Consider the following 288,358-nt stretch of genomic DNA (forward strand, 5'->3'; position numbering starts at 1 on the left):
GAGTTCTTCAAAACTACCCCATCGAACAGAATAAATAAAATTCAGGAATCGCTTCAAATAACCTGAATTCTTTCTAAAAGTGTTCTCTCGTTAAGATAGTCACGTACGAGCAAGTAGTTACGTCGGTAGCAGGATCGATGCAATAAATCAAAGGTTCAAGGCGCGTCCTTTGCAGCGAAATAATTAAAGGTCGTTGTTACATCATTCATCCGAGGCGGCAATTTAGCTGCAAGATTAACTTCGGCTTCCACCGTAAACCTGTCACGTTTTCAGCTTTCCAATCGTTCTGCCACGCTCCATAATCTCGGCTTCCAATCGCGGTTCGACGTTCCTGGTGGCACGGCGTTAAAGACGTCTCCCTGGCGAGCAACTCGGGCGTGAAACACGCGAGCTTATCGCGACTTACAACACGCGTGCACGTGGCCACCGCTACACGTGCAATTGCACGCGCCGTCTACGTACGAGCCGTGGCCGATAAATAAAACGATAACAACCGGGTATCGCGCGACTAGCGTTCCCATTAACGAGCAACGCGACTGATCCCGTGATCCGGCGTTAATTAGCTTTTAATTAACATTGTCCCGCGGACCAGGGAGCTACGGAATTTATGTAACTCGGTTGGCTTGTTTCCGCTCGGCGGGATACGTACGTTTTCGCTTCATGACTCCTTTTGATCCGCGACGCGCTGGACAGGAATTTGGTTAATTATTCGACGGACGACGATCCTCGGACACAGGAATTTTAGGAAAATATCATCGGACGAGTTTATTGCCCCAGATCCAATTATCCGCGTCCGACTGCTGGATAAAGCGGTAGTCGCCACTGCAATAACCTGCGGTCATGTCACAAAATTCACTCTCTGATCCACAACTTTTAAGGTTAATCCTTTTTGCAGACCACCGGTTAATCATTCTTAATTTTCTCTTTAACCATCTAAATTTGGGACGAGGAATTCAAAGTATGCAGCTAGCTATTTTTCCCTTTTACCCTTCAATTTGTGGACGCAAGTTTGCTTTGAAATTTGACATGTTTACCACAGAAATAAAATATGTTAACTCTTCTGACTAAATCGTCAGAACATCGACAGCGTTCTGAAAGGTATTAGCAAAGAAATAACACTGTACACCCTTGTCCAGTGCAATCCAGAAATCTTAATTTGATTGAAATCTTAATCTGAATCATGAAGCAATACACCTGGTGTAGCAATATTAATATCAGAGAAAATTAGAGAAGATTGTAAAACAAGAAATGGATGCGAATGCCAGAAATGCCGAGGAGGATAGAAATGGTGGACACATAATTTCAAAGACGCTTACATTTTATTCAAAAATATCTCGACGCACTTATAGCTACACTCGTACTTCGGGCTACGGTATCTGTAAACTACGTAACATCGTCATACATACTCGTATGTACAAACCCTCGAGATGTTGCTCGAGAGAGTTTCTAGGGCGAACTGGTTCTCTCAATGGACGCTTATCGTTTCTAACTGAACGAGTTTTCGTTGTATCTACAAAGCGCTCGTATCTCTACCTTTCCCGATTCAATGTTAGAACTGTTGCGTTATGATTATTCGCGATAATGATAGAATAATATCTAGTAGACCTATCCTTTATACTTATCGAGTTGTCTTATGAACGAAGCCTTAATATTATACATGTACAAACACACCGTTCAAGATGCTCGAATCTTCGACGTTCAAATCATCCACTTTTCTAAGCTTTCTTATTTATTACAATATTTTTTGTGTTAAAAGATGTTAGACACAGCAAGAGAGGTACTTCTAGGTGTTGGCAAGAATTTTTCTGTCGCAACAAGGCTGAAAAATATTTCTTTTAATACAAGATTCTTTGCTTTCGACACTTTGGTTTAATATAACAAATTAAAATCAGTACTTTTTAATTAAATCTACAGTGTTACAGTGCTACAGAATTTATTATTTATTAACGCGTATGATAAGAGTGTACTGGTAATTAATAACAGAGGGATTGTGATTTCAAAAGAATTAAAATTTTTTAATTAAAAGGTTTCAAAAATTTTTCCAAGGGCAGAGAGTTAATCTAAACTCGAAAAAATTCGAACATCCTACACGGTGACGTAGCGGCAGATTTCTTTCTAGAAATTGGCACTAAGAATTCAAAGATTGACGAAGGAATACTGTTGGTAAATATCCTCTAACCCTCAGCTACTTGGAGCTTCCCCGTCACGGGGACGCTTCTCCAAATGGTTCCCAAGAGTACTCTTTCAAAGAGGACCCTCTCCATCTTACTTTCTACAATTTTCTTCTTAGACACAGCAAAGTCACCCTTGAAATTGGCCCTCATCGATGCTGCTTGAATTTCCGCGTTGCTTTGTTTCTCACAAAATACACTCGTTATTATAAATTATTTTTAAATGAACCAAAACTGACCGTTTTTAAATTATGTGCAGTACAATGAAAACAAACATTGAAGAAGTTTAATTATTTTGGTAAACTCAGAACAGTTTCAATGTCTATTTCTGAAGAATAAAATATGTCTTAACAGTAATAATGTCGACTAAAATTTTCAGTAAGCACAGAAACGTCTGTCATCAAAATTTTGATCGAATAAAACACTTTGGTTTGGAAATTCTGAGAAATGAAAAATTATATGAATTAATCCTTCATTGCATTTTTGGTACAATTGCTAATTACAATTGCGAAAAGTTTTCGAAGAATATCAATTTTTGTTGTACACATATTTTCATATCTTTCATTTTGAATTACACAACTTTTGTCACAGAATATGATCTACAAAAATTCAATTATTTATACAAAAAAAATCTTTTAACTCTCACAAAATACAAAAGTCAATATCATTCGAAAATTCTTCTCCACAACAGTATGTTACTAAATTGTTTTAACATCTCTTCTGACTATTAAAAATGGCGAAGAAAAATTAATTTCTATCCACAGAAATATTTACCAATAATCATACGTTAAAAGGTAGTAACACTTTGCTGTCGTGAGTAAAAAAAATAGATAGTAGAAGATGCAACGAAGGATTAATCTCGCGGAGACTCGAAGATAAACCAGCAGGGGGTGGAAGAAACATGGTGGTCGCGACAACGAAATCTATGCATAGAGGGATCGGTTGTACGTTTCTCTCTCTCGAGTCAGCACCAGGCTCGAAGCTATTTAACGGCTAACATGCTTACTAATTCGAGGATGCACGTCGACGTGCGTGTACTTATCTACATGGAAGACGAACGTGACTCGCGGGAGGTGTGGTGCTGCGGAGAAGAAGGAGAACGTCGACGGCGAAGCTGTGATAAGCACCTGTGTAGTGACTTCCGCGTTAAATTCGCTTAACGGCCGGTGTAATTAATTAAAGGACAAAGTTGAATGTCCTGCTGCAGGAGCTCGACGGGTTTAAGCTACTTAATCCTGTTCGTGGCCGCCAGTCCACCATTTTTCGTTGCTCAACCGACGCCGATACACTTTTCATTGCATGCGTTTTAAATTAATTTTGCGATCTTCGAGACTTTTTATAATTTTATATAGATTTGTCAATGAGGAGTTCATTGATTTATTTATAGAATTATTTGCAATCTTTGCATTTTTGGTATTTGACGACTTTTAAACTGTTGGCTCTCGGAACAGAGACTTTGGAGCCTAAATTATCTGGAGATCTAAAGAAATTTTGTATAGCTGGGAATTCTGGTGCTTTCTGCAAACTTTATAGACAATTTTCAAGCCTAAAGTTTTGACACTTTTTAAGGTTTCGTGGAATATAGGAATTATGAGACGTAGGATCCGCGTTAATGCTAAGATAATGTTAATCCTACGAGTATACAGTCCGTCAAATGATCAAAAAGCTCGTTTGTTTTCCGTCGGTGTCTTTTTTGCGCGGGGGATGATTCACAAAGGAGACCGCACAGAAGTGAAGAGGATATATTAGAGTAGATAGAATGCCAGCATAATGGCGGATTACTGTTGGACGTTGAAGAAAAGTAACAAAGGGGCGAATCCGACTCTACTTCTTTTAAATTAGAACCGACGCGTACGACGGTCATTACGCCGCTGTGATTTCTATTTCATTTTCAAAGAGATCGTCCATCCTGAAGGGGAGCAGTTTCTTTCACTAGTCGCTCATCCGAGACCACGTGTATCTAACAATTTCGTTTACGTTTCGGGTTGCACAATGGCGTCGGTTGATCAACGAAATGGTACTAAATAAATAACGTTTAAACGTTGATATTACAAGGTTTCAGTTCCATGAACTGATAAGGCACGTGTAGAGTTGTGTTGTTGTGCTCCACCAGGAGGTGACCTCGTCTGGGTGACGCACCTACCACCAGAACTGTCTCACCTTTAAGCAGAACTACCTCACCTTCACCCTCTTCTGAAAATAGAAACAAATCCTCGTATATCTGTTAAACGTTGACAGGAACATGGTTGACTATCTGTCAAGGTAGATGGGTCACTCAAAATTACACTCTAAATTTAAAGCTAATATTCTCTGTCGGCGATCTTGATGCTGAATCTTCCGATGAAGTTTCATGTACTATATCAAAGTCAAATAAAAATCGTAACTATATGTACCCTCGGTCAAAATTAACTAATTTGAACGTTGCTTACCTGGAAATGGCATCTTCATGATTCTCGTCTGCGGGTAACCCAACTTTGTGTTTCCGGTCACGGTGTAAGACCTGCTGGGCGGAACTGGGGGTGGTCGCTCCTGTGAAATAAAGTTACACATTCGAGGATTATTCGACGTTTCTCTTAGCCACTTTCTGTAATATTAACCAGGTAAATGCATTTATACATTATGTGTGTATTAATTTCAGTATGGTTGATGTTAACTGTTAACTTTTAGCAAAAGTTTCCTAGCTTTACTTCTACAATTGTCAGTATATATGTCGTTCGTTAATTAGGTTTCCAACAAGGAACTTTTAATATTAAATTCTGCAGTTAACTGTATGAGAATGTAGAGTTAAGGTGTGGGATGTAGAAAGTTAGAAGATATAGAAAGTGTAGGATGTACAAGATTAAAAGAAATAGAAGGTGTAGGTTAGAAGATGTAGAAGGTTAAAAGATATAGAAGGTGTAGGTTAGAAGATATAGAAGACGGTGCAGCATGTAGGAAGTTTAGAAGATGTATAAGAAGGTTCAGAAGATTTAAAAGTTGCAAGGTGCAGGGTAAAATAGCTTCAGAAGATTTAGGTCTAAGGAGGACGCAGGTTTAGAAGACATGAGATGAAAGTTTAGAAAGTGTAAGATGTAGAAGATTTAAAAGAAGATTCAGATATAAAAGCTGCAAAGTGCAGAAAGTAGACTAAATTTGGAAGACGTAGAATGTACAGGAGATTCAGAAAAAGTACATGAAGATATCTATCTATGTAGATATATCTACCCATATGTTATATAGATATAGAAAATATAAGAATGTAGAAAATATACATGTAACATAATGTCGAAGATGTGAACAATATAGTATTATATAAATGATTTTACCAAATCCAGCCCAAAGAGGCTACACGTCTGTTGGATCATCTTCTGATCGGCGCACTTCTCCGAAGGATCAGGTGGTGGCGTGCCAGCGATTGGCTGTGGCCTGGGTCGAGTTCCGGTTCCGGTAGCTGTACCAGCAGTAACGTTCCTTTGAACGGTTCCTGTGTTGGTCGATGTCGGCTGTTGCGGCTTCTTTTGACCGATTCCGGAAGTCACGCCTATCGTGGTCTTCCTCAAAGGCCACCTTCTTCGTACTCGCCAACCTCTCCACGTCGCCTGATAACGGATAAATAAATGATGACCTTATAGATTTCTAACCCTCATCTAATTTCCTGCCTCTTGTATCGATCTGGTCAATAGAGTCGACACTCCAAGAAACTACGGACAAGGGAAAAGGTTGTCCTTCAATTTTTTATTTTCAAAGTTTGAGGTTTTTAGTTTGAAATTCGAAAAATTGGTATCTCTAAATCCTTTTATATCTAAAATTTTAATTTGTGAATGTGCACATCGGAAAATTTAAAATTCCCAAATTTGCACTTTCAAAAAATTAAATCTCTAAAATCCTTTTATCTCAAAAATTTTTATTTTTGAATTAGTACATCAGAAAATTTAAAACCCCCAATTTGCACTTTCAAAAAATTGAAATCCCTAAAATCCTTTTATGTCAGAAATTGCAATTTGTGAATTTCTACATCAGAAAATTAAAAATTTCCAAATTTCCTCATCTAAAAATTAAAAATTTCCAAATACCTGCCTCTAAAAATTAAAAATCCCTAAATTTTAAAAACACCAACAAAATATCAAAATCCCAGTACAAGAAAATAGTAAAAAAATCTTAACGATCCCCAAAAGAATTGAGAAGAGAAAAAGGGGCAAAGTTAAAACGAAACAAAGAACGAGACAGCTCGTTTACAAAAAATTGTGCGTTCAAAAATGCTCGTGCAGTAATTAGGAGATAAGAGAACCGCGAAAAATTGAATTACCTGTATCACGGTTGCCGCTTTCCTGCGCGTTTCGGAGCGCAGATTCTCAAGCTGTTGCCTAATGCCCTCGCTCAAGAAGATGTGCCTTTTGCCAAGAGCCCAGCTGGTACTCGCGCCAAATTTGCTCTTCAATTGTTGAGCGTTTTGCAGGATAAGCTTCGTATCCTCCACAGCTTGCTCCTCCGCTCGACGGAGCTGCTTGAATGGCGCGATTAGCCTGTACCTCGCGTTAAACGCTTTGAAACGCATTCGATGTGGATATCCTGCAATTTTTTTGTTGCTTTGATCACATTTTAAACCGAATAAATTTATGACCTTTATCTTTGAAAATAATAAAAACAAAACATATAATTTATACTCTAAAATGGCAAAGATGGAATCATTACAATTTTGCAACTACCCCTATTTTTATTTGCTGAGAAAAATTAAATTGTTCCAGTTTGTCAAATTGTCAAGGCTCCAATAATGTTATTTACAGTCAAAACTAGCAAGGATGGAGTCAAGAAAATTTTGCAGCTACCCCTATTTTTACTTGTTGAGCAAAATTAAATTGCTCCAGTTTGTCAAATTGTCAAGGTTCCAATAATGTTATTTACAGTCAAAAGTAGCAAGGATGGAGTCAAGAAAATTTTTCAGCTACCCCTATTTTTACTTGTTGAGCAAAATTAAATTGCTCCAGTTTGTCAAATTGTCAAGGTTCCAATAATGTTATTTACAGTCAAAAGTAGCAAGGATGGAGTCAAGAAAATTTTTCAGCTACCCCTATTTTTACTTGTTGAGCAAAATTAAATTGTTCCAGTTTGTCAAATTGTCAAGGTTCCAATAATGTTATTTACAGTCAAAACTAGCAAGGATGGAATCAAGACAATTTTGCAGCTACCCCTATTTTTACTTGTTGAGCAAAATTAAATTGTTCCAGTTTGTCAAATTGTCAAGGCTCCAATAATGTTATTTACAGCCAAAAGTAGCAAGGATGGAGTCAAGAAAATTTTTCAGCTACCCCTATTTTTACTTGTTGAGTAAAATTAAATTATTCAAGTTTCCCAAATTGTCAAAATTACAATAATATAATTCACATCCAAAACTATCAAATACGTAATCAAGAAAATTCTGTAACTACCCCTATTAATCCTTAAGCAAAATTAAATTGTTAAAGCTTCTTAAATTATCAAAGTTACCATAACTTTTTCCTCAAAAACTCTCTTCAAAATCGCAAAGATTTCTTCAAAAGTTATCTCAAGAATTACCCTAACCAATCTCGAAACACGAGAATACTCTTCGGAATAGAGTGCAATTCAGAACCGTGAAAGCCCGTATAAAACTGCAGTTTTGCCCGAAACAGCAGTGACAGAAACACGAAAGCTTTTTCAGTAATTTATTATTCAGATTGCTATTTTTATTCATGCAACGCGTTCGTAAGAAGGTTCGTTGTCAAGCGAATCCACAGTTTCTTGGCAAAAGATCAGACACGAGCTACTAAATGATTACAGGGCAAGATTTGAGATCGTTCGCACGTGCGCGAATACTGGAATACGGTGTTCGAGATAGTTTCGGAACGTACCACCGGCCATTAGATTCACTGTCTCCAGAACTTGAAGCGATCGTATCTGACGCATAGTCACGGCCCTGTCTAGATGGAGCGGTGTTTCAGTGCCGTTGCTCCTAATGCACCTGACAAAGTGGGGTCTCGCATGGACCAGAGTTCTCAGGAGATTATCCAGCCTCGTGTGGAAATCCTGCGTCAACGTGGAAATGGGCTCGTCACCGTTCAAACTAGAAACAAAGCGATTCATGTATCGAATCGTAATTAACTTTACCCAACGCCTTCGTAGACATTGACTGCCACATTCAAAATTACTTTACCTCATATTTTTAACAAATCTTAATAAACTATAAGTCTAGCTAAAACTATCAAATTGTGGTAAATAAAATTATGAGTAAAACTAGACTATCATAGGTTAATCCTCGAAGGTGTAACTTTACAGATATGAGGATTCTATACGTCCAATACTTACAGATCCGTATGTGAAGTTGGTGATATCCTGAAGCTGACACCCCTGGGTACCGTGTCACTCGCATAAAGGGCTTTCAATTCGCTGCCGAAGAGATGAGTCGCGAAACCGAAGCTGCAAGTATGTTTGTAGAACACCGCTACCAGGTCGTCAGGTACCACGTCTTTGTTCGTATCTTCCGGAAAAGAATGACTATGAAATACCTCTCGAAGAAATCCAGTATAAGCTTAGAAATAACTATCCATAAAATTATTGCTAACGGCGCGCGAAATTGTTATTTATGGGCACAAAGGAAGAATATATCGGAGCTCCGAGCGAAGTAGAACATCGAGGCTCTTGATAAATCGATATGACATTTTATCTGTTCTACGTTTTATCCTACGAGAATGGAAAAGGTAATAGCAAGCTAAAATTATACGTTCCATATATCGCTCTCGAGGACGAATTCTCGATATCTATAAGGGAATATAATGCGACGGAAAAGTTAATATCGAAGTTAGAATTTTCAAGTTCTACCGCTCTTCGAGGAGAATGAAAAAGGTAATAGCGCGACCGGAGTTCCATGCGTCGCCGACTCTCCGGACGGATTCTTGGTATTCATGAGAGGCCGTAATATGAAGAAAATGTTAATATCCAAGTTAGAGTTTTCAAGTTCTACATCTCGGCGCTTCGGAGATTAAAAAGACTGGTAACGACTTACGGTGTAGTGGTCAATTGTTTAAACCTGCGCTCTTTACAAGGTACATGACACTCTACATTTAAATTTATTGGTGTTACATGTAATCTTGTTTAAACTCATCGAAACTAAATTCAATAAACATTATATTATATAAACAATCAAAGTTGTAGTGCACAGAGTAGCAACAGAGTGCTACTATTCGAAGTAACAGCTCTTTCTGATCACATACAGAAGTGAGGTCAAAGGTGAGGTCACCTCGCATATTATACAAAACGAATTGATCAATAAATAAGAAACCTACCCAAAAAGTCAGAGGCATCATAAATGACCCTGCCAGCAAAATGCTGTATCCCAAACGACCTACAGTCCACAGTCCTGGGTTCGAACAGTCTCGGGTTTTGTTTATGCTGAACCTTGACCTTGGCGACGTAGCTTTCGGCGGTGCCCCGTATCGAGCACTCGACGTCCAGCATGCTCAACAAGCCCGTACGCTGAAACGATCGTACCGATGATAGACACGCGTCGACAAAAACGCGAAGAACCTTGAACACCGAGAGCTCACCAGAGAAGAGATGAGATCGATACACGGCACGTTGTCTACGTAGTCGACCTCCACGTCGCAGCGTATCCCCTCGTCCCGGCAGCTCTCGATCGAGCTCTTGAATATGTGGGTGTTGTAGAAGTGTTGCATCGTCTCGGCGCACAGATTGATACACAGGTGTTCCAGCTGGCTTGGTTTCGGATCCTCGAAGCCGAACATGTCCAGGATCCCGATGAACCCGTCTGTCGCGTGTCTGACCGCGTTGTTCAGCGCGGTCATGCTTCTGGAACCGGTGCCACCTGCACATGACACGAGAGATCCATGCTGATAGAGAGAAAAAAGCGGCCACACGGCCACCGTGATAAGGGTGTTAACAAGCTCTTAAGACTGTTTATGTAATTCTTCCAAAGGAGGTTATCTCTGATCGCTCAAATATTTTAAATATTCTGTTCAACGTTATTAAATATTGTCCCAACGCGGTGCTCACGGTAACTCCACATAAAGAGTTTAGAGTTTAAATTCGATATGAAGAGTTTAGAATTTAGATTCCATATGAGGAGTTTAGGATTTAGATTCCATATAAAGAGTGTAGAGTTTAAATTCGATATGAAGAGTTTAGAGTTTATATTCGATATGAAGAGTTTAGAATTTAGATTCCATATGAAGAGTTTAGAGTTTAGATTCCATATGAAGAGTTTAGAGTTTAGATTCCATATGAAGAGTTTAGAATTTAGATTCAATATGAAGAGTTTAGAGTTTAGATTCCATATGAAGATTTTAGGAAAAACATGAAACCTGGGATCGTACCTGCAGAGCTACCGATGGTGGACGCATGCTGACTGGTCACCTCGGCCTGATTGTGAACGGACTCGTTGGAGTCCGAGGACAAGGTACCGAGCGTGGAGCCTAATCTCTTGAGGCTGTTGGCTCTCCTGACGATGGTGGCCACCGTGCGGCAGTACAGTGCCTTCGCCAGTGAGTCCCTGGTCATGTTAGACTGCGTAAACAAACACCCTTCAACATGGTTCCGCTTCAACGATACGATAACGTCAAGATCTGCAGGGAACGAATGAACAGTACCATATTCGCGTCGCAGACCGACTTGACCAGTTGGCCACGAGCGTTGTGCGTCCTGGATGTGAGTCCCCTTAACAGGGCAGGAGGCGGCACTCCAAGTAAGGCTGCCACAGAGGATAATTCGCTCTCTCCGATCACACCGACCTCCACACCGGGCCTGTCCGCGAATCCCACGTTCCCGAGGATCAGCACCGCCGCCAGGACTCGGACCACGTCCAAGAAGGGTATACCTAGCACCCCTGCGGAGGAATTCTAGCGTGATTTAAGCAATTTCAAGTGACTTTTCGTCTGATTCGTTGATTGTGAGGTACTTGAATCCAGACGTACCTAAACAGGCTTTCCAGGCTTGAAACCGGACGGCGTCCTCGGCCTCGTCTTGCCTGGTGTCGCCGTGCTGCAGGTACCTCAGGTTTTTCAGGTTATAACTCTCCAGGTTTAGTTTAACTACGGAAGGGTTGGACAATTCGATTTTTTCGTACTTTACTGTGTGTGATGATTAAACTATTGTTACTGAATGAGCAAGAGTCGAAAGCAAATATGACTCGAAGAATCAAAGAGGAAGATTTGAACATTTGGAGAAATTTAGAAATTAAAAAGTTCACATATGATGATCATCTAAAGTTGCAGAGTGGACATCAAAATTAGCATGCGCTACAATCTAAACACTTCTATTTTGGATGAATACAAATGAACTACTGAACTAACAATTTCTTCAGAGTTATCTCAACAAATTCTTCAGCTGTCTTTGAACGTCGATAAAATTAGTATTATCACAAGTAACCATTCAATTACCTACCTCTTTCCTCGTGCGACAGTCCAGCCAACATCTGATAAAATATATGATAATTCTTCTCGTCGGGCAGGGGCCTAATGACCCTCGTTTGGTCCAAGAAGTAACAGTGTATCTTCGTCCTGTACAAAGCGCCGTCCGTAACCTGAACCTCGATAAAGTGACCCTACAGAAAGGAACATCTTAGTCTGGTCGATTTCTCAGCGTAGAGCGATCACAGAAATTTATCACGTACTATCCTAGAACTCTCGGAGTTGGTGGCCGTCTTGGCGGATCCTAGAGACCTGAGAACCGTGAAAGCTGCGGCCAAGTGTTTGAAGGCGTCCGTTTCTGGACCACCTCCAGCAACGTCGAACAATTGCCTGAGTAACAGCATCGAGGCGTACGTTTTTCCCGAACCGCTGGTCCCTGAAGAAAACACGGTTTTTTCCGATGCTATCGGCGAGCAAATTCGCTTCATAAACGTATCGGTTATTTACCAGATAGGATTATGGCTTGGGGATAACCAGTTTCCGATTGCTGTCGCACGGCTTCCTGAACGACTTTGTTCAACTGGGGCGCCAATGGTACGGTCCTGGTGCTCGTTAAGGTCAACGGATTCCCAACGTCCGTATAAGGATTGATACAGACCAGTATGGGGCCCACGTTCGTCTGAAATGCGTTTTGGTTATCTCGCTAGCACGATTGTCGCGGCGGTCGCCACTTTTGACGCTACAGTCGCAAGCTCTTTGCGGAGATTGATACTGGACGACAGTATCGCGTTTGTCATTATCAAGCTACGGGTGTTCGCGACTCGGGAACACCTTGCAACGAAAGCTCTAGCTACGGGAAGATTAATCGTGACCGTGACTCTGTACCGAGATAATCTTATTAGAGAGTTAATGACAGCGGTACCGACCAAGGGGACATTTATCTTGCTTTGAGATTGTACATAACGATTTGTTATCATTCGGTTTATATTGTTCCAGAAGTGCTCGCGAATTAAGGTTCGATTACTAGTCTTCCGGAAATTGAGACATTTAGGATTTTAAGGGCAGGGATTTGGACGGGATGAAGAGTTAGAGGTATTGCACATCTGTGAAAGGATTTTGGGAATTTGGAAATTTAGATATTTAAAATTTAGGAGTGGAGGAATTTGTGGAGGGAGAAATGTAGAAATTTGAGAATTTGGAAATTTGAAAAATTGGAAATTTGGAAACTTAGGAATTTGAAAGTTTGGAAAATTAGAAATTTGAAAATTTGGAAGATTTGGAATTTAGAAGTTTTGGAATTTGGAAGTTTTGGAGTTTGGAAGTTTTGGAATTTGGAAGTTTTGGAATTTGGAAGTTTTGGAATTTGGAAGTTTTGGAATTTGGAAGTTTTGGAATTTGGAAATTTTGGAGTTTGGAAATTTTGGAGTTTGGAAATTTTAGAATTTGGGAATTTGGAAATTTTGGAATTTGAGAATTTTGGAATTTGGAAATTTTGGAATTTGGAAATATGGAAATTTGGAAGTTTTAGAATTTGGAAGTTTTGGAATTTGGAAGTTTTGGAATTTGGAAGTTTTGGAATTTGGAAGTTTTGGAATTTGAGAATTTTGGAATTTGGAAATTTTGGAATTTGGAAATTTTGGAATTTGGAAATTTTTGAATTTGGAAATTTTGGAATTTGGAAATATGGAAATTTGGAAGTTTTGGAATTTGGACGTTTTGGAATTTGGACGTTTTGGAATTTGGACGTTTTGGAATTTGGAAGTTTTGGAATTTGAAAATTTTGGAATTTGGAAATTTTGGAATATGAAACTTTTTAAATTTGGAAATTTTGGAATTTGGAAGTTTTGGAAGTTGGAAATTTTGGAATTTGGAAATTTTGGAATTTGAGAATTTTGGAATTTGGAAATTTTGGAATTTGGAAATATGGAAATTTGGAAGTTTTAGAATTTGGAAATTTTGGAATTTGGAAATATGGAAATTTGGAAGTTTTGGAATTTGGACATTTTGGAATTTGGACGTTTTGGAATTTGGAAGTTTTGGAATTTGAAAATTTTGGAATTTGGAAATTTTGGAATATGAAAATTTTTAAATTTGGAAATTTTGGAATTTGGAAATTTTGGAATTTGGAAATTTTGGAATTTGGAAATTTTGGAATTTGGAAATTAGGAAATTTGAAATGTTGGAATTTGAAAATTTAGAAATCTACGAATTTAGGAATTTCAAAGTCTAGTAATCTCAGAATCTATGAACTTGAGAAGTTAAAAATTTAGAAATTTGGAAATGTAAGATTTAAGAAATTTAGAAATCCAAAATCCTAAAAATTAAAAAATTTAAATTTATAAAAATCCATGCAAATTTTTTAACCTCTAAATGCCCCTATAACCGCTTAAAAAACAACCCCCAAAAAGACCATAATATCAAACCAAAAATCCTCGACAAACATTTTCGCCGAAAGACCGCAGGCAAATATCTCGCCGTCCGTCATCCACAGGTTCGATCATAGTCTAGAAACGGGCAAAGGGAACGAAGAGTCGGAAATCGGGACAGTTAGGGCGGAGAAGATTATGGTAAGAAGGAGGAGGGTTGAAGGGAACAGCGAAAGAGAAGACGAAGGAGGTAAAGAGCAAGAGGGTGGTGCAACAGGCTACGAGCGGCCAGGCTTTGGCGGGCCTTGATTCCTATTAGAAGCCCACCTAGAGAAAGCAACACGCCATGGAACGAACAAAAAGGTGAAAAATGCCCGAAAGGTAAGTGGGGAGAGAGAGAACCGGTCCCATGTCGGGCCCCATGGGCTGCGATGCCCTCTCGATTCTCTCTGCTGCGAGCTTTCGAGCTGCTCGTATAAATTGCTCGGACTTAGATTATCCTGATGAATTTCGTTTGCTTCTTTTCTTATCGATATGGCAACTGTAACTCGTAAGTTTATACACTGGGTGACTTGTTTTAATTGAATGTTGTCTTTCTATTTGACTTTCGATAAAATGTTCCAAAACATGTTACTTTGTTGATGAACTTATATGAACTTTAAGATTGATTGATATTTTGTGGAAGTCTAAGTTTATGTTCATGTACAGGGTGTCTCATTTTAATTCACACAGTTGTCTTCTGAACTATTCGTCGTTTGATAAAATGTTTCAATACAGCTTACTCTGTTGACGAATTTATATAAACTTCAAGATTGATTGATATTTTGTGGAAGTCTAAGTTTGTGTTCATATACAGGGTGTCTCATTTTAATTCACACAGTTGTCTTCTGAACTATTCGTCATTTGATCAAATGTATCAATACAGCTTACTCTGTTGACGAATTTATATACACTTCAAGATTGATTGATATTTTGTGGAAGTCTAAGTTTGTGTTCATATACAGGGTGACTCATTTTAATTCACACAGTTGTCTTCTGAACTATTCGTCGTTTGATAAAATGTTTCAATACAACTTACTCTGTTGACGAATTTATATAAACTTCAAGATTGAATGATATTTTGTGGAAGTCTAAGTTTATGTTCATATACAGGGTGTCTCATTTTAATTCACATAGTTGTCTTCTGAACTATTCGTCGTTTGATAAAATGTTTCAATACAACTTACTCTGTTGACGAATTTATATAAACTTCAAGATTGAATGATATTTTGTGGAAGTCTAAGTTTATGTTCATATACAGGGTGTCTCATTTTAATTCACATAGTTGTCTTCTGAACTATTCGTCATTTGATAAAATGTTTCAATACAGCTTACTCTGTTGACGAATTTGTATAAATTTCAAGATTGATTAATGTTTTGTTAACGTCTAAATTTATACTCATATACAGGGTGTCTCATTTTAATCCATCCATACAGTTCTTCTCTAAGCAATTTGTCATTCTATGAAATTTTTCAAAATGTCTTACTCTATAACCAACTTTAACAAACACCTTGATTAATCCATACTTTATGAACATTTAAGTTTGTATTAATATACAGGCTGTCTCATTTTAACCAATCCACATAATTGTCTTTCAAGTTCGTTATTTAATGAAATATTTTCAAACATCTTACCCAGTCGACAAACTTCAACATCATAATTAGTTAATATTTTGTCAACATCTAAATTTATGTTCACAGGGTGTCTCATATAAATCATTTCACTTTAAAACACTATATATAGGTACAATGAATATGAACTATAATAATAATTATAGTGTGTCAATCTTAGTCCCAACTTGATTACTTAATTCAACGTATAGTAATAAATAAATAAATTGCTAATAAGTAAGAATCATAAAAATGTTACAAGGCCTTTTATCAAAAACCGTATCTCTTTTCGTAGAAATCTTGTTTCAGAACGTTCGAAGCACCTTCCCCTTCATGGTCATTAAAATCGTTAACGGTATCTTGATTCTAGCAACGATCTCGACGCATCTCCGTCGCTGTTTACGAAGCAATAAATGCGTCAGAGAGAAGAGAAGATTCAAGATGTTACGAAGAAATCTTGAGAGGAAGCAGACACGATAGCGACGTTGGAAAAACATGAAAGAAAAGCACGGAAAGAGAAAATGAGTGTTCTAGCAGAGGTAGTCGTGTCGGAGAATCGTCGAAGAAGAGTATTATGAATCCGGAAGGAGCCAACTTCGATCGATGAAGAGAACATAAAGGATCAATTAACGCAAACATTAAGAGTACCCTTATAAATCTCTAACGAAGTACACGATGAATAATGAAGCTATCTTGTCTAATCGACCTCCATTTTTTCTTCTATTAATCTTCCAACTCTGCGTTCCATGGCACTTCTACCCTTATATCGCACGCCTTCTTTCCTCGATATTTCATTGCTGTCTATGAATAGGATTATGTACGATTTCTGTCTTGAATTTTCACATTTAACATTATTCGTTCATTCTTAAAATTTAAGGAATTTAATAAATTGTTACATTTTCTAAATCTGTAAATTATATGACTTATGTTACAGATATCCTATCAATAGACCCTAATTAAAGTATTAAGAATTGTAACAATTTTTAAAATTTGTACATTAACATAGAGTTGTATATTATGTTTATACGTAGAGCAAAAATTGTTTAAACTTTTTCAAATTTGCTCCTCAAATTTACTTTAATTAAAATTATTATAATTTTTTGACTAAAATTGTTATTTTAATCTTTGACTTAAATTATTATTCTCAAAAGTTGTTAATACTTTGGATGTTACAAAGGTTGCGAAATTGTGGAAGTAATTGAAGATGAAAAGTAAGGTTTGGTACTCACGTGATACTGTTTTGCACAAAACCGAGCCTGCAAACATTTGAGCACCGCATCTTCCGTGAGAGGTCCAGGTAAGTGAATTAGGTCGTCCAAGGCCGTTGAGGTTACAGGCCCTGAGGATGCTGTGGTGCCTTTTGCGAGACATCGATGCTGACCCTGATTGCTCTTCGCGTTCTTTACGTCGGCGATGATGCTGGAAATAGGTGGCGAACGTAGACATCCGAGTGCTGTCACACAGGACACTATACCGTCGTCCGGTATTCCATTATGACGCTTTGGGGAATCTAGATCTACAAAGAAACACATAAAAATGTTAACTAACAAAATTACACAAAAACATCTGAGATATTACAAAGACAATTTTGGTTTTATATAATAAATTTCGATGCAATATTTTAATTTGATATTTAATACAGATGTCAAAATTTTGATCTTAGTATTTGTAACCTTGCAAGTTTATAAATTTACAATTGCAATTTACAAATTTAAATATGATATCAAGTTTAAATTATAGATATTTAAATGTCTCTATATATTTGATATTTGATTCAAATTGTGGAGGAAAGTTTTACAAGCAAAAACTTCGCTGTAACATTACTCGGCCATATAGCAAGACTCCCATTAACTGAACCGAACCTAAACTAAGTCTAACATTTAAAATCCCCTAAAACGAACTATCCATTGAACTATAAATTGAACCTCCTATAAATTGAACATAATTTACAGTTTCTCTAAATTGCACGTGATCCAACCAGATCTTAATTCGCAGAAACGCAACCGGTAGTCATAAACGATTAAGTTCTAGCAAGATTCGAGGAATGTATAATTGAAGTTCGATAGTAGACCGTGCAGTGAACCCTCGAGGATCAAGAGGTCGAGAAACGAAAAACGAAAGAAGAAAGAGCGAGTGAACGATAATAAGGAGATCTCGATCAAATCGAAACGAATCGCGGTTAACTGTACACGCGTGCAATTTATCCGGGTCGAACGAGAGCTCGATTAACCGGAAGGAATTCGAGATCAGACGGGGGAGGGGGCTATCGAGTGAATAAACCGTTCTGGGCAGCACGGTGTGCGAACAGTTTTATTTTTCTCGTTGGCTGAAATCGCGAAGGGTCGCCCCTTTCAAAATAAACCATGAATCGTTCACCGTCTCGACCAAGTGATTTTGCTTTATTGTCATTTTTCAATACGGAAAAATTCACGCTGGGAACGGTAAATAGATCGTAAAACTTTGTAGAGGAACATGACCGCTCTGTAAATAGCCGCCGTATATCGTTCCGTTTGATTTTACGTTCGCTCTCGAGCTTCGATTATTTACAGTTTAAAATCTTGCATGTCTGCTGTTCAACTGCTGTAGCTTATTGCGAATTATCGCCTTAATGACGATATTACCGGTTGTTTAAATACGGAACGAATCGGTTCAATTTGTCCGGGCGTTTGTACGCGTGCCATTCTGTTATCGCATGAATAATTACGAAAATAATGCGATATTTTTCGACTACTTAATTGATTTATAGAATCAAAGAATGTTTAGGTTTATAGATTCAGAAATTTGGAAATTTTCAATCAAATTTAAATGTGATTTCCCTAGGGAAAATATAGCAATCAAAGATTGGAGACTTAGCAATATGGGGCTCTAGGGATTTATGAACCTACAAGTTTAAGGATATAGAAATTTGAGAACCTAGGAATTTAGGGATCTAAAGATCTAAGGACCTCGAGATTTGGGGGTTTAAGAGTTCATCAGCATAGAATTTTAGAATATTTAAAAACACGTGAACCACTTTGGGACCAATTTGAATATAGAAATTTAGGAATCCAGAAGAGAAAATTGTCCATATTTCATGGCACGGAATCCCATCAGCCTATTATCTATTTCTCTTCGGTGTTCGTGATCCGACGATCATCTCCGATCACCCACTGTGTCCCAACATGGCCGATGTTCCGGTGAAACGCGCGTATACTGTACAGAGACGGGATACTGACCGGATATTAAATTATTAGCTGCGGTCGAGTTGTGGCCGAGCGTGTTCGCGCCGGCGTGATTGACGTGCGGATGAACGATCGCGGACGCCGTCAACGTGTGTCCCGAAGGATGACCGAGGCCATGGGGTAACGTGCCAGCCAGCGGTAACGTTGTCCTTGGGGGCACAGCGGGCGCAGGGGACGAGGGCACGACACCTTTTTCCGGGCTCTTCGAAAGGGGCGCGGACGCGGCTACGTTCGGCCCTGAATTGTTCGGCGGCTGGTTCACGTGCAGCCGGTTCCTCAGGGTCACCAGTTCCGTGCTCAGGCTCCTCAGACGCTGCTGTAGGTGCACCGCTTCGTTCGACGACGAGGCATCTGCAAAAGGCAAACCAGACTGTCAGCTGCGACCTTCTTCCCACACTTTTTCGTCTCTGGATTCGGGTTACGGTTACGATTAGGAGAGGGAAGCGTTTGGGGCAGCTTTATCGTGTGAAGTTAGATTTACAGTCGTGTCTCCCACATTGTCCCTAAGGTATCCTCACGTTGTACCATGTTGTCTATGCTTATTCGTTAGTGCTACGTCTATGGTTTGTTTGCCGAAGTCAGTCGAACGTGATTTTTGCATTGTCCATCAAAGGTTCCCTTACATTGTCTGTCACTGTAAATTGTGCTCTCACATTGTACGACAAGTATAAGTACTCCCACGTTGCCAAACGTAGGTTGTGATCTGACATTGTCCGTCAAGTGTAGACTGTATTCTAACATTGTCTATCAAACGTTCCCTCACATTGTCTGTCACTGTAGATTGTACTCTCACATTGCCAAACATAGGTTGTGATCTGACATTGTCCGTCAAGTGTAGACTGTATTCTAACAATGTTCGTCAAGTGTAGACTGTATTCTCACATTGTCCGTCGAACATAGACTGTTCCCTGACATTGTCTATCAAGTGTAGGCTGAACTTTCACATCAGCTATCAAGTATAGATTACACTCTCGCATTGTCTGTCAAGTGCAAACTGTACTCTCACATGGTCCATCAAATGGTTTCATTTCTATTTAAAGCTAAGGAACAATGTGGGAAACATTACTGTATATCGGTGGGACAATTCTAATGCGAGAATAAAACTTATTTTCGATTTCTTCAACCCTTTGCACTCGAAGGTGTTTTTATCAACAGGTAGCAGCTCTATACATTAATATTTTCTGACTGGAAAGTTTGGTGAATTTTGTTGATGTTATTTCTATATTATTATCTGTAATTATTATGTCTGTGTATTACATACACAACGCTGTTTTAGTTCAAAAGTACTTAATTCAAAATTTATTAAATTAAATGAATCTGAGTCATCTTTCAAGTGCAAAGGGTTAAGTATACTGCGAAGGCTCTCATGCATAAACGTCCAAAGATGAAATAATTGAAATATTTTCATAAAGAAGTGTATACACTTAAATCTGACAGACTGTAGAAATGGCTACTATGTACGGATTGTTTATGGAGTAGTAAACATCTGGTGCTGAGATGATACTGTTGGGACGCATTAGGAATATTGATCGATATGGTTGAGGTTAGACTAACGCATTTACTGTCACGCTGAAAATGACCATGGTTGGTACAACGTATTATAATACAAATTATTATAACAACGTTATTCGACTTTTTAGTAATAACTTCATTACAACAATATCCACACAGGAAGTATAATATATAAAATATCACAAATTCAGAAAATATCGAAATTTCACAAAATGTCGTACCATCACTGATGTTTTCTATTTAATGACAACGTATACGATGTTAAATATGACTAACAGATTACTCACAGATTACTTAAATATGACTAACAGAATATTCACCACCGAAATTGTTGGATTTTTAATTCATAAGTGGTCAATCATCTGTCAACCTAATTTTCGATTGTAACAGTCTGAGTTTGCTGTCGACTCCGTGGAGCCGCTTTAAATACACCAATCAATGTTACCATTAATTAATATTAAATGCACAGTACAAATACCTTTGTGGCACACAATCTGTCGTTACACAATCCTTCTAATTTTCATATATGTTATTTGACGATTACAAAGTACACTTGTGCGAAATTGAAATTGCATATTGTTCATGTACGGAAAAGTAGTTTGTACGTCACATGTGTTCAAAAAATTTATACGTTACATATGTATGAAGTTCATACATTACATATGTACAGAAGTCTATACATTACATATACCAAAATGAAATATATACATTAAAATTTACGAGAATGTATACATCATGTATGTACGAAAACGAAAGTTATAGATCACACATGTACAAAAATCATATACGTCATATGTGTACGAGAACAAAATTTATACACCACACACGAAAATAAAATTTATACATAATAAATGTACAAAAACATAGTTTATATATTATATTTGTTCGAAAATGAAAGTTATAAATCACACATGTATAAAAATGATATTTATACCTCATATGTGTGCGAGAACAAAATTTATACGTTACACATGAAAATGAAATTTATACATAATAAATGTACAAAAACATAGTTTATATATTATACTTATTCGAAAATGAAAGTTATAAATCACACATGTATAAAAATGATATTTATACCTCATATGTGTACGAGAACAAAATTTATACGTTACACATGAAAATGAAATTTATACATTATAAATGTACGAAAACAGTTTATATGTATACTATATTTGTACGAAAATGAAAGTTACACATTACACACGTAAAACTGGTATTCCCCCGGTCACATATGTGTGGGAACGAAATTTATATCGCATACGTGTACGAAAATAGAATGCATACGTTACACATGCACGAAAATAAAATTCATACGTTACACATGTACGAAAATAGAATTTGTACGTTACGCATGTACGGAAATAGAATTCATACGTTGCACACGTACGAAAATAGAATTATACGTTACGAAAATAGAATTCATATAGTACCTGCGTCAACAAAATGGCTGTAAGGACAATGAGAAAATTTTTGCGAATGTTTTAGGTACAAATGAGAAGTTCCGTAGGGATATTGTAGAAAGATAGTTCGTTTATTATTCAGTGGAGACAGTCCGCTAACAAACGGGTCGGACCCCGGCGATAAAAGGGTTATTGAACGTTTCAGCGAGCCGCGGCAAACAGTATCGCGGATTCGAGCCCGGGCGACCGGCTCGTTTTCTAAATGAATTATTTCTATACATAAAATGGCCGACCTGCGTTCGACGTGTGTACCGTACATTCCGTACACGTGAACACGTGCGCCCATGAGTCCACTTTTCACGAGGATCCGTTGAATTTTCCAGCGTGTCCACATTATCGGCAATTTACCGGCCGCTAAAGGCGCAACGGACGAGCCGTTTCGTTAATAGCCGGCCACACGGAAAATTACTTTTCGAAACGTACACCGGTACCGTGAATATTTCAGAGAGATTTCCGATCGTCAAAAATTCGAGCCTTCTCTCTCGCTCGACGCTATTAACCGTACATCGGCTACGAAGAATTATTTATTTGCTTTATGGCCAAACGACGCGCGGTTCATTGGCTATGGTCCGCGTGGAAATTTCCCACTCACGGTGGTAATGCGGTGGAAAATCGGAAAAGTACTGGGGAAATTTGGTGTTTGTATTATGTTGCACGTCGAGTTATTACGCGTGCGAATTTCTGCGAATAAATTATGGCCTCCGCAACAGAAAGCTCCCAAGTATAATATGTAGAGTAAATGAAACAATATGTGCAAAATTTTAAGACACAAATTTACTATGATGTTAAGGTACAAATAAATTTGATGTAATGTTAAGGTACAAGAAAATTTGATGTAATGTTAAGGTACAAATAAATTTGATGTAATGTTAAAGTACAAGTAAATTTGATGTAATGTTAAGGTACAAATAAATTTGATGTAATGTTAAAATACAAATTAATTTGATGTAATGTTAAGATACAAATAAATTTGAAGTAATGTTAAGGTACAAGAAAATTTGATGTAATGTTAAGGTACAAATAAATTTGATGTAATGTTAAGATACAAATAAATTGGATGTAATGTTAAAGTACAAATTAATTTGATGTAATGTTAAGATACAAATAAATTTGATGTAATGTTAAGATACAAATAAATTTGATGTAATGTTAAAGTACAAATAAATTTGATGTAATGTTAAGGTACAAATAAATTTGATGTAATGTTAAGGTACAAATAAATTTGATGTAATGTTAAGATACAAATAAATTGGATGTAATGTTAAAGTACAAATTAATTTGATGTAATGTTAAGATACAAATAAATTTGATGTAATGTTAAGATACAAATAAATTTGATGTAATGTTAAAGTACAAATAAATTTGATGTAATGTTAAGGTACAAATAAATTTGATGTAATGTTAAGGTACAAATAAATTTGATGTAATGTTAAAGTGCAAATAAATTTGATGTAATGTTAAGATACAAATAAACTTGATGTAATGTTAAGGTACAAATAAATTTGATGTAATGTTAAAGTGCAAATAAATTTGATGTAATGTTAAGATACAAATAAATTTGATGTAATGTTAAAGTACAAATAAATTTGATGTAATGTTAAGGTACAAATAAATTTGATGTAATGTTAAGGTACAAATAAATTTGATGTAATGTTAAAGTGCAAATAAATTTGATGTAATGTTAAGATACAAATAAACTTGATGTAATGTTAAGATACAAATAAACTTGATGTAATGTTAAGGTACAAGAAAATTTGATGTAATGTTAAAGTACAAATAAATTTGATGTAATATTAAGGTACAAATAAATTTGATGTAATGTTAAGGTACAAATAAATTTGATGTAATGTTAAAGTGCAAATAAATTTGATGTAATGTTAAGGTACAAATAAATTTGATATAATGTTAAGGTACAAATAAATTTGATGTAATGTTAAGATACAAGTAAATTTGATGTAATGTTAAAGTACAAGTAAATTTGATGTAATGTTAAAGTACAAGTAAATTTGATGTAATGTTAAGATACAAATAAATTTGATATAATGTTAAGGTACAAGTAAATTTGATACCATGATAAGATTTAAATATTATGATTTATATACTTCTTTTAAAATTATAACAAATAAGCTTAAATCTTCAGTATTACAAACTGCCAATGAAGAATGACTGAAATATTAATTTATGTGCTAAAGAGGGTTGTAAACTTATTAAAAGACATAGCTGCAGCACCCTAACTGAACCCAAGGAAACTTATCTATGAGAAACCTAAACTTACTTGACCTAAAATTAAAACCTAAAATTAATACTTGATGGACAAATATGAACCCAGGGAAATTGAAATCTAGGTAAAATATAAACCAAAATAAGTAGCTCTAAATGAAACACAAACCGAACAAAAATTTAAAACCAAAAATAAATAAAAAATCTAAATAAAATATAAAGCGAGAAAGAATGTAAATCCAAGTAAAATCTGAAGATATAAAAAATGCAGGTAAAAGTGATCCTAATGAAAACATAAACTCAGGACGGACGTGGTAATAGGTATTTGTAGAATGACGCTAATCAGATCGATCGCAGATTATGGTAAATTGACGTTACAGAAAAAGCATGGTTCAGAGGGTTTGGAACGAAATGCTTTTCAACAAGCACCAGTTCGACTGGTTTCACGAATATGGGACAGCAGATCAAGCGGCCGGTTCCGTGGTTCATGGTACGCAGATATGCGAGCTCGGTTTGTCATAGGCAACGGACGTGTTCGTTTTTTAAATGTTCCGATTAGAAACCAGTATATCCCGTCGCGAGGAGAAACGAGCCGCGATAACGTTAATCTTGACGCGTTGCTCTCCTGTAGATGGAAAATTCAGATAGACCGGCGTTCCACTTGGTTCCAAGGAACCCTCTACACATGCTGGAACAATCGATTTGATGTCTTTACGATTTTATCGCTAAATGCCACTCTTGTACATAGTTTCAATTATACCTCTAGTTTTTGCTCTTACACGCCTTCGTTTACTACTAATTATTTTATATTTCTTTGTTTAATCTTAGCTTAATTTCTCATTAAGCTGAAAGAAGAATTTGGATTTTTTTGAAACATTTTACGGTGTGATGTGGACATGTTGAAAAATGTACAACAGGTGTCTTCGAGTGTCAAAACGCCTCATAAAACACCTGTCCACAATCAGTGATCCTAGGCTGGGCATACGTTGACTGCCACATACAGGTGCTTAGTTCAACCATGTAAAGAAAAGATGTAAATCTACTAAATCTAGTTTGAAAACAAAGTGAACAACTTCCACTTAGTTTGACAATATATGAACCTTGTTAAACTCAAGAACTTTCAAACTCTGGAATTTCTGTAAACATTGAAACTTTGAAAGTACGACTGTAAAAATTCGTGGAGTAATTTAAAATTACAAAGAGACGTAGGACAATAAATACGAAAGAAGAAGTAAAAAATTATCGTTTTGAAAATAGGTCTTCTTGAAGTTCGAAATCCTGTAAACAGCATTTATAGACATATGAATAAAAATCTGCACTTCAGTGAACGCACTTAGAAGCGGGTTAATCCAAGCCTCCCGCACTCGAAACAAGAATATGATTATTTCCAGAAGCCGCTTCCCTAGTACCACGTTTTCCTTTCCACTCCGACACGATTTCTGGCGGAAACCATGAAGTTTTCTTTGGTAGGATGCTTTTCGCTGCACCGAAACCAAGAAGGAGGGAAAAATAGAAGAAAAGAAAGTTACTTTCACAGTCTCTTTAAGCAGCGAGATTTTCCGTCCAAGTTTCACAAAGAGAAAAATGAAAGAAAATACCGGCAACTTCTGTAGGTGTTGAAGAAGAACAAGACAGTGGGTGTAGTGCTTGCTTTCCGTCTTCTCGCGAGATTGCTCTCTTTGCTTAGCGAATTCTGCGCGAGGAAAGTTGGCATTCTGAACGCGTGTGCGACTTTCCAGGCCGGGTACCGTTAATCTAAGGCACAATAGAAAACGAGCCGGTGAAGAGCTGTCACGAGCGTTGCTGACAATCAGCCTCGTTGACAGGTGTGTCACTTTGCGGCCTGACCTGACGTCGAATCGACAGGTGTCTTTCAACGGGGCTAGTAAACAGCCGTGATTAAAGGACCTCTCTTTTTATTTTCTTCCTTTTAAGTTAATCGACCGGCACGATCGTTAGCGGAACGTCCATCTCTGAAAGATCATCGCTCGCTAAACGGGACGATTGGGTATAACGACCTTTTTTCTGCTGTAGGATTTAACTCTTGTGGACACATCTCCACTTTTGTCAAATATTAATTTAACGCGTTACCTTCGGATTTTTCTTCTCAATTTTTCTCCTCGAAGTTTTCCAGACGGAAAAATGAAGTAATTTCGTGAGAAATTGTTCCGTATTGAAATTACGTTAAATCAGTTCGCGGTTGAAGGATTAACCTCTTCCCGTGCTTTGACGAGCCTCACTCGTGACGCACTCAAATGTGAGAAACCATACTCAAATTTCGAATACTCTTCAACTTGAAATTTATGTGCAACTATAAGTTGCGTTATCAAGGATCCCTGAATATAAAATACTCACATTTTAATTTTCTTTGTTCATTTTAATGTTATAGTCAGTTTTAACTGACGCATCTGATAAATTAATGGCACGGGAAGGAGTTAACAAATCCGCGAATAAATTTGTAGGTGTTTTTTTGGTAAATTAGAATTACAGGCTGGCAATCTGTACGTACAGAATCGCCGTTGGCTCGGTATTTATTGCATTATTCTCGAGTGTTCCGGCTCGATTATCTGTCAGACGTTGCATTATCGTCGAATGCCGAAACGATCCCACGTTTGAGGCTCGAGAACGCGGAACAACCGTGTAAATAATAGAACGCGTGTATCTATTGGGCTGTTGTTAAATCACTTATTTTCAAGTCGGAATCAAGTTCTTACGTAACGAATCTAGCGACCACAAGATGATTGAAACGCGCAGGTAAACGATCTTTTTGCTTCGATTGCTGAGGAAAGAGAACAGAAATTGATCTTGGAAATTGTAAAGTTACGCAACAATTTTCAATCCTGGTATTAAATTTATTTCTCGTTTTAAAAGAATCTTACATAAATAGAACGAAGAATAATTTAGAGTTTAAGAAATTCAATGAAATTAAGTCAAAAAACATTGGAGTAAAATGAGAATAATACTGAAAACGATAACAAGATGGAAACCTAAAAAAGTGATCTCCATTGAGGAGAATTAGAATGGCGTTCAAAGGGAAGATTAACCCCCCAAAAAACAAAAAGGAAAACACGGAAAATAGACGTTCAGTCTGGGAAGCTGAAAGGGGAGTTAAAGTATAAGCCAAGAAAGAGGCGATATTAAAGAGAGGAAGGAATTAAGGAACAAAAAGGTCAAAAGACGAGGGAAACTTAACGGAGCAAAATTTTAAAGGATGAAAGAGAGGTAAAGGACAATTGAAGAAAACAAGATTAATGGTACGAAGAATGGTGACTAAAACGTGAAAAGTTTAAAGAGATGTTTGCCACAGAGAATTAAAATAACATTCGAGTAAAATGTGCCGAGGAAAGAAAAAGGAAAGGAAAACAAAACGGAGATAAACTGAATGTGTTATCGTTTTAAATGCAATCTTGAGGTTTACAATTTTTTGAGGTTATATTATTTGTGGTTTGAATTTTATTTTTGGGATACATAACCTCAAAAGATTGAACCAAAATTATCTTGGTACTATGCTATTCAATTTTAGGGCGCTATATTATTATTTGCTGTTTAAATTTTATTTTTACGATACATAGGCTCAAAGAACAGAACCAAAATTATCTTGGTACTATATTTTAGGATTTTTTGGGATTATATTGTTATTTGTTGTTTCAATTTTATTTTTACGATACATAACCTTAAAAGACAGAACCAAAATTAGCTTGGTACCACGTTTTACAATTTCTTAGGGTTATATTATTATTTGCTGTTTGAATTTTATTTTTGCAATACATAACCTCAAAACACAGAAACAAAATCATCTTGGTACTATATTTTACAATTTCTTGGAGTTTATTATTATTTGCTGTTTGAATTTTATTTTTGCAATACATAACCTCAAAACACAGAAACAAAATCATCTTGGTACTATATTTTACAATTTCTTGGAATTATATTATTATTTGTTTCAATTTTATTTTTACTATACATAACCTCAAAAGACAGAACCAAAATTATCTTGGTACTATATTTTACAATTTCTTGGAATTATATTATTATTTGTTTCAATTTTATTTTTACTATACATAACCTCAAAAAACAACCAAATCTTGGTACTATTCTTTACAATTTTTTAGGGTTATATTATTATTTGTTTGGATTTTATTTTTGTGAAACATAACCTCAAAAAAACAGAACCAAAATTATCTTGGTACCATGTTTTACAATTTTTAGGGTCATGTTATTATTTGTTGTTCGAATTTTGTTTTTGAGATGCATAACCTCAAAAAACAAAACCAAAGCATTACAGAAGAATCTGTTCAGCATACAACGTTTTTTCTCAAACAAATCATTCGTTTCGAGTGATATTCCCTCCTCGATCAGAGTACCTATATAACTCGATCAATTTTTTCCGAAAAGCTCGAACCCATTGACCTTTCAACCGACGTACACGTTCGTTTCGTCAATTATTTTCATGGAGAGTGTCAATCTTGCGATACGATAGATGGCGGAGAGGAGGCTGCCCGTTTAACTCTCGACAACTTTTTTTTTTTTTTTATCAAACGGCCAATCCACGGTTATTTTCGACAAATATTCAACAAAATTCGATCAATTTTCTGTGGGGCAAAAAAACTCGTACTCGATCGTTTTCGACAGCGCGAATCTCGACATCCGTTTCAATTAACGAGATTCAGTATGCCGATCGCGAAAAACATCGAGTTCTAACTGATGTAAAAATATTTTGATTGTAACTACTGGGGCCGCTTGAACATAACCTCGTTTCAAAATACACGATGCGTCGTTGTGGAAATAAAAAAATGTTTCTCTTTTAGATACGATATAACCCACGCGATCTCGAGACTCTTTTGTAATCTGCCTTTATCAAATATTAAATCACTCTATAGCTCTTGGATTGGGGAGAAATTACGTATTGTTGTATTTTAGTTCTGTTTCAATGTTTTCTCTGTTTTTATAATTCAGTTATTAAGTTGGTAATCAACCCTTTTTTTTGGATCTCAAATGGTAGAATTCATGTGTTAATATTTTTTAATTTTTTTCCGACAGTTTTTCCTTGCTTTTACAATTCAATTATAAAATTAGATATCAACCCTCTTTTAGATCTCAAATGGTAGAATTCGTGTACTAATATTTTTTAATTTTTCTTCCCACGGTTTTTCTTTGTTTTTACAATTCAGTTATAAAATTAGATATCAACCCTCTTTTAGATCTCAAATGGTAGAATTCGTGTACTAATATTTTTTAGTTTTTTTTTCGACGATTTTTCCTTGCTTTCACAATTCAATTCAAAAATTAGTAATCAACCCTCTTTTAGATCTCAAATGGCAGAATTCATGTATTAATATTTTGTATTTTTTTTCAGCGATTTTTCCTTGTTTTTAAAAATTCGATTATAAAACTAGTATTCAACCCTCTTTTATATCTCAAATGGTAGAATTCATATACTATTATTTTTTCGTTTTTTTGTTTTCAATAATTTTTCCTTGCTTCAACGATTAAATCAATTGTCAGAAACGATAATAATCATACAATTACAAAATCACTGACCAACTCTCTCTATTATTTAAAATGGTAGAATTTATGTATTATTATTTTTTAATTATTTTCGACAATTTTCTTGTTTTTGAACAGCAATCACACAATTATAAAAATTCATTGATCAACCCTCTCTTAGATCAAACATAATAAAATTCATGTATAGTTATTTTTTAGTTTTACGATGATTTTTCCTTACTGTGAAAATTAAATCATTTATAAAAAACGACAAATATCATACAATTATAAAAATTCACTGATCAACCCTCTCTTAGACCAAACATAATAAAATTCATGTATTGCTATTTTTTAGTTTTTTGATGATTTTTCCTTATTGTTACAATTAAATCAATTATGAAAAACGTCAAATGTCATACAATTATAAAAATTCATTGATCAAGCCTGTTTTAGATCAAACATGGTAAAATTCATGTATAGTTATTTTTTAGTTTTACGATGATCTTTCCTTACTGTTACAATTAAATCAGTTATGAAAAACGTCAAATGTCATACAATTATAAAGGTTCATTGATAAACTCTGTTTTAGGTCAAACATAGTAAAATTCATGTACTATTATTTTTTAGTTTTGGAACGATTTTTCCTTGCACAATTAAATCAATAGTCCATAACGAACACGTCAGTTCGTTCACGACACAAATGTCGAAAAAATCGCCTAAACGATCGAATGGTGTCCCACGTTTCGTAGTATCGACGATTTCATTTAACAACGAGCAGTCGTCGGTTCCCAAGCAAAACGAGCATCGAATAGACGATAGAACGAAGCCATCTCGCACGATGATTAATCATCCTCGCTTTCCATGGGTCCTAGTGAACGGCATACATACTTCACCATGGGAGAAACCCATACCCGAAGAGTAACCGAGAAACGGACGAAAAGGACGCGAGCATGGCAGGTATACGATGCAAGAAGAAGAAGAAGAGAAGCAGGTCCTACTGCGGCGGAATTAAAGCGAACAGGTACCTTCGGGGCTGAATGCTCGTTCGAAGAAAACAGGTTCTTTTTCGTCGTCTTCTTCTCACGGCGTCTACATCCCGTTCGCGTTAACTCCCAGCCAGAAGAAGAAGAAGAGAAAGGGCTGACTTTTATTCGTGACAGGAGAGACGTAATGTACCTGTTTGAGGATCGCGGGCCGCCTTCTCGTTATTTACCACGTATTTAAATTCCCGTTGCGCTCGCGCCGAAGAATCGATCCTTTCTACGGTTCATTTCCGCTTGTAAACGTTGTTATGTCGGGTACACGAGGGATTTCAACTTCTAGCGGAATCGGGTTGCCGGGAATACCGATTTTACTCGGATGTAAGCAGTTTCGTATAATATTCTGTCGCATCGAGTTACATACACTGCATAATGTAAATTTTGTTATTATCAACGTCTCTAAATAGGGACATTTAATAATCTGTTATACAATTAATCGTGTGTCATGTCAAATTTTATTTGCAGTTGACAAACTTTTTGTTAAAACTTTTTTTTAATATAGTACTATTTAGACGTAAGATTTCACTGCATATTTAAAATATACTTCATGATATGAACTTGTAATAAATTTCTCAACAATATCAATACCAGTGTGGGCCTTTAATACTTGTATACCAATACCACTGTCCCAATATAAAAATTTCTAATATCAACATTTCCAAATCCTGATATCAACATCTTAATTCGTTATGGAAAGTTATGGATGTGACGCACCAGGTGCGTCATACGTGTTGTCGACGATTAAGCTTAATGACTTTTTACCCTCAAAAACTGAAGTATTTAGTCTTACTTAATAATAAATATGACGATAAAAGTAATAATTTGTAATTCAATATCGAAAGTTAAGGATGTGACGCATCAGGTGTGTCATACGTGGTTCTCGACGTATAAGCTTAATGATTTTTTACCCTCAAAAATTTAAATATTTAGTCTTACTTAATAATAAACGTGATGATAGAAGTAATAATTTGTAATTCAATATCCGAAGTTAAGGATGTGACGCATCAGGTGCGTCATACGTATTCTCGACGAACAAGCTTAATGACATTTTTAACTCAAAAACTGAAGTATTTAGTCCTACTTAATAATAAACATGACGAGGAAAGTAATAATTTGGGCTTCAATATCGAGAGCTAAGGAGGCGACGCACCCGATGCGTCATATGATAATATGAAAATTAATATTAATTCAGTACTAATACTATTTTAGCACAAATATCAGTCTCCTAACATCGACATCAATACCACAATACTATTCACATTTCAAAATCAATAACCAGTAGTCGCTAACATATTTAAATCAACGTCAACTAAAATTAGCATCGAAATTCGCGTGAAATATGGAAAACTGATGTGTCCTTGAGATTTTGTTTGAATAGATTTTACGAGACTCGGCAACGTTAAAAGTTCTCTCGGAATGAGGAATATTAGCGACCGATGTTTTGGTTATTTTGTGCCGGATTTATTCAAGGAAAGTGATGTTTGGAAATATTACCGGTCGATAATATCGTAGCCGGGATGGAGATGGATCTTTAGAATGGCACAGCTTCGAAATTACTTCAAATACCACTGTCATCGAGATTAACGAGAGATTCGAAGTACGTTGAAAGGTTCATTATCCGGGATAGTATGGGGACGCGTCTATTCCAGTAATGAAACTTCGACGACTATATTTCGTAGAAATTAATGAAAACTGATACCCCAACTTTTCATTTCCCCGCTATATCGAAGCGTAAAAATTGAAACCCTCGTCAAGATAGGCTGTTCATATTTTAAATATACTCTTACTATTAAGTACTAGAATAATAGGTTGAGTACTAGAAGATGACAACAGTAATGATTCAATACGACAAGAAACTGAAGAACATATGTCATGTTTATTAATTAAAACTAAATACTAAAGTTTGAGGGACGGAAAGTCATGAAGCACATTCATCGAGAAAGTATATGACACACCAGGTGCGTCACATACGTTTCCATATCGAATTACAAATTATTACTTTTCCCATCATGTTTATTATTAAGTACGACTAAAGTTTGCAAAATGAAACGCAATTAAGCTTATTCGTTGAGAACACATATGACACACCTGGTGCGTCACATTCTGACGTTTCCATAACAAATTACAAATTATTACTTTTCTCATCATGTTCATTATTAAGAAAGACTAAAGTTTGCAAGATGAAAAGTAATGAAGCTTATTCGTCAAAAAAACATACGACGCACCTGGTGCGTCATCCTTAAATTTAAGTACCGAAATCACTTTTCTCGTACAGTTAATTAATCTGTACCATTTCATGCAACGAACAGATCCACTTTAAGAGCTCTTTAGAAAGAAAGGTATTTATCCGATCCCCGCCATGCAATTAGGTCATTTCAGCGAAATCCAGCTATTCCGTGTCCATAAACTCTCTTCTTTATCCGCAAATTCCTCCGTCGTTTCAGACAATATCCCACGAACCTGCGCTTTTATACATAATTCTACTTTCGTTCTCCAACTCTTTAGCGTGTCAAACTTCCTTCCATCTTGCGCCACCATTTTCCGGTTACAGATGCGTGTTTCGCGTTACACGATTTCATACGCGATAATCGTAAACATTCTCATTGCGATAAACGATTTATCACCGTGAAACAAGAAATTGCTAAATCGAAAATGCACCTTCGAGAACGAATTTCTACGCGAATTTCCATACAGATAGGATCCCGAAAAGGAAATCACAATTTCTCTCACGTGTGAACGATCCTTAAGGGCAGAGAAACAGCCAGGATTAACCCGCATCTGATTAGACCTCGAGGTCGAGCCAGGTTCTCCGACAAACACACACACACAGTCCCTTTCTTTCCTTTGTATCAGCGGAGGTGGAAGAGACGTACGAGTTTCGGTTTCACTGGAAAGATCGTGAAAAAGGTAGCCATCGAATATCCGTCGACTTTCTTCGACTTCTCGGAAGGTACACGCATTCCCATGGTCCCGCGTCATCGTTTCGCGTGAGATAATGCACGATACCTTCGCCTCTGGCCCCGGTGTCCGCGGAAATTTGTGGCCGCCTCTTCGGACCCTCGAGACTTAACCCAGACCCTAACCCAAACGGTGTTTTCGACCGTTTCGCCCTCGACGACTTTGTTTTCGCTTGTTTTCGACGTGGCTGATCTCGCCTTCGGTTACTCGGACACGAAGGATCTTTCTTCCTTTTATTCTCGCCGCTCTATGCTCTTCTTTGTGGGTCGAAACCTACGTCCTTTCGGCTGTTTTATAAACATGCAAATTAGATTGCTGGTCTTGGCTGAGTTAACTTAAATTGCTACATGCATCAGAATCGAATGACAACATGACACAATCGAAACTTGCTCTATGACGAGTTGATCTGAGATGTGAAAGGCCTTTATGTAACCAGTTCAGAAAGCAAACTTATTGATTAACATCCACTTTCAGATAGACAAACTAACTTGATCGTTAGTCTGTAGTTAGACAAATTGCATCTACCTTTGCTTTTGCTGTACTTTGACAAGTCTGGCACTTCAAATGTGACGAACATCTCTTGTATTTTGCATACCATATTTGCTCTTTCAACCAAATTCGCGTATTCAGAGATTCAATACAAAATACGACTTTTTAACTTCATTGCAAGATTCGTATCAAGTTGTCTGAACAAATACCCTCAAATTAAAAAAATTAATTTTTGCAAAATAACTCTTTTCTTTCCATCTAAAAAGTTCCCTTATTTTTCCGACATACTGTGTATGAATACCGTCTAGTAAGTTCCAGGGTAAATTTTGCAGTTTGAAGGTTGCAAGATGGATGTTTTGAAGGGAACATGTTAATTGGCTCGCAATTTGTCAGAGATCAAAATTAACTTCGTGTCGGTAGGAAATTATAGGTATCAAAGTAGCATACCTTCGATGTTGAAACTTCAAGCATGTTTAACCTTCCCGAAGCACCCCCTCATTTATGGCATCCCTTTAAACGAGATCGAGTTGCACGAAGCACCGAAAACCGCTCGTTCCCTCGATTACGAGTTACCGGAAACGTCCTTCTTTTTTCCCACTTTCTCCTTGCCTTCGTCCAATTAAAATTTTCATTCTATTTGCCCTCTTTCGAAACGGAGACTAGAAATTTCGATTGCACCCAGCACGCGCCAGAGAGAAAACGCTTTTATCCCGCTTTTCCGACCAGCTTTTCCTCGTCGTTAGTTCCGCTCTTTCTACCAGTCAAAAGTTGCTTGCTACGTGTTTTCTCGAGTGACTTTTTCAGCACAAATCGTGCCGTTTAAGCGTTGTCTTCAATTTATATTGCCTGGCGAGGTTTCGAGTGACAGGATCTTCCAACGATTCTTATTAATTGCTACCTTCATTTTAACCGGTTCTAACTTATTAGTAATAATTCTTCATCAATTTCTTTTTAATTGGAACATTTTATATCTTACGACATTTCTCTACCTCACATTTCTGCAAAATCGTAGGCATTTTGAAATATTCAATTTGTAGAACATACATTTTAGAATCGAAAATGAAGTCTGTTAAAAAGGTTATTTAAGTGGAGTATTAAAAACCTTAATTATTAGTAATTAACTTGCTAGATAAAAAATCTAGAATTCGTCATTTTAAAAATTTCAAATTGAAGATCATCTAAGAATTGCAATTTTCTCAACACAAAATTTCATATTTGGGAAACGAGAATATTTTGAATAGTTCATCGTTATAAATGCGATTATTCAGTGTTATTAACAAGAACGAAGAAAATGAACATATTCGAGGCAGGTTGTTTTTGGAAGAATGCAAAGTATCTCGTTCGATCAATTCATCTTTTCCCTTATCTCACGGACCGCGTTGAACAAACGTGTTTAAGATAGCCTCTTGCTCTCATGCCTCTCTTTTCCCTGGCACTTTGGGTTTCTTGTTTCGGCGTGATTCCACGGTAACCACTATATCTCGCCGAGGAATTTGATTATGATACAATATCACGCAAATTAACATATCAACGCGCGAAAGGAGAATTGCGATCGTTAATATTAATTTGTTGATGAATAATGGAAAATTCTTTCGCTAATTTAGTGTTTATTTTGAATTGAGTGTTTGGGAGTTTTGGGAGTTTGGAGATTTGGAATTTTAGAATTGTGGAATTGTGGAATTGTGAAATTTTTGAATTTTTGAATTTTGGAATTGTGGAATTGTGTTACTTGGAAATTTTTTAAATTTTGGAATAGTGGAATTGTGGTACTTGGAAATTTTTGAAATTTTGGAATAGTGGAATTGTGGAATTGTGAAATCGTGGAATTTTTGAATTTTTGAATTTTCGAATTGTGGTATCGGGGAATTTTGGAATTTTGGAGTTGTGGAATCGTGGAATCATGGAATTTTGGAATTTTGGAATTTTGGAATTTTGGAATTTTGAAATTCGGGAATTTCGGAATTGTGGAATTTTGGAATTTTGGAATTTTGGAATTTCGGAATTCTGGAATTCTGGAATTCTGGAATTTTGGAATTGTAGAATTGTGGTATTTGGAAATTTTGGAAATTTTAGAATAGTGGAATTGTGGAATTATGGAATCGTGAATTTGTGGAATTTTGGAATTCTGGAATTGTGGAATTTGGAAATTTTGGAATTTTGGAATTGTGGAATTGTGGAATTGTGGAATTGTGCAATTATGGAATTTGGAAATTCTTGAATTGTGGAATTGTGGAATTGGGGAATTGGGGAATTGGGGAATTGGGGAATTGAGGAATTGGGGAATTGGGGAATTTTGGAATTTTGGAATTTGGGAATCTTGCAATTTTGCAATTTTGGGATTTTAGAATTTTGCAATTTTGCAATTTTGCAATTTTGGAACTTTAGAATTACAAAATTTTGGAATTATAGGAACTTAATTTTAACTTATTCTTAACTAACTTTAATCTAACCTTATTACTCAATTTCAAATTCTTTTATAATAGAATACTCTACTTTTTGTATTTATTTTATTTTTAGTAGTATGTAAACCACAGCCATTTGATATCATCAAAAATTAGCTTGCTGTTTATATACCACTCTAACTATAATTTTAGCATGTATTTATAAAGCAAATCTTAATAAATTAAATAATTAAGGTACCTTACAAAAGTTTGCCAAAATATTTTAAATATTCAAATAATCAATTTTGGATCAGCCTGTACACAGTCGAACAATAAAACCTCCTTTTCCCTGAGAGGTAATCTTAATCAGCACGCATCAGCACTTCGACGAGAAAACTTGTTTCATCCAAAGTGGCACAGGGCGACCCAACAATACCTAAATTGTCGAGTTCCCAAAAGGACAGGTAACCCACGCATAAATCTCCCATTGTGATGGGGCAAAGGGATAAGGAAAGGTCGAGGGAACAACTCGTTTGAGCTACCGACACGTTGAATTTTCGGCTGTGAACGCCACTTAAAACGACCTGTATCCGCACAGAGAAAAATCTACGTGTATAGGTGTGTAGAAGGCTATCAGGATGGCCACACGATTCTCTCGGTTAGCGAGCTTTCAAGCCACTCGATCGCATGGACTTCGAGAGTGCTCGAAAATCCTGAGCACCGTTAAAATTGAATAAAACAGAAGTTTCGCCACGAATTCGAAACTCGAGCTACCTTTGCCTCGACAACATCCGAAATGCATTATTTAAGCTTGTTTTCTTGTAAAACCGTCTATTGCAACCAAATATCGTTAATATTCTATCGTTCCGAGAACTTCAGGTTCGTAGCTATTTATTTCCGCTGGCTCGAGTTTCGATTTGGATCAACGTCACTGCATGTTCTTGTCTTTTATTGGCACTTGCGTCAATTATTAAACGATTCACGGTTTTAGAATATTTATTAGAAGGTATTCTGATTATTTGCTATTTTAAGCTTTCTTTAATGTCTTGTGAAGCTATTTGAAGTTACTTTGTAAATTTAAGAATGTTTTGGTATCATAAAATAGGTACCACAACTTAGTTTTATCTGTAATGTTTTAGTTAGAGTCTTATGACGAAACGAAATTGTAATTAAAGTTTAAAAGTTTAAATTAAATTATAGCAATTATTTAGTTTTATTGAACAGTATGATTGGTAGTTATTATTAAAATAATATTTTAAAACGTTAATTATCATTATTAAGACAACATAACAATGATGTAACAATGTAGTATCGTAAGAACCTGCCACCATAACAGCAGGTCATCATAAGGTCAACAATGTAGCAACGTGATATGCTGTAATATAAAGCGTCTCCATATCAATACATCAGCATACAACCCGTCATCATAACAAGGCGCCATAGTAACAATAGGTTACCATTATAGTGTATTGATGTGACAACATGTTGTAACGCAACGTGTTATGGCAACGTCTTAGCAACGCGTCATTATAACAGCAGATCTTCACAACAGTGTATCGATATTACAGCATTGTGTTACAACAGTGTAAGAGAACGCGTTGTCATGACAATGCGCCATCATACTAATGTGTTACCATGACAACGCACCATAGTAACAAGGAATTATCATCACAATGCATTGAAAAGACGACGTGTTGCTATACAATGTGCTGTCATAACAACGTGCCATCGTAGCAACGCATTGTCGTAGTAATTACACCGACATAGCAACACGCTATGATATAAAGAACAATCATAACATTGAGCCATCATACCATCATGATTATCGTAACATTATAGCTATTCATGTCATCATAGCTTTCATAACATTCTAGCTATTATAATATCTAAGATATCATACCATCCCAGACACCATGACACAAAGACATCATACCATCCTAGTCATCATAACAAACTAGTTATCACAACCACTAGCTATCACAACATCGTAGCCATTATACCAACCTTGTCATCGTACCATCAAAGCCATTACACCATCTTAGTCATCAGGCCATCTTAGCCATGACACCATCTTAGCCATCAGGCCATCCTAACCATGACACCATCCTAGCCATCAGGCCATCCTAGCCATGACACCATCCTAGCCATCAGACTATCCTAGCCATCATACCATCCTAGCCACCAAGTCATTCTAGCCATGATACCATCTTAGCCATCACGCCATCCTAGCCATCAGGCCATCCTAGCCATCATACCATCCTAGCCATCAGGTCATCCTAGCCATGACACCATCCTAGCCATCAGGCCATCCTAGCCATGACACCATCTTAGCCATCAGGCCATCCTAGCCATCATACCATCCTAGCCATCATACCATCCTAGCCATCATACCATCCTAGCCATCAGGTCATCCTAGCCATCGCACCATCTTAGCCAGCAGACCATCCTAGCCATAATTCCAATCTAGCCATCAGGTCATCCTAGCCATCGCACCATCTTAGCCATCAGACCATCCTAGCCATAATTCCAATCTAGCCATCATATCAATATAACCATCATACCTTCCTAACCGTCACATCATCAAATTATCATAACACCAACATCCCACCACACCATCACACATCTCATGTTACAATATGTAGCAATATATCGCATCACATATCATAGCAATACAGCATTAGTCGATGCTTAACGACATACACAAGTGTTGGTGCAATATCGAAATGGTCTTATAGATCTCGTTGCATGATTCTCGAGGCCATCGCTATCCTCTCGGCATAATACGCGTCAGTGTTTATCCGGTCGTCAGTGTGCACACGTATCAGTGGCGCACGTGGTGCACACACCAGCTAACAGGAACCGGACAGTTACAGTGGATGTACATTCGCTTAGGCCATTGCCCTGCATAAATCCGAGCGAGAGGATCGCGAGATGCAACCAGGAGTGTCTCCTCCGCCTCGCAACGTTCGCTCTGTCCGCGGACTTTATTCCCTGAACTTTCGAAGATGGGTCAAGGGAGTCCGCTGGGAACCACGGGGAACGTTTCCGAGCAAAAGGATGTCACGAAGGTGGTCTGACTTCCTTCGTGAGAATAAACAGAGGAGGGAACTGAGGATTTTTAACCTTCGCTATTGTTATGGGTTTCAAGCGAGTAAGCTCGAATAGCTGACTGCCATTTATGTGGCGTGCATTTAAGTAACGAGGTGGTTTAAGATTAGAGAATTTGCTGAATCTACTAAACAATACTGTGATGAGTATTTCTAATAATAATTAATAATAATTTGTAATAAATTTGTAATAATAATTAGAGTTTAGTTATAGTAGCTGAGTATACTTAATATTGTATCAAACAGAGAGTAGGCTTAAAAAAAAAGTAATAAATAAGGTAGTTCAAGATTGGAGACGAATTTGAAAAACACTTGAAATAATTCTGTCACGAGCATTATTTATAGTAATAATTAGAATATTTTTATTTATAATAACAGAGTATATTTAGTATTTTGCCAAGTAGAGAATAAACAACAACAAAAAATAATAAACAGGCTAACTCAAAATTAGAGACGAATTTGTTGAATCCTCTAAACAATTTTATGACAAATATTCATAATAATAACTTGAATTTTATAATACGATATAGCAGATATACTTTATAATTATATATAGCAAAGAATAATAAAAAGAAATGTATTGATATTCCAAATATCGTGTTAACAGAAGTCAACAAGTTTTTGTATGGTACATTGTATACCTTCGTCGAAAAAAGTTCGTAAAAATCAGGTTGAAAGGACCCCCTTAAGGTGAGGGGAATGCGAGCAGTCGACCGGTTGCCGAAAGTGATCGTTAACAACCTCAAGGTTGCCCGATACACCTAGAGATCCTAAAATACGATTCACGCCGAAGGACCGCCTGTTTTACGAAATTGCCCAAACATATCTTCAACTTTCCCTCTTCCCCTTAACCTAACTCTAATCCTTCGACAATTCACCGCAATGCAAATGTGCACGTGTGTAGGTAACCTAACCTCTTTTGGCGCGAAACTGATTAATGTGGAAGAGAAGTAAACGAGTTTCGTAAAGACTTAATAATTAAACTTGAGTCCTTAGTGACAATTGACGCTATCAACAAAAATACATATAAAGTGTCACAGGGTATAAAGTATCTAACCACTTTAGTGTATAGAATTTTATAAATGAAAAAGTGGAAATTAATTTGTAACCTGAAATGATCTAGGACGCTCAAAGCAGCGAAATTGCGAAATCCCGAAGAAATATAAAAGTAGTTACGGAGAAAAGAAAAAGATAATCAGCAAGATTGTTAGGAGCTGAATGGCGAACATCGTCCGTAACAGAGGCCATAAATTTCATCGTTCTTGAGCGCGCACGTGTTCGAACGTAACTCGCAAGTCTCGATTGGCCAATCGCCGGTGGTGTTACTTAATAACGGAAATCGGTTTATCGCCGATTTTCCACGGGACGTAAACAAAACGCAACGAAAGCCCCGTGGGCGTGAGAGCAACCAGTTGTAAAAAATTAACGAGGAGCACCACGACGCGATATCAAGGAGACGCGTGAACGTCGATGATCCAGAAAACTCTTTTCCTCGTCTCTGCTAGGAATAGCACGATGGATGACGGATAGAACAGATGATAAAGTATTTAATGTTTCACCGCGTGGTTTATGAGGGGTACAATATGCCTCGAGGGGATTAATGCATAAAACAAAGAGTTACGATTGCTATCAGGGTAGGAGGGAGAATAAACCGTGATGAGATAATAAATTTCTTTAACCGAGCACAGGAATGTCGGGGAAGATAGAGAAAATCTAGTGAGACGAAATGCTATGAAATATAAAATATAGCTGATTATGTATGAAACTTTAATTTCTAGGAGTCGTACACTTCCCTCGCTGTATCGCCATTTTTGAAGATGTTTAGGCACGAAAGGCATGGGAATCTTCAGGCATGAAGAGAAAGGAAATATATAAAATAAATGAACTTTATGAAAATCCTAAATAATTTAATTTCTCGGTGTAATAATATTTTATACACTGTCTGTTACAAATAAATTTCTAAAAGAATTTATAACATGCAATAACGATGGTAATATCCACATATTCACACATCTCCGAAGAGGTTAAGTTTGTTAGAAAGAATAGTAATTTCAAGAAATTCCTGTAGACAAGAAATCTTAGGGAATCTCGGGATAGTAAACTACACCGAATTAAAAATTTTTAGAGAGGCAATTAGAAACGCGGATAAAACATTAATCCATAAAACGAAGAGAATTAAAGTGGAGATATAAAATAGTTATTCAGTATCCTTCATGAAAAGCACATTTTCAGTCCATTCTTGAACTCAAGTTTCATTGGACACGTTAAAAGTCCGTCTAAAATAACAAAGTTAGCTCGTCCTTGAATAAAAGAGCGGTGGACTGTCCACGAGGTAAACAACGACTCAAAGAGTAGACGACCGGTAAAACTTGGAAACGGAAGAGGAAAAGCTCGGAGATTTTCCTCGTAAAGGTTTCAAATCCTGTCGTGTCGGTGGCAAGAATGTAGCCGTGGCAATCAACGAGGAGAAACCGCGAGAGGACTGTTTTAACTGTAAAACGCAGGTAACTTCTCCGACTAGCCACGGGTTGTTCGTCAGTGAACAGGGCTGTAAGCGTTGGCCAACGGTGCCCCTTGCTTCTCGTTAAACGCTCGCAATTTCGGATTATGATAGCACCGTAAAAGAACAGTCGCTTGTAACTCGATCACTGTTGGGACGTTGAATAAGGTCAGACAGCAGTTTTGACGAGGGCGTAAAAAGAAACGAGGTAAACGTGGACGAAATATGAAATATAAAAGCGAAGAGCTTCTTGAGTGGATATCAAGATTTTCAGCGGTCGTTATGTTCCTTTAATATAAGTCAAAACATTTTTAATACTCCTTCATGGATGTAATTAGTGAATCATTGTTATCGAGCTCTACATTGTTTATTAGCATTTTGTAAAATATTATTAGAAATTGGGGATGATTATTTGAACTGAGGAGATTAGAATTGGGGATGATTTATTTGTTTGAGTAAAATTCGAGCAGATATTAGCTTCGTTCAAATAAAATTCGTATTCTAATATTTGTGTGCTTGCATGATTCGAATAAAGAGTGTATGTGCTGAAGTATATGCTGAAACGAATATAGGAGGTTTATTGCAGGTTGTGTTGAAAAACGTTGTTATAGGTTGTAAATAAGTCTAACGTCGATCATACCATAATTTTGTTTTCAAGTACGACAAGTATAATTATAAAGGGTTGGAATAAATAATGACATATCCCGCGTAAAATAGGCGCTTAAAGAATGGAAAAACAGTTAGGTAGAATATAAACAAAAGGAGAAACAACCTGATACAAGAAGCATAGTCGAACGAACCGGGGAACCAGGAGTCTAACCCAAGAAGAATCTACCGTCTCCCTCCGTTCGTGTCCGTATTTAAATCGTGCAGCGTCCGTGAAATCGGCGCTCTCGCGAAAAAAGGACAACGAAAAACGACGAAGAAGAAGGCGGCGTCGAAGAAGGCCAGTGGCGTACCTTGCAGCTTCTTCTCGGTCTCCCAGAACTTCTGCAGCTCGGTGAAGTACTTGTCCAGTATGAAGACCTTGGAGAGGCCCAGGGTGGCCATCTCAGGCGGTCGAGGCTCGTTATCGGCCAGAATTTTCCTCGGCTGATCAGTGTGGCACCTTTAGCCCTTGGCACCGTTTCTCCAGCTCCACGGTATACAAACACCCGATCGAATCTCGAGGATATCGCACAAACGGATCACCTGGACATCAGACGGCGGTGCCAGCTCATCGTGTCCTCGGCACACTCGTCACCGCACTCGCACATCTTTTCCTCACAACCCTGACCAATCACATCACGCTCGTTCTCCAACGAACCGTAATAATCACCCGGGGAACAATTCGAACAACTCTCTGCGTTCAGGTATCACCAGGAAACTAGCGCACACGCGGCGAGGATTGTTTTCCTCGAGGAAATTTCGAGAAACATCGTTCTTGCTCGAGGTAGCCGGTGTGGTCGGTCCTCGAACCGGAGGACCAAGAACGTTCGCTGGGCTTCCTCGCTCGATTTTTGACTGGCACCTGTTTGGGTAACCTTAGAAGTTCCGTCGAAACGATCTGACGCGTTCGCAGGAGCACGAAGAGTGGCGACTCGTCGAGTTCAACTGGGCGTCATTGTTGCCTGGAACCCAGCTCCGTGGTTGAGCCCTATCTCTTCTAAGGTGGCTTCGAGATAACTCCTTGGCCTGGCTCACCTGGCTTCGCCAGTTAGGTGGAAGCCACCGCAGGCGTACCGGGGTCCAGGATGTCTGGCCGAGCAACACGGCCGAACGATAGAAGTGGGGGGACGTATCGGACCCCTCTCTCCCTCGGACTGGACCGTTGCTCGTGTGGATGCTGGCACGGAAAAATGGCTGATGCCCTAGACTCACCTTAGGCATCTCCCTCGACCTCCTCCTACCTTCTTCTTGCTCGCGACCACGACTCGCGCCGGAGAAACTATTCCGCTTCGACGACGCTCTGTTCCGAGCTGCGCCTCGTTCGATGAACCGTTGTTTACAAATACTGCACTCGGAATAAGGAAAGTATTTCGGTTCTTAACCTATTCGATGACGTGCACTCGTAGGCTCACTTTCGACAAATTCGCCCACCTTCGCAATCAGAACTGAGCGAATATGCTCATACTTCTTGCTTCTCGCATATTTTCAACAGAGCACATTTAATTATAACAAATGGTCAGATAAAAAATAGTTGGAGTAAAATAGCGACAGTAATGACAAGTTAATAGTAATTTTGGTCCCCGAAAAATTTTGCGAAAACTCCGTCGTAAACAAGTCACGAGCGTCCACTATTTTTTGACAGAACCACGTGTCCAATAGGGAGAACATCTGGCACCGGCAACCTGTCCCTTCGAAATTCATCATTCAACCTTTCGTGATCCGATTTGAATTGCTCACACCGGATGGACATTTGTTTCCTCGCATCGAAACTCGTGACCCGCGAACCTACCTTCATGAATTTTAGTTAACTCGATCGAGAGGCAAAAAGGACAACTTATGAAATCGAACAACAGCGTCTGTGAGAATTGGTCTCTAAATTGATTTCGACCAATTAACCGACATAAGAACTAGAAAGGGAGTATTCTCGTTAACCGGAGGAGAAAGAAAAAAGAGGAAGGTCCGTTCTCTCTCGTTTCGAACAGTTAATTGCTCTATGAGTAGACCCATTAACTGTCGACGTTTTCACAACGGACTTTGCGTAATGTTCTTCTTAATTGCACGGTGTATCGAGGACAGGACGCATTTTCAGTGACACACTTATCGATTCGTTGAATATAATTGCTAGGTCGAGCACCGACTCATTGTTAATTGCTTGTTACCTGTGTCTATCGGTAAGACCCTTTTCCTCGTGATTTATGCTCTCTTCGGAAATGGCGAGCTGCGGTTTTGTTAATGGACGAGAGGAAGTACAGTTTAGTTTACAGCTTTCGTGAAAACCGTTTGAGATGTACAAAGTATCTCATTTTTCGAATGTTTCATAAACTACCTGTCTGCCGGGCGAAATTGGACTGAAAAACGGTACAAGACATATATCACTTCGAGATATTGTGAAACGAAATAATTTCGTTTCTTCTAAATACGGAAAGATAGTACTCTTTTCTATAAAATTTAATTTTATAATTTTATTCTTATTTACTGCCTCGTTGAATCGCACTTTTTCCTATATTGTTTAACTATCATATCACGGAATGTTAAAATTTCCAAATGCACTAATTCATTTAGAACGTCATCAAATGTACTAATTCATTTAAAACAATCATTCATTGAAACTGCCATGAAATGTACCATGGTTCATTTAAAACGCCGTATTAATTCGTTTAAAACATCATCAACCGTATCAATTCAATTAAAATGCCATCAAATTGAATTTATATCAACTGAATATGATCTAAAATCGTTTGGTTCGCCGTATCAGACTCTAGAACAATGACCTACGAGATATTCCTTTTTGTGTGGCATGCCTCGTCATGCATGAAATCAAAAAGAAGAAAGAAAATATCCACAGAAAGCTCGAAGAACGATACAGCAAATACGAATGAGAAGGAACGATGATTCTCAAGGTGGATGATAGTGATTAAAATGTCGAGTTGCCTCGATAGCCGAACATTCGCCGAGACTAAGTAGGTTCTTGTTCAAGGATCAGCCGCAAGGAGATTATTCGAAGGGCCACACGGCTGATTAACGAGCGCATGCTCGGAAAGTGTGAGAGCCCGAATTTCGAGGACACGTTGGCCCTCCCAGCTTGCCCATCGGAGCACCTGTCGCGCCTCAGATTTAACCAACGCGTACGTTACACGAAAAATTCATCGATATTCCATTGTTAACATTTTTGACAAACTTTTATTGTTATGGTCGAGTCGAGTGGTTGGGTGTGGAAAGAACTATTTTTTGGTTTGGGGAGTTGCTGGGTGGGACTCGTGAGATTTTGGGGTTTTGGAATTTTGGGATTTTGGGATTTTGGGATTTTGGGATTTTGGGGTTTTGGGATTTTGGGATTTTGGGACTTTGGGGTTTTGTAATTTTGGGTTTTTGCGAGTTTTGGATTTTGTGATTTTGGAGTTTTAGGAGTTTGGAGTTTTAAGAATTTGGAATTTTAGGAGTTTGGAGATTTACGAGTTTGGAGTTTTACGAGTTTGGAGTTTTAGAAGTTTGGAGTTTTAGGAGTTTGGAGTTTTAGAAGTTTGGAGTTTTAGGTGTTTGGAATTTTAGGAGTTTGGAGTTTTAGGAATTTGGAATTTTAGGGGTTTGGAGTTTTAGAAGTTTGGAGTTTCAGGAATTTGGAATTTTAGAAGTTTGGAGTTTTAGGAGTTTGGAGTTTTAGGTGTTTGGAGTTTTAGGAATTTGGAATTTTAGGAATTTGGAGTTTTAGAAGTTTGGAGTTTTGGGAATTTGGAATTTTAGGAGTTTGGAGTTTTAGAAGTTTGGAGTTTTAGAAGTTTTACTCCATATTGAAACAAACTTCATATTCTATCGAAGATGGAACAATTACAATTGATATTCTAAGATTTTGTAATTAGTACTCTAATTTTGGTACTCTAATTTTTGTAATTTTTAAGCTTGGAGTTTTAGTATCGTTTGAATTCCTCATATCTCCAAATCGAAACAAACTTCATATTCCATCAAAGATGAAACAATTACGATTGATATTCTAAGATTTTATAATTAGTACTCTAATTTTGATAATTTTTAAACTTGGAGTTTTAGTATCGTTTGAATTCCTCATATCTCCATATCGAAACAAACTCCATATTCTATGGAACATTCTATTCTAAAATAGAACAATTACAATTGGCACCCTAAAATTTTATAATTATTGAACTTCGCAATTTTTGAACTATCAACTTGAAAATCGATAAAGAATCTCATACAAACGTTCGGAAGAACGATTAGGTTAAGAAAGAGAGTTCCAGGGATCCACGAACATACTGCACTGTTTACGACATAGGGTAAGCCTCGACCACGGCCATGTTGGATTCCTCTCGGCGCTGTAGATGAAAATTATAAGGCGGAACACGCTTCGGGACGTCCGTTCAGGATCCTCTGATCAGACTCTGTCCTCGTTCCTCTTAACCGTTCTTCGTGTTCGTTGTGCTTTAACCAAAGTCTGAGCTGCGTGTTGTGATCAAGTTTGGCCCCTCCGACGAAACGAGAGCACCTTCCATTCTGTACCTTGCTTCATGAAACTGGTTAGCATTCAGTCTTCGGAAAGTACAAGTCCGAAAGCCCGTTAACTTAAATAGGATAGCGAGGATGAAATAGAAAAATATCGGGTATAAATATTCCTTTTGAAATAGTAAAATAGTGTTGTAACATAGCAAAATATTAATGTAGGAAAATAGGAAAATATTAACGTAGGAAAATTGCAAAATAGTAAAGTAATAATGAAAGAGTAAAATAAAGTAGTCAATCACTATTACAGAGTACAGGTGATTCTCAACTGCAGTCAAGGAGTTAATAAGATAAAATATTTCCTAATAAAAATAGCAAAATATTAATGTAGAAAAAATAGCAAAATATTAATGTAGGAAAATAGCAAAATAATAGAGTAATAATGAAAGAGTAAAATAAAGTAGTTAATCACTATTACAGAGTACAGATGATTCTCAACTGCAATGAAGGAGTTAATAAGATAAAATATTTCCTAATAAAAATAGCAAAATATTAATATAGAAAAATAGCAAAATATTAACGTAGGAAAATAGCAAAATAGTAGAGTAATAATGAAAGAGTAAAATAAAGTAGTCAATCACTATTACAGAGTACAGGTGATTCTCAACTGTAGTCAAGGAGTTAATAAGATAAAATATTTCCTAATAAAAATAGCAAAATATTAATGTAGGAAAATAGCAAAATAGTAGAGTAATAATGAAAGAGTAAAATAAAGTAGTCAATCACCATTACAGATCAGTACAGGTGATTCTCAACTGTAGTCAAGGAGTTAATAAGACAAAATCTTTCCTAATAAAAATAGCAAAATATTAATGTAGAAAAAATAGCAAAATATTAACGTAGGAAAGTAGCAAAATAGTAGAGTAATAATGAAAGAGTAAAATAAAGTAGTCAATCACCATTACAGATCAGTAAAGGTAATTCGATCTCAACTGCAGTCAAGGAGTTAATAAGATAAAATATTTCCTAATAAAAATAGCAAAATATTAATGTAGAAAAATAGCAAAATATTAACGTAGGAAAATAGCAAAATAGTAGAGTAATAATGAAAGAGTAAAATAAAGTAGTCAATCACCATCACAGAGTACAGGCGATTCGACCTCAACTGCTTCAGTCAACGAATAAGATAAAATTAATCTTCCCCAATAAATCAATATATAGAACATCTGCATTAAGAGAAACGTTGAAATTTTGATAAACCATGATGTCTTGAAAGAGCTGTTGGCGAAATGCGGGTTTGAGGTTAGGTTCCGGTCTTTCGACTTCACGCTGACTTAGCGGCTCTCGAAGCTCTAAGGGACGCGAAGTTAAAGGGTATTTACATGTAGTTGTTGCTTCAAGTGCTTCTCGTCGACGTTGCAGAGAACGTTTAAACGTTGCCGGGTAATGGAATGAGAAAGATTCTACGCTATTTTGAGCTTAATGTTCCGTTTTATAACCGTACGTTCTTTTTAAAATTAATGATCCTACATTTCCGTGGGGTTCCTCCATTAAGCATATTATTATTTTCTTGGAACGGGGAAAATTAAACGAGTTTGCTTCCCACACCTTCATGAGACCTACTTTCGGAGACAATCGTTTTTCGCGACTCGTTTGCTTGTTATACATTTTTAAAATTAAGGTTTAATGTCTTGAACTTCAAAAATGTCTCTGAGTTTCAGAGTTCTATACTTGAAGAATGATAAAGTCTTCGAGTAAAGTTACAAACTTCTATAAGACTAAAAGTCTCCCTGAAGACTCTAATTTCTAGAATATCAAAGTTAATTAGTCCCAAACTAGCAAAATAGCAAATTCTCCTGGACTCAAAGTACCAAACTTCCATGATACTAAAGTCTCTTAGGCCTAAAGTTCCAAACGTCTAAAATACCAAAGTCTTCGAGTTTGAAAGTGGAAAACTTCTATAATACCAAAGTCTTATAGCTCAGAAGTCCAAACTTTCATAACATAAAAATCAACTAGTCCCAAACTTGTAAAATACTTAGTTCTCCAAGTTTCAAGGTAAACTTGCAAAATACCAAACTCCTGGTCTCAAAGTCCCAAACGTCCAAAATAAATTCTCCAACTCCCAAAATCCAAAACTCTTGAATCCCCAAAATCTGAGTCCCAAAATTCGCACCTAAAATTTTGCATTTTCCCACAAAAATCTGCAATGGACTCATGATTTCATCGAACAAAAAGGCTTTCCATAAGCGCAAAGGGTGCCGCAACAGCGTCGCACACCCTCGACACGTAATTCTGCGGCGAATCTGTTCGTGGCACGGCAACGAGGCGAGTTTAATCTCCGCATAATCGTGCACGAAGAGACTCTGACCAGGTAGAGAAGAGAAAGGGGAGTAGAGTTGGGTCCGGTAGTGGTCGTCGGCCCCTGGTGAGACCTACCTCTCCTCTTCTTCTCAGAGGCTTCCCCACGAAGCCTAGCGGAGGGTCGTAGGAGGCCCACAGAGTGGGACATCGAGTGGTTGTTCCACGGGAAAGGGAGCTGCGTTCGAAAGAGGGGACAACGCGGCAGCTAGAAGTAGAGACGGGTATCTCCTCTGCGTGTTGCTGCCTGTTCGACCTATCGAATTCGCTGAATCTTGGATCGAAAAGACAATGGTAGAAAACTATCTCGGATTTTATTAGAACGGATAGACTCTCTATACATTTATTTTATTCGAGAATTTCTCAATTTTAAATAAATACTTTAATTACAAATTTCTGTACTTGTAAACACTTTCATTCGACAATTCTATGCTTACAAATATTTTATTAAAAAATTTGTATGTTCCTAATTTTGTCCACTTGCATTTTCAAAACCCATGATTTTTTAATTTGAATTTTGTACCCTATTAATTTATATAACAATAAATTTTCTAAATTTACAAACACACTTCATCTAAATATCTACAATCATTGCACTGTCTGAACAAAATTCTAAACGTTAATTCTGAAAAATAAATTCCCCGAGAAATCATTCCCAAACAGCTTCACAAAAGTTAAAAAATTCGATAAGTACGCAAAGTAAGAGCAAAGCAGACGCAATAAAGAAGGTAGGAATATCGTCCCGCAAGATAAAGTCTTCATAAAGGTAAGTTCATTAAAAAGTCCTCGAGTTCGAAGAGCGTGTAATCGTTCCGGCAAACGAAAACACACGGACCCGAAGGAGGGAACATCGGCTACCCTTCGCCGTTGATTTTAGGCCCCGAGCCTTCTCGATCGTATGGAGAAAGGTTGAACGCGGTGAGAAGAAGGAAGAGGATCCGCTCTTTGCGGTGAAATTCAAATCTCCACCGAGAGATCAGCCGTGCACGCCCCGCAGAGAACCGGTTTCGAAGCGATCGCCTCTCGATGAGAGATGGTGGGGGTCGTTGGGTCCTCAGGCCCATTTCTATGCCCCGTTCGCGGTAACTCAGTGTCGATAAAACAGGAAACGATGGTGGAATGAACGGGCCCGTTGTACCTGCAGCACGATCTGGCGAGTAAGTTCGTAGTCCATGTTTCTTCAGGTAGCTTACCGATCTTGGAGAAAGGCTTGGTTGTGTAAGGACGAGGGGCCTTATGGTCCGTAGATGAGTTACCGATGATTCCCATGGTTTTATTGAAGAAATCGATGATACCTTTGGAGGGAATTGAGGAATGGAATTAATGAGGTATAGGGGATTTTATTGGGTAGTTATGGGTGGAATGGGGTATGTGGGATTTGTAGTATTTTCGTCGTTTACGACAGGGGAGTTCACGTTAGTTTTATGGAAGTTTGTATTATGGCGCGGTGGAGTACGGTGCGTTGCATTACGGCGCGTTGCAGTATAGTGCGTTGAATTATGGCGCGATGGAGTGTGGTGCATTGCAATACGATGCGTTGCATTACGACGCGTTGTATTTTGTCGCGTTGCAATACAGTGCGTTGCATTACGGCACGTTGTATTATGACGCGTTACATTACGGCACGTTACAATACAGCACGTTATATTACGACGCGTTGCATTTCAGTGCGTTGCGTTGCGATGCGTTGTATTTCACCACGTTGCAATACAGCACGTTAAAATACAACACGTTGCATTAAGTAAAATTGCATTGTAAAGCATCCTATCATAATGTGTTATATAACCACGCGTTGTATCGTCTCGCGCTGTATCCTCATGCGCTGTATCGTCACGCGCTATATCCTCACGCACTGTATTGTCATGCCCTATATCCTCATGCACTGTATCGTCACGCGCTATATCCTCACGCACTGTATTTTCCTGCGCTATATCCTCACGCACTGTATCGTCACGCGTTATATCTTCACGCGCTATACTTTCATGTACTGTATCGTCACGCGCTATATTCTCACGTGCTATATCCTCACGCACTGAATTATCTCGCACCATATCCTCACGCGCTATAACGTAACGTGCTATATCCTCACTTGCAGTATCCTCACGCGTTATTTATGAACGCATTCATTGACTTCAAAAATTCCTCTCCGTTACATAACACTACTAATCAAACCTAACGTCACAAAACTTGATATTATCATCACAGTGCATAATACTACTAATAGTACCTAAATTTACACAACTCGATATTATCATCACAGTACATAACACTACCAATCGAACCTAAAGTCACACAACTCGATATTATCATCATGGCACATAACTCCTCCGTGAATCTAAAGTTACAGTACTTGATTCCATAAATCACTCGACCTTCAACAAGCTAATCTATCAAGGTTACAGCACAAGGTTACGATGTGCAAGCGCGTAAATTATTGACCCAAAATTACAACGATGCTTCACCGATCTAACGTCGAGGCTGATGCAACGGTAGGAATTATCTCCCGTAGTTTTAAGTTTGATATATACGACGTATATATACGGTACTTGTACGTGTATACTCGACTCATTATGGTAAGTCACGACCGTAAGGCTTGACTCCCTTAATCGAAGGTTAAATCGTGCCGCATGGTTCGTTCGATGTCTGTATTTTATTAACACGAGCCTATAACGGAGAGAGCGAGTCAAGTTTTGTTCTGAAACCGATTCGACCAGTCACCCACGATTATTAACCTACAGAACTTTATGGATTTATGATGCTTTTTTTATCGGATACATCTTGATCTCTTGTTTGATATTTATCGAGTGGTTTAAATGTCTTTCAGCTCTTTGATTTGGATGTCTTTGCTGGCCTTTGATGTCTGCTCTTTGATTTGGACGTCTTTGCTGGCCTTTGATGTCTGCTCTTTTGAGGTTAGGTTTCAATCGTGTTAACGTATCGAATTTATCCATGATACATTAACAATTTTTAACAGTTTTTAATACTTGAAAATAACACTATAATTAAATAATTTTGTTGTAAGATCCTTTGTGAAAATTTTATATGACAATGTGAATAATTTTTGAATAAATAATTACGTGTTGCAGATGTGGCAGGAGGAAGGTTGCGGTGAAAGTGTTAAGACTATGATGCATGATCCGTATCGATGATTTAACCAATCGTTTCACGCCTATTCGCGTAATATAACAAGTAATCGTCAGCTGCAACGTCTAATCAGAAGCGTGACTAATTAACGTGCCGATATCGACGAGTTTGTCACTTCGATTATCTTTCTCTATGACACTTATTTAACCGCTAACGAGGTCGATAATCGAGCTGTTCTTGCCACGCTCGATGGAAATCGAAAGTTCTTTACGAATGCGATTTCGCGACACGATAATCGTCGATTACGCGTTCGTTTCGCCACAGGGTTGCCTCGCGCGACTAATTATCCGACGATTACGTTGCCCGATCTCGATTTTACTGGGTATTAAGTGTTGTCTGGTCAACCGCGCTATCGACCGCGAGCAATTTTACCAAGAAAATTCTTGTCGAGATTCAATTATATCGATAACGCCTTGCTAATTGGGACTTACGCTAAATTAGTCTGCATTGCGACCATTTACGAATTTCTGCCCCTTTTTCATCATTTTTCATTCTTAATAATTAACAAATAATTGTTAGAAAATTGTCACTTTGAATGTTGACACAAGTTGTCACATTTATTTGAATTTTTTAACAATTTTAAAATGTTTATATGTTCAAAATGTTTAAAATGTTTAAAATGTTCAAAATGTTTAAAATGTTCAAAATGTTCAAAATGTTTAAAATGTTCAAAATGTTCAAAATGTTCAAAATGTTTAAAATGTTTAAAATGTTTAAAATGTTTAAAATGTTTAAAATGTTTAAAATTAAAATATTTATATCCCCATTTCAAAATAAAAGAAAAGAGATGAAACATTTTAAAAAATGTTTAAAATGTTTAAAATGTTCAAAATGTTCAAAATGTTCAAAATGTTTAAAATGTTTAAAATGTTCAAAATGTTTAAAATGTTCAAAATGTTCAAAATGTTCAAAATGTTCAAAATGTTTAAAATGTTCAAAATGTTCAAAATGTTCAAAATGTTTAAAATGTTCAAAATGTTTAAAATGTTTAAAATGTTTAAAATGTTTAAAATGTTTAAAATGTTTAAAATGTTTAAAATTAAAATATTTATATCCCCATTTCAAAATAAAAGAAAAGAGATGAAAGGTCGTTGAAAATATATTCCTCAAAAAAAACTTCACCTGCAAAAAAAATATATTTAATATATTTAACGATACTATAGAAAATGTAAAAATTCATAATTACTTTGTCTCTGATTAATTTAATGAGTCAGCATAATTAAAGTAGAGTTCTCTAGCATCTCCTTGTTTGATCAATACATTTTTTCCATGAAAATAAAGATTGAATCGTGTGTGTATATACCGTAATAAATAATGAAATAATAAAGTTCTGATCGAGCTACGATAACCCAATGTCCAGAAAATGTCACTGTGTCATCCCGTCCCCCTATGAAAAACCAGAGAAGAGAGTGTACATCATCGGATCGTGTATCGAATATTTTAATTGCACTCAATAATTGAACGCACCAGATAATTGCAATTATTCGTTCGTTTATTGCTATGAGAAGCATCGGTCCACGAACCGTGAACGATTACCATAATCGATCGTTCTTCAAAAGGGAACAGTAATGGGATAAAAAGCAACTTTTCATTTTGCAAATATATCACCAATATCGTGGACATTTATCCCCAGTTTTATGATTATTATGGGTTGTAATAAATCTACGGAGGAATCTCGAGAGCCCTGATAACGGGCAATTATCGAGTAATTAGAGGTATTTGTCTGCGCAATGTTGTGCATAAAATTTTTTCTTTAAGCTTGTTGTTTTATATGTGGAGACGATAGAAACCTACTCTTTATCAAATTAATCTTCCGCGCAGAAGAATTGATAGTTGACAGTCATTTTTCCGTATCGACCATTTTGATAAATTTGACGAACTTGCCTTATTTGAAATGACCTGTACATCATACAAAAAAACCCACCCTATGTCGTATTAAGTTTCTCACAAGAACTAATGGTTGAAATAAATTTATCTGCACAATGGCGAACACTTAGTTAAATTTTCTGAATCTTCCACTTGAAATGACCTGTACATCCAAAAGGAAAAACCTACCCCTTGTCAAATTAATTCTTTTCTCAAGAACTACTAGTTAAACAAACTTATCTGCTCAATGTCGACTTAGTTAAATTTTCTAAATCTTCCACTTGAAACGACCTGTACATCCAACAGAAAAAATCCACCCCTTATCAAATTAATTTTCTTCCCAAGAAATAAACAAATTCATCAACCCAATATCGACAATTTTACAAGAATAATAGTCTTGAAAAGACCTATACATCCCATACCAAAAACTCACCCCTTAAAACCAACCCCGTAAACCAAATTTATCCGCCCAACATAAATTATCTAAATTTTCTGAGTGTTCCATTTGAAAGGAGCTGTACATTCGCTAGAACAATCCTCCCTTTGTCAATTTAATCCTCTCTCCATAAGAATCGTTTCACGATGGGAGATTAAAGTCCGCGAGGGGTGACCATAATCGAAATAACGAAATCGAAAGAGTTACGTTGCGATAGAGGAAGTTTCGGATAAAGGGATTGCGCTTTGGCCGTGCAACCTGGCGGCGAAGTATTTTAATTAGGCCAGGCTTTTGAGATCGTCGATAGCCCGTGCATCGAATGCAAGGCCGTCGTGCAATCAAGGGGGGACAGAGGGTCGCAGAAAACTGGATTAGCGAGCATTCGCCTCTATCTCCGTCGCGTTTTTGTCGCGACGCTTATCAGCCGATAAGTCGACGAACAGGGACGTCCCATTTGGCCTGGCTAGCAAGGTCCTTTTTCGTTGCCTATTATCTTCGGACAACTTTTATCCCCTCGCGTCAACGATGATACGGCTACTTCGTGTCAGCCGATGTGAAATTAAAGGTCGATCATTCTCCCTCGTAAAACGGACTATTTCGTAAAAAAAATATCACGCACAAAAATGATCTTTCTCGCGAATTTTTGTTCTCCTATTGAGTTGTTCGCAACCCCTACAAACGTGTTAATTACCAAAGCTTATTTGACAAACCGCATTACCGATGCAACGTCAGCATCATTGACAACTAATCTCGAATGAAATCAACCCAAACAGGTTTGACCACCACTCTCGCGATTCTATCTGCGTTTATCGTCGCACAAAATCGATCCTCGACCATCCGATTAATCCGAAACCGCTCGATTTCCTAAAGCTGTATATTCGCTCGCAAGATACGAGGCGACGTGGACGCGTTTTGCCAACAGAATCGAACTGCCGCGGGAGCGGGATAAGAATTTTTTCTGTCGGTTTCGTTGGCAGGCTGCGGGTCGGCGAATCAGAAGTCGGCCAGAGGGGCCGGTGAGCGAGACAAAAACGGATCGGGTCCGGTGTCAGCGGGTGACGGATGGGCCCGTAAGCCCGTTCAAGGTCTATCTGGACCCCACGAAACCTCGTTGCGAACAGCCGCGTTTGTCCGGTCTCTGTAAACTCGCAGATCGCGATCGCGAACCATCTTTTACCAACTCCACTTACAACGAGGTCGCTCCGAAAGGATACAAATCGAAAAACGAACATTTTTTGATAATGCACTTTTGGGAGGTCTTCACAGGTTGGTCTCATGGTACACGTTGCTTTTTTAGAAACGCATCTTAAACTCATTTTAAATTATTCAGACGCTTTTGTCCAAATTTAATTTTTTCAGGGTGATGTCAATTATAAAATTATTTATATAATTGTTTCTTTAAATTACTTCATATATTAGTTCAGACGATTTCATCCCTTATATATCGTACTTTGTTCGAAAATTGCATGGACATCAACCTAGAGTTAATCTTAGCCATACTGATTTTGTTATTGCAAATGTTTCAATCTGTAGTAATAATTGGAACTTTTATTGTAAATCGTTAATTTTGTTTAAACTTGAAAACATGTATAAAAGATTAATTTCTCAGAAAGTAAAACCCAATGGCAAGAAGACTTGCACTCGACAGGTGACACTCACCATCTAGTTTAATAAAATATTAAATAAATATATATTTTTTAACTGAATCTACAATACTACACATGTGGTGTATAAACGTAGACAAGCAGATAATTAACAGCAGAAAAATAATAGTCAAATGAATTGATCAAACTTTTTGATTGAAGTTTGATATCTGACAACAGTAAAAATACCTTCAAGTATTAAGGGTTAATTTTGAAATAAATGAATATTATCTATATTCGAGACACCTGTCGAATATTATCCATATTTACAAAATGTAACTAACTAAAAAAAATTTTTTTCTCCTATAAAGTCTATCAATAGCACCCTTATAGTGCAAGCAACCTGTTCCTATATTACCTAACCTACAGTAACCCAACATTCTTCCCTTTTTCCTAGACCCGTTCCCTCTCTGTTTTGCACTAAAGGTAATTGATTAATTAATGCCCTATCAAACAATTTCTCTACTGCTTCCTACAACCATCTGTCGTGCAATTATAGCGAAGAAAAATCCAGCCGCGTGTATCAGTGCAACGAAGCAAATTGATCTATCCGAGACGTGGCAGGTACGGTCGCGGGGAACGCGACACTTTATAACTCAGCCGTTGAAATAACACGTGTCAACCGGTGAAACGATACTTTTTAAAGGGAGTATCCAGCGGGCACCACCGAGTCACCTCGGCCCAACGGCCAACAGGATGCGGAGTGCGGCTTTCCAGATAACCACAGCGTTATTTCAGGATCGCGCCGCCGAGTGCCGGCAGGAGTCGCGGTTTTTGCTCGTACCCGGAGAATTCTGGACGATCGGACGCGCGCGCGCAAAACGAGAATTCGAAGAGGAAAGGACCGGAGACATAGGGCAACAGCCCAGATCAAATACCGCAGACGTCTCCTGCCTGACAATAAACTGTAACGATGAAACACTTCGATCATATGTTGTAAACAATTTGAAGACTCTCACTTCTATTTGAAGAAGACTCACTTTTAATAACATGACATGTGGACCATGAGGGACATGTTACTTGTAAACTATTTGAGTAAGACTCATTTTTAATAACATGACATGTGGACCATGTTACTTGTAAACTATTTGAAGAAGACTCATTTTTAATAACATGACATGTGGACCATGAGGGACATGTTACTTGTAAACTATTTGAGTAAGACTCATTTTTAATAACATGACATGTGGACCATGAGGGACATGTTACTTGTAAACTATTTGAATAAGACTCATTTTTAGTAACATGACATGTGGACCATGAGGGACATGTTACTTGTAAATTATTTGAATAAGACTCATTTTTAGTAACATGACATGTGGATCATGAGGGACATGTTACTTGTAAACTATTTGAATAAGACTCATTTTTAATAACATGACATGTGGACCATGAGGGACATGTTACTTGTAAACTATTTGAATAAGACTCACTTTTAATAACATGACATGTGGACCATGAGGGACATGTTACTTGACTCTTATACATGTATCTATATGTATCTGTATGTGACTCATATACATGTATATGATATACAAAACCCCGTTTCTCTTCAATTAAATTACAAACCTGACCTAACAATTTGAAACATCCAGATGTCTCCATTACCCTACCGCTTTAACCTACATGCTTCGTTATAACAGAAAATTTATCGCTCCCCGAACTTAACCTCTCTGACTTAACCTAACCTGGAACTCCACCTGCATCTAGAACATCTAGGTACATTTCAAGCTCTTGTTATACCTTCATATCGTGTCCAAATCGGTAGAATCTCGTGCGAAAAGTAAAAGGGAACCGCCGAGTTTCCCTCCGGTCGCGATGCTGGTCGGTGTGTCAGAGATACGCACGGTACGCGCGAACGATCCATCATTCCGCGTCACCGATGCACGGAGGTACACAGGCCGGCATAATTTGTTCGCTCGATTAGATATTGAAAAGCTGTAAACCCGGTCGGTCTGGTGTATCAAGAGAGAACGAGAACGCCTCAGCGAAAAGGAACGCGTTGCTCTGTCGCTTCATCTCGATCGCGATAAGGGAGATTGGATCTCGTGAGGTGTTCGTAAAATAATCAACCTCCTGGCGCGTGCAGCATTTACCTTGATTTTGACCTATACGCTTTTTAATAATAAGATGGGTTTTCGAAAACCGATCGTTTTCAGGCGAGAGATCGGGTGAAGGGAAAAAATTCGGCATTGTTACCGGAGAAGGCCTGTCTCTTCGATCCAATTAAACGACGGGGACAAGAAGAAAGTGGAACCCGGTTGACGCAGCTGGTGAATTTTGTAAAGGGATCGACGACAAAAACAATGTCCATTGCAGATTTAACGGTGACATCGACACACTGAGTTGTGTGCTAGATGGTGACAGTGCGGCCAATGTGGTTGAGGGTGACATGGGGTTGATATATTTATCTGGTTAACAAATATCGAATTGATCGCATGTGTAATATTTGTTACTAAATAATGCATTTATCATAGATTTCGTACATACAGAAACAAGCTAAAAGGAAGATAACCAAGCATGGGAGGTATACATATGGCATGTATGATATAGAAAGCACAGAGAATAATTTTGATAACAAAACAATGTATGATATATAAAAAATGAATCAAACGTTACTTGTACCTCCTAAAATATACATCTTGTATCTCGTAAAGTATACTCTCACAAATACATGTATGTAATAAACCATTCATGGAATATGCTAAAAAATGACGCTATAAACCTCATAGACAATTTCGGTATTCTAATTAATCTGTCGAGTTAACTAAATAAAAATGGTGCCCAGAATAAAGCAGTATTACCACAATTATAAAGTAGAAGCTGCAACTCATACAAACAAGTTTTCTTCTTTCATGCACCACGGTATCTCCCATGTCAAGCCTAGGTGGCATTGTTAAGGTAAATGATAGAGTACACAATGTAATTCTTGCTATCGGTAATACTCCATCGACTACTCGATCATTCGCATAGGCACAGTAAACAGAGTTTTCCTGCTAGCCTCTGTAATTTACTCTATCAATGTAAACTAGCTGAGAGACCTGCGAGGTAGTCAAGTCCGCTATTAATTCAAGTACAAAACTGTGTTTTTGTCATATATTGAGCAAGTGATCAGGACTTCATCAAAATTATCAGACCGTATCAATGTAAACCAAATTTAAGCAACCAAGACAGGGACCTGCAGGATAGTTACACCGACAAGTTTGCTATTAATTGAAGTACAAAGCTATTTCATTAATAGATCTTTTTCGTAAGCATGTGATCAGACTCCATCAAAATTATCAGACTGTATCAATGTAAATCGAACTTAAGCAACCAAGACATGGACTGCAAGATAGTTACACCGACAAGTTTGCTATTAATTGAAGTACAAAACTATTTCATCAATAGATCTCTTTCGTAAGCAATCAGGATTCCATCACCTAACTTAACCAGCTAAGACATGAATCTGCAAGGTAGCTATATCGACAAGTTTTGCTATTAATTGGAGTATAAAACTGAGTTTCATCCATATATCTTCTTTTGAAGCAAGTGATCAGGCTCCGTCAAGATCATCAGACTGTGTCAATGCAAACTTAACCTAAATAGCCAAAACTTGCAAGGTAGCCATGCTAAGTTCGCTATTAATTCAAGTACGAACTGTGTTTCATCCTCATATCTTCTTTCGAAGCAAGTGATCAGGCTCCATCAAAATCATCAGACTGTGTCAATGTAAACCTAACCTAAATAACCAAAACCTGCAAGGCAGCCATACTAACTTCACCATTAACTGAAGTACAAGACTGTTTCATCCACATACCTCTTCAACCGAGTGATCAAGCTCCATCAAAATCCTTAAATGACCAAGTTCCAGCAAGTCCTCGATATCCAAAAATCACGAAGGGTTCGAAGAAAAGCCTTTGATATTTACCGACTACGAAAATTGCCGAGAACGATATCGGAAAGTAACGAGCGAACCGCGCAGGGGCCCTCTATTAATATCATGGCCCCATGTTTCGACGAACGTGCCTTAGGATACCTCGAAACGATCCCGTCTTATCTTTTTCCTCTTCCCTCTACTTACGACCTCCGCGAACGTTCACCAGCGCATCCTTAAGATTCAACGAGTACACGGCTTATCTCGGCCAGAGGAGAAGCTATGGTGGCTATAGGAGAAAATGAGATTCGTATAACCGCGGATCGATACGCGTCTATGCATAGTGGATGGCTACAATGTGCTCGCTGTTCCCAGTCGTCTCAATGATTTCTCGAGATATACGATCACGATTAACTGGTTACCACTTCGAATCGTGTTACACCTCGATCGTTCCCTTTTTTTTTAATCTTGCACCGATATCGCGCTGGATACCGAATGATTTATACGCGGTTGGGTCGTTGCCAAATTTGCTCGTTTTTGGTGCCGCTTGATGAACGTGTCAATTTTCGACGGTAGAAACTAATTTCTCCCGCGGGATAGGGAACTTTAATTTGCATTCGATTAAACTTGACTCGATTGTTGACATCGGTCTATTACCACCCCATAATCGCTGCGCTTTTAGGTTCCAGACTGAAGCTTAATCGACGCAAGACTTGGCTCGAATACTTGAGCAAAGATTAACCCGTCTGTCACGGGTTTCATGCGTTAATAGCTGTTACGTGTTCTTACATCACGGCGATTTCAAAATGTAATCTTCCGAAACAAATTTAATTTTCTCACATTTCAAAATTTACCTCTCACATTTACATTTACGAATTTACCTCTCAAATATACATTTTTAAACTTCTTCGTCAAATTATGATTTTAATAAATAATTAAATTAAATTGAATCTTTTTCAAAATACGAATGTGATCAAGAAAGTGTATAAAATGGATGATATTAAGGTGTAAGATAAAGGTAGTCCGGATACATCGAAACTGATCAAACGGTGTCGGAACATCGCACGCAAGTGTGAGTAGGTTTAACGGTCGAAGCCAGACAGGGTGTAGCATTACAATAGTGATTTATATCTGGTGAGAATCGCGGCATCTGTTACGTCGATAATGCACTCGGAAGCAGCGAATGAATGCGAGGAACGATCCAGACGTTCCACGCGTTAGAACGCGTCCACCTCTTGTCTCGCGAGCTCTAATTATAATTGATTGGTCGCCTTAGACCGCCTCGGTCCTGGTTCCGGGACGAAGGAATCGTAATAAGCGTGCTCTAATGACTAATGACTGGTGGCCGCGCGAAAACACCGTGATTTATTTCCGGTCCATGGTTCGAGGCGCGTGTTGCGTCACTACAGCCTGGAAAAATGGTACGACCGGTTGTAATATCCATTCAGTGATAATTAATTATCGGGCGTGTCGATAAAAACTGCACCTTCAAATCGAAATCACTGCACGATGCTGGGACATTGTCATTAACTTTTCTTTCATTTTTAGTGGATTATATCGTTGGGAGTATACATTGTAATCTCACATTTTTTATGGGAGTTATGACTCGATATTTTGAGGTGAAATTTTATTTGATTTATTGAGTTTAATTATTATTAGGATTGTCAAAAGTTATGTTACTACATGTTACCACAAGGTAACTACATTACTACACGTTGTAATTGCTAGGATTATATTACTCGCGTTATATTGCCATAAATTACATTACCATGTGTTGTGATTACTGAGTTATATTCTGTGCGTTGTATCACCAGCAATTACACTATTAGGCGTTGTGATTGTTATGAGTTTCATTACCACGCGTTGTATCGCCACGAGCTGCATTACTGCGCGTTATATCGCCGTGAGTTGTGCTACAACGCGTTGTATCGCTACGATTGACATTACTATGCGTTGGAATTGCCACAAATTCTACTACTACGCGTTGTGTTACTACAAGTGATGTTACTACGCGTTGGAATTTCTATGAGTTAAATTACCACGCGTTATATCGCCGTGAGTTACTCTATTACGCATTGTATCACTACGATTGACATTACTATGCGTTAGAATTGCCACGATTTCCACTACTACGCGTTGTGTCACTACGAGTGACACTGCTACGCGTTGCAATCGCTATGAATTAAATTCCACGCGTTATATCGCCATGAGTTACTCTTCTACGCGTTGTATCGCTACGATTGACATTACTATGCGTTAGAATTGCCACGAGTTCCACTACTACGCGTCGTGTCACTACGAATAACATTGCTACGCGTTGCAATCGCTATGAGTAAAATTCCACGCGTTATATCGCCGTCAGTTACTCTACTACGCGTTGTATCGCTACGCTTGACATTACTATGCGTTGTAATTGCCACGACTTCTACTTCTACGCGTTGTATCACTACGAGTGACATTGCTACGCGTTGCAATCGCTATGAGTTAAATTCCACGCGTTATATCGCCGTGAGTTACCCTACTACGCGTTGTATCACTATGCTTGATTACTACGCGTTGTAATTGCCACGAGTTGCACTACTACGCGTCGTATCCCTATGAATAGCATTACTACGCGTTGCAATCGCTATGAGTTAATTTACCACGCGTTATATCGCCACGAGCTGCACTCCAACGCACAGCATCGCCGTGAGATACGCTATTACGCGTTATACCATTGCGAAGATATTACTACGCATTGTAATTGCCACAAGTTTCATTACTACGTGTTATATCGCCACAATCTGCCTCACTGCGCGTTATATCCCTCCTAACAACACTACGAGTTATATCACAATTCCTATTACGTTCCATTGGCACCAGCATTACCCATTGTATCACCACACAGTATACTCAGTATACACAATCATTTCACAGCAACACTACAACCAAGAATCAAATTGCCACGCGTTGTATTGCATGAATAAATTCCGCAAGAATCCTAGTATTACATGTTCGATCAACAACCTCGTGTACGAAGGATAACTTCCACTAGGACTTTGAACGAGAGATTCGTGAGGGCAATTCAGGAACGATTTGAATGCTAAATGTGCCGAAGTTTTACCCGTAGACCGTTCAGCGAGCGCGTAGAGCAAATTCAAGAGCAGTAAGCAAGCAAAAAGCTGGCATCGTTTCGCGACGCGTCGCGACGGAAGGAAGGAAGGAAGGAAGGAAGGCAAAGTGGAAGAAAGGTGAGCAAGGAAACTTGGTCTCGTACGCAGCCGGCGAGAAAATCATTAGGAAGGCAAGTCGAAAGAACTGCTTCGATGGAAGGTTCTTGCAGCCAACTTCCCTGCCTGTATCGCCTTACCCTTCGTTTAATTAAATTCCACGAGTGGCTCACACCCCGTTTTTCTTTTACCATAACCCCCCGCCCTACGCTCTTTCTTTCTTTCTCTTTCATTCTTTCGTTTTCGTGGTAACACGTCTCTTAGGCGTTAACGTACACGCCTAGCGGCGTTGCTAATTGACGGATGAATTAATTAGGAGGAATGATCGATCGTATCCGCCTACAGGTTGGATTTATTTTCTATAGGAACAGCATGGACAGCTACCTGCAACGTGATCGGGAAAATTGAAACGCATTCGATCAGCATGCGAATTAGTTAACGAGTTTCTTAATTGGAACATTGAACCGGAGGTGTCGCGTAGCGGCTGATGCACTACCATATTATCACGGTGAAATGGAATAGCGAAATAGTGAAGTGATGAAAATGATATTGATTCGGGCCTCGAATATTCTGATTCGAATTGGGTAAGCATCCGGGTACTCCAATATATCACATATTTGCGCGCTTACTAGGAAATCAATTTATACACATATTCGACAAACATCCCTCATCCGGCTTAATAAACCTCGATATTTCTTAGTTTTAGCTGGGATGAAGATACACTTAGTTGAAACGGTACAATATGCAAGCTTTTAGTGTAACTTATTTAATAAAAATATTAAATAAGAATAAAATAAAAATATAACGCAGCTTGTGATTAAAAATTAATGACACTCAGATTTTGACAATATAATGTTACGTCCCTTTCGCTACTTTACGTCCCTCTAAGAATGTTGTTCAAACTCGGAAAGAATATACATAATATATATTAAAGTTGCATTAAACGTTTGCAGGCGTTAATTTCAATTTGGTTGAAATTTTCTGTCAAAAATATATCTGTAAATAATACACCTATTTTCTGTGTATCCACATTCTAGAAGAGCAAACACGATTATACCTAGACGGTCAATGATCAAATAAAAACATGATTATATATGGCCAATGATAATCAAATAAAAACAGTTATATGTAGATGTTCAATGATCAAATAACGACCTAATTATATGCACATAGTCAATGATGATCAAATAAAAACAGTTACATATAGATGATCAAATAGACCTCGATCAGTAATAATTCCCTCCTACATTGAATAAATAATTGATACATCGTATAACAAAATTTCATAAAATAAGCTTCGTAAACGAATATCTCCATAAAGAGTGATGGAATTGATTAATCGAATAGAAACAGTAAAAAGTTGCGATAAGTGAATCGAAGAAAATGATCAGTTTGGCAGGTCTTGGGTTACATTATCACATCGTGTGGCGTAACGACGAGGATGATCCCTCGATCTCATATCGGCTTCCTTAACGTCTGCAGTTAAGGGTCGTTCGAGGGCGGATGCGCGAAGGTCCGCCGATCAATCGTACGATCGCGTGAGACACGTACCGTCGGACTTTGGCACCGCATTAATTACCGGTCGCCAACAATGGCACAATAATTAACAATTACGCAGTTTGATAATTATATACCTGCTGGCTGAGTTATCGCCTGCCGCTTGCCGTGACCGTGCTCGTTGCTTCGCGCACACACACGCGCGAACACGCTCGAGCACAACACGCACACGACGCGCAGGCGTGCCGTGACGCATAGAAGGCAATAAATACACGCGGATCCGGCGGGCCAACGATCTAATTATGCCCGAACAATGGCCGCGTATCGGACGGCCGGCTGAAAACCTGATAAAGCGGATAAAATGCGAGCCTACAGGCTCCTCTCGCTTTTGCTGCGAGCCCGTAGCGTATAGGTACTGGTAATCGACGAATTTTAAAAGCGGCCCCGAACAACCCGGGCCCTGGCCACGGGCCTCAACGGTGATTTATCTACCTCGTGTGGCTTCGTAGGAGTCTCTCGGTTTCGCGCGTTCAATCCGTCTTGATTTATAACGAGGCCACGGCTCGCATCGATGCTTCATAATGCCTCGTAATTACCGGAGGTTCCCTTCAAAAATTCGCCCTCTACGAGATAACGTTCGCCGCTCGTCGCGACCAAACTTTCGTCCCACCGAGTAGCTGATTAATGGACGCCGAGCCGAACGACTCGCGCGAGTAATCGTTCCAACGCGAGACGACGAGATTTGGTAGCGGGCTCCTGTTAATACTCGCCTCGTGTACGTTCCTGAGAAAACACCGAGCCCTTTTACCGTACAATTCGCGAGAGAGTGGTGCGACCACTTTCCCCTGCGACGCCATTTGTCTCGGTGCAACCTAGCTCGACATCAAAATATTGCGCACAATAAATTATCATTGAAAATTATCCGCTGAGAACATCTTTCTTTGCGTCCTCGGACTTCTCCAGTTTCTCATACGCTGCGAATTTTCAAGTTCGTGAAGAAGTTCAAGAACTTCCAATCGGTATTCGAAGTAAACTGACTGATCCAAAGCTACGCCTAAGTTCTAACTACCTCGTCCCTTCGTCGTTCGCAAAGAATTGCGAACGAAGGCGAATCGGTGGTAAGAACACCAATTAAGATTTTTTTTTTTGAAGTTTCGTATTCCAGGGAGATTGTGAAACTTCAAGTCCTCTGGTTCCTAATTAAAAGTTACAGCCCATCCAAACAACTTCAAAGATTTCCATAAAAACATCTGTTACCTGCAATGTCAACTTACAACCTCTTACTAGCTTCACGTTTATTATCGAACTTTTTAGAAAATTGCGCTTGCGACGATTAATAATATTATTCGAATGTGCCTTACGAACTTCTCGAGCGACTTACTTCGTTCTCAACTTCATCGAAAGCAGAAATATCAGTTTAAGGTCTACAAAATATTAGTTAAGATCTAAATCAGATTCTACTTGTCGAAAAATTTATTATTTTTTACCATTTGCAAAAATATTTTAATAACTATAAAACTTTCTGGTCGAAAAGTATGTTGGGTTCATTTGAAGTTATCTCTCTATTAGCCGCCATTTTCTTTTTTCTATTATACATGTATAATACTTATATTTAATTATGCTTATATTAGTTATACTTATACTTTAGTAAAAGAATACTTATTTCAAATAGTGTGAGTGTGATTTTCAAGTGCAAAGTGCAAGTCTATAAGTATGAAACTTAAGAAACGCGACGGTCGCCATTTGTCCCCCGTTTGGCGCTAAATTCAAATCCCATTAATTTAAAAAATGTAGATATTCGATACAATTCCACGATCCTATATAAAAATTCACGAATATAAGTTCGGATCAGTTTTTGCTAGCTTTTTCACATCGCGCTGGCTTTCGTCCAGCTGTAAATTCTTTCGTGCAACTCTTGTAAGCTGCAGGCTCAGGTACGCGCGGGCGTATTACAGCGTGCGAGCCTATTTACGCGACCAGTGTCTGCTTCCTATTCAGACCCAGTAAATACGCGAGCAAGAGAGACACTTTCTATCGCGGTTATCATGAATTTGCATTAGGAAAGCTGCGACTCGAGCTTTATGGGACGCGTTAAATCAGCAATTTCGAGACGTCGCGATGCAGAAGAAGACGTCGCGAAAGCAAAAATGTCGCTCGACGTTTGTTCGAGGGATGGAGGGTGAATACCAAGAGACGTCTTCCAGCTTCTTAGACAGCTCACGGTTGCAACAAGCGATTACGGCACAATCGATGAGAGAGGAGCGAGAAAGTTGCGAATCAGACGAAACAGAGTACGACTGGTTCCTATTATGTTTCTTGCAAAGTTTCGGGTACATAAGGGGACGTTAAAGGGAACTTTGTCGCTATTGTTTAAACGAATGTCACAATGAATGTTAGAAGCCTTCTGCATAGAATCCTCGGCTTAGTTTCATGAAAATTTTATTCCGGAACATTTGTGCAGGGTGAATTTAAGTTTGAATCACCAGACAAAATTCTGTGAAGATGTAAAGATTGTCAAATTGTCTGTAAAAGTAGTAAACAGTTGTATCATGAAGAATAAGAGATGCAATCGATATCGACGAATAACGGACATAATAAATAATTTATGAATTACACGAGGGAAGACAATTAAATTAAAAATACCATCATCGGTATCAAAATCCGTGCTCGGCGACTTCTCTTCGTGGCACATGTTTTATTTATCGAATGCATCGACAATTGTGCCGTGCCACGTCACGACGAAGACTGAGAAAGATGGTACGTACACCGCGTGATTTATGGGTGCAACACCTGACGGCATTTTGTTCGCTTTTGCATCAGCGTTGTTACGTTGCCAGCCAGTTCCGCCCTTTTTTGCCCCCCTCGCGCCCCATTAGTAATGCCTCGGTCATTACGAGCCCCCAGTCGATTTCCCGTGGCTAATAAATCCCGATGAAATTTCCATCCTACCCTTCTTTGCTTCCTCTTTCCACGGAAGCTATCGTCCGTTCGAGTCATCGCTGACGGAACATCTCGGGAAACTTTCAACCCCCGCGACACGAACGCTTAAGTGACGGCCAATAATTTCTGAAATTTTACAATCTGGGAGAGACGTTGAGCATTTGGGATGGTAGGATTAACAGTTTAGGATTTGGTAGTTTTCAATTTTGAGATGGGAGTTTGCAAGTTTGGAATTTAGCAGCTGTGGAACTTTGGGAAATTGTGGATTATAAGTGAGTGTAATCATCAGGATTTGCCTAGAGTCTTTAGGTCTTAAGTTCTATTTGATACCGAGATTCACTCTAGGTCCTAAGTTTCATTTGGTCCTTGTATCTCCTCTAGGTTCTAGGTTCCATTTGGTCCATGGGTTCACTATAGATTCTAAGTTACACTGGGTCTATGAACTCTCCCTAAGTTCTAAGTGCTATTTAGATCCTAAGCTTACTTTAGGTCCTGAGTTCCATTTGGTCCCTATACTCTCCCTAAGCTCTAAGTACCATGTGGCACCTAAACTTGTCCTAGGTCCTAAGTTTTATTTGATCCACATAGTCTCCCTAAGTATTAAGTTCTATTTGGCTCATCAACTTGTCCTAGGTCCTAAGTTCTATTTGATCCACATAGTCTCCTTAAGTACTAAGTTTCATTTGGCACCTAAACTGGCCCTAGGTCCTAAGTTTTACTTGATCCCCATGGTCTCCCTAAGTACTAAGTACCATTTCGCTCCTGAACTTGCCCTAGGTCCTAAATTCCATTTGGTCCACATAGTCTCCCTAAGTACCAAGTACCATTTGGCTCCTAAACTTGTCCTAGGTCCTAAGGTCTATTCGATCCCCATAGCCTCCCTAAGTACTAAGTACCATTTCGCTCCTGAACTTGTCCTAGGTCCTAAATTCCATTTGGTCCATAGATCCCTCCTAAGTCCCTTCACAGACCCTAGACTTCCCTACGCTCTGTTAATTACTAATCTAACCTACCCCCCGTCTACATACCCCCTACACAAGCACATCTCCCGACCATCATTCGAATAAAAATATCACCATCTACCAACCCCCCCATAAATCAGCTACAGTCACAGCCCATACAAAAATATGCATACATCACATAATAAGCCTAACAAGCATATGAAATGAATGGACACGGTAAGGATTTGTCTAATTGATTCGAACGTGAACAAAACGTGTCCAGGGGTTCATTTCGAAACGATGCCTTGAATTTAGTGGACCAAACGATAAATCATCGTGCACGGTGGCTGTGTATTACCGTAAGGCTAAGCATCGCGCGAGCGCGCGTTTATTCCCGTATTTATTCGGGCAAATTTATGGACGCATTTATTATGAAAATTGATATTTCGAGCGGACGACGGGACCGTATGGAGGACGCGGGGGTTGTTTGACAGTGGCTCCGGCAACCGAGACGAATAAAATCAATTTCCGGGTCCATTGAGCGTGTTGCCAGCGTCGATCGAGCGCGCGGAAGGATGCACGCGACCACCTTTCCGACGCGTCGCGTCGATACGCTTTTATAATAATTCATCGCGTCCTACGGGCTCTGGTAGCCGCTTTATTGTTGGATGGACAGCGTCGATCGACGATTATTCAACGATTTACGCGGTGAATGCAACGCTTCGCTCGTTATTTAACCCTTTTACGCTGTTACTTAACTACGGTCAAACCTTTCAGTTTTGACGTTTCGATCCGGGATCATAGGCATGACATGAATGTCAAGAATTTTTTACTTCATACTAATTTATTATATCTTAATTTTCCTTTGCGGAATTTAGTTTTAGGAACCTCTCAAAATTCATAATTAAAATAAGCAGCATCTTATGATATTTTACTAAGGTAAAGCAAAATGAAGGATATTTTTGTTCGATAGAAAATTCGCTCCTTGTCGAAATATTTAGATGGACATACTCGTCAAGGGCAGCTAACTGATTACACTATGTGTTTAATTAGTCACGTAATAACTCTAATGATAATTAAGCTGAAGTATTTATTCAATAGTTATTTTTCTAAACTTTCAATGTGTGTCATATTTTGTTAATTTTGACCTACTCAAAATTGAAATTAGAATTTCACAAGAACTGAATAGTTCTCGATAAAACTTTGCAAATACGTTATTAACCCAGAACCATGTGTACAAAGGGTCCAAGAATACGTTCAATATTATTTTAATGCTGTAAAGAAACCCCGAGGAAACTTAGGGAGTCTGCGAAAATTGTAGGGTAATTCTCGGAAGTAGCAAAGATTAATTTATTCCCAGTCAAGAATTCTATTCACCACGTCGATCATCTCTAATATTTCACCTAAGTTGGCCTAGTAATATCAATCTACGTTCCCGAGGTACCGTACCAGCTTCATTATCTATTCACAAAGAATTCTCTAAACACAGAAGTATCCGCGCGAGGAAGATAGAAGTCTCGTTCATCAAAAGCGTATATACGAGCACGCAATCCTTTCAATTACAAGACAAATGATTCTTTTGTATTTTCAGCAATATTTCAATGGAAGGAAGCGACGCGTAGAATGCATCCAACCGGCCTCTATCACCCGGACACCTCACGATCGCAATAAATCAACGTGCAACCTAATTAACCGACCGGCCAGCCCCATAATGGGGGCTTCATTACCACTGAGTACGCTAATTACGTGAATCCACGACTGACACCGGACCGAACGTAAGTTTACGCGGACGTTTCACGGGCCACGGTTTCATGTCACTGTCTTTGACTGCTGATCGTTCTGCTGAATCCTCCAATTAGCCTGTCCGTTTATCGCGGCGTTAACGTTGCTACTATGAGCTTGCGAGAGATTGCTCGTCATTCGTAACGTAAACATCGTTTGCGCTAATAGCTCCATTTCTTTTTTAATCCCAAGTATCAATTTTGATGCTCCAATGGCGAGATTAACGGGAAAAACCGAGGATATTCTGAGGTAATTTCAGGATATACCCTGCAGGATATATTGGTAGACGTCATTATGTATAATTTTAATATGGTAAAATATTAATAAAATGGGGAGCAATGTGATGCTTGGAATAGGTAGGTTGATGAATAACCAAATAGCTAAATAGCTTAACAGCTAAACAGCTAAATAGCTTAACTGCTAAATAGCTAAATAGCTAAACAGTTTAATATTTAAATAGTTAAATAGTCAAACTTTTAAATGATTAAATGGTTGTTAAGTGATTAAATAAATAGTCAAACTTTTAAATGATTAAATGGTTGTTAAGTGATTAAATAATTAAATAGCTAACTAGTTGAATGATTGAAGGATTAAATGATCAGATGGTCACATGATCAGATCACATGATCAGATGATCACGTGGTCAGATCACATGGTCAGATCACATGATCACATGATCACATGGTCAAATGATCAAATGAGCAAATGTTTAAATAATTACAGTATTAAATTATGAAATGATTAAACGATTAAATAATTAAATGATTAAACAATGAAATGATTAAACAATAAAATGATTGAACGATCAAATGATTAAACGGTTAAATGAATATATGATTAAACGATGAAATACTAAAATAATGAAACAGACAATTACCTAAATAATTAAACAGCAAAGTGTAAAACAAGTGCATACTACAGAAAATATACGGTTCATAAAACATTGAAAAAGTGTTTCGCCGAAAAAAAAATAAAGAAGTATTATCGAAGCAACGTGAACAAATATCGTTCGACCGAACAATAGCATAATTTATTCATCTCTAAAGACAATAATAGAGCGATGTAAATCAAGCAAGCGAGTTCTACGACATTGCGAGTAAACTACGGGAAATTTCACCGGTGCACAATCAATTTCACAGCAGAAAAACACGAAACGGTGCCAAATGTTTCGGCGTCATGTCGCGTCACAGAGGAATATTCAATGCGCCCCACGTCGTCAAATTGCCGCCACTTTGTCAAAGTTTTTGCACGTAAACGCGCACAAATGCTTCCTCCGTTGGTCCCCCCTCGATTTATAAGTTGTCCGCCATTCTTTTATCGCCGATTACGATACGGGAATGGCAATTCCGTCCGCGTGACTTGTCGATGACTACCCGATGCCGCTGGGTAACGCCGCGTCGCCGACAAATGGCTGTAAAGAAACTACAAAGTATCGAAAATTCGCGAAATCGTGAATAGAATACCGCGAAGGTTCGATTAATATGATAAAATATGGCCGGCCGATACGTGGACGTTAATTGTTCGTTGCCGCGCGCAGCATATGATTACGTTGATTATAAAACACGGTGTAATTTCGTGCCCGTAATTACACAGCCTTTATATTCTGATGCAGGAACAACGAACAACGTCACCGACAAAATTGTGTATTCCGGACTGCCGATCGTCCGTTTCTATTTTCTTTCCAATCCAACGGGTAATCGATACAAATACGCAACAGGATTTCAAATAACATTTCCAATTCGCGTTAATACCATTCCTATATATTCCTATATCTCTATGTTCATGTATTTATGCGTCCTCCGAATCCACATAGCTAAATCTCTAAATCCCTAAATCTTCAAATCCTTCAATTTGTATTCCCTGCGTCTCCTGATCATTAAATTCTCACGTCTTTAAGTCTCCAGAGCCTTAAATACCCAAATCTCCTAATTCCTAAATCCTTAAAACTTCAAGTTTCTACATATCCAAACCTCTAAATCCACTGACAACTACACCTTCAACATTCTAAGTCTCCAATCTCTATATCCCCTGATCACTAAATCTTCATATCTTCAACTTTTCACAACCCTACACCCATGTCTTCAAATTTACAAATATAAATACACTTGCACTTAAAAAATTGTTCAATTCACGACAAACAAAAATTGAAAGCGACAAGGTTAATTTAATTAACGTTTAAATGGAAACTTGTAAAGAGTGACATTGAAACGTAAAAGATGAAAGATAAGGGTAGCGATGGTTTGATAGTCAAGAAAGTTTACGAACGCGAGCATGAAAGTTTTCGCTCTTGCGAAACTACGAATAGTTACTGTACGCTTAAAGAGCCGAAAGTCCTTCTGTTTTCGTCCGGCCGGCTGAAAAGAAAAGTTTATCTGGCCGTGATTAAAGGGGAAGAAACTTATCTCTGTGATCTACGCATTGAGAGGATACGTTGGCAGGCGAGAAACTTCGAGGGATGATAACGAGATTACGAGACTCGTTGAATCGAAATGAAGAATACGGTTGCCATTGATGAATGGAGATAGACTTATACTAAATCTATCCTTTTCAATTTGTCAATAATAAATAGCTACGACCGCTGAATCATTCATTTGCAACACCTCGTTTATTCTACATAAATATCCTTTCACATTCCTTGTATACCGGTGTCACGAGATGGCGCGTGAAGAAAGCTTCGATTGGTCAGAAGAGAAAAATGGACGCCTAGACACGTTTTCATTTTTTTAATATTTTTGAAAATTTTTGTACAACTATTACGTAAAATTATGACTCAAAATGTAGATAAAAATACTTAGTTATAATTACAGTAGACTCTCATGTTATCACATTGAAACAATAACTTCATTATAATTACAGTAGACTCTCATTATGTTATCACATTCAAACAATAACTTCATTATAATTACAGTAAACTCTCATTATTTTATCACATTCAAACAATAACTTCATTATAATTACAGTGGACTCTCATTATGTTATCACATTCAAACAATAACTTCATTATAATTACAGTAGACCCTCATTATATTGCCACATTCATACAGACATAAATACAATAATTTGTTAAAGTATTATTAGCGTATAATACTGCAAAAAGACCACTAGAAGATCGATACCTTGCATCGCCACGCGTTATATCATCGCAATTCAGAAAGCGACAAATCAATTCCAAACCTGCTGGCGGCATCATTTTCGACCGCGAAGTAATTTCACGGGTCAAAAGATGAAACCCTGAATCGTCAAAAGCAAATTATCACAAAAAGGCCGGATGTTCGTTAACGATCCAACAGAAAGGGCAACTCTAACGGTACCACGAAACTTTGTGTACTCGCTAGGTATTTTGTTCTGCGTGTCAGACAAGATTACCCTGTCCAACTAGTTCTCTGATACGCTAACTCGCTTCGCGATGATGATGTAAACGTCGCTCTTAAACGTGCCCTTTTTACTTCAAATATATACGGGGTGTTTCATATGGAAGTACTTCTCATGTAATATCTTTCATTTTCGGGTACTGTAACGAATAATTATTGTTAAAATTATAAATTACATTTATGAGTTTGTGTGTCTCTAGATCTCTATACGAACACCTATGTTGTTGGATGATCACATTCGTAGATATGAGGAATATAATAAATACATGTCCTCAGATTTTTATTACTTCAGACAAATTATGTATTCAATAATTTTTATGTTCCTACATTTTAACATGTCTGCATCCTTTCTTTTGTATATCACAGACTGATGCATCCTTAAAAGCCTGTTCTAAATCAGTACAGCCCTAAGCAAGATACACTTCCATACACTTCTATACACTTCCACCCTAGATGTCTACATGAACACAATTCTACATCTCCAGCTCCATGTCCCTTTTTTAAAAAATGTTTGAAGCAAAAAGTTGACAAGTCGGAAGAACAAAATCCTGAAATACCTATAAACCGCTTCCGTATTTTTTATTCGATCCATTGAACGATACAAATTCGCAAATACCGTGAGCTGCAATTACAAAGTGCTCGAATACGCGAACGAGTTGTTTACTCGTTAAACACGGTCGATCAGAGGCGAGTGAAAAAAATGAAAGAGAAGAACAAAAATAAAGGAAACACGACGAGGGTGCGAGAGTCGTGAAGTTGACGCAGCCAACAGTATGGCAAATTGACTTTTACATTCATAATTTACACGAGCTTGAACAGGCTCGATTAATGTCGGCCATTAAATCAATTGCGCTAATGCGCGTCCCTGCATAAATACGTAAAGCTCGTTAAAAACAAAAATTAATGCCTCCCTGTGCCTCGTCCCCCGTAGCCGGCTGATAGTCGATGGGACATCGAAATTCACGCGTTTTCAGCGGCGCGATCGTTAAGTACGGCCCGGCTAACGAAATTATCGGCACCGCCCCTGGTCGAAATCGAAATTAACATCAAAGAGAGAGAGGAGCCGACCGGACGCGCGTACTATCGATCGCTTTAAACGTTTCCCTGGCGTTCGCAAAAATTGGCAAACAGTTTGCGGCGGACAATTGGCGTCGTTTCATCAACCGTGAACACCGTTCTATGTGACAGAAACTTTTCAATAATGTGTCACCGAATCGGCTTGTCGCTCTTTTTTTATTCGACCATTTCACTTGTCCGGCAATCTGCTCGTAATTCTGACTAGTCATTCGACATTGAAATTTTCAGCTTTAAAGGCTATCGGGAAACGTTAGGAACTTTTAAACGACACAACAGTTTGTTTTAAATATACTCTTGCTCGTTCATTTTAAATTATACTGCTTATTTCTGCAAAAAGGTGTACAATAAATATTTTGAAGGAAATGTGACACCGAAGAGGATACTGCTGACCTTTTGACCTTGGATCTTGAACACTATGGAGTTCGTAAATAAACTTTTAAGGAAGATGTCAGATCAATTCTTTGAAGTATTCTACATGAAAAAGTGTTGAGGTACATTATCAAAAAAATAAACAATTTTTCAAATGTTTCAATCTTTTGAAATGTCTCATTTCTTCACTTTAAAATATCTCACGAACTATCAAGTTTTTTAATATGATACCTCAATACTTTTTCACGTGGAATATTCCAAAGAATTGATCCACGTAAAGAAAGATATGTCCTGTTAAAAAATTTGCTCATAATCACTTTTCAAAGTCATCGAGGTCAGATCAACAAGATCATGCGAGTTGGTCAAATAAAAAGATCATATATGTTACCACAAAACTTTCATTTAAAATGTCCACATGTATTAATATTGTCATTTACTAATATTTTAAGAAACAAAGTTTCCAGCAACGTAAACCATTTCCCAACAAAAGTCGATAACCGTATAAAATAAAAGAAGGTATTCCATCTCTCGAGGAACAAGGATCGTGGCACGAAGCGTACATGTAAATCTGTGCAGACTCGTTCGGATTCATCGGGGAGAGCGCGTAAATCTAGGGAAAAGAGTGTCCAATTACCAAAACGACGCGTTCCATTGTGCGAAAAAATCGCCGCAACGGAATAACCGTGGATGAAAGTAACGAGAAACGTCGATAAACTGGTCGTGTCCGATCGGTCAATTGAACCGTTCCTATTTTCGATGCATGGAACCAGCTTGAATCGGTCTACGCGTTGCTCGTGTAAATTGTCAGCCCCGATACGCTCGTTCTTCCCAACTAAATCTATTACTGGGTACATGAAAACTTGTACCAGCCAGATACATCGTGTATCCCCGTAAAGTTCTGCAACGTGTGTGGAGCCTCCACGGACCTCGGAGGGATTAAATCACTTATAAACCTTCATCTGCTACAATGCACGGAAGTCGATAGATTCTCGCATGGTAATAGAAACATTAACACATGCGCGAATATTCTCTATTTCGCTTATGGTGTTTATATCGAAGTTACGATGAATATTACACGATTATAGGAAATCTCACAAAAGCAGATAACCGCAGCTTTGCTCGTTTATGACACTTATGAAACACGTTACGCTTTGTTCTCACCATCCTTTGGTTGTTATATGAAGGTACCCATATGGGCTTAGAACTGTTTTACATCGAGAAAATTTGCAAGCAGAAAGTTAAGTCGGAAAACTCACCGGAAGATAGTTTGGATCTCTGCAAGAGCCAAGTCTGCAGCGCGAGACGTTCCCTGTGCCTGCAGAAGAACTCGGGCCTGATCCCGTGCCTCTTGAGGAACTCGTCGCACTTTCTGAACGCGGCCAAAGCCTTGGCTGCCTCGACCTCGTCGATGTCCGCGAGAACATTAGGGCAAGAGCTTCGTCTCGAGGACGAGGAACGTTCCTCGTACGTCTCGTCGGGCAGAAGCATACCCATTCCCGCGGGATAGATTCTCCACGGCTCCTCCACTATCCCTTCGTCTTCCTTTCGACAGCTGTCGTCGGAGTTCTCGCCGCTCTCGCAACTTCCAGCTCGCGGCACTCGTCCAAAGCACATATTAATCCCGGCCCCTTTTGCCACGGAAAAGCGTTTCTAATAGGCCAGGATACTTCCAGCCCTCTTCGGGATATCTCCTCCCGTTAATTTTCTGCTACCACTTCATTCTTCGATGCAATTACAGTCAGGCAAAGTCTTAATCAAGTTCTATCTCCTTAAATCTCCGACCTTCGATCTCTTCCATCCTGAATTAATTGACCGAATATCCTTTCGTGATTTATTAGAGCGTTGATGGATGGGTTGTTTGGACGAGATGTCGTTTGATGTTGTTCCCGGGAGTTCGACGCTCGAATTAATCGAGTATGAAGGGTGATATCGTTGAAATCGATCGATACGGGCGACGATCGGTTTCTTTCGGCCGACTTTGGTGGCGGATCGATGTTCTTGTAGGCGATCGCGTCCAGAACTGACTTTCCAACGGTGTTTCCTTCGTACCGGGATATCGTTTACGCTTGACACACTTCCTCGCCATCGTTCTTCGGGACACAACAGGTTCTCTCACGGTGCTCTGAAAATTTACAGAAATCATGAGGTAATATCGAGAATTTGATGCGAGCGATCGGAATACGATATCGATGCCTTGCTTTGACTTTACGTAATTCGATTCGACGCGATTCAATTCGAGGCAATTCAACTCGGCGTAACTTAATTCGATGCGATTCAATTCGGCGTGATCCAATTCGACACGGCTCGATTCCCGTACAAAAGATAATCCTCTTTCTCGGCATAATGGAAAAGAAACATTCGCTTTAACGGCGAAATAGTAAAAAGGACATCGTAACCATTAATAATGGGGACACCTACGAATTCCACGCCATGAAAATTGATGCATTTCCCCGTTTATATGATAGAAATAAAACAACGATACTGCCGGAGTTATAGGATGATATTCAATGGGATTATGGGAGACAACGGTACGATTTAATAGCACAACCATTTCCACTTTAGAGGGTTGGCCAATAATAAACATATTAACGGTACTGTTACCACCGTGGTCGTTAACAATGGATATCTGCTTCCATCGAATCGTCTCGTGCTCGTATCGCTTGCGTCGATTTTTCAATAACACGATATCTCTACATATTTCATTTACCAATTATTCATCAAATTTCTTTTTTGTTACAAAATGCTTATCTCCATTTTCGAAGGATTTAAAAATGCTTTTTATAACTTTTAACTAAAAATGGGTACTTTAACCTAACTTCATAGAATGAAGTTAACCTAACTTCACTGATAATAGTGACCTAACTTAATCTTATATTTAATCCTAACTGTAATATTAACCTGAGTTAAAATAATCTAATCTAACCTGATTTCACATAATAACTTAACCTAACCTGACAGACTTCACTGGTAATAGTAACCTAACCTAATCTTGTACTTAATCCTAACTGTAATCTTAAACTGAATTAACCTGATCTAACTTAACTACCTAACCTAGCCTGACCTAATCTGTTAGATTTGAACGGATAATAATATATATAATATAACCTAATATAATATAATAACTTAACCTAACCTGACAGACTTTACTGGTAATAGTAACCTAACCTAATCTTGTACTTAATCCTAACTATAATCTTAAACTGAATTAATATTATCTAACCTAACTACCTAATAACTACCTAACCTAGCCTGACCTGATCTGATAGATTTGACTGATGACTAAAAATTGAACCTAATAACCTAACACAATTTTGTATATTTTAATGATAAAATCTATGCTAATTTTCCATAGCAAACATTCATCATTCAACTCTAATTACACTCGTTGAAACTAAATTAAATAACAGTAAGTCAAAATATTTTTACCGTATTAATATTCTTGCTTACGTTCGCTGATATTCAATCTTATTAAATGATTCATTAAGCTCTAAATAAATTAAGCAAGAAAAAACAAGTGACCCCAAGGACACCACAAATAAAATGTAAAGCGAGCCTAAATCATTAATTAACTAAAACACGTTGTGAATTTAGGTTGTGAAAGTATCGTGACAAGTAGCGCTGATGATCGCTCGACACGCAAACTCGAGGTTTCAATTAATTATGGTTTATCGTCGATAAAACTTATTGTCAGCGGGGGGATGCGTAGTCGACGTCTTACAACACGTTCGTTGTGTATGTAAGATTATTATGTAATAACGCAGATAAATGCAAAAATTTATAGCAAATAACGTCTTCATATTAATCTCTAAGACGGTGGTGGTCTATTTAAAATGGCGGTAAGAAAAGTACACAGCTTGGGAAACGAGAATTGATTTGAAACTTTGTACGATTATGGAAAACCTGAAAAGTAATAGTTCTGCAAAATTACAGCGTGCAACTTTCCGAAATAAAGAAATATTCCATATTTAAAATTATTTTGTCATAACCTAGTTGACTGCGTCAAATTGAGTGTTTATAAATTAATTTTTAAAGTATAGATAATTTCTACTAAGAAGAATTGCAAAAATTTGGAAATTGAAAAATTTGAAAATCTTAAAATTCCGAGAATAAAAGATCCCAATGGAATAGAACGTTGAGGAAACGTTTAGTATCGCAAAGTACCAAGAGGAAGAGCATCTTAAAAATGTAAGAAAACGGCGAGATGGTTCTTTTATCCTCCATAGCCGTTTAAATAGGAAGAGGCAACCTTGACTCCTCTAATAGTCCTGGCACACGACTAATCGTCCATCATATCCGCGTCGTTACGCTCGTTCCTCTTTGCCTTTTGCCTTTCCTCTTCGGCTTCGAAGGCAAGTCCCCGCGGCGACAGCGCGGGAACCTTGCCTTTCTCTGATAAATTTACGTCCAATGAGTTTAAGGAGCATTAGCGAGCGATAAATTTCGTCCTTTAGCTCGTCAGTTCCGCAGGCGACGTGCAAAGAGGATCATCCGACACCACCTATCCTCTCGTGATCTATATTTTCGGTACATTATGGTAATGACAGGTTCGCCTGAGAAGTACTGCTTTAACAAATATCCCCGTGTTCGAGATGATCATGATTGACTATTATTGCCGGGGCAAATTGATGCTTTCGAGATGGTGCCTGCACGTACAAATATATTGAAAGTATTACTCCAACCGACGAGTTGTTTATTAAGGTTTTCGGTGTAACTTTCGTGCCACAACGATCGCTATCAATTTTTTATCACTTTTATTAATTTATAAAATTATGTACATCGACTTTTAATTTTTTAGAGTCGAAAGGTTAGCTGAATTATTTTGTAACTTTTTTATGGAAGAATTAATGGAATAAAGCAGAGTGTCTTTAGCAATGCTTATAGTGAAATCCTGGTAAGATAAAAATTGTCAAAATATTTAAAAAAATTTTTGTGCGGCCCTTCGTTGGCAAAACCATTTTGAACGAGTTAACTGCTTTATTTCTTTGTATGTTCAAGAACAGTTATTAACTCAACAGTTCATTAAAACAGTTCATTGAAACAGATAAAAAGATAAAAAGTAAGGAAACTTAGACAGGAACAAAATGGCTAATTCGATGTTTGCGTTGCCGAACAAATTGTCCGGCATTTTTGCGAAAGGGTGTTCCCACGGTGAGTAAAGAACAACGTAACGAAAGCAACGGCCACGTGAAAGTTGATGCTTAAACGTTTTTCCCCCTGTTCGAAGAAGATTTACCTTAGAACACGTAAAGCGTTCTCGCGATAATTTTATTTCGTCGGCCGTGTAAGCCGTTCGTTCGTTCGTTCAGCGTATCCCTCGCGTGCGTGTAAATCGCATGTGTATCGCGTCGAGCGAACATATAATATGCAACGTGAAACACGTGCATCCTCTCTCTTGCATCGTGTGCATACACCCTCGTGTGTGAGAGAGAATCGTGGCAGATACCGGGAATGAAAGGGAACGGGCGCAAAACGAAACAAACGAGGACGAAAGGGTGTAAGAGGGCGAAAAGACGTGGAAATTAAAGAGGTGGAATCTGAAAATCAGAGATAATCTTTGTGTTCCGTGCTGGAAACGTTCTCGCCGGCGCAACTTAAAAACAAAGTAAACCGAACGCCGGGATTATCTGACCTAACATCTGCTATCTAAAATTCAAAATCAAGCGGGGCATAAAAACGTCGACGTGTGGGAAAAAGGCGTTCTGGGATTTAAGGGTTGAAATTTTGACAAGATCAGAATTTCCTATCACTTTCGATAGGATTAATAAATGCTATATTAAGGTCGAAACAAAGGGAGAATGCAAGCATGAAAGAAGGGAGAAAAGAAGTGAGAGGCAAGAGCGTGTGTTTAAGAACGTTCGCGTTACTCGGCTTTTAGCTCGCTGGCGTTTAAGAAGACCCGTACGCATACGTTCTGCGTACGAGCGAGGGCGAGCCTGTGATTAGGGGCCGAGTTGAGCCCCCGGGGCCTTATAACCGCCCACTACACCACCAACAACAACAAGAAAACAGAAGAAAAGAGCGTGGAAGGCAACGGCTTTTAGACTTGTTCGCGGGACCGCGTGGGAACGTATCGACTCGTCTATCATCTTAACCTCCCTCGAACTGGCTCCGTCTGCCCCTTCGGCTATATGGGAATGCAACTACCCTATACTCGCGCCGTAACAACGCACAGGGTGATTATAAAGTACTTATCGCGATGTGGGTCGTGTTACCTGGTCCATTCGATCGGATTTACTCGGGCATTACGGCCAGCTTGTCGTTTGCCGATCTCTTATCTACGTGGATCGAATGAAATTGTAATTTTAACCGTCCACCAGGGATGGATTTTCAGGGGAGGGCACGAACCGATGAATCCCAAATCCCCGTATGGTTATTCGGGTTCAACGATCATATGGATAGATCTACTGGAATTTATCTATCTGGGCTATAAAATCGTATCATGCGTTCATGTTCAGATATACGGTGCTAACAGGTATTTCGAACTTCTGTTTAAACTAGAAATAAATAGCAATAACGCTTAGAGAAATAAATAACAATTTGATTTTTATTAGGTTTATCTGTATAATTTTGATAATTGTTGAATGTTAAAGTTTGAATGTAAGTGGCACCCTTTCATACTATGAAAAATTGCATGAGGAGAATTGTATTTACTCATCAATCTATCAATCTCTATATTCTTAAATGAATATACTACATCTCTACATTTGTGTAATCACAAATGCCTAATCCATATATTAGCTCTCTATGTATACACATATCCCCCTATGTTTATGTGACACCCTACCTCTATATCCCTAGATCTCGAATTATTAGACTCTCTGATCTCTGCACTCCTAGATTTCTATACACCATATGCTGATACCCCTTTATCCTTAAAATACTTCCTCATCCACATAACCCTATCTACCTCTATGCCCTTATATCTCTATGTCCCTATGTCTTAATATCTTTGTGTCCTTATATGTATACCTCCTATGTCCCTATACCCCTATGTCCCCATACTATTATATCGCTATAATTCTATTTGCCTACATTCCTACCCCTATATCCCCATATGCCTATACCCCCAGATTTCCAAACACATTTCCTTGTACTTCTATATCATACGCAGTAGATTACTATTATAGCTTTGCATAGTGAAAATTAATTTATACATGTTCAAACAAATTGATTAACGTGCATCAGCAGACTCGTGTAATTTATGATCCTCTTTTCTGCCGCGGGAGAATTGATCGACGAGTTCCCGTGCGCTACATCCGGTATACAAGTATCCATTATAATCATCGCATCGACACTAAAAGAATGTATCAGACGATTCTTTTTTTTGTAAGACGAATCATATCAATCGTATCCAGTTCAATTGCTCTCTATTGACACGCGATACGTTACCGTTAACAAGTAATAAACAATCAATATTCCAAAGCTGGCAGCATGATCAACATGCGCTCTCGTGGAGTAATTTATTCAGGTACCGACGTTCCGTAATTTACACTACCGTTCGAAAGCATTTGTTCATTGCTAAACGCGGACTATGTTGGGAGAGCAACCGATACGCTATAGTTTGCTTGTTGTAACAGAATGTGGCTAAATTAGTGCAAAGCGTTTCGAGTGTTTGTACTACGTTTAGGAAATTGAGATCCTTCATTATGGTAGTAGGGCAAATTTTCAGATTTCAAAGTTTCTCAAGTTCCAAATTACCAAATTTGAAAAAGTTACATTTGAAAAATTATTAAACTGGGAAACGTGAAACTTACACCCACGTTTTCTCCGAGAAATCCTGCTTGCACTGCACATATTAAATTTAATTTGATCCCGAGTAACCCTTTCCATTAAAAGAATTCCATTCCCAAAGGATTGGCCCAGTTTCAGCGAGAAGAAATTCCTCGAAAACGTGGCTCGATTCGTCGAGCCAATAATCCGTGGGATTAAAATCTCTCCTAGAAGGAGCCATTTGTATTCCAGCTCGGTGTATCGAAGAATGTTGGCGCTGTTTTCGAGTAAAAAGGAACACCCGTTAGATCGCGAGCGTGCATCTCTTCCGTGGCCGCGGGTTCCCTGCCGGAACCAGGATTCAGCGGGTGGCAAAAAAGCTTAATTAAAATTCCAGTCTCGCTAAGTCTGCTCGCGGAAAGCGTCGAGAAAGAAGAGGACGAGGAGGAGAAAGAGAAACGAGGTGGTCCTCCTTTCGCTCGGTGACGTCTCGAGAAAACGCAGAAATAAATAAGCCACCCTGCGCTCGGAATATTTCAAAGGCCATCCTGTACCCGACATCCACGGAACGAGCTTTATTCGGTAAGAAAAAATAAAACGCTCCGCGACTCACCCTCGTTCGAGAGGCTTTTCACCCTCGTCCCATGCTCTCCTTGTCCCAAGCTAACGTCCTAGACCCTTTTTCTTCCTTCTGTTTTTTTTTCTTTTTCATTAACTACCGTCCGATTCAAACGTGCGTCAAGAAAAGAAACACGAACACCGTCTTTCAACTCTCGACGCGTCGAGAGTCAGACACGCGAAAACGCATCCCCCTTTTCTCTCGTTTTTACTTCTTTGCTTAATTTGCGCGGATGAAAAGCGTTTTACGTTAATAAACGGCGAGACATTTTTATCTCGCTCGTTGAATCAGGATGAAAATGTAAACGGCACACCGCACTTTATTCCGTTTCAAAAATAACGCGATAGATACTGTCTTGCAAGATGGCGGCTCGTGCAATTATAAATACCGCGCCATAATTTTATATTTTAATGTGTCTTCATATATGAATTTTTAAATTGGTAAGAACTACTGTTTCATCTAATGATCAACTGTTATTTAGAAATTAATTTTATATTTTAATGCGTATATGTACACGTGTGTAACACATATAACCTATTTCATAGAGGAACCTATGTTTTGTGCAATGTTAATTACAATTTGAAAATCAATAATTTAATGCCTTCATGCAAGTATACATTTTATGGATTCCATGACCATCAGAAAGCAATATTTCCTGTGATAATCAATTGCATCTTGAAAGTGAATAACTCTACGCCTTCACGTAGAGGATTTAATGAATTCCACGATCAAAGCACTTAAGCCGATTCGTCCCGAAAGATTAAATGTATCTATCGTTTTCCAGTAAATATCAGCGTGAATGCATTAAATGCATTAGAGGCTTAAGCGCTCGAAAGATATTCATAGAAAGTATCTAATGTCTACGTGTGACGCGAAAAGGTGTGACTTAGTCGGATGATAGGGATACGAGCATCGGAGCGTGAGATAAGCTTTCACGAGGACTGGCCATGAGTATCAGCCGGGTGTTCGTAAGATGACACGTCGATTGAGATTTCGTTTCACCCCGAATGAACGGAACGATCGTTCTACGCAACAGGTGTCATCACAGCTGGCGGACCGTTAAAAAAAACTACTGCCAACTGGACAAACGACTTTCCTGAAAAATCCCTCGGTCCGATCGGCTAGAAAAATATTTTAAGCCGTGTCACGAGGTCGAACGAGCTTGATCGTTTCGTTCGCAGTGAAATTGACGCGCGGAAGACCCGGGAAGAATGAATCGAACGCGTTACGCTCGTGTGAGAGTATTTTGCATAGACAAGAACGGAAACACGATGGTGGCAAAGCATCTGGAGGATTTAAAACCGTCTCGTAAATCACGGGGGTAGATGCTTGCCCAGCATTCACCGAAACCACGCCAGCCCGCTACTGGATACGCTGCTGGTTCTAATTTTTATGCAAAAATTCAGTTCGCCGACTGCCTCGTGTCGTTTCATTACGAAAAAATTATTACCGGCTTCTTGTTAAACCCTTCCGTTACTGTTTTATACCTTTTTACTAAATTAGTACTTGTAATTAATTTCATTTGACGCTGTAGAATTATCCCGAAAAATTAACATTTTTTACCGAGAACGAAATATGAAAGATTTTATGTTACAGCACGCTGTTAATATCACTGTGATATACAGTGACAGCTCCACTGATTTTTTCATTTATTCTTACACATGAAATTATGAATTATATTATGATAAATTAGGTGCCGCGATAAAATATTGATACTGCTGTTTTTTGTATTTAATTCCCCTTTATTTTTATATTTATCTTTGCAAAATTTCAAACGATTGGTACGCATGAGAAATTCGGTTGAGATTAGTGTTTTTAATTATAAACTCACTGTCCACCGCACCTGTTCAAATGGATTAATTACGTAGCACATAAATACAGTCGAATAAACAAACGAATATCTACATCAATGTTCTACTATTCCCATAAATCAACGAAGCCTGAAATATCGACAAAATTCCGTGAAGGGTTAAAATGGAACTCCGACAAAAAAAGATCTACGACCACGAAATCATGTTCACGCGAGAAATAAAAGGAATTACGGTTACAAAGTCTATGGGGTCAGAAAACGAATAATTATTATCGGACAGTGTGTAAATTTCGTAGCGGACTACCCGCCGTGAAAACCTGAACGCCGATAATACATATGTACACCGGTGGTCGACGAATTTTTGTCGATATATCTACATGGCGTGCATTCTGGCTCTTTCTTTCCCTTCGGTAACCCTGACCTTCGACCCGCGTTCATGATGTACCATATAATTAGAGGATCAGACCGATCCTGAGGTCCGTCCCTCCAAACTCGACGCTCCCACATCTTCCACTCTGGAAACATCAGCAATCGGCAACAACCTTGGCCTCGCGGAATGGTACATCTCGTACCGGAGATCTTTTATCGTTAATTTATCCATCGAAGATTTCACTTAATTCTTTAATGAACGTGTAGGCCGGCGTGCGAGCGGAAGAGAAACAGGAACACCGAGGGAGACAGAGGAGAAGCAAATTGTTCTGCGTCCACCTCTTGTACGACGTTATAACAGCTCGCTTTAATTCGTCGGAGGCTAATTTCCCGTCGGTTCGTGATAATAAATTACGATCGAGTCCCGTGAACCGTGGATGGGATCAACGATAAACCAGGCGTCCTGGTCCCGGACGAATTTAACTCTCTTGCTGCTGACATTTATGACTGACGCCATTTTTTTTTGCAGCGTTTAAGAGCTGTATTAATAATTCACGTTCGCACTGATTGCGAATTGTTGATCATTGTGTTATAATTGTAATGGACATTCGATTGAATATTTTACAGCAGACAAGAATATAACTCTTAACACGTACCATACAAAAATCAAGAGCTATACTTTATGGGACTATCGAGTTTCTCCCCCGGGTGAAATTTACATCTTTCTAGGAACCGAATCTCGTTCTAAGAATCTTAAATACTCCCCGACATTCTAATCTTTCTTTTATTAACCTCCGCTAAGTTTTAGTGTCAATATATTCTCCGTTCCTCGTTCTTAAATTCAATCTATGTAGCTCTTTATCGTCGTGATTTAAATACGGAATGGCAGGGAGAAAATTATCTCCTATCATTTACATATTTATTAATATCTCTTGCGAACCATTACTGTATTAAATAAATAATTTTTTAAAGATATCATCTACTTTGGCAAAAAGACTTCTCAGACAAAAACAAGATAAACTTTTTCGTCTTCTAGCAAGTACCGGGAAATCTCCATATATGAAGATACACAGATCGCATTCTTCTGGTCAGAATACCAATTACAAAACTCGAAGACACCCTCCGGCAATTGAATTCCAAATTTAATCAGTACTTTAACGTTCCACCCTTTGGAGTCTCGCTATCGCTTACACCATCTTTCGCGAGTACTTTTCAACGCTACGTAACCTGTGACCCGTGGCAGCCATAAAACCCTGAAGACTCGATGCGAGGAACACGCGATCGACGTCGTGTGGCGCGACTCTAGACTAATTAAATCTCGATGTTTCACGGTGTCAGCCAACCGCATCGAACGATCACGATCTGACGAGCAGATAAGTCGAGTCCAGAAGAGGATTAAGGAAACGCGGTCGACTCGGTGTCCTCTTCTAAGAACAAGCTTCGATAACTAGTAAAGAAGATTCGACCGAACATACCACGATGTCTTCCACTTGAATTATGGCTATGAATTTTCAACTTTATTTACCTCTCGTCTCTTCAATATCTGTGTCAATCTAATTAGAGAAGTCATCTCGAACTTAAACTTACCTGAAACCTGCATGGATCAAGTTTATAATTATGGCTAGTTTCCACTTAGTATCTTTTAAAAAGATCATGAAGATTTGACATTCGAGCAATGTAACCTCTTCCCGCTTGACGAGTCTCGTGACGCAATTTGACGCAACTTGAAATTTTGGATCAAGGATCTGAATATAAAATACTCGGAACATTTTAACCCCTTCCTGTACTTTGACGAGTCTGACTCGTGACGCAGTTACAGCTCAAATGTGACAAACCTTATTCAAATTTTGAATACTCTTCAACTTAAAATTTACGTCCAGCTATAAGTTACATTATCAAGGATCCCTGAATATAAAATAGTTACATTTTAATTTTCTTTGTTCGTTTTAATGTTATAGCCCTGAATAATTAGTCTTGACTGACGTATCTGTTAAATAAATGGCACGGGAAGAGGTTAACTTTCTTTGTTCGTTTTAATGTTATAATCCTGAAGTTAGTCTTAACTGACGCATCTGATAACTAAATGGCACGGGAAGGGTTGTATCGATTGCGATGCACCGGTACATTGACTCATTAACGGTAATTGAAGAATAATTAAACGCGATTATATGGGTCGTTCCGTAACGAAACGATCAAAGTTTTCCAGCGCGATATTTCACCGAGCTGACCTCGATCAGAAAGTTTCGATCAGTTTTTATCAGAGATTTAAAGTTCCGTTGTGTCGGCGGTTCGATTAATTTTCCGAAAAGAGAGCTGTTTCGAAACAATGCTCGTTAGAGATCCAACGTAGAGATAAATAAAGCACGGCGCAGACACTGGTTCTCGACTTTAAGCGGTGCTTCGCCTTTTCCCAGGCTCGACGACCATCCTCTTCTCGCCACCCATTTCGCAGTTGTTCGACGATCATCCGAACACAAGTTTATCAACGGTTCCTGTACTCCTTGAAACTTCCCGCCGCGATACGTCACGTTCCAAACGGTCGAAGTTACTTTACGTGCTGCGCTGCCCTCTCTTGCCAGAGGAAACGGTACAAATTACACCGATAATTCTCTACCAGCCTCTCTTTCTCCCTCTCTCCTTTCTGTTCCTTGTCCTCGTTATTTTTTACAACCACCCGAGAAGCACTGCCTTTTTCCTTTCCACCGCACGATTCGCACGGAAAAACTTCTGGAAGACCATTAAGACGCGTCGCGTCGAAAAAGAGACGCTTATCACTGTTTAGCGACGAAAGGATGTCTTAATTTCGGAACTTCAAGAATTCTCTTCTTATCTCCGGATAATTTGCCTGAAGGATCGTCTTTCTACTAAACTTCCAACTATCGGGGATTAAGCGCTTGCGACTCTATTTACTCAGCTACACAATTATCTCTGTATCTATCACTTTGTATTATTACAAAATAACTGAATATTATTATAGAATTCTATATTATAGTTATACATAAAATTAGTACATTGAATGCTGGGGTAAGGGAAGAAATTAAAATGTCTACATCGTCGGAGCAACACACGTGTCTATATACACAGGTGTTAATTGTATGTATACCTACATGGAAATGTTGAATGAACAAAGCAAAAGAAAATTTATTGTTTTAGTGCACAAAAATAAACATATGTCTTCTGTATATTTGTACCATAAAAATTATTGTGCTACATCGATTCTAGATAGAAACACATTAATTGATTCGAACAAAAATTAATCTTTGTGACAGACAAAAAATATGAACTTACATGACCATCATACATTTTCTGTCAAATAAAGAATTATTTACATCGTTGTTTTCAATGTTTCAAGTTGTAGGTATTTAAATTAAACGCATAAAGTATAATGTATATCAGTATATCATAGTATCAGTATATCAAGAATAAAGTATATCATAGAACCGTGACGGTATGATGCAAGTGCTTAGCACCTAATTTCAACAAGTAAAAGCTAATCGGTAAATTCGGTGTGGCTTTTGTAGAAAATGTGTAGAAAGGAGACCGAAGGATGACGGCGTGTATCTCGAGGAAAGAAGCCTTTGCTACCGCGGCAAAGTGTACAGGTTTAAAACGACGATGCCACGATAAGGATACGTATGGTCTCTCGGGCTAGGTGAACGTCTAGAGCTACGTTGGAGCGTGTACGCGGCTCGCATCCTGGTACACGGGACCGATAGCACAGGCCAGCACCGACTCGCAGAGAAAATGGAAGAAGAAAGAAAGACAACGACGGTGCCTATTTACCAGCCCCATATTTACACGCGTACACACGGGGCCCCGTATACGTACCTACTCACGGCCCTCTCTTTACCGGCTAATCTCTCATCTTAGATCGCGTCCGACCGGCGCACGAACCTCAGACTCCGCTCGCAATTATCGCAGCGCCGATATTCGGCTTCAAAGAGTATCGAGGGAAGGACGGCTGCGAGAATGCGAGATGCTCGTTCTGCGAAATGGGAAAATGTACGAACTCAAGATACATCGACCGAGACGCTGCATCGCTTTCTATACACGTTCAAAATATCTTTTTCCAAATCGCGAACACGTGAAATACGATAACAACGGATCTGGAAATTATTGCCGGGATACAGATGCGACTCTTCCCAAAACGATGTAATCGAGAGCTACATTTATGATGCGCGAAAAATGTGGGAAATAGAGGAACCTTCAGTACCATATGTATATTCATACGTCCTATTCTAAATGTGAATGAAAAATATGTACTATAAGTAGAATGTGAAACAACAATTTTTTTCAGTGAAATATAAAATAGAATGTATGTACAACATAATGAAATATTGAATAAAAAATATACACAGTGTAATAAAATATAAATTACAAAATGTGTACACTATAATTAAGTATAAGATAAAGAACATGTACAATGAACTTTAATATAAATTAAACAATATGTACATTGTAATAAAATATAGAATAAAAAATATATACAATGTACTAAAATATAAATTAAAAAATATGTACACTATAATAAAATATAGAATAAAATGTATGTACAATGTACTAAAATATAAATTAAAAAATATGTACACTATAATAAAATATAAAATAAAATGTATGTGCAATGTACTAAAATATAAATTAAATAATATGTACACTGTAATAAAATATAGAATAAAAAATATATACAATGTACTAAAATATAAATTAAAAAATGTGCACAGTATAATAAAATATAAAATAAAAAATATGTACAGTGTACTAAAATATAAATTAAAAAATATGTACACTCTAATAAAATATAGAATAAAAAATATGTACAGTATAGTAAAATGACAGTATGGTAAAATGACAGTATAGTAAAGTGACAGTATAGTAAAGTGACAGTATAGTAAAGTGACAGTATAGTAAAGTGACAATATAATAAAATGACAGTATAATAAATTGACAGTACAGTAAAATGACAGTACAGTAAAATGACAGTACAGTAAAATGACAGTACAGTAAAATGACAGTACAGTAAAATGACAGTATAGTAAATTGACAGTACAGTAAAATGACAGTATAGTAAAATGACAGTATAGTAAAATAACAGTATACTAAAATGGCAGTACAGTAAAATTACAGTACAGTAAAATGACAGTACAGTAAAATAACAGTACAGTAAAATGACAATATAATAAAATGACAGTATAATAAATTGACAGTACAGTAAAATGACAGTACAGTAAAATGACAGTACAGTAAAATGACAGTATAGTAAATTGACAGTACAGTAAAATGACAGTATAGTAAAATGACAATATAATAAAATGACAGTATAATAAATTGACAGTACAGTAAAATGACAGTATAGTAAAATGACAGTATAGTAAAATGACAGAATAGTAAAATGACAGTATGACAAAATGACAGTATAATAAAATAGTTCAAGAATACTTGACGACCGTCCGCACAGAAGTTGAATAGGTGTTAAAATAAGGTGCGTGTCTCGTGTGCATAACAGTTTTCGGCACAGCAATCAACATAAACGATTTAGGCATAAATTTCAATTTCGATCATCTAGTTCCGGCTCGTTTTCACCCTCCTACGATCTCGGTAAGTGGCTTTAAAAGCGACAACCCCTATGGCGAATCGTGATGCAGGTGTGCGTGCACGCACGTGCACCACCGTGTACCCCCTTGTACTCGGTAATCTACCATCTTAGATCCTTAACGGCATTTGCATTCGAGACACGACGATGTAACGCCGACAATTACGAGACACCAGAATTACCCCGCCGCGATTGTAGTAATTATCGCTGGCATGCTTCTACGTGAAAGCCGAGAGGGGGTGGGCCATCGGTGATTTGTCCGTTTTTGGCAACCGGACAATTTGCATACCGATCGTCGGCTTTCTTCTCGATAAACTTTTCTCTCCCCTTTTTTTTCAATTTCGTTTTTCATTTCCGAGACTATTTTTTGTTAACGCTCATTACCGTGTGACCCACTTTCCGAATTTCAACGCGACACGGAAATAAAATCGATATCGAAACGGGGAATCTGTTCTAAATGAAAATTGAGTAACTTTTTCTATCGAACCCGAGTGTACTCATGATACTTCTAATTAAATCGAAAGTTCATATCTCGTGGATGTTTTGCAATACTTATTTTCAAGACCGAAATTATGCAACGTAGAGTTAAAACTGAATCGATTTTTAAATATAGTATGACCCATTTCCTGCAGAAGAACCTTAAAATAATTTGGGAATTTAAATATTCAGTTACTAAAACTTTAATATTTCTACAGAAATAAAGTAAAAATCAGCGAAGCAAACAATTCATACATATTCTACGATGTATAAAATTACTAAAATTAACGTATGAACGTACTAAAATATCAAAAAGATTTAATATAAGTTAAAGGAAGTTAACTTTTCAAATAATTTTACGTAACTAATTTCGCGAGCATCGTTAATAACGACACCCTGTATGGCGGTGCAACGCCTAGGCCGTTTCTATGGGGCACGAAAGGACAAGGTTAACATAGAAAAGGGTGAGCCGATGGCTATTGTATTGTAATACTGTTTAAACTCGGCCAGGTAATAGGGCGTGCTTACAAGTATTTAGAATGTAACGGGTGTCCCGATCGCGGTCTCTGTATATCGAAGTTCCATGCATTCTCTTACAAGCGTAATCTGCCGTGAATCTCTCGTCGTTCCTCCTGCGGGAGCATACCTATACCGAATAAAGAAGCGACTGGTAACAAAGTAGAGAACCAGAGACCGGATAGTAGCTGCGTCTTCGAATCCTATTATACGTATTGTTATGCAGTCGTTGATATACCGGGTGCTGCAGATCGCGGTACCAGTAAAATTACTCCAACTGTGGTGAAATAATATTGGGACGAGTAAGGTGAAAAATTGATAACAGTATAATATACAGTAGTACTACAAGGTGTCAGAAGTAGTGTAAGTCCCTAAAATGGAGGGTAGTTGATGTGATTCTGAATAAAATTTCCCTTTGCAAAAATGGCATTTGAAGCTCCGTTTTTGAATTATTAGGGAAAAACACAGGACCAATCAGAGCGCAAGGATTATTACGCGTTGGATTACTACGCGTTGATTAACTACGCGTTAGATTACCATGCGTTAGATTCCTGTGCTTAGAATTACCACGCATTGTATTACTACGCGTTGGACTACTACGCGTTAAATATCCACGCACTGGATTACTACGCGTTGGATATCCACACGCTGGATTACTACGCGTTAGAATACCACGCATTAGGATCCTACGCTTAGAATTACCACGCGTTGAATTACTACTCGGTGAATATGCATGCGCTAGATTACTACGCGTTGGATATCCACGCGCTGGATTACTACGCGTTGGATATCCACACGCTGGATTACTACGCGTTAGAATACCACGCATTAGGTTCCTACGCTTAGAATTACCACGCGTTGCATTATTACGCGTTGAATATGCATGCGCTAGATTACTACGCGTTGGATATCCACGCGCTGGATTACTACGCGTTGGATATCCACAAACTGGATTACTACGCGTTAGAATACCACGCATTAGGTTCCTACGCTTAGAATTACCACGCGTTGCATTATTACGCGTTGAATTACTACGCGGTGAATATGCACGCGCTAGATTACAACGCGTTGGATATCCACGCGCTGGATTACTACGCGTTGGATATCCACGCGTAGAATTACCACGCGTTGCATTACCACACATTGCATTACTACGCGTTGGATAACTACGCGTTATCCAAAGCTGCCACTCTCGCGTCTGCGCATGCGTAATCTCGCGCTCTGTTTGGTCTGTGTTTTTCCTTCATAATTCAAAAACGAAGCTTCATACCCCATTTTTGCAAAGAGAAATCTTATTCGGAATCACGTCAGCTACCTCCCTTTTCAGGGATCTACACTAGTTGTGAGACACCCTGTACAAAAATATTAGTAATGCAGTTGAAATAAGTAAATGATAATAATATAATTAAAATAGATAAAATGATAGTTGCGATGTAGTTGAAATAGTAAAATGATAGTAGTAATGTAGTTGAAACAGTAAAATGATATTAATAATACTGGTGGTGGAATAATAATAATACAGTTGAAATAATGAAGTGGTAGTAGTAATACAATCGAAGTGATGGTAGAATACTGAACAGTAAGATAATTGCCCTAGTCGACACAAGCATGGACTATCAAAAGCTCGCAAGATCGAGAATGTAAAACAAAGGCTTAGATGATAGATCCTAATGACTGCAACGCTTAAAGCACACGTTCAAATTCTCCAAGTACTTAATTTTGTGGAAATCTTTCATTAGGGTCGAGGGTGTAGGCGATCCTTCAAGCCGCCAAGCTTAATGTCCATCAGGAAACGACAGAACCCGTCGAAATTAATCCCGTGACCCCGATTACATATTCTCCTGGCGAAGCTATCAACGCGAACCCGGTTATTCGTCGGCCAACTCTCGACACGTACCAGAAGGAAGTAATTTCTTTTGTCCATGTACCGGGTGTCCTGAAAGATGAGGAACGACCTGTCGGCCCTTTGTAACCAGCACGAAAAGCCTTTATGGTTTTTCACGCGATGAATTCCGTTCCCGCTCGTAAAGATAAGGCGCTTAAGTGCGGTTATTAAGATGATACAGAAAGATTCTTTATGAACGAACTTGCGACTACTCTTTTATTTCTGACCATAAGAAAAACTAATTTAAGCGGATTATAACTCGTGCTGGGAATTTGGGAAATGGAGAATTTGACAATTTGGAAATTTGGGATTTGATGATGTAGAGATCTGATTTGCATTTTTAGAAATGTGAGAATGGGTTGTTAATTTGGGAATGTGGAAACTGGATGATTTAAGAAGATAAAAAAAATATTACCAAATTTCTAATACAAGATTCTACATCCCCTACTAACTAGGAGTACAATCGATCCCATGAACTCCTTACAATTCCCATCAGAAGAAAGTTCGAAACCACAGCAAAGAGACGCGAATGAAGCTGTTACCTCGATGAAACCAATCGTCGTTATTATTCCATGAAAACGACGGTGCTAACGAGCACGATATAGGTGTGAAAGCTCGCTAACCAAAAGCGACAGCAGGGTCCTCTGCTAACGATCGCGGCTTCCTCTTGCAAACGGACCATCCTGTTCTTCCGATAGACGTCGAAAATAAAAGGTGGCTTCGCGAAACCATGAATCGGACCACGATTCGCGTGGACGTTTATTACGAGCAAAGGTGACACCAGAATGGACCAAGCTGGACGCGGTGTTTTTTGCCACACCGTGTCGCTTTCCTTGAAAGGATTAGGGACGTGTCGACGATTCAGCTTTTTGCAACGGCTGCTTGGTCGGTGTGGAAATATCGTTCTCAAAGAGGAACCGTTTCATGTATATTCGCGACTATGCACCGGTACTTTCTTTACAGAAAATGATAATGATTCGTTGAAACCTAACCGCGATAAACATCGTGCGGTTTTGCTTCGAAACTGTTTCCGTGTTGTCACGATCTTCTTAAATTTGAACTGACTTCTACAACACCGGTTATTAATATCGTGAAATAAGTAATTAGCAGCGAAGAGCGAGGATTAAATTTTCAATTTCTGAAGGGTTTTATTTCTGAAGGATTTTTGATATTAACATCGATAAGCCGATGTTCGAAATAAGAGTTCGATGGCGCTCGAGCAGCTTGAGGCACGGTGACAGGATGGGAAAGCAGCCTTTAAGAGGATCAAACTCGACGCTGTGACGAAACTTAAGATATTTTCTCGAGGAAACGAGCCCGACTTTTTGCAAACATTATCCAGCTCCCGTGAGACCGAACGAATCGTATGGTTTTCACGCGCGACGCGTTCGATCTTGTTATCGTTCCTCGCTTCGGGTCTTGTGCGACTCGCTGACGCTGTCGAAGAATTTTAATTGTTGCCTTAGAAGCGACGTGGACCGCAATCGATTAACTTTATTGCTACAGAGAATAACGGCGTTCAAGACACGATTGATATTTTATCCTCGAACGAGTTTTCTCCGGATGTGATCGCCACACATCGCAATACTAATTAGTTCGTTAACGTCGGAATTTCTGAGTCCTCGTAAGAATTTTTATGCTAGATTCGTAATCCTCGCACGTCGGGTACAAGCTCATTTTGACGCATCGGTTTCTTCCCCTATTTCGGAGCAAACTTGTTACATCAGAAACCATTTTGTTCGAGGGCTTCTCTAATGGCGCTGCAAAAATGGCGGGAAAGGTAAGGTACAATATAGGTTAGTTTACTTTAAATATTTCAAGTATATTTGTAAGCTTTATAAATGTATTTATGCTGACTTATGAATCTTTTAAAACATGCTAAATTTTACTCACAAAATGGCGGGACAGGCAAATCATACTTGTAATAGGAGAGTTACTTCAGGTTAGAATTTATACATGTTTACTACCACTAATTATGGACGTTCAATTTTTAATAATAGACAGTTGTATTGACACGATCAGTCAATGGAGCAATTACAATTTTTCTTAAACAATATGTCTCACGTTATATCTTGTCCATCATCAACACCAGTCCATATATTCCTAGATGCACGGTTGTATAGATGACCTAAGATACGCATCTCATTAGGAAACCGAACAATCGTTCAAAGATATTCGCAGCATGAAATGAAGTTAATCAATTCCCCGAAGATCAGAGAGAGAGCGTTCTAATTAACCGAGCCTAATTTTTCCCCATCTCGATAAAGTATCGTTCTCGTTGAAACATCTCCACGGTTGATCCAGTGAAAAGACGCTTAGCTTCTTTCCAATTAAACCGATACACCGTTTTCACGGTGAACCAGGAATCCCAGTTCACGTGTACCGGCTAATTAGAATCCTCTCCGACTGATCTTTAATTCATGACTTATATTCAAGCGTGCCACCGTGCTCGAAGGATATCGGCTTCCTAGGGGCTCGTATCCTTCTTGCAAGGTCCACGTATCGCTGAATTATATCTGTGTCACATTTAACGGCGGTTTTTCCACGCGATTTTTTTTCGTCTCCCTTTTGTCCGGGCGTTGCGTGGCGAAAACGATAAGGAGACGTCAACGGGACATTTGAATTTCTAATCCGTCACAATTAAACGAAAGCTGGGATCGTTCGTTCGAGGAAACGCAACGAGGAATCCCATTCATCGGTCGATTTACGATCGGTCTTTCTTTCGTGTTCGGACAAATCCCTCGGCGGGTTACCGATGCTCTTTCAGTTCTATTTCCTTCGTGAGTTCCTGCAACCTTCGTCCAGTGTTACGCGAATTGAAAAGCATTGAAAGACTCAGAGAAATCTCGGAGGATTTTGGCCGTCTTATTTACGGCTGCGTTGTTGCTGTCACGCTCAACACTCTATCTTTAAAAGTTCAAACGGGGTTGCACAAATTGAATACAGATCAATTTTAGTTAATTAACGGTGGAGACTGTAAGACCGCTATATGATCAATGTTATATAATTCTTAATTTTCTCAATCGTATTTATAATATCATGTTTCATTTTACTGTTGCAAAGTTACAAAACATTTCAATGTTACCCTGCTAGCATTTAAAGCGTTCAAAAACTCATACAGCAAGGGGTTAATTCTTTGTACATTTATGTCGAGTGTAGCTCTACAGCACATCTCTCTTGGATCTCATAAATAGTTCAGATAAATAGATTGCTTGTATATACATTTTCGTTCACTTACTACTTATAATAAATGAAAAGAATTTTTGTCTAAACTCCGCACTATTGAAATTTTATAAAGAACCCCTTTCTTCATCTACCTTGTAAATAAAGTTGCTAAATAAAAGAAATTAAACAAAGAGTTAATATTAAGTATATAACGTTTCTCCGTTTGTATCTCACAAATGACCCACTCGAAATGAATGGTCCAAAGTCACTGGGACAGCCAATTTTCTCGTTACGTATAATTTTCTTCTTAAGGCTCGACCCCGTGCGGTAAACGTCTGAAAGTAGTACGAAACTAGAAACCCAGCGGCATCATAGGCTCCCATAAAGGCGTAGGAGAAAGGAGAGTTTAAATAAGATAAGACCTCATGACCGTGAAACCCCGTATGGTTGCCGCGGAACGGTCACGACGAAGGAACGGATCTTCTCGAGAACGAGAGAAACGGAGACAGAATCGTGGCGGCTCCACTATCTTTAATAGAATCGTGTAATTCGTCGATTACCGCAAAAACCGAGCCAATACTCGCGGCGAACGAGGTAAAAACTCGCGTAACAGCCAAGCGGTTCTTCGTTTTCCATTCGCGCCAACGGATTTGCGACCACAGTTTCCCGCTACGTTAGATATTTATGTAGATCACGATTAATCTTATGGCGGGTAATCGGAGAGTTAACGAAGGGATGGAGCCCGCGGAATCGATTGTATCGTTAGGTTTTCTGCCTCGAGTTAATGTACACTATCTCGACTCTCTGGGGTGGAGATTATTCGCGGCGGGAAAAATCGAGGTAAATAGGGGTTGCGATAAAAAAACGGAATATTGCGGCTCCTCGAAGGAGTAATTATTTCGATGGCAACTGTTGCTGTCGAACACTTTTATCTACGACACTTTTATACTGGGATGCTGTAACCATACGATAACGCTTTCTATGCAAATTTTCAAACCAAGCTGGTAAATGTAGACTCTATACAAAATTTTTAATTGAGCTAATGCTTGACGTAACTACGAGTGTATTAATAGCACAGTTTTATGAGATAAAACAGCCATTGATCGATATTATTGTCACTGAGTCTTCCGATCTCTGCTTATATTTATCACAGCCCAATGTCGTCGACTCATCCCCAAAACGACTCTATAAAAAAATCTTAATTGTGCTAATGCTTGACGTAACTACGAATGTATTAATAGCACAGTTTTATGAGATAAAACAGCCATTGATCGATATTATTGTCACTGAGTCTTCCGATCTCTGCTTATATTTATCACAGCCCAATGTCGTCGACTCATCCCCAAAACGACTCTATAAAAAAATCTTAATTGTGCTAATGCTTGACGTACCTACGAATGTATTAATAGTGCAGTTTTATGAGATAAAACAGCCATTGATCGATATTATTGTCACTGCGTCCTCCGATCTGTGCTTACATTTATCGCAGGCCAATGTCGACGTCCCTTAATTTCCTACGCGGTATCGTTACGCTCGTCGATGGCGAAGCGAGCGATCGGAGGCAAAAGGAAGTAAAAAGAAAAAGAGGTGAGAGACGTCGAGGATGGAAAACTCAGCGACACGGAAGAGATTCAAATGAACTGGAAATCGAGAAGGCGCAGCCTCGAATATCCCCGACCGACGTCTCTCGTCGATGACGATCGGTAGAAGAAACGTCGTCCTCGTTGTTCGACGACATCCGCGGCTCCAGAGCAAATCGACCAACCAGCGATAATTAATCGCGACTCTACGATTCCTCGTAGCTCCGCGAAAAGGTGCTCGACACCGGCTAATCGATCGTGACTCTCCCCGCTTTTTGATTGATCGCTTAATCGGCGTGAAAGGAATCCAACCACCGAGAAAAGTTCGAGCTGAAAGTCCTCGACTAGTCGGACGGGTGCACGCGACTGCGTTGTTCAACCCCCGATGCAGCATGCGATTCTTTGTTCCGAGACCTCGATTCCACGAGTGGGTCTCTTTCGTGTTCGAGCAAACTTGCTGCGTCGAGAACTTCTGATTATCCCGGTTCTTCGACCTGTCGTATCGCGAATGATCGTTCAAAACCTGCGTTTATTCCCACTGTAACTTACAATGGACTCAGTTCAAACCAATTGTTTAATAAAAGAACACTGTGATAATACAGTAAATTACTCTCGCGTGTGCCTTTACTGCCTCGTAATTTCCCGTTTCCGGGGATTTGAGATAAGAGGAAAATTTTCGACATTTGCAAAATTGTCGAAATAAATAATTGCGAGGAAGAATTAATCGGGCACGTATCTATTCCATGGAGACGATTGAAAATGCTAAGCTCGTCGATTAATTCGGTCTGAACATGGCGTGAAGGGAAACCGAGGGTGGGTAAATTTCGACGCCAGTACGATCGACCCGCTAAACGCGAGAACAAGGAGCCATCGGCGGCATAGCAATGCGATTTCCAGTTTCGAATTATTAGATTCGAACGCCGTGAGACGATCATTTCTGTACGGCAAATTGTGCGTACGGCAGAATTCAATTGCACAACTGCCAGATGTAGTCGAATAGCTTCGAACCTCTGAACAGTAATCTAACACTTACTTCTCTTAATTCACCTTCCTTTTAATTTTATAATGTAATACTGACAAGTATTTATCACTTGTTTTTGCCTTTGTTGCTGCGAAAATAATTACAGAATTAATTTCTCTAATATCTTGTTGAAATACTTTCACGATAGAATTTCAAAGAAAAATGAAATAATAAAATAAAACTATTATTAGCATTATTTACTATTATTGATTTGCTGTTATGGAGTAGCAAAATAAAATTATTATACTGACAAGACAATACGGTTATAACTTCTCAAATTAATATAACCTATAAAATCTTTCAAATGATATTTCAAAAGAACACACTGTTTAAATAAATAGACTTTACTCAAGATCAGATAAGACTTTACTCAAGAAATAAATAAATAAATAAATTCAAGAAATAAAGAAATAAATATGATTTGTAAAAAAGATTAAAAGCTAGCAATAAATATCTATTTAGTTTTGTATGTTGCTCAAATTATTAGTTGAGCGAATTACCGGCTTTTACGCTCCCGTCAGTGTGTTAACACGATTTCCTTGGAGCGGAGGAAGTATAACACAAGCGAGAAACACGCGAATCTAAAGGGAAGCCAGGTTTAAAAGACCATCCCCAAGATACACACTCGAGCCAAGAAATGTTTGCAGACGAGCAAAGATACTCGTGCACGCGTGATCCGATAAGAAGGAACGCGGTAGGGACAGCAGAAAGAGGAACGAATTCACGGATGATGTGCACCGGTTCCAACCTCGATCAATGACCGTCTCCAGGCTCAAAGTCAACAATGATATGACGTTGATTGTGATATGCAAATGGAAGAACGGTCGAAAGGGATACTTGACCGCCTAATGAATATTTACTCGGATTCAGGGACACCTGAGTGTGTACATCGATACTACCCCGCGTCTTCGATTACACGTATAATTTTCGAATTAAAGCACCGATCGTTAAAACAGTTGTCTCATGCAAATCCAAGTCATCGCCTTCTTATCTGTGCTTCTTGCCGATCACAGACTTTTATTTCTATTCTATCCGCTTTTAGATCATTTCATTATCTAGCATGAGCTTATTAGAAATAATTGTGGCATCGTGGGTCGTTTCGAATGCCATATTAAAAGGCAGAGTTGTAATTCGAGTTTTATAAATAGAATACCTGTCGATCTGTATAATCAACCTACTGTGCTAAGTTTGCTACGTATAATTTTTACGAGAGAAAGCTCTGCAATAACTCGAAGGGCTAATTAAATCTTTCACGATACGCAATCATCATAATGCGATTCTAAACACTTACGTCAGTTTATCGACGATTAATCCAAACGCTATATCCGCTGTTGTTTTCGGTCCCACGCTGTAGTCTAACACAACAACACGGTCACAATGTTCGGCACACGTCTGGCATTGAAATCACCGACATCGCATAACGATGTTACGATCACAGTTCTCATGAAAACTCAACACCTGCATCACTTCAACCACTCCCGTTCATAAACGGCGAACGTTTAACAATCACAATTACGTCGAGGCGGGATAGCCGGATTAATCGGCGTTTTCCATTGTTTGCTGAAACAAAGCGCGGAACATCGGAACCGTTCTTCCTCGACCGACGTTCCCTCGGCTTTTTTCCCCGGTTCCGGACCGTTAATCCATCACGGTTCACAGAGGCCGCGAACAGCTAGGGCGCGAAGAAAAGCACGTGTGACAAATCGAAGATGGTGCCAACAACGAAAGAAGTTGCATCAATTTAACACGTGTTCCCACTAGCTCTGATTGCGCGTTGACAAATGCGAGCTGACCACGAAGAACCTCCCATGACGCGATCGAGATTGGGACATCTGTGACACTTCAATCGGAGCGGGAAAAAGTTGAGAACGAAATATCCGAAAGAACAGTTCTCTTCCCGAATTGTGCTTCGGCAAAGATGCGTGAGAATCGAAGGTCCGAAGAGGTATCGTTGACGAACCGTTCAGGAGGTTCACGAAGAGGTGTCCACGTGGTACTCGGCGTTCCTGGTCAAGGTGACCACGTGCAAACAAGACACCACTATCCTTCTCGAATTACAGCTTCGTTCCAGTTCTTGGTCCCCATTCCTCGTGGACATTTTAATTCCTCGTAAGATCGTATCTATCCTCCAATCAGGTCCCGAGATCTCGTACATTTCAATTTTGACGATTCGAAGAATCCTCCGGTGTCACCTGCACTGGCTCCTCTGCTTCCAAACGGACACGTCGATCGATCCTTATCGAACAGTTCCTCGGCATCGCGACGTTTCTCTCGCTTTCGATGATTGACACACGACCCGGTGAATTTGGACCCGGGAACACACAGAAACGGACCGCTCGAGTTCCGGAAGAGACGCGTGCACGTACCCGCCGCGTTACTTCATCGAGCTGGAAGAATAGCAAAGGAGGTGGAGTGGACGTGGTGTTCGCTGGCGAGTGGTGGTGAGACGATGCTGGTGGCAGTGGTGGCGGTGATGATGGTGGTGGTGGCGAAGAAGAAGAAGAAGAAGAAGAGGAAGGAACACAAGAGGAGGTGTGCTTGGCGCGATCTAGCCGAGAGTGGTACCAGCGGCCACTGAAGAAGAAGTGGCGTGTGCGGATCGCACGGTCGGGTAAAACGAAGACGGCAACCTCGAAATGGTAAAGGACGGGACAGAGAAGGCCGAAAGAGAAGTAGAAGGAGGGGAAAGGATGAGAAAGAGAGGGAGAGGGAGGATGGAATAAGATCCTCGTCCTTCTTCAAAGAGAAGGGAGGACGTGGTCCGTCAAATGGCCCTTGCGTACCAAAACCGTTGACCACCTAAAATCCTGCTTCCTCCTCTACTCTTCTTATTGTCGCTATCTCTGATACGGGATGCTCCAATAACCTTCCATTTTAACACTTATTATTAAACAAACTATTTCACAAAAGTACATACTAAATCTGATTTGAATTTGTCTTGTACAATAAATATCAGTTTACTGATATGAACATTTTCTTGTATAATAAATATTTTTACATGTTCTCTACACCTGACTGACCAATTATTATTGCTTCAGAAACTTGTCAGAAGCGTCTCATTTCTCATATAAAATATTTATTCAAGTACTATCGAGTACCTCGAGTACCTCTACCGCGTGAATAGTACAAATTTCCATCGCGCGCAGAGTTCGTGTTATTAAAGGGTAAGCACAGAAAAAGACAGGGAAGAAAATATCCTTAAGAGTACACGCACGTACCGTTCGGCAAACAAATGCATGGAATATGTACGCCGACGTGTAAAGGGGTTAAAGGAATGTACAAAAAGGTACGAAGAGGACAGTCTGCCAAATATTTTAGGTGAAATCCCGCAGTATTCGCGACAAAACGATACCGGGAACGATCGCGAGCCGCATTCTCGTATAATTGCCAAGTACGAAAGCATCCAGGACATCCGCGAGACGAAAGGTAGCGGGTTGAGTACAGAAATCACGTATAACGAACGAGATATTCCAAGATTTCCCACTTTTCGACGTCTCGGGAAGAAGCCAGTTGGTAAGCGGCGTGCTCTCGCTTAATTTGCAGACGTGCTTCGTCGTCGACGACCGACAACCGCGACGACTCCTCTGCTTTTCTGTCACGCTGAAACTGCACACCAAATACGTTCATTGACTCTCGGGAAAATTCTTTGGGAAAATGTTCTGTGTACATCTTATTAAATAGCTCCGTAAGCGGGCAATTTTTTCGTACTTCGACGGTATTTACGTGAGACCAACGTCGGAGCAATTTTTTCCACTTAACTTGTGAGCAATATCTTTCTATTTTATGAGTTACAAGATAAACAAACTTTAGGAAAGATCTGGATGTTTGGTCTATTTTATTAATATTTGAGATGTTCTGGACGATTACGTTCTTACCAACTTTTTGTGAGTAATTGTACTTTGAAGCTTAGGGATGTTGAAAACTCTTTAAGACTTCTAAAAAATTTTACATGAAGTCACTGAGTTATTTATGAGTTACTTATGTTTCTCTGATTTTACACGAATACTTATGGAAAACTATCATTAAAGACATTGAAAGAACAATTTTTTCCGAATTCCTCCGATGATATCTTTACATAAACGCAGCTGCACCTGAACTTTAAAATAAATTTAATAAAAACCCCTGTATTAATTCTAATATCTATCGAATAATTATATGAGGTTAGTAGGAGATGTTAAAATAAAGATCGTGTACCGTCTCGATAAAAAAATTTCAGGTTAGCCAAGTTTCAACATGAAATTTCAATACGCAGGTTTCGAGCAGCGGCTGGCAAACCGATCCTTGGAGCTATCCTGCCCATAAATTCTCGATAATCTAATAAACGTAGAACGTCCATCCAATTAACGACAAGCTGACCAAACTCTCCCATTTATAACGATACTTTTTTTCCCTCCATCGCTCGAACAAAGTCTCGGATCCATCCATTCTCCCTCTTCCTTCCTGTCCGTCTTTCGCGAGACTATATCTACATCGGCCGCGAGTGGTCGAGCAGAATTTCCAGCAGGTTCTTCGCAGTCAACGCGATCGTTCTTTTCACGTCGTGTAAAAGCAACGAACGCCACGTAACAGCGCCGTGGTACAGCGTAGAGAGACAGAACCCACGACAGGATATCACGTGTGTATCCCTCCTGTTCCGTGTCCTTTAAGTCCGTCGGATCCACGGATGTCCGCGACGCGCTTTTCACGATGCATTGCTACCGTTTCGAGTCGGGTCTTCGGCATCTTCCAGTTACGACTGCCCCTCAGCGAAGCCCTTGTATTATGGTAAACGAGACATCGGAGGTAGGCTGCCAGTCACTGATACTCCTTCCACTTTCTCCTCGTTCCCTCTTTCTCTTTGCGTTCCTCTTATCTCTCTTGTAACCCCTTCTTCCACTTAAAGGATGTCCTCGGCCCTTGCTTGAATAGCTGATCGCTACTTTCGAGAACTCGAATTAAATTTTAGGGATCTTTCGACTCGAAATCTCTTGGAACAGAAATTATTAGCCATTCATGATCGAAGAGATTGTAATAGTCATCTGTCATCTGTGTATCTTGAGACGTTCAAATTGGAGGGTTGATCAAGATACGAGTGGTATGTTCGATCATCGAAAAACAAAGTATTTTTAATGTATCGTTTGCATATTATACTTTTTATACTTTTCTTTAAAAGATTTTTGTGGTAAATTAAAATGTAAGTTGCCGGAAGTGTCGAGTGCATTGCACTTCAACACCGTTAATTCCATTAGCAATCAAAATAGTTTCTCTAAAAGTTCTATGAAACCTGGTTATTTTAAAACATTCAAATTGAATGAAAACGTCAAAATTTAATAGTAACATACGATTCGCATTTTACGAGAATACCATTCTAAGAGTCAAAGAATTTTTAAAGCACAAATATATTAAGATGGAAATAGATTTAAGAATTGGAAAATCTACCTTCAGGTTCTGAAGCTGAAAGACATGAATGGAATTTAAAATGCACCAGTAACATCCTCCTAGTAATTAAAGTAGTTCATGTAATAATAACGATGTTCGAAAGGTTTAAAATTTAGTCGATTTCCAGAACGATACTCTGAATCGATTTCGTATGCTCAAAGTAAATCGAGTCCATCGCTACCCTCGAGCCTCATACCTCAGTCTCTCCCCCTCTCTGTTTAATCTCGTTCCTTCGATCTCCTCTTCATTTATCCTTTTTGTCTTCCTTCCGTGTATTCTGTCTTTCCTTAACTCCTCTTCTTCTTCTTCTTCATCGACTTCGATAGCCATTGGAGGGGGCGGATCGTTGCATTCGCTCGCTTCCGTCGCGCGACTATGCATCACGAGCCCTCTCTAATGAAAGCCTTTTCTCCGACTGCCAATTAACCCCCACGCGACACCAGGCCAACCTAAGAAAACACCACGATGACGCGTGCACTTATTACACGTCCGATCGACACGACCAACCGATCGCTACTGTCGCGCGAATGACTTTAATTGTACATCGTGAATCTTCCTTCGTTGTACCCTGTCCCTTCGACTCACCGGTGCTTTTTTTTAAGGATTATTATGGAGACGCAACGAACACTGTTGCAACTTGAAAGTGATGTCATTAAAACGTGACTTCGTTCAACAGAGATCGCCATTTGAACAAGCGTGATAAACTTTTAAGTTTAGGAATTTAATTTCTAAATTTCCAAATCAAGAATTATTAACTTGCACCCCCGTTTAAAATGCTGAGTTGAATTTTCCAAATTGTGGTAAATATAAATTTGACAAATTGTATTAAATTTCTCTGACAGAACGTAAATGTTAATTTGAAGATACAAATTCAACTACTTTCGATTTTAATTATTGTAACCGACACCTTGATGATGTTTTTAACCAAGGTGCAGACAGAAGTAGGTTCATGCATTTATGATAAATAGAGGTCTTCAAACTATAAATAAATCATGTAATATGTGAGACTCAGTCTGCAAATTACATAATGTAGCTTACGTTCTTTAATATATCGTAGGTGCACAAGTGACCGCAAATTAATAATAAACATACTGTAAACGCGGGTGTAATGTGTTTAGAAAAATTACAATTTGTGATTCAGCTCTCTAAAAAAAATATTGAGTAACACGGACGTGTACTGACATTGGCCCGAGGCAATCGCCTTAACAGGTACGGGATACTATAATAGCGTCATCTTCATCTGATAAACTGGCAGAAAAAAGAAAATAAGCCAAATGCTAAAAATATACGGCCAGAAATTCATCTTCCATGAGACGTCCAGTACTCTGGACACTAATCCGACGATAAATGCGCTCGGTCACGGGTTAAGGAAACCCGTGGATCGCGATTGACAAGTCAAACGAGTTTCACGCGATTCTTCGATACGATCGATCATCGTGGACAAGTGTTATCGGTGGATCAATGATGGAAAAATTCACGAAACCTTCTTCCACGATATCCGACTCGTATCCTCACTTTGGTGTTCTCTTCTGAGCTCATTAGGTCAAAGGACGTGTTGATCATTTATTAATCATTTTCAAATTTGGGGTAAGTTTACATGAAATGTATCGAAGTGGTCAAAGTCATTTAATGAGTTAAGTTACTCCTGAAATTCTTGTTAGGTCAAATGACACGTTGGGAATTTATTAATCATTTTCAAATTTGAGGTAATTTTATATGAAATGTATCGAAGTGGTCAAAGTCATTCAACAAGTTAAGTTACTCCTGAACTTCTTGTTAGATCAAATGACACGTTGGAAATTTATTAATCATTTTCAAATTTGGGATAATTTTATATGAAATGTATCGAAGTGGTCAAAGTCATTCAACAAGTTAAGTTACTTCTGAACTCCTTGTTAGGTCAAATGACATGTTGAGAATTTATTAATTATTTTCAAATTTGAGGTAATTTTACATGAAATGTACCAAAGTGGTCAAAGTCATTCAACAAGTTAAGTTACTCCTGAACTCCTTGTTAGGTCAAATGACATGTTGAGAATTTATTAATCATTTTCAAATTTGAGGTAATTTTATATGAAATGTATCAAAGTGGTCAAAGTCATTCAAGTTATTTTAAGTTACAATATGTCGACGAATTAGAAATAAAGTCCTAATGTGGAGATATGAAAATTAAATTTTTTGAGGAGTTGAGTATAAATATTAGAAAACGAATAATTGTACGGTAATTGAGATCGGAAATTTTGAAAGCGACAAAACGCTACCCTAAGCATCAAAAGCACAACAAGCGAAACCGCTAAAAGCCACGAAGAATGCCTCTCGTATTCGGTAAATCTCTATTCGTAGCGTATCAAAGGAATCACCGGCATACAAATGTTTCCTATTGTATCGCTGAGCACGCATTTAAAGCCTCGAAGAATCGCGAGGATCGCGTTGAGCTAGCGCAGAAAAGGATCAGGATCGCGTACAAAACATCTCAAAGGGATCGAGACGGAAGAGAGAAAGGAAACTTTTTAACGTAACGGAAGCTGTTTATTTGCGAGCGACGTAAAAATGATAAACGTCGAAGAAGAAACAAATAATTTGAACCTTTCCAGGAAAATATAGAACATTATCCCACGGCAATAACGTGGAAACAATGGCTGTCTCCTGGTGTCGATTCATCCTCGACCACGAATTAGAATTAATCTCGAATTAATTTCGCTAACGCTATTCCGTTCTTGAATACCATTAATTCGCGAGGAGGACGAAGCGAGGAAGAGAGGGTGGAATAATCATGGTCGCTTTTATCAGACATCTATTGTTGCCTAAATACACCGGGGTTATTTTGAAACCGCGTTTGCGAGCACTGTAACGCGTATTTCCCTCATTATGCCTTGGTTTGGCCTGTCTTTCATGCACTTCCGAATGATAATTCAATTATGCTCGGTTACGAGCCGGTTGAACAGCTCATCGTAACACATGAATATCGTCGAACACGGTAACACGACCACACGTGCTATACTTACCCTAATGGATAACGAATGCGTGTCTCGTAAAAGTTTCGCCCCGAGCACCGTTCAAGTCGATCAGATTTATGTAACGGGTGTCCCACACGTTCGCAACCAATTTTCATACCTTACTTGTAAACGATACACATCATTTTCAGTTTACAAGTTATTTCAAATAATTCTTTTCTCAACTCATCGATATATTAAACAATGTTAACAAAATAGGCAGATTTCTCAAATAACAATTCATTGCAATTACACAGGGAATTTTTAATGATACTCGTTTTCATAGTTCGCAATATGTTCCATACTGAGAACAGTTTAATATTCAAGTGACTCTGTATTTTATTAATGAAAGTTTAATTACACTTGACGATGCTAATTAATAACGACTGTCCTTCCTCCTCGATAAATCGAACTAATTTTCAGTTTAATTTTCGCGAGAAAGACCAACCGCTACCGAAGTTAATTCCCTGAAAATAACCCGCGCTATGTTCAATTAAGTGTTTGCGCAAACGTGCATATAAAACAACCGCGGTTTTCATCAGATAAAGTTCGTTCAAAGAACGCGCGAATATTTCGCGACCGTAATGAAAAATTACACTGCGCCATTATTTCGCGCCTTCGGTTTGGGCGGAAATGAGCCGAATAACTTTTGCCGAGAACAAGTGTAAGAAAAATTTAACGGGTTTTAAGAAAATGTGGAAAGAACCCGAGACAATTGCAGGCGGAACTTGGTGCAAAAATAACCTGACACTGACTTGGAGATTCGGTCAGAATTAATTACTTTTCTTATCTGTAATTTAACTGTACTGATAATATGTGAGTTATAACGGTGATAATACTTTATTTAACAAAATTTGATGTTTATCTGTTTTACGTACGAGACAGAATGTCACGAGCATACAGGTTCTCACCGACGACAAAACAGATTCCTAACAGTATATCGTATACCCACTGTTGGTGGGTCCTTCTCACAGATGTTTGAATCGAGATTACGACATTCTTGCTTTTTTCCCGTCCCCGGGCGAAGATTAAAATCTGGACCGGCAAGAGCAGTTGGACCACCGCCATTTCTTCTTTTGTTTTTTCTTTACCCTGTAACCTTACACCGCGGGTCATTTCCATCCGACAAACGAGCGGACCGAAACTCGCGAAAGGGACGATACCGAAACACTGATGGCGACCCTCAATTTACCTATTCAAAAATTATCATCGGACAACTGAAATTTTCTTCCACTTTCTAATAGTACATTACATATCCATGCTTTTCAATCTTATCACATATTAAATGGTTAATTTTTTGAGCGAAATTTCAAAAAACCTTCGTGCTCCGAAATGGACCTTTTGCAAAAGAAGATATCTAGTGAGAAAGTTTTTGGCGACTCAAAGAAAAATTTTTTGTCATTTTCATATCATTCCATATATCATCAACGAGATACAGTATAGCCTGCAAATTATTCTGAACACATAATCCGCATTTCCGGACCCATGCAATATATTGCCATCAATAAAATCGATATCAATTGCATTTTTACGAAAATGGAGCTAGTGGCGCCATCTCTCCGGCGAACCGGGTGAACTACACACTTTTGAAACTGTAGTTTAGTTAGTTTCGCATTCTGCCGCTAGGCGGCGACACACGAGAAATCTTGGGCTAACTAGAATTTGCCTAGGAATGGTTACAAATTTATAACAGTTTGCTAAAGTCAAAACAATTTGAAATTCTTGCATTACAATATAATTCAATTAATATTAAATTCAGTTAAGCTTATAAAATTAGTTATTTTATCTGAATTATACCGAAAACAATACAAGTGGCGCCACTTATCAGGCGCCATTGCACAGTAGATAGTGCGAGATACTGAAAAAACGTATGTCCGAACACGTGTTAAGGGGTCAAATAAAAATTGATTTTCTGGGCTTAATAGGCAAAAAAATGAATAATTTATTGAACAAAAATTGCTTCAAAATGTCTAGAGAAGCATACTGCGTCGTCAAAGTTGCAAACTATTACTTTTTATATTTTTTCTTAACGCGTGTTCAGACATACGTTTTTTCAGTTTAGTTCGCAGTTCCGCCGCTAGATGGCGCCACAAATTTTCTCCATAAAATGACATTTTTTTTATTTTCTTTCCTAAAGCTTTCAGGAAACTTTTATTGGTTTATTTTGCTTCTAATGCGATCACAGAACACTTTCTGAGCCTCAGAAGTACTCAAAGTCCGCTAATTTTCGAGAAAATCCCATTTTTATATTTTTGTAGTTCCAACTTTCACCGCTAGATGGACGCCAATTTTTTAGTCCATGTTTTGGACTATTTTTCTATTTTCTTTTCTAGCGTTCTGAGGAGGTTCATGTAGCATTACATAGGTTCTAGACAGGTCACAGAACAATTTCTGACCCTCAGAAATACGTAAAATTGCCTAATTTCGGAGAAAATCGATATTTTAGTTTTTCGTAGTTCCGCCGCTCGCGGCTAGATGGCGCCACCTGTGCCGTTTTGGACCGAATTCGATAAAAATTGATTTTCTGGCTTTATTAAGCATCAAAACGCATCAAACCCTAATAGAAACTTGTTTCTAAATGCCTCAGGGACCACACTGCGTCGTCAAAGTGCCGAAATTTTGCACTTTGCATGCGCAGTAGAATTGACATGGGCGGCTTATGTACGTATCGCAATGCTGCCACAAAATGATTAATTACTCATTATCCGAACATTATTTATGAACTTTTATGATCGAACCATGTAAATAATGCATTGCTGACCATTCTTTGATCATAAAAGTTCATAGACTGTGCTCAGAAAGTGAGTAATTAACGATTTTGCATACTCATTATCGTGTATATTCCTCCTGTGCGCCGCCCGTGTATGCTACGGAGGAATAATTACCGAAAATCCATATCCCCGTAGACTTTAATGTAAAATTGAATTTGCTCGCGCTTATGTACTTGAGTTTTCAACTTTTTTGTCCACGTTTTTCTCTTGCACCACTCAACCAATTCAACCGGATGACACGGTTGACTATTTTTGCTTTAGCGTGAAATTTACTCGCTCGCTCAACATTGTTAGGTTAGGCGCGCAGCGCCTCAATCAAACAGACCTAGTACTTACATAAATTTTGTTTGATCTTATGTGACAGTACCATCAGAGCCAACGTGCGCAAGACAAACGAAAATTCTGCCATTCGACGCAGACTGTATTATTTCTTGTGAAAATACATAAAGATAATTTATCTTTTAAAAAACACGATTTGTAATGTGCCTCAATAGAATTTGTGGAAACATAAATTAAAAGAAATTTCATTTCGTTTGATGCCAAATTTTGTAGAGTGTATTAATCGTTAGACCAAGTTAATATATTTTTGTTCAAAATTTTCAATAAAATAGACATGAAAGAAGGACACAATGTATCGAACGTAACAAACGACGATTATATTCATGGAAATGGAGAGGTAATTTTTTAATTACATATTTGATAGGATTATAATTACAATGATTGTATTAATATCTTAGTGGTCGGTGACATATTTTGTTTGAGAGGTTAATTGCGCAAATGTCAAACATATTTCATTTCTAAACTGGGTGTTTGTGTATTAAATATATAATGATATTTCATAAATTTCTGTTTTATTAATTAACTTTCTTAATATATCGTTTTCAATGAAAAATCGAAGTAAAATATGTTATTGCGAATTGTAGTTAATAGGTTAATATTCACGAGGTGTTAATATAAACGAGTTTCTAAACAATTTGTAATTTTATCAGGGATCCATCGAAAATTTGTTGATTATATACTTTTTCTTATTGTAATATATATATTGTGAACAAAAGTAGCATGAACTTATAGATACAATTATAATAGGTTGTTAATACAGAGGAATCTCCTGCGAAGCAAAAATTACGTGGATGGCTGAATCGAAATTTACGAATTAAAATGACAGATGGTCGAGTTTTAATGGGCGCATTTTTGTGTACGGATCGTGATGCAAATGTGATTTTAGGAACATGTTCAGAATTTTTATCGGAAGATCATACAGAAGCAAGAAATCTTGGTTTAGTGATGATACCTGGTAGACACATTGTAACAATACATCTTGATGCTTGAGCAACTGTGGTATTTTAAATTAATTAATATAAAATTTACTGCCTTTTGTTCTCTTAAATGATACAATTACTTTGTCTTCCATTTTTCTTTTAATTCAGTCAGGAAAGAGAAAAATAAATATTATATATCTCAGTATGCTAATTCATAGCATATATCAACATATAAATATTCATTTAAATAAGCACATATTGTTATTGTTATTATTATCATTAGAATTACACAAGTAATTTATTGTTGATTGTAACATGCAATAAGAAATAAATCGTTTATATTGACTTTAATGATATATTGAAATAAAGAAATAATTATAAATTCACTTTATTTTCCGTTATGTTGCATTTGGTTGCAGGAAGACTGTGTACTGATGTCTGGGTTTTCCTTATAATTATATTTGGTTCATAATATGTAAACTGAAAGTAATATTAATTTTTCTCATTTTTTACTTCGTAAGTACTTTACACACCTTTTTATTCATCCAACATAATAAATAACATAATTAAAGTTTTAAATTACAATTATGCTCATTGGAATGATTTAAATTAACTGTATCAAATTCAATAAAAGTAAATTATTTGCACACCAGTTGCAACTTAATTTATGCAAATGACATTTGGAGTAATAAAACCCCATTTGAAATTAACCATAACGGATATTATGCGTTTTTCGTTATTAACTCGATCAGAATAATCTGTATTGTCAAGATAATGGAGCACAGACGTAATTCTTCAAAATTAGGCGTTTTGTAGTAATAATTAATTAGGAACACAGAAATAAAATATTACATTTTCCTGATAAAGACGGGCTTGTACGTTTGCGTGTGTAATTATAATATATGATGTAAATGTAAAAAATCATTTTTCAGCTATAAGATAGAGTATATCTAAGAATATAGTATCAAGAAATATCACAATTAAATATTATATTCACAGTAGATGAAATCCGACCAAGTAGAACGTTACATCGCTTGTAAACAACAATATTATGCAATTAATTTATTCGGCTATTAAACACACTGTTGCTTGATCGTATTACGGCTGTCTGAAATCATTTATAATTACAGATACAATGTTCAAACCTGCTATTAATTGGCACTTAAAATAAACTTTTCCATAGGATGGTCGGTTTTCGTGTTTTCAGTACGGAAAATCCTGTAAGATATTTTGTTACTTTGTTTAATATTAAACAAGTGAATTAAATGTTCCTTATTGATATACGAATAATTAAATACAATAACACTTCAATATTCACATCCACAAAATAATTCAACCAACCACAGCAACGCATAAATTTTGTGTTATTCAATTTCAATTTTTAAATGCATTCATTATCCTGTTCTACGACATAATAAATTGGCTAATTTATTAACCGAAACACAACCGGTCAATAATTAAAATCACCCACTTCAAATAAACTTCATCTTAAAGTTCTTGATGTATCTCTTCTTGGGTATTTTTTGGGTTAGTCTGAGATTCGTTATCTTTTACTGTTTTTGTCGATTCTTCTGATTTTTCATTTTGTACTTCCGCGTCATTAGGTGTATGTTCTTTTGAACTTTTGTCCGGTTGAGAATCAGTTTTAGGAACAGATTCGGATTGTTCTTTCGTGTCTGTTGCATTTTCACTTGTACTCGCTGTGTGATTTGTCGCGGCATCTTGTTTTGGTCTCCATATTTTTGCTTTATTTATGAGGTATTTCACTTCCCTATCGAGTACCGCCATCTTCTTCGCGATATCGCGAATTTTGTATGTTACTGACTCGTGTAATGCTGTCTCCGCAAACGATTTAACGACTGTGTCGTAATATTCCTACAGAAAAACGCAACTTAATAAACATCGTTCACAATTAAAGTATGTAAGAATTTCCCTACATGGTATTCGTTTATTCGGCTTGTTAAATGATTTTCAAATTTTAATAATAGCATCATATATAAAAAGTTTCGTGTTCAAAACCATATAGCGAAATTCCACTATAATTAAATTAATAACTTACTTGAGTTTCATTAATCACTTTTTCTAGCGTTTCTATTTCGACTTGTGTAAATATGTCACTGGATAAACTTAAATTTTTCATATTATTTAAAAATGTTGTGCTTGCGTTTAACATAGAAGTCATACCCTTTAATACTTCTGGTCGTTCTCTGTGTTCATAGACACGTTCATACACATCATTGGTTAATTTTTGGAGTTCTGACAATTTCTCTTCGTATACTTCAGCGGTTGCTGTGAATCCATCTTCGTACAACCATTCAGAAATTTCAGAACAGGCTTTCAATATACTTTCTGCTTCTTTAGATGTAGCTGCACCAGCATATTCTTCAGATTCTAATCTTTGTTGAGCATCAATTATAAATGTTTCTAAATTGTTCAAAGCTGTTTCACGTCTCGTTTTCTCAAAATCATATACGTCTAAACGATGTAATCTAAAATTATCGTATAATGTCGATATTACAATGTACGTAGTGTACAATATATTGTTATTAATGTCTTTTATCAGATATAATTTACTTACTTATCACGAGAGTCAACAAGTTTATCCCCGAATAGAATCTGAGGTCCTAATTTGATCTCATCAGCTTTAATGGGCTCTTTGATCGTTACAATCGTAGCTTTCTTTTCTTTCTCTTTTTCTACTTTTTCGGTTTTATTTGCTGCTTTATCTTCAGTAGTCGTAGTCTCATTCTGTTTCTTTGTTTTATCTTCTGTTTCTTTTTGTGACTCAGGATATTCTGGTTCTTCGTGAACTGGTTTTATGTCTTCTTTTACTGGTTTTTCTGTTTTTCCTTCTTTATCTTCTGATCCTATAAATTTCAAAAATACGAAAGATTAACTGTATGAAAAGTGTAACATATTTCATCTCCCTCATTTATTTTTAAAGGATTTCCACAGCTTTCTTTTGTGTCATAATTTTTTGACTATTTTATAAATGCTTGCAAAAAATGGTTTTATGTTCTGCATATTTTTTCTGTTATATGTTCTAAATTTTTTTTAAAAGAAAAAAAGAAAATAATTCCAAAAAATTGAAATTAATAAAATACAAATAACATTTTTTGCAATGCATTCAGCACAAACCTGCAAAAAGTTTACTAATAGTTGAGCCAAGTATTGAGAAAGTACCCTCTTCTTCGTCAGAAGTTGAACTTGATTTTTCTGATACTAATTCTACATTCACCAAATTGAGTATGCCACTATCATCCATAGCAAAATGTGCCTTAATCCCTTTACTTTCTGCACCTTCTTTAATATGCTTGTCTAAAGCTTCAGCTACACCGGATAAAATTATAGTCGATATATTTGTATTACCAATAGCACTAAAATAAATAAATGTTAACATATTGGTACCTACAAATATTATACAATGAATAATAATTTTAAAAGACACTTACGCTACTTCATGAGGGGGTAAGTAGTCCAATTCAGCATAATTAATATGAAATTGAAAATTGTCTAAATATTTATTAAATGTGATAATTTTCTTTTGCGGATATGGATTCATCTTGCTGAATAATGATTTTTTAACCTGAAAATAGCATATTCAAAAGGAAACCCAAGATTAATTTTAGCACATTTCATTTTATAAGTGTACAACAATAAAAACTCACTTGTTTCACTTTGTTATCAACAGTTCTATCAAAAGTAATCTGTATAGGAAACAATACAGCATCTCTAGTAACAAACTTCTTTACTTTAAACCCTTTACTAAGATCTGCAGCTTTATATACTGCTCCTAACGTAGCTGCCTCATCTGTATTAATATTTTTAGATAATTCAACTGTTAAATACTGACTTAAATACTCTTGTATCTTTGGCATTCTTGTACCAGCTCCTACTAATACAACTTGAGATATAACATCCATTGTCAAACCTGAAATATTTAAATAAATTTAAAGTTATATGCCAAATAAGTTTTTTGTATTTTAATCTATCTCTATATACCTGATGTTTTTAAAGCAATATTGATAGGATCCTGTACACGTTCAAATAAATCAGAACAAAGTTGCTCCAACTTTTCTCTTGTAACTTGTAGCTTGAAATCATGTTCCTCTATCAATCCTTCCACTTGAGCAAAATGATCTGTATTTGCACTCAATACATTTTTGACACGACCAGCTTCTTTAAAAAGTTTTGCCATTGCTTTTGGGCTGTTAAATACAGAATTCGACGTTTTATTTAATGCATCAAATTCTTTAGCCAAATGATGTTGTAATCTAAGTTGTACTTCTAGTCCTCCCAAAGTGCGATCATAACCCACTCCCAAAATAGACACATGTGGATTAGTTTCAACAAATCCTTTCTCCTTCGTTTTTACATTTTGGTAACTAACAACTGTTGCAGTTGTACTACTAGCTCCCATGTCATAAAACATTACGTAATGTGCAGTATCATTTATTTCTTTGCTACGGAAAATTCCATAATTTAATGCAATAGCAGTATAATCATTAATAAGTTGCAAGACTTTAATTCCTGCAAGGTCTGCTGCTTGAGCAAGAGCTCTTCTTTCAATTTGATTAAAAAATCCTGGAACAACTATTACTGCTTCACTAATTTTTTGATTTGCAGAAGTTTCTGCGAATTCTTTTCCTTTATGCAAAATTTGTGCAAGTAATTCCTCTGGAGTATATGTAGTATTTTGATCAAGTCTGAATGCAATTGTTTTACGTTCTTCATCAGAAATAATATCATAATATGGAAATCGTTTTTTATAAAGTTGCACCATAGGATTATCTATCGATTTTCCTAAAAGATCTAATATATAAGAAAAACTGCTTTGTGGTGATTTAATTCCTACTACTTGAGCATCTTCTCCAAAGCTTCTTTCCCCATTTCGAAATGCTATTGTAACTGGTGTTTTTCTCTTTGATTCTTTATTAAGAGCTATTTCCATTGGAACACCGGGCTGTATAAAGTAATATTATCATTAAACTTAATCTATAAATACATATTTTGAAAGATTAATTATAGATAATTAATATACTATAATATATTTTACGTACTGAAACAATGGCAACTTTCATTGATTCGCTACCAATATCAATACTCATAACAGCAACTCCACTGCTATTATGAATAAGAGTTATGACAATAATCAGCAATGACCAAATAATGGTCATGTTTAATTTGCTTGGTTTCATCTGTAATACAAAACAAATATACTTATAAATAAACACTATATAACATTATGAACTTATATTATAATTTTAGTCTTACTTTTAATTTTCAATTTAAGTTTTGAGTAGATGAGTATAACAAAACAGATGGATAAATAAGAATGACCTTATATTATGTTATGACTATTGTAAACCAAACCCCATATTTTTACTAAATGGCAGCGATTAAAAAAATATATATGCACATTGATTTTACTTTAAAATATTTATAAATAAATTTTTTGTTTAACTGTATAAAATAATAAAAGAAGAACATACTTACATTAAACATTTTTCTGTAGATAATGTGATTTTAAAAAATGAAAGAATAAATAAAATTACCACAAATAAATCAATTTTGCAATATAAACACTATAGCATTTGATAATACTTTGAAAACTGTTGAGTCAAACAGAGAATAAGAAATTATACTGTATATTTTAAAAGCAAAGACAAATGGTTATAAGATAATAAACAAGATAGTTATCCAAAAAATAATTTTCATTCAAATAAAATTGTTGTAAATGTATAAAAATGTTTTTTTTTTATAACACGAGGGTTTTCATACGTCTGTCAAACATGGTTATGATAGCCGGAAAATTAAGAAATAGTTAGAATCAGTTTTACTTACTTTTTATCTTTATCTTAAAGTTATTAGTCTAACGATAATAGAACTACTGCTGTAGGCATAGGCAAACGTTTGTTTTAATTTATTTAATGTAAGAAAAAACAACGTACACCTTTTACTCTTTCGCCAAACTGAATACAACCATGTGTTTGTGTGGCATAACGGGATTGGTAAAGTAAGATGGAAGGAAACGCTCATATTGGTCCGCGTTGGCAAATCAAAACCAATAATCCGTTATTTTACCCCCACTATAATGATAAAATGAGCATTTTAAAAAATTCGATAAGTTTGCAGATTACTCTGTCCTTTTTTTTGAAATTTGGTAACTCTTAGATACTTTCAAAAGTTGTTTCAAAATAATCTTCTCTTTTATGATTGTGAACTTACTATTGTATTTAAACAAACAATGTCTATCTATTTGCTTATATTTTTAAAGAGACAGATATTTCCAATAAAATATTTTATTTTATTTTACTGCTTTTCTCTTTGAATTTTGCAGAATTTTCAGTACACTTTTTGCATTAATTTTAAGAGTTCAAAATAAGTTTAATTGGGGTTTCAGTAAAAATCTATTTTATATCTACTAGTGATACATTGAAATTATATCTATTACTCTCGTTTTATTATCAAAATAATAGATTTACATAAAAATAGATTGATAAGAATCATAATTCATTTAAAAAACTGAAGTATAGTATCAAGTTTTTACTTACAACTAACAATTATATTAGTCCTTGTAAAAAATAATGTTTATAACCATGTGCTTCTTTGTAATAGAAGTTTAATCAGTATTTAGTTTCATTATAAATGATAATTAAATGATAAACATTCATAAAAATGGGAAAATACAGACTGTAGAGTAAATTATTTCTATATAAATAGTATGATATTCATATGATATACATACGGATTATTTAAATGTAATGAGATTTAATGTAAATAAGCAATCTAAATTATATATCACCATGAATTACTCTAGTCCATTTATAATGCAATACATGTATATGTATAAAACTGTTTGTTCCTTAGTTTCAAATGCTCCATTTTGAAGCTTATTAAAGCTAGAAGATGCTGTGCAACCAATAAAAATATCTGATATTTATAAATATTGAATAATTCTATAACTCTTCTAATCGTCCAAACTTGTAAGTAAGAGAGCCCAAGAAAATAAATACATTTTGTAAAAATAAACCTACACCTGGCCAATTATGCTGTGCTCCTGAAAAGCAAAATTAATAATACTTAATCATATAAACTACTTATGCCACATTGTAATACTTGTACAAACCTGCAGCTACAAAATTGGCAAACAATATCCAACAAGCTGCAAAAACTGCAGCAAATCCCATTACAAATCCAATAAATACCCAACCTCTTGCACCTCTAGCCCCTAAATAACCGCCATTGTATGCATCACCTCTTATTTGTGCATTTGTTACAGAATTTATCCTAAATTGAACAAAATATATGATATCAATTGTTTGAATTTATGCATGAAGCATAAACTTACATAAAAAGAGATATAGTTCCAAATACTCCACACAAGTGATAAGCATTTGACATTTCACTAGGATATTTGGCATGAGCATCGATTATAAACCACCATCCTACAAAAAACTGAAATTATAAAAGAAGATAATTAGCACATTAAAGTTCTATAAATGTTGAAATGTAATAAAACATGATACATCTTAATTAATTTTTATGAAAGAATGCAGCAAAATCGAGAGAATATTACTGTCCACAAATAAAATTAACACCATCAGATACAGTTAAATGCAACATAGTTTGCTTTATAACGTCAGTTTCATGTTTAACATAATGTAAATAGTAATCATCAGTTACCAATGTTCCAGCTAGCATAGATGCCAGTACATTTCGCTTTTCACCTGTTTCAAACCATACGCAATTGAAAGATTGTATACTTTCCAAACAAGACGTCATTTCGTTTAATTGTCAGTTAAACTGCTCGAAAGGTTAGATTTATTAGCTAACCTAAGAACACATATCAATTCCAATTCTTGTACAAACTATACACTATTTTACGAATGATCAGATCTCTTCAATGACGAGTTTTAGTTTATTCTGCGCATATCGGTTTTGATTGGTTATAACCAAGGATAACACACATGCGCTCTTATGGTGATTAAACCATTGGTAATATACTTGGTGGTCTTTTATCTTATGTATTTCCTATATTATTTCTGGCTCTCGTTATTTGTATATTCCGTCGAGGTAGAGAAATCGAGGAATACAGAAATATGAGAATCTAGGGGTCTAAAAATTTTGGAATGTACATCTTAATATAATACACATATGAGTTTTGCTTTTACAATATAAATTGTACACCGTGTGTATGGAACAATAGTGAATCAACTAGTGAATCACTAGTAGAGAATTTTCTAAACTAAACAAAGTTGCGCGAACGGGGTCTAATCTGGTCTGATCACAGATGAAATGTATTACGATCCTCGTAATATTGTTTGCTATATGATTGAATTCAAGAAAGAAAGAAAGAAAGTCAGGTATTAATTGTTGCCACAATAAATACTTCATAAATGTCTACTTTGTGACAAAAATAAATTGAAGAGATATATTTTGTACGAAATGACGGTAGATTTAGGTTTTGCAGAAAAGTGTGAACCTTGGCGACTAGAAAGTAGATTTTTTCCAAGTAAAATTGGTGGTAAACCAGCATGGCTTGATTTAAAAAATATTCCTGGAGAGAAAGATCTTCATTGTGAATATTGCAAAGAACCTTGTATTTTTTTATGTCAGATATATGCTCCATGTGAGGACAGTGATGATGCTTTTCATAGAACAATATTTGTTTTTGTATGTAAAAAGTCTGAATGCTGTAGAACGAATAAAAATGGAAATTTAAAAGTTTTTCGATCTCAGTTACCAAAGATAAATGAATTTTACCCAGCTGAACCACCTGTGGAACAGAGTGATTGGAGAACTGATATTAGTATGTACTTTAAGGATATATACATCTTTAAAAATAAAATATAAATAGATTTTGTTATATAAAGCTGTCCACAATTTTTAGATGTAAATCAATGGGTAAAAACATGTTACATTTGTGGAATATTAGCACCTAATCATTGTTCCAAATGTAAAAATATAAATTATTGTTGCCGTGCTCACCAAATTTATCATTGGAAAAATGGACACAAGGAAACTTGTAATGTTAATAAAGAACTGCCAGTACACTCTGCAACTGCAAACAACAAATTTTTATTTCCGGAACATGAAATAGTGATAGAAAGAGAAGAAGTAAGAAATGATGATGATTCAAATGATTTGAATAGAGAAGAAGAGGAAATGAAAAAGTATGAAGAAATGATACAAAAAAATGAAGCAGGAACTCTTCAAAATGAAGATATACAAAATGAATTATTAAATGTAGCTAATCAAGTAGAAGATGAAACATTTTCTAAATTTCAATCAACCATTGATGAATATCCAGATCAAATTATTAGGTAGAATTATTTTTTCTTATTCGTTTACTGCAAAAAATTGTATTTTATATTCTGTCTATGATTTACAGATATAATAAGGGACAACAAATTTTATATATCTCAGCAGAAACTAAAGTTAATAAAATACCAAAATGTGCTGAATGCAATGGAGAGAGACAATTTGAATTTCAAGTAAGATATATAAAAGAGACTGTTACTTAATTTGTTACTTATAATGTCTAATCTACATTATACAAAATTCATCTATTATAGATTATGCCTCAATTATTGAACTTCCTTAATTTAGAAGATCCAATTAAATGCATTGATTGGGGAATTTTGGTAGTATTCACATGTACAAAATCATGCACACCTAAAAATGGATACAGTGTAGAATATGTATGGAAACAAGATATCATTGAAAATAATTCTGCCACTGCTTCATAATTGTATGATACATAAACAACAGCAAAATATTACAATTAAAGAGGGTACAAAAATTATTAAACAAGTGATATGTAACAAATTAATTTTAATTATTTAAATAAATCTTTTGATAACAATTATTTGTTTTACATTCTTATTCATTTAAAAATACATTGCCTAATTAATATTTTGCCTAGTTATTTTTGAATAATTTAAATTCCTTTGGTACAGTACAATATAACAGATATATGCACATCCTATCAATAAATATTAACATAAACAAATAACAATTATAATATAAAACAATAACATAAAATATATAATAGTCCAACATTTAATACATGGCTCTTTAAAATTAAATCAATTAATAATGCACTAAATATCAAATCCACATATAACAATTGCTGGAACTGAACATATAAATTTTATATAAAATATATTCTTCATAATTTAAATATATGTATAATAAAAACAATAGTTGATAACGCAATGAATGTAAAAATATAAGTATTTCCCCTAAAAATTTCATGGTTATATGTTGCACCATGATTTAAGTTACTAAAACAAATATCCATTTATTTGTTTTAATAAGTATCTGCATAGACATACTTACTAATACGAGGCACATAATTACTTTCTGTATGATATAGTCAATATATAAACATGTACATAAAATATTAATAAAATTATAAAAATACTTCTCTTTTCGTCATCTAAAATATAGTTCTAAGAAATCATAAACACGATTAATTCGCGTTCTCTGTTTTTTTCATACTAATTTGTTGTAATATAAATGCACTATCTTGGCAATACTGTTTAAAATACTTCAAGGTAATAGTATTCACAGCCTTTGTCAAGTTACGGGATAAGTCAAGTGGATCCTGCACACATAATGGAGAATCAATCCTTAAACATTCTGGATTATTAGATTCTCTCATATAATTGATGTAAGGTTTCATCTCTTTAGGTAATGTATCTAAATTTATAAACGCCCTTTTTGCTACAGCATAACCCATAAGTGGACAAATAATGTAATGTTGATAATCAAAGTTAGCATAAAACTGAAAAAATCTTGATAATAGTAAAGAAATAGATTGCATAGATTTATTATTATTTTTCGATTGTGCAGTATTCCATCCTGAAATAAAATTTTTGTATCATTACATTAATAAAAAATGAATCTAAAGCACTTAAAGGTAAAGCAAATATATTAACATAAAAGTGAAAACATACTGTATAATTCCAAACGTTTATATTAAAAATATCTTACCGCATATAAATTTATTTATATTATTCTGCTTTATTAATGTAGCAACATTTGGTAAATCTGAACTTAATTGTAAATAAAATATAACAAGCCAAGCAATAGCATGGTTTATTAAACCATGCTTTGAAGGTAAATCAAAACAAGAAAACCATTTTTCAATGAACAGTATTAATGTTTTGCATGGTGGATATGAATCTTTGAATGATCTAGAAAATATAATAAATTATAAACACAATGTTTTATCTATTTATCCATAAAATTTAGATAATTATACCTTATTTAAAATTACAATACCTTATTAATTGAAAACTTTGAACAAAAAGGCTATTTGTAATAAAAATATCACACTGCACCCGTGTTCGTTTATATAACAACTTTATTACAGTTCTTAATATTCCTCTTTCTTCTTTTACTTCCCATTCATTTGATTGTTTACGTATAATTTCTTCAATAATCTCTAAGTTTCCTTTTTGCAACCATTTTTTGTGATCTGAATAGTATGCATTTCCTATTAAATTATAAAAAATGATGTCATTTATGTTTTTGTAAACTATTAATGCTTTAACAGTATATATTTACCGCAATCAAGAAATATCTTTATGATACTATTTGTAGATTCAAGTCCAATAATTCTTGATCCAAATATAGACATTTTAATAAGTGGAAAAGAAGAATGCAAAGTATTTTTCAAAGATTGTATGATTTCCTTATGTGTATTGTCATTCACTAAAATCTGTGTTTCTTCAGATAAAATATCAGAAGTTTTATCAACTTGTCTTAATAATTTTTTTATACACTCAGGAAGATCTTCAATCATAAAGTTTTTATTTTTTATTAGATACTTATGCATTACATCGTTACAATGTTCTGTGTAACAATCTGATCTATTTAACCATAATGAGGCACATGGAATACAAAAATCAAACATTTGATTTAACAAAGGCCCATTGTGCATAGCAATAACATGTTCTATAAATTCTATTTTATACGTGAAGTTTATTGAGCATAGAACACATGAAAATTTCTGAATGCTGTACCATAAATTGCCAAGAATTCGTTTAATAGAATTGAAAGTATTATTTATAACTTCATGAGAATTTGTATACTTTGTCTTATGCATGTTATCATTAATGTGCGCATCAATACTATCAGCATCATTTTTGATACGACTTCTACAAATATGACATTTTATAAATTCATTAGATATTTTCTGCATATATTGCTTTAATAACTCATCACTGTTTTTATCATTTTTAATTTTATTAACATTTATTTTATGTGATTGCAGACATGCATGTTCATATAATAAATCTAAGTCTTTTAAAATATTAGTGTTACAAGCTAAACAATAAAATTGTTCTGCATTGTAAGGCATAAATGGTTCGAAATTTAATTTTATGTTATCCAACTTTCTTTTGTCTACAGTATAAATTATTTCCTCAATTTCCAAGTATCTTTCAGGATATTTATTCAAATATTTCTTTGGTTTTTCTTCCTTACGCATATGTTTCAGCATTCTGTTAGCCTTGAATGGTGAGTTACAAATAAGTTTCATCATTTCTGTATTTATATCATTTGATATTATAGAATAATTGTCAGTAATAGTAGGAAATGATTTACGTGATGAACTTAAATTGTGAGTTGTGTCTAATGTTGTGCTGCAAATGAAGTAAAAATAAAAAACTGTATTTTTAACATTATTATATACCATATTGGAAACATCAAAAAATTTGAATTGTCTGTCAGATAGATTCATAAATACATTTGCTTTTTCTGGAAAAATGACACTGTCAAGTAAGGATTTTGTATCTTTTAACACGTTTTGAGTATTATTAATTGGTTGCACAAATATTTCAATATTATTTGCTTTAATATGTCCCAAAGTGTTTGTTAAATTATTTAAATGTTTCGATGAACTTAAATGATCAATTAATAAAGTAATTCCTTGTGTTATTGACTTACAACAAAAACATTTATATATAAGTGCATCATTTCCTGTACATATTGCAAGTACATTGTTTTTATGAATTAATGTATCAATATGCTTATTTATATTCTTAATATTAATTTGTATGCCACATAATTCACAATAATACAAATACTCATTAAAAGTAATAGCATTACTATTATTATTTACTGCCTCAATGGTTGTAACAACTTTGTCTTTCATTTCACTATTTAAAAAGTTGGTAGTTAAACTTTGAATTGCACATCCATTGCTATTAGAATTTGTACATAAAGAATATTCAGTCTCAGAAGTATTTGAACTATTATCTAAATATTTTAATTCGTTCGTATGTAACTTTCCTGCGATATGTTGTAAAGTATTGTGTAATGTATCAATTTCTCTTTCACATAGAGAGCATATAAAGTTAGATCCTTGTATTATAATTTTATTGCTCATGAATACATGATTATACTTTTTCAAGCACATTATCTGTGATGATACACAAATTTCATAGTTAGTAGTAGATTTTAAATTTGACTGAGAACCTTTCATTTCTAACTTTTCTGAAAATATATGTGTATTTACTTCCTGAATTGCACATCCATCACTAGTAGAATTTGTACACAGAGCATATTCAGGCCCAGAAGTATTTGGACTCTTATCTAAACATTTTAATTTGTTAGTATGTAACTTTCCCGCAATGTGTTGTAAAGTGTTGTGTAGTGAATCAATTTCTCTTGCACACATAGTACATACAAAGTTAGACCCTTGCACTATAATTTTATTATTCATGAGTACATGATTATACTTTTTCAAGCACTTTGTCTGTGATGATACACAAATTTTATAGTTAGTAGTAGAGTTTAAATTTGACTGAGAACCTTTCATTTCTAACTTTTCTGAAAATATATGTGTATTTACCTCCTGAATTGCACATCCATCACTATTAGAATTTGTACACAGAGCATATTCAGGCTCAGAAGTATTTGAACTCTTATCTAAACATTTTAATTTGTTAGTATGTAACTTTCCTGCAATGTGTTGTACAGTGTTGTGTAATGAATCAATTTCTCTTTCACACAGAGTGCATATAAAGTTAGATCCTTGTATTATAATTTTATTGCTCATAAGTACATGATTATACTTTTTCAAGCACTTTGTCTGTGATGATACACGAATTTCATCATTAGTAGTAGATTTTAAATTTGATTGAGGACCTGTCATTTCCAACTTTTCTGAAAATATATGTGTATTTACTTCCTGAATTGTACATCCATCACTAGTAGAATTTGTACACAAAGCATAATCAGGCTCAGAAGTATTTGAACTCTTATCTAAACATTTTAATTTGTTAGTATGTAACTTTCCTGCAATGTGTTGTAAAGTGTTGTGTAATGAATCGATTTCTCTTTCACACAGAGTGCATATAAAGTTAGATCCTTGTATTATAATTTTATTGCTCATAAGTACATGATTATACTTTTTCAAGCACTTTGTCTGTGATGATACACGAATTTCATAGTCAGTAGTAGATTTTAAATTTGACTGAGAACCTTTCATTTCTAACTTTTCTGAAAATATATGTGTATTTACTTTCTGAATTGCACATCCATCACTAGTAGAATTTGTACACAAAGCATAATCAGGCTCAGAAGTATTTGAACTCTTATCTAAACATTTTAATTTGTTAGTATGTAACTTTCCTGCAATGTGTTGTAAAGTGTTGTGTAATGAATCAATTTCTCTTTCACACAGAGTGCATATAAAGTTAGATCCTTGTATTATAATTTTATTGCTCATAAGTACATGATTATACTTTTTCAAGCACTTTGTCTGTGATGATACACGAATTTCATAGTCAGTAGTAGATTTTAAATTTGACTGAGAACCTTTCATTTCTAACTTTTCTGAAAATATATGTGTATTTACTTTCTGAATTGCACATCCATCACTATTAGAATTTGTACACAGAGCATATTCAGGCTCAGAAGTATTTGAACTCTTATCTAAACATTTTAATTTGTTAGTATGTAACTTTCCTGCAATGTGTTGTAAAGTGTTGTGTAATGAATCAATTTCTCTTTCACACAGAGTGCATATAAAGTTAGATCCTTGTATTATAATTTTATTGCTCATAAGTACATGATTATACTTTTTCAAGCACTTTGTCTGTGATGATACACGAATTTCATAGTCAGTAGTAGATTTTAAATTTGACTGAGAACCTTTCATTTCTAACTTTTCTGAAAATATATGTGTATTTACTTTCTGAATTGCACATCCATCACTATTAGAATTTGTACACAGAGCATATTCAGGCTCAGAAGTATTTGAACTCTTATCTAAACATTTTAATTTGTTAGTATGTAACTTTCCTGCAATGTGTTGTAAAGTATTGTGTAGTGAATCAATTTCTCTTGCACACAGAGTACATATAAAGTTAGATCCCTGTACTATAATTTTATTGTTCAAGAATATATATGTATTTACTTTCAGTAATAAATCTAACTTTTTATTTTCAACATTGTTTCGATCTATTTTATGAATCAATTTATTAGTGCATATTAATGAATTGACATGTTGCTTCCCTTTAACATGTTGTAAAATATGATCCGAAGAAGGTAAAGGACATATACAAAGCTTACATGTTAAATTATTATACATTACTTTGTCATTGATATTTGTATCTTGTCTCTGTTCTGTTTCTATACTTATGTATTGTAACATATCAGCAATTGTACTTTCATCTATCTGTTTTACTTTAGACAAATTTAAATTCATTGTATTCTTTATTACTTCAAAGGTAACAGATACATGTTGATTTTGTTTACATTTCTTTTTGCTTAATGTTATATCTTTATTTGCTGTTTTAAATGCATGTTGTGTTACTTTCATGTGTTGCAAAATATTATCAAGTGTTAAATAACTCTGATAACAATATTGACACATTAGTCGATAGTATTTAACATTAAGTATTCCATTATTAACAAGAATTTTAGAATCTTCATTTGAATAATTATGTACTGTTTTCAAAAATTGAACTTCATGATATTCTTCAAAAACATTTAAATTACAGTTTTGATATGTGTCTTTTATCAATACAGATTTAAGAAATGAAGCTAATTTCTTTTTCTTTTCTATTAATAATTTGGACATATGGGATATAATGCATGTTTTACTTTTATCCTTATTATAATTTGTATCTATATAATTACTTTTTAATTGATCAATATGATATCTCATTCGAACATGTAGCAAAGCGCTAATCAAATCTTTAAAATTACATTGACAGACTATGCAGTAAAAGCTACTTAATGTGATTATGGCTATATTATTATCTACAAGCGTTCTACAGGTTTGCTCTTTACAGTCTTCTAATACATTATTTGTTAACTCAGACTGTAATAACTGATGCTTCTCTTCAGTAACATGGTGCAAAACATTTTCTAAATCTGATTGTTCGATCATACATAAATGACAAAAAAATTGTCCATCATGACTAGTTATATTATGTTCTAACAGTTTCTTAAACATTATTAATTTTTCAGTCTTATGTTGTTTACATAAAAGTTATAATACTTATCAGTTCAACAAGAGTTAGCTTATATTCGAAAAAGTATATATTATTTATCAATAAATTACACTTAATGTTATCCAGACATCATAACTCACAATAATAAAAAATAGTTAACAATTAAATTGTATACAAAATAGCAACAAATTTTCTACATCGTTATAAACAATTTTCTTCAAAACTAAATTTTTAAACACATGCATTTATCAAGCGTACGTTACACAGCCAACATTTTATAGTTTATGGGAAGCAATCTAGGAACTTTCTAGATTAACCCTTAGTCTAACGCCCGGGTTGGTAACACACCGATCTCATTATCTAGGGGTTCAATCATAGTCATTTTCAATAACATGAAATTTTGCTCTTACATACAGCCTCTTTTTTCTTCGACTCAAAATCTCACAAAAATCATTCGCAAAATTTTACGATAACTTGAATGTTCTTTACTTTTATATTGATTACACAAATTTTCAATCTCGCTTTAAATAAACTAGAGGAGCCGTAAATTATGCAACTCACCGATTGTAATTATACAATCCATGGGGTCGATAATCCGTAGGGTAATTATGCGCTGGTGCACTTACAATATTTGTTACAATTTGCGTCACCGTCCTCACGATATATGTTAAACTTTGACCCATAGTCAATCAGCAACCCTTTACGATTCGAATTAAGCAATTTGTTCTCCTCGTCGGCAAATAAATGATGTTCTGAAAATAAAAAGAATCGCAACAATTAACAAACTGATTTTTTCGATTCACATTTTGAACATATATAGTCCTTGTCGGCGTACACAAATTTATTCGTGTTGACGTATAATAAACACAGTAATTTTGCGAATATGAAACACGCAACAGATATAAAAATATGCATACAAAACTATGCAGAAATAAATACACTCCAAAAGACAATGTAAAAGTGCATCGAAAGGTGTAGCCAACTATACCGTAAAACAAAATGACACATTTGATAAAGAATGCTAACGAAGGGAATTCCCAGTATTGCGCTTCATTTATTAATAAATTTTGCCAACTTATAGAAGATGTTTAACTAAACATTCGTTTAATAATTAGAGGTAATTACTTTTTGAATCCTGAAATACAACATACTGCCAAATGCCATTACTATCCAACACCAAATGGATATCATAGGAACATTAGTCATTATTTCCTTCTACGTAATAAATATATGAATAATTATTATGGCATTAATCCTTTGTTTGTTGCATTTTAATATTACAAATTCTGAGAAATATTAATTTCGTTACATCCATTTGCGATTTTTAGAATGGGTTAGTACCCGCGGAGCTCTGAACCGCTCTGCACGCATAGTGCGCGCAAATAAGACATAATACTTGTCAGTGTTGGCAGTGTTGGGCAGTCCCAGTGCATGCGCAGTAAGCTATCCGTAGAAGTCCTCAGTAGCGTATACACTTTGATGAAATCTAAGGTGTCATTAGGCCCTAGTAAGGAAAAAAAAATAAATCTGAAGAAAATTGCAGGAAAGAGAATAAAAGGGTTAAATAATACAACAGATTATATATAATAAAAGTAATATTAAATTTATTTATGATTATTATTATTTTTTACGTTTGCAGCCGATTTGTTATATGAATACCAATATTTGTTGCAAGAGCAAAGGAAAAAGATACCGCTCGATTTTTATCGGATCTATGCATGTTAACAAAATAAAATCCATGTATTTCTTTGTTATTGTTTAAAATATAGTTATATAGGTATAAAATATAGGTATAAAATATAGTTATTCAAAGAGGTCCTTCCAAGTCGTTTTTCTTAAATAATAAATTCATTTAGTGTTTTAAAAGTTATTGTGCTTTTGTGTTATTTCAAATATAATAATCTCCTATATTCCATCATATTATTCCCATTATATTATATTATATAATTTGCGATATATACATATATGTATATTAATAAATAATCATTTTGCAACATATCTGCAAGATTAAGTTAAAAAAAATTAATAAATTTAAATAATTACAACAATAAATTTGTTAATAAACTACCAAAAAATATAAAATTATAAAAAATATGACGTTAGAATAATTATACAGCAACCAATGAGAGTGGCTGCACGCTATTGGTGGATTACATGATGTCTGATTGGCTACTGTACACTAGCAATCACTCTTGCACTTCGATCTGATCTATTGGTCGATTACGTGATATCTAATTGGCTACTGTAAACTACCAATCGCGCTTACACTTGAAGAGGTCGCCGCTGCTCAGTTTTGTTTTGGAAATCGAGGAGGTCGGGTCGGCCCTGTCAACACTTACCGGTACGAGTCAAGGGTTTACTTTACCGATATTGTGCTTGTCCCTGTATTATCTACTGTGCTTTAATAAGTGTTTAGTGTGTTTTAATAAATATTTTTTAATAAATATGCGGGTGTATTAACAAATTTTATGGTGTGATTCTACAAGTGTCAGTGACTTAACCAGTGTGTTACCTGCATGCATATACGGATATATTAGTGTACCTAGTGTGTTATTAATAGTGTTTAATGTGCTTTAATAATTATTTTTTATTAATTATGGGGGTGTATTAATAAAATTTATGGTGTGGTTCTACAAGTATCAGTGACTTTACTAGTGTGTTTCCTTAAGTGATTGTGCATGTGTATACGGATTTATTACTGTGTTTTATGGTGCGGTTATTTGAATGTTTTATTAATTTTTTACTGTTTTAATGTATTTTGTGGAGTGATTATTTAAGTGCTTTTACAAACTGTTATTGGGTGTTGGTGTACTTTATACAATGATTATTTAAGTGTTTTGGCATAGTGTTACTGGTGCTTTAGTGTACTTTATGTAATGATTATTTAAGTGTTTTGACATATTGTTACTGATAGTTTAGTGTATTATGTGGAATGATTATTTAAGTGTTTTGACATATTGTTACTGGTGTTTTAATATATTTTATGGAATGGTTATTTAAATATTTTAACAAATTGTTACTGGTGTTTTAGTGTGTATTATGGAGTGGTTATTTAAATATTTTGGAATACTTGCACTGGTGTTTTAATGTGTTTTACCATGTAGTTATCTACGTGTTTCGGTATAAATTTGCAAATGTTTTAACCTGTGCCATACAATAATTATTCAAGTGCATTGACATATTTTTTCGAATATTTTATAATGTTTCACTGAGTGACTATACGTTTTGATATACATTTGCAAATTTATTACTGGTTTTTGTAATGTAGTACTGCATGCATGCTTAACTTGTTTATTAACTGTTTGCGTTTCAAAAATGTATACGTTACTCGAAATGCAAATTGATTGACAGTTACTAAATTGTTGTCCTGCTATGATTACAGGTCACGCTGCCAATCCAGTGGACAAACTGCCAAATCCAAACGTTGCCAAAGCAGTCCAAAGCAGTCCAAATCTCTGATGCTTTACCGGTAAAGCGAACGCAGTGGTGCAAGTCAGCGATCGGTGAGTCGCATGCTTTATGGTTCCTCCGGTTCCCATCATGTCGTAGGACGAATGGTCCGAAGCGACACGGGAACTGGTTGTATTTTATATTTTTGAGCGAGCATAGTGACCACGACTGTACGATCGTGCAAAATTCGTACAAACTGTTTATTATATTTATTAGCTCAGGTCAGGGTTTTCTTGTACATCGCGTTTTAACTTAACTTCTTTACGAATCAAATTAAAATTAGTGTATTGAAGTCGGATGACCCTCCGATTTCGTGCTAGTTTACTTTTAGAGTCACTTTCAATTTTATTTTCACTTTAAATTGTATCGCGATCTCTTTTTAAATACACATATGTACAAGAAAGTTTCGCGAAAAACAGATTTCGATATCAAAGTTATTTGTGAATGTTTGAGTCATTTAGAAATTTACTTTGATATCATAAATCTGTTAAGAATGAAACTACCGATATACTTAGATTTTTGCAAAGTGATCTTCCATTTTCCATTTTGAAAGTTTTTTAAAGTTAGAGTCAATTTTTGCTGGAAGACACTTTATTAGCATGTTTCTAATCATGTCTTTTAGCTCAGGATTTTCAGCACACATGAAGAAAACTGGTAGGTCAAAATACATGTGGCCGTGTTCATTTTTATGCTCTATACTCATGCGCGTGCTTAGATGCTACTCGCATGGGTTAGGGCAGGTGGACACGGTTTAGTTTTAAGATGTTTTGGCGATCGACAAATTGACAGTGAATTATCGACACAAGTTACACGTGTGTGTGTGGTTAGGTCGTGGACCTTGTGTCGATTAAACTGTAGATTTATTTTTTAAATTTTGCAAAATTCTATTTGAAAATGCATACAAAATGCAAGTCGAGTCATTTGAAAATGCATACAAAATGCAAGTAGAGTCATTTCAAAGTTATATAAATTGATTAAGTTAGAAAATTGTATGAGTAGTTAAAATTATTACATGTACATATTGCATTGAATATTCGAAAGAGTACAAAAATGAAATATGTTCAATGTTCACTGTCGATTGTCGATCGATTTCAGCAAAAAGGTATGAACTTAGAGTGTGAATGTAGTATTGAACTCGGGTGTCGGAGACGTCCCGGGACGTACTCCCTAGGATTAGGCTTTTTTGCACCCGGGTGGTATGTGTGAGAACCGTGGAGTGTGTTTTTGTGAGAATGGACTTTGCAATTTTTTAAATATAGCGATAGGCAGGCAGGTAGCTTACTTCTGGTGTGAATGAGTTAGTTTTAAGTAGGTAGGGCCAGAGCAAGCTTTCACGTTTCTCTATCCTCCTCTCTCACACGTGAGATGCTTGCATCTGGGGGGTTCACGAAAAATCGAGAAGAGAAAAATATTAAATATAAATTTATTTAATATCTCTTGAACTCGATTGTTCGTTCAGGCCAGGCCTTTTAGTTTGTAAGTCGCAGTCGGGTTCTAGATCCGACTGCAAAAATGAAGTATAAAGTGAAGTGAAGTGCAGTGAAATAAAATATTCTGCTCGGACATTCTTTTACGGACAGCGCATTCTGAGAATCGCTGGTCGTATATCTTTTTATTTTGAGTCATTTTTCTTTCTTACCAAACTAACTTATATAAAATTTCGATTTTGTTATCGATCGAAATAAATGGATAGTATTGCAATTTTATTTCTATAAAATTGTCTGCTATCTTTTTATGGAGATTGATAGTAAAATTGAAAATTTATGTAAGTGTGAAAACTAAGAATGTCCGAGTTACCGTAAAATTTCGCGAGTGTTTTTTGTGAGGCTGTGCCGAAGAGAGAAGAGGCTATATGCCGAAGAGCCCCGGCAAAATTTGCCAAAGAAGAGGGGAACTATTAATGGCTGTCCATCTTAGGATGGACAGTCATTTTGTCACTATGCTCGCTATTATTTTCTTGTGTTTTACATGTATTTTTTTGAACGATACAAAATGTATCGTTTTGCTTGAATTTTTACGAGCAAAGCCACCCGCGATTTTTATGCCCTCCCAATTAAATTTCGAGATTAAAGATTTTTTCATAACTTCGCGATTAAATTATGAGATTAGAGATTTTTATATCCCTTCGCGATTCGAGATTTTTATATCCCTTCGCGATTCGAGATTTTTATGCCCTCCCAATTAAATTTCAAGATTAGAGATTTTTGCATAATTTTGCGATTAAATTTTGTGATTAGAGATTTTTATATCCCTTCGCGATTCGAGATTTTTATACCTTCGCGAGTAAATTTCGAGATTAGAGATTTTTGTATCCCTTCGCGATTATATTACGAAATTCGAGATATCCCTTTGTATATCCCTTCGCGATTTTATTACGAAATTCGAGATTTGTGTATCTCTTCGCGATTTTAATTTCCCACAATTTTATATGTTAATTATTTTTCTCTGTTTCAGGAATTGATTTTAAATAAATTGTTTTATTGTTGACTGATTTTTAATTCGTAATTTTCATTGTGTTTTTTGTTTCTCGATAGCGTCGTTTCACTTCTACTCCTACGATTGTTGTATAGATTAATAAAATTTTGTATGTTTCAGATTTCATTTTTTGGTAAGTTATGTTGTTCCTTCTTCTAAAACTTCTGTGTTAATAAATTTTTATTTGTTTCAGAATTTAATTTTTGGTAAATCTTACATTGTTCTCTCTTCTCAAATTTCTATGTTAATAAATTTTTGTCTGTTTTAGCATTCAATTTTTGGTAATTCATGTTGAGTGCATTAGATTTTTAATTCCGAGCTTGTGGGAGGAAGGGTGGGCTCGGGCGCAGGTTTTTCGTCACAATTTGTGACGAAAAGCCTGCGCACTTTGTAAGTACCTCTTATTCTAACTTGCACTCATCTTTGTCAAAATTTTTTAATTTACATATTATACTGTAGTAATAGTTTGTCATTTTTTCTCAATTTCCCCAAATTTAAAAGAGAGTTCTTCTTTTTTTCATATCCCTTTGCTCTTTTTCAAAGTTTTATATACGAGTGCAATTTTAGAATAAGAGGTACATGTAGGGCATTTAGAATGTATTACAGTATGCGTGAGTGTGCGAATGGTGTGTGTCCTGCATCCTGTACTCACTCGTGGGGCCTCTAATTTTCTATCTGATTTTATTTCTAGCTTCGAAATTTTCAAGCCTCTTCTCTACTTTATTTCTTCTCCTGTCTTACTTTATTATTTCATTGATTTTTAATGCTTTAGTTTCTCTTTCATCTCGTGCATATTATTTCGAGCGTCGAAGTCTTCGGATCTCCTCGACATCTCATTTTAGTTTTAAGGTTTTTAATCTCCTCGGGTTTTTATTTTGTATTCAAGATTTTCAAATAACGTGATTTTGTTTCGAGTCTTGAAGTTTTTGAATCTCTTCGGCTTTTTATTCTGGAGTTGAGATTTTCAAAATCTACTATTTCGATTTTTGAAGAGTTTCATTTCGAATAAAGGGAGATTTCATCCCTTGAGCCTTCGATTTTCTGTATTAATTACTTTTGTCTGTTTCAGGCTTTGATTTCGAGTAAGTAATTTATTGATTTATGTTTGTCTAAATACGTTTTGTCTGTTTCAGATTTTTATTAAAAGTGTCTTAATCAAATTTGTATGTTTCAGGTTTTAATTTTATGTAAGTAATTTTTAATGTTTCATGTTGGTTTTAACTATTTTTGTATGTTTCAGATTTTAATTTTATGTAAGTAATTTTTAATGTTTCATTTTTGTCTTAACTATTTTTGTATGTTTCAGGTTTTAATTTTGTGTAAGTAATTTTTAATGTTTCATTTTTGTCTGAACTATTTTTGTATGTTTCAGATTTTAATTTTATGTAAGTAATTTTTAATGTTTCATTTTTGTCTTAACTATTTTTGTATGTTTCAGGTTTTAATTTTATGTAAGTAATTTTTAATGTTTCATTTTTGTCTGAACTATTTTTGTATGTTTCAGGTTTTAATTTTATGTAAGTAACTTTTAATGTTTTTCATGTTGTCTTAATTATTTTTGTATGTTGCAGGTTTTAATTTCAAGTAAGTAATTTTTAATGTTTCATATTTGTCCTAATCATTTTTGTATGTTTCAGGTTTTAATTTTAAGTAAGTAATTTTTAATGATTGATATTTGTCTTAATTATGTTTGTATGTTTGTATGTTTCAGTTGTTATTTTATATAAGTAATGAAATAATTTATATTTGTCTTAATTTCTTTTATCTGTTTCAGATTTTTATTTTATGTAAGTAATGTAATAATTTGTATTTGTCTTGATTACTTTTGTCTGTTACAGATTTTCATTTTATGTAAGTAATGAAATAATTTATATTTGTCTTAATTACTTTTGTTTGTTTCAGATCTTTATTTTATGTAAGTAAGTGAATTATTCATAAGTGTCTTAATTACATTACTATTTTTCAGATTTTTATTTTAATAATTCATGTTTGTATTAATTTCTTTCTGATGTTTCAGGTTTTTATTCTAATAATTCATATTTGTCTTAATTTCTTTCAGATGTTTCAGGTTTTTATTTTTCAGATTTTAATTAGGTAATGAAATGTTTCATGTGTCTTAATTACATTTTTATGTTACAGATTTTGATTGTAAGTAATTGAGTATTTCTCAAGTATATTGTAATTTTATTTGCGTATTTTTATCGAGTCAACTCGAGATGTATTTCTCTTTTATTCCAAAAATTTTAATATGAATTTCGCATGGTAGCATGAATTGTGCATGCCTAAACATTATAATGTTACTAGTCTTGGATTTGCTTTTCTATTTCCTCTTTTTATTAAAACACCTAATTAGTCTATAGGTAAGAAAGAGGTCATCATTGAAGACTTCCTTCGTGGGATTTCATCAACTAATGCGCTAATTTTAAGTAATTTTAAGTTGCGTCTATTGTAATATATTGTAGTATGAATGAGTAAATGTGTGAATGGCGTATACGCGAAGATTGAAGACATCAATCATCGAGGGGTCATCGAGGGATCTTCGAGGGATGCGTGCGTTAGCTATAAGTTAATGTTATGCGTGCGTTAGTTTTAAGTTAATTGTAATCGTGTGGGCAGGGCGGGTGGGTCCCTGTAAGTGCCTCTTATTCTAACTTGCACTCATCTTCTCAATTCTCAAACTTTGTACGCGTTAGCTTATAGTATATTCAGCTATTTTTTGTCAATCGTTCCGAACCCAAGTGGATCATTGGGGGTTCATAGCGCTGTGAACACGCGGCAGAGGTGAGCTGCAAGTGCTGGTGTAGCGCCAGGGACACATCTCTGCGGGGCCGATCGATTGATGAACCATCTCGATCTGCCGCCTCACGGCAGGGGTCTCCTCTCTGCGGTCAGACTTGCTTCAAACGCAAGCGGGGAGAAATGGGAGACCCTCCGCGGATGTGTCACTCGTTCTTGCCAGTATTTTCGGTTCATCTCTGTCTCGTGGTTCACGTAAGCCACTATGGACTACCCTTTGACCCATGGAAGGCGAGGTTCACTTGGCGAAAAATACTGATCCCCTTTTTTCACAGAAAGTTCTTCCAACTTTCTTTTGTTTTAGTAGAAGATTCTTCTAACTTTCTTTGCTTCTAATAGAAAGTTCTTCTAACTTTCTTCCCCTTTGCTTTTTGAATACGTCATAGATTATTTGAGTGCAATCTTAGAAAAAGAGGTACCGTGCGGCGTTTATTTGGGATCCCAAAAAATTAGTATTATGTTAATGTACATGCGTGTGTGTGTGTGTGTGTGTGTGATACAAGCTCTTTGCTCGATTGTGGTAAAGAACTTGTATATGTGAGCCTATGAGCTAAGTAGAGTCAAAACTCATTTATCCTTCTGATAAATGATGTTGCATTTGGAGGGTGGATGGGATTTGGAGTTAGGGTGGGTCACTATCGTAGCCACCTCCACGTGGTGTGACCCGGTAATCGATGTCGTTTTCTAAATATTTTTCACGAAATTATCTGTAGAAAACGACATCGAGCTGAGAGCTACGATTATAACTTGTCAATTTCGTATCTAAGTTACAATAATTCCGAGCTGTGGGAGGAAGGGTGGGCTCGGGCGCAGGTTTTTCGTCACAACACGTGGCGAAAAACTTGCGCAAATTGTGCCTTTTGTTCTAATTTGCATTCATCTCTACAGTTTTTTAACTTGTTACATATTAGATTGTAGTATTAGCCTATCATTTTTATTGTCAATTGCTCGAAACTTAAAAGAAAGTTCTTCTAACTTTCTTCTTTTTCTCTCTACGAAGTTTTAAATTATACAAGTGCAATTTTAGAACAAAAGGCACATTTAGGGCTTAATCATTTTTGTATGTTTCAGGTTGTAATTTTATGTGGGTAATTTATTTATTCATACGCGTCTCATTTGTATTTGTATGTTTCAGGGTTCTACTTTAACGATTCCTGTCTGTTTTAATTTCATTGATACGTTTCAGGTTTTGATGTTAATAATTTTTGTTTGTCTTAATTTCACTCAGATGTTTCAGGTTTTTATTTTAACTAGATAATCTTGCATTTCCTTTTCTGTTTCCTTTTTCATTGTCACACCTATTTATTTTACAGGTAATGAATAGTTCATCATTGAAGACATCGATCAGCGAGGGATCATCGAGGGATCATCGAGGGATCATCGAGGGATCATCGTGGGATGCGTGCGTTAGTTTTAAGCTAATATGCGTGCGTTAGTTTTAAGCGTATGCTTGTGGGCAGGGTGGGTGGGTCCATGTAAGTACCTCTACTTCCAACTTGCACTCATCTTCATAGTCCACAATCTTTGTACGCGTTAGCTTGTATAGTATACCCATTTTTTGTCGATTGTTCCGAGCCCAAGTGGATCATTGGGGGTTCATAGCGCTGTGAACACGCGGCAGAGGTAAGCTGCAAGTGCCGGTGTAGCGCGAGTGATATTCTTTGCCCGGCGGGGCGGATCGGGGTTGGCACCTCTCATACTCTGATGTGCCTCCCCGACCCGCCGCCATTCTGCCAAGGGGCATCACGGTCTGGGTATCCTCTCTGTAGTAAGACGCGAGAGCGCTGGGGGAAATGGGAACCCTCCGCCAACTGGGGTGTATCACTCGTTCTTGCCAAAGGTATCTTCGGTTCATCTTTGCCGTCGTGGTTCACGTAAGCCACTATGGGCTACCCTTTGACCCATGGAAAGCGAGGTTCACTTGGCGAAAAATACGGTTCCCCTTTTTCACAGAAAGTTCTTCTAACTTTCTTTTCTTTTTGTCAGAAAGTTCTTCTAACTTTCCTCTCTTTTAGTAGAAAGTTCTTCTAACTTTCTTTTTTGCCCCTTTGCTTTTTTATTTCGTCATAGATTATAAGAGTGCAAGCTTTGAAGTAGAGGTACCCTGCGGCGTTTAGAATAAGTTAAGCGTATGCGTAGGATCCTATGCAATTTGTATTAAGTTAATGTATGTGCGTGTGTGTGTGTGTGTGATACAAGCTCTTTACTGGATGTGGTAAAGAACTTGTATATGCGAGCGTATGAGCTGAGTAGAGTTAGAACTCATTTATCCTTCTGATAAATGAGGTTTGCATTTGGAGGGAGGATGGGATTTGGAGTTAGGGTGGGTCACTATCGTAGCCACCTCCACGTGGTGTGACCCGGTAATCGGTATAGTTCTCTAAAGATTTTTTAAAGTCTTTGGAAAACTAGACCGAGCTGAGAGCTACGGTTAATTTTCTATTTTGTGGTTGGGCTAAAGTAATATTTCACTCCTTTGCTTAATTTTCTATGTTAATATAATTTTGTTTGTTCCAACATTTAATCTTTCGTAAGTTCTTACATTATTCTCTGTTCTGAAATTTCTATGTTAATAAATTTTTGTATGTTCCAACATTTAAGTTTTGGTAAATTTTGTTGAATGTTTTTTATATTTATTCCGAGCTGTGGGAGGTTGGGTGGGCTCGGGCGCAGGTTTTTCGTCACAATTTGTGGCGAAAAGCCTGCGCACATTATAAGTACCTCTTATTCTAATTTGTACTCATCTTTGTCAATTTTTAAATTTACATATTAGATTATAGTAATAGTTTGTCTCTTTTTCTCAATTTCCCCAAACTTAAAAGAAAGTTCTTCCAACTTTCTTTCCTACCTTCTTGCAATTTTTATAAAGTTTTATATGCGAATGCAATTTTAGAATAAGAGGTACATGTAGGGCATTTAGAATGTATTAATGTGTGAATGGTGTGTGTCCTGATTTTTATTTTAAGTAAGTAATGTTTCATATGTATCTAATTATATTTTTATGTTTCAGATTTTTATTTTAAATAAGGAATTCAATTTTTCTTATGTGTCTTAATAGTATTTGTCTGTTTCAGGTTTTTATTTTAATGATTCATTTTTCTCTTATCATATTTTTATTCACATGTTTCAGGTTTCTATCGAGTGGCCTCGAGGTTCATTTTATTTTTATTCTGAAAATGTTAATATAAATTTAAATGTTAAGATGAATAGTGCTTGCCTAAACATTACAATGTTACTAATCTTGCGTTTGCTTCTCTGTTTCTCCTTTTTATTGTTACACCTATTTATTCTATAGGTAATGAATAGGTCATCATTGAAGACATCGATCATCGAGGGATCATCGAGGGATCTTCGTGGGATACGTGCGTTCGTTTTAAGCTAATTTTATGCGTGCGTTAGTTGTAAGTTAAGTGTGCTCGTGGGCAGGGCGGGTGGGTCCTTGTAAGTGCCTCTCATTCTAAATTGCACTCATCTTCTCAGTTTTCCAACTTTGTACGCGTTAGCTTGTAGTGTACCCTGTTATTTTTTGTCAGTCGGTCCGGACCCAAGTGGATCATTGGGGGTTCATAGCGCTGTGAACACGCAGCAGAGGTGAGCTGCAAGTACTGGTGTAGCGCTAGGGACACATCTCTGCGGGGCCGATCGATTGATGTTCCGTCTCGATCGGGTGCCTCACGGCAGGGTTTCCTCTCTGCAGTAAGACTTACCTAAAACGTAAGCGGGGAGAAATGGGAAACTTTCCGCGGATGTGTCACTCGTTCTTGCCAGTATTTTCGGTTCATCTCTGTCTCGTGGTTCACGTAAGTCACTATGGACTACCCTTTGACCCATGGAAGGCGAGGTTCATTTGGCGAAAAATACTGATCCCCTTTTTTGATAGAAAGTTCTTCTAACTTTCTTTTTTTTTTTGACAGAAAGTACTTTTAACTTTCGTTAGCTTGTAGTATACCCCCCCTATTTTTTGTCAATCGTTCTGCGCCCAAGTGGATCATGGGGGGTTCACAGCGCTGTGAACACGCGGCAGAGGTGAGCTGCAAGTGCCGGTGTAGCGCGAGTGATATTCTTTGCCCGGCGGGGCGGATCGGGGTTGGCACCTCTCATACTCTGATGTGCCTCCCCGACCCGCCGCCATTCTGCCAAGGGGCATCACGGTCTGGGTATCCTCTCTGTAGTAAGACGCGAGAGCGCTGGGGGAAATGGGAACCCTCCGCCAACTGGGGTGTATCACTCGTTCTTGCCAAAGGTATCTTCGGTTCATCTTTGCCGTCGTGGTTCACGTAAGCCACTATGGGCTACCCTTTGACCCATGGAAAGCAAGGTTCAGTTGGCAAAAAATACTGTTCCCCTTTTTTGACAGAAAGTTCTTCTAACTTTCTTTTCTTTTAGTAGAAAGTTCTTCTAACTTTCTTATTTCTCTTTGCTTTTTGAATTCGTCATAGATTATTTGAGTGTAATCTTAGAATGAGAGGTACCCTGCGGCGTTTAGAATAAGTTAAGCGTATGCGTAGGATCCTATGCAATTTGTATTAAGTTAATGTATGTGTGTGTGTGTGTGTGTGTGATACAAGCTCTTTACTGGATTGTGGTAAAGAACTTGTATATGCGAGCGTATGAGCTGAGTAGAGTTAGAACTCATTTATCCTTCTGATAAATGAGGTTGCATTTGGAGGGAGGAAGGGATTTGGAGTTAGGGTGGGTCACTATCGTAGCCACCTCCACGTGGTGTGACCTGGTAATTGGTATAGTTCTCTGAAGGCTTTAAAAAATCTTCAGAGAACTATACCGAGCTAAGAGCTACGATTAGAATTTAATTTAGAATTAGAATTTAGAATTTAAGAGCTATGATTGTAATTTTACTTATAATATATGTATATATAGTTGTATAGTTTTATACAGTCATATATATAGCTAACCTAACCCAGCCTAATGTAATCTAACCCAACCTATACATTCATAGTTTACAGTGCAATTATAAGAATTTTTGAAAAATTATGTAGGATCATTAAGGTGCCCTCATCAGTCACCACTGCGTGTACCGGCTAGGTACGGCATTGGCAGCAAGCTGTGATGTCAGCTGACGTATGCGCATAAAGCTCTCGCGTGAGATAAAATTTCACGACTGCCCAACACTGATACTTGTCTATGTGTGTACTATAACGGATAATGAGGATCGCTTCCCCTTTACCGCCATTTTCCCCAAATTTGTTCTCAAGTTTACCAAATAAATAAACATTACCCTAATTGGAGTGTAAATCACTGTGTGAACAAATAGGAATGTTAGAGGATCAAGAAAAATTAAAAATATCCAAAAAACCTATCCTTTCTATTGTCCTCTTTATCTATATTATATCGTAGTAAACTTATATTATAACACGTTGTAAGACTGAAATAGGTTTCCCCGAATATCGTCCTCTTCTCTCGAATCGGCTGCCACCATAAAGCTCAAGGCGCAAAAGATACCAACACGAATTACCAACCATATATTTTACCGATTTAGTCGCCATTTTCATCGCCATATCTGTAACTAACTTCACGTGTCTCATGTGTTTCTGTTTGCGCGAAAAACGTGTAAAACGGAACGGAATAAACGTGAATTATAAAGAAATTTTGTGAAGATAAGATTGTATAAAATATTATTATAAAACATGAAAGTGATTGTTATAACTGTGTAGTCATATTTTATAGGCTAAAAAGCTAAAAAGGGTTAGGAAATGGCAGAAATTTCTAATTCCACTGTGTTTACAAACGATGCATCTTCTACTGGTGCTTCCGATCTTCTTCAACAAGCGTTCCAACAAGTTGTTGATGATGATGATCATGATAATGAGTTTGTCGCATTCTTACACAATGACGACAATGATTCACAAACAATTCACTTGACTCCGGAACAAGCAGCGGCCTTAGGATTAACCTTTGAGGTAAACTCAGGCGAGGAGGTTATGTATCAACAGGATCAAGATAATGCTACTTCAAACATACAACAAAATGTTTCAACAAAGGATAGTATTAATGTACAGGATCAAAATTCGTTATCTTCCCAAGATTCTATGACAATTGATCAGTTAAATTATCAACCCGAAGAAGTACAGAAGCCTAATGATAATGATTTCATTAAAACAGAATGTATCGATTTTCAAGAGTGGCATATGCATAAAGTACCTCAAAATGAACACCTTCAGGATCAAGTAATTAAGAATGATTTATCATTAGAAGAAATAAATTTAAATGATCAAAATCACGAAACTCAACAAATGATCGAACATCAAAATAATATGATTCAACAGAATTCAGGTACACAGACAATAATTTTGGAACAGTCTAAAGTACATGCCATAAAAACAGATGTTGCTCATGTTAAAAACATTCATGAAAATGATTTACAATATACCATTGAAGATAGCATAGCACAAAATCAACTTAATACGATACCTAATTCTCAGGCGCAAATCTTACAGAAACTACCTGTGATCTTGCCATCTTCGCAATTTATTATAAAACCCGCACAAACTATACTGAAACCAGCTAAGAATATTAGATTATTTCAAGGTTCAAATAAACTTAATGCTACTGCGAATCCTATGAATACCGTACATTCGCTTAATACTACTTCCAATCCTAATTCTGTGTTACTTTCAAAGACTACAATATTGAATAATTTGTCACCACAAATAATAAAAGCTACTCCTATAACCCAGTTATTAAATACTAGTGGTATATCTGCGCAACTTTTAAGTACTTCGCAAATAATAACAGGTGCTTGTGAAATACAGAACCAATCTATCAGCACACCACATATTGCTAACACTATAGTAAATACTACATCTGGGACAACACAGAATCTTGTTACTCCACAAATACGTTTATCCCCGATTGTAAAAACATCGCAATCTCTTCAAAGGGGAAATGTTCAACAATTTTTAACTCCAGTGCTAAAAAGTGCATCAAATATGCTTCCAAAGACAAATCAAATTTTGAACAATACAAGTGTAGCAACAGCTATTCCTGCACAATTCTTGAAATCGGTACAAATTCATCCACAATTAATTAAAGCAAAAACCACGATTAATAAAAAATCTGCACTAGCAAGTGGAATGTCAAAAACTACAGTTAATTCTAATGCACCAGTTGTACTTCGTACTGCATCAATTGTTAAAAGTCAAGACTTGAAAACAGCAACAACAAGTTCTACATCTATTTTGAAACCAACTCAAATTTCCTCAACACCTATATCTATTTTAAAACCTCAAGCAAAAATTGCATTTAATAATACAACTAAACAAAATGCAACTGTTGCATGTCAAAATGATACTAACATTTTAAATAACTCAATGAATATTTCACCGAAATCATCTATTATACAACAAACTGGTGCAGTTGAATCTAGTAAACCAATACAGAATGAAGCAATTAAACAGAAACTTAATCTCATAGTAAATGGTACAAATCTTAAAATGAATAAAAAAGTTAAAAATACACCAATTAAGTCAACGGTACTAAGTGAATCTACAGACACATCTAAACCATTGGGATCTAGCGAGAATCCAATACAAATAGTTCAGCAAGGGCAGACATTTCACAGGTATGTGAATAATACATGTACAATACATTTTTAATGTTTCCTTTGTAACATTTCTTATATTTATTTCAGTATGCAACGCTTGACACCAACACAGTTGAAGCAAATTGCACATGTATTGCAACAACGTAGTCAAGAAGCAGTTGCTTCAAATGAAAGAGTTGTGTATAGGTTAGTAGATACATATATTATCTATTAACTTTTATATCTAAACAACATATATCTTCAGGGTTGTTTTTCCTGAAGAATTGGATTTGAGAATTAGAAATCCGAGTAATTTATTAAAAAGCCGTGGCGGGAAAAGAGGTAGACCAAAAAAGAGTGCTATCAGACCCTCATCACTTCCACCTAAACCACCACCAATTCCTGATGAAGAACAAGAAGAAATGAAGGTATGAATGGTTTACTTCTCTAGTATATCATAATGGTTTACTGCGGTAGTTTTTGTAATTTTAATGTGTTAATATTTCCTTCAGGATGAAAGGAAAAAGGTTGTAGCCAGAACACGGTCTGGCAGACTTTCTCGACCACCAAGACATATGGTACGAGATTACAAACATTTACATCATTTGGATTTTTTACAACCTGATTTAGACGATTCAGATGGTGGTTATAGTGATTATAATACTAATAATGATAAACTCGATGAAGAAGAATCTCCTAAAGAATTATTAACTGGACTAGAAGTACCAAAAAGGAAAATATCAGATCATTTCAGATGTCCTACGTGCAATAAAATATATTTAGGACGTACTCGCATGGCAAGGCACTTCGAAATGCATCCTGATCATGGTAGTCCTGAACAATTACCTCCTCCAACGCCTGAACCTGAATTGAAACAAAATGGTGGGCAAGATCCTTTAAAACGTAAGGGGAAAAAACGGGGTCCTTGGGCGTACGTTACACCAGAAGCTAAGTCAGAAAGACGTCAAATAAAATTAAGAGAAGCAATTTCTGTATGCGAAGATCTCGAAATAATAAAAATAGCTGCAAAGCCAGTACTTAATGCACAATCATTATTTGATTTGTTAGTACTAAAGTCGGAAAATAATGTACGAAATTTCTTGGACGAATTAAAACAATTAATGGACAAAATACGAGAAAAAGCTGGGACAATGTTAACGACTGCAAATAGCGATGAAGAATCAAATAAGGATTTAATAGACATCAGTGAAGAATCTCTTTGCGATGCTTTGGGTGTTAATCCTGGTCTATATAAAATTAATAACGAAGCGTTAAAGAAAATTGACACTCCTATTTGCAGTACGTACGATAATCGGGAACCTCCTCTCAAGTTGCAAAAAATTGACAATTCTGAGGATGGTAAAGAAAACCTGGAAGAACGAATGTCTAGTGGATTTTCTGAAAGTTCAGATCTCAGTGTTTCAGACTTTTTAACCGACAGAAGAAGCGATCCCGTAACAAATCCTACTTGTCCAGAAGTATTATCAGCTTTAACTCTGATGAGAAGAAATCCCAGTCCTGTGAATAATGCAGAAAATAATAAATCTAACGTCTCGAAACTTTTAATCTCAAGTCCAGAGATTCAAAATCAAATTTCAGATAATCCTGGTTTTCAAAAAGTGGATATTAATTCACCAAAAGTTTCAACCTATCAAAAATCAGAGACTCATAAAGAAAGTTTCACAAAATTAGGGAACAGTTTAGGATCATCAAACTTCTGTAAGGTGGAAGATAATTATGAAGAATCTAAGTTAGAACATATAGAACAAGCTTTCATTAAGTTAGAACCAACGGAACAGGGTTTTGTTAAGTTAGAAAACGGTGCTATGGGAACCTATCCAAAACAAGATACCCCAAATTTTGAAAAAATGCAAAGTGATTTAAATAGTATAGAAAATAGTACACAGAACTTGGCAAAAGGGTTTCAAAAATTAGTTTCTAAAATAATTCCTATGACTTCATCAGATATAAATTGCGTAAAAACTCAATCTGTACCATTAGATACAAGTTCTAAAATAATGCCTGCTACATCTAGTTGCAAAATTTCGGACAACCTACCTATACTTCAAGATACAGTACCAATAATTTCAAATAATTGTGATACTAGTATATTTGGCAGTTCAGAAAATTTAGACATGTCGAAAATGGCTCAGTATGACCATATTACACATTTAGATATTTTAAGTACAAGTGGTGTAATAGACAAGAATTTATTGATTGATGAAAAATTAGTTGAACAATTGCATCTGGTGGATCAGTCAAATTTAGTCGATGAACTAGTATCGGAACGACTAAAAAATATTATGCCAGATAATATTTTAGAAAATAATTTGATACCAAATAATTCAAATTTAGATACTGATCTTGATTTTGAAGCATTGAGTGAAGAATTTAATAGAAATACCAGAAGTTGATTCTTGGATAATTTCCAGCAAAATGTTCCTAAACAAATTCAAATAATATGTATAGTGTATAATAATGTTAAACTTATACAATTGAAATTGTATATGTATACATATAATTACACAGCAGTGTAGATATTTTTTATAGAATTTCTGACAGTATCACAATTAATACACTTTAACTTCCATATTTGGACGAAAAATATCAATACTAAAGTAATATAATATCTTATTCTCACTTGTGTATGTAAATAAGACTGTTTCTATTATATTTATTGTGTATAATATATATTCTGTATTTAAAAAGTACATAAAAAAAAATCATTTTTATTAGGTAGAAAAATTTCATTGCATTACATATTTTTCAATGTCAAAAAATTTATATTAGTACATATAAATATTTTTTATTTTTAGTAAACGGTCTTTATAACCATACACATGTGTAGTGAATATTTTTAACTTAAGGTTAATTTGTGAAAAAGATTCGTATGTAATGAATCAAGAAATAAGGAACTAAATCTACTAGAATGATGATGAATTGTATTATAAAATACACGCACTCGTGCACACATTTCCCTAACACACACATACACATACATGTAAATATATTTTCTGTAAATATACTTTTCCGTAGTTCTTAGTTATACAAGCAGATGAAAATATAATATCATAATTTGTTTAATTGCAGTACTACAAAAATGATTATGCACAAATTATTTTCTGATTCAATTTTAGCTTTGGGACATACTGATGATTGCATTAATTTTTTAATATTTAATAATATTTACTCATTTCAGCGATTATGTAAAGTGATGAATAAAATAAATTATATTTATATTGTATTAATAATTTCATTATGATTATTAAAAAGAAATGTTGAAAATGAAAAAATATAAAAACATTAAAAATTACTAGTAACTAATGATGAATTGATTTGTCTACAGCTTTTGTATAAAATACTATGAAATTGAAAATACTTGAAATATCAAGAAAATACATAATTCCATCCACACTGTTGAAGCATTTATATATAGCAAAAATAATTAATTTTGTATTTATCTGTAAATATGTATTATACATATATAAAAATGTATTGATACATTTAAAGGTTAATGGTACTAGTAGTATTAGATTAATAATAAACTATAATCAATTGCAATTTATCGTAAATCATATAATTTTACAGACTTAGTTCCTTGTAGTAAAAATACATCTACATTTGCAGCTTGATATGTAATACATTTGTACTCATTTATATTCATACTATTTCTTTGTGATCTCAGGTACCAATACAAATACAGTTTCGTGATTCAGTTAGTATTTTAATTATACATTTCAACTGCATATTTCTTTTTTTCGTAAAATTATATAAATGGTATTTGAAAAGCCACAAATAAATGATCATTCTGTTAATCTTTGTTTTATTTCAATAGTTATAAGTTATGATATACAAAAAAATAATAATTATAAACATGGAATTGTTTTTAAAATAAGAAAATACTTACCGAAATAAATACCAACAATAACTGTAACTATCTGTGTCCAGTTTCTATCAATAATAATTCCAAAGCAGTTGTCACATTTTCTGGTATCGATGGTTGATGCACCCAGGTTGCAAGGAATAGCATTTTCCATGATTCTGTGTAATAATGAGCTACATTTTCCAAGATCTTACGTTTTATTTTTGTTTCTTGAGAATATGCATCATATATTAATTTTGCTATTTGTTCTAAAAGACAAATATATATAAATTACTATGTTATCTCACCACAAAGTACTTCCACAATTATTTAAAAGAATTAATATATGTATGTAATTTTTAGCTTTTGATTAATAAAATATGATCATATATACCAAATTTTACATTGGGCCATGTGATAAATAGTTTCTCCACGCGAGTTTCTAAAGATGCTGTTATTTTTATTTGATGTGCAATTTCACCTAAACTTTTCACAATGTCGTCCTGAGAATAAAGTGTTGTTTATATGGTTTTCATTTCAACACAAGTATATATATTTAAAACATGTTTTACCAGTGCATCACAAATGTTTTCCAATTTATCACATAATTCTTGTAAATCTTGAGGATACGATTCATCTTGTTTCAGTTGTGTTATGGTTTTCAATAACGTTACTCCTTGCAAATGTAATGCATTCCAATTTTGTATATTTCCATGTATATCTGCAGCTAAATCTCGAATGTGACGAACATAGCCAGTTAAATTTTTTCCCTGCCCTGATCTTGGAGATAAAATTTCTACAAATTCATAGAAAGACAAGTTTTTATATATATCCTTCTGTTGTGTATAGTTCTTACAATGCAAATCACAACATTTATTGTCAATTATTTATATTTAGAAGTAATTAATAAATATGTCAGAAGAGAATGAATACTTACTTTGTACGGGTGAAAACTGCTCCTTACTCATTATACTTGTATATGTCTCTATTATTAATATAACTTATTGTGATACAATTATATTTCTGTGTTTACAAATACAATATTTGTAAAATAAAGCAAGCACATAATTTAAATATCGTGCTTATGTAATCAAAAATGAAATATAACAAGAAATTTTTAAGTCTATATAAATTAATGTAATTATTATATGTTTCAAATCCTGTGCAGAAATGCAAGATGTATGTGTTCACGGTTACATTTGATATATACTCGTCAAACGTGAGAATTGAAGATTAAATTTTGCGTCTATATACAATAATATATTTATAACGAGTCGTGATACCATCTTACTAGTTATTTATTATGAAATGAAGTATTATGGAGAAGCAACCAATGACAATAGTGCTTCTAAACAATCCACTTATAAAGAACTTTAATAATAACAAGAACATGAAATATTACAACATTTTAAATTATAATTTGATTATGTTACCCCGCAAAATACAATACCGATTGTGTTTTCTTTTAAAGAAAAATAATAAATGCAATAAATGCAGAGAATTTGTCTTGCATTTAAAAAAATGTTAAAAGTGTACCATACAGATGGCGCAATAATACAACTTGTGCGGTTAAATTGAATTTAAAACGAAGTGCGCATTTAAAAGAACAAAACCAACATTCAATATTAATCTAATAAGCAGAAATGTGATTGTCCTATTTTTATACGAGAATAAATTTTAAATAAATCATACAATATATAATGTATAATATATTCTCAACCTTAAAAATGTTTGATTTAAAGTTTTAAATTTAAACCTTGCAAATTTTCATTTGCATTCAGATATTTAGGGTGAATAAATATATTTTTTGGCAATTTCCTATACTAAACGAGAAACAAATGTTCTCATTCGGGTCCGTACTTCATATTCCTATTTTATCTATACTCTAAGCATACGTCAAATGTTCGCTCACGCGATATCGCGTGCTCGATTTTTACTATTTATTTACATGTGATAGATAGATAGTAAACAAATGTAATAATGCGTTAATCGACAGTAGTACAAGTGGCTTCGGTAAAAAATTAAATATTTATTAAAAGAAGTACACAATTAAACAGCAGTCAATTAACTCTATCATCATTCAAGGAAAAATGACGTTGACGTGTAACAAAATGAAATGCAACACAATAGTACATACACCGGTTGTTTCCAGTGAGACCACGAGCCGGATAAAAAACTGAAATAACTTAATTGAAGTCAAGACTACACACAAAAGGAACGTTACACGCGCGATAAGACAAAAGTCTGACACGTCTGTCGGTGCATCGTGTTGGTGTTTGACTTTGTTGCTTTTGTTCGAGAAACGGTCCGGTCGGGGAACAAGGTCACGCAGGTAAAATGGCAGTCGCCACTCGAACTACGACCGCGTCTCGATCATGAGTCCGTGGCATCAGAAATTACAGGAACGCTCGACCGACGGAGAGGAATGAACGAGTTCCCCGCGTTTCGAAACCGTCCTCCAGTTCTCGCGGTCGTGTCTCGCAATAACGTGCCGGCTTCTTCTTGTCGTGGTTTCTCGAGCCTCGACCAATCTGGTTAGGTGTATTCCGGACGAGTCGTCACGAGCACAATTCCGGTTCTCCCGTGTTCGCGTAAATCTCACCGGTACTGGATCAGAATCGATCAACGCACAATTCGTGGTGAGCTTTCGAGTCGCGTGCAGAGAAGTGAGAAGTTCGTGTTTATGGTACAAACTTGTGGCATCGATTGTGATCTCAGAAACTGGATTTTCGGGATTCAAATTCGGCAAAGTTTTTATCAACGGGTAAGAAAGAAAAGAGGCCCGACCTGTGACGTAACTACGCGGAATGATAATAGATACAGAGGTTAACTGCCTGCGTTCACGATCAGATAAACGGATCGAAATCGTGCCTCGTGTTCGGCAACTCGTATCAAAAGGTGCGCCCAATAAAAAGTTTAGTTGGTGTTCGGTACTCAGTGCGAGATCTTCTCGGTGGCAACAATGAAAATGGAGGTGAGTGTCCTGGACTGGAATCGAGATTTTAATATCCTGTTGAGCGGTTGTTTACGCACTTTCGAAATGTACGATTATTTCCGATCGACAAGTGTACCGTGAGAATTAATCTCTTCTTTCCGTATTCGAGCGCGTAACACCTGACTGACGCTCAAGTGTCACTGTATCGATATTTATGTTTAATATAACGTACCATTTAAATTGATCGATTTATTTTCTTGTCGATATTAGAATTTATCTCATGATTTCTGAAGCATCCATATTCTATTTACGAGATTGCTGTGATAAGCACTGTTATATTTTTAAAAAGACAGTGACGAAAAGACGTCGTGTATCATTTGTCTAAACACAGTTCAAAAATGCGGGAATTTACTCATGCCATCGCGTTGCTCAGAGGACTGGTCAGACGGCTATTCAAATCACTTCGTACGCGATTTTCGAAAGCGAGCATTTGTTTGTATGTAATAATCTTACAATGACAATAATAATGATGTTTATGATAATATCAATAATACAAATATATAGAAATAATATAGTAACAGTAAAAGGATACCAAGACTAAAACTTTATTATAATAAGAGATTACAATTTTTTTGACATAGAACATTGTTTAACAATGTATAAAAATAGAAAATAGGAACAGGAAAAAGAGTTTGAAATTTGAGTCTCTATTACACCAATGATTTCCTTATATTATTCACCCGGCGAATTCCTGCGACTTTCAATCCGTAGCGGGCGTGAAACGAGATTTCAAGAAAGTAGGATTTAACAAAGGTGTAAGTTTCCTTTGAAATACGTGGTATCGATACACTAACGAAGACGTAAAAAATATCACAAAATACACCAGAAAGTCGACATTAAGATAAACGTGAAATCTGAAAACGTGGAGAGCACAATAAATTTTTAGATGCGCATCACAGAAAAGAAACGATCAAGACGCAAACGCTGATAAACAGCAGCGGTTGCAGTTTGCGGATAAAAGTAATCCAAATGCAAACTCATGGTTAACCTCGTGTCTGCACTTGTACACGTACAGGAAAGAACCGGTATCGTATCTACGTAACAGAGTAATTTTTTTTACACGCGACGAATTATGTAGCTCGTGATTGGACGCCAAGACATAGGTATTCCACGGTGTTCCCGCAAATTGGTCCCGGTTTGAATATTTATCAAATTCCACGGGCTTAATTACTGCGACTGGTTGAGTTGCGTTTCACGGCTACATCGACGTTGTTTAATTTAATTACATATAAGGTATGTGGGTCGTCGTTGCCTGTAAACGTAGTTAGTCCCGTTTCTAAAAGCAGTTCGACAGATGTTTCGATGGTAAAGGTAGAAGAAATTAAAACAGCTGTTGCGCTCTCAAAGGCACCGTTTTCTTAACGACGATGACAGTGTTCGAGGAAAAGGTGCATCCGTATTTTTTTTCAGCATAGCCGTTGATATGAAACCATTTTTTTATTTCTCTTATATTCGTAATAATAGGACACAAATCAGTCAGAAAATTGGGATCACAGTTTCTTTATTTTACTTCAAAGTTCAATTGAAGAACTTGCTGTTTAGTTATATTTTTTATATACATATATCATGGACCAGTGGACACACGCGGTTTAGTGTCGAAGAAAGAAGATTCTTAAGAGGATCTAGATCTCAAGCTTTAAAGTTTAACCACCCCAGCAAAAATCCATCGTGAAACTTCCAGTATCAATCGAATAGACTCATCAGAATTTCCGGGATGAAAATTTCACGACCTCAAAATTTGTCGTCCTTCGTCGAAATCGAGCGTGTATCATCGAGCAGGAATTTTAAGTCGGTCATCGATACGGATGAAAGAAGGAAGGGGATGCAGCAAGACTCATGGCTCATTTTTTCTTTCTTTTTTTTTTAGAAAGGAAACAGACACGAGTTACAGTTAAGCAGTCGTACTAGCCGCTGTTCAGTTTTCAATGAGCAGCATTCCTAACTGCTCGAGTACAGCTGCTCACCTGGAAACCCTTCAAGAACTCGTTTCAGTAATATTCGGTTCCTACGCGGAAGTGCGGGTGAAACACCTGAGTGAGCTTGCTTCCTTTTGTGTATCACGAAACCACGAGTTTCTAACCTTCGTGAATATTCGTTGATTATCATGAAAATTCGAAAATTGTGATGTAAGTTCGTACCGGTGATGCGGTGAACTCTTGGAATGATGAGACTGTAAAACTGTGATGAAACCGTGTTTGGGGTGTCTAAGGTAATTGTTACGATAGTGGTTCTAATTATTCATGCCTAACGCATCTTACCGATTTGCATTCAAAGAGATCGTTCTCCTCGCGTGAGAACTTCTCCTAAAGCGATAAAAACGCTCCAGTCGCGTTTCTGTATAATGCAGGGGAACGAACTGAATTTCATGGATGAAAGAAATACTGCGGTTAAAGTACAGTAATTGCTCTACTTAGTGCCTAATTTATAAGCAGCAGGGCCTTCAGAGTGTTAGATACTTTGTTAACCTTTCTGTATTGTTCATTTTTATTATCGTATCGTTCGTGCAAATTTGCATATCGAGGAATGCACCGATCAAACAAACTGTTGAACCTAAAGTTCACCTGTGCCGCCGACTCTTCCTTTGTAGGAAGCATAATTACTGTTCACACCTGTGTACATCGTGGAATTCGTCTCGAAATGTATCACAAAATATCGATAATAAAAATATTACATAAAAACGAATGAAACATTGGATTTCCATACCAGTTCATCACGGAAACGATTCGATCATATAAATGAGTTCTGCGATTATTTCAGCAATTACAAATTGAAAAACAGAACACATATCGAACCGCGAATTACATTAACGCCAGGATGTTATTTATTGACTTCTGAGTCACACAAAACACTCATTGAAGAGAAATTCGCGTTGATTATGTGATCATCGATTGGTAATAGAATTGACCTTGGTTTCTATTCTGTACACGACTTCTTATTTTGAAGCTGTAACGTTTAAATTGTGCTCCACAAAATTTTTGAATTTTCAACTACCAAAATTTTTGGGGAGCAACAACAAATTTGGAGAATGGAAATAGAAGAGGATTTTGGTTTTAATACATCAAAACTCGATAAAAAAAATAACACGTTCTTACTTATTAATAAGTGTCCCTGTTGAAGGGGTGAAAATGGCGTCGCCTAAGCTGGAGTTCAGATTAGGTCAGATCAGATCAGAATCTACTATGTTACATATAAAAATTAGAGTGTATCACTAGAATGTATCTCGTCAATAAAAAAATTAATTCAAATCGTGAATGTATAGTTTCTTTTCAACAAATGTCTCGACCATAACCAATAGTTATCGACTGATATCAATTGATAAGGTCGGATTAAGAACGATCACTGATAAAGCTTGAACTAACAGTTCGGTTATGCGTTGCAACAAAGTCTGTGGCAATAGTATTCGTATTGTTAGCTAGTGTTCTCCAGCTAGTAAGTTGGAAACAATTCTCATTCAGTTCTCGTTTTACAACGTAAGTTAAATAACACGCGGAACATTGTAACACTGTGACGCAACTGGCCAGTCGACAACAAACGATAGTACACGTGCATCTCATTTCTTCTTTTCGTAAAGGAAGTAATTAAAACTTTCTCGTACGTGTTACATTATATTTAAATAGAAAAGCTTCATATCATACAAAAATCTAACTTTCTAATTCTTCATCACATCAAAATAATACAGAATTGAAATCTCTTGTTCAAATTGTAAACTGTTCAATTGTTTCTCTTGTTCAATTGTAAAATATTATTTTCGTGATCTTAATTCGAGCATGAATTGCTCATAAATCCGTACGAAATTTCAAATATCCATAGCTAATGAAGATCGATCCGCTTTAGAAAACAAATCATGTTTGTGATTCCTTTTTTAATTAGAAGCCTAATTAGCCTTTTATGGCTGTAAAGGATTTGATGGATCACACTGCGTGAATACGAAAACCACGACGGGTTTAATCGTATGGCAGTCGTGTTCAGCTAGTTTTCTGGAATTTACTTCCCGTTAGCGGACGCAAGGTAGCCTGGAATTTGATTCGTCTCGTGGTTTGTATTTTTTTTGTCTCTCCCTACGGACGCGTCTCACCAGGGATCAGGGACCCTCTCGTATCATGTTGAAAGTTCGTAGACCGCGAAGGAAGAAACCGATATTTGGAGTCAGTTGTTATCGTCAAAGCCTCTTGGCTTGGATCGGAAGTTCTTTAATTTCCATCTCAAAATTTCTGACTTCCAAATTTTCAAATTTCTAAATCTCCCTATTTTCAAACCTTGGAATTCTCTTCTCAAATATCTACATTTTGAAACTTTTCAAATTGCCCAAATTCTCAGATCAAGTCCCCAGATTTCTGAAACTACAATCTTAAAATTCTGATAACCAGGAAATTTATGAACTTGTATTTTTTTTATCTCAGCTTCTGGTTAATCGGATTTTATTGTATCGCATACGCAGGCAGAGCATAGGTTGGAGCAGCTGAAGAAGGCCACGGACAGAATACAGAAAGAGATCGAAGAGGTCACGGAGAGGGAGCACGAGCTGAGGAACGTGGGCAGCATTAAAACCACGTCTCACGAGACGGTCGATTCGAAGGTATACGCTTGAAACTCGACATACTCATTGGCAGACGCAACGCAGACTTCTTCTGGATAAGGACAAGTATACGAAAAAGAACACCCCATCATTTTGATTTCACAAAAATTCCTAATTTCAAAATCCTTTTATCCAACTTCCCAAATCCTCAAGAACTCTAAATTTAATTCTTGAGCGTAAGAACAATTCGGGCCTAAGAAAATCCCATCTTAATAAAGAATATGACAAATAAAACGAGTGGTGGGACATTCCGTGTTCTACACTTTCCCTTACCCCAGAAAAGCTGAAGTTGCACGAGGTTGCACGTTCACACAAACGCGTATATATTCTTGCTCAAGGTCGTCGAATGAAGGAAAGAAAGAGAGTATACGGCTGATGGTGTCCTTATAAGGACGAAATGCATCAGATCGACGTATACGAGATGTCCGTGAACGACGAGGACGATTATACACGCGGTTACTGATTTAATGATTCACGACTCGTACAGTATTTCAATCTTGTTTGCCGCGTGACGTGAATTTCATTTTTATTCTTTAAAAAGATAGTTACCATTTCGCGTATCGCAACATCTCGCGAACGGTTCTTCTTTTGAGATCTTTATTTAATGTAGTTCGAAAGAAATAGATGAAAAACATATTTATTTTGTTTATAAAATGATTGTGGATTTCGTTATTGAACAGCACTTTCGTCGTGTCACGTTTTTGATAATACGACCGCTGAATTATAATTTTAACGTTGCACTATTTCACATAAATTAATTACACCGTGAAGTAATCGAAACTTCTTTCGAATACTTTCGCAAGCTATTTGAGTTCGATTTTCATAACACGGCAAGATTTCGATGGAAATATCTTATCTGCCGATACGTTAAAGCACATAATGCAGTTTACCGCGAAACTGTCCTGTTCATGTGTGACGTGGCCGTTGTCGCCGATAATAATGATTAGAAATGCAGTATTTCCCGTAATCTATGTTCTCGAAGTCAGAAAGGTTGTTTTGTTTACGTGTTGCAATTATCTCGTATATATTCGTTTCAAGGTATAAATAACTAGTTCAAATAATTAATAATAATTATCGTGTGGCAGGTACGACGAATGCCGCAAGCTCTAACATCAGGCAAATTGAAAAGAACAACATCCACGCCGCAAATCCTGGAAGCAGTTAGTCTAACATCAACAACACCACCTTTAACGCCAAAGATGACGAATGGAGTGATATCCAGTCGCACGACGCCGACACCTTTACGTTTCGCGACAGCGCCCAGTCAAAAGGGGTTGATGCACAGGTACCTATTCTTTAGAAAATTTGGGAACCTGTTTGTGAAACATAAAATATATCATTTTGCAGGTTTCTGGCCACACGAGGGAAAATTTACAAACCAAAATTACCTGTTAACGATACGCTAACACCACCTACGACACCCACCATCACATTGAATCCTTTGAGCATCAAGGCTTTCAACAAGAGCCTAGAAATTCAACTTGAACCTGATGATGAACCTAAGAAACCTCCAGTCAGAAAGGGATACGTTCCGGTGGAAGAAAAAATACAAAAAGAACTGCATGAAATGAAAGAGAGAGAAAATGAGCTCAGGTGCGAATGTTTAATAAACAAAAGGGTCTATGATAGGTATACATATAGGTATACATTGTATTTTAACTGTATATTATACGGCGGAGTCTTGCTATATGGCCTCTGTATGGAACTAAAGCAATTTTTAAATTTATATAACAACGTGCATGTAGCGAGACTCCACTGCATATTATATTTATTGTTTAATTTATCTTATAATTATGCGTTACCGGATCGAATGTGTCATCGAGGTAAATTATGATAAGTACACGGTATCTTTATTTGTTTAATGACACAAAATAATGATTATTTGTATCGACTCTTAGATTAATGCGGTCGCAAATGTTGGCGAAATCACAACCGAATCTGTTAGATATTGGAAATGATAATGATTCGGATATTTATGATGGTTCGAGCTCCCTAAGAAGTGGCACCTCATCTAACACTTTAAACGAGGACGAAGTAGAAAGGGAATCTAAAGCAAAACACAAGGTATGAAGATATTTTTACAACGCGGTTTAAATAAAAATGTGATACGTAGATATTTATAACATGTCTTGTGTGTATTTATCATGTTGTTACAATGAAGTATTAAGTTGAGATATCTCAAAGTGATATGTATCTTTGATTATTTTCAGCCTAATCCACGACGTCGAAGCACTCTTATCGCGCAGTGGGAAAATCTGATAGCCGCAAAAAAGGAGTCTAATGATAATAATAATGAAAACGATTTAAATTTTTAAAGCGATTATATTTTGTGAAAACTATACAAATTAATGTCATAGGTTTTTATATTTTATATTTTCCTGAAGTTGTTTCATATGAATGAATGGCATAATATCCTTAATTCTTAAACACCATTATTGAAGGAAATGACATTAATATCATTGGTGAAATTTTACTTCGGTTATTTCAGTTTTTTATTTTAAAAGTCAAAAAGATAATAAAAAAAAAATAACAGATAAACGTTGCATGCAAAGTGAAATTTCACCCATGATGGTCTTTAAAGAATTTTGTCTTTAAAGAATTATGGTCATCAAATGAATTTGCTACAATAGGTTTTTCATTTTTGAAATATATTTTATGCCAATTCCTATTGGTTTTGTTTGTCTACTCAATGTGTGTACTAATTTATTTAACAATATGATAAATATTTATTCAAAAGTGAAAAATTTACCTGATTAATTATACACTATATTTAATGTTTTCTAGAAGCTTTCAGTATTAAAGAGTAAGCTACAAGTAAAAGTAAAACTACCCCTATTATTTTTAAGTATTACAAGCATTTGTATTTGATATATTTGCTTGTTAATTGTAACATATCTATTATTATATTATATTGGAGTTTCTCTAAGATTCTCCTTCAACATACAATGGCCTATAAGAAAAAAAAGCATTATGTACTTAATCAATTGTAAAGAATAATTATATGTTTGATTTATTTGCATATGTGATAGTCTAATTTTAATAGTAAGGATAAAAAAACTAGTTTGTGCAATCATTATTGAGTTAATAAGATGTGTATGTTAAACTGTGTATTCTTTATTTTCTCCTAAATACTCAGAGTTCGCTGTTCTATTTCAACATAAAAAATTAGACATTTCATTTAAAAAATACAATTGACCTCTTGACTTTTCCTACACCTCTGTTCCTGTAGTTCAATTTTTTCACGAACTCAATTCATTTTGAGGTTAATTGAGTTGCGCAAAAGAATCCAATCAGACACGATACAGAATAAATAGTGACGTCTGTCCTCGTTGATCCACGTGCTTTCAAGTGTCATATAACAACTATGGATATTTCAAATAAAGAGAAAATAACAGATGAAAGATTTGAAATTTCATTACTAACAAATTTTATTAATGATGAAGGTAAATAAATGATTATAAAATGATGCATTTATATATGAAATAGGTTATACTTTGTCCCTTATGTACAAATCTAACCAAATCATTTTCTTTCTTTTAGCTGATGAAATGGCACACTGTATGAAAAATATATTAAATGGGCAATATGAAACTGTCATCAATGATGAATTACCTTCAAATTTGCTAAAAACACTATCTAATAGTGATGACTTTTATAAAATAGTAAATGATAGTATAGAAAATGAAGACACACGTAACTTGTGGTTTCGTGTTGGTGTAGCTTCTTTATTATATTTTATTCAATGTAATTGGACAGGTCCAGAAGTAAATAAAGATATTAAATGGTTACAAGTTAGAAGAGAGAATGCATTTAAAGATTTATCCTTGCATGATGAATGCAATACAAATGTAAAAATGCCAGAACTTCTTTATTTTTCTAAGATAATATTTTCTAACAAATGTTTACAAAACACTTATCAGAGCTGTATTTGGTGGTTATTTAGAGTTAAACTTTTACATCAGTGTATATTAAATGAAAATTCTGGTGTAATTTTTAATGAGGCAGAAGAACTAATCAGTGAAATTAACAATTCATCATTATTAAAGCATCTCTATTGTAAAACCTTATTTTATATTGAAGCTGCACAGTTTTATTTTTATTATAGAAGAATTCAACAATCAGAAAAATATGTTGAATTAGCTATTGAAACAGCAAAACTTAATTTAAAATTAGAAGGTTTATTGGGTAAACGTACAAAATATCAACAGGAAGACAAGGCTCAATTGTTTTTAAATGTGGAACTAGGAAAAAATAAATTTCCTTCTAAAAATTGTGAGCATTTGCCAAAATCTTTAGATTTAAATGATGAGGTCAGATTGGAACGTATCCAGTTTTCTGAAAATACACAAAGTATACAGTTGGGATCGATAGAAGAAGCAATTATATTAGCAAAATAGTAAGATTCTATATAATACTTTATTAAATCATTAATTGAAATAAATGTATTTCCTTACAAATTTTACTTTTAATAGTATTCAATTGCAGTTATCACAACCAAAAGATAAACTAACAGATGAAGAACTGAAACCCTATTTGACTGTAAGTATTATTATCTGCATTAGTTTTAAATTGATAACTGAAAGTGATTGTTTCATAGGCAGTAATAGATAGCACAAAAAATTGGTGCTTAAAAATGGCTTCTTTTTATTATCGGTGTGTATTGGAATCTACTGATAAAAGAGCCATTGAACGGTCAATGATGCAAATGGAATACTTGATACATGAATTAAAAGATACAAAAGTATCTGTTACAAATAGAATGGACATGTTTTTTGCAAGTGGAATTAAACCAATTTGGGTTTTGGAACAGATGTGGGCACAATTAATGCTAAGTCTTGGATTAGTAAAAGGAGCTTTAGACGTGTTTTTAAAGCTAGAATTATGGGAACAAGTTATTGCTTGTTACAACATATTGGAATTGAAGCACAAAGTACATTTTTAATTTAGTATTAAACATATGTATACAATGAACAAGTTTATATTTATTTAATAATTTTAGGCAGCAGAAATTATTCGCCAAGAATTATCCAAAAAGCCAACAGTTCAGTTATGGTGTTTATTAGGTGATGCAACACAAGATCCCATTCATTATGAGACTGCATGGAAATTGTCTAATGAAAAAAGTAGTCGAGCTCAAAAACATTGGGGATTCTTTTATTTTGCAAAAAAAGATGTTAGTGCATAATTAATTGCTGCATTATTGCATATTATACTGTCGTTTTGTAATTATTTAATTAAGTACATTTTAATGTTATATTTTTTAGTATGAAGAAGCTATACCGCATTTAAAATTATCAGTTGAATTAAACAATATTCAGGAAAACGTTTGGCTTAGACTTGGTTTTGCTGCTTTAGAAACGGAAAATTGGAAGTTAGCAGTAACAGCATATAAACGTTACTGTGCTCTAGAACAATCGGTTTGTACAATAGTTTAAAAATCCTAGTTTACCATTAAGTATTTAAAAATGAAAAATTCTCTTAATCAATTATAGACATTTGAAGCATGGAATAACTTAGCAAAAGGTTATATAAAACTTGGTGATAAAGAAAAAGCTTGGAAATCACTCCAGGATGCTATAAAATGCAATTATGATCGTTGGCAAATTTGGGATAACTTGATGGTTGTTAGCATTGATTTGGGACATTTTTCAGAAGTAAGATAATAGCTCCAAGAATGAAATGATTAAACTTACTCTATTAAAAATTAAGTACTTTTATATTTTGTTCTGAATTTTTATAGGTAATTCGATGCTATCATCGCATTTTAGATCTCAAAAATCATCACTTAGATATTCAAATTCTTGATATACTAACCAATGCTGTGTTAAACAATGTAAATGATTCAGAAGGAAATTCAATACAAAAGTTACTTCCTAAGATTTTAGAATTGTTTGGAAGAATAACTTCCTTTGTACATAATAATTCAGATGTTTGGCAAATGTATGGACAACTTACTGCTCTTAAAAAAACGGATATTGATGATGAAAAAGCAGCGCAGTATTTGCAGCAAGCATATCGAGCTGCTGTTTCAGATTCTAAATGGTTTCAACGAGAAGAATCAACTATAAAAACGTTGCAGTTATGTTGTACATTAGCAGAAATGTATTTACACTGTGCTTCCAATTCTGAAGTTAAGAAAAAGAGAACATTATTAGCAAGTGCAAAGTTACCTCTTCAAAGTGTTGCAAAGAAAGTTAAAGATCAAGAATGGAACAATGAACAGATTTTTACACATTTACAGAAAATTGAAGAATATTTAAGTACTATAGTAACTGAGTTAGAACAAGTAAAGTTACAAAATTAAATGTGTATTTTAAATTTTGTACAGATTTTCGTACCATGTACGTTAAATTAAGCTGTAAATAAATAACTTTCTGTGTATAGTTTTGTACATTTTTATATCATGAGGAAAAGAAAGGAATCGCTGCAACTACAGTTGTATAAGTTCGATTATGTTAATTTGATATTTCGACAGAAAGTGATACTGAGATCACAACAAGCGCGTTTTAATAATAATTGATCCCATCGAAGTAGTAATTTCTATCAATATATTATATTAATGTCATACGTAAAGAGGTCTCTTTTATCAATTAATACTTAAAAATTTTAAAGTTACGAGATATATGTTGTTCTTAGGAGAGGTATTGTCGATGACCTTGATCTTATCATATTTTATATTATCTATGGTTATAAGGTTTCTATGTTTGTCTAACAAATGAACAAATATCATAGGTAATTAAAATAACTCTATTCAGCAGAATTGCAAATTTCCGTAACTACATTTTTAAAATTTGACAATATAAGATAAATTTTATCCTTCTCTATCCCATACTTTATCTGCGTTTTATTTTGCGGTAACCTGCTTAAGAGGAAGGGATGCGGAATGGAATAAACCCGGCTGGACGTAACAGTTTCATTTCGTAGTTCAACGAAAATTGCGAGTCACATAACGATCTAATCAGATTTTTTGAGATACTTTATTGAATATATTTAGAAATCTTTTTATTTTTACAGTAATTATTTGTGTACAAAGGTAAGCTAATCGTTTGTTGTATTTTATTTATAAGGATTATAAATTAAAAAAAAAATATATTGTACAGAAATTTTACAAACTGTAATTTGTTTTTAACTAAAAAGAAACAAAATTTGTTATGCAGACCAATTTGGATTTTAAATAAAATTGATACAGGAATGTGTATATTTGAAAAAATTGTTAATCATTGATGTATTTGTCTTAGATGGCATTTAGTGGAAAAGTTGTGCTAATAACTGGAGCCAGTTCTGGAATTGGAGCAGCAGCAGCAATACATTTTGCTCAACTTGAGGCATTGTTAGCCTTAACAGGTCGTAATGCACAAAATTTAAAGGCAGTTAGTGAAAAATGTAAACCTAACAAACCATTTACAATAACTGGCGAATTAACTAATGAATCCGATGTTAAAAATATTATTGACTCTGTTATTAAACATTATGGCAAATTAGATGTATTAGTTAACAATGCTGGCATATTAGAAAATGGAAGTATAGAAAATATTACATTAGATCAATATGATAGGTATATATTTATTCTTTGTAAAGGTTAAATTTTATGGAAAGGTATAAGAATAACATACAAACTTTGCAGAGTATTTAATATAAATGTACGTGCAGTAATGCACTTAACAATGTTGGCTGTTCCACATTTAATACAAACTAAAGGTAATATTGTAAATGTGTCAAGTGTAGTTGGAATAAGAGCATTCCCAGGTGTTTTAGCATATTGTATGAGTAAAGCAGCACTTGATCATTTCACAAAATGTGTAGCTCTTGAACTTGCACCAAAACAGGTATGTATTATATTATATTTTTTAATATCATTATTTTAAGATGTTTGCATTGTATGTACTATTTTATTTATAGGTACGAGTAAATGCTGTAAATCCAGGTGTTGTAATAACAAATTTGCACAAATCTAGTGGTATGACAGATGAACAATTGAAGAAATTCTTTGAATATTCCAAAGAAACTCATCCACTTGGCAGACCAGGCGAATCTTCTGAAGTTGCTAAGGCAATTGCGTTTTTAGCAAGTGATGATGCCAGTTTTACTACAGGTGTATCTTTGTCTATAGATGGAGGAAAACATGCTATGTGCCCTCGTTAAAAATTATATTTGTACACATTATAATGTACACAGTTTGCTAACTGTTATATTTTCTAATATATAAAAAACTATTATTTATTAATAAAATTGATTATTCAACTTTGTGTTATTCTGTATCATTTAATTTTAAAGTGCACTATATTAAACCAAATTGGTAAATTGGTAAGTTAAATGGATTCTTATTGCAAATTTGTAAATATTTAAATACATACATGCTAGTGTAATAGCTCTACTACAATTTCATCATGCATAAGTCAAATACATATAATTGCATGTTATCTCTTATTTTGCTTGTATGCATTCATTTTTTAATGTGAACGTAAATATTCATTACTCAGATATCAATTATCAGGACAGTACGAGGTATAAATCAAAAATTCACTGATAACCTATACTGTAGGTTTAGTCAGGTTTAGTATTTGTTAGTGAAACAAGGATCCGGACATAAAATTCGGTATAGATTTTGTGGAGTAATTGATTTTTATTGCATAAAATTAAAAAGTACATTACATTACATTATTTAGAAAAACATTTACACATTATACAAATAAATTTAAACGAAAAAATATGTAAACAAGCTGTATACCTACGTCATATAACCAAATCTTTATCTACTTTTAAGACTATATATTATGAATCATTAGAAACACGGCAATAGTAACTCGTTAGTACGATACCAAAATTCATTATGTGTACCAAAAACTTACCGTATTTTTTATCTGGATTGGTGGTTAGAGGTTTTGGCAGAGGTTCTAAAGCTTTAGGAATACCAACAGGTAGAATTTGAAATTAAAATTTTATTCAATAAATTATATGATTTGTTAATTAACAAGAAAACGATAATTATTTTAATATTACAGAAAATAGTCTAGGATCTTGTAATTAAACAAAAATATTTATACAGCGCGTGCGTATTGGCGGGAATTTCGGAATATATATAATCTTTATATATATATTTATTGTTTTATTACTTATTCGTAATTGTGCACAAATTAAGTGCAAATGTGTTATTTGACCAATTGATTTTACGTAAAAATTTGTCAAACATCACATTGTATATAAAAGAATAATGTATATTTTTTTTAATATTGTTATTTTTTCATAGCAAATCTTGAAGATAAGGTAGTTAGCACTTTGCCTGATAATTTTAATACTGGGGTTTATTATGGATGGGCTTCTGTAGATGGAAATGTTCATAAAATGGTTGCAAGTGTTGGTTGGAACCCATTTTATAAAAACGAAAAAAAGACAGTGGTATGAATACGAACATGTCTTATTATATTATTCAACACTCAATATTTCAAATAATTAGTTCTTAAAAAATATTATTATTTTAGGAAGTACATTTGCTCCATAAATTTGAAAAAGATTTTTATGGAAGTCAAATTAAAGTAATTTTCTTAGGTTACATACGACCCGAGCAAGATTTTACTTCCGAAGGTAAGTAACAACAATTAAAAAAAAAAATCAAATTACATAATTTTCTCTTTTAGGAGAATTAATTAAGGCAATAAAAAATGATATTGCCTTTGCTGAACAACAACTCCAGCAGGCAGACTTAAATGCTTATAAAAATGATAAATATTTTACAGAATAATAATATATATAAATGTTTATATTAAATTGCATATTCTTATACAATTTATATTTTATTATTTTAAACGTCGCGTAAAATTTATTTGTTAGACAATATGTGACAGTATTAGAATATGTAAATTTTATGAAAGTAAATTCAATATGAATAATATTGATTAGTAAACTAAATGATTATCAATTTTTACAATTATTTGTAATGTATTCATAGAATAATATTTATACATTTATCTATACTAAAAAGTATGAGATAAATAAATATACAAAATTATTTTTATATATGTAGCTTTACAAAATAAATTATAAGATTATGAATGTTTAATTCATATCTGATGGTGGTGGTGTTGTTGTTGTTGTTGTTGGTAGTGGAGGAGGAGGAGGTGGTGGTAAAGGTACCCATTGCCAGGGATTGATAGGATTTTGGCATCTTAAATTTGTAGAGGAATTAGGACGATTTTGGAATGATAAATATCCTGGAGGAATTCTTGGAGGTAGATTATGATTGATGCTATTGACATATTGCATTGATTGTAATGAAGGTGCTCCATATCCATATTGCTCATTATTTTCTGAATGTAAATTTTGTGGCCAATTGTGATAATAAGGTGGCCATACATTTTGTGGTCGATTTCCAACTTGAGCAAAGGAAAATTGGTTACTATCTCCTCGTGGATAATACCCTTTTCTATTTCTTTGTGCATTCCTATTCCATGGATGATTCGATTGCCAACCAGAGGTAGGATCTAAAAATATGAATATTATGTAAATTCTCAATTACATATGTATGTTATACAGATAACTTACTCGAAGTACGTTTACGTTTATGTGGAACATCAGTTTCACTCGAATTATTTGTTTGTTTTGCCTTCAATTTTTCATAATATGCTCGTTCTTCCTCATCATCTGAAAATTCTGGTGGTTCATCTGCTGTTGCATCAATACCTTTAATTCTAAAATGATTACACATTGTTAAGTATATATGAAGTATAGATTATAAAGTATACCTAGTATAATAAAAGTTATTTAGACTTACTTCATTACTTCATGCAAGAATACCAAAGAAGTATATTCGGTATTAGGACAGTAATAAACAGTCATTCCTACTTTAATATCACATTGTTGTATATGTTCAGAACTATTGAATCGTACACAGTAATGGGGCTCACTCACTTGTCCAAAAACATCAAATATTTTACCTAATGCTCTTTGTCCTCTATCAACAAATAAAACTGTATCCAAATTTAATGTTGGTTTACCAGGTTTTGGTTTCACGACTACTAGTTGTTCAACCATCCATGCAACCTTAAATTTTTATTTGTTTTATAAGGTAACTTTATTAATTACTTGATATTTTTCAAATGTTAATAATTAATAAATACCTCGCCTAATGGATCACATAATACTTCAGGAACACTAATTTTTAATTCTTCAATTGGTGGTAAATAATCTAATTCACTCTTCATTTCATTGTTTTTCTGCTCTTTCGTATTATTTTTTGAACTTTTTCTAAAAGTTTAGGAAATCATTCTACAGTTTTCATGATAACTTAATGTAATATTATGTCAAAGCTTATAAGATAACTTACTTATTTGTATTGTCATCACTATCTGATTCATCTGAAGCAACTGATGCAGCGGAGCTGCTGCTGCTACTAGTAGAATCATCTTCATCCTCACTGCTTTCACTTAATAACATTTCTGTGTTTTGTCTATAAGTTTCCATTTGCATCTTTTTTGAAGTTATGCTTTGATTATCTTCAAGTATAGTTACATTAGAACCATCTTCAATTTCTGAATCTGAATTATATTCTACAGCAATACTACCCAGAGAAGATACCTTATCATTTGCTGGTTAAAAACAATAATAAAATTTAATACTCTTCAAGAAAAAAAAATAGATGTAAATTATGTAAAAAAATATATTTTATGTTCTTACTTTTAGCTGGTGTCGTAAAATTTTCCTCATGAACAATGCTAACATCATTATTTTCCTGTTTTAATTTTTCACTTGATGTAGATTTATTTATGCTTGAATTTTCCAACAAAAAATAATCCCTATTTTGAGTATCTTCTTTACTTTGCGGTGAAGATGATGTTTCATTAATATCTGTTGCAATATTATTTTTTTCTACATTTAATAATTCGGTACATGATTTGTCACTTGAATTTTTGTTTATAATTTTATCGACTATAACCTTATTAGTATCCATTGTAATTATATAAAATTTTTGTTCAATTTACAGTATTTTATTCAGTAATAATTATTCGCAACTAGAAATTTCATATTAAAGCACAACTATGCTACAAAATATTTAGAATAATGATTTCCTGCATGTAAATTCGCAGTGCAAGTAACCACGTGGATATACGCTTTATTTGACGAGAAAACCTCAATCGTTCTGCGCAAACTCGACCGATTCAGAACTTGTCTTCAGATGATAATTTAGGAATTTGCAGATTTATATAGAAATATAGAAATATTTAATTGTTTTTCTTTAATTGATATCGAATGTATTGAATTTTATAAAAACTTTGCAGGATAAAGAAACACGTTTGTATAGTAAAAAGTAATTTATACATTTATTTAAGTTTACACTTAAAAATTTGTCACATTGTTTATATGTATAGCAATTTTAATTACATTGTACATTTACTTTTTTGTATGATAATATCACAATCATAACATTTTTCTATAAGCAGTTAATTAATATTAAATACATTTATAATATATTACATTCTATTCTCTTGTTATTACATTTACAATTGTTTGTATAATTTTTTTCCCGTTTTGATAATTTAAAAGATTTAAAAGTGGATCTTTCATTTTTTGTTCCAATAATTTGGATAATTCTATTCTCACTCTTTGTAGAAGTTGAGCCACCTATATGAGACAAAAACAGTGTTTGAGATACAAGTAAAATTTTTCATTCAAACTTTTCTATAATACTAATATCCTTACCCTATGTGATTCAACACCAAGTAAAATCCAACCATCTTCTAATGACACAATAAATATCCCATTATGTAATTCTATATTTAACTCATAACCAGAAAACAAAATTAACGATAAATGTGGTACCATTGAAACTTCTTTGATAAATACTTTGCTTGTTTTAATTTTCTCCTGAAATACTAAATATGGACTGGGGAAATGACCAGTATGAAAGTTGACAGAAGATGGATGAATATTGACGAAACCGTCATTTTTAGTTTGAAATCTAAGTTCTTTAGCCTTTGGTTGCATCGGAACTGCTCCGACAGATTGTACTTGAAAGGATTTTTCCGGGGTAAAAACTTTAACAACATTGGGGTAAAGAGCTGCACAAAGCAAACCTTGCAGAAGTTTATAATTGTCATTGTTGACATTAAGTTCAAATCCAGTAATTTCCAAAATTTTATCAACACTTGGCTGACGTTTAGGTAAATCAATAGGAATAAAACCAAACGAAACTAATAATTCTAAGAATTGATACTTTATATCTGCTAAAGTATGTAGTGTACGCACAGATAAATAGTTTTCATTAGCAAAAGCTTGACCAGCATTATTACTGCGTGCGCATGCTTCAAACCATTTCTGTCAAATGAATTGAATAAATATTAATATCTTTTTCATACTATAATTAATATTTCTACATATATATGTTTACCTTATAAGCTTTAAGAATAGTTAACTGATCAGAATTAGCTGTAATAAATTCCTTCTTAATGTCAATTCTATGTCTTTTATCAAATGGTATATTGAATGGATTTTTGTAAGACAAACAGGCTGCAATAGTAAGTGCAGAATCAAGGCAACAAAAAATTGCTCCAAATAATATCAATTTTCCAATCCTAATATTTACAGGTAACATCGCAAGATGATGACCTAATGGTGTTAATGTACATTCAGAATTAAATGCACCAACATCTTGTAAGCGTTTGATCGCATTACTAATGCTTTCAGTTGTTGGTGGTTCTAACATTTTACCTGAAAATAAAACGATTAATTTTTACATAAAAATAACAATAAAAGTATAAACAAGAAGGAAATAATTGTTATTACCTAGAATTTTGTGAAAGTCTACTTTTTTGCCTTTGTGTAAAAGTTGGATACGTAATAATAAAGGCTCTAAAGGAATTCTTAATATTTCAGGTACTGACTGGGCTGTAAACTGGTACTTGAATCTAAAAAAAGAATATTTTCATCAAATTAATTTACTTCTGTAAATTAGAATCTGTTGCTTGTTGGAAATGTCTAAAAAATTATATATACTTGTACGAAGTATAAAGATGAATACAAATTCCGGACATTACACGTCCAGCACGACCTTTTCTTTGTAGCGCATTCGCTCGTGATACCCAGCATGTTTCTAAACTTTCTATGTTTTGATTCGAATTGAACCTGGTCTCTTTCATTTTTCCACTATCAATTACAAATACACAATCATCTATAGTAATAGATGTTTCAGCTAAATTTGTACTTAGCACAATTTTCCTAACATCTCCAGTTCTTTTAAAAACTAAATTTTGCTCTTCATTTGATAGAGATGAATGTAACGGTATGATAATAAACTTCCCCGTTTTTGGTGAAAGGTATTTATTATCATTCAATAGGTCTTTCAATGAAAGAATTTCAGCAAATCCAGGTAAAAATATCTAAAATGTAATAGTAATGCATAGTACATATACAAGTGTGTAAATATACAATTTATGCTCTTAAAAGAAAATGCACTTACTAAAATGGAACCCGTTTTTGGATAATCATGTTCTCCAAAAATAATCCATTCTAATATTGATTCTATAAGTTCAAAATTTATTTTATCATGATCCATAACATATAAATTTTTATGCGTTTGTTTATTATAGCCCTGATATCTACAGACTATTTGCATTAACGATAAATTTTCGTCCTGAAGAGACTCTCTAGGCACAGGAGCAGAAGGGCCTTCAATTTCTGCAATTTCTAAGTCTGTCTGCAATTGCATCCAATCACCTGTAATTTTCCGTGTAAATTTGGAATTTTCTTCAAGTATATAATTTATCTTTTCAAGTATATCTTCTAAAAAAATTTGCTCAACAGGAAATGTCTTCCCCGGTATATGTAAAATAGGAGCTTCTTTGAAGTATGAAGAAAAGATTTCTGGTTTAAGTGTTGCGCTCATAAGTATTACTTTTAAATTTGAATTTTTTGATAATAAGTCCTTCAACAGCATCAACAAAAAGTCGCTAAATAAAAAATAACCTAGTTAGATAGCTAGATAAAATTTAAGTAAAAAATACTCGAATTTTAAATCACTTACCTTTCCGCACTTCTTTCATGAACTTCATCTACAATAATATGTGTAACATCAGTTAATTCTGGATTCAAAGATAATCTTTGCAACAAAATTCCAATTGTACAAAACGTTAATCTCGTTCTGCTAGAAATTTTGCTCTCCAGTCGTATTTGGTATCCTACTGTTTCACCTATTTGTTCATCTCTTTCTGATGCAACTCTTTCAGCTACTCCTATTGCACTAATCCTTCGAGGTTGTGTACATATTATATTAATATGTTCTCTAGATTCAGATCTATTAAGAATCCAATCATCTAATAAAAATTGCGGTACCTGAAAAATTATTTAATTACTTGTATTAAGATACAAGTTTTGTATAAAACCTATTATTGAATTCGTTATATCCTGATTACCTGTGTACTTTTACCACATCCTGTTTCACCTGAAATTATAATAACCTGATTGTTATGTATCACTTCTAAAATGTAATCCATCTTAGACCAAGCAGGCAGTGTTTTTCTAACTTCTTTCATCTTCTTGTATCTGTGATTTGTTTGCTTTTCTTTAAAATTTTTTTGAATTAAATTATTTTCTTTCAGTGTTTCTTCCCATGAAATGTTATCTCTAGTTTTTCTACTGATAGAACCTAATTCATGATGCATAACTGTATTTACATCATTTTCATTTTCTAATTGCTTTGGAAATAGTAATTCACTTTGATCTAAGAATTGTTCTTTATTTTCTTCCAAATATTCTTTTATCTCCTGTTCATTCTCCAAAAGAGATATTACTGAAAAGATGGAAGGAGTTCCATCTGCAGATAATGATAATGCTTCATCATACAGTCTTCTTACTATCCTTAAGCACTTTATACTTGGAAATGTACCATTATTTTTATAAAAATAGAAATATGGCGGATCATATGGGTATTTACAACCTGACATATTAAAGACAGAATTATTAAAACAGAACATTTAAAGCATTACAAATGATAAAATGATAAATACCTTCAGGAAACCTTATTTCTAAGGTGAAGTATGGATCTTCCCTTTCTGGCATTTTTAATACTTGTGGTTGTTGATGCAAAAATCTACATTTATTACCAAATCTACATTTTTTATGAATAAATAATCTACAAACTTCCCTCTCCTTTTCTTTTTTTTGTTGTTGTTTGATCATTTTAATTTCTTGTTCTATTTTATCATTTCTTACTAAATAATCTAATTTAACTTGCACAATCCAAATCTGATTTCTTATTTTTTCTACAAACATATCTCCATAAATAGATTCAAGTGCTTCTTTTTCTTCATTTTGCTTCTCTAATAAATCTGTTGCATCAATATCCTCAAGTATCTTATTCTTTGGAATATTTTCAAGTCCATAATATTTATAAAATAAAATCTCCAAAGACTTCCCCACGTTACCTTCTGCATGCATCAATGCTTCAACACAATGTGATTGATGAAAACTATAAATAAAATAACAATATTTATAATATGTATACTGCAATTATTAATATTATTTAATATTTACCCATAACTTGTAAGTTTAGTTGTTGCAAATTGTCTAGTGATTTGTTCTTGAGTTTTAGGTGTATCATCTTTGGACGAATAATCGACTATTTCTTTGATAACTAAATTACCTCTTTCCATCCAATATTGTTTGCTCAAGTTTGATCTCTTATCTTCAAATTCTGATGCACTGGAAAGTTTAAAACTCTATTCCAAAGTAATATTATTTTTTAGCAACATATTTCATAGAAAAATATATAACAATGAATTTAGAAAGTTTATCCATAGTACATACAGAACCATAAATCTGTTTCAAAGTATCAAAAAGCTGTCGTTCAGATTCTTCCGATATTCTTAAAGTTTGCATTTCCACTTTAAATTTGTCCGATCCATGAAAACTATGGCTTTTGGCTTTATTTTTTCCTGATGAATTTCTGTTAAATACATATGAATCTATTTAACTCCAAATTTTAGCATTTTAGCAATTACAATGTATTGTGCAAAATTATAAAAATATACGTTATGTATTTCATGAAATTATGAACAACTAAATTTTTAACTTACGTGACATTTGTTTCCAAATTTCCTTCTAACGTAATATCTTCCATTAATTGAATGCTATTATGATCCATTATTCAACACAGAATGTAAACTTGTATAAATAAATGTAAAAATATTTTGTTATAATTTCACTGGGTATTTATGAAACGTTGAGGTTAACAAGCGTTAAACGAAAATATAACGAAAACAAATATTCAGAAATATATAAACGAATTCTGTCTATTAAATTCCTAATAATTTCATTTTATTTAACATATTGAGGTACCAAAGTGTCAAAATCTATTTATAACGTTAATATCTGTTTTGTCATTTCAAGAAATAATATTAAAGCTTGAAAAAAATAAATAAATATTTATTATAGTTATTAATTTATTTAAATATACTGTATTATCTTAAACAATTCATGATTTATTTTCAATCGGATAAATAACTGCTTTGTTATAACCACAAAGTAGTAAAAGATTTCCTTGAGGATGCCATCGAGCATCCAATGCCGTGATATTTCGCGGAGTTGGTATACACCTTGCGCTATGCGGTGTCCATTCAAACATGTATGCGCACTCGCAGAATACTAGAAGTTGAGTACGCGTGCAATTCCACTTCACAGCTAAACAAACGAATACATTATAATTAAAAATTTGTATAAAAATTAAAATAAAAGTTAGCAAAATTTAAAAATACCTGTAATGTTATTTTCAAGAAGTAAATAATCGAGGTAATCGTCAACAATATTCCATATCCATAAAGTTGTGGGATAAAGTTGGTGTTTTATAGCCAAATATTGTCCGCAAAAACTGAATACTAAAATATCAAATTTTGCAACTGAAAGTCTGTCAATGTTACTTTTATTGCCAATTTTTATATTTATTGGTCGTTCCGATTTCTCTTCCACTGTAATCATTTATTTTCTATTAGTGATAATTATATGAACTTTAGCGATGTAGTGCAGTTTCGCTATATGGCCCCGCACACATGCGATTTACGGGTTATATAAAAAAGCCATATAGCGAGACTCCACTGTATGTTATAAATTCTTATTTCTATAGTATTACTTACAAACATGTTTATCATATAAACTATTTTTATTTGATTGTACTGTCACATCTTTGTATACCTTATTCAAATAATTTTCCTTAATCACTGGATCTAGGTATAATTGTAAAAGCGGTTTCCATGTTACGTGATTTAATAATATGATCTGCATAAAAATTGACGATGAAATAAAAATTTAAGTTATTTATTAACCATGTATAAAAAAATAAAAACGTGTACCATTTCATTAAACCCTGCTACAGCTAACAATTGTCCACTAGGCATCCACGTTACATTTTCAATTCCTTTTAATTGTTTTTGATAAGTGTATCCTATTTCTGTTGAATTTGTAATTTGTGGAGGGCAAAATATCGCGATATCTCTTTCCAATTTATTAGAATAAATAAGTAATTTGACTTCGTTACTAAAGGAACACCATATACATAACAATTCACTATTTGGCGACCATGACAATCCATCGATGCTGTTTAAATGTCCGCATATTAATTTCTGAAATTTTAAAGTTTGAAATAAATATTTAATTTGATAATCCTAAATTAATAAACAATAAAATAAATATACAATAAAACACAGAAAGTTTTGCTAAAGAAAGTTATTGTCTAGTGACTTTTGTGTTGACCAGGTGTCGTCTTTAAAATGAATGAAAGCCGCGTGCATGGAATAATCATTAGTTTTTGAGGTTAAATTGTATTTTCACAATTACTTGATGTATTATTAGTCAACAATAAAGAAACAGATAATGACAACGTCTTACATATCATGTGCCTGTAATCGAATTCCACATTCAGCCGATTGGGGAAAAAATGGACTTGTTTGTTACGCGGCGTGTCATGCAGTTGTAATTTATGATCCATTTATTTCGAAAATTGGAAAAGTAACAAACACACTTCATCGACATAAAGGACGGATTAATACCGTACGATGGATTAAACATAAAAATTTGGAAGCAGAGTTTGAATTACTGTCCAGTTCGATAGATAGAACTGCTATTATTTGGAGCAAAATTAATGAATGTTATAAATGTACATCTGTCATAGAAGATGATGATATTTTGACATTCAGTAATTCACTGTATCTTTCTAATGATAACTTTTATATAAATGAAAGTTTCCCAAAATTGTTGATTTGTACTGGATCAATTAAAGGAAATTTAAAATTATGGCTCAGAGATACTTGTGGCACTGTAAAATGTGTCCAAACACTTATATTTGGAACAAAGCTTCCAATAGAAGCTTGTTTTTATTATCTACCAAGTACAAATTTACCACTTCTAGCTGTTGCATTAGAAAATTCAACGATTGAATTATATGTAACTACTTCCAATAATATAGAAGAAAACCACTTTACAAAAGTACAAACTTTGGTTGGACATGAAGATTGGGTTCGATGCATGGATTTCATTTATGATATCGATGATAATATTTTACTGGCAAGTGGATCTCAAGATGCTATGATACGATTATGGAAAATCTCTGCAAATAAAGCAGAAATATTAAGCAATGAGCTACAACAAAAACAACAAACATTTATAGTTTCTGATAAAAAATACAATATTACTTTGGAGTCTGTACTCTATGGTCATGAAGGCTGGATTTATGGCATACATTGGTATCCACAGCAATTGAATAATAATGATTTAAGATTGTTGTCTTGTTCATTAGATAAATCTATGATTATATGGGAACCAGATAAAGTAACTGGAATTTGGTCTGAAAAAGTGAGAGTGGGGGAAGTTGGAGGTAACTTAATGGGTTTTTATGGATGTAAATTTAGCAAGAATGGATTAAATATATTAGCACATGGATACCAAGGATCATTTCATATTTGGGAATACTCAAGTGAAGTAAAGAATTGGATTCCAAAGCCTGTACCAAGTGGTCATTTTGCAGAAGTAGTTGACCTTTGTTGGGAACCAAATGGAAGGTAATCATAAAATTAAGATAATTCAATAATTTATGTGAAATGTTATAACATTTACTATTGTATTACAGGTTTCTTGTAACTGCAAGTGTAGATCAAACAACAAGAATTCATGCACCTTGGAAACTTGGAACTACAGAATTTTGGCATGAAATTGGACGTCCACAAATTCATGGATATGATATGTCTTGTTTAGCTATGTTAACTCCTTATATGTTTGCTTCAGGAGCAGAAGAAAAAGTCGTTCGTGTATTTACAGCGTCGGCAACATTTAAGAATAGTTTAATGAAAATTGCCAATGTTGATGACTTTCAAAATATAGTAGCAGACAGTGCATCAGTGCCTGCTCTTGGATTAACCAACAAAGCTACATTTGATGATAATATTAAAACAAAGACTGAAAACAATAATTCTGAAAGTGAAGAATACATTCCTCCAACAGAAGAAGAACTAATGCAAAATACATTATGGCCAGAATTACAAAAATTATATGGTCATGGATACGAAATATTTTCTATAGCTGCCAGACATGATGGATCATTATTAGCAACTGCATGTAAATCAACATCATTTGAACATTCTGCAATATTACTATGGAATACAAATACATGGACACAAATTCAGAAACTTATGTCTCATCAACTAACAGTAACACAAATGGAATTTTCACCTAATGACAAATATCTGGTATCTGTATCTAGAGATAGAAGATGGTCATTATTTAAACTTGAAGACAATACTTATACTTTATATGCAACCAGTTCAAAAAAAGATAGTCTTCATAATCGTATAATATGGTGTTGTTCATGGACATATGATTCATCTTTCTTTGCAACTGGTTCCAGAGATGGGAAAATAGGAGTTTGGAATCCAAATTTTAAAGATAATAAAATTGTTCCAACTGCAAGTTTAGATGTGAAAAATTCTGTAACAGCATTAGCTTTTTCTGTACGGGACATGGAACAGTCTTACATTTTAGCAGTAGGATTTGAAACAGGATATATAGAAATACAGAAGTTAAAAGTATGTATTGACTATTCTGTATGGGAAAAATACTTTGTGTATGATTCTTCCCAAGCACACCACTTAACTGTAAAAAGGCTTAAATTTCGACCACACAAAGAAAATTCAAATACTTTGCAACTAGCAAGCTGTGGATCTGATCATATAGTGAAAATACATGATATTGATACATTGAAATTAAGAGATTTGTAATATATTCACATTTTCATATAATAGAATAAAAATTTTAATTATATTTTACTACTTACTTTATCTAACTTCCATCTGTCAGTCCTATAAATTTCTATGTGCTCTTCACCTTCATTTGAAATTACTACTGCTAACTTATTGCCATTTGGACTAAAATGTAATTTTTTAAACGTGGACTTAACATTTTGTATATGAGTTACATTCTTATCTTCCAAAGACCATATTGATATCTGAATCTAATTTTTCAATAATCTTAATAGATTATAATATATATTGACAGTACATTTATCTATTTACTTACACTGAAATCTGAGAATGTTAAAATATGTTTACTATCAAAAGACCAACTAACACTTTCTAATCCAGCACTGCCTTCCATAAGCTTAAATTTCCATTCAGGGTAATAAACAGAATATACTTGAACAATAGCTTTCTTAATATTTGCACACAGAATGTATTCACTATTTTTGGACCATTCTAAATACTGTGATAGAACAAGACAATTATACAATTATAAAATATTTTATTTTCTTTCTTATAATCAATGTTTAATGATACTAAATGTTTACAAGTATTTAATAACAATTATTTGTTACCGATTTAATTATACGCGTACTAACCTCAATTATACTTGGAAATATGAATGAATGAACGGTATCAAAAGTTTTACTATTTTTAATTATTAAATTTGCGTGATATGCAACTGCGAAAAATAGTCCATCTGGAGAAAAATCACACAACTGATTATTAACCCGTATTAAATTATTTTCTATTTCTAACGTCATCGCGATTTCGACTAAAACAAGCCATAAAATGGTTTATGTTCTGGAATTCGCTGTTTCTAAACATTTTCAAGCAGCTGACGTTATATCAAGCGGCTTTTTGTGTATTCGTTCCATGGTAGACAACATTCCATTTGCGCAACTCGTTTAACTTCAATGGGCTCCCCACTATTTTATTGTCCAAACATAATCGCCTTTGCAACTTTCTTAACCGCCAAGTATACCCAGTAGTTCTTTACTTCGTATATTTTCTATATGTAGACAGATCTGCCTAAGTAAGAGAAAATGAATCTTGAAACATATGTTGATAATTTCTTCTAATGTTACTTTTTTAATTTGAAGGTCCTCCCTCTTAGAAAGAAGTTGGAAAAGCTGGAATGTTTGAAAAAGCAGTTCTAAAGTTCTTTCGGTATTCGTATATTTTGTTCACCGCATATATGACCAATAAAGCAGTGGGATATCTATTGAAGTTAGCTAGATTGCGCAGTGGCTATTACAGAAAGAATAAACATGCGATATGATCTGCATATAGAATAATCCAAATGTCAGAAAATTGTTGTATATGTTATAATAATAGAAAAATAATAATATAGTCTTTATATAAAAGATAATAACATAAATGTTCAATATGTTTTTCACTTGTTTTATGTTTGAAATATGTATGCTTGTTTCAATTATGTTGGTAAGAATGAATTTGAAAATAAATAACAGTCAATATTGTGTACACATTTTGCCGCATACGTATTATTGTAATTTTAAGAATAAATAGTGAATTAAACGGGTTTTAACCTTATCTCTACGAATCTGATATTAAATAAACAGATTATGAGAATTAATAAATGATCAAAAATGATCAAAGATTTTGTTATTCCTATAAACAAAGATGAACTTCTACAGACTCAAAATGGGAAATATCATGTTGAAAAGATTATCCCAATACGAGTTATTCCACAAGCTCTTGATGGTATGTAATTGGTTTTATTTCTTTTCTTTAATATAATTCTTTCATGTAATATAAGTAATATTACATCTTACTAATGTATTTTCTTTTTTGTAGAGGCCAGATTAGCATTTCAAACAAATGGAATTGATTTTATTATAGAACACTTTGATACGTTTTTCTCTGTAATTGTCCATGGAAATAAAATTGAATTACCAATCATTATACGTGCTTTTGATAGAATTTTTAAAGGTAAGGAGTATTAGTGTCATATATGTTGTAATTATTTACATTATTGAGATACATTCTATAGTTAGACTATTATACATTTAACTATTATTTCAAAAAGTAATGGAAACTCTGGTTACAAACATGGAAAACATATTTGACAAACGAACTGAATTGAGCGAGGAAGAAAGAGTAAGATTCCTAAACATAACTAAAATGATTGCATATTTATATGCATTATTGATTTGCCAAATAGAGGATGAAATTCTTAAAGATGGAAGTGATAAACTTTCTGGAAAGGTTTGTATATTAATGTAAATGTTATATCAATATTAAATATTATATTAATATTATCTAATGTCTTTTATTTAGCGTAAGAAAAGTACAAGATCAGAAATTGAAGAAGATTGGGAGGACAATAGAGAAAAAGCATTAGAATATATATATAGATTATTACAATTACCATTACAAAGACTTTGGCAACCTCCGATTGTTGAAGACATATTTATTACGTAAGTTGGCAAATGGTTTGAACAATAACAGAAAGTTTCTTATAAGTTCATAAATTTCATCCCTATACTACAAATAAAAAGAAATTAAATTCATTAATTTAATTAATATCATTATGTTGCAGAGTACTCACTAGAGTGTGCTACAAATTGTTAGAGCAATGTAGAGATTCTAGACAAAAAAGTCAAAGACAAACTATTTTTGAGGTAAATTTCATTTATATGTTTTATTTTATTGTTTCAAATTTCAAAACTATGTTCATTTTTAATAAAAGATTTTAGGTACTTCAGTCAAGCGCTATAATCATGGTATAAGCTGTGTAGTCAGAATTATTCAGGTATGTATGATTAAAACATATGCAAAAACGTGTTAAACATATAAATTTATATTGTAGCTGGTGAAATTGCATGATATATTAGCATCACATATAGGAATTGGAGTTGTGCACATGGTTGATAGCTGTGGTTGTAATGGTTTAATAAGGGAAATAATGAAAGAAATTGATCAAAGTGAACCATCTGAAAGCGACAGTCGTAATATATCATCATTTCTAGAAAGCATTGCTACAACCAAACCAAATCTTATAATTCCTATCCTTGATGACATGATGGATTATTTAGCCAGTGAAGTATGTTTATAGTAGTTCAAACATGAAATTATATGCTCTGTTTACATTATGTTTATTAATACTATTTGTAGCATTACACTATGAGAAATTGTATTATCAACATCTTAGGAGTAGTTATAGAAAAATTGTTAACTGGAGATGAGCTTACTCAAGAACAGAAAAAACAACGTGATGAATGTCTTAATAATTTAGAAGAGCATATTCTGGATAATCATGCTTATGTAAGGTCAAAGGTTTTACATGTTTGGCAACATTTATGTTGTGAAGGAGCAATTCCTTTAGCAAGACAAGGAAAGATTTTAGCTGCTGCAACATTACGATTAGAAGATAAAAGTACAAACGTACGGAAACAAGCATTACAATTAATACGTGCTTTAGTTCAGGGCAATCCTTTTGCAGCTAAGGTACATAATAACTTACAAGTTTTATTTATTAGTTTTCTTTTTATTATACATACAATTTATGATGAAATGAAACGTATTTTTAGTTAAACAAAGTCGAAATTTCCAAATCATTAGAAAAAGAAGAAATAAATTTGAGAAAATTACAAGCTGAAAGCGTTAGTAAGAGTACTCGTGGTGATAGTGAAAGATTAGAATTGTGGAATGCTTTACTTCCAAAAATAAGAGAAGCGTTGAAAGAAGTTATTAAGGACACGGAAAAGAAGGAGAAAAAACGAAGTATTTACGCATTATATATAACACGAATTGGTTTTTATATGAAAGACATACATAACTTACATGTATAATTTTATTTTGCAAATTTAGAGAATGAAGACGAAGAAAATATTGATCCCGATACTGCATTTGAACACGTAAGACAATTGATGCTAAAAGAACAAATTTTGGAAGCAGTATCATTTTTGTGGAAAGCTTGCATTCATTTAAAACAAAGTCCAGAAATTGAGAACTTTTCTCCCGATGCAAAAGAAGAATGTTTATTTTTGCTTTTATTGAAAACATTTATGGAATCAGAAAACAGTCCAAACAATGGACAAGAAAATACTAATAACAAAGAATCGGTTGATACCGGCAAAGAGAAAGAAGAAATAGTAGCAGCAAAACGAGTTGTAAATTATTTGAAAGTACGCATCTAATTATTTCGTATTAATTTTAATAATCATTTAATATCTGTATCTTCTTAATGAATATTTTATTTATAGAATTGCTTAGAATTCGCAGCTGAACTAGAAATTGCTATACCTGTAGCAGAAAAATTACTTTTTTCTACAACAGCAAGCGATGCTGTTGAAGCGTGTACTTTGCTTGGAACTGCTTATCAGTTTGGTGTAGCAGGAGCTGCATCTGCTATACGTGATGCTCTATTTCAAGTACTTCATCGTGATCAGTCAGTACGCAATAATATTGCAGTAGTATATAAAAATATTTATTTAAATAACGCAAATGAAAAATCAGAGCGGCAAAAAGCGCTCGCATGCGTTAAAGCATTGATTAAATTATTGAAAGAACTTCAACCAGGTCAAAGCGTGGCTTTAACTCAGCTTATTTTAACGTGGTACAATAATAACGATATAAACAGTGAAGTTTTACAGGTAATGTTGAATATATTTAACTTTATACTTGTATGTAAAATGTCATCTAACTCTTCACTTTAACAGATTTTATGGGAAAAATTTTCAATGAAATCTGGAGACATAGATCCAATAGATAGTAGAGCAGCCTTAATGTTAATAACAATGATTGCTCAAGCTGAAAGTAATATTATAACAGGAAATTTAGAAGTACTGATAAAAGTAGGATTAGGGCCACGTGCAAAAACTGACCTTTTATTAGCTAGAGACACATGCAGAGCATTATTAAAAATAAAACATAAAACTGATGATATTGAAAAACCTCCCGTCAGGTAAGTGAATTTCGAACGTAGTTGCGTGGGTGCAATCTCATTCGATCGCTTCCACAGTCCCATGCAGGGCCATATAGCGAAACTTCATTGTATTTAATTTTATGTTTGATAATTATAATAATAACTTTTACTTGTTATTAGATACCCAAATGATCACGAAATATTTACAGAAGTTCTTACACTTTTAATAGAAAATTTTGCTAATATGGAAGAAGACGGATATATATCTTTCGCGACAGATGCGATTAGTATTATTTATCACGTAATGATTTTTATCAGTAACATAATTTTATTTCAAATTTCATAGAATGATACTTTATAAAAATATTTAAACATTCTAGTTGGCCGATCAGCCTGAACATTTAATAAAGAAATTATTATTAGAAGTGTATAAACGAGGACAATTTGACGATAATTCCTCTCAACAGAATGTTCCAATTTTTTTGTTATCCAAATTGTTATATTTGGTTGGGCACATTGCAATCAGAACAATGGTACACTTAGACACATCAGTTTATAAAGAGTTAAGACGAAGAAATATTATACGAAAATTAAGAAAAGAAAAGAATCCAGGTAAAAGAGGAAGAGCATCCGATAGATCTCGAACGCCAAATGGGGTTACTCCAGTCAGTGCAAGACAAACAATTCGTAATAAAGAGGTAAAAAACGTAATCGATATATGGGATGAGGAGTTCAAATATCCTACATCTATTCAAAACTTATTAGGTTTTTGTATTATTTAGTCAAGTATCGTTGAAGATAACGGAGAAGAAGCTGTTGAAGGAGCCGTGGAAGATGCAGATGCAGAATTTATAAACGATGTTCTCGAAAATCATGTTATAACCGGAGATGGAATGTTATCAAAATTTGTGTACGTTCTTGAAGTTCAGTTTCTCTCTATATTTCACATTATATGAAAATTGCATATGTTATATTTCACAGGCCATTAGTGTTAGACGTTTGTAGATATCCTGATAAATATAATAGCGAGGATATACAAGCTGCTGGTGCTCTTGCTCTTAGCAAAATGATGACAGTGAGTTCCATTTTTTGTGAAGAATCATTACAACTATTAATTACCATCTTAGAACGTTCACCCTATCCTGCTATTCGAGCTAATGTTCTTATTGGAATAAGTGACCTTACAACCAGATTTCCAAATCAAATTTTACCATGGATGAAACATATTTATGCCAGGTAATTATTGGTTATTTCGTTGACTAAAATATAATGAAATATGTCGTTCGTGGAATACGGGACACAGTGGTTAATACTACTGAAATATAATTAACTTTTAGACTTCGTGATGAACATGTGACCGTACGAAGAACTTGTGTAAGGATTTTATCAAGTTTGATAATGAGGGAAATGGTGCGTGTAAGAGGTCAAATCTCAGAGTTAGCTGTTTGCATTGTTGATGAAGACACGCAAATTCGGCAAGATGTGAGACAATTCTTCAAAGCACTTTCACAGAAAGATAATGCTTTATATAACGTAATGCCCGATATATTGTCTCATTTAACTGATTCTGAATTAAATTTGAGCGAGTCCGATTTCCAGGAAATTTTGAAGTACGTGTAATTAATTAACTAGGCGAAGCGTATAATTATGATCTATAATCTAATAATGTTTACAGGTACATTTTAAATCTATTGCAAAAGGAAAAACAAGTCGATTCTATAATTGATAAAATCTGTGCAAGATTTAAACTAGCTACTACGGAAAGACAATGGCGCGACTTTGCATACTGTCTTTCATTGTTACAATTTAGCCCAAAAAGTAAATAATAATTAATTTAAGAGATTGAATCCAAAAAATAATTAAATATTATTTTCTAAAATTAAATAAATTTTATGTAGGTTTACGTCGACTCATTGAAAGTTTACCTCTGCTGAAGGAAAAAATTCATCACAAACATGTTCTGAAAGCACTGCAATCGATCATAGAACAGACAAAGAAAAAGCCAAACACGAAACCGGTTTGTATGGAACTCGAAGAAAAAGTAAACGAACTTTTAAAGGGAACAGAAAATACACAACCTAATGATAATGAAATAATGCCACCGCCACAATCAATACCGAAATCAAAAAAACGTGTTAGACGTACAGTGAGACGGAAAAGTAGTAGTGACGAAGAAGAAGACGATGACAATGACGACGATAATGATGACGATAACGATGATGTCAACAGTAATGTAGATACATCTGAGACAAAAAGTACGTTTTATATATGAGAATATTAGAAGTTTACAAATCATCTCTTATGAATAAATCCTATTTGACTAATATAAAATAATTTTAGCAAAAGGCCTTAGAAAGGTAAAGCCATCCGAGCGTAAATCGGATTCTGATTTAAATATTAATGATACGTCAATGGAACTTACTGAAAGATTATGTACGTATTGTTATTTTTGTTGCATACAAATGATTACTTTCTGACATCTAATTGTTGTTTTCTTTATTAGCTAACGCAAATACACCTGCATCAAGCACAAGAAGAAGCAGAAAGAAACGTACTGATTCAGCTCCTGCAATTCCATCACCGATTACGAAGAAAAATAAACCAGCTGCAACATCAAGCAGTCTTCCAAAAAGATCTTCAGCACGATTATCACATTTACAAGCAAAATAGTCAAATTTGTAAGTATACATAATAGTATGACTAGTGTACAATTTTGTATTTTTTTACGAATTAGATTAATACTGCAAGGTAAAGTAATAAAAGAATTTAAATATAAAACAGTAAACATGAAAAATATATTCTTTACCATATCAAATTATAAATTATAATTTTAATAAAATTTTAATTCTATTCAGTAAGCTAGTAGCGATATGTTTAACTTACTAAATTACATTTAACTGCTAATTTTTATTGTAACATATACTTATAAAGTTTTTTAAAAGGTGGTTTTCAAAAGTATTTATTCAAATGAGAATTATAAATACGAAAAGTAACATTCGAATAACTGATGATACTATATCACAATATAGTAATAATTATATATATCACATTTAAAAAATTAAGCAGAAATTAATGTAATTAATTACATTAAATGTTTTACAGCATTTGTTAACTGTAAAATAAGTGCATACATTTGTGTGGCTAGCTGAACTATGGTAATAATAGGACACTGTATTTTATTATGCATTTGTATACAATCGATACACTGTACGATACTATATCTTGTGAGAAAGACTAGTGTAAAAATCTTGTATATTAACATAAGTTTGACACATGTATCATTAATATTAAAACATATTCGTAAAATTTAGTTATCGTTATACCAGATCACGACTAATGCTACGTTTAAACGTCATAGAACGTACTTCGGTTCCAGGCTTCCCCGATTTACAAGAATTGGAAGCATTAGGATTCGGAGTAGGACTTTGAGAAAGAGATGCTCGCTCGTCGTTAGTACTAGATTTCTCTCGTTCCAATCTTTGTTTACTAAATTTTCCCATTCCAGGGCGATAAATTTCCATAGCAGGACGATCCTATTCAAATTTAACAATAAATGGTGGTTGATTAAAAATTTTTTAATCTAACGATATATTTTAATAATAAAAATAAAATATACCTTATTTCGAATCCTACGTTCTAATCGAGGATCTTTTTTGTCCTTTTCTTTTTCTTCATTTTCAGTCTTTTGTAAATTATTTTGATCTCCGCCATCTAAAGACTTATGTCGCCTCAAATAATTTCCATCCCCTGTACCACCTTCTCCACCACTTTCAAGTGAACTTCGCCTTTTCGTAACCTTTGAATCCTTCTTTTCTTGAGAATCATCGTCCTCATTACTTTCCTTATTAATGTTTTCATTAGATTTTGATTTTTCAATGTCTTTAGTGCTTTCATCTATTGTTGTAGTTTCTATAAATAATTTAATTAATATTTTTAGAAAGATATTTATTATGCAAAATTAATAAAAGTCTCTATTATTTTATTAACATTTATTTCATACCTGTTTTTTTCGACTCCTTCATTTGTTCAATGTCTGAGACAGAATCTTCTACTAAAAGTTTGTTTTCATTGTTTTCCTGTTTCTCTCCGCTTTTAGTGACTTCAGTATCGCTAACGGATTCCTCTCTTTCCTTAACATTTTCATATAAATCAACCTGAGATTCCTTTCTTGGAAAATCTTCGTCTTCGATTCTTGATTTTATACTATTTTCCATATCGACACAGAACTCTACATTCTGTTTTTTGGTTTCGGCAAGTCTTTTTTTTTCTTGTCGCATTTTCTCGTAGCTTTTACCTCTTTTCTCCTCAATTTTTCGATCCCTGAAATCTTTGATATCTTCTTTGAAGTCGTATTTTCTATCATCTTTTCCATCGATTCTTCTGTCATCTTTTATTCCATCTCTTTCATCGCGCCTTCCATATATTTTTTTGTCGTCGTGACGTCTTTGATGTTTTAAATCCCTGTCTTTATTTCTATCTTCAACTCTTTCTCTATATCCTTTCGTTATTGATTTAGAATCCCGATCCCGCGGTATTTTCTCACGTAATTTATCTTCTTTCTTAATACGATTTTTTAAATCTTTAGGAGAAAGTTTATCTCTTTCCTCTTTATTTTCTTTATTATCTTTACACAATTCCTTATCGAGATCTGGATTTTTCAATACCTACAACAAAAGGAAATTTTTATTTTAACTAATATCTCCTTTTTTAATCTATGTAACGAATTACAATAAAGAAAGAGAGACTTTTAACATTTTTTCTAAAAACAATTTCTTTTACAAAATTTAATGTATACAAACTAAACAATAACAAATCAATTACATCATAATAAATCCATACAAATTTGACATACAATAGTAAACAGAAACAATAAGGGCATTTAACTAAATCGCATAAATGGCAAATAATTCTGTTCTCCTCATGAGTTTTTAACATACAGTAAATTAATACATAACATAAATTTCCCTGCTAATGATTTGCAGTTCCCGTTTCATGAATTTTTACGATATGCTGACACTCTTGATTCGCAAATTACTTTAAAAGGATAAAGTTTCTGATAATCGAACATGGCACTGCAACTTCTCGACTTTGATATTTCTGCTGGTATTTGCATTTCCCATGTTTTATGCAGATTAGTGAACTGAGATTTTGATAGCGTAGAAAAATAATTTTTATTGTTAACATAATGAGATGCATATTTAGTATTATTATAAATATGATTATTTTTAATATTGTTCCAATGATTATAATTATTCTTTTTGAAATTAGTATCTTTATCTTTGTAATTTTTTTCGTAAATATAAAATACTTTTGGTTGTTTGTTAGCATAATGCCAGCGCTCATTAATACGAGTCATACTTGTAACACAGTTTACATATACATCAGTACTTTCATTTCTGTAAAATTGTTGTTGCATGTTCAATGAATTTTTACTTGCTCGTGTTACAGTTTTAGTTCCATTAATAGAGATTTCTTCTTTTTGTTCATGAGGTATACTTAGATTTTTAGTAGGATATTCAAAAAATACATCTTCTGCCTTGGCAGTTGAAGAAGTAGATAGGAAGGAATACTTGCTCTGGTTATCTTCAATATTATATATGGACTGTAGGGTGAAAAGATTAGTATCAGCAAATACAGTAGAGAATATCATACTTAAAATTTATGATTAAAGCTTCCATTATATATTTGTTTTGCTACTTTTTCATTCTATACTGTATTTGTCATATTTACAATTAGTTCAATTTGAATCAAGCAATGATGAATGTAGAAAATACAAAATATAATATCACCTTGGATATAATAGGATCTTCTTTCGTTCGTCTTCTTTCTAAATCCCTTCGTCTCCTTTCTTCCCGTTTTTCATCTCTTAGACGCTGTTTTTCTTGCTTACGTTGCTTCAAATATTCCAAGAGAGGTGTAGTTGTAACTTTTTTTGGTGTATCTATTCATGATAAATATTAGTTTATAAAAATTCATTTTACGAAACATGTAAACAGTTCAAACAACTTACTGTCAGGTGGTTGATATGAGTACTCCGTTTTTGGTTGTGCTACATTAGATTCAGCTTCTTGATTTTTAAGACTTTCTAAGAAACTTATGTAATAAGGATCAGATTCTATTGTACCACATTTTAAATCTTTCTTTTTCCCTACTCTTTTCTTTGGTAACCTTTGAAACGGTGCAAATTCTACTACTGCTGGATATTCAGTGCCTTTAGAATCAACAAACACGTAATTATCAAATTTTTCTCTGAACATAAAGATGTCTTGTTGTTCAATAAAATTAATATATGCACGTGAAAAGGCAAACTGCCCCATAGACATGTCGGCTTTCACAAAATAAAGATAATCATGTTCAGGTAATGGGGAAACTTGCTCCAGGAATTGATCCTGAGTCATAGTTGGAGGCAGTCTTCGTATTACTACCTATAAATAAGAATTATCTTTTTCATTATTAGTTAAAGTGTACTTAAAATATATAATGAATGATTTTTAAAAATAACCACAAAAATATTCACAAGTTATCAGTGTCTCATAAATTATTTTTTATCTTTTTATTCATAAAATGAAGACAATCACGTTTGTAACATGTTGAAATTGTTTTCATTTCAATGATGATACATTAAGTCATGTTACATATAGCTTGGTTCTTTAAAATCTGATGAAATATATTGCATAAGATCCTTTATACATAAAATAATACTTTCTTTATAAAATTATGTTCTAATTAGTTTAAATCGAACACAAAACTTCGATCTTCAATCTGACGAATACAACACATTACGTGTAATTAGAAGATATTTTATATTTGTAGTAAAAAACTCATAAATTTTCAGCATCACTTTGATTGAATATACCTTTGTCATAGGCCGGCATTTTTCTTTTTTACTATCTTTAATTTTTCCAACATCTGGAGAACTAGTTTGTGCTTCATTTTGTGCAGCTGACTCAGATTGCTGTGTTTCCTCGGTCATTGTCATCTACATTTATTTAATTTCTCGATAACTAAGACCTATTCAGCATCAGTTCAATTCACTCTGTTTAAAAATACCATTCAAAGCATGCAATTTTCTTTGAAATATCAAAATAAACGTTTCCGTTTACAAAGTTTCCGCGGCCATCTTGATTCACTCAATCATCAAGAAAAAACTTATTAGTTGATGAGAAAACAAACTTTCATTTAGTAGGGAAATTTTATATACAAATCTAGGGGATTATATAGTGTAAAATTTACACATCAAATAGATAATTGTTTTTTTATTATAAATATAAAGGTATAGGGACAATGGGAGAGTCAATATGGACCGAACAATGAGGTGAATAAACCGATGACCAATTTTGATTGGTTGCCATTCAGTAAAAATGATAAATTACCTGAATTTAAAAATTTTGAGGTTATTTGGGTCCTCCTTTCATGATAGCTTGTATTGTCTGCAAGCCAAATTTACACCTCAAATAAAAATTTAATATAACATAAGCCGTCAAAAAATTACACAGTCACATTTGTATAAAACAATTTATTGTCTAAATTTTTTAAATAGTAACTATATAAATTAATTTATAATACATGTTATAATGTACAATATCATAAATACCATTTATGAAGTTCGTTGAAATACTGTTTTATTAAATTGTTATAAAATAAATAAAAGTGTAGCAAACAAATTTCATAAATTAATAAATATCAACAAGCAAAATTTACAGTCTTCTATAACTATCACGCTGTTGTGATTGAGATCCTGATGTTAAGGTAGAATAAATAAATGGTAAAATTGATGCTAATGCTAGACAAAGACCTATTACTGGCCGATACCATACCCAAGCAAAACCAATTACCAATAAGCTAATGGACATTGATACTGACATTGTTAAAGATTCAACTGCAATAATTCCACACAAGAACGTTGAATTTAAGATTACTGTTCTCAATATATTTGCTAAACATGTAGCTGCCAAAAATAGAACCAACCAGCCAAGTCCCCTAAAATGATTATTCGTCTTTTAATCAAGTGAATTTAACAAAATGAAGAAACACAGAAATTTGTTATTCAGATTATACAAAAAATTACCTAATACTCCATGTACGCCAGTAATTATGTACATGTTCTAGATGAAACATTTGATCTACTGACATTTCATGTTTCCTCTGAAGTAAAATCTCCTCACCATGTGATGTAATATATGGTACGATAGTTCCCTTTTGTAACATACCAACTATAGAATATATATCTCCACCTTTCCCTGCATATGAAAATTGTATTCGTATGTCTCCTACCTATGACCAAAAATATACCATTTAAATCCACTCAAAAGGGCTTAACAATGTATAACAATTGCTAAAATAAAAATTATACCTGTGGGTTCCATAAATCAGAGCTATGATAGTACAAGCCAGAATGCATCTTAATATCTTTACGTTCTGGTCTTTCATCACTGGTAACTTCTACAAAATCATTAAATTTCTTTTTTAACTCAATTCCAAGAGTAAATGCTCCAATTTTAACTTCATCTGCAATTTGCACCTGACTTTTAATAGGCATTTCTTTTGGGTTATGATGGCCAGTTCTGATATAGAAACTATCTGAGTCAACAAGTTTATCTTTCCACTCTGTTGTATAATAATAATGTTTTTCATCCTCTGTTACTCCACCAAAACTGATATATAAACATATAGAGTTGATATGATAGTTAATATGGATAAAATTATAAAGTTTTATAGCTAATTGCATGTATTACCTTCGTTCTTCTTCTATCTCAACCCATTGATACATTTGAACCCTTCGTTTTAATTTTACACTTGATACAATCACTCCATAATCCGGTTCAGTCAATGGTTCTGATATTTTTAAGGCTCCTGATAAATATATCAAACGTCCTTCATATTCAGGTAACAATTTCATTGCATTTGGAAGTACTGCTACATTACGCAAAGCTTCATCCAAAGAATGTGCTACTTTTACTGCCCTTCCCTATAATGGTATAAATATATTCTTGTGACATTTAACTGTATAATAAGATATACAGATATTCACAAACCTCATTCCAAAATAAAAGGCACATGCCAGTTGCAAACATAATTAGTCCAATAATAGCAGTAAGCCATGATTCTCTAAATTGTTCAGAAACTGTCAATGGAACATTTATTGCAGCAGGCTGTCTTCCATTGACTCGATTCTGATGAATAGGTTCAGCATTTGCCCTTTGGGGTTGCCCATTTTGCTAAAACATTTATGTCTTATGTTTAACCTGTATTTTTCTATATGAATTATATACAATATAGAAAACTATTTTTATGCACAAGAGAAAACAAATATTTATAGAATTTACAGATATTATTATTTTTATTATCATTACAAAAATTGTGTACATCTTCTTTATGCTTACATTTGCACGATACATTGTAATAGATTACATTATATGATAGTTACAAGATTAAATTTTTAAATGAAGTTTTAAACGGATCTTTAATATGCATACATCAATGTTTATTCACCAACTAGTGTATCTAAAATTAAACTATAAATATTACATTATATACGTATAATATAAATTTATGCAATTACACACAATTTTGCTGCAATTCGGTGATGCTATGCATCACGTGCGAATACATTGGAACCATAGATTATGTCTTACATACATACGCCATCTCAGTACGGTAAAAACATTCCTTCCTTTTTTATCATATGATAAAATCGTTGCGCCCTCATTGTTTTACAATGCGTGGATTTGAAATTTGAAACAGCGTTTTACAGTACATATTCATATCTAACAATTGTTAGTTTTGGTTGCATGTGCTAGGTGTGCTTCCGCTTCAGTTCGATTCGGTCATTCGAAGGCGGTAGGTGTAGTTTTGTTATTCATGTACAACTATGAGGGTAAACTTAATAAATATGATTTGATCATGTATTATTTTATTAATAACAATTGTAATCTCATCAAAATTTGTTAATATTATAATCTGAAGAGTAGTCAGAAAATTCAGTATTCTGAAAAACCAATAAAATGTGCATATCTAGTTGTAACAATTTGTGACAGCAATAAAACTTTTAAACAAAAATCATATAAATTATAAATGCAACTTCAAAGTACAAAAGTAACGAAACTAATTGTTTTTAGACAGTATGCAAGAATGAAACAAATGTGACATGAAATGAATATTTAAAAAATATTTCACAACAAATTTTAAGAAGGAAAAAGACATGCCTTGATTATGAAGTGGATAATAATTTCGTGTATTTTATGTGTATTTGGTTGTTTCAAAGAGTTCAGACCTTCAGAATCTTTTGTTACGGATTATTTAACTGGATCATGGAAAAATTTTACAAACATACAAGTAATATAAAGTTTCTTTTCATCTAGTAGTTACATGTAATCATAGAAATTAATTTCTATTAATTTAAGGAATTATTTTACTTATTTTAAAAATATGATATATTTTTATTATCAAATGTTTGATTTCTTGATTTATTATCAAGTATTTGAGTGACATTTAAAAAAGAACGTATTACAGAAACATCATTATTTTTCAGGTAAATCAGGAAATTTTTCCTGTTTCTACATACTCTTATTTTGCAACATTAGTTGTTGTATTCCTAATAACAGATTTTGTGCGATATAAGCCTATTATTATTTTGTGTGGCTTTTCTGGAGCTTTGACTTTCCTTTTGTTAATAGTTGGGAAAGATTTGCTGACTTTGCAAATTGTAGAATTCGGTTATGGTTTGTTTTTTTCTACAGAGGTAGCGTATTATACGTACATTTATGCTAAAGTTGATAAGAAGCATTATCAAGAAGTAACAAGTCACACAAAAGCAGCATCCCTTTTCGGTCGTTGTTTATCTGGAATTGTTGCTCAATTAACGGTATCTTTTGATATATTAAATTATCATCAATTAAACTATGTCACACTATCAGGTATCATTAGCTTTTGAAATTATATAAATTATTAGTATTTATGTATTTTTAGAAATTTATATTCTTTCATGAAATGTAACTTACATTTCAGCTCTTACATTTGCAACACTTTGGGCATGTTTTTTACCTTCTGTTGGTCAGTCTATTTATTTTCATAAAAAAGATGAAAATTATGAAAATTACAATTCGGCAACAAATAATGCAGTAACAACATCACATGATGTAAATGGAGGTTCACATAGAACAGAAGAACATAATAATTACAATTCTCCTATAAAAAATATTTCATTCCTACATAAAATTAAACGGGCTTATGTTTTATTATGGAATGATTTTTTAGTAGCATATTCGAATAATCATGTTTTAAAATGGTCAATGTGGTGGTCTTTTTCTACTTGTGGATATTTGCAAATTATTAGTTATATACAATTACTTTGGCAAACAGCTGTATTACCTGGGGATAAGATTTATAATGGTGCTGTAGATTCTTTATATACAATTATAGGTGAGAAAATGTATGTGCTGTATTTTGATTACAATTTTTTGTCTTTCAGTTTAATATAATGTACATATACTGTAAATAATTTATTACCAATATAGTATTATCTATGGTAGATAAATATATGAACTTAGTTTTATTTTTTACTTTAGTGAATATTTAGGATCAGTGAAACTATTTTGTAAATCAAATTTTTATATTTCTAAATGCCACCAAATTTTGGAAATAAAAAAATAATATTCTTGTTTTTATTACTAGGTACAGCTACTGTTTTTTGCATTGGAAAGCTACCATTTAATTGGTCTGTGATAGGAGATGTAGTAGTATCATTCATGTCACTTGTGGAAGGTATTTTATTATTAATTTCATCATATAGTTACAACATTTGGTTGTTATATGGTGTTTACATATTATTTGGAATTATTTATCATACAATGGCTACTGTTGCTAGGTATGATTTTAAAAAATTTATTAAGAAAAAATGTAATATAATTTCATAAGTTATTATGTAATTTTGTGATTTACAGTTTTGAAGTTGCGAAGTGTATATCAGAAGACAGTTATGGTCTAATATTTGGTGTAAATACTTTTATTTCACTATTATTGCAAACTATATTAACAGTTATTGTAGTAAATGGAAATTTAAATTTAGACCTAAGATCTCAGGTAAGATTGAAAGTGAAGAATTTAGTATAAATATTAAATACAAATAAAGAAATAGAAGTAATTTTAATAAACATGTGCCAAAAACTGAAAATAATTAGAGTGCTTTATTTTGATAACAGCTGTTAAGTATACTATTAATGTATATGTGATAAATTAGATTCTTATTTGTTGATAAAACTAAATGTTTTTATCATGTTAGTAATTTCCACAAGTGCTATGTATGATACTTGAGACATATAAGCCATTTATTTAAAATGAAGTAATTACTTTCACAAAGCAAAAATATAATTTATTTTCTTTTTTTAGCGTTTTATTTGGAATCAAATGTTTCGGCGCTAATTCTTATATTTGAGCAATTTTATAGAATCACATAAAAGCACTTGAAAAATAAATACTAACAACTTTCAGAGATTTTTATTTTTATAATTTATAAGATAATCAGTTTTTAAATACATGTTTATTGAAGTTCTTTTATTTCCTGTTATCAATTAATATTATATCTGTAGTACATTCTATATTTTTTCAGTACTTTGTTTATGGTGGTTATTTTATTGTGATAGCAATACTATATACAATGATAGGCATTTTTAATATAGTACAACATTGTAAAAGTGGCACAAAGTTCAAAATTTTATTAAATAACAACAGTACTACAGAAGAAGTACAGACTGAAGAAGAAATAAAAGTTGTCCAAGCCACAAAACTCTAGTGCATAATACAATTTTTTAGATAGTAATAGAAAATGTATTATTATTTATTTCATAGATCATTTGTTAAAAATAGTACAAATTTCCATTCTTATATTATTTACTTGCAGGTTCAGGTAAATAAATTGTTAGTTCTGTATTCTTTCAGTAACTGAAAGTATGTTTGTAAATTACGATTTTAATAATGTGAAAAGGTATTACAATTGTCAAATTAAAAAAAAGACATTTTAGAATATGTTGACTTTAGTATTATGTTAAAAAAATATACTGAAATTTATTTTCGTAAAATACAATTTTTTGTACAGAATATTATCTCAGACATTTCCTAGTTTATATCCTGCTTCACTTCAAATGTTTATTCCTTTTCTTTTTTCGTGGAAAGCAAAAGTAATTTTATAGCGTTTACCACATTTTCTCTACACTTCTAAAAGTAAACAAATATTTTGCAATAATTTTCTAATTAATGTTGCCGTTTTTTTTATCCCATAAAAGACACTTACTGTCGAAAATGTTTGAAATAAACATTTACCTAATTCACGACGAGGATTTGCATTTTTATCGAAGCCTTTAAACAACTTCCACCAAACTATACAATCTTGTATGCTCTGATTAAAACCTTGATCGGTGTTATCGATTGTATCGTTTCGTATTATTGATGTAACAGACTTCATCGATTCGTCTTGAATCAGTTTTGAAAACATACAAGAATAATCATCACATACATTTTTATTGGAATGTAATTTATCCAGTAATAAACTGTCTTTTAAACATATTTGTAATATCCAGTTTTGGGGAACTATAATGGGATACGATTGAAATATACTCGTATCTAATTTATCAGAATCCGTATTATCAACATTATCTGTTACAGCTTCTTTTGGTATTTCAGAAATACGACCATTATTTGCTGATAATATTAACGATGTTCTTACGTCTAGAATAAGTAAAAACAGCTATAGTCAAGTCACATTTAAATAGAGGTTATTTATGAAATCAAACGATTTACCATGATAATGTAAAATTATCATAAACACTATTGTTATCATTATAAAAACATTATATAATAAAAATTGTATACAAATCGCAAAATCGATGATGACTATTATTGAAATATTTTGTTCGCATAAAAACGACAGAACTCCTATTTTGAGTGCAGTTATAAGAAACATTCTATGCTGACAACAAAAAGTTCATGTCCCTGATGAACAAGGTTAAATATTTTTCTCGTTTAAACATATCAGTTTTACCAATAAGATACTTTAAGATTATCTTAATAGTTTTAATCGGCATTTCAAAATGTGTTATCTTATAAGATTGCTTAATTTATTTCTTCTGTCGAAATCAAAAAACCCGCCAATTTAAGAGTTAAATTAGAATCGATAATTTACCGATATATGTATCGAGTTATTTTTGCAAGATAAGTTTAGAAGCAATTACGATACCAAAGACTAAACTGTGGATGTTTTATGCTCTTACGATATATTGAAACCTGAAAATCTGAACCGTAAAATTTATAAAATCAACCTAGAGACTACATGCTTAGTATATATCGCAGACCTTCGTACATCATAAATACATAAAATATCCGCATTCTAATTGCGACATTGAATGTAATCAGAAGGTAAGGTACAAATAAGTAAATATATTTTTATCATTGTTATTAATTGAACAAAGTAATAAGATTGAAAGATTATCATAATAATAATACATATCGGATAAGAAGATAAGGTACGTATAATCAAATATTTCTATTATTTTGTCATTTTATATCACTATCTCGCTTTTCATTTTATTCGATCGTATTTGTTTTCAGCATAATAGAGAATTTGATGAGAGAACAAATAATGCTTGAAGCTTTATCATGCTATAATATTGCAAGGTGATATTACATTAATTCCTGGATTGCGTTAAGAACAAAAGATTCGCAAGCTTTTGCGATTTGTCGCGATAAACAAGATCCGATTTCCTCGAGTCGAGACAATTCTGCTCGTTCTTCTATCAAAGGATATTCTATAACGGCACGTGGTTTCGTCATTGTGAAATGCAATCGATCGAGCTCAGCTGTTTCTTCCGAATTCAAGGACTCTAAAAAATCAAATTTCACATCAAATTTCATTTCTTACGGAACACACTTATTTAAATAATCATATTCGACTCTAATAAAAAATACGTAAAATACTTTTAATTAAATATTTTTATTTTAAAACTATTTCTATTTTCTTTCATGGATGTATCAGTCGTTTTATGATCAATATTTGTTTAATTCGTTAACCATCATGATTTAGAAATGTACGTTTATTCTCGAGTTCCGTAATTTTATTTGCTAGCCTCCGACGAATTGCTTTCATTTCTTTAATTGCTCGTCTTGCTTTTTTCATTTCCCTATGGTCATCTTTCTTCTTCAATCTATTTATTTTCGAATTTCGTGGAATTTTGTTTCTTTTGGATCTTTTTTTTCTGTTTCTAATCTGTAAAAGTATAAGAAGATATTTGTGTATCGACTATTTGTAATGATCTGATTATTATATCGTCTCGTGCTATATTTCCATGTGTTGTTAATGGAAGTGTTCGGTGGTGGGGGTACGTCAATGATAAGAGAACGTCGATAGTGGTGGGGGCATTTCTGCGTGCGCATAAATAGTAAAGTGTCATTAGTGCACATGCGCTAAGTAGCGGAGAGCATACACTAGTGCGCGTGCGCTGTAGTGATGAGAACAAACACTAGTGCGCATGCGCCGTGTCGGTGGAGGGGATAGCACTATTGAGCGTGCGCTGCGACGGTGGAGGGGGTACTTATTAGTGCGCATACATCGTTGTGGCGGGTTAGTCGCTTGCGCGTGCGCTATGATGTATCATTAGCGCGCAAGCTTTGGATAGCGGGAGTGTTATGAATGCGGTGATAATATAATATAAATCTACTATTGAAATAAAGAAAAAAATATAAAGTAGATGCAGCAATCATTTATTAAAACATGACACAAACCCAATGTACAATATTTTGAAGTATTATAATTCCTTGTCTACATGTAACAATAAATACTTCATTTAGAACTGCTTTGAAATTAAACACCTCACACCTTAATCACTGTTACAATTGAGCATGGATGAGATTAAACACGAAATGATTATCCATTGACTTACGTGAACATTCAATCGCATACGAGTTAATCTCCTATCTTGAGCTCTTTTGTAACGTTGCCAAAGCTTGCTACAAATTTCAGCGGCACGAAGTAACTTTGATCTTAATTTCTGGTTTGAAATACTGTTAATCAAGGAGACTATTTTTCCCATGTTAAAGTCGTCTTGTCCTCCACCCTGGTCACAAATTATAATGTATGTAGACATTCTATTTCTATAGAGGTCTGTCATATATATTGCAAAGCATTTTCATATTAATCTAATTAGAAATATTTAACAAATCTTCAGATTCCTAGGTTTAATACATTCTTTAGATTTTCAAATTTCTAGATTTTGAGATCTTTACCCATATCCCTAAATCTCCATAGATCTCAAAATCCCTAGATACTCAGATTCTAGGATCTATCTTCTAGGTTTCCATATCTTTTAAATCCCTATATGCCTATATTTCTATATTTGTACTAGATCTTTATATCGATTTCTTTAAAAACAAATCTTTGTACGAATAAAATATCGTTCTACTCGAATACATATAATTGCTATTGACATCTACCAATTCGATGAACGTGCAGTCCCAGTCAGTCCCATCATGCTGACATTGCATACTTGCTTTCTCGACCTGTTCCGTAATTTCGGTGTTTTTCGTGCAATAAGCAAGTACCCAACTTTTAGGTACATCGATCACAGGTAAGATCTTCCACACTTTCGCCGTGATGTCATCCAACATTTTCAGAGACGTTTGGTTGCTAAATGTGTGGAATTCGGTGGGTACTTCCATCTTGGACATGTCTTCCTCTGGCGTGAAATGTACATGATAGCGCTGAGGAAAGAAAAACTTCGTGCTTGATATTGTAATTTATTATCTAATTTTTGTATTTACTTGCAGTTCTTTCGTATTGGCCAATTTGAATGTTATGGTACAAATAAAGAGCCACTTGATTATTGTTAAGAATCTTAACATCGAGTATTAAGTTTTAGTTAAATCTTCCTTTTACGCCCAGTACGAAACATTTTATTTGGATTGGCAACTGAAAATCTGTTATGAATATTAGTATTAGTAAAAGTGCAATCTAAAGATAATACAAATGCAATATTTTAAACTCAAGAATTATCATATACATATTTATTCAGTAGATTTTAGGTAGAAAGAAGTAAACACGAAATATAAAGAAATTAAAAGAAATAAAAAATGAATTTAACATTATCATAATACGAATAACTTCCTTGCATAAATTTATAATTTACATTATTAATATTACTGTCATCCAATTTTCGTTTCACGACTAAAAGCGATTATGTCTTTTAATAATAAAAGACATTTTACCTAGTCGAAAAAATGAACCTCTGCATTCATTAAAACTTTTTTAAACATTTTCTTCGTGCATATAATAATTCCTGTTAGGTCCATGCTTTTACAGGTTACATCAGTCCTGAGGTTACCTCTCGCGAAATAGAATTCAATCATCGAATTAAATTCAATGAAACTTGCTCGTAATCCGTATCAGAAAAGAGACATAATTAATCGAAACAGGCTGATCACCGTAACAATAATTACAATAAAAAACCACGCGATTACTAGTAAAATGACCAACATAAAGAACGACAGATACAATGTTATTAATTGCAACGAAGAAAAGACGCAATAGGGAAAATCGATGATCAATATATCGTTTTGTTCAGGGCCGGTTGCGAGAGGGGTGCAGGCGATGCAAAAGGTAACAAAATGGAGAAAGAAAATAAAGGAAATAAAATGAGGAAATCACATTGCTGCATATATTAATATTTCTTTTATTTTTATATTTTATTTTCTGTAATATTATTATTATTTTCATGTATTGGTATCAAGTTTTTGTACCGTAAAAAAGAAATTGCTTGGAATCCGAAAATATGGCAAATGTGTTCCTTTCTGGGAAGGGCCGGGTCTGAATCCAGGAATTTTGAAACCTATTAGCAGATAGAGGCGACAAGGTTGCACCAAGAAATTCGTTACTTCACGAACGTACCGGGGTCTGGTAAGATACATATACGATTGCGTCATCGGTTAAAAAGAAATTTTCGAAGAATCTTTTTTCTGGTATTTTGATACATTTATGATCGTGTACCTAAAATAAAATCTGGAAGTTTGAGAATGAATTTTGGAATTTGGGAAAGATCGCAATTTGCAGAATTTGTAATTTTGGGAATTTTGGGAATTTTGGGAACTTAGGGAATTTTGGGAATTATGGGAATTTTGGGAATTTTGGGAATTTGGGGATTTGGGGATTCGAGAAAGAGGGATTTGGGGAATTTCGAAATTTGGGAACTTGATGGTATAGGAAATTTGAGAATTTGGTGATGTGGGAATTTTGGAGCTTTGAGAATTTAGGAAACTTGAGAGATTTGGAAGATTTGGGAATTTGGAGATTTTGAGATTCGAGAAAGAGGGATTTAGGGAATATTGGGATCTAGGACTTGATGGTATGGGAAATTTGAGAATTTGCTGATGTGGGAATTTTGGAGCTTTAAGAATTTAGGAAACTTGAGAGATTTGGAAAATTTGAGAATTTGGGGATTTGGAGATTCGAGAAAGAGGGATTTAGGGAATATTGGGATCTAGGACTTGATGGTATAGGAAATTTGAGAATTTGCTGATGTTGGAATTTTGGAGCTTTGAGAATTTAGGAAACTTGAGAGATTTGGAAGATTTAGAAGATTGAGGATTTAGAGGATTTGGGAATTTGGAGATTTGAGGATTCGAGAAATTTAGAGAACTGGGAAATTTAGGGATTTTGTAACGTAGAAAGTTTGAAGATGTGGAAATTTGTGAAATTGAAGCCTTGGGAACTTAGGGATTTTGGAAGCTTCGAAAAGCTCAGAGATTTGGGGATTTTGAAAATTTGGAACTTTGGGAATTTAGTAAATTGGAAAGATTTTGAAAACTTGGGAATTTGGGAAATTTGGAGAACTTTGGAATTTAGTGGTTTTGTAATATGGAAGGATTTGGAGACTTGTGAAATTTGTAGTTTTGAGAATTTATTAGAAACTTGAGAATTTGAGAAATTCAAGTTAGTGATTCAAATTTATGAGCAATTTCCTAATTTATGAAATTTGAGAATCTGATAAATTTCAGTATTCAGAGAATTACGAAATTTCAGAATTTGTGTACATGAGAGATTAGGGAAACTTAATTTACAGATTTGAGCATTTACGAACTCAAAAAAATAATCTGGAAAATCCGAAGATGCATTTCACAATATTCAACATACAATCTGTTATTGATCCAAGTACTCTCGTACGCAATAAACATGTGCGTCTGCTCATTTTACCAATAAAAATCATTGAGCTAATGATCTTCGTATGAACTGTATCCGATGCAAACATTTCTTCGTCGAAGTAATGATGCAGTATTCTATGAATTGGGATACAATCGCATTGGAATTTACGATTTCGTAACATTCGTAAATATTTTCTTACCATTCATTCTTTTTAATGCGTGTCATATTACGATTAAACTTCTGTAAATAGAGTAATATTATTAATAAAAATATCATCTAATATGTTTTTTGAATTCGTCTCGATGTCCTCAAATGCTGTAAATAATACAAAATGTATGTTCCTATTTAAAAAACCTAAGATGACCTTGACTTTGTCAAGAGAACAAATTCTTTTCAAAATTTAATTTATTAATATTTATTGTGCACTTCATACCCTGCAAATATTGTTGTAAACTTTTTTTTTGTAAGGTGACTGCAAGTGGGAGAAAAATTGTGAGTAGCGTTACTGGCAACATCCTGTATATTATTTATATTATTATATGTATAATATCATTATTTAAATAATAAATAATATTTTACAATAAATATTTACTTATTTAATGTACCTTGAAATATTTAGCTTTGTAATAAATGTTTATTATATTTCTTTACAATTATATTTTTTAATAAACAATATTATTATCGTTACTATTTATTATATTTTTATTTTGTATTTTTTTTATTATTAGTATGGTATTGCATTATGCAGTGTTCGATGTTTTATTCATTATACAAATATTATTATTTAAATAATAAATAACTTTTTACAACAAATATTTACTTATTTACCCTTACCTTGAAATATTTAACTTTATAATAAATGTTTATTATATTTCTTTACAATAATACTTTCTTAATAAACAATATTATTATCGCTATTATTTATATTTTTATTTTTTTTATTATTATAAGTACGGTATTACATTATGCAGCGTCCGATGTTTAATTCATGAACCAACGCCATGCGTGGCTGCATCGAAGCAGTAACGACCATCGTAACAGAAATGTAAATCGTCAAATATAAGTCTAACACCATAGATTTACAGACCTTATGGTCTATGTACCGAAGGAACAAAGCTTTCGCAGAACGTGGGGATTGTCGACCGCAAGAGATTAAACGATTAAAGAACAGCGATTACAAACGTCTGGTCGACTGTAGCCAGAAAAATGGCAGGAGAAAACACAATAGTTTAATCGCATGTGTAAACACATGTCGCGATAATCTTACACTTTTCAGGGATTTTCCCTACCATCCTTGGTGGTATAAATTCGTAGAGGAAAGCTCTCGTTGCATCTCTCTTCGGGAAATTCGAGATTTTGAAGGTAGCGTGAAATTAGTTACTTTACGTGACAAACTTTTGAGTGAAGGATTTAATACGGTTTTGCTAGAGAAGTTCTTGAAGATGTTCATAGGGTTACAGGTATGATTTTTTGAACACTGCGTTGTAATAATGTGGAAGATTATATTATTATTGTTATTTCCAACTTCTGTATTTCTGAATTTTTAAATATTACTGTTTCTAAATTTTCTAATTCTTAAATTCCCAAATTTGGACATTTGCATATTGCAGATTGGAAAATTTGTAAAAGATGAATTGTTGCATTTCTATCTTTCTACATCCTCAAATTCTATAGCTCCAAATTTCTATACCTTCAATTTCTATATTTACAAATTTCTAGACTTCCAATTCCTACATTTACAAATTTATATATTTTCAATTCCTACATTTACAAATTTCTATATCTTGAATTTTCACATTCTCAAATTTCAGTATCCCCAACTTCCACATTCTCAAATTCTCAAATTTCTAAATCCACATATGTCCAAATCTTCACATCCTAGGTTCCACACATCCTCAAATTTCTACATCTTCACGCCTACGTATTCCCAAATCTCCACATCCCTGAATCCTCACATCCCCAAATTTCCACATCTTCAAATTCTCACATCCCCAAATTTCCACATCTTCAAATTCTCATATCCCCAAATTTCCACATCTTCAAATTCTCATATCCCCAAATTTCCACATTTCTAAGTTTCTAAATTTCCAAACTTTCAAATTGCCAAATTCTCAAATCCCCAACTCTCCAAGTCCTCAAATGTCCAAACATCCATATCCACAAGTTTCAAACTCTCCAAATTTCCCAAATTTCTCAAATCCCCAAATATTTCATCCACAAACCTTTGAATCCCTGGATCCTCACATCCTCTAACCCTCACATCTTCATTTCCACATATCCCCAAATCTCCACATCCTCAAATCTCTACATCTTCACATTCTTATATCACCACATCTTCACATCTCTAAATTTTTAAATTTCCAAATTTCCAAACTTCCAAATTGCCAAATTCTCAAATCCCCAACCCTCCAAGTCCCCAAATGTCCAAACATCCCTATCCTCAAATTTCCCAAATTTCCAAACATCCAAATTGCCAAATCCTCAAATCCCCAACCTTCCAAGTCCCCAAATTTCCAAACATCCCTATCCTCAAATTTCCCAAATTTCCAAACTTCCAAATTTTTCAAATTCTTCAAATTCCCAAATATTTCATCCCCAAATCCTTAAACTCCACAAACCCTAAAATTCCCAAATACCCAAATTCACATCGATATGCAATAATCTACAACGTGCCATTACAAGCAATAATACTGTTTACGAAGCATCGTGCTTCTCTGTTAACCATTGTTCTCAAGTATTATCTAACCTCAGTGTTAACTGGAGTAACAATGCTCCTCTTCAATTTTTATAAATCTCTTCGAGCTGATACAATCGGATTCACTGTCAGATTGCATAAATAACTTCTTACTCTTAATTATCAATACAAAGATTGTTTCGAAGGCGTTTATTAGCATCTTTCTTAACGAGAACCCGTAACGGTTCTTAATTAAGACTCATTTCTGAATTGTGTCTGTCTTTTAAACAAAACTCAGATTTCCACGAAGCAGCGTTAAATTAAAAGATCGCTGAAAATCGCATGTGTTTCTTAATTAACTGAAACTCATTTCTGAAATATGTCTGTCTTTCAAACAAAACTCAGATTTCCACGAAGTTAAATTAAAAGATCGTTGAAAATCGCAAAATAAATTACGAGGTTAATTGATTAATTAAATAACAAAGAGCGTTGTTCGTAGGAATCATTTTTTTCACGTAATTTAGCGGCGATGAAATTGTACGAGACGTAGTACTGCTTAATTACTTGTGACAAGTCTCGAGATAGAGCTCTTTATTGTTCTCGTTATAACCATTTAACCCTTCAACGATTTCGACCCGGTAGAGAATCCTTGATTCCTTCTATCTCGCTTTCTCTGGCGTCTAGCCAACTTCGGAAAAGGGAAAACTCTCACGTGTTTATCATTTTAAGTTCTCCAGATTTTTGTAGGAGTTTATTTACTTGAAAAGGTGCGTTCTTTGAGGGCGAAAGTGGGTCGTTCGTGGCACAAATCTGTGAAATCGGTTCAAGGATTTCTTGAGCGGGTTAATCTTTCACAGCTGAAATTAGTTGCAGCATTTTGCAACGGTGATTGCATGGATACGGTGCAAAAAATATTTGAACACGTACATAAAATTTTGCGCGTGACTTAATGTTTTTAAAAATGAAACTTACTGAAATTTTCACTGTTTGTGATAAACTTAAAGGTACATTAATCAATTTTCAAATTCTCACATTGCCAGATTTTGAAGTTTTGAAATTTGAAATTTTCACTTTGTTCGATTTCGAAATTTTCAAACTTTCACTTCTTCATATTTTTAGATTTTCAAATTTGCGATTTCTCAGATTTCCAAATTTTGAAATTCTTAGGTTTTGCAATGTGTAAACTTTTTAACATTCCAATCTTCAAATTTCTAAATCTCCAGTCATCGAAATTTTCAAATTTTCAAACTCTCAAATTTGCAAATGTAAGATGTGCAAATTTTAAAATGATCAAATTTACAAATTCATAAAATCCTGAATTTAGAGGTTTTCAAATCCGAAAACACACGTTGATACAAGTACTGTCGCTCATATCAACGCATAAAACGGCAATATAACGAGAGTCTACTATAAACATTTCCGACGACATCAATTTGCAAACGTAAGATGTGCAAATTTAAAAATGATCAAATTTACAAACTCCTGAATTTAGAATTAAAAACGGCAATATAATGAGAGTCAACTACAAACATTTTCGACATCAGACAAAAACCGTGGCGGGAAATTTGAATTCGCTCGAACAAGCGCATTGAGTATTCATCTCCTCTACTCATATCAAATCACATATTTTTGTTTCATAACGCATCATAATAGGTTATTAAACGTTTATCGTTAAAATAATATAGTGATCTTTAAATAACGCGTATCTGACACCAGCGAAATACATGAACGACTCGAAACGATGACGTGTTTCCCCCTACCTTCGTTCACCGGGATTTCCTGACAATGGAGCACGCTACAACCGGGCATTTCCAACATCGTAGAAGTAACGACCTAACGTTGTATACCGGTTAAACACTGTGAAAAGGATCCGTGTTCGATGGATAACTGTGACACTGGACTCGTGAGTATGTGAACTCGTGGTGGGGAACAACTGGCTCGAGGAGCCAGTTCAAGGCATCCCGATTCCGCTTTTCACTCCGCGTTTCAGTCCAGCTTCGTTCTGCCAAACAATCGGACGTTTTTTCGTTTTAGAGAGACTTTTCACTTAGGACGATCTGCGAAATGTTGTTTCATCCGGTGAGTGATCAAATATTTTCATATTTAACAAGGACGCACTCTTTCATTGATTTTAACTATTGTTATTATTATCACGTTAGTTATGTGTATGATCAATTTGTAATTTTGATGTAGCTCTAACGTTGATGGTGGAATTTTGTTGAATATGGCACGTTTTGTTGGTGGTTTCATTTTTATTGTGGATAATGGATATATTACTTTATATTATATTTCAAGAGAAGCAGTCGAAGTTTCGTTGAATAATTATGATAGCTAGAGAGGAATGATAACCAGTGTGGATTTAGAGATCGACGGATCGAGGAATCTGAGAAGTACAAATTTTGAGGTAGAGGTAATAGAGATATAGATGTAGGTGTAGGTATAGGGTTCTGGGTAGTTTAGCGATCTGAGGTGCTGTGATCTAAGGATATGTGGGCATAGGTGTATGGGGACATAGGAATCGGGGGGTATAACGATGTAGGTATGTAGGGATCTAGGGGTATGACAATGTAGGAATATAGGGATCTAGGGGTATGACGATGAAGAGATGTGGAGATCTAGAAGTATGACTATACAGAGATATGGAGACTTAGGGATATAACGATGTAGGGATATTCGGATCTAGGAGTACAACAATGTAGAGATGTAGAGATCTAGGAGTATGATTATACAGAGATATGGAGACTTAGGGTATAACGAATAGGAACATAGGGATCTAGGGCTACAAGGAGGTAGGCATGTAGGGGCCTTAGTGTGTAACGTCATAGACATGTAGGAGCCTTGGGGTGTAACGTCATACACATGTAGGGGCCTTGAGGTGTAACGTCATAAGCATATAAGGATCTAAGGGTATAACGCTATAAAGCTATAGGGATCTAAGAGTTTAGCAATGTAAGGATCTAGGCAACTAAATCTAGGAAACTATGAGTGGAAGTAAATCTGGGAAAATCCGATGAAATAAGGACGTGGAGAAATTCCAATTTTGCGACCAATTGTGCTATACATCTAAGTCTAAGTGTATACACTTATAACATAGAGAGTGGTATACAAATAGGGATATAAGAAAGTACTGATCTACAAATATAGAGTTACTGGGATATCAAAACCTAGGTATACAGTATTCCACATATGGAGAAATCTAAATATCTACAAATCTACAGATTTAGAGCTATACAATGTAGAAATATATGTAGGGATTAATAGCATTTGTCATTTCAATTATACCAAAATTCTACCAAAAAGTTGCCAACAAGTGTTTTATAAAACGAAATCTGTAATAAACCACGACTAAATTATTCACGTTTCTCCTAAATTTATTTCTCATCAGTGAAGAGTTGTAACGGATGACCCCTATGTTACTACAGCGATAACTTATCGCATTGCATACAGTTTTCGCACTTTTCTTTGTTTCTATCCGCTTCCTCAGTGCTCATCCAAATGCCACAAGCTGGTTATATAAAAACAGACGTTTTTTCGCTAAGAATTGACATCAGCCTTCCTCGAGTCGTGAAGGACATCTTCGAATGACTCCTTCGTTGAGTAATCTTTGGAAGGGCGATATCACATGGAAATTCCGCCTGCTTTAATGATAAAAATGTTGTTATAAACTGCAACAATTAACCCTAAACACTTCTCTTCTTCAGTTTATTCACAGATTTGAAAAACGATAAAAATGGGGATTTTTTCAATGTTGATGTTTGTTGATGTTAGAAATCATGTGTTGATGTTTATTTTTGCTTGATGTTTACTTTTTTTTATTAGGATGTATTTTCGATGATCATAATCCCAAAGAAAGTTGACTTCTATTTCTACAGCGAACGTGTATTAAATTAATCGTTAAACGTGTTTAACGATTTTTGAGCCTCGCTAATCGTTGTTGATAATTTGTTTTTAATTCGACTTCTCTTGTGTTTGGACATCGGTTGCTGATTATGTATGCTGTGCGTGTTTCGCTTACTATACCGAACACGTACTCCGACCAAGAATTTATTCGTGATGTGTGTTTTCGTTGTCATTGGTAGATTTTTACAACCATTTTGTGAGAACCGACATATTCACGAAATGTGTCTGCGCTGGATTTAAAATATCTTCGAACAAAGATATTTTATCCTTCGAATTTCATTGATTTTTAATTGTATTCATTTTTTATTGCTCTAATATTTTTAGATATAAAATTCCGTATATTCGAAAATAATTTATGTTCAAATCTGTATATTCTCTAATTGAGTAAACTTAGCTGATAATAAAAGTCAGAGTTTCAAAATTACCAAAATTATGTCAGCAGAAAATATTCGTTCACAGACTGCATAAAAATGTGCATAAAAATATATACAATATACTATAAATTGCATGTCATTATTCGAAAGCAGATTTCTCGAGAAAAAGCAGAAATAAATAGAAAAATATGCACGAGTGAAATTGAAGATCGTCAAACGAGGAAATGAAAAGTTGCATACGAAATTACGTAAAATCCGCGCTACTGTTTGCGTAAATGGTAATTGAAACGTGGGTTATAATCAAGCGACTTTTCCACGTGCGAAACTGTCACATCGAAAACAAACATACAGAGGTGTGGTGTTTTCTCTCGCTTTCGTCACACGATACTCGTCATACGTTAATTTCAGATAAGAAAGCTGGACTCTATGATGTCACGGTTTGCTTGTTGCTTTCACTCGCATGAGCAATTGCTTCTTTCGTCCCAGATTCTTACACACAAATCTCGTTACACCTTTAGTGACTTTTACACTTTTATAACAATTAGTAAATTTTATTTTTTATTACATAACAAATTTTTAGTTGCAAGTTTTTATTTTATGGCAAGTTAGTACGTTTTCATTTCAGTGTACAGGGTTCTAGGATTATAAGGATCTTAAGATTTTTGGATATAGTATTTAGAATTTTTATTAATAAATTTTAATTTAATAACATATTCCGGCAGGCACATAAATTAATACAGCAGAGCGAAAGATAATAAATCTTAAACAGCGACCCTAAAACAGTGAATACTCACAGTAAATTCTAAAATGCAAATTCTAATCGTACAACATGACAAACAGTAAATTGTATAACCTCATTATGTTAATCGCGATTAGAAAACTCGTCTAGACCTCTAATGTCTCTAAAATTGCAAAATAGCGTGTAAGTAACCAGACCGTGACTCCTACACGAAACTCTTCACATGTGGGAATAAAAATGTCACAGATACGGGTGACGCGTACAGTGACTTATTTGGTCGATATCGCGTTGACCTCGTGCGCGTTGATCTAGATATTCGCATAAATTTTATTTAAAGTTCATGACCACGCAGATCGACCGAAATCACCGAGTTGATTCGATACAGAACTGCTTTCTTCATTTTGCGTTTCAAGATTTCTTTTCACGTCTCAGGTAAAATATCGCTTTCTCTCGGTGTTATCGAGAAAGTATTTTCGCTGCATTTTATTCGAACGTCCGATTACCTACTTCAGCGTATTTAACGAAATACGGATCGATACTTTTTGAAATTTCATTAAAAGATCTTGCTCCGCTTTTATTTTACTTCGTTTTTCATTCAATCGTTCAGTTTCCGCTAGTAGTTACAGTAGACTTTCGTTATTTTGTCATCTTTCTCTTCATGCATTGTGGTGACACTCACAGCGCATGTGCAGAAGTACCATTCCAGCGCATGCGTAGTCTGCAACACCGAAGGAACTACGTGAAAATATATATGAAAATGGCGATATAACGAGAGTCCACTGTAACCAGCAGTATAAAGCGTAACAATGAACAAAGACATTTGGCGCTTTCAGATTTCTTTTACACGGTCAGTTACACCGTTAAATCGTAATCACGTAATGGGACTGAAATGTCGTTCACTCGGGAAATTTTGCAACGACACAGGAAATTACCTGAGACGTCCGCGAACGTTATCGTAAGGTATAATTTAAGTTTGCGCAAGCTATGCACGCACTGCACTTACAGTTAACGTGTCTCCTGTCACGCACGTTTCATTTCACGTTTGATTTACGATACTTTCATTGTATCGTTCCCCCCATGAATTATGTAATAAATATCCCACGATATTTAATTCAATCAACTTACGTTTATCCAAAGATCTAAAATTCTAAAATTTCATTATACTAAAAAATTTATATGTACAACATGCCAATAAAGCTTCGACACTGGCGCTGTTATTAGATAAACCTTGTTAGTATTCTTCGTTCAAAATGATCGGTGGCTAAATACAGAAAGCAAGTTTCGTAAATGGTATGGCACAATTTGATGACATAAAAGTAACAGCACTTATGTCATATCAGTTTGAAGGTTCAAAGAAAATTAGGTGGTAATCCCTCCGTTGGTTTCCTTAATACAAAATGGTTACAGCAAACAATGATAAAAGAATTTACGAACATAAATTTTATTAATGTAAAATGTAATATTATTCTGTATACACATGAAATATCTTAATATTTTATTTTTTCAGGTAACGCTAGCAGCGTTGTTTCTGCTGGGCAGCGCTTCGGCACAATGCAATGTATCGGTTCCGAATCCGATGGTTAAGAAAGGGACGATAAACTCTCGATTCGAATTTGCCCTCGACAGCCTTAAGAAAATGGTAGACATCGATCGCACCGGAAATATCTTCTACAGTCCTTATAGTCTTCATCAGGCGTTGATGTTGGCGTTCTACGGCTCTCGTGGCTCCACCGATACGTCCTTGAGGAAAGCTTTGCATATACCAAACGATCTGACCAAGGACCAGTTGCGAGATTACTATTCCCTCGAGAACTTAAGCAGAAAGCCAGATCTTCAGGTGAGAATACTCGACGCCTTATTTTTTCAAGTGTCTTAAGGCGAACCACATCGATATTTGGCAGGATACAACATTTTTGTTTTGCCAATTGAGTCAGAATGTCTTGGGAATAGATACTTTTTCTATATTAGGTTGATTGTTTCTAACGTTATGTTAGGTTGGGTTATTTTTAGTTAAGCTGAATTCAAGTTAAATTAAATTACATCAGAAGATACATGAATTTTTAGGGGTACATAACTGTATTACTTATAACAATGCAAAGACTTTCGTACATAGACATACAATATTATCTCTACTCATAATTTAATTCAAAAGTAATGCATTCAGTTCGGAGATAAAATGACTCACTTCAATTCTTTTCATTTAGAACAATGGGCCGGCTGACTACGAATACGAATCGGCAAATCGACTATGGATATCAGATACCAGGAAATTGGAAGAATGTATGTTAAATGTGTTCAATGAACAATTGGAACGGACTGATTTCCGTACAAATCCGAGTGCCGTCCGGGATCGTATCAACCAATGGGTCAGCAATGTGACAAGAGGACATATTCGTGATCTTCTGTCTGATGACAGTATCTCGGAGAACACCGATTTGGTGTTGGCGAATGCGGTCTACTTCAAAGGACTCTGGTTAAGTCGTTTCGACAGCGCCAACTCGGAGAACCGCCTCTTCTACACTTCCGGCTCGCAGCATTCCACGACCACGTTCATGCGACAAGAAGGAAACTTTAATTATGGTAATTTTGAAATTTTCATTTTAAGAACATTTGTTCATATTTTTAAGATTACGACAAAAATATACTGGAAACTTGCTGAGGATTCTTCGCAGACATTTATATTGCCTACATGTGTGCTATTTGAATGTACGCACATGAATATCTAACCCAAAACTTATAACTAAAGATACTCTGAACATTTGTTCTGTAGTAAACATAATATCAATCTAATTTATTTTTATATATCGAATTATGTATATAATAATGAAGTGTGTATATGTCCTCAATATACATCAATACCATCAAACTTTCAAATTGGCAAGATAGAAGTTTGTGCGCATATATAAATTCCAATGATCTAGTCATCGTAAAATACTAATAGCCTAAATTCTCTAATGTAAATTCCCCAACGTAAATTCTCTAATTCCTTGATAACTAAAAAGAAATCTCTTGCAGATAAGTCGGAGTCGCTCAGGGTGCACGTGTTAGAGCTGCCATACAAAGGTGAAAAGGTGTCGATGTTCGTCCTGCTGCCGCCATTTGCGAATCCTGAAAATAACAACAATGAAGACAGTTTACGTCAACTGATCGAACGCCTCTCAAACCAGGCAGGAGCAGAAGCACTTAGGTCGCTCTTCGACTCTGGTATATCTTCGCAGCAAGTCGAGGTTATGTTGCCGCGATGGGAAATGGAGAAGGAACTTCCACTAGGAAGATTGCTCCACGAGCTCGGTGCGGGTGAATTGATGATGCCTAATAAGGCAGATCTTAGTGGTTTTCTCAAGGCGGGTGAAAAACCTTTGCATCTCGGGGATGCGATTCATCGCGCTAAAATTGAAGTCACCGAAGAGGGCACCACTGCAGCTGCTGCCACCATCCTCTACTCGTTCCGATCTGGTCGGCCATTGGAACCTGCCGTTTTCAATGCTAATCATCCTTTCCTTTATTTCATTTATGACAAATCGACGCAATCCATTCTCTTCACTGGAGTTTTCCGCACTCCCAGTCCACCAAAAAATAACGCCTGAGGCATTCGTTGAATCGACGTCGATTTAGTCGTTCCTCGTCTTTTTAATATTCGCGGATGATTTGTGGAACTTAGGGTACATTGACGATACACTGTTTCATATTTAGCGCCGTAGAAACGTGTGTCGGGAAATTTGGAAATTAACTTAGAAAGTTTTTATCTTAAAATTAAAGAATCTTCGCGTTTTCAGATTGGTCAACTCTTAAATTTACTGTTTCAGAAGTTGTACCTTACAAATCTTTGAGTTTTTAAATTTTTCAATTTGCGAAGTTGTCACGCGTTCAAATCAAATTTAGAAATTTACGTAATTATAAAGTTTGTTGTTACGATGATAACAGAGATATTTCTATTCTCCCATGTTATTGCATGACGTCATGACGATTTAATCTAACATTGTATCCTAGGTTTGTAGAACGAGTGAGACTTGCGTGTATGAGAATTGATGCGTTTTGTTGTCTATGAGAAAGATGGTTAGGTTTTCGCGCAGCATTATTACTTAGGAATTTCTATAAATATCGTTGTTATCCTACGATACAAATCCTCAATTGTGTAAGTTGCAATATTATAAGAATTAAAATATTTTTATTTGGCGTATGTACAAGTTTCTGATAATTTTGAGGATAATAATGCTGTGCGAGAAATGTGTGTGTTCTGGTTGTGTATAGAAAATTAAGTGTCTCGATGTATTTAATATTTTCACTGAGTGAGGAAAAAGATAATAATTTGTATCGTTTACGATAATTTATTCCTGTTATGTCACGAAAAACATAAGGAGCGAACAAAAGATTATTAAATAATTTCGAGTGAAAGAAAATGCGTATTGTACTAAATATTTTGATACTCAAATGAATTCAATTGCGATTAGAAATCTGTTCTATCCAGAACACTAAATTTTAAAAATATGATCGAATTTTGATCAATTAACAGACTAATTAAAATTAAGAAATATTGTAGTGATTCTGTACCATTTTATATTTTCAACATATACTTATTAAGTTTTGTAAAACGTAAAAACTGCTATCATACAATTATAAGAACAATATTTCCTGAACTTATTTATTTTTCATGGGTAATTTTAAAAAACATGTATGGTGCGTATTGAAGTAATAAATAAACACTAATACAACATAATATGGAGATATTAATTATTTTTATATGGAGAATTTTAGACACCTATTTTGTAACACCTTGTTTCAATTAAGCACTGAGATTATTCTTAAAAAAATATTTCAAGAAAAATTTGCAACTGATAGCTCAATTAATAATTTCGATATGATCTGTGTCGTAAGACACAGAGCCTGACATTAACGTCGAGTACAAAGTTTTTGATGTCCTCTATCGAAACATAATCCTAAAAGTGAACGTAATATACAATTTCGGTAGTTTCGATTTCATTGGGTTTCATCTGATAAAGGTTTAATTTACGACCTGCTATATCGCGATGGGAACTGTATTATTTTGTTCTTTTTTCGGTGTCCATTGCTTTGAAGCAAGTGGGTAAGGAAGGAAACGTTTGCATCGTGCTATCTCGACGCCATATCTTTTCCAAGCGACATGTTTTCTCGAATCTCGGTTCCATTCACTGGTGCTGACGTCACTTGCAAACTGTCGAGGATTTCTCAGATAAAACGTGTGTACAGTCACGTGCAACTGAGCTTCCTCCGTTAAAGGGATTTACTGTCCTCATTCGTTTTTCATTTTTTTTCTTTTGAAGTTTTCGCTTCAAGTTTTCATTGGAAAATTTCATTGGAAATATAACCGTGAAAATAGCTTCTGAAAATGTCTCAAAATTTTGGAATTTAACAAGTTTAAAATTTTTATGTCATAATTATGTTCGATTTTGTCACTTTTTAAATTTCCAAATTCTCAAAGTTCCAACTTCTCCAATTTCCAACTTCTCAAATTTCCAACTTCTCAAATTTCCAAGCTCTCAAATTTCCAAATTCTCAAATTTCCAACTTCTCAAATTTCCAAATTCTCAAATTTCCAACTTCTCAAATTTCCAAATTCTCAAATTTCCAAATTCTCAAAGTTCCAAATTCTCAAATTTCCAAATTCTCAAAGTTCCAAATTCTCAAATTTCCAAATTCTCAAAGTTCCAAATTCTCAAATTTCCAAATTCTCAAAGTTCCAAATTCTCAAATTTCCAAATTCTCAAATTTCCAAATTCTCAAATTTCCAAATTCTCAAATTTCCAAATTCTCAAAGTTCCAATTTCTCAAATTTCCAACTTCTCAAATTTCCAACTTGTCAACTTGTCAAATGTTCAATTTTGTCACAATTAATGACAACTGTATCTGACAGAGTGAAATAAGAAAGTAGTTCTCAAACTCGACACCAGAGGGATCCGTGATTCCAACTTTCTCGCAAGTACTTAGGTGACTGTTCGTCCGCACAGGTGCATCTAACTATATCTCCATCTTTGAGATAGAAGTCTTTATAACAATATTGATACTACTCACTGTTAGCACTAGTAGCTTTATTGTTACATAAAATGCATTTTATCCATCTTTAACTCTCACATAGCTTGTGAACCTGAAAATAAAATATTTCATCTTTATAAATTCATTGGTTACTTTACGAAACTCTAAACAAAATTCTGGCTGTTTCGTATATTCTCCACAACACTGCAGAGAACATTCTTTTTTTATATAGCAATTTTTGTTACAGACATAATACTTTTCCACATAACAGTCTTTATAAAACTGTGAAATATCACATATGCCTTTCCTCCATCTTCATAAAATCATAAACCCTTCGCTCTATCATATAGCAACTTTCATAAAACCTGATGAAATATGCGCTTCACCATATAGTTCCATAAAACTATAGACACGATATTCTTCTATCACACAGCAACCTCCATATAGACACATTCTTTGCTCTTCCATATAGCAACCTCTATAAAACTCCATGAAATATCGCACGTGTTTCACCCTCCCCTATTTCGACCGCCATAACGCTATATTACCCGATACTCTTCGTTCCATCATACACTCCTCCACAACACTATGGACAGAATATTCGTCTTTCTCCCGTATAGCAACCTCTAAAACACTATAGGGTCCATCCTTTGTACGGTTTCCTTGACAGCAAGAAAATACTCGTGCTTACAGGATTATACAAGTTGCTAAAAAAAGAACACGAAAGGAAAATGATTAAGCGCACAGAGATCGATCAAGGAAGATTCCTCATAGCAAGCGCAATACCGTTTCAAACGCTCATCAAACTGGTTGGAGAAGTCGTTCGTTCGAGGAAGTGTATACGAGACGTGGATCTCTCACGGATCTCGAGTTCGCTCATCTTTCGCCTGGATCGAGGTCTGCGTCAAGGACTGCCAGACAGCCAGGACTCCTTCTCGAGATGATCCCTGGTTGGCAAGCGGACCGGCTATATACGTTGCAGACGCGTCCGTGTGCTTGTTCGTTTGTATCGGCGCGTGACGCAACCAGATGCCTGATTCTGCCCGAGGATCGAGTTTTGCGGATGCTACCGACTAACGGTCGCTTCCATGTACACTGTCGAGCATGGATCACCTCCCTAGGGAAAATGGCGAGTTCGCTCCTCATATTTTTATACCATAACAAGTCTGTACACCCTACAAGTCTACTGCATATCTCACAAGTCTGTACATCTTCACATCCCTGTACCATCACATCCCTATTCTCCTGTATCCCTAGTCACTCCCTTATAATTAGCAATCCTAGACATCCCTAGGTATCCTTACATCGCAAGTTGGAAAAGCAGAAATCGTGAAGAGACGTTTCTAGGTACACGAACTAAAGTGCTTACATTTTCTAATCATCTGAAATTACAAATCCGGTAATTTCCTGCAATATGTAGGACAGCAGAGTGCGAGTGTGTTGGTCGTCCTTGGAGCCCGCGATTTCCGCGCAAAGCCACGTGACACCATTCCAACGAAGTTTTGAGCAACGATTGGTAGATTATCAGGGGCCCTAGGTACCCACCCACGCCGGGTCGCCGGTATCGTATAACGTTTATGAATAATTTCACGCGATCCGGAGTCCCGATAAAGGGGCGATTTGAAAAAGCATCCGTTCTAACGATCGCCGGATAAAATTCTAACGGAGCCTCGCCACGTTGATCGGGCAACCTTGACAGTACCGGTATAAACGTGGAAACATTGTTAAGGTTTCCCTCGGATACTTTCACTTTCCTTCCTCCTTTTTCGCGGCAAGTGCACGGGCCCGTTGCAAAGATCGGCCGACACGTGATTTTGCGTTAACGGTACCTACTTGCCTCTATACGATGGTTTCGTTTCTCTCGAACCGAAATTGATTCGTTGATCGCTGCTGATCGATCTTAGTCTCATTTTTTCATCTTACCAATCGTTGAACTTCAACGATTCAAATCTTATGAAGTATTTTTTGTTTTATCACTGTGGACCTTGAAGGACTTTGGACTCTAGTATTGACACTTTGTGGCTTTGGGATTTGGAGATTTACAGACTGGAGTACCTTCTGGAGGATTTTTGAGGTTAATGGACTTTGAGATTTAGGAAAATTGTAGTTTGGTACACTTGCGATAGAGGGAAATTTTTAGATTTGGGAAATTGGGATTTGATACATAAGGAGTTTTGGATTCATCAAATCTGATATTTGGGTTCAAAGGTGTTGAGACGTAAAAGCTTATGGTTTCTGGACTTTGGAGGCTAGAGAATTTGAAGTTTGGGGAAATTGAGTGTGTGAAGTTTGAGAATTGTGAAAATTTCATAACCCTGAAGATTTCGGTCTGGAGAATGTGGGATCATCGAAATTTGAGTGTTCGAGAGTCTGGGACCTAGGGAATGGAGTCATTGAATTTGAGACCTGAGGCATTTGCTGCCTAGGGAATTCAGCACACAAAGAATTCAGGTCTAGGGAATCTGGAACATGGATAATCCGAAATCTACAAAATTTGGATCAGAGATTTCGTTGCTCCATATTTCTGGTACCCTACAGGTTTACTTAGGTCTCTCCCAGATTCTTACCGCAAACTTAACTTCCTACATTCTCCACATTCTGCCAGTCGTCACTCAAACGTGTTCTCATCATTCTCTCCAACGACATAAAAATGAAGAATTACGATAGTAACTATTTTAAAACCTTTTCACCAGAAGCTGGTAATTGTAGGTTTAGCGTTCTATCATCACAGTGGATTGTCTCAGCAGTCTCATAAAAGTAGTTTCGCAGTAATTGGTACCGTTTTTACCGGCGCCGATGGAGTTGAGGACGTTAACGCGTTAATTATCGTGGCCACGAAGCACTTGAAATATTCACGCATCGTTGTCAGTTCGGGGCCCAGTTTCCCATGAGGTTGCACGGGTTTCCTTGGCGAGTCGAAATTCTAGCTTGTCCAGGTATCGTATTCATAAGGTACGTATATTAATGGACGTACGGCACGGTGCTACACCGGTGCACGTGCAACACATAAACCACTTCCTTGACAAGACCCAGTTTCGACGTCTCTCGTGTATATACGTACACGTACATGTATACTTATACTTCGGTGCTTAATTATACCACAGGAGCACTTACACGGATGCGGGACGACGATTAAAGTAAAAAAAAACAGACACGCACTTCCTTTTCGGTTTATTATTAATCGCTGGTAATTGGAACGGCATAATTTATACTGTGTATCGGTGTATTTTTATTTGTTAATATTCAACTAATATTTATCATAAATTAGTTGCAAAAGCTGCAAACTTGTGATCGATGTCACGTTCGATCGATCCGCCGACGATCATATGGATTTCAATTTTATTTGTTATTTTAAACCATACACAGTATGTCGGAAAAATAACGAGACTTTTTAAATAAAAAGAAAAGAAGTTTGCCAAAATTAATTTTTTTTATTCAAAATAAATCTCTGTATTTTTTTGTTATGTTATGTTTAATTCTTAGATGGCGGCCATCTTGGTCCCGCAAGACTTTTAAAAGAACATTTTAATTTCTATCTTTCTCAGAAACTTTTCTATTAGAAAATGTAATTTAGTTGAAAGAGCATTTTTGCGAGTCGATTGCGAAATTAGAACCGATGAAGTCGGTAAATAAAAAGGCGACAAGATGGTCGAAAAAGATGGTTGTAATAAAACCCCGGGTGGATCCCTTTTCACGCAACCTGCAATTTAGGATCACTCTTAAACTGTCCATTACGCCGTGTCCCATCCTGTCGATTTCAATATCTTCACCTGGCTATGGGATTTTAGTATTCGGCAAGCGTAATGGATGTACTTCGCAGCGAAGTGTTTACGACTTTTATTAACGCAGTGAGCATTCGAGGGAGCCCGTGAAAATTCGTTGGGCACTCCGTGCTGTGTAAGAAGTCATAATCTGAGAAATGCTTTTCGAAAGTGTGTGATATAAAACTCTTTGATCTTGGGGACAAATTATCTAATTAGCAATTTTTTAAATTAACAAATTCTCAAATTCCTAAACTTTGAGAATTATGAAAATTTCCCCAAATTCTCAAATATCTAAATTTCCAAATTTCCAAATTCTCAAATTTTCAACTTCTCAAATTTCCAAATTCTCAAACTTCCAACTTCTCAAATTTCCAACTTCTCAAATTTCCAACTTCTCAAATTTCCAAATTCTCAAATTTCCAACTTCTCAAATTTCCAACTTCTCAAATTTCCAAATTCTCAAATTTCCAAATTCTCAAATTTCCAACTTCTCAAATTTCCAAATTCTCAAATTTCCAAATTCTCAAATTTCCAAATTCTCAAATTTCCAACTTCTCAAATTTCCAAATTCTTAAATTTCCAACTTCTCAAATTTCCAAATTCTCAAATTTCCAAATTCTCAAATTTCCAACTTCTCAAATTTCCAACTTTTCAAATTTCCAAATTCTCAAATTTCCAACTTCTTAAATTTCCAATTTCTCAAATTTCCAAATTCTCAAATTTCCAACTTCTTAAATTTCCAAATTCTCAAATTTCCAAATTCTCAAAGTTCCAAATTCTCAAATTTCCAAATTCTCAAATTTCCAACTTCTCAAATTTCCAACTTCTCAAATTTCCAACTTGTCAAATTTTCAAATTCTCAAATTTCCACCTTCTCAAAGTTCCAAATTCCCAAATTCCCAAATTCCTAAATTCCCAAATTCCCCCAAAACTCCCATATCCCCTAAATTTCCCAAATCTCCCATATTCCCTAAATCCCCCAAACTTCACCAACTCTTAAAATTCTCTAAATTCCCTAAAACGAAAAAATCTCAGCACTTAAAACCGTAATCGCACCGATATCAACGACCATGATTTAACTAGCTATTAGAATGGCTATACAAATACCGAAAGCATAAATTGGCTAGTGTCGAAAGAAAGACTAAGAGAACGATTAATCGAGCGGATCATAGTTAGCCGGATTATCGAATAGAATATTTTGAAGCGGTGGCTACTAGTTTCGCTCCAATAGATGCAATACTTGCCCGGAGATATGCATAATTTGATACCGTTTCTGAGCGGAAATAAGCTTCAGCTGTCGAGAAATTGTTCAAACGGAAAGCGAAGAGCAAACATCAGGATAATAAAGTTGATAATCGACGTTAGAGTACACGCTATCCGTTGATAAGTAAATGTATACCTTTAACAACTGTTCCGCTAATGATAGTCGGGTAATACTGTTCAAAGCAAATATGCTCGTTTTTCTAATTACACGTTAGTTTACGAACTCGCGCTTGTTTACGATCGAATGGGACTGATACACATTCGCGACTAAAACAAGGTGTCTGAATCTTCCGGTAAACCTTTGTTTTATTCTTGCAGAGAAACGCTATCGATGTACTCCTACAACATTTTACTACCTGCGTAAATACTTCAGTTTCGCGTACGTTCATTTGAGATTGTGGGATCAAAATAAAATGAATTATAATTTTATATAATTATACTATCGATGTTACTATCGTCCAGGGATTTTTGGACCTAGAAGATTTTTGTATTCGACAGATTTACGGTTCAGAGGTTTCACTGATATTAAGACCTACAACATAAAATAGTAATATAATATATAGAAGGACCTTGGGAATTTTTGGATCTTCTTGTATAATGAGATTATTATTAGTGATATTAATAATAAAGATGTATGTAATTTGAGAGTTGGGGACTTTGTATAGTCGACATAGTTCCTAGAGACTCCGCAGTCTGCCCTTATAGAGATCCAAAGACTTTGAGATTTTTGTAAGAGCTTCTTTGATAGGTGCTTTGGGACTCTGACTTTTTGAATGAAAAAATATCTCCTTTCGAAGGTGGAATTAATTTTTCTACGTAATAAGAGATTTCCCAATAAGTCCCCGGTATCACTCTTATCGAGCATTAATTTGCACGATAAAATCGCAGTGATATCGGATCAAGGTTTTCCGCGGACGTGCAAAGTTGTCCGCGCGAGCTCGAGAGGAAGGCTGTCATGCTAAATGCAACATTAGATTGGACGTGTATGCGCGGCACAGCCGTGCAATTATGAAACGTTAAAAATTTACAACCGACACGTACACGAATGTGCCGTGTGACGGTGTCTAACCGTAATTGCATGCGTGCACATGGATCGTATGTACGTATGTACGTACACTCTTGTCCACAAGTCATGGTACCCTTACTGGTACCAGCTTTAAGGTTACGTTATTACTATTCCACAAATTCTGCTATACAATTACGTTACTAAACCACTATTTAAGTAGCGTTACTGTCTTATTACCTCGTTATACTGTTCAAGCGAGTATTAGAATATTGTAATTTAAGTCTCTGTATCGCGATAATTTCAGAATATTACAATTTCGGTCTATAAATCCATTAATTTGTAGAATTCTGTAACTTTTTTGTTTACATATTGCTGAATTCTTGTGTTCACTGATTATCATGTTTTAACAGTTTCGAAATCTTATGTTCTCAAGTTAATGCATTTTCAAATTACTGAATTTCAACATTGACATATTCGTTGGTTTCACATTCCCAAAGTTGCCAATTTTCCAACTTATACATTCGCATATTTTTAAGTTCTCAATTGTATTTTCAAATTTTAATATTTCTACATTCTAATATTCCCACACTCCTACATTTCCACATTCCTAAATTCCCACATTCCAACATTCCAACATTCCAACATTCCAACATTCCAACATTCCAACATTCCAACATTCCAACATTCCGACATTCCCACATTCCTATATTCCATATTCCCATATTCCAAATTACCATATTTCACAATCCCATATTCCAAATTACCATATTCCACATGCCCATACTCCACATTTCCAATTCCAACATTCCCACATTCCAACATTCTTACCTTCTCACATTCTCACATTCTCACATTTCCACATTCCCATATTCCACATTCTCACATTTTCACATTCCCATATTCCATATTATCACATTCCTACATTCCAAGCTTGCACCTCATGAAATTGATGTGTTACTACCTTCCTCAATTCCTGAATTCTCTGCTCCAATATTTACAAATTTATCCATTCCTACATTCTGACATTCTCACATTCCGTCGTTCTCAAATTACCACATTCTAACATTCATAATTTCACACTTCTCAAATTTCCAAATTGTCGAAATTATTACAGTTCTCAATTTGTACGTTTCTAGGTTCCCAAATTACCTCCTTTCCACATTACAACATTCCTCAACTAACACATTCCAAAGTAGCTAACATTTCCGAATACTCAAATTATAAATTTTTAATAAATTTTTAAGTCTATAAATTTAATTCAATAAATTCAATAAATTCAATAAATTCAATAAATTCAATAAATTCAATAAATTCAATAAATTCAATAAATTCAATAAATTCAATAAATTCAATAAATTCAATAAATTCAATAAATTCAATAAATCCAATAAATTTTGTAGTCCTCAATTATTCCTAATTCCTTAAGTCCCAAATTTAGTGCATTCCATACACAACCTAATTCCCAAAAATGCTAAGCATACGAAGTTTAGAAACGTCCACATTCCAATCACTGAAATAACCGATCTCCCTAAAAAACTAACTGACTTTGGAAACCAACAATTTCAACGATAAAATAACGCTGCTTTGTTACGGTCGCTTTGGAGTTGTTCGACATAAATCGGCGAGGTGTTTAATGACTTATGGACGGGAGTGTATGTACGTACGAGTACCAGATATCGGTAGCGGTGGCAGGGCGATAAATGGCCAACAGAGTTTGTCGCGGCGTATCACGGTTTCTGTTCTGAATGCAAATCAAACCAGTGTGAAACAAAAAAGCCGGCTTATCTGTTGGATCTAAAAAACGGACCGCGACCGATCGCTAATGCTGCGTTTAGCCGGCAACAGGTGAGAACACACCGGCATGGATTTATGAAATCAGCGGATGACGACTGAGTGTAAATATGTATTAACGACGCGCGGTAACGAGAGTCGCGGTATTAAGAAGTATAATTAGGTAAAGTATCAAATAAAACTTGCGATCGTTTCGCAACTTATGATGCTAAAGCTTTTAATCTTCGTAAAAGTCGACCGTGTTGCAACTCCATCCGTGAGAAAAACTTTGAAGTCTATAAAATTGTTTTGGATGGGATGTTTTAGCATAATGATCGACAAAGTTAATTTTCTAGCTTAAGTTTATCCATAAATGGCAGCATTCACGACAGATATGGTTAACCAAAGATTTCCCTCTGATCTTTCAGTGATCCTTCAATGGAAATCAAAGATCATCTCAACGACCCTTGGTTCTACGCTGTTATTATATCTTCGGTAATTACGCGACGTATAATCAGCGGACCTAATTGGCAACAGACGAAAAAATTGTCAACCATAGTGCGTGGAGTACGCTTAAATAAGTTCTCGAAGCATCGAGGTACCGTTAATCTAATTACAATTTACTAGGGAAAATGGTAGTCGAATTAAATGAAATTAAAATTCAATCTTCTACGTTCTATTTGTTGCAACGTGCGATCGCGTGGGTCTGGACGTAATTGCTTCTTGTACAGGATGTGTCAAAAACAGTGTGCGATGCATAAACGATACTGTATGCGAGAAAATTTATCATTTTGCAATTTGGGACTTATATTTTTCTGATGTTATTATTTTCTTTCAGAATAGTGATTTTAGGTTGCACACTGTTTTTGATACGCCCTGTATGTTAGGAAGAATATTCAATAATGGTAGTTTAAAATAATTACAAGTATTATGACAGAATATTCAATCAAGTGTTACATTAATGAATCTAATTAAATAATTATATTTAATTATTTATATTTATATTTAATTTAAGTTACTTATTTTTATGTAAGTAATTGATTTATGTTAAGCAAGTTTTATTTATGTTAATGTTTTATTGTCTTTTATCTCCTTTCATATATATTCTTGTGTATTTTCAGTTAATTACTGCTTTAATAATGAAAATGTTTAAATTATGTACAAGAAATGTATACAAAATTATTGCACAATATTTTGCATTTAATTTTATATTAATTTTTGTAATTTGAGCAATTATTGTAGATGTAATTTTTAGTGCAATAGGTCATCGTTTAGATTAATTTTGATCAAGAAGCTAAAAGATGTAACAGAATATGAATAGCTAGGCAGGTTGGTAAATTAATTTCTGTGTGATAACGTGAAACGGTATCGAGCAATATAGAACCTAAAAATTACAACAATGGAGCTACGAAGTTCCTTCTTCATTCTTCATCTGTCTCGCACTCCTGACTTCTACAAATTACCATCTATTTAGAACGCTCGGCCACTTTCTCAAAAAGGAGCAAATGGTCGAGCAAGAAAGTACAGAAGGTACATTGTCAATGTTAATTGAAACTAGAAACACTTGGATTTCATACATTAATAAAACGGTGTGCTTGTAATTAAATGTCAACTACGAATTATCGGACTGACAAGATTTTTTATATTGAACGTACAGTAATTAAATAATATAACAGTACAGTTCAAACAAATAGATTTTCACCTAATTTTTATTGGTAGAATGTTAATAAATCATAGTTTACTGGCAAATTATGTGAAGATTAATATTAAATTACAAATTGATTTTAATATTAAATTACAAATTGATAAATTTAATATTAAATTACAAATTGATTTTAATATTAAATAAGTAATTTGATGATCAGATTTTATTCATTCAAATATTTTTATTTGATGATAATTTAATCAGAGAGATACCTCAAGACTATGCTATTAGTAACAATTATACCATTACAATACGGAATGAAAAATAAAAAAATAATTGAGATAATTGTCTTAGAAAGAAGAGAATCCTCGAACAAGAATCAAGAAATTAGAGAAAGCGTAGATTAACATAGCCCAGATCTTCAAGAGAATGGAAAATCGTTTAATTTGCAAAATGAATAACTTAATGAAGAATCAAACCCAACCAATAGCTAATTCAACTCCTATTTAATTTTTAAAAATTGCAGCAACCTTTCAGTCATAATTCCAAAGAATATTTTGTCAAGACAAAAGACAAGTATATTAAATATTAGAAACTTTTTAAGTTACACCCCCTCCTGTAACTCAGAGCCATATACCGAGACTATCAACACATCCTTCATTTGCGTTATCAATACATCCTTCATACATCCTTCAAAAATTATACTACAACAAAAATAAATAGGTTATTGGTAAAATTGCCTCCAATTATTTCACATATGGTCTCCTGCTTATCCACGCGCCATAACCTAACCTCCTAACTGCTGTATAAAAGCAAAAATCCGATAATGAGGGTTATTATAGAAGTATCACTCGATATTTAAAGACACAGATTATTGGAAATATTTTTCTGCAATTTTACATGCTATCTCGAGTCGAACACATTCTAATGGGCGTTCATCAGGACGAAGGTGGAGCGGCGATTATCTGGAAACGGAATTGCGAATAAATAACCTAGTTGCAAGTTGGCCATGGAAATCAACCTTATTTCCTCTTATCTCGATGTAACGTCTCGAAGACGAGCTGCATGTTATAACTCAAGCGTCAAACAAACGATATTCGTTGTTGAACATCGTCGAAATACCGCTTACTTGCAATTCGATTCGCTGTGAATTTTTCCATCGGCTTGAAACGTGGCTCGCAATTCACTTCCAACTGGACGTGGTCTGTTATTGATTTCTGCGATATTTCATTCTCGAAGATGATGCTAGAATATGCACAAACATGATCCTGGAAATATTTGTTATTTAATTAGCAGACATTTTATTAATTTCAAACGCTCAATTAACTCTGTGGTTTGAGAAATTAGACTGAATAATTTTATCTCAATACTTAATTACAGTGTTAATTCATTTTGGGAACTAGGAACTAGGGATTTTGGAATCTAGGTATTGTGGTGTCTAGGGATTTTGGGATGTAGGGATTTTGGTGCCTAGGTGTTTCGGCATCTAGGAATTTAGGGATTTCGGGATCTAGGGATTCCGGGATTCAGGGATTTCGGGATCTAGGGATTTTGGGATCTAGAGATTTTGGGATTTAAGCATTTTGGAATCTAGAGATTTTGGGATTTAAGCATTTTTGGATCTACAGATTTTGGGATTTAAGCATTTTTGGATCTAGGAAGTTTGGGATCTAGGAAGTTTGGGATCTAGGAATTTTGGGATCTAGAGATTTTGGGATTTAAGCATTTTTGGATCTAGGAAGTTTGGGATCTAGAGATTTTGGGATTTAAGCATTTTTGGATCTAGGAAGTTTGGGATCTAGGAATTTTGGGATCTAGAAATTTTGGGATCTAGAGATTTTGGGATTTAAGCATTTTTGGATCTAGGAAGTTTGGGATCTAGAGATTTTGGGATCTAGGAATTTGGGGATCTAGGGATTTTGGTATCTAGCAATTTTGGGATCTAGGAATCTTGCGATCTAGAGATTTTGGAGTCTAGGGATTTTAGGATTTAGGGACTTTGGGATGTAGGAATTTTGGAATCTGGTGATTTTGTGATCTAGAGATTTCGGGATCTAGGGATTTCGGTATCTAGGGATTCCATCGATGTCTGGTTAAATAAAACTTGTAGACATTAGAAAAATTATTATAAATTATAAAAAACAATTATACATTAGAAAAATTAAAGGTACACGATAGAAGAATAAGACAGTTTGTAATTATGGTTTATAAAACTAGTTTATAAAACTATCTTTTACTATGTTACCATTAGAAATAAATATTAGTACTCTTACGGTACATCTCAGTAAAATAATTCCCTAGAAATTATAATCGAAGCATCAGCAGTAATATCAAAGCTAACAGTCATGTTAATAGTACATCTTGTTCTGTACGATCAAACTTCATAGGAAATAACATTAATTTACGACACAATCAGCGCAAAATTCACAGATACGTTTGCATATCTCTCATTTTCGAATAGCAATAATATTTCAACATCTCTAGGGCTATTAAATTCCTGGAAGTATTCAGGAGCCTGAAGAATCTGTGTCTTCAAATATTACGGCCGATTAAACTGCTTAAAAATCGCAAGAAAGCGGGAGTACTGAATACCGATCAGCAACTTCAACAATCTCTCCCCCCGGCACCATCTTTAATGGCACAATTTTTATTTCGCTATCGAACCTCATTTTAATAATAATCATCGCCGCCACGCGAACCCGTTTTCTCGTTCCGACCAAAGGAACTTTTTCACGCCAATTATCGCGTTTCTCTTTCAGCAATTAGTATTCCCATTGCTACAGTCATGACCAATATAGCGTCCGATTTATATCGATGCGCCTGAGACTAAAGACAAAAGGACGATATCGTCATTAGGATTCACACCTAACGGTTCCGTAAATTAACGTGTAGATTAATAATTTATCAGGCTTTTTCATCGTTTCAGCCGATATCGAATACGTGTACGTAATTTATGATTATCAACGAAACGAGTCACTTAACGGCATCGCCTTTGCCAATTAAAGTAAATTCGATCGATGATGAACGGCGAGCTTTATCTTGAGTGATATCTAAAGTGCAAGGATATTAGCGCAGATCTGATATGTGGATTTTAATATTTCAGGATTGGGGAGTTGGAAAGTGAAATTTTTGAGAATTTTGGGAATTAGAGGATGTGGGAATTTGGAGATTTAGGAATTTGAGGAGTTTGGACTTGGGGGAATTAGAGAACTTGGGGATTTGGGAATTTGAGGATGTAGGAATATGGAGGTTTAGGAATTTGGGACTGTGGGAATTGGTGGATTTAGGAATTTGAGAAGTTTGGAATTTGGGAGAATTAGAGAACTTGGGGAGCTGAGAATTTGAGGATTTAGGAAATTGGGTGTTTGGGAATTTGGGGACGTAGGAATTTGGATGTGTAGGATTTTGGGACTCTGGGAATTGGAGGATGTGGGAATTTGGAGATTTAGGAATTTGTGGAGTTTGGAATTTGGGGGACATAGCGAACTTGGGGATTTGGGAGTTTGGGGATCTAGGAATTTGGAGGTTTAGGACGTTGGGTGTTTGGGAATTTGGGGACGTAGGAATTTGGGACTGTGGGAATTGGTGGATTTAGGAATTTGAGAAGTTTGGAATTTGGGAGAATTAGAGAACTTGGGGAGCTGAGAATTTGAGGATCTAGGAATTTGGGTGTTTGGGAATTTGGGGACGTAGGAATTTGGGACTGTGGGAATTGGTGAATTTAGGAATTTGAGAACTTTGGAATTTGGGGGAATTAGAGAACTTGGGGAGCTGAGAATTTGTGGATCTAGGAATTTGGGTGTTTGGGAATTTGGGGACGTAGGAATTTGGATGTGTAGGATTTTGGGATTTTGGGAATTGGAGGATCTAGGAATTTGGAGAATAAGGAATTTATGGAGTTTGGAATTTGGGGGAGTTAGAGAACTTGGGGAGCTTGGAGTTTGTGGATCTAGTAATTTGGGTATGTGGGAATTTAGGGATGTAGAAACCTACTATCTAGGAATAAAGGGATGTAGAAACCTGCTACCTAGGAATATAGGAATGTAGAAACCTACTATCTAGGAATTTGAGTATATAGAAACTTGAGGATCTAGGAAGTTAGTGATCTGGAAATTGGTGGATCTTGAAATTTATGAATTATTTTTGACAACCTCAAGATATAAGAACCTACAAATTTCCTAACCTAGAAATTGCCCATCTCAAAACCTAATAATCTAGCAAATGCATCTAAAAATTTGGGAATCTAACAAATTGAAGATCTACTTCTCCAAGAATACAAGAATCAAGTGTCTTAAATTTATCCAAATTCCTAAATCCGATCACAAAGAGTCTTTAAAAATCCCCAAATAGTTCTCAATCGAAGCAAAGTTTGAGAAGCTGCAAAACAATTTGCAAATTCAGTATTCACCAGTCACAGTTGTCCTGTATCTGGGTTATAAATCAACTTCGAAAGTCTGACCAGCGGTCAAAGTTTTTTGTCCGGCTCTAATTGTTGGGATTCGTGGAAGTTACGTGCACGAAAGAAGAAAAAAGGCCGAAGTCGTTCAGTTGTAGTTTCAAGAACCGCGACAAACAGTTTTTGACGCGCATGGCTGCTCCCTGAACCGCGTCGCTATTTTTCTCTTATATACAAGACGTTTCAAACAAGGCCACCTCGAATATCATAACGCGCGATAAATCTGGATTATAAATTTGCGGATACTTTCTAACGAAGCGAATGATAAAAAATAAACATTACTTCTTTTGTTCAACTCGAACATTTCTAGAGTTCGCAATAATTCATAACGGATTATAATTAGTTATGATCGCAATAAATTAACAAATTTTTGCGTGATACAAAAAACATGCACAAGTTTATCCACGCGAAAGTGTGATTTCACACCGGCGTGTCTTACGAAGTACAGATTATACGTCGCGATACGGTGATGTATAATACCTCATTTGTTCCGATAAAAATCGGATATAAGCGTTGCCATTGGAATTACCGGTACTGATTCGTTTACGAATAATTTTGACAAGAGAAGTACGCCTTTAAAATGAGAAACCATAACAGTCAGTGAAAGTGATGCGAACATTTATCGGCAAGAAACAGATAAATGAGGGCGATTAGTATTACGGTGGATGTTGAGGAGACCAAACATTTCTGGGTCTCGGCTTTCTCTTTTTTCGGTCTTGCTTCGATGATTTAAAAACTACTTGCAACTATATTTCGCACATTACGATATTTGTAATAACCCATAATACACTTAGAAATCTATCTCAAAGGGGATCTAGGGATATTACGATTTAGGAAAATAGGACTTCACGGATCTGCAATTGGAGAACATAAATATTGTGGTCCATGAAGTGTTGGGGTTCAGAGACACGATCTAGGGATATTCAGATGTAGGAATATTGGGTCACAAAAATATTCTGGACATTTTAGGGTTTTTTGGATTTACAGATTTTTTGGATCTAGGGATTTTTAGATTGAGGAATTTTTGAATCTAGGGGTTTTTGGATTGAGGAATTTTTGAATCTAGGGATTTTTGTGTCAAAGGATACTGGGATCTAGGGTTTTTGGATATAGCAATTTTGGGATTTAGGGATTCTGGGATCTAGGGATTTCGGGATATAGAGATCTAGGGATCTAGGGATTTCGGGATCTAGGGATTTCGGGATCTAGGGATTTCGGGATCTAGGGATCTAGAGATCTAGAGATCTAGGAATCTAGGGATCTAGGAATCTAGGGATCTAGGGATTTCGGGATCCAGGAATTTTTGGAATCTAAGGATTTTGAGATCTAGGGATTTCTGGATCTTGGGATTTCGGGATCTAAGGATTTCTGGAGTTAGAGATTTCGGGATCTAGGGATTTCTGGAGATAGAGATTTCTGGATCTAGGGATTTTGGGATATAGGGTTTTTGAAATATACCGATTTCGGGATGTAGGTATTTTGGAATCTAGGAATTTGGGGTTATAGGAGTCTTGGGATACAGGGATCTCAAATCTCACATAAGGATTTTTGGATAAACCGATTTGGAGGTATAGGAATTCTGAAATATACCGATTTCAGGATCTAAAAGTCTCGGAATACTGGAACTTCAAAATATACCAATTTCGAGATTATATGTGGTGTGTAAAAATGACGTAGCATAGTGATCTCAGTATTAAAGAAACTTCGCTATATAAATACCTCCAAATATAGGGATTTCTATGCATCTCCAAACTTCGAAACCTAAATATGTCAAAAACCAAATACAAGAAACTATGATTCAACTATATAGAAATCTAGGATGTTTCTGAATACATTAGTAGAACTATTCATAAAAAAAAAGCATGCACTATAAATACCTGTTAATATCTAGCCACCCGTAAATATAGTACATTATACGAATATAATATATGTAGAAATCGTGTAAGATTTAAATGAGATACGCACACATGAAGACATTACTGTAATTTTCGCAATTTAACAACTCACAACATGTATCTACTTCTCGAAATGTTTCCACGGCATCATAAAAAACGCTTGCCCCTGGCGATTTCCGGTTCAGATATCGGCCCCTGCAATTTCGACGGACATTCGCGACTGATAATCGTCTTTCGAGAGAGAAATTGCTGTACATAAATGAAACAGTTTCTTTTTCCCTCGCGTCGTTCCACCTCGAGGTTTCCCGATCCACCTTCTTACTTCTCTTTCTCTTGTCCTCCATTTTATTTTATTCTCTCCGCCATTTGCTCGTAAACGAATTAACTACTGCTTCCTTTCAATTGCTCCCGGTCATTAATGCGTCGTTCAATATTTTACGTTAATTCGTGTTAAATGTTCCTTACAAATCGCCCTTAGCGTCGAATCTTGTCGAGCAATTTCATGCAGGCAAATGGTATCTTATACATCGTATACTCATGTTCTCACCTACTTTTTTTATCGCAAGTTTACTTCTATAGTTAATTTATTTATATAGGGTGCTGGAGAAAATGTAATTTTCCCACTTTTTTGAAAGATTATTAAGTTTGAAAATTTGTAGTTTCTAAAGAGAGTCTATAAGTGTCGACATTTTGTAAATGTAAAAATTAATAAATTTAAGAATTTATTACTTTCATAATTTTTAAATAAATTTCTTAATTTAAGCGTCCACTTTGACAAAATTAAAAAATTTTGAGACTGAAAAATTTCAATATTTGCTAAACGTAAAAATAGATAAATCTGAAAATGAATAATTTGAATGCAATCATAATCCGACAATTTTCCACCTAGTGAAAAATTTGCTTCAGTAAGCAAGTCACGTTTCCAAGCTCACCCTCGATCCGGTTTAATCGGCACTAATTATCCGCTATTAGTTAGCAGCGTGTTGCCTATTATTATCGAAATAGCGCCGTTTGCGATCCCGTTAGGGCAACGTCTTCATCTGAAAATTTCGTGCGTCCATCGGGTTCAGCGACTCGGTTCCGCTTGTTCGATTCAGACACGCGATTCGTCACACTACGGAATCTGATTCGAAGAAAGCAGCATAAACAACGTGATTTTATTTTTTCCGCCTTAATTGAAACTTCTTGAGGAAGTGACGGTCGAAAAAAGAAATTAGACGACGCGGAAAGGAGATCCAGCAAAAAATTGACTGTTATTTCTCAATTAAATCGCCAACGCGTTTCGCCAACACGCTTCTTATTTCGCCACTGTATTTCTTATCGTTATGAACGTTACTGCTTCAATGGTCTACGACAAGAGGGCGAATACCAGCGTCATATCGCCGTAAAATATATACCGGGTCGTAACGGTCAGTGATTTGTCGCCCCTTTTCTAATTATATTAGAATTTATATTCGGCTCGCCGTGTATATACGTACCGTGTTGTCAGCTTTCCTCGTAAAATTAACGGAACGCGTGGTTTGTGTCGCATAGAGTTTGTGTAATGACGTAGAACATTGTAGATATTGTTGATACTGACGTGCTCGACATTTGTTTCTTACAAAACATTGTCAGTTTTATATCCGATTATATATTCATCAACGGCAATAATATGAATTATTGGTTATGATATCGAATCGGGTGATTGGAACACGCTCGTTCGTTATTGATACGTGGGTTTGATTTTTAGCGATGTTTAGGAAACGCAAGAAGCGGTGAAAATACGAGTATTACTTGAGATAATACGTCTGGTAATAACGCGTGTTCGTACAATGACGATATAACGCGATGCGATGTAATTTACGGTGCATTGAAGTATACAGTGTGCTGCAATTTCAGTCAATTGCAACTTACAGTGCGTCAGAAATCATGGTATGCTGCGAATCACATGGTGCGAGTCACAATGGGTTACATTTACAGCGCACGGCAATTTACAACGCGTTATTTTTACAGCGCATGGACATTTACAACGCGTCACCTTTACAACGTGTTAAAATGGACAGCACGTTGCAATTTACAAGCTGCTGCAATTTATAGACACAATTTACAGCGCGTCACAGTTTAAACTACGCTGGAAGATACAGCGCTTTATAGATTACAGCGTAGTGCAATTTACAGCGCCTTAAAATTTACAGCGCATTTAAATTTACAGTGCGTTAAAATTTACAGCGCATTTTAATTTACAGTGCGTTAACATTTACAGCGTATTGTAATTACAGCGCATCACAGCTTACGTTACGCTGGAACATATAGCGCTTTATAGATTACAGCGTAGCGCAATTTACAGCGCATTTTAATTTACAGTGCGTTAAAATTTACAGCGTATTGTAATGGACAGCGCACAATATACAGCGCATCATAGTTTACATTGCGTTGCAATTTACAATGCGTTATAATTCACAACGCATCACAGTTCACAGCGCACCACAATGACAATGCGACATAGTGCACAGCGCGTTAATGTACAACATGCCACAGGTGACAGTGCATCACAATGCCTAACGCATCATAGTTCACAGCTCATCACAATGTACAACGTGTTATAGTTTACAACGCACTGTAATGACAACGCAACACAGTACATAGCGCGTCGTAATGTACAACACGCCACAGGTGACAGCGCATCGCAATGCCTAACGCATCATAGTTTACAGCGCATCACAACGCACAACGTGTCATAGTTCACTGTACATCACAATGTACGATGCATCATAGTTCACAGCGCATCCCAGTGCATCACAGCGCACAACGTGTCATAGCACACAGCGCATCGTTCACAGAGTGTCCTAATGCAGTACGCTGTAATTTGCAGCACCGCAATTTGGTAATATAGAAACTCGAAAATTGGGGAACATAAATGTAACAATTAAAAATTTAAAAGATAGAGTAACTTGAAAATTGAAAGATTTGAATATGAAGAAAATTGAAAGGTTGGAATACGTAACTATTGTTTTAAATCGAATCGATAAGAGCTTCACTCGAAATGTCGATACCGAATTGCAATTTGCCTGGACTCTCCACCAGTAATTATCGTCACGTTACCAACCAATCACCGCACGTGTGTTTGTCAATTAAACGCATCGCCGTCCGCATAAAAAGGCCGCCTTTCTATTCGGGTCGTGCACGCCTATCGTATCGTTCCCATTTGTTACCATTATCGTTAATATGACCATAATCTCCGGCGCTCATACGCGATATCGTCTAAGAGACAGTTTCGCGTCCACGTCGGTGGATAATGGTCTGTGACTTCTCGAGCTCCTTATAATGCAAATTGCGTGAATTCTCGCTCTCCCACTTAAACCTCCCACCGTTTATTTCTTGGCCTCCCTATAGATTCTGTTATCTGTCGATCTACGGTCTCTTTTGTCTCTGTCTGTATCGCCGTTATTCTCGTCCCGTCTCCGCGTTTTCCACGGGCACGTACGATCGCCGTTCGTGAAAATAAAAGAAACTCCGCGATCGGTAATGGAAAAAAAATACGCCTCGTGCAATGGTCGATCTCGTATCTGTCAGCAGATAACATCGAATTCCTAACGGCGGGCTCACCCACTCTCTTACGGCAGTCCGGCCAACCTACGAACTACAAATAAACACCGCCGTTAACTGTTATCCATAAATCAATTTAATCGTGCGTACGCAGAACCGATAGCCATCGACCAAGTTAATGTAATCGTCCCAATAGGACATGCGGGTGAGCGTGTAGGGATGAATCGACTTTGGTTAATGCGACTACATACTTCATACCTTTGTTTAGATACCAGATTTACCGTTGATACATCTATAATAATGATATGATACAGATAAAGCGATTCTAGTCGCAGCGACTGAAACTCGTGGACTCGGGGACGTGTGTCAACTGAGAGGAATAAATGAAGTGAGGTTGTGAGGAATTTCAGGTATCGGGGAGATAGGGAGTGGGGAATTGAGGGATAGGGGAATTATGGGGTTGGTAATTGGGGAATGGGGAAATTGAGAAGTAAGGGGTTGCTAGTTGGGTGATGGGGGAATTGGTTGGTTAGGAATTTGGGGATGTGGGAATAGGGAATTAGGGAGTGGGAGTTTTGGAAATTGAAGGAGAGGGAAAATAGGAAATTTGGGATTTGGGAAATGTGGGATTTGGGAGATGTGGGATTTGGGAGATGTGGAATTTGGGAAATGTGGGATTTGGGAGATGTGGAATTTGGGAGATGTGGGATTCGGGAGATATGGAAATTGGGAAATGTGGGATTTGGGAGATGTGGAAATTGGGAAATGTGGAATTTGGGAGATGTGGAAATTGGGAGATGTGGAATTTGGGAAATGTGGGATTTGGGAGATGTGGAATTTGGGAAATGTGGGATTTGGGAGATGTGGAATTTGGGAAATGTGGGATTTGGGAGATATGGAAATTGGGAAATGTGGGATTTGGGAGATGTGGAATTTGGGAAATGTGAGATTTGAGAGATGTGGGATTTGGGAGGTGTGGAAATTGGGAAATGTGGAAATTGGGAAATGTGGGATTTGGGAGATGTGGGATTTGGGAGATGTGGGATTTGGGAGATGTGGAAATTGGGAAATGTGGAATTTGGGAAATGTGGAAATTGGGAAATGTGAGATTTGGGAAATGTGGGATTTGGGAGATGTGGAAATTGGGAGATGTGGAATTTGGGAAATGTGGGATTTGGAAGATGTGGAAATTGGGAAATGTGGGATTTGGGAAATGTGGGATTTGGGAGATGTGGGATTTGGGAGATGTGGAATTTGGAAAATGTGGGATTTGGGAGATGTGGGATTTAGAAAATGTGGAATTTGAGAAATTTGGTAATTGAAAAATAGGGAAATTGACAATATGGAATAGGAGAATATTGAATTGTGGATTTAGTAATTGATAAATAGGGAAATTCTCAATCCATAGACTTTTAAGAATTGAGACCATTGTTAATTTGGAAGTTAATTTGATAATTTGAGAATTTACTTCATAGAGAAATTAATTTCCCCTTAAAGTATTAATCATTTATGAACCTCTTGACTAATAATATAACAACTAAAACTAATCTATGCCAATTAAACCATAAACTGAAAAATAACACCCAGATAAAAGCTAACACTCCACAAATCTAACAATTACCTACAAAATTGTAGATCATGTCAGAAACCGATTTAACGTAAAAAACTGACTCGGTTAAAATTGGTTGCTTCATATATAGCATTGAAAGTGTGGATTTCTTTCGAACGCTGTGACCCAGAACTTACGTGCAAGGTTAACGAATGAAACCCAATTTCTTCGGACATGTCAGCCAAACGGATTCCACGGATTTTCTCCTGATTCTCATTTAATGGTTGGCGTGATCCTCATTAACTGATCGTTATTACCCACTTTAGTTACGATTTCAGTTTACTTTGGCGCAATGGCGTAACGAGTCACTTTTTCTTCTCACACATTCAATTACAATCAAGTGTGTACTTAAAGTTGTACAATAATTTTAGTCGGTTTGTTATTCTTTATGTCGGATTGAGTTTCGGGGATGTAGGGGAATTGGGAGTGATTTGGGAAATTGAGAGATAGGGGAATTATGGGTTTGGTAAGTGGGGAGTGGGGGATTTGGGAAAGTTGGGGTTGGTAGTTAGGTGATGGGGGAATTGATTGTTTGGGGATTTGGGGATTTGGGGAATGGGGAATTAGGGAGTGGTTTGGTAATTGGGGGATAGGGAAATTAGGAAATTGGGGATTTGGGGAATGTGGGATTTGGAAGATGTGGAATTTGGGAAATTTGGGATTTGGGACGTTTGGGATTTGGGGAATGTGGGATTTGGGAGATGTGGAATTTAGAAAATGTGGAATTTGGGAAATTTGGGATTTGGGGAATGTGAGATTTGGGAGATGTGGAATTTGGGAAGTGTGGGATTTGGAAGATGTGGAATTTGGGAAATTTGGGATTTGGGACGTTTGGGATTTGGGGGATGTGGAATTTGGGAAATGTGAGATTTGGAAGATGTGGAATTTGGGAAATTTGGGATTTGGGACGTTTGGGATTTGGGGAATGTGGGATTTGGAAGATGTAGAATTTGGGAAATTTGGGATTTGGGACGTTTGGGATTTGGGGAATGTGGGATTTGGGAGATGTGGAATTTAGAAAATGTGGAATTTGGGAAATTTGGGATTTGGGGAATGTGAGATTTGGGAGATGTGGAATTTGGGAAGTGTGGGATTTGGAAGATGTGGAATTTGGGAAATTTGGGATTTGGGACGTTTGGGATTTGGGGGATGTGGAATTTGGGAAATGTGAGATTTGGAAGATGTGGAATTTGGGAAATTTGGGATTTGGGACGTTTGGGATTTGGGGAATGTGGGATTTGGAAGATGTAGAATTTGGGAAATTTGGGATTTGGGACGTTTGGGATTTGGGGAATGTGGGATTTGGGAGATGTGGAATTTAGGAAATGTGGAATTTGGGAAATTTGGGATTTGGGGAATGTGAGATTTGGGAGATGTGGAATTTGGGAAGTGTGGGATTTGGAAGATGTGGAATTTGGGAAATTTGGGATTTGGGACGTTTGGGATTTGGGGGATGTGGAATTTGGGAAATGTGAGATTTGGAAGATGTGGAATTTGGGAAATTTGGGATTTGGGACGTTTGGGATTTGGGGAATGTGGGATTTGGAAGATGTAGAATTTGGGAAATGTGAGATTTGGAAGATGTGGAATTTGGGTAATGCGGGATTTTGGAAATATGGAATTTGGTAAACGTGGGATTTGGGAAATATGGGATTTGGGAATGTTGGAATTTGTGAACGTAGCAATTTGGGAACGTAGTGATTTGGGGATGTAGGAATTTAGGATGTAGCAATTTTTGTAACGTAGCAATTTGGATCTGTAAGAATTCAGTAATTGAGAGGTTTGGGTATATAGGGATTCGGGAATACAAATATTGGAGGATATAGAAATTTGTAGATACGGTACCAAGACTATGAATAGTACAAGAATATGAAAACCCAGAGATATAGGAATTACTATTAAATACAGTAATTTAGAACTAGCATAAAAACTTCAATACATGCTCTTCTAAACACCTGTCCTCTCGCACCAACTTCTGAACCTTCCTACATCATTCCCATCACTACCTTCACACCTAAAAAAATAAAATTCAACAAACTTCCACAAAAACCCATCGACCAAATTAATAATTTCACCGTTAAATCAATTAACAAGAAATATAAATGAATTCCATCTTTTTTATTTTTCATACGCCTTTATCGAAAGTCTTTTCAGTTGTTCAAACACGTCAATCATCATCGAAATCTTCGAACGTTCACACGATTGAACAAAAAATATACAGCGTCGCTAAAAATCAAATTTCATCGTTGAGATCGGTATCGTCAAACCTGCTGCAACAATCTCATCGCGTATTACCAGGAACAAAAATAATCGTACAAAACGAATACATCGAACACAGGTTATCTGCTGCTCTCTGATCTTCATTTAAAGCTCGTTCATCACCGTCGACCGACAGCAGCGAAAGAAGAAAAAAAAAAGGACGAGGAGCATCGTCTCGAAATCTTCGATTTACGCGTCACCAGTTACAACGTAATAACTTGGTAAACACGGGCAGCGTGCAAAGCGGTGCTAATTATGTTCGTGTTAGTAGCACAGACAAAAAGAAAAGAAACAAATTTCTTACACGTGCTACCATGTTATTCGACGAGGATTTTTATTCGTATACTGATTTCGGTTTAGACTCGTTTCTTGTTGGAATTCACGGATTTCTTGAGGAGAAAAAGCTGATGTCTTTGTGTGGTTGTGTAATGATTTGTTTACGAGATTTGGAGGTTTGGGGACTTTGAGTATTCTGGAAATTTGAGAAATTTTGAGAATTTGAGGAATTTTGGGAATTTGAGGAATTTTGGGAATTTTGGGAATTTTTGGAGTTTGAGGAATTTTGGGAATTTAGGGAATTTAAGGAATTTTAGGAGTCTTGAGAATTTTGGGAATTTTGAGAATTATGGGAATCTTAGGAATTTTGGGAATTTTGGGAATTTTGTGATTTGAGAAATTTGAGAATTTGGAAAATTAAGAATCTGGAAAATTAAGAATGTGGGAAATTGAGAACTTGGGAAATCGAAAACCTGGGAAATTGAGAATTTGGGAAATTGGGAATATGGGAAATTGAGAATATGGGAAATTGAGAATTTGGGAAATTGGGAATATGGGAAATTGAGAATATGGGAAATTGAGAATTTGGGAAATTGAGAATATGGGAAATTGAGAATTTGGGAAATTAATCATTTAGGAAATTGAGAATATGGGAAATTGAGAATTTGGGAAATTGGGAATATGAGAAATTGAGAATATGGGAAATTAAAAATTTGGGAAATTGAGAATTTGGGAAATTGAGAATTCGGGAAATTAAGAATGTGGGAAATTGAGAATCTGGGAAATTGAGAATTTGGGAAATTAAAAATTTGGGAAATTGAGAAATTGGGAAATTGTGAATCTGGGAAATTGAAAATTTGGGAAATTGAGAATTTGGGAAATTGAGAATTTGGGAAATTAAAAATTTGGGAAATTGGGAATCTAGAAAATTGAGAATTTGGAAAATTAGAAATTCGGAAAATTGAAAATCTGTGAAATTAAAACTGCGAAAACCGGAAATTGATAAATCGGACAAATTGTAAGTGCCAATTAAACCAGCATACCACTCACAATAAATCAGTTAGCTTAGCGTTCGATCTACGTAAGGCAACCATAAGCAGGCATTTTCCTTTAAATCCATGATCAGCATACTTTTCATACCGGGATTGTAATACTTACGAGGGATTCACGTAGTATACCAGTTTGTTGTAATTATTCGCAGCAAAAAGGGAATACAAGATGAAGGCGGCGATAAAAGAGCAGACGTTGGAGGAGTAGGGGATGGTTTGTATTTTTTTTTAGTTAGGACAGCGGCGTTCAGCATCGTGCTGGGACTTTCTTATTCCTGTCATCCATTAGCTTTGCTACGTCTATTAAAGTAACGCGAATCGAGCTTGCCTCGACTCTTCTTCGTCGGCTAGGTGCATTAATGAGTAGGTGCATCGAGCTCGGCCTAATCAGCTTGGGATCAACCGACGACTGGTTGTCGTATCAAAATGAAGGCCGTTTTACCGATTTTTACTTTTATTCTCGCCGACAGCTTGCTCACTTCCCTCTGCATAATGTATGCCGAGGAGCAACACTGAACCGCAGATGGATATCTCTTGTTTCGCATGCAAATGGCAATTTGGGCGTTTGTAAACTTGAAAATTCGGAAATACGAGTCTTTAGAAATTCGTGAGAATCATGTAGATTTTGAGATGTGTGAATTGTTGAATTTTGGAATGTGTGGAGGGAATGCGGAAATGTGGGATTTGGGAAATACGGAAATGTTGAAATGTGGAACATTTCAAGTTATACAAATTACAAATTACAAATTACAAATTATACAAATTATTACAAATTATTACAAATTATTACAAATTATTACAAATTATTACAAATTATTACAAATTATTACAAATTATTACAAATTATTATATTATACAAGTTATACAAATTATACAAATTATACAAATTATATAAATTATACAAATTATACAAATTATTCAAATTATTCAAATTATACAAATTATATAAATTATACAAATTATACAAATTATTCAAATTATACAAATACCTGTATAATTTGACAATGTTGGAATGTGAAAATGTGAGATTTTGGTAGGAAATGTTGGAATGTCAGATGTAGGAAATTTGCTAATGTTAGAATGTAGGAATGTGGGATTTCGGTAAGGAATATTAGAAAATGGTTTTGGTAATATTGGAATGTTGGAATGAGAAAATTGAACAATTCAGGAATGTTGGAATGTGGGACTGACAAAATTTGGAAATGTTGGAACGTGATACCAGGGAAATTTGTGTATGCTGGAATGTGGGATTGGGAAAATATTGTAATGTTGGAATGTGGAAATGGGAAATTTTGGAATGCTGGAATATGTGATTGGGAATGTTAGAATGTGGGATTTGGGAATGATGGCATGTGGAATTTGAGAGTATTGAGAATGTTGGAATGTGGGATTTGGGAATTTTGGAACTTGGAATTTGGGAATATTGGGAATGTTGCAATGTGTGATTGGGGAAAGATTGGAGTGTGGAATTTGTGAATGTTGGAATGTGGGATTAGGAAAAGATTGCAATGTTGGTATGTGGAATTTAGGAATGTTGGATACAGTGGAATTTGCGAATTTTGGGAATGTTGAAGTGTAAGATTTGGGAATTTTAGGAATGTTGGAATGTGAGATTTGGGAATGTTGAAATGTGAGAATTGAGAATGTTGGAATGTGGGATTGTTAAAATTGAGGAATGTCGGAATATACAATGTATTAAACTTAAGAACGTTGGAATGTGAAATTTTTGAATATCTGGAATGTCGGAATGTCGAAATCTTGAGAACTTAAGTGTTGAAATGTTAGAACGTGGATTCCTACAAATTAAAAATATTTGAATGCCTATTTAGACAATTTGGGAATGTGGAATGTTGAAAAATGAAAAATTGAATTTTTCAAAAAAAAATGAAAAAAATTTTCATTTTTCAAAAATTGAAAAATGTACAGATAGCAATGAATAAAACAAGAAATATTAAAATTTTTGAATAAAAGACTTTAGAAATATGAAATGAAATGAAATGAAAACCACGCAGTTAATAAAAACTCCCCAACAGCTACATTGAAACGCTGCTTATCTACCCATATAAATAAAACTTAAAACTTCCTGTTCAATTTCATTTCGAGGACGCCTAGCTGGTCGCATAGCTGACGATGATGCGATCACGTCGAATTATCGTTTCCTGAAACGTCCCGATACATGACAGTCTGTTAACACGAAACATTTCATAATTAACATGGACACCTAGTAACGTTCGATAGTAAGCGTCCGTGTAAACCAACAAAACCTCCGCTTCCGACAGGAGTACTATGAACGAAATTTTCTGCATTCTACCGGTTTCAACACTTTCGTGTTGCTCGGCTATTTATGCCGTAAATAACATTTGTAAATTAAGTGTTCATAATTCTACCTTCGAGCGAAATTTCTTGCACGTAACTGGTTCCTGTCGGGTTCTCGTTACTCGACATTCTGAATTCGAAGCATTATGCGGTCGGAAAATAAGTTTCTTCGTATCGAGGCGCCCATTAATAAAATACCGATATTTTCGACATTCGGTCAATAGGAAACTTTGACATTTATATTACGCTAGAAAGACTATCAGGATGCGTCGCATAAACTATTTCGTTTTCTATGCAACTTAATTTCAAATTAACGTATTCAAGAAAAAATTGTTCGTATTGTTAGGAAGATTTGTTGGAGGCTCGATAAAGATAACGAGAAATTGATTCGCGAAAAACACGAGTAGAAAGCTGGCTGGAAATTTTTCAGGAAGAATATGGCGAATGGTTACTGACCGAGAAGATGAAAACGTAGATTGCGACTGTGTCTAATAACGAGATACAACGTTACTCGATTATGGGTATTTATAGAGTCTTACGTAGAACGGGATAAAATTTGTTACGATATCCTGGAAGAATCCTGGAATTTCCTCCGCTAAACATGGAGGTTCAAGGTTCGTGCCAGCTAAGGAGACAATAATTGTAAACACAAGACACGATAGCCGGTTTTATCCGAGGGGAAAAAAAAGGGGAAGAGTCATTAAGTAAATCATTCTTTGGAACTATGCATGCATGAATTATTCATGCACCGTTCTTCTCGATAATTCTTCGAAACCGGAGGAAAGTGAAACGTTCAGTCAAGTTCATCGACGTTCCTTCGTTTCAATGAGTAGGCAAATGTTGTCGATGAACTTCTTAAGTAGTCATTTCTGAACATTTACGTTTATCGTTCCCCGAATCATTTATTACGATTATCGGAGTTTGAGGAACCGGAATCTTTCGAGAATATACCAAATTCTCGGGCATTTGGGTTACCCGAGAATTTCCTATAGTATTCAAGACTTAATTTACCGAATTTTGCAAGTTTTGAAATTTCAAACTCGAAATTGGGGAGGTTAGGAATTTTCATAACCCATTTGACTTCTAAACATTTACTGTGAAGGATAAAAGTATTGGTACAATTGAAATATAGAAATAGAAGCAACAATATTTTCTTATACTTAAGTATATTTAAACATACATAGCTGTATATTATGCATAATACGTACAGTAACAAATGACACAAAACTGGAGGCAATAATATCATGTAGTAGTTTGAAGTGAGTTGAGAGGAGTAAATGAAGTGAGTTTGTGAGGAATTTCAGGATTTGGGAAGTTAGGAAGTGGGGAATTGAGGGATAGGGGAATTATAGGGTTGGTAATTGGGGAATGGGGGAATTGGGAAGTGAGGGGTTGGTAGTTGGGTGATGAGGGAATTGGTTGTTTAGGAATTTGGAGAATAGGGAATTAGGGAGTGTGGGTTTGGTAATTGAGAGATAGGGAAATTAGGAAATTTGGGATTTGGGAAATGTTGGATTTAGGAAATTTGGGATTTGGGAAATTTGGTATTCGGGAAATTTGGGATTTGGGAAATTTGGTATTCGGGAAATTTGGGATTTGTGAAATTTGGGATTTGGGAAATGTGGGATTTGGGAAAATTGGGATTTGGGAAATGTGGGATCTGGGAAATGTGGGATTTGGGAAAAGTGGGATTTGGGAAAAGTGGGATTTGGGAAAAGTGGAATTTGGAAAATGTGGGATTTGGGAAAAGTGGGATCTGGGGAATGTGGGGTTTGGGAAATGTGGAATTTGGGAAATGTGGAATTTGGGAAAAGTGGAATTTGGGAAAAGTGGAATTTGGGAAAAGTGGAATTTGGGAAAAGTGGAATTTGGGAAAAGTGGAATTTGGGAAATGTGTGATTTGGAAAATGTGAAATTTTGAAAATGTGGAATTTGGGAAATGTGGGATTTCGGAAAAGTGGAATTTGTGAAATGTAGGGTTTGAGAAAAGTGGAATTTGGGAAATGTGGGATTTCGGAAAAGTGGAATTTGTGAAATGTAGGGTTTGAGAAAAGTGGAATTTGGGAAAAGTGGAATTTGAGAAATGTGAAATTTTAGAAAAGTGGAATTTGGGAAATTTAGGATTTGGAAAATGTGCTATTTAGAAAATTTGCTAACAGAGAAATACGAAAATTGACAATCTGGAATTGGGAAATAGGCAATAATTAAACCGTGCGCCACACATCATCAAATACAGCTTCATTTCAAGCTTTCCCATTGCATTTCAAACACCGTTTATGAGATTCGTCTGATCATTTTCTACCATTCCCCTGTCTTCGAATGTTTGAATAACCCAACCTTTGTCGATTAAGATGTTCCCTGGCAGCGATTGAAACACAACGTTTCCAATCGAACAGCTTAGCAGTCGGTATCAGTGATATTCAAATTAGATCGATGCAAGTGTGCTGCGTTCACGATGGAAAAATAAACGCGTGAGTCGGCGTAATTTCACGGTTGCACGATTTAGTTAAGTCGCTCAGTACGAGGGTTTCATTCTACACTTTGTAGAAGTTGGTCATTGATTTTCTGCCGTTCCTTAACCGTTCGTTAGTATAAAGTGATAAATGATAATTTTATTAATAGACACAAATAAAATTGTAGAACTCGCATACTTCGTGAAGTCCGCATTCATTAAAGCATTAGAGAAGATAACGAAATTATATCTACAAATATAAGTATAGCAAGAGTAAACCAGAAGTACGTTATCGATTACGATAAGTACTTTAACATATTAATTATCGATGGTAGTTTGACAGTTTAAATAAAAAAAATTCGAAGTAACAAATGTAGTTATAAGTCTACCTACTGAGATAGGTATAATGTTCTAATTACTAATTACTCCTTCAAAGTTATCAAAGCGTTACAAAAGATTCACAACAGATAGAGTAACAGTATTAAGTGCGCTGTCAACTAGCGGAATAGCTCCGTTGCAATTATCTTGCAACATGAGAGTCAGTCATTACGTAGTAACTTCTAATAAAGTTGCAAAGCTCATAAATTTGAAGTATTAAAAAAGAATTAAATTCGTATCAAGCGAGTGTCAACTACCAAGAGGTATGCTAACATCGTTGCAAGCGAATAATTCTTCAAAGTTTGAATTCCAGTGAAATTACAAAAGTCGTAAACTCCAGGTTTGCATCGATCAAGCTATGAAAAAAAGCATGAAATTCATATAAAACAGATCTGGTAATAATGAATTCTGAGAAACGACGAAGACAAGCACGAGTGACAGTGATTAAACGTAGACAGAGAGAAGTAATTCAGAGCGCAAAGTGAAGTCGTTAGCAACGCGTAAGCAAGTATGGTCTAGCGTAAAAGCTTTCCCATCAACGTTCCAACGAGTCGAACCGAACGAAAATAATTACCGGGGAACGATTAATTTCACCGCGACCATCGTTACGCGATTCCCGATCGGCTGCGGATAATGCGTCGTAAATCACCCGGTTCGTTTCGCGATGCCACGCAAAGTTTTCCATGAATCGGGTTCCCAAGAGGGAGCTGAACAGAACAGAACCGACCATCATTCGATCCCGTGAACTGGCAACCGTATCGACCGATTTAATTCATCCTGTTAGCACGAAGCAAATGGACTCGCGCGAACGCGCCGCCATTACGGTTCAAGCTTGTCCGTTCGATTATGCACTTGCACAATTTAAAAATTTCCATTCATCTCGATTTCATACACCGACAAGGGAACAATCGAGCCGAGATGCGTTCCAACGATTTTTCTTTGCCTCTTGGGATCTGTGGAGAATTAGGAGCTGGGGTTATTGGAATCTGGAGGTATTTGTGGATAGAGGTAGTTATGGATACTTGGAACTTAGGTTGGAATATTTAGGAGGAACGTGAGGATATCTGGAATGTAGGGGGATCTGGGATCTAGGGATCTCAGGGAATATTTGGAGCAATGGGGTACCTGAGAATTGGGGATATTTACGATCTGGAGATATTTGGTTTGATTTAAGGGTATTCGGATTTTGGGAATATTTGGGATCTGGGGGTATTTAAGATTTAGGTCTAGTTTGGGATAGGTCTAGTTTGGGATAGGTCTAGTTTGGGATAGATCTAGTTTGGGATAGGTCTAGTTTGGGATAGGTCTAGTTTGGGATAGGTCTAATTTGGGATAGGTCTAGTTTGGGGTAGGTCTAATTTGGCATAGGTCTAGTTTGGGATAAGTCTGGTTCGGGATAGGTCTAGTTTGGAATAAGTCTAGTTTGGGATAGGTCTAGTTTGGGATAGGTCTAGTTTGGGATAGGTCTAGTTTGGGATAGGTCTAGTTTGGAATAAGTCTAGTTTGGGATAGGTCTAGTTTGGGATAGGTTTAGTTTGGGATAAGTCTAGCTCGGGATAGGTCTAGTTTGGAATAAGTCTAGTTTGGGATAGGTCTAGTTTGGGATAGGTCTAGTTTGGGATAGGTCTAGTTTGGGATAGGTCTAGTTTGGAATAAGTCTAGTTTGGGATAGGTCTAGTTTGGGATAGGTTTAGTTTGGGATAAGTCTAGCTCGGGATAGGTCTAGTTTGGAATAAGTCTAGTTTGGGATAGGTCTAGTTTGGGATAGGTCTAGTTTGGGATAGGTCTAGTTTGGGATAGGTCTAGTTCGGGATAGGTCTAGTTTGGAATAGATCTAGTTTGGGATAGGTCTAGTTTGGGATAGGTTTAGTTTAAGGATCTTTGTGGCCATGGAACATGTGGAGTATAGGAGTATATGGAATTTGAAGATACGTGATCTAAAGATATGACCCAAGAATATTTGGGATCTAGGAATATTTGTAACCTAAGAGTATTCGTAGTTCATGGATATCTTGCAGCTGGGAGGATCTCATATCCAGGGATATTTGGGTTTCAGAGATATTTATCCTCCAACAGTTTTAGGGTCAATGATACTTGAAATATAAGGACACTTCAGATCTACTCACATTGTCCTTGAACCACATTGTCCACATGCACCTTGTAGCTCCCAGTGATTACGAACATTTAACATTCACAGACATAGACATCAAACCATATTTGCAATCTAGGGACTTTGCTGTCTAAGAACTTATTACAACGATGAGGACGAATGTGAACGAAAATCCTCATAGACATCCAACATCAAAGATATCAAAGACATCACAATATCAAAAAGACTAATCTATCACATGAACTTACTAAAGTAGCACATTCCTCTACCAACGGCAATATAACAAGAGTGGTAACACGTACCAGAGATATAATTATTTTCCGATACATCGACATTCGCGTGTCGCTAATTAAAACGGTCGTTCATAATCTCTCGGCAGTACTCTTATCTGCTTACAAGCTAGTTTATCGGCAGCTGTCGAAAACGACCTCCCGCGTCGTATATTACCGTTCACCCTCGCTTTTAATAGTGCTTTGTTGTTCTCTCCCCGTTAAATCGTTAATTCGCGCGGTGACTAATTTGCAAAACACACGGCACAGGTCTCGAAGAGTTTCCCGACCGAGTGACTCCGTTTCTATAACAAGCGTTTCACGGCCGGCAATTGCCTTTTCACGGGCCGATAATTAACCAATAACTCGAACCGTCGGCTGGCTTAATAAAATGTTTATTAAACACGATTTATGACGTTGCGGTATGGTCGCACGCCGAGATTCAGAATTTATGGCGTGGACGTTCGGCAAAAGCTTTTATTACATTGTCGATTGTATCGCATACAGTTGAACGATTAAAGTATTATAGTTTTGTTTTATTGTTAATAACACAAACAATTTAGAACAAAAGTCCCTAAGTATGTTCATAGATAAAGTTTAAAATTTCAGAAGTTACAAAGTTAATTCCAAAGTTCCAAATTTTTTAACTTTAAAAATGTGAGTGGATCATAAAGTCTCCAGATCACGAAGTTCACAAGTTTCTAGGTTTTAAAATCCCTAGATTTCAAAGTCTGAATTTCCATCAAAGACTTCAAAGACTTTTAAAATCCCTAGAATATGAAAGACTAAGTCTGAATAGTTTTATACATATACCTAGATTACAACGTTTTTAAGTTTTAAAATTTCAAAATTTTAAATTACTAAAATCCCTAGGGTACAAAGAGCCAATTTCCTAAAGTTCCTGGATTCCAGAGATCAGGACTTAGGTTTCAATAGATCCTAGAAACGTTGGATCTCAAAGATTCAAAGTCCTTAGATGGATCTCGATGGATCCTAAATTCCCCAGGAATTTGAAAGACCCAAAGTCCCTAGATTCCAATAGCTCCCAAATCAAGCAGATGGAAAGTCTTGAAGTCCTCAGATATCCAGAATCTTCAAATCTGAAAAATCACTAAATCACAGAAGCTCTAAGTCCTTAGATTCTGTTGGATCTTAAATTCACTAGGAATTAAAAAAAACCGTTATTCTTAAATCCCAAGTGATCCCAAATTCACTAGATCAAAAGACCCTCTCTCCCCAAAGATCCAGAGTCCCCAAATCTAAAAAATCCCTAGATCTCACAGTCCCTAGTTCTCACGTCCCAACAGGACCTAACCCCAGAATTCTAAACATTCTTCATACGTCAGTAAAGTCGGTAAACAAAAAATTCCCTAGATAACCTTACCAGTGTTCCTAGGTGTAAAAATACCATAGCAACGTAAGAATTTCCCTCAACGACTTATTCACGATTTGCCGTGAAATCCGGTGGAATTAAAGTGTTAAAGTTATTCGAATCTGTTAAGAGAACCGGCACACGTGGATTTATTAAGAGGGAGAAGGTCGAGCAAAAGTCTCGATCTCCGATGTATCGGGTTTTCCGTTCATTTTTCTCGTCCCTTTTACAGGTAAAACATTGACAGCACGCTCGGCCAATGCATTCGTCTATTTACATCTCGGGAATAAATTACAAGCCGGTGCAACGCGGTCGTCGTCGATTCCCGCGTAAAAATGATAAGGGTTATCGACGCTCGCTTGTCGATGTCTGTGAGAAAATCCGCCTTAAACGTCCGTCTCGTGTGCCTTTTCTTTTTACCTCTGTCTCGCGAAAGGAGAGAAGGGAACGAGTAATAGGTAGTGCAAATCGTTGCTACAGCAAACTTTAGACGTTGATACAACGTTTTGCAGGTATGGTGGCCTGTAGAGGAAATCCTTACACGGACTAATGTTTCTATTTGCGTGTTGCAATTTTGGGATCTGCTCTGATTTGCTATTTTTATTCGATACATCTACTAATTGTAATTATAATATTAATTGTAATCAATACTTGCGTTATGTTAGGTTAGGTTAGCATGTTATAGCAATTGTAAGTTATGGTACTTCATAATATATAAATATACTATACTTGTATTATTCACTTCGTCAAATTCCCTTTAATAATTTTAATAATTAATAATTTTAAAATCAGTACAACAATTTTATCAACGTGGTTGAATTTTGTCTTTTTGTTTAACTAAAAAAAATTTGAAGATCTAAGAAATAATAATAAAAATAAAATATATTAAATTATATTAAACCAAAGTCAATTTTAAATGAACAATTGAATGATGTTATAATTAATAAATTTATTTAAAGTGGATTTAATAGATCACCATGTTTGGACGATACTATAGTTTTATTCATCGAAAGGATTCCCGTATCTTCAGAAAGATAATATAAACGAATAACCCAGTGGGGCCACCGACCTGACATTAAAACAGTCCGATATGCTTGCACCATTATGTGAGTTAAAAATCACAAACTCGCGCAAACTTGGCCTTCGACAAACTCGTTTTGTTAAGGACACACGGCAAGGTTCACGTTACCGATAAAATAGGACACTTATTTTTGAGATCCTCGATCCTTGATTTCTATTTTATATACAAGGTGAACCGTTAATGGTTACCGCATTAACTATCGCCAAACTGGTTGGAAAAGTCATACAGGTTGCTTCTGTGAGCCAGGTATGATTAAGGTTTTGGTTCCACTTTCGAAAATTTGAGGTTCATTTTATGTATCGTCATGGAGTCACATAATAATTATGTTATTATGTAAGTATGAAGTTATAAAGGTAGATGCATAGTTGATGTAGTTATGAAATTACTAAATTGCAAGGTGAGATCACTAAATTAGTAAATTACTGAATCATTATTTCATGAGATCATAAGTACAAGACCACTAGGTTACAAAATCATAAGATTGTGATCACAAGGTTACAAATTCATGAGGTCACAAAATCACAAGATCGTAAGATCACAAGGTTACAAAATCACAAGATTGTAAAATCACAAGGTCACAAATTCATAACATCATGAAATCACAAGGTTACTAAATCATAAGGTCGTAAGATCACAAGGTCATAAGATCACACAATTATAAGGTCAAACATCACAAGGTCATACAATACCAACATCACGAATTAACAAAGTCACAGAACTTTTAAGACCAAAATTACAAAATTCCAGGTATCAAAATCTTAAAAGTACAAAAATTACAAAATCTCAAAGTGGTCAAAGTCTCAAGATTTCAAAGTTTCAAAAGGCTCAAAGAACACAAAAGTTCCAAAGGTACCAAAATGTTCAAATGTTCCACAATTCCAAAGTCACAAAATTCTAAAATTCCAAAATCCTAATATCCCAAGATCCTCCTATCCCAAGATCTCCATATCCCAAGATCCTAAGATTCCAAGACCCTAAAATCCACAAACCTTAAAATCCCAAAATTCCAAAATTCCAAGATTAAAAAATTGTGAAATCCTAAAATCCCCAAATCCACCAATACTCCACACCTCCAATACCTCAAACCCCCAATACCTCAAGCCCCCAATATCCTAAGCCCCCAATATCCTAAGCCCCCAATATTCCAAGCCCTCAATACCCTAAATTCTTAATTTTCCTATCCCTCAATCCCTCAATCTCCCAATCCTTCAACCCACCAATCTCTCAATCCCTCAAATTCCCCAAATCCCCCAATCCCAAAATCCCAAAACCCCAAAATCCCAAAGTTCCAAAAGTTCCAAAAGCACTAAAAATCCTAAAAACTGAAAGTCACTAATATTACTTAATAATATTTAAAATGGAGGATGCATACGACACTAGTACCCTTTAGCTGAGAAACAAAGATGATCGATGCGGTACACATACATTTGCATATCCACAAGCGCGACTTTGTAGCAGTATTTCGTGGTATTGGATCGATTGAACCGTAAAATTCGATCCGACACATGGCGACTTACCTGTAACCGGAGAACCCGCAATTACTGCCAGGAGGATCGCTTTCGGACCGTTGGCTTTTTCGGTCACCAATTGGGAATTTTCGACTGCAATTACAGCCGTTTCACGCGTGTGGTTTAGGCCCACAGGTGGCTGAATTTCGGTAACCTGTTTGCGCCAAATCGTCCGAATATTTCTTTTTTCGGTGATCCAGAAAGCCTACACTTATCATTTTCTCTCCTTTTCTTCTTTAGAACGATTATTTTGAAATAACTGTTTTCAGTTATTCTTTAAGATAAACGACTTCTTCTTACTTTTCTTATTTACAAATCTCCTACATAAGTAAATTTCCACTTCATATTATTATACTATTCATTTAACGTGGCAAAATCTTGTTTAATATTTATATTACAATATAATACTCAGCGAAGTTTCACCAGATTGTTCCGTAAATATCTTATGTTAATCACCTACATTTATCACATCGAACGGTTTATTTTTCTGTACACACAGCTGGAGACTTTCTGTACCCATTGTACATGTAAAAATATTAAAAGCGTCCGATACTTTTGTCACGTTATAAGACACCACGATAATTTCTGTAACCAACTTTCTCCTTCTTCTGGCCACCTCTTGTTCTCTTATTTCCAAAAATATTTTCTTTATTAAACCCAAGTATCCATCCACTTGGCTGTCCTCAGTCACGAAACGCAACCGCAAAACACAAAGCATTAAAACAGCTTACATCAGCAATCATCTTACCATCCCTGCGAAGTTTCCAATTTCGCGAATATCCGTCTTCTTTAATCGTCTCGTATATCGAACCTGAACGTCCTGTAAAACGGACCGGAACCAGTTGGACATTTGGCACGGTTCTTCAAAATATATAGTAGACTTCCGTTATATTGCCGTTATTTTAATTGCTGGCTAAAGATTTCCTACAAACTGTTTTTTATTATACTTGTTATGTATTGTCTTACCATGCGTTATATCGCTACATGTTAGATCGTTTTGCGTTGTATTATAACGGGATAGAAATTCCATGCGTTATATCGCCGCACGTACACAATTTCTGTGTGATAGAATTCCCTCGCGTTATATTGCCATGGGTTAAAATTTCTGTGCGATAAAATTTCCATGGATTGTATTGTCACGCATCAGAATTTCCATGTGTTATATTGCCACGCGTTATATTGCCGCGAGTTAAAAATTCCACGCGTTATATCGCTACTCGGTAAAATTTCCACGTATTATATTGCCACGCGTCAGAATTTTTACGTGTTAGATTCCTAGGTGTTACATTGCCACGAGTTAGAAATTCCTCGCGTTATATCGCCACGCGGTACAAAATTTCTGCGTTATAGAATTCCCTTGCGTTATATTGCCATGGATTAAAATTTCTACGCAATAGAATTACTACGGATTGTATTGTCAAGCGTTAGAATTTCCATGTGTTATATTGCCACGCGTTATATTGCCGCGAGTTAAAATTTCCACGCGTTATATTGCCACGCAGTAGAATTTCCACGTATTATATTGCCACGAGTCAGAATTTTTACGTGTTAGATTCCTAGGTGTTATATTGCCACGAGTTAGAAATTCCTCGCGTTATATTGCCACGCGTACAAAATTTCTGTGTAATAGAATTCCCTCGCGTTATATCGCCATGGGTTAAAATTTCTACGCGATAGAATTTCTATGGATTGTATTGCCACGCATTAGAATTTCCACGTGCTATATTGCCACGCGTTATATTGCCGCGAATTAGAAATTCCACGCGTTATATTGCCGCAAGTTAGAAATTCCACGCGTTATATTGTCACGCGGTAGAAATTTAGAGGCTAACATTTGCTAGCGTTAGAATTCCCTCACGTTATATCGCCGTGGATTAAAATTTCTACTCGTTATATCGCTACATGATAAAATTTCCATGTATTGCACTGCAAAGCGTCATAATTTCCACGTGTTAAATTGCCTTGCGTTATATCGCCGCAAGTTAGATATTCCACACATTATATTGCCGCAAGTTAAACATTCCACGCGTTATATCGCCACGAGGTAGAACATTAAAATTTTCTCGTGTTAGAATTCCCATGCGTTACATTAAAATTTTCAAGCATTATATCGCCACAAGTTGAAATCTTGCATAAAATCGTTAAGCAATTCAAACTTTGATGCCAGCTCTACTTGCGGCAATATAACGGAATCTACTGTACGCAACATGTCAACAAGGCATAATCCTCGTAATCTAGTAAGCATTATCACGTCGAACCATATCGAATAACCAATTTCCAAATGTACGTCTTATATAAAATATCAAATGACCAATTTCCAAGCCTACATGAAACATGTGATCAGAATTTCCGAAAGCTTTCATTTGATACCCGACAAGTCGCGTTTGATCTTTATTATCGGCTCTTGCTGAATCATCTTAAGTGGAAAGAATCTGCGAATCTTGTAAGTTTAATCGATAAAAAGCGATAGATATCGCGACGGGACAATCCTTCGTCGAATAAAACGCGTACCTTATCTATGCGTGTCTTGAACGGGATTCAGAAAAGGCTGGTGGCGCAACCGCCAGGTGTATTTCAATGATCAATGATTGTACATCGACAGAGTGTCAGCTCTCACCAATAGAGGCACGTGCAAAAAACCTAATCGATGGTTACACAGTAATTGCATCGAAGACACTCGGGCCTCTTGTCTATGGTTAGCGTATTGCTATGGGCGATGTCGCACCTTTCGCATCTTTTGCAACATTTTATAATTTCAAGCGTTTGATCGATGATCAGATCTTGTCGATCTGACGGATCGATTTAATGCATGGTTCTGATACTTGCGTACTATCTAAATTCTTCACATTTTATGGTTAACAAGTTTATCTTTCTTTTATTAAATTAAAAAATTTTTTTAATTTTTAAATTACATTACATTTAAATTTTTTAAAATTTTCATATTTTTAAATTAGCAAATTTTTACATTTTTGTATGTTCAAATTTAGTAGATATATTATAAAGCTGTTCATATCTGTTTCAGAGCAATCTTCACTGTAGATTTCAATTCAAGGCACCACCTTGAATAATCAATCTATAATAATTGGACCTCCCGCCACTTAATTGCGTTAATCAGAAATCATCGACCGATTTCGTAACATGATCGCGGACCGTACCCAACGAAAACTGTCGAGCGTGCAACCGATATCTCGCGGGGTAGCAATTAAGAGGCTTTTATCGAGAGCCAATAATCGTTCAACCTCTGACCTTTCGGTAATTTAGCGACTCAGCGTGTAATATAATTTACACGACAGCCTACTAAATACGCGAGTGCCGCTTATTATGGCCAGTACCCGCTAGAAGTCGACATTCCGTACAATTATTGCGACATCGGTTGTTCTTAGAACCCGTTAACGTAACGTGCACGTAATAAGGATAATGTACAGCGTGCAACTTTGTTGCACGCGAAAATTGCCAACACAAATGTAACAAGGCAGGAAAAAATGTCCATTCACGTGCTTTCAAGATTCCAAGATTTTCACGCATTCACGGAATGAATTCTTCTTAGTTAGATTCGAATTCTGTGCTTGACTGTTGTAAACAAATGGCTGATAATAATTTCTGTCGGTAAAATTTTTGTCATATTTGTGCATCGTTGTTGACTGACGTATATTGCTTTATGAGGTTTGCGTTCTACAGGATTTTCATAATTGATGGTTTTTATAGTTTATGATCATATGTGTTGAAATTTCATGTACTTTATGGTTATATGTTGTATAACCGCATGTGCAAAGGTGAACACACATGTTCATACAACGTGTCAAATTTGAACACATATGAAGAAGCACACTTGTAAGGTCAAATGTGTTCAAATGTCACGTGTTGTAAAACTACATATGTACAAATTTCATATGTTGCAAGCCTACGTGTGTTCGAAGCAATGTATGGTCATGTGTTACTTCATGCATCCTTAACAGGAACCATGTGTGCTCAAATTTCAGACAACATATAACCATGTGTATTAAAATTGCTCATGTTGTATGATCACATGTGTTTAAGTTTCAAACATTATATGTACGTTCATATTTTACATGTGAAGGACCATGTGTGTACAATTCTTATATGTTGTATGGTCATGTGTGTTCAAATTGCACATCTTGTATAGTCATGTGTGTTCACATCTCAGATAATGTATGGCTATGTATGTTCAAATTTTAGACAATGTGTGATTATGTGTGCTGAACTTGTACATGTATGTATTCAAATTGTAGATAATGTATGATCATATGTGTTGAACTTGTACATGTATGTATTCAAATTGTAGACAATGTATGATCATATGTGTTGAACTTGTACATGTATGTATTCAAATTGTAGACAATGTATGATCATATATGTTGAACTTGTACATGTATGTATTCAAATTGTAGACAACGTATGATCATATGTGTTGAACTTGTACATGTATGTATTCAAAATTCAGACAATGTATGGGCATGCATGTTCAAATTGTAGATTGTAGACAATGTATGATCACATGTGTTGATCTTGTACATGTATGACCACATGTGTTCAAATTTCAGACAATATATGGTCACGTATGTTCAAATTTTAGACAATGTATGATTACACGTGTTGAAACTGTACATGGCCACATGTGGTCAAATATCCCTCGATGTGTGGTCACGTGTTGTATCACAATATGACGAAATAATCAGCACAGTTTACAAATACCCGCAGCATGCGAAACACGCAAATCTGAATTTAAATACCGAAAGGAACGTCCCCATTCATTTCGCAGCTCGTTGATTTAATTCCGCGGCATGAAAAGCGAAGCAACCCGACAGACCTAGAAACGCTAGTCAAAGAGGAAAAGCAAAGTGTTTTAAAGAATGCTAATTGATTCCCTCCAATAACTCTAATAAGCATACGATGCTGCGGGTCCTTAAGAATATACGAAACGGCCTCTCGGCTAATAACCTCCGTTCAATTGGATCACTCGGAGCCATTCAGCGAGTTAAACTGAACGGTTACATTGAATGCGAAACGAGCGTGTAATAAAGATTTAACGACGGTCTCGTTAGCGAGCCGAGTAGACAGAACCAAAAATTGGTACCGTCGATTGAAAAAGAAACGAAAGAAAGTGGATATGGCGGTGAGAAAGAATCGACTGACAAATGATTCTCGTGCCCGGAGACAGCTGCATGATGGAATCGTTCGCACAATTGAATTAATTATCGCGGACAGAGGGAGAAACGATCGAGCCAGATTTCACCGTCGCGTCCTATTAAGATAGTAAATCACGCTGGAAGTTGGTGTACACGAAACTCCCATTAGCGCTCATAACCGGCCATAAATCTGGGGATCCATCAAAGGTTCGCGGAAGGTGCAGCCTGATAGGTGACGGTTGCGAACGAGATCAAGTTCAATATATGCGCTAACAGTATTTCACATTTTTCACGGAAACCTTGTTGGGATACGAGAACCGATATACTTCGTAGAGCACTGATTATCACGCGTTGCACGGTGCATTTAATATTAATCATGTACGGTTTTGCGTATTTTACCATTTTTTAATTTGGAGATTTGAGAATTTGGGGATTTGAGGATTTGGGGGTTTGCAAAGTGGGGGATATCATTTGATAATTTCAGAATTTGGAAGTTTGAAGATTTGGGAATTTGAGGACGTGAGATGTGGAAGTAGGGAACTTAGGAATTTGGGGATGTAGGAGTTGGGAATTAGGGAATTTGGGGATGTAGAAGTTGGGAATTTGGGGATTTGTGAGTTGGAGAATTTAGGGAGTTGGGAATTTGGGGATTTGTGAGTTGGGAAATTTATGGAATTGGGAATGTGGAAGTAGAAATTTGGAATTGGGATATGTGGGAGTTGGGAGCTTCAGATCTGGTAATTTGGATGTTGGAGAATTTTTGAATTTGGGGATGTGAGAGTTGGGAGTTTGGGAATTTGGGGATTTGTGAGTTGGGGAATTTAGGGAATTGGGAATGTGGAAGTAGAAATTTGGAATTGGGGAATGTGGAAGTTGGGAGCTTCAGATCTGGTAATATGGATATTGGAGAATTTTTAAATTTGGGGATGTGAGAGTTGGGAATTTGGGAATTTGGGGATTTGTGAATTGGGGAATTTATGGAATTGGGAATATGGAAGTAGAAATTTGGATTTGGGGAATGTGAGAGTTGGGAACTTGAGATCTTCTAATGTGGAAATTGGAGAATTTTAGAATTTGGGGATGTGGGAGTTGGAATTTGGGAATTTGGGAATGTATAAGTTAGGAAAATGTGGAAGTAGAATTTTGGGATTGAAGAACTTACAAATGTTTTATCATGTGAGTCTCAAAACGTGGGAATCGAAAAATATACAAAACATCTCTACTACCAAATCCACAAATTTGAGACTGCAAACACGTCTTCAAGCTAACACCTCAGTGTCCACATCGTCGCCACAAAGTCCAGCACCCACTTAAACAAAAATTCGCCCCAGGAATTTCAACCAACAATTAAGACTATCGTGGACAAAACGCAATCGAGATAGTAAAGCGGCAATCGAACGTTGCGTATAAAAAAAAAATAGAGGATAAGAATAAAAATAAAAAGGGGAACGAACGGTGGGCAACGCATGATTAACTTTTCGCGCCGCTTCCACGGCTATTCTCGATCTGAACGACGTAAACGCAATTATCCACCTACTTGTTCGAGGTGGCAACAGGCGTCGAGGAGCGCATAAATAAGCGGCCGTAGTAAAAATCCAGCGACGAGATGCATGTCGGTCCGTGCAACGCAGAATGCGAGGGAAATGGGGCTCGAGCGTTGCTGGAGCCAATCGCGAGGCGAGAGAGACTCGCGTATTTTATGCACGCCCCACGATCGCAGAAGGACACGCCGAAAGGGTACGGTATCCGTGACTGCGTTATTAACGATATTCCACGGTGCTGGTAGTCGATAAACTATTATGCTAATCGCTGACAAACACCGCGGACTGTTTTAGAGCAACTCCGTGCCGCGTTTCACTGGACCTCGAGCGAAATAAAGACAGATAAAGCGTTAGAAAGCGCTGCTGATCCATGAAATTTTTACACTTTTACGATTATTCCTTTAGCTTGGTTTCTTCTTAATTAACTTTGAAATGCCAGGGATTTACATAATTTATGAATATTGCTGGTAATCGGTGTTTATCGGACTTTACTAATATCGGCAAATGTCTGGTTCGGTTAATGTCTTTTAGTTAGTGTCTCTGACCGTTTACCGTATACAACTCTTGATTCTTGATACTTCGGAATTTTTATAATTTTTACACCTTTAACGGATCTTAGAATTTTTGTTATTTTTGGAGCTTTTGGGATTTTGGATTGGAGTTACTAAATTTGGAGGTTTTGGATTATTACTGTATGAGTATTTAGGACTTAGGGATTTGAGGATTGAGCACTGGGATCTGGGGTGCTTAGAATTTGGAATCTTGCAGTTTTAGGAATTTTGGATCTCAGGAATTTATGAATTAGGGTCTTTGGCGTGTAACAACCTCTTGATCTAGGGATGTTGTTGTCTGAGGACCTTGATATCTAGGGAATTTTGTACCTAGGTACATTGATGGTTTGGGATACTGGTATCAAGCTTCATTAGTTTCTAGGGACTTCTGTACTCAAGGAGATTAGTATCGAGGACTCTAAGTATCTAAAGACATTCATATCCAGATATATTAGGGTCTAGGGACTTTGGTATTCCAGGAAATTGGTATAGAAGACTCCAGACATCTAGGGACATTAGTATCACGAGAATTGATGTCTAGGGACTTTGGTATCCAGGGAGATTGGTATCAAGAACTTTAGCTATTTAAAAACATTGATATCCAGATATATTAGTGCCTAGGGATTTTTGCATCTAGAGAGATTGGTATCGAAGACTCTAGAGATCTAGGGATATTGGTATCCAGGAATATTAGTGCCTAGGGACTTACATATCCAGGGAGATTGGTGCCTAGGGACATTTGATATTCAACTAGTTTGGCATCGACGTATTTGAAATCTAAAGATTCAATATTGGGATCTAGGACCTTGATATTGGAATTTAGAAATTTGACCTTTGAATCTAGGGATTTCACTTTGGAGTCTAGGAACTTGAATTTGATATCTGGAAATTTGACTTTAGAATCCAGGGACATAACATCAGAATCTAGGGACTTGTAAATATACAAAGTTCAACCAATTTAATCAGGGACTACTACTGCTATTAGTACTAGTCTTATAAACTTCAAAAAACCCCAATTTCTAATTCAAATAAATATCACCAGATTTCTCTTATCAATAAATCTTCAACATCTTCAAAATTGCCCATAGAAGCTAGTAAGATAAATGAGAAGAAGTAAATTTAATTATCGCAATGTACTCAAAGCGACAGTATCGAGAGTCAGTTACAGTTTTTCCAAAAGAAACGCAGAAAATTCCGTAACATCTCGTCAGCGTCGTATTACAACAGTCTCCCGATCCATTCGTCATGCTCGTCGACAGCTGAGCGAAATTTTTGCAATTACAAGGCGTAAACAAGCGGTTCGCGCAAACCGCTTTACTTATCTACCGCCGCCGCATGTCGTACATTATAAATAGCCGTGAGACAGTGGCTGGAACAAGCACCACGCTAAAGCGGCGTCAAACTCCTAATCGAAACGACCAAATAAACGTTGATTGCCTTTCAGCGATCCTTGTAACCCTCGCCACTACCATCGATACGCGGATTGTAACCGATTACGATTTACACGGCAACCCGGTGTTTATAGTTAACATTTGACCCGGCTGGAAACGAGGCGTCTTTGACCCGTGACTACTTTGTCAATTTTATGCGCAACCTACAAGTTATGAGCCTCGTAAAACGCATTGTTGCCGAAGCGAAACGTCCATTGTCAGCTGAGCCACTACGGAGAACCATTTATCTAAACGCGACGTGGAAGATAAGATGGTTACGATAAGCGAGATTGCTTAGATTTTTCGTGTTTTCGAAATTTGAAACGTCGAAACCTCTTGTATCTGCGAATCTAAGTTCAAGATCTACGGACTTTTGAAATATTGTGAAGTTTATGGTTTAAGGATTTTTGGGATATGGGGGACTTTGGGACTCAGGCAGATTTTAGATTTAGGGACTTTTCGCAATATAAGAAATTTTCTGGTTTAGGTACTTTTGAGAGATAGGAGACTTTTGGACTCAGGCAGGTTCTAGATTGAGGGATTTTTCGCAAAATAGGGAATTTTCTGGTTTAGGTAGTTTTGGGGCGTAGGAGACTCTGGGCTCCAGGGAGGTTTTGAATTTAGGGATTTTCTGCAAGATAGAGAATTTTCTGGTTTAAGTACTTTTGACACATAGGAGACTTTGGGACTCAGGCAGATTCTAGATTTAGGGATTTTTTGCAATATAGGGAATTTTCTGGTTTAGGTAGTATTGGGACATAGGAAACTTTGGACTCCAAAGAGTTTTTGAATTTAAGGATTTTCTGCAATATAGGAAATTTTCTGGTTTAGGTACTTTTGGGACATAGGAGACTTTGTCTCTAGGTAGATATTGAATTTAAGGATTTTTGGTAACACAGGGAATTTTCTGGTTTAATGACGTTTGAGGCATAGGGAGGTTTGAGATTCAGTGTGGTGGATTTAAGAACTTTTTGTTATATAAAGAATTTTTTGGTTTAAGAACTGCATAAGGGATTTTGGGGTTCAGTGAAAATCAGGATTTAAGGATTTTTTGCAAAGAAAGATCTTTGAGATTTAGGGATATTTTGGACATTTTGAATATGAAGTTTTTAGATTCTTCAGATTTTAGAGATGTTCCTGAAGCTTCGAGATTTATTGGGTTTGAAGATCTTCATTTAGGGATTTTCAGGTGTAAGACTCTTTGGAATTCTGCAATCCTTCAGACAGGTTAATTAAATTCTAGATTTTCTGCATTCCATTATAGCACTAAACTTCAAAATTGAAATATGCTTTCAATAACGCTGTCAATGAGTCAGCTTTCATAATTTACGACCCAAGTTATGGTTTTTCCTCCACAAAGTTTAAATCCGTTACTTTCCTCTTACCCAATTATCGCTCTACCTTGTTAGTAATTATCAGTTATCCACTAATTACCGCCTCAAAATTTCCCGCCATGTTCCAGTTATACTAGAAATTTCTTGCATCATATCCATCTCACCAATCTGAAACAGCAGAAAAATCTTAATGACAGATAAAACGAGTCTAATCACGTATATTTGCGGATTCGTTAGCCTCGTAAAGGAAATGCTTTTCTTCAGATCAAAGAAATCATCCGGTTAACAGGTTAAACAGCACGTTCGACATACAAAGAAAGAGATCTTCAGCTTCCGCCTTCCACGGCGTACGTTTCCGTCTTTCGAGGATTAACCGGCTCGGACAAGAACAAGAGTATGGCGAACAAAGTGCGCGGGACAAAGACGAAGAAGGAAAGAGAACGATCCTGTTACAGGAGCTTCCCACGACCGACATTTTCATCGAACTCGAGGAAGCCATCTCGGCCAATGAATATTCAAGGTTTCCCGATAGATCTACTTTGGAAATCGATTATGCGCACGGTTCAGCCACGCGTTACGTTTCTCCTTTTCTTTCTCGTTTTGATGCTCGTTAACGCGAAACAAGGCGCGCTATTAATCACCTGTTCCCTCGGTGCGTGCCGCAACGTTCGCCGCGAAAAATCAACCGAGAGAATTGAAACGTACACCTCTGACACACTTTCTAGGCGCATTGTGCGGCCGTACGTTCGTGCAGGGGAGGACGTGATGAAAAAAACCTGCAGAAAAAGGCACGAGCCGGTGGAACTTTATTATTTTTCGGATCTTTTGAATTTACGCACTTTTGGAATATTTGGTGCTTGGAGGACAGGGATGGAATTATGGCTTATAGGGAATTTTGGGGAATCTTGGGGAATTTGGGGAGTTACGAGGCTTCTCGGGTTTAGATTAATGGAGAATATTGGGAATTTGTGATATTGAGATTTGTGAGATTTTGGACCTCGAGGGACTCTGTTGATTTAGGGAATTTGAGATGTAAAGATTTTTGGAGGTTAACTTTGAGACGTAGGAATTTTGGGAATTTGGGGAATTACGAGGTTTTGGGGTTTAGAGTGATGTAGAGCATTGGATATTTGTGATGTTGAGATTTTTCAGATTTTGGCACTGGAAGGACTCTGATGATTTAGGGAATTTGAGATTAAGGACTTTTGGAGGTTAACTTTGAGACGTAGGAATTTTGGGAATTTGGGGAATTACGAGGTTTTGGGGTTTAGAGTGATGTAGAGCATTGGATATTTGTGATGTTGAAATTTGTGAGATTTTGAACCTTGAAGGACTTTGATAATTTAAGGAATTTTAGATGTAAGGATTTTTGGAGGTTAACTTTGAGACGTAGGAATTTTGGGAATTTGGGGAATTACGAGGTTTAGGGGTTTAGAGTGATCGAGAGTATTGGATATTTGTGATATTGAGATTTGTGAGATTTTGGACCTTGAAGGACTTTGATAATTTAGGGAATTTGAGATGTAAGGACTTTAGGAGGTTAACTCTGAGACGGAGGAATTTTGGAAATTTATGGACTGCAACATATATGAGATTTTTTGAATTTAAGGAAAAATGGAGATTATAGAGTTTAGAGTCCTTATGCAAGGTTTGTAATTTAGGAACATAGAGAGGTTCTTGCTAGATATTTCAAAGGTAACCACCTTTGTTAGTTTGGTCATTTGCCAACGTATAATAATTTGGAAATGTAATCTCATAATTTGGTACGAACAATTCTAGGTAAAAGAAGAGAATCACAAAGATACAGAATTTAGAGAAATTTGGTCGACACGAATAAGAACATTTGGAGCAAAATGAGTGACTCGTTTCGCGTGCATAAGATACAGAGAGGACCCAAGAGACAACTGTAAAATACACCCAATCACGAAGGCCGTCCACCTTGCTCTTATACCGGGTGTCTCGTGTAACCGGTCTCGTTCCGGTCCCCGACGATCCTTATCTAATTAACGTTAATGCCTTTACGTAATGTCGCTGAACCACGCGTTCTATTTTGACTCTGATACCGGTTCTTGTTCGTGGACAGACGATTTTACATTCTCATATTATCCACACGAGCAAAACCAGATCAACGAAACTTTTTCTTAATACGCACTTTTATCGACAACTAATTATCACGCGATAAAATGGGTTAACCTACATTATCTATAATATTATAGTTACGTGTATGTTCGACTAGATTTATAGACTTTATATCGGAACTAAGAGCTAACACAAGTTTCCTTATAGTTTCATTTGGAAAATATATAATTATTAATATCTTTTCATCGGAGTTTTATTTTAGCTTAATGCGAGATAATGTGTAAACATAGATTAATTACGAAATTAGAACTAAAATATAAAAATTTTAAAATTGACTTAATCGACATTATTAATCTGTTATCATCTTAATTTTATCTCGACTTTCTATTCTACTGAATGCAAAATAGAAAAATATCGAATAAGTGTAAAATTACCCAAGAAATAATTTAATTGGTATCCTTCATAATTTTATACAAATTCTATACGTTAGTATAATTACTACAATTATTTGCTTTTGAGTAATCTTGAATACGTCAGTGCCGTTCGCACGAAAATGAATCATCCCGTCACAGAATTTTCTGTAACTTATCCCATCAAGCAACATCTAAATCACAGAATAATAGTAAAGATTTCGAAATTTATTATTCGAGCGATACTCAAAACGGCCAGCAGCAGTGAGTCAAAGTTGGTTCACGGCTAGGTGACCGTATGAAACGAGCGAGACCGAACCGCTGACAGGATTGGAATAGGCGTGTTCCCTGCTCGAACAGCTTCCATTGACTCCATCTTATTTATAAACGTGTGCATGGTCTCGTTGGTTGTGACATTAGGATGAAATATTAACGTATCGTTCGGCGTGGGCGGTTCAATGCGAATTCATACCAGAGGTTACGGTCTTCTGACGTGTCCCATTTTCCTTTGACAGAAAGGACGTTTGATTCGTGGCTAAAGGCCTTTGGAATTGTTTATGATTTCTACATCCACTGAAATCTTTTCGTTTCGATTTACTCCACGTTTTTCAACGTGGGTGACAGTTGCTTCAATTAGGTTTGATTCAAGGTCTACGGATTGGTTAATTGGGTAAGGACTGAACGGCTTGTTGTGAATGGCTCGTTAAATGATTTGTTGTGATGTATTGGTTTTGAGGGGTTTTGACGAGAAGGATTTAAATAAGGTTAATTGAACGAGCTTTGGTAGAAGAGCGAATATGGGTGAATAATTTACGTGTGCAATATGAAGGATATATATTAAGAATGTACAATAAGAATATACACTAAGGATATATACTAAGAATACACACTAAGGATGTACACTAAGAATGTACACTAAGAATATACATTAATGATGTACACTAAGGATATGCATTAAAAATATATACTAAAGGTATACACTAAGAATGTACACTAAGAATATACACTAATGATGTACACTAAGAATATACACTAATAATGTTCATTAAGAATATACACTAATGATATACACTAAGAATATACATTAATGATGTACACTAAGAATATACACTAATAATGTTCACTAAGAATATAAAATAATGATGTACACTAAGAATATATATTAATAAGGTTCAATAAGAATATACACTAATGATGTATACTAAGAATATACACTAATAATGTTCACTAAAAATATACACTAATGATGTGCACTAAGAATTTACATTAATAACGTTCACTAAGAATATACACTAGTGACGTACACTAAGAATATACACTAGTGATGTACACTAAGAATATACATGAAGGATATGCACTAAGAATGTACACTAATGATGTACATTAAGAATATACATTCAGGATATGCACTAAGGATGTACACTAAGGGTGTACACTAAGAATATACAATAAGGGTATACAACGAGGATGCTCAATAAAGATATACATAAACGTGTCAGTATGTAATCTAGAATATGAAGAAGCAACTCTCGCGGACAAACGACAAAAAACCGATTAAAACGCTCGCGAATGTTGAGATCATATAAATCATGTTATCCAGAATCCTAATCTCGGTTGTTTCGATTCATCTAACACCGTAGGCGACCGAATCACGCAATCGCGCACATCGTTTCGCACACCATCGGAGTAATTAGAGCTCGACGAAACGGGGTCCCCATAAATATCCTTCGTCTCGAAGCAATCGCGAAACAGCTCGGCCGGCAATTAGGCTTCCGAGAGCAAAAACTCGCAGCCTCGCGATCCGGCAACTTAATTGACGCCGAATAAAAGCGTGGCGACTCGAAAGATATAGCCTGGTCGTTCGTTATCGGGGAACGATAAGCGAATTCCGCGGTAAACTGGTCGTTCACCGATGTAAAAATACGGCCTACGAGCGTCTCGCGAGCGTCTCGATGAGACACGCGTGCTGGATGTGCAGGAAGGGAACGGGGGATAACGGATGGGGGTGAAAAATAAGGGGTACGTAGATGATTTTGACGTATGAAGGTTTCAGAAGGGTAGCGTTTCTCTTCTGCTGTTTGTTCGGATAGTTACCTGATATGTGCTATATGAGGTCTTCGATATGTGCCATATGTGCCATATGAGGACCTTGATATGTGCCATATCGTTATTTTAAATATATACTTTCGATTTGATGAGATCAATATTTGTGTGCTATTTGAAGGCTTTGTTCCTCGTTTTCTTCATGGGAGATTTGGGTAATTGATCTGGGAAATTGAGGCAAGTTGTACGAGTCGATTCTCACACATGTCACATAAAAATAAGACGAATGTTAGTTTCAAGCTTGGGAACAGAAATGAATAATTTCTGTGACACTCTGTATATAACCCAACCAATTATCATTTATGGCTAATTTGGAACATGTAAAATCTGACATGATACGATGACATAAAAGGATCACAAAATATCACATATGATATATCTATAAAAAGTTCAGTGACTGCACGAACAGTTCAGTGACATTTCTAACATAAAATGGCCGACTACTATGTATAACATGACTAATTTTAAAACATATAGTCATGATATGATGACTTGGGAGAATCATAAAATATCATAATATACGAATCAAAACCATCGAACGTAACAAAAGTAATTATGCAAACATACAAACGTAATTATCAAACATTGACATTTTGAAAAATGCTCGACCACCATTTACAGCAAACTGCAACTAACTTCTAACTACACAAACTGATTTTAAAAATATAAAATATTTAATGACACGAAAATAACAGTATTATGTGTGACATCATACAGGTTAATAACCTTTGTGAATAAAAGACTAAAGCTTGATGAAAATTCTAATAGAGCCATCAAGATCAATTTCTTGCTCTCTTTGAAACAACACGGGTTCACCTGTTATGAAGTTTCACCTAGTCGCAGGTGAATTCCTGTCGAGTTCGATAATTGTTTATCATTAGTAGTGATGCACGCTAACAGCATCGTGAGGCATTCAATGACGCAACTCGTTTGATTCTGCATCGACAGGAAATGTCGCTCTCGTGTCAGAACAAAAGAAAGGTGAATAAATTAAGAGAGTTGCACGAGCACGTAGTGACATGATAGTGACATTTATTAACATAACAGTGACGTTTAATAACATAGTATCGAGCGATGCTGCATTTATTAATTTAAAAACACGTTGCAAAATAAAATTTCTAATTTCATATTGTATTGTCTGTTTTTATTTGTTGATGACTTTACTGTTCTTACAATATTTAATTTATAGTTAGTATGTCTTAAATAGTGATTTACAATAATATAAAATTTTGCTTGATGTTTCTAAAAATTTAATATTTTTGGTCTGCAATATTTTTTAAATTTTAGAACAAGATAACAATGTATATTTATATCTATATAATTATATGTATATTTAAAAAATTATATGTATATTTTAGAGTGGAATGTATAGAATAAAATATAAAATTCTACATGACATTCATATAAAATATAAAATTCTACATGACATTCACATAAAATATAAAATTCTACATGACATTCACATAAAATACAAAATTCTAAATTTTCTAATGACTCCTTCACAACATAAGAATATAAATGCACATAAAATAAAAAAATAATTACGTACAATAATAACACAAATAAAATAGAAATAAGAAAAATAAAATAAGTAAATAGAAATAAAATACGAGTGAATCGTTTTAGAATAACACGTTGATAATCTCCAGCGCACATCCTTCAAAGAGCACATTCTAAGAGCGATCAAATGTCAAGGGCTGCCATTTGCAATTTGTCCAATAATCGTCGAATTACACGCGCCGGTGCATTTTCGTTGCCTCGAGTTTCGAATAGTTGATTCTTCAACATCGACAGGCATTCAAATCCCATCAAAATCGTCTGGAATTTATTTCAGAACAAAGTAACTCAATGAAACTCGTGTCGATCCTGGCATTTTATCGCAACGAAGATTCAGCTGGCTAATGAGCCGGTATTTATCGTGACGTAAATTATTATCTCTAAAACAAAACCTTCTCGTCAAACAAAATTCTTCAGAATTTAACTTTCGATGAAATTTAAGCCACGAATTCTTTGCATGTGTACTTTTTTGTACGAGGTGTAACGACAGGATTAACATGCATTTTTAATGAACCGCATTTGACCCAGTTAATTTGGTTTCGCAAGGGTGCACACACGGTATCGTTGGAATCCGTGTGAATTTTCTCCATTGTTTCGTGTCTCGAACGAAATAGAATATCGACTGGTTACAATTCCTTTCCATTCGACTCCTGTGCTATTTCACTTTTTTTTTCGTGTCCATACAATTGTCTGTATTGATTTATTTCGTTCGGTAATGAGTCATCTCTTTGTCGTTGATCACGAATTTGATTCAATCATTTTGCTCTGCGCTTACATTTCACTTTTCGTATCTAGTGTGATTTTATAGTTTCATTTATGTGATCTTTTGAAATTATGATTGTCAAATATTTTAATTTAACAAAGATGAAAGGCTAAGTACTTTTTATTAATTAGTAATTACAATATTTGTGAATTTGGACATTTTTATGATTTTAAAATTGAGAATTTGGGGAATAGGGAGATTGGGAATTGCAAGTTTGGTAATTGAGAAATGGGGAACTTGGCAATTTGGAGAATTAGAGGAGTTAGGGATTTGGGAGTTTGGAGGATTGGTAATTTGGCACTTTGGGGATTTTCGAAATTTTCAAATATAGGGATTTTTGGAATTTGGGAATTGGAAATTTGAGAAGTTGGAAGTTTGAGAAGTTGGAAATTTGAGAAGCTAGAAATTTGAGAAGTTGGAAATTTGAGAATTTGGAAATTTGAGAAGTTGGAAATTTGAGAAGTTGGAAATTTGAGACGTTGGAAATTTGAGAAGTTGGAAATTTGAGAAGTTGGAAGTTTGAGAAGCTGGAAATTTGAGAAGTTGGAAATTTGAGAAGCTGGATATTTGAGAAGCTGGAAATGTGAGAATTTGGAAATTTGAGAAGCTGGATATTTGAGAAGTTGGAAATTTGAGAAGTTGGAAATTTAAGAATTTGGAAATTTGAGAAGCTGGAAATTTGAGAAGTTGGAAATTTAAGAATTTGGAAATTTGAGAAGCTGGAAATTTGAGAAGCTGGAAGTTTGAGAAGCTGGAAATTTGAGAAGTTGGAAATTTGAGAAGGTAGAAATTTGAGAAGTTGGAAATTTGAGAAGCTAGAAATTTGAGAATTTGGAAATTTGAGAAGCTGGAAATTTGAGAATTGGAAAATTGGAAAATTTAAAAACTTGAAAACATGAGAATTTGAAAAATTGACCACATAAAAATTTAATAATTCAAGAATACAAAAGCAAAAAAATTTGAAACTAGAAAAATGAAATAACTTGTATCTCCCTTCACACATTATATTTTATACATAAAAGACGTACGTTTTATATTCACAATTATTTTAATATTTCATACATATGTACATATATAGAATTATAGAAAGAAGTTCATGTGGGTAATCACGAATCTCGGAGAAATTCTAATAATTTTTACTCTAAAAGAAGATGCCTATCTATAAAACGCGAATGTTTTACATTTCCATACAAAATGCAAAAGATTTGCATCCCATACATACTTTCTTAATTAATTGCACTCATGTCAGGCATAGACACATTGCAATTTTATGTAGAATGTAATTACCGGTGAAACTTGCATCCGTACAATATTTGCAACTCATTTTTACGATGAAAGAATTCATTGGCACGTGTAGTCGGCTACTGGTTATACTAATTGATTTTATAATTCGTCAGTTTCGAGGAAACTTAAATTTATGTGTATATAAACTTAGTTTATCAATTAAATCAATCTTCTGTATTTTTAGAAATATTGGTGTTAAAAAATATTTTAGACAAATTATATAGGAAATCTTTTTTCTAAATCATTTAGGGAAAAATTTATAGTACATGTTTAATTTATATTTGTAAATTTAATTGCAAAATTTTTTGGACCCTTAAATTCTGATGTTTTCAAATGCTTACTGTAAAAATTTCTAGATTCTTATATCTCTGTATCTCAAAATTTTCAATTTTTCCAATTCTAAGCTTCCCAAATTCCAAATTCACCGAATTCCAAATTTCCCGAATTCCAAGCTCCCCAAATTCCAAATTCTCTAAATTTCAAATTCCCCAAATTCCAAGCTCCCCAAATTCCAAATTCCCCCGATTCCAAATTCCCCAAATTCCAAAGTCCCCAAATTTCAAGCTCCTCAAATTTCAAATTCTCCAAATTCCAAATTCCCCAAATTCCAAGCTCCCCAAATTCCAAGCTCTCCAAATTCCCAGCTCCCCAAATTCGAAGTTCCCCCGATTCCAAATTCCCCCAATCCCAAATTCCCCAAATTCCAAGCTCTCCAAATTCCGAATTCCCCCGATCTCAAATTCCCCAAATTCCAAGCTCCCCAAATTCCCAATTCCCCAAATTCCAAATTCCCCAAATTCCAAGCTCCCCAAATTCCAAATTCCCCCGATCTCAAATTCCCCAAATTCCAAGCTCCCCAAATTCCAAGCTTCCCAAATTCCAAAGTCCCCAAATTCCAAATTCCCCCGATCTCAAATTCCCCAAATTCCAAGCTCCCCAAATTCCAAGCTTCCCAAATTCCAAGCTCCCAAATTCCAAGCTCCCCAAATTCCAAATCCCCCGAATTCCAATTTCCCCAAATTTCAAATTCTCCAAATTCCAAATTCCCCAAATTCCAAGTTCCCCAAATTCCAAGCTCCCCAAATTCCAAAGTCCCCAAATTCCAAAGTCCCCAAATTCCAAGCTCCCCAAATTCCAAATTCCCCGAATTCCAATTTCCCCAAATTCCCAACTCTCCAAATTCCAAATTCTCCCGATCCCAAATTCAGCCAAATTCGAAGCTCCCCAAATTCCCCCGATCCCAAATTCCCCAAATTCTCAACTCTCTAAATTCCAAATTCTCAAATCCCCAAATCCCCAAATCCCCAAATCCCCAAATCCCCAAATCCTAAATCCCAAAATATTCAAATCCCCAAATTCTCACATCCTCTTCACCCGCCAACACGTGACTACCAGTTAATTGACTACAGTATCTACGTCCGTAAGTCATCGTCAAAATACCAATATCCTGAAAAGTCCCTAAAAATAAAGGAAAAAGGAGCGTTTCTCTATCGATACTTGTCGCTGACTGTACAGTTTCGAAACGAAGTCGAGATTTCGCGAACACGCAGAGATCGAACGGATACGAAAGAAGAACGTCGATGGAATTCCCCAGGTCTGGTGGAGAGGAAGATCAACGGGCGAGCCTCGAAAACGTCCGGTCGCCTTTCAACAGAAAACACTTCCTTGTTCGCATCGTCCCGTTATCAATGGTCGAATCGTTGAAACCTGACATTGATTTATCGATCTGACCTCGCGACGGCTTGCACCGGGTCACGGAAATTGCAACGAGAAGGTTCCTTCTTCTTCGCGATATTCGTGCGGTTCCGCGCTAAATCGACCGCGCCTATAATATCGCCATTATACACCATCGACGGGCTTTATTTCAACGTCAATAAGAATTTTCAACGTCTAACCGGCTCGTTAACTTGACAAATTGCATGCCGCGTGATCACTGGGAAACAACGTGATTTATTGTTCGTTCCGAAACTTTGATTTCATAGCATTTAGACGACGGGGCTGAACTCACGGGGATGAGATCGATCGATTCTCGTGGTGGACGTAACAGCGAAATGTGGTAAAATGACAGCCTCGAGGAGATGAAAGGGAAGGATTTATTGTTATCGTGTTATATTGTGATGGGGTGATAAGTTTTTGGAGAAGATTCAATAATCGTGAGCGGTGTTGGGTTTGAAGTTAAATTGTGGTAAGCGAGGGAATTAGGAGTGGGAGGTATGGAGAATATTCTGGTGTTGGGAATTTATCGGGTGTGGAATTTGGAAGAGGCTACTAGAATATTATGGAAGGCTGCAATTTTTTAAGTTTCAAATATATTTCCCAAATCTCAAATTTTTCAAATCCCAAATTTCTCGAATATTACATTTTCCAAATCCCAAATTTCTCGAATATTACATTTTCCAAATCCCAAATTTTCCAAATTCCACATTTCCTAAATCTCAAATTTTCCAAATTCCATACTTCTCAAATCCCACATTTTCCAAATTCCAAATTTCTCAAATCCCACATTTCCCAAATCTCAAATTTTCCAAATTCCACATTTCTCAAATCTCAAATTTCCCAAATTCCACATTTCCCAAATCCCACATTTACCACATCCCAAATTTTCCAAATCTCAAATTTTCCAAATTCCACATTTCCCAAATCTCAAATTTCCCAAATTCCACATTTCCCAAATCCCACATTTACCACATCTCAAATTTTCCAAATTCCACATTTCCCAAATCCCACATTTCTCAAATTCCACATTTCCCAGATTCCATATCTCCCAAATTCCACATCTCCCAAATCCCACATTTCCCAAATCCCACATTTACCAAATCCCACATCTCCCAAATCCCACATTTACCAAATTCCACATCTCCCAAATCCCACATTTCCCAAATCCCACATTTACCAAATCCCACATCTCCCAAATCCCACATTTACCAAATCCCACATCTCTCAAATCCCACATTTACCAAATCTCACATCTCCCAAATCCCACATTTCCCAAATCCTACATTTCCCAAATCCCACATTTCGCAAATCCCAAAATCCCCAAATCTCCAAATCCCCAAATCCCCAAATCCCCAAATCCCCAAATTCCCAAATTCCCAAATTCCCAAATCCCAAAATCCCCAATATCCCAAAATCCTCACATCTCTCAATACCCAAATCCCCAAACCCTGAACCCTCTTATCCCCATTCCCCAATCACATAAACCAACCAAAATTAATTTGCACCACCCAATCTAAATATATCAGCGAATCTAAATATAGAAGACCATAAAGATCGACGATCGGTATACGCCCCTGGGTGTTTCCTCGGTTTGACCAGGACCTCCTTTTGCCGAGGTAAACGCGAGACAAGATACTCTCTCGATCTTCCTTAAAGTAGGTCTCGGGAACGAAGGAAGCGCGACAAGGAGCGAGCAGGACGAATGAGGACAACACGTACGAAAAGGAGAAAAAGTAAGAGGAGGAAAAATGTCGGAAACGTATGTGAGTTAAGGCAGGGAAGCGACTCTCCTGCGGGCACTTCTTCGGCGGACCGTGACCAATAACCATCGCAATCGTCCTGGGATTAACGAGCTGGTCCGCTTGGCACACAATCGATTCTTGAACCATCGCATTGTTCTTTTTTTCCTTTTCTCACGTTTTCCATCGAACCTGGTAAACGGTAGCCACTTAACGATAGCCACTAAAGAATCAGTAGACACTTTTAGTGGGGCAAGACAATGACAAAATGCGGTGTAAGGAAACTTTCCTCTCAAAATGTACACTCATGTAGAAATTAATTTTAATACTAATATTTATCTTCTTATAAATATCTTATCATTTAATGTTTGCACGCTTACAGTTGTGTTAAGTTTTATTTTAAATAATTGTAATACTAATGATTTCAAAATAATGAAGTCAAGTAATGTCAGAATAGTGGTGCAGTAGTGTAGTAGTACAATTAACAATAACAGAATCGCGCAGCAGTAGCTAATGGCAGTACCGCAAGAGAGTGGAATAGTAAAGCACTTACAGCGAAATAATAAAATAGCTAATTAATTAATGTAACGTATTAAGCGTTAAAAAGGGGTTTAGAATGCCTATAAGTAATCGCGAGTCATCGGTCGGATGATACAGTGAGTTCCGTAAGTGGCGGCTAACATGTCAAGCGGAACATTCTGGTGGAAATAAAAGGCGTACGAATGAAACATCGATGCGATTAAATAGCGAATATCCCGTGGCTAAAGCTCTTAGCGTGTTTTAACAGCGACAGGTGCGCGATTCACCCCGCGTGAAAGGTCGATTTTCGCGGTGCATGGGCGCGGTCCCGATATCTCCTGATAACGGTGTTTGCATCGAAGATACGCTTAATTCACGGTTAAGCGCGACAACCGTTCGTGACGATAAATCAAAACGGTTGGACAACATCGCGCCACAAAGTTTCGTACGAAGCTGCGATTAATTGGAAAGCTGATGCTCGACGCGGTTGGTGTTCGCTGCGGGTAAAATTAAAAATCGACCGATCAGCGTGATTTTAATTCCTGATACGATGAAAGTGTTTATGGTATCGTGAAATTGTTCCGACGAATATTACCCCATTAAGATTTATTAATTTATTAATCTTTTAACAGCATCGGAACGTTCTGAACAGGTGCTTTCTACTACTTCGCCTTTTATTGCCACTTTTTTTATCGCTACGCTTTCTAGTCCTATGCATTATAATGCTTATTTTATATTGGCACGTTTTATGTTGTTATATTTTGCAGTACTATGTCATATATTGTTGTCTTATACTGCCACGCGTTATATTGCAATTTTACGTCTTAACATTTGTTACATTGTCATGTTTTGTGTTTCCTCCCGCTGTATTATCACGCACTGAATTGCCACGCGTTATATCGCCAAGCGTTGAACTACTACGCGTTATATCGCTACGCACTGAGTTCCCTCGAGTTATATTACCACGCACTAAATTACTACGCGTTATATCGTCACGCGCTGAATTACTACGTTATATCGCCAAGCGTTGAACTACTACGCGTTATATCGCCATGCACTGAGTTCCCTCGCGTTATATCGCCACGCATTGAGTTCCTTTGCGTTATATCGCCACGCATTGAGTTCCTTTGCGTTATATCGCCACGCGCTGAACTACTACGCGTAATATCGCCACGCACTGAGTTCCCTCGCATTATATCGCCACGCATTGAGTTCCTTTGCGTTATATAGCCACGCGCTGAGTTACCACTCGTTATATCGCCACGCGTTAAACTACTACACGTAATATCGCCACGTACTGAGTTCCCTCGCGTTATATCGCCACGCACTGAGTTTCTTTGCGTTATATCGCCACGCACCGAATTCCCACGTATTGTATTGTCATACTTTGTATTACCACGTGTTATATTGCCACACTTTGTATTACCACGTATTATATTGCCATACTTTGTGTTTTCACGCGTTATATCGTCACGCTTCGCGTCGCCATGCATTATGTTGCTACTCTTCGTATTGCTACATCTCAAATAACCACACTTCGCATTATCGCAGATCGCACATTGCACGTTACATCGCCACGCGTTGTACAGTGTCGCATAACATCGTCTTAAATCTTGTTCAAGCAGCCGTGTTATAAACGCGCCGATAACAATCAAAGATCTGCATAATTGATTTTCAACGTAAACTCGAAAAACATCGAAAAACGTTCTTAACGGTGTTACGGGTAAATACCAAAAGTTAAGGATTTCTCTTTCTAACAATAAAAGGAGTTTCGTTCAATATGGAAAAGGTGCTGACACGCCACGACCGACGATCTCTCCCATTTCTCTGCTAGAAAATAACATTTAACCGTGCAACGGTGCATAAACCTAAATCGTTCGAGTTATCTCGGAAATCTCGTGCGGCAACGCTTCTTATGTTTCTCCGTTGAACCGGAAGAGGAGGTTTGTCCGTTGTCTCGGCGCTCATTTATTCTGCATCTCGATGCCCCTTTTGTGTTTGCTCAGCCACGCCTGAGAATCGGACGATTCGCAGCAACAACTAGATCTCTTCTAATCCGTTCGATTCCATAACCACATAGCACGCGATACGGCTCGATATTATTAGCCATATCATCCATTGGCGTCGCTTCTTTCTACTCTTTCTTTTACTCATATACCAGGGTCCCGTATAACGCGGTTAATAAGTCACGCGCTGTAGGAACTCTCGTTGTAGGAAATCGTATGGGAATTTTTAATGTTACGTGGAAACATATGAGGATATGAAGCATATATTATAGTCGAGACATCTTTGACACCTTTTGGAATTTAAATGCTATATGGAAACTCACTGTACTTATCATAGGAGTATTCATAGCTCTACTCGCAGTTATAGTTATAAGGGCCATATAGCGAGACTCCACTGTATCTTCAATGACAGCAACAGTTAATACATGAAATGTACCAGTAATCAAAGACTCCATTGTAGAAGTACCTCGTTTCATAATAGCAGTAATAATTGCACGTGTATATTAACACCTTGATAGCCACAATGTCAGTACCGATCAGTGACCTATAAATTACGAGACTATTCAAGAAATTCGCGACGCCAATGTCGACAGAATGATTCAACGTTCTTAGCCGATTTCGATCGTTAATAGGAACCGTTCACAATAAGAATAATAATAGTAATAAGAAGAATAACAAGGACGGTAATGGAAGAGTAACCGAGCGAGCGGTGTAACGACGACACAACGGTGTCCCATTGTATGGCCCTCTATCCCGATATCAGGCATGAACTGGCCCGAACAATCGGAAGAAACGCGAGGTGGAATCGATAGCGGCTATGGTGGTCACACTTTGCTGCCTCAGGATGTACCGAGCACCCAGTCACCGTGTACCTTTTTCCTTTTTTTCTCTCCTCGTCGTTCGAGTTAGGCCATCGAAGGTATTACGGTCACCGATCCGTTAATGTGCAATGGAAATATTTGTCGATAACGCCAACAAGTAATGCGGTATTTCTATTTTTCGAACGCCGCTTATTAGACAAGCAGTACTTGCGGAACGTGGATATACACGTTTTCGTTTCCCATTATGTTGCAGTATTTATAAGTGAAGGGATATGTCGCTTTTTGTTGATGCAGAACGAAATAACTATTATCGTCGAAGAAAGTACCGGGAGTGTCGGTATACGCTATCACCCTGAATATCTTTTATATAAATGGAGGATAGGGAAAAAATCAGCCGAACTACACCTGCAGAGAAACTGTTAGGCCTGGAATATTATACGCTTTTTATTAGACGATTTTTAGTTGGCTGTTCTCTAACTCCTATAATTTAGATACGTGGAGTATTCTGAAACAAGACACCTTTTTTATCTCTGAATACATGTGTGCTAAATAAAATTCATTACAAAGTTCCAAGTTTACACATTTCAAAATCTACCAAGTAGGTAACTGGTGTAAAGGTTTCCAAATATGAAAATCCTCAGATTAAAAAATTTCCAAAACACAAATTTTACCAAATCTCCTAAACCCTATATTATTAAGTATGAAAGTAGGAACACCCGGTAATAAAATTGACGGCAACCCAACGAGCCTCCACTGTCATTTTCATGGAAAGAAAGTAGCGAGAACATATTATGTCGACCGAAAGAAACGAATATTGCTAACAACGATGGCTTTTATTATTTTCTTTCGCTCGCGAATACAAAAAGGTTTTACGTTATAGTACAGAACACGAGGGATATAAATGAAAAGAAAAAGAAACCACTTTTCCAAGCCGATGCCCAACGTCATATGTTTCTTCTTTCATTAAGATGTAATCGCTGCCTTGAACGAAGCCGACGTACGTTCTTTTTGTAACGCAAAGCTGTACATTAGTACGATGGAAAGAAATCATCTTCGTTGCAACGGTGAAACACTGTAGCAACCGTTGTTTTTATTCGTCTCAACAAACACGTAATTTACATTGGTTATGCTCTCTAAACGCCATGTTGCGGCGTTATGGGATACCGCCATTTAAATCTTTACTATACCTTGTCCGATTGATAATTATCAACGGGGAGAGAAAGTATTTAGATGAATTATTAAAAATAATTACTTTCATTCATAAACTGCTAGTGTATTGCTAATTGTTACTATCAGGAATATGCAAATTTTAATTTATATTGTTTCGCGAGTTCCGTAATATTTCGAAGAATCATTCAAGAAAAATATTTGACCAAATAATTTTTGGTGAGATTCAAAATGGGTATTTAGATGGGTAGATTCAAATTAAGGGGACTCTCACTATATTGCATTATTTCATACTGATGCACCTAGAGTCTTTTTATTTGCACTTTTATGTGACTACTACAACTATCATGCGTTATATCGCTTTCCGTTGTATTATTACGCGCTGAATTGTCACGCATTATATTGCCACGTGCTATATTACCACGTGTTGTATTACTGCGCATAATATTGCTGTACGCTGCATTGCCACGCATTGAAGTACTACGCGTTATATCGCCATGCGTTGAATTACCACGCATAGAACTACTACGCGCTATATCGCCGCGCGCTGAGTTCCCTCGCGTTATATCGCCACGTGTTGAATTACTACGCGTTATATCGCCACGCGTTGAATTACCACGCGTAGAATTACTACGCGCTATATCGCCGTGCGCTGAGTTCCCTCGCGTTATATCGCCACGTGTTGAATTACCATGCGTTATATCGCCACGCGTTGAATTACTACGCGTAGAACTACTACGCGCTATATCGCCGCGCGGTGAGTTCCCTCGCGTTATATCGCCACGTGTTGAATTACCACGCGTTATATCGCCAGGCGTTGAATTACCACGCGTAGAACTATTACGTGTTATATCGCCACGCGTTGAATTACTACGCATAGAACTACTACGCGTTGTATCGTCGCGCGCTGAGTTCCCTCGCGTTATATCGCCACGTGTCGAATTACCACGCGTTATATCGCCACGCGTTGAATTACCACGCGCTGAGTTCTCTCGCGTTATATTGTTACAAGCTGAGTTCCCTCGCGTTATATCGCCGTGCACCTAGTTCCCTCGCGTTATATCGCCACACGCTGAATTACCACCCGTTATATTACCACGCGTTGAACTACTCAGCGTTATACCGTCACGCGCTGAGTTACCTCGCGTTATATTGCCACGCACTGACTATCCACGTATTACATTGCCATACGTTGAACTACTACGCGTTAAATTGTTACACGTTGTATTACCAAGCGATATATTGCCACAATTTAAACCGTCAACTCATAGTATAAGTAGTCATTCGATTGCTCTTGCTATATTGCTAATTTCAAAAATTTCCCCTCTTCACAGCCTCCTGATAATACATCCAACCTCAGTTTATCGCACAAACGTTTTTACCGTATTATCATCACGAAACAATTGATGGCGCAGTTTTCCTGATATCTGTTTCTTCCAGGATCCTGTTTCGCTGTAATTTGACCATCTCGAAATCCATCCGTTCCGTTATTAAACCGTGTAGCGATTTCACAGTTCCGTAACCCATTTATCTTAGGGTCTAACCATTTCTTGGTCCACGCGTTCCGTTATCCCAACCAGCGTACATGATTCGACAATTACGAGATCCAACTGTTCCTATATACGATTCAATCATCCGTTTGTTTCATGCTTTAATACACCCACGCGCATAGACGTTTCGAAGGACACTGGACACAATAGTTCATTTGTTTCGATCTTGCTCTTTTTTTTAAATTCAACCGACAGCTACGTATTCCGCTATTCAGAGTGAACGTCTTACACTCCGTTTCTTTATGGAGGTTCTATTAATCTTGCGAGTAGAATAAAAGTTATACGAGTGCTAAAATGATTTACAAACGCACTTCTTAATTGATTTTAATTAGCCGGTCAAAATCTAACTTTCGTTCAACGTTACTTTGTAACACTATCTCGCAGACGATCTCTCGTAATTAAATATCCTGAATCGTACAATATTTATCATAATTTAACGAGTTAACGCTGTCGTACATTCATCACTTTGACACGCGTTTTCTCCGTATGACAGTAACGATAAAAAATATTTTCATAAGTTCATCAAACTCAATCTTGCCTCGCTCTAATCCAGAGCCTAGGGGATCAGGTAATATTTATTTGATAGGTTAAAGAATGTAACAGCCTGTGTTTACACAGCGATTAATTCACTCTGTAACGGCATGATCCCATCGTTTACGATTCGTGATCCGTTGCATGATCAATTCGATCCATGACCCAAGTGTCCCGTGGCTTCGAACCTCTCGTTTCTCGTCGTTTTGCTTCGACCTTAGGCTCGTAATTCATCGAAGCGGCGAGTGTCCACTTCATCATCGCTTTCATCGCAATTAGACATCGGTGTACTGCTGTACAACATCCTCCAAGCGGATCAAAACGCCATTTAAGGATCATAGATCTCCTCGGGATCGGCACGCGTTTGGATTTCACTCGGAATAAGGGCAAACCGGAGACGCAACGACTCGGCCAACATTGTTGTGCCTTTACCAGTTGTATTTATGCAAAATGCATTTCCAAACTTGTTAAATTCTTCCGCTAGACACTGCGGTTAACGCAAAAATGGAGTATGGAGATTCCTTTTGTGGTGGGCTAATTGACCTAACACTTGACATTTCCTTTTATTAGGAGTGGCACACATTTTTTTAGAATAAATGAAATCGAACGGAATGGAATGAGTTTGTTTGGTGGTAATTTGTTAGGATGGTTAGGTATGGGTAGGTTTAGGTAGGGAATTTTTATGGTGATAGGTGGAAAATTATTTTGGAGGGATCTTGGAAAATATTAGTGAAGGAGTAGACACTTCCAATTTTGTAAGATGTTTATAATTATCTAGAAATCAGAATTTCAAATTTCTAGATTGTTGGATTTTTATATTTTATAGATGAAATTTTAAGTTTGCAGATTTTCAAACATTGGGGTACGCAGTTATTAAACAGTGGAATCAGTAAATTGTGTAATTTTTGGGTTCTAAATTTCTGAATTCAGAGATGAATTTTCTAGAAAAGTTTCCAGTTCCTAAATTCTGGGAATGTTATGTTCTTAAATTCCTATATTCTCAAATATCTGAAAATGCAAAATCTTGTGTTCTCAAATTTCCCAAAATTCCCAAAATTCCCCAAATTCCCAAACTTTAGAAAAGTCCCAAAAGTCCTAAAATTCCCAAAATTCCTAAATTCTCAATTCCTAAAATTCCAGATTCCTGACATGTTAAATCCCTAAATACTCAGATGTGAATATTCCCAAATCTCTAAATTCTCAAGTCTGAAAATTCCCAAATATGTAAATTACCAGATCTGAAAATTCCCAAATCCCTAAAATTCCCAATCCTAAATTCCCAAATTTCTAAAGTGACAAATCCCTTAATTTTCAGATCTGAAAATTCCCAAATCCCTAAAATTCCAAATCCAAAAATTCCCAAATTCCTAAATTCTCAGATCTGAAAATTCCCAAATCCCCAAAATTCCAAATCTCTAAATTTCCAGATCTGAGAATCCTTAAATCCCTAAATTTCCCGATTTGAAAATTTCCAAATACCCCAAATTCCAAATCTCAAAATTCACAGATCCGATAATTGCCAAATCCACAAATCACTAAATCCCCAAATCGCCAAATCCCCAAATCTCCAAATCCCGAAATCCCCAAATCGTCAAATCCCCAAATCCCCAAATTCCCAAATCCCTAAAATTCCCAATCCTAAATTCCCAAATTTCTAAATTGACAAATCCCTAAAATTCCCAATCTTAAATTCCCAAATTTCTAAATTGACAAATCCCTAAAATTCCCAATCCTAAATTCCCAAATTTCTAAATTGACAAATCTCTAAATTTTCAGATCTGAAAATCCCTAAATCCCTAAATTTCCCGATTTGAAAATTTCCAAATACCCCAAATTCCAAATCCCAAATTTCCAAATCCCAAAATTCACAGATCCGATAATTGCCAGATCCACAAATCACTAAATCCCCAAATCCTCAAATCCCCAAATCCCCAAATCTCAAAATCCCCAAATCCCCAAATCCCTAAATCCCCAAATCCCCAAATTCCCAAATCCATCAATCCCTCAACTCCCAACTCCCTAAATCCCTTCTCCAAAACAAATCCACCAACACGCATTCTCTTCATTTCTCTTTGGAAAGGCCTGCACAATGTAGCAACGAAACTGTCATTAACAAGAGAAAATCGCGACAGTTCCCGTTACCTCTTCATAATTCCCGGAGCAGAATCAAGGAAAACAGATCCCAAAGATAGCATCGATATCGAAATTCGTGACCAATTATATTTACGGTGAGCAAGGAGCACAATCGACAGAGAAATAACTTCTTTCGCTTAAACAGAACGTTCATCAGGAATTAGTCGACAACTATATCGCATTAAAATTATCTTGAAAGATTCGATGAGATCGCTCCCGATCGTTGGGCTTTTGATAAAATTGTTATTATTAGAAGATTGCGATCTCGGAAAAAATCTGTGATCGCGTTCTCTTGGACTTTCTAGGCTAACGATGGCTCCTCAGGGAAGAATGTTTGCGGAGAAATCGATCCCTCGCGACGAAGATGAGCTCCTATATATCTTTGTAATTAGCGGTCTGTTCTGTTACAGGTGAACGTGTTAACGAGCTGATCGATGACACCGAACGGAGATAATTATACTTAACTTGTTGGATATGTACGTCGGGATATTTGAAGAAACTGTATCGGGGTAATCTGTAGAAATGTCATGTTCAGAACTTGACATGTGATGCACATGACACTTCAACAATGATCCAGTAATTTTTTTATTTGACCTCTATATACTTAACAAAAGAAATTCAAAATTCTATTAAAAATAAATGACGTGTACATGTAAAAATGTGTGTCAATCAGGTATGTATGGTATGAGATGTATTTACGAATGTAAGAAATCATGTGTCAATCAAGTGTGACACGTTGTTGAAGAAAAATGAACAGGTTTGAATGATTAAATTTATTACAAATTATATTTGATTAAATGATGTGTCTAATCATTAAATTATATAATGTATGACATATCTAGGAAGGTAAAAATATATGTGCCAATCATTCATGTGTGTGTATGACACATATTATTGAAGAAAAATGAATATTAAATTATACATGATTTCATTATACATCACAAAATAGACATGATTAAATTATACATTAAATTATTAAATAGTACAAAATGCGTATAAATGTGTATATGTGTATATGTATATAAATTAGGTTATGTTCGGTCAGATTAAGTTTGAAGTTCAACGTACCAATGGTCGATGTATGAAGTGTAATTGAATTCATAGTAATTATTACTTTTATGTGTTTATGAAATAAGGTTATTAATTCCTGAATAAAAAATATTGGCATTTTTTTTATTATAATTAAATCAAGTTAATTTATTTGAAATCGTACAAAATAGGATAATTTTGAAATGTTACATGAAATAATAGAATAGTCTCAAAATATCATATAAAATAATAGAATAATTTTCAAGTATCACATGATTGAATAGCACTGAAATATTATATAAAATAGTAGAATAATCTTGAAATGTCAAATGAAGCAATATAATAATCTTGAAGTACCATGTAAAATAATAGAATAAGCTTGAAATGTCATGTGAAATAGCAGATCAAACTTGAAGTACTATATAAAATACTACAATAATTTTTATATGCCATATAAAATAATATAATAAACCTGAAGTGCCATATAAAGTACTGGAATAACTTTGAAACATCAAACAAAATATTAGAGCAATCTTGTAATGTTATATGAAATAGTAGATCAATCTTGAAGTACTATATCAAGTAATACAACAATTTTTATGTGCCATATAAAATAATATAATAACCTTGAAGTGCCACATAAAGTACTAGAATAATTTTGAAACATCATACAAAATATTAGAGCAATCTTGTAATGTCATATGAAATAGCAGAGCAACCTTGAAGCACCATATCAACTATTATAATAATTTTGATGTGTCATATTAAATTATATAATAACCTTGAAGTGCCACATAAAGCACTGAAAAAATTTTAAAAATATTATACAAAGTACTAGAACAATCTTCAAGTACCAGATTACTAGAACAATTTTGATATGTTATATAAAATAAAATAAACCTGAGGTGCCACATAAAGTACTGCAATAATTTTAAAAATATTATACAAAATACTAAAACAGTCTCAAAGTACTCAAATACTAAAATAATATTTAAATATCATATAAAATAATAAAAAAATCCTAAAACATCACAAGAAATATTTCAATAATAATATTATATAAACAGAATATTTTTGCAATATAATTCGCCAACCAAAATATCGCGCACAAGGTCCCATCAGTACCATGCTTGTCCCACGAACCACGCTGCCTTCATGGGATATGGCCGTGGGATTCGTCGAAGCGTATTTCCTGTCCGTTCCTCCGGCTCGAGTAATTTAGCCGGATCGAAAAAGAAGAGCAGGTGAAATTCGGCTGTTGACCGACGTGACGGCCCGGGAAACGAGTTGTAAACGCGCCGACCTGTTGATGATAAAGAAATTAGCAAGACCGATGATTTATGATTCCTCGTGACGTCCTTTAAAAGCACACGGGTATCAGAGAGGAAATTGATTTATTTGTTGTTATGATTGATATTTCTTTTTCTCGCGCTTCGTTTCGCAGAAACGGACGCTTCACACGAAACATTACACGCTATCGTGATACTTAAAGTGGTAATTCTTGTTTGCAAAAGGAAATCGGATATTTTTTATTCGTTGGTTAATTGATTCATTTTTAAAAAAGTGAATTCAGTGCAGGAAGTTTGTGAAGATCGGTTCAAATATATAAATATATTCGTGAATAATTTGGTAACGACGTTGTGGGGACAAGGATGAGGATGATGGAATTTGACGGAGGAATTAAGGGACATGTGTACTGATGACAACACATGAGTTGGCGCGTGAAGAGGGTGAGTCAGATGTTTACAAGAGCATATAGCAAAATTGTTGTACTATTTGTAAATTTCTATATTTCCGAATTACTATATATCTGGGAATTCATATTTGTGAGGGACTATATCTCCAAATTTCTGTATTGTGGAATACTAATAGTTCCGAGTCCCTACATTTTTGGATACCTACATAACCAAATTCCTACATTCTTGAATTTTTGCATTTCAGAATTTCTGCGTTTCTGAAACTCTACACTTCCGAATCCTTACGTTCCCGAGTTCCTTCATTTCTAAATTTCTACATTCCCAAATAGCAACGTACCCAACTCGCTACGCACCCCAAATCGCCATGTCCCCAAATCGCTACGTCTCCAAATCGCTATGTCCCCGAATCGCCACGTTTCCAAATCGTTACGTCCCGAAATTGGACTCTCCCCAAATCCACATATCCCCAAATTGCAGCGTCCCTAAATCCACATATCTCCAAATCGCTACGTCCCCAAATCGCTATGTCCCCGAATCGCTATGTCCCCGAATCGCCACGTTCCCAAATCGCTACGTCCCGAAATTGGTCTCTCCCCAAATCCACATATCCCCAAATTGCAGCGTCCCCAAATCCACATATCTTCAAATCGCCACGTCCCGAAATCACTACGTCCCCAAATCGCCACGTTCCCAAATCGCTATATCCCGAAATTGGTCTCTCCCCAAATCCACATATCCCCAAATTGCAGCGTCCCCAAATCCACATATCTCCAAATCGCTACGTCCCCAAATCACTACGTCTCCAAATCGCTATGTCCCCAAGTTGGTCCCTCCCCAAATCGCTACATCCCCAAATTGGTCTCTCCCCAAATCCACATATCCCCAAATTGCAGCGTCCCCAAATAGGTACATCTCCAAATCGCTACCTCCCCAAATAGACCTAGCGTCTTTTACTTAGTGTCGCCCTCATACATCAACTCATGTCTCGCCATCGGTAACTGTTTACATACATATATCATCTTATATCAACCTTCCAAATTATTTCAAGACCGCTCTAAAAATAATATAAAACTTGTCTCCCATTGAAGTAGTTTCCCCTAGTTACAAAATGCGTGATTTCTTTCAATTATATCTAAATTCTCTATGTTCTCAAAATTCCACAAGTACGAAAATCTCAATAGTCCCATCCCTCAATAGTAATCCTTAAAACTTCCAAAATACAATAAACTTGAAATTCGATAAGATAAATATAGATTGTACGAAATATCGACTAAAAGGCGATGATCCACCCTGTGTACAGTTAACATAGCATCTATCTATAGGTGCACGCAATTGTCCTTGATAACGGTACACGATGCGCGTGTAACGGGCCATCCTGATATATTATTGCTTTGTTCGTGGCCACGGGTGGGACCACGGTTATCGATAAATCGTTTACCGTCACTTACAAACACCGGCCAATTACAAACAGCGTGCTTTCTTATCCAGGTCTGCACTTTCTTCGAGATATCGCGATGGAATCATGCTCGTTTCGCGTGAAACAAGAAGAAGGGTGCGTGTCGGATGGTGTGAAACGGTGTGATAACGAGATGCGCGATGAACCGTGACAGTCTTCGAGTACTACCACAGAAGAGGACACAGGTAATGTAGCAACGAAAAGTTTGGTGTAAAAAGAAATGGCATTCTAACTATAGCATTCTTGAACGGTACTTCATTGATCAATTATTAGGGATTTTTCAGAGCTTAAAAATGTGAGGATGGGATTTTTAGGCTTGAAAGTGGAAGGTCTAGGAATTTTTGGAGCTAGTATATTGGGACTCTAGGGATTTTTTAGATGGGATTTTAGGGAAACAGGTATTTGTTGATTTGGAGGTTGGGATTTGGGGATTTTGGAGTTTAGAAATTTGGGGATCTAGGGATTTGGAAAATTAGAAATTTGGGACTCTAGGGATTTGGAAAATTAGAAGTTTGGGACTCTAGGGATTTGGAAAATTAGAAGTTTGGAATTCTAAGGATTTGAGTGTTTAGAAATTTGGAGATTTTGGGGATTTAAGAGTTTAAAAATTTGGGGATTTGGAACTTGGGGGTTTACAAATGTGACGCACTAGGGATTTGAGGTTTTAGAGATTTGGGGATCTAGGGAGTTGGGAGTTTACAAATTTGGTACTCTAGGGATTTGGAAGTTTAGGTGTTGGGGTATCTAGAGACTTAGGAGCTTAGAAATTTGGGGATCTAGGGATTTGGGTGTTTAGATATGGAGGCACCTAGGGATTTAGTGATTTAGAAATTAGGGGATTTAGGAATTTGGGAGTGTAGATATTGGGGGATCTAGGGATTTAGAGGCTTGGAAATTTGAAGATTTAGAGATTTGGAAAATTAGAAATTTGGGACTCTAGGGATTTGTGTGTTTAGAAATTTGGCACTCTACCAATTTTGAATTTAAGAAATTGGAGGATCTAAGGATTTGAGATGTTAGAAATTTGGAAATCTAGGGATTTTAGGTTTTACAGATTTAGCAGTATGTGGAAGAGAATTTAGGATTCCTGGAATTCAAAAATTTGGAAATTTGAGATTTGAGAATTTTCCAATTTTGAATTGAAGTCTGTAGAAATCTAGGAATTCAGAAATGTAGGAATTTAGAAACACGAGTATTTGAAGACTTTGAAATCTCAAAGAAAACTTGAAATTTTAGAGATAGAAATCTAGGGATTTCGTGGTCCAGAAACTCAGAAACCTAGTAGTTTGGTAAATTAAGTATTTAAGTCCATGCAAATTTGATCACTTGAATATTCCTTAATTTAAGATTTCGACTACTACAAAATCAAAAAACTTGATAATTCAAAAGTTCCAAAATTTATAAACCTTGAAACGAGACAATAACAGAATTAAATACACATACCTGAATTTTTTCCGCAAGACTTATAAAAATTTTTAAAAAGTCATAACAGAGATTTACGTCTTTGTTTTGTTCTGTAACTTGTTTTTTTGCCGACTGCAACAGTTCCAAGAATGAAATTTTGTGGCTGACGCAAAAGAGAAAAAAAAAAGAGGAGAGAAGGAAGTACGCTGAAAATTGTACGACACACCGGGATAAGTGGAGAGTTAAATTTCGACTTCTGCGAAAATCGTTTGCGTAATGATACCGTAGATTTTACGAGCCACGAAAGAACCCGTTTAATCTGAAGAAAATCCGACTTTCTTGATTTGGATTCATCCCGGTCACTGTGTAATTTCACGTGTAATCAGAAATGAAATTAATTGTAATTGCTGGGCTTTATGATACTTGAATCGGCGAAGACACGGTCCATCCTCGACACAGTTCACAATTTGTGGCAATAAAACTTATTATT

General features: G+C 35.5%; 22 protein-coding genes and 2 long non-coding RNA genes across 53 annotated transcripts; 12 read left to right on the forward strand and 12 right to left on the reverse strand.

The window, feature by feature from the left end:
- Positions 1 to 1,300: 1,300 nt before the first annotated feature.
- On the reverse strand, positions 1,301 to 102,829 carry dachs (unconventional myosin-IXb-like dachs). 6 transcript variants are annotated; one of them, XM_076538961.1, is made up of 18 exons: positions 101,544 to 102,829; positions 76,767 to 77,632; positions 18,759 to 19,115; positions 16,773 to 17,059; positions 12,035 to 12,206; positions 11,791 to 11,963; positions 11,562 to 11,721; positions 11,093 to 11,209; positions 10,769 to 11,004; positions 10,496 to 10,685; positions 9,710 to 9,987; positions 9,449 to 9,638; positions 8,472 to 8,643; positions 8,018 to 8,229; positions 6,457 to 6,719; positions 5,477 to 5,749; positions 4,601 to 4,700; positions 1,301 to 4,361 (listed from the first exon to the last, which is right to left on the reverse strand). In XM_076538961.1, exons 2-18 carry the CDS (start codon positions 77,122 to 77,124, stop codon positions 4,207 to 4,209), a joined length of 3,693 nt encoding a protein of 1,230 aa, XP_076395076.1. In that variant the 5' UTR covers positions 77,125 to 77,632; positions 101,544 to 102,829; the 3' UTR covers positions 1,301 to 4,206. The 6 variants fall into 6 exon arrangements, with proteins under 6 accessions (XP_076395076.1, XP_012154175.1, XP_003699183.1 ...); XM_012298785.2 differs by having other exon boundaries at positions 1,301 to 4,364; positions 101,544 to 102,828; XM_076538965.1 differs by lacking the exon at positions 1,301 to 4,361 and adding an exon at positions 4,371 to 4,526.
- LOC143263964 (uncharacterized) lies at positions 13,482 to 16,244 on the forward strand. Its single transcript, XR_013037250.1, has 2 exons — positions 13,482 to 14,443; positions 15,914 to 16,244. It is a non-coding gene; the product is annotated as an uncharacterized LOC143263964 (long non-coding RNA).
- A 9,141-nt stretch (positions 102,830 to 111,970) lies between the features above and the next one.
- Positions 111,971 to 113,340, forward strand: Sbat (LSMD1 domain-containing protein Sbat). Of its 2 annotated transcripts, XM_012298528.2 has the most exons (3): positions 111,971 to 112,110; positions 112,521 to 112,772; positions 113,113 to 113,340. In XM_012298528.2, the coding sequence occupies exons 1-2, from the start codon at positions 112,048 to 112,050 to the stop codon at positions 112,761 to 112,763; spliced, it is 306 nt and encodes a 101-aa protein (XP_012153918.1). In that variant the 5' UTR covers positions 111,971 to 112,047; the 3' UTR covers positions 112,764 to 112,772; positions 113,113 to 113,340. The 2 variants fall into 2 exon arrangements, with proteins under 2 accessions (XP_012153918.1, XP_003699182.1); XM_003699134.3 differs by having other exon boundaries at positions 112,521 to 113,340.
- A 327-nt stretch (positions 113,341 to 113,667) lies between these two features.
- On the reverse strand, positions 113,668 to 118,690 carry Grp170 (hypoxia up-regulated Grp170 co-chaperone protein). 3 transcript variants are annotated; one of them, XM_003699133.3, is made up of 9 exons: positions 118,538 to 118,690; positions 117,754 to 117,891; positions 116,696 to 117,656; positions 116,362 to 116,624; positions 116,146 to 116,279; positions 115,832 to 116,070; positions 115,272 to 115,560; positions 114,753 to 115,182; positions 113,668 to 114,568 (listed from the first exon to the last, which is right to left on the reverse strand). In XM_003699133.3, the coding sequence occupies exons 2-9, from the start codon at positions 117,889 to 117,891 to the stop codon at positions 114,182 to 114,184; spliced, it is 2,841 nt and encodes a 946-aa protein (XP_003699181.2). In that variant the 5' UTR covers positions 118,538 to 118,690; the 3' UTR covers positions 113,668 to 114,181. The 3 variants fall into 3 exon arrangements, with proteins under 3 accessions (XP_003699181.2, XP_076398123.1, XP_076398122.1); XM_076542008.1 differs by lacking the exon at positions 118,538 to 118,690 and adding an exon at positions 118,190 to 118,213 and having other exon boundaries at positions 115,877 to 116,070; XM_076542007.1 differs by lacking the exon at positions 118,538 to 118,690 and adding an exon at positions 118,190 to 118,213.
- Positions 118,691 to 119,298: 608 nt separating this feature from the next.
- On the reverse strand, positions 119,299 to 120,625 carry LOC100875322 (transmembrane protein 50A). Its single transcript, XM_003699132.3, has 4 exons — positions 120,380 to 120,625; positions 120,045 to 120,151; positions 119,823 to 119,983; positions 119,299 to 119,753 (listed from the first exon to the last, which is right to left on the reverse strand). The coding sequence occupies exons 1-4, from the start codon at positions 120,476 to 120,478 to the stop codon at positions 119,653 to 119,655; spliced, it is 468 nt and encodes a 155-aa protein (XP_003699180.1). The 5' UTR covers positions 120,479 to 120,625; the 3' UTR covers positions 119,299 to 119,652.
- Positions 120,626 to 120,959: 334 nt separating this feature from the next.
- Zfrp8 (Zinc finger protein RP-8) lies at positions 120,960 to 122,564 on the forward strand. The gene is made up of 4 exons (XM_003699131.3): positions 120,960 to 121,505; positions 121,587 to 122,019; positions 122,088 to 122,190; positions 122,272 to 122,564. Exons 1-4 carry the CDS (start codon positions 121,142 to 121,144, stop codon positions 122,443 to 122,445), a joined length of 1,074 nt encoding a protein of 357 aa, XP_003699179.1. The 5' UTR covers positions 120,960 to 121,141; the 3' UTR covers positions 122,446 to 122,564.
- Positions 122,514 to 129,305, reverse strand: LOC100875098 (uncharacterized). The gene is made up of 4 exons (XM_003699130.3): positions 124,271 to 129,305; positions 123,986 to 124,199; positions 123,695 to 123,897; positions 122,514 to 123,562 (listed from the first exon to the last, which is right to left on the reverse strand). The coding sequence occupies exons 1-4, from the start codon at positions 129,171 to 129,173 to the stop codon at positions 123,171 to 123,173; spliced, it is 5,712 nt and encodes a 1,903-aa protein (XP_003699178.3). The 5' UTR covers positions 129,174 to 129,305; the 3' UTR covers positions 122,514 to 123,170.
- Positions 129,306 to 129,732: 427 nt separating this feature from the next.
- LOC100879086 (cyclin-dependent kinase 2-interacting protein) lies at positions 129,733 to 150,814 on the reverse strand. 5 transcript variants are annotated; one of them, XM_076542016.1, is made up of 5 exons: positions 150,232 to 150,814; positions 149,867 to 150,090; positions 149,689 to 149,797; positions 149,340 to 149,563; positions 129,733 to 129,923 (listed from the first exon to the last, which is right to left on the reverse strand). In XM_076542016.1, exons 1-4 carry the CDS (start codon positions 150,260 to 150,262, stop codon positions 149,367 to 149,369), a joined length of 561 nt encoding a protein of 186 aa, XP_076398131.1. In that variant the 5' UTR covers positions 150,263 to 150,814; the 3' UTR covers positions 129,733 to 129,923; positions 149,340 to 149,366. The 5 variants fall into 5 exon arrangements, with proteins under 5 accessions (XP_076398131.1, XP_076398132.1, XP_012148476.2 ...); XM_076542017.1 differs by lacking the exon at positions 129,733 to 129,923 and adding an exon at positions 143,396 to 147,874; XM_012293086.2 differs by lacking the exon at positions 129,733 to 129,923 and adding an exon at positions 143,396 to 145,834 and having other exon boundaries at positions 150,232 to 150,372.
- Positions 143,604 to 150,603, forward strand: LOC100878977 (uncharacterized). Its single transcript, XM_012293087.2, has 4 exons — positions 143,604 to 145,471; positions 145,541 to 145,639; positions 145,698 to 145,860; positions 145,945 to 150,603. The coding sequence occupies exons 1-4, from the start codon at positions 143,604 to 143,606 to the stop codon at positions 147,844 to 147,846; spliced, it is 4,032 nt and encodes a 1,343-aa protein (XP_012148477.2). The 3' UTR covers positions 147,847 to 150,603.
- A 657-nt stretch (positions 150,815 to 151,471) lies between the features above and the next one.
- On the forward strand, positions 151,472 to 159,395 carry mdu (mitotic spindle positioning protein meduse). 4 transcript variants are annotated; one of them, XM_012293090.2, is made up of 6 exons: positions 151,472 to 152,268; positions 156,728 to 156,931; positions 157,951 to 158,150; positions 158,213 to 158,458; positions 158,764 to 158,929; positions 159,076 to 159,395. In XM_012293090.2, exons 3-6 carry the CDS (start codon positions 157,960 to 157,962, stop codon positions 159,178 to 159,180), a joined length of 708 nt encoding a protein of 235 aa, XP_012148480.1. In that variant the 5' UTR covers positions 151,472 to 152,268; positions 156,728 to 156,931; positions 157,951 to 157,959; the 3' UTR covers positions 159,181 to 159,395. The 4 variants fall into 4 exon arrangements, with proteins under 4 accessions (XP_012148480.1, XP_003706687.1, XP_076398130.1 ...); XM_003706639.3 differs by having other exon boundaries at positions 151,522 to 152,268; positions 156,728 to 156,865; XM_076542015.1 differs by lacking the exon at positions 151,472 to 152,268 and adding an exon at positions 154,202 to 154,498 and having other exon boundaries at positions 156,728 to 156,865.
- Positions 159,396 to 159,545: 150 nt separating this feature from the next.
- Positions 159,546 to 163,246, forward strand: LOC100879199 (tetratricopeptide repeat protein 27). Its single transcript, XM_012293089.2, has 8 exons — positions 159,546 to 160,308; positions 160,406 to 161,261; positions 161,338 to 161,404; positions 161,463 to 161,795; positions 161,865 to 162,038; positions 162,130 to 162,282; positions 162,358 to 162,519; positions 162,606 to 163,246. The coding sequence occupies exons 1-8, from the start codon at positions 160,230 to 160,232 to the stop codon at positions 163,167 to 163,169; spliced, it is 2,388 nt and encodes a 795-aa protein (XP_012148479.2). The 5' UTR covers positions 159,546 to 160,229; the 3' UTR covers positions 163,170 to 163,246.
- Positions 163,247 to 163,623: 377 nt separating this feature from the next.
- Positions 163,624 to 165,106, forward strand: LOC105663542 (3-oxoacyl-[acyl-carrier-protein] reductase FabG). Its single transcript, XM_012293088.2, has 4 exons — positions 163,624 to 163,898; positions 164,104 to 164,420; positions 164,490 to 164,691; positions 164,765 to 165,106. Exons 2-4 carry the CDS (start codon positions 164,104 to 164,106, stop codon positions 165,005 to 165,007), a joined length of 762 nt encoding a protein of 253 aa, XP_012148478.1. The 5' UTR covers positions 163,624 to 163,898; the 3' UTR covers positions 165,008 to 165,106.
- LOC100879427 (uncharacterized) lies at positions 164,480 to 169,018 on the reverse strand. Its single transcript, XM_003706653.3, has 6 exons — positions 168,536 to 169,018; positions 168,186 to 168,447; positions 167,980 to 168,106; positions 167,634 to 167,902; positions 167,405 to 167,550; positions 164,480 to 167,343 (listed from the first exon to the last, which is right to left on the reverse strand). The coding sequence occupies exons 1-6, from the start codon at positions 168,807 to 168,809 to the stop codon at positions 166,919 to 166,921; spliced, it is 1,503 nt and encodes a 500-aa protein (XP_003706701.2). The 5' UTR covers positions 168,810 to 169,018; the 3' UTR covers positions 164,480 to 166,918.
- On the forward strand, positions 165,642 to 166,771 carry Rfk (Riboflavin kinase). 2 transcript variants are annotated; one of them, XM_012293092.2, is made up of 5 exons: positions 165,647 to 165,783; positions 165,868 to 165,885; positions 166,113 to 166,261; positions 166,345 to 166,447; positions 166,501 to 166,771. In XM_012293092.2, the coding sequence occupies exons 1-5, from the start codon at positions 165,696 to 165,698 to the stop codon at positions 166,602 to 166,604; spliced, it is 462 nt and encodes a 153-aa protein (XP_012148482.1). In that variant the 5' UTR covers positions 165,647 to 165,695; the 3' UTR covers positions 166,605 to 166,771. The 2 variants fall into 2 exon arrangements, with proteins under 2 accessions (XP_003706700.1, XP_012148482.1); XM_003706652.3 differs by lacking the exon at positions 165,868 to 165,885 and having other exon boundaries at positions 165,642 to 165,783.
- A 133-nt stretch (positions 169,019 to 169,151) lies between the features above and the next one.
- Positions 169,152 to 174,150, reverse strand: LOC100878011 (putative ATP-dependent RNA helicase DHX57). The gene is made up of 12 exons (XM_012293093.2): positions 173,929 to 174,150; positions 173,660 to 173,798; positions 173,387 to 173,571; positions 172,861 to 173,321; positions 172,267 to 172,790; positions 171,879 to 172,186; positions 171,315 to 171,804; positions 170,852 to 171,234; positions 170,642 to 170,763; positions 170,247 to 170,566; positions 169,559 to 170,173; positions 169,152 to 169,480 (listed from the first exon to the last, which is right to left on the reverse strand). Exons 1-12 carry the CDS (start codon positions 173,994 to 173,996, stop codon positions 169,337 to 169,339), a joined length of 3,759 nt encoding a protein of 1,252 aa, XP_012148483.2. The 5' UTR covers positions 173,997 to 174,150; the 3' UTR covers positions 169,152 to 169,336.
- A 126-nt stretch (positions 174,151 to 174,276) lies between these two features.
- LOC105663543 (WD repeat-containing protein WRAP73) lies at positions 174,277 to 179,447 on the reverse strand. Of its 2 annotated transcripts, none has more exons than XM_012293098.2 (7): positions 178,731 to 179,447; positions 178,463 to 178,594; positions 178,170 to 178,346; positions 175,198 to 175,467; positions 174,982 to 175,123; positions 174,607 to 174,816; positions 174,277 to 174,532 (listed from the first exon to the last, which is right to left on the reverse strand). In XM_012293098.2, exons 1-7 carry the CDS (start codon positions 178,893 to 178,895, stop codon positions 174,327 to 174,329), a joined length of 1,302 nt encoding a protein of 433 aa, XP_012148488.2. In that variant the 5' UTR covers positions 178,896 to 179,447; the 3' UTR covers positions 174,277 to 174,326. The 2 variants fall into 2 exon arrangements, with proteins under 2 accessions (XP_012148488.2, XP_012148487.2); XM_012293097.2 differs by having other exon boundaries at positions 178,412 to 178,594.
- Positions 175,485 to 178,156, forward strand: Elp2 (elongator complex protein 2). The gene is made up of 2 exons (XM_012293096.2): positions 175,485 to 176,901; positions 176,970 to 178,156. The coding sequence occupies exons 1-2, from the start codon at positions 175,718 to 175,720 to the stop codon at positions 178,111 to 178,113; spliced, it is 2,328 nt and encodes a 775-aa protein (XP_012148486.2). The 5' UTR covers positions 175,485 to 175,717; the 3' UTR covers positions 178,114 to 178,156.
- A 138-nt stretch (positions 179,448 to 179,585) lies between the features above and the next one.
- Positions 179,586 to 186,332, forward strand: Cap-D2 (CAP-D2 condensin subunit). Of its 2 annotated transcripts, XM_076542006.1 has the most exons (22): positions 179,586 to 179,856; positions 179,950 to 180,084; positions 180,182 to 180,360; positions 180,433 to 180,572; positions 180,695 to 180,776; positions 180,845 to 180,907; positions 180,965 to 181,198; positions 181,270 to 181,602; positions 181,686 to 181,878; positions 181,966 to 182,282; positions 182,361 to 182,750; positions 182,817 to 183,061; positions 183,203 to 183,323; positions 183,403 to 183,720; positions 183,805 to 183,932; positions 184,004 to 184,258; positions 184,360 to 184,632; positions 184,698 to 184,840; positions 184,921 to 185,277; positions 185,363 to 185,455; positions 185,526 to 185,700; positions 186,125 to 186,332. In XM_076542006.1, the coding sequence occupies exons 1-21, from the start codon at positions 179,742 to 179,744 to the stop codon at positions 185,690 to 185,692; spliced, it is 4,281 nt and encodes a 1,426-aa protein (XP_076398121.1). In that variant the 5' UTR covers positions 179,586 to 179,741; the 3' UTR covers positions 185,693 to 185,700; positions 186,125 to 186,332. The 2 variants fall into 2 exon arrangements, with proteins under 2 accessions (XP_076398121.1, XP_012148497.2); XM_012293107.2 differs by lacking the exon at positions 186,125 to 186,332 and having other exon boundaries at positions 185,526 to 185,807.
- Upf3 (UPF3 regulator of nonsense mediated mRNA decay) lies at positions 180,178 to 190,191 on the reverse strand. Its single transcript, XM_003706641.3, has 6 exons — positions 189,879 to 190,191; positions 189,033 to 189,447; positions 188,812 to 188,963; positions 187,023 to 187,686; positions 186,639 to 186,931; positions 180,178 to 186,555 (listed from the first exon to the last, which is right to left on the reverse strand). The coding sequence occupies exons 1-6, from the start codon at positions 189,999 to 190,001 to the stop codon at positions 186,340 to 186,342; spliced, it is 1,863 nt and encodes a 620-aa protein (XP_003706689.1). The 5' UTR covers positions 190,002 to 190,191; the 3' UTR covers positions 180,178 to 186,339.
- Positions 190,192 to 190,523: 332 nt separating this feature from the next.
- Tmem43 (Transmembrane protein 43) lies at positions 190,524 to 192,794 on the reverse strand. 3 transcript variants are annotated; one of them, XM_003706642.3, is made up of 7 exons: positions 192,658 to 192,794; positions 192,406 to 192,537; positions 192,058 to 192,240; positions 191,758 to 191,990; positions 191,376 to 191,676; positions 191,091 to 191,296; positions 190,524 to 191,002 (listed from the first exon to the last, which is right to left on the reverse strand). In XM_003706642.3, the coding sequence occupies exons 2-7, from the start codon at positions 192,418 to 192,420 to the stop codon at positions 190,720 to 190,722; spliced, it is 1,221 nt and encodes a 406-aa protein (XP_003706690.1). In that variant the 5' UTR covers positions 192,421 to 192,537; positions 192,658 to 192,794; the 3' UTR covers positions 190,524 to 190,719. The 3 variants fall into 3 exon arrangements, with proteins under 3 accessions (XP_003706690.1, XP_076398126.1, XP_076398127.1); XM_076542011.1 differs by lacking the exon at positions 192,406 to 192,537 and having other exon boundaries at positions 192,658 to 192,782; XM_076542012.1 differs by lacking the exon at positions 192,658 to 192,794 and having other exon boundaries at positions 190,819 to 191,019; positions 192,406 to 192,649.
- On the forward strand, positions 192,756 to 196,117 carry LOC100879756 (thiamine transporter 2). Of its 6 annotated transcripts, XM_076542009.1 has the most exons (8): positions 192,804 to 192,899; positions 193,141 to 193,357; positions 193,554 to 193,938; positions 194,030 to 194,443; positions 194,696 to 194,888; positions 194,965 to 195,103; positions 195,630 to 195,847; positions 195,921 to 196,117. In XM_076542009.1, exons 2-7 carry the CDS (start codon positions 193,235 to 193,237, stop codon positions 195,810 to 195,812), a joined length of 1,437 nt encoding a protein of 478 aa, XP_076398124.1. In that variant the 5' UTR covers positions 192,804 to 192,899; positions 193,141 to 193,234; the 3' UTR covers positions 195,813 to 195,847; positions 195,921 to 196,117. The 6 variants fall into 6 exon arrangements, with proteins under 6 accessions (XP_076398125.1, XP_012148491.2, XP_076398124.1 ...); XM_076542010.1 differs by having other exon boundaries at positions 192,756 to 192,862; positions 195,630 to 196,117; XM_012293101.2 differs by having other exon boundaries at positions 192,760 to 192,899; positions 193,145 to 193,357; positions 195,630 to 196,117.
- Positions 196,118 to 196,156: 39 nt separating this feature from the next.
- Positions 196,157 to 202,141, reverse strand: LOC105663545 (uncharacterized). 2 transcript variants are annotated; one of them, XR_013041557.1, is made up of 7 exons: positions 200,273 to 202,140; positions 199,829 to 199,984; positions 199,502 to 199,768; positions 198,952 to 199,125; positions 198,083 to 198,278; positions 196,817 to 197,895; positions 196,157 to 196,744 (listed from the first exon to the last, which is right to left on the reverse strand). XR_013041557.1 is itself a non-coding variant. In XM_076542013.1 (7 exons), exons 2-7 carry the CDS (start codon positions 199,907 to 199,909, stop codon positions 196,711 to 196,713), a joined length of 948 nt encoding a protein of 315 aa, XP_076398128.1. In that variant the 5' UTR covers positions 199,910 to 199,984; positions 200,194 to 202,141; the 3' UTR covers positions 196,157 to 196,710. The 2 variants fall into 2 exon arrangements, 1 of the variants encoding a protein (XP_076398128.1); XM_076542013.1 differs by having other exon boundaries at positions 197,700 to 197,895; positions 200,194 to 202,141.
- Positions 202,142 to 203,304: 1,163 nt separating this feature from the next.
- Positions 203,305 to 214,189, forward strand: LOC100879978 (serine protease inhibitor 88Ea). Of its 4 annotated transcripts, none has more exons than XM_076529165.1 (4): positions 203,305 to 203,662; positions 211,397 to 211,726; positions 212,094 to 212,469; positions 212,905 to 214,189. In XM_076529165.1, the coding sequence occupies exons 1-4, from the start codon at positions 203,645 to 203,647 to the stop codon at positions 213,474 to 213,476; spliced, it is 1,296 nt and encodes a 431-aa protein (XP_076385280.1). In that variant the 5' UTR covers positions 203,305 to 203,644; the 3' UTR covers positions 213,477 to 214,189. The 4 variants fall into 4 exon arrangements, with proteins under 4 accessions (XP_076385280.1, XP_076385281.1, XP_076385279.1 ...); XM_076529166.1 differs by lacking the exon at positions 203,305 to 203,662 and adding an exon at positions 205,524 to 205,643; XM_076529164.1 differs by lacking the exon at positions 203,305 to 203,662 and adding an exon at positions 206,741 to 206,779.
- Positions 214,190 to 214,216: 27 nt separating this feature from the next.
- Positions 214,217 to 217,232, reverse strand: LOC143264016 (uncharacterized). Its single transcript, XR_013037354.1, has 2 exons — positions 216,685 to 217,232; positions 214,217 to 216,605 (listed from the first exon to the last, which is right to left on the reverse strand). It is a non-coding gene; the product is annotated as an uncharacterized LOC143264016 (long non-coding RNA).
- Positions 217,233 to 288,358: the final 71,126 nt, after the last annotated feature.

Source organism: Megachile rotundata, chromosome 2 (genome assembly GCF_050947335.1).
Source record: "Megachile rotundata isolate GNS110a chromosome 2, iyMegRotu1, whole genome shotgun sequence".
Lineage (NCBI taxonomy): Eukaryota > Metazoa > Arthropoda > Insecta > Hymenoptera > Megachilidae > Megachile > Megachile rotundata.

What these genes read in the sequence shown, in the direction of transcription:
- dachs (XM_012298785.2), bottom strand. Translation starts at nt 77,124, where the DNA reads ATGTGCTTTGGACGAGTGCCGCGAGCTGGAAGTTGCGAGAGCGGCGAG. An exon ending in AGCTAATAATTTAATATCCG is followed by an intron (nt 17,060 to 18,758) that starts GTCAGTATCCCG and finishes GTTTCTTTGTAG; the next exon opens with ATCTAGATTCCCCAAAGCGT. An exon ending in AGCCTGGAAAGCCTGTTTAG is followed by an intron (nt 11,005 to 11,092) that starts GTACGTCTGGAT and finishes ATTCCTCCGCAG; the next exon opens with GGGTGCTAGGTATACCCTTC.
- Sbat (XM_003699134.3), top strand. Translation starts at nt 112,048, where the DNA reads ATGAAAGAAGGACACAATGTATCGAACGTAACAAACGACGATTATATT. An exon ending in ATATTCATGGAAATGGAGAG is followed by an intron (nt 112,111 to 112,520) that starts GTAATTTTTTAA and finishes CAATTATAATAG; the next exon opens with GTTGTTAATACAGAGGAATC.
- Grp170 (XM_076542007.1), bottom strand. An exon ending in CTTGTTGACTCTCGTGATAA is followed by an intron (nt 115,183 to 115,271) that starts GTAAGTAAATTA and finishes CGATAATTTTAG; the next exon opens with ATTACATCGTTTAGACGTAT. An exon ending in AAGTGATTAATGAAACTCAA is followed by an intron (nt 114,569 to 114,752) that starts GTAAGTTATTAA and finishes GTTTTTCTGTAG; the next exon opens with GAATATTACGACACAGTCGT.
- LOC100875322 (XM_003699132.3), bottom strand. Translation starts at nt 120,478, where the DNA reads ATGACGTCTTGTTTGGAAAGTATACAATCTTTCAATTGCGTATGGTTT. An exon ending in GGAACTATATCTCTTTTTAT is followed by an intron (nt 119,984 to 120,044) that starts GTAAGTTTATGC and finishes TGTTCAATTTAG; the next exon opens with GATAAATTCTGTAACAAATG. An exon ending in TGCCAATTTTGTAGCTGCAG is followed by an intron (nt 119,754 to 119,822) that starts GTTTGTACAAGT and finishes TTTGCTTTTCAG; the next exon opens with GAGCACAGCATAATTGGCCA.
- Zfrp8 (XM_003699131.3), top strand. Translation starts at nt 121,142, where the DNA reads ATGACGGTAGATTTAGGTTTTGCAGAAAAGTGTGAACCTTGGCGACTA. An exon ending in TATCCAGATCAAATTATTAG is followed by an intron (nt 122,020 to 122,087) that starts GTAGAATTATTT and finishes TATGATTTACAG; the next exon opens with ATATAATAAGGGACAACAAA. An exon ending in AGAGACAATTTGAATTTCAA is followed by an intron (nt 122,191 to 122,271) that starts GTAAGATATATA and finishes CATCTATTATAG; the next exon opens with ATTATGCCTCAATTATTGAA.
- LOC100875098 (XM_003699130.3), bottom strand. Translation starts at nt 129,173, where the DNA reads ATGTTTAAGAAACTGTTAGAACATAATATAACTAGTCATGATGGACAA. An exon ending in AAAGATATTTCTTGATTGCG is followed by an intron (nt 124,200 to 124,270) that starts GTAAATATATAC and finishes ATAATTTAATAG; the next exon opens with GAAATGCATACTATTCAGAT. An exon ending in CAAAGTTTTCAATTAATAAG is followed by an intron (nt 123,898 to 123,985) that starts GTATTGTAATTT and finishes TATATTTTCTAG; the next exon opens with ATCATTCAAAGATTCATATC.
- LOC100878977 (XM_012293087.2), top strand. Translation starts at nt 143,604, where the DNA reads ATGGCAGAAATTTCTAATTCCACTGTGTTTACAAACGATGCATCTTCT. An exon ending in CAAGGGCAGACATTTCACAG is followed by an intron (nt 145,472 to 145,540) that starts GTATGTGAATAA and finishes TATTTATTTCAG; the next exon opens with TATGCAACGCTTGACACCAA. An exon ending in AAGAACAAGAAGAAATGAAG is followed by an intron (nt 145,861 to 145,944) that starts GTATGAATGGTT and finishes TATTTCCTTCAG; the next exon opens with GATGAAAGGAAAAAGGTTGT.
- LOC100879086 (XM_076542016.1), bottom strand. Translation starts at nt 150,262, where the DNA reads ATGAGTAAGGAGCAGTTTTCACCCGTACAAA. An exon ending in GCAGTTTTCACCCGTACAAA is followed by an intron (nt 150,091 to 150,231) that starts GTAAGTATTCAT and finishes ATGAATTTGTAG; the next exon opens with AAATTTTATCTCCAAGATCA. An exon ending in ATGGCCCAATGTAAAATTTG is followed by an intron (nt 149,564 to 149,688) that starts GTATATATGATC and finishes TTTGTCTTTTAG; the next exon opens with AACAAATAGCAAAATTAATA.
- mdu (XM_003706639.3), top strand. An exon ending in CAAAAGGGGTTGATGCACAG is followed by an intron (nt 158,151 to 158,212) that starts GTACCTATTCTT and finishes ATCATTTTGCAG; the next exon opens with GTTTCTGGCCACACGAGGGA. An exon ending in AATCTAAAGCAAAACACAAG is followed by an intron (nt 158,930 to 159,075) that starts GTATGAAGATAT and finishes GATTATTTTCAG; the next exon opens with CCTAATCCACGACGTCGAAG.
- LOC100879199 (XM_012293089.2), top strand. Translation starts at nt 160,230, where the DNA reads ATGGATATTTCAAATAAAGAGAAAATAACAGATGAAAGATTTGAAATT. An exon ending in AACTGAAACCCTATTTGACT is followed by an intron (nt 161,405 to 161,462) that starts GTAAGTATTATT and finishes ATTGTTTCATAG; the next exon opens with GCAGTAATAGATAGCACAAA. An exon ending in TATTGGAATTGAAGCACAAA is followed by an intron (nt 161,796 to 161,864) that starts GTACATTTTTAA and finishes TAATAATTTTAG; the next exon opens with GCAGCAGAAATTATTCGCCA.
- LOC105663542 (XM_012293088.2), top strand. Translation starts at nt 164,104, where the DNA reads ATGGCATTTAGTGGAAAAGTTGTGCTAATAACTGGAGCCAGTTCTGGA. An exon ending in ACATTAGATCAATATGATAG is followed by an intron (nt 164,421 to 164,489) that starts GTATATATTTAT and finishes CAAACTTTGCAG; the next exon opens with AGTATTTAATATAAATGTAC. An exon ending in TTGAACTTGCACCAAAACAG is followed by an intron (nt 164,692 to 164,764) that starts GTATGTATTATA and finishes TTTTATTTATAG; the next exon opens with GTACGAGTAAATGCTGTAAA.
- Rfk (XM_012293092.2), top strand. Translation starts at nt 165,696, where the DNA reads ATGTGTACCAAAAACTTACCGTATTTTTTATCTGGATTGGTGGTTAGA. An exon ending in AAAACGAAAAAAAGACAGTG is followed by an intron (nt 166,262 to 166,344) that starts GTATGAATACGA and finishes TTATTATTTTAG; the next exon opens with GAAGTACATTTGCTCCATAA. An exon ending in GCAAGATTTTACTTCCGAAG is followed by an intron (nt 166,448 to 166,500) that starts GTAAGTAACAAC and finishes TTTCTCTTTTAG; the next exon opens with GAGAATTAATTAAGGCAATA.
- LOC100879427 (XM_003706653.3), bottom strand. Translation starts at nt 168,809, where the DNA reads ATGGATACTAATAAGGTTATAGTCGATAAAATTATAAACAAAAATTCA. An exon ending in AGTGATGACAATACAAATAA is followed by an intron (nt 168,107 to 168,185) that starts GTAAGTTATCTT and finishes CTAAACTTTTAG; the next exon opens with AAAAAGTTCAAAAAATAATA. An exon ending in TTCTTGCATGAAGTAATGAA is followed by an intron (nt 167,551 to 167,633) that starts GTAAGTCTAAAT and finishes TAATCATTTTAG; the next exon opens with AATTAAAGGTATTGATGCAA.
- LOC100878011 (XM_012293093.2), bottom strand. Translation starts at nt 173,996, where the DNA reads ATGGATCATAATAGCATTCAATTAATGGAAGATATTACGTTAGAAGGA. An exon ending in CATCTTTATACTTCGTACAA is followed by an intron (nt 170,764 to 170,851) that starts GTATATATAATT and finishes TTCTTTTTTTAG; the next exon opens with ATTCAAGTACCAGTTTACAG. An exon ending in CTATTCTTAAAGCTTATAAG is followed by an intron (nt 170,174 to 170,246) that starts GTAAACATATAT and finishes TTCATTTGACAG; the next exon opens with AAATGGTTTGAAGCATGCGC.
- Elp2 (XM_012293096.2), top strand. Translation starts at nt 175,718, where the DNA reads ATGACAACGTCTTACATATCATGTGCCTGTAATCGAATTCCACATTCA. An exon ending in TGTTGGGAACCAAATGGAAG is followed by an intron (nt 176,902 to 176,969) that starts GTAATCATAAAA and finishes ATTGTATTACAG; the next exon opens with GTTTCTTGTAACTGCAAGTG.
- LOC105663543 (XM_012293097.2), bottom strand. Translation starts at nt 178,895, where the DNA reads ATGACGTTAGAAATAGAAAATAATTTAATACGGGTTAATAATCAGTTG. An exon ending in TAACATTCTCAGATTTCAGT is followed by an intron (nt 178,347 to 178,411) that starts GTAAGTAAATAG and finishes TTGAAAAATTAG; the next exon opens with ATTCAGATATCAATATGGTC. An exon ending in ACAGATGGAAGTTAGATAAA is followed by an intron (nt 175,468 to 178,169) that starts GTAAGTAGTAAA and finishes TTAAAATTTCAG; the next exon opens with AAATTAATATGCGGACATTT.
- Cap-D2 (XM_076542006.1), top strand. Translation starts at nt 179,742, where the DNA reads ATGATCAAAGATTTTGTTATTCCTATAAACAAAGATGAACTTCTACAG. An exon ending in GAGTTGTAAATTATTTGAAA is followed by an intron (nt 182,283 to 182,360) that starts GTACGCATCTAA and finishes TTTTATTTATAG; the next exon opens with AATTGCTTAGAATTCGCAGC. An exon ending in ATTGAAAAACCTCCCGTCAG is followed by an intron (nt 183,062 to 183,202) that starts GTAAGTGAATTT and finishes ACTTGTTATTAG; the next exon opens with ATACCCAAATGATCACGAAA.
- Upf3 (XM_003706641.3), bottom strand. Translation starts at nt 190,001, where the DNA reads ATGACAATGACCGAGGAAACACAGCAATCTGAGTCAGCTGCACAAAAT. An exon ending in AAGATCCTATTATATCCAAG is followed by an intron (nt 187,687 to 188,811) that starts GTGATATTATAT and finishes CTTTTGTTGTAG; the next exon opens with GTATTGAAAAATCCAGATCT. An exon ending in AACGTAGGATTCGAAATAAG is followed by an intron (nt 186,556 to 186,638) that starts GTATATTTTATT and finishes AAATTTGAATAG; the next exon opens with GATCGTCCTGCTATGGAAAT.
- Tmem43 (XM_003706642.3), bottom strand. An exon ending in GCCTTTTATTTTGGAATGAG is followed by an intron (nt 191,991 to 192,057) that starts GTTTGTGAATAT and finishes ATACCATTATAG; the next exon opens with GGAAGGGCAGTAAAAGTAGC. An exon ending in TGGCGTACATGGAGTATTAG is followed by an intron (nt 191,003 to 191,090) that starts GTAATTTTTTGT and finishes TAATCATTTTAG; the next exon opens with GGGACTTGGCTGGTTGGTTC.
- LOC100879756 (XM_076542010.1), top strand. Translation starts at nt 193,235, where the DNA reads ATGAAGTGGATAATAATTTCGTGTATTTTATGTGTATTTGGTTGTTTC. An exon ending in AAAATTTTACAAACATACAA is followed by an intron (nt 193,358 to 193,553) that starts GTAATATAAAGT and finishes ATTATTTTTCAG; the next exon opens with GTAAATCAGGAAATTTTTCC. An exon ending in TTCTTTATATACAATTATAG is followed by an intron (nt 194,444 to 194,695) that starts GTGAGAAAATGT and finishes TTTTATTACTAG; the next exon opens with GTACAGCTACTGTTTTTTGC.
- LOC105663545 (XM_076542013.1), bottom strand. Translation starts at nt 199,909, where the DNA reads ATGTTAAGATTCTTAACAATAATCAAGTGGCTCTTTATTTGTACCATA. An exon ending in CCAATACGAAAGAACTGCAA is followed by an intron (nt 199,769 to 199,828) that starts GTAAATACAAAA and finishes TTCTTTCCTCAG; the next exon opens with CGCTATCATGTACATTTCAC. An exon ending in AACGCAATCCAGGAATTAAT is followed by an intron (nt 196,745 to 197,699) that starts GTAATATCACCT and finishes TACTTATTCTAG; the next exon opens with ACGTAAGAACATCGTTAATA.
- LOC100879978 (XM_076529164.1), top strand. Translation starts at nt 206,756, where the DNA reads ATGGATAACTGTGACACTGGACTC. An exon ending in ATAACTGTGACACTGGACTC is followed by an intron (nt 206,780 to 211,396) that starts GTGAGTATGTGA and finishes TTATTTTTTCAG; the next exon opens with GTAACGCTAGCAGCGTTGTT. An exon ending in AGAAGGAAACTTTAATTATG is followed by an intron (nt 212,470 to 212,904) that starts GTAATTTTGAAA and finishes AATCTCTTGCAG; the next exon opens with ATAAGTCGGAGTCGCTCAGG.